Source organism: Pan troglodytes, chromosome 14 (assembly GCF_028858775.2).
Source record: "Pan troglodytes isolate AG18354 chromosome 14, NHGRI_mPanTro3-v2.0_pri, whole genome shotgun sequence".
Lineage (NCBI taxonomy): Eukaryota > Metazoa > Chordata > Mammalia > Primates > Hominidae > Pan > Pan troglodytes.
In genome coordinates this window covers 44805726-45094083 of record NC_072412.2, presented here as the reverse complement: position 1 = coordinate 45094083, position 288358 = coordinate 44805726, and the positions used below count along the sequence as shown (strand labels likewise).

Sequence of the window (288358 nt, the reverse complement as noted above, 5' to 3'; positions counted from 1 at the left end):
ATTCACAATTTGTATGACCATCGCCACTATCTATTTTCAGAACCTTTCCTCACTCCAAAGAGACACTGTGGCCATGAAGCAGGAACTCCTGGTTTCCAATTCCCTCATCCCTGGTAACCTCTAATCTACTTTCTGTCTCTATGGACTTGCCTATTTGAGAAATTTCATGTAAATGGAAACATCTAATATTTATCCTTTTGGGTCTGGCTTATTTCATTGAACATAATGTTTTCAGGGTTTACTCATGTAGGATGTCAGAATTTCATTCCTTTTTATGGTTGAATATCCCATTGTATGTATCTGCCACATTTGTTTATTGATTCCTCTGTTGATGGACACTCGGTTGTTTCCACCTCTTGGCTAGTGTGAATAATGCTGCAATAAACATCCGTTTGAATTTATTTTCAGTTCTTTTGGGTATATGCCCTGAAGTATAATTCTAGGTCATATGGTAATTCTATGTTAAATTTTTTTGAGGGAGCTTCATACTATTTTTTATAGCAGCTGCTCCATTTTACATTCTTACCAGCAATGCACAAGTGTTCCAATTCCTCCACACCCTCAGCAACACTTGCTATTTTTCTGTTGACTTTGATTTATCCTAAAAGTATCAGGTCTAAATCCTCTCTCAGAACATGCTCTGATCATCCAAGTCCTGTTGGCAATCTGAAGAGTCTTTATTTTGTGGTGGGACTTTGATGCATGTGCCTTCTGGGTAGTTGAAAGAATTCGGGAAATTCTGTTCAGCGTCCCTATTGCCAACGACAGCCAGAAAACAGAGACAGAGGTGGGGGGAAACTGCATAGGAACTGGGAAAGAGGTGACAAATTTGGGAACTCTCCCATGAGGTACCCATTATAGTGGGCATCTTCTAAGGATTCTTTTCTTCTCCCCATTATAGCACCACTTTCCATAGCAGGTGTCAATAAATATATGCTCATAGCAGGTGCTCAATAAATAAACACTTGAATGAAGGAGCTACTCCCACTTCTTTTCCTCATTTCTCTTCCATCATCCATGATCCAGGTCTGACAAGGGCATCGCTGAAGGTCAGACATCCTAGACTCCCTTAGAGCTATCCCTCCCAGGGCCCTCAGGCTATTGTGTAGCTGGACCCAGTCAACCACCCTGGGTCTTTTTTGGTACTGACCAGCTGCTTGCCATGACAGTTATTCTACATGGCGCTCATAGCTTTGCAAGAAATTACACACACACATGCACACACACACACACGCGCACACACACACACAGCAGTCCTTTTTAGAACAAGGCAGGGCTAAGCACACAAATGAAAGGAACAGAAAGAGGGTGGTTCATCCAAATGATACTCTCTATCCACATTGTGATTTAAAGATTGCAGAGCACCTTGTCAGATATTTTCTCATTTGATCCTCACGATAAACCATTGCGGTTGGCAGGGTAAGTGCTGCTATCCATTCTGGTTTTGCAACAGGGGGACAGACTCAGAAAGGGGACATGACCTGCTGAAGGTCAGAGCTGGTAAGTGGCAGGGACAGGTCTGATTCCATGCCCAGAGCTGGCTCCCTCTCCCAAGCATGGCGATGACTCACCCTGGCCTTCTTGCCCCCAACCTGCTGAGGGCCTCCAGGAAGAGCTCAGCCAGGCTTTTAACAATCAATCAAGAGTTTTCCTGAGGCGTCTGCACAGACTTTTGGCTAGTCTTCTCAGAAGCTGTTCTTGCAAAATGCTTTCTTATTTTTCGCCCAACCAATACTGAGGTCAAAAAGAAAAAAAAAAAAAAAGAGGGAAAAAAAAGCCCTTCCATTCTGTACCATTCAGCCTGGCAAAGCCTATCTCATTCCCGGAATTCTAATTGGAAACTGCCTTCTGTTCTCATTAGTTTGGGTTGTAGCAGTCATTACATTCCAAACAATTAATCCCTGAATGCCAATTTCTTACTAGAATTATCCTGGACTCAACAACTGGTTTTCTTAGCAGCAAAGCTGAAGCAATTATTCCCAGCTTTTGTAACTAAACATGCTGTGCTTGACACTTCAATGTTTTCATCATCATTGAGTTATCAACATTTATCTCTACCAGGGGAAAGAAAAGGCTGTCCGATTGTGAAGGCCCAGCAATCACACAGACCTGCTTACTGACATCGATGGGCTCCCTGGGACTTTCTCTTCTTGCTTGGAAAAGAAGGGAGAATATCCCCTGGGCCTCAAATTTCACTGAAATTCAGAAGTTAGCACCTTCTGAGACTGAGGAATAGGAAACCAACAGGAAGATGCAGCAGAGAGGCCTCGGGTTCCAGGGCAGTTCTCCCTGGGAGCTCAGGGCCCATGGCTGGTGGGCAGCATCCCGGTCCTCTTGGAGGCTGTCCCGTTGGGCTTCCAGCTCAGTGTCTGTGGGGCATGACACCTCCCTTCCAAAGCTGGGCCACCCAGAGTCAAGCCCGCAAACCGACCTACTGTGGGCCAGAAGAGGGGTGCTGACCGTCTTGTGCAGGTACCTAAACTTAGGCCTTCTGGAGGTGATGCAGGAGGAACTCCTGAGTTCACAATCCTGACTCTACCACTTGCTGCTGTGTGGCTTTGGACTCACTGCTAAACCTCTCTGGGCCTCAGATCCCTCATCTATATAATCATAGCTCTATTTCACAGGGTTATTTAAGGATCAAATAAATTAATATTGGTAATTAGAACAGGGCGTGCCTAACACATAGTAAGTGCTTTATAAGTGTGTATTTAAAGACAAGTAAATATGAACTGTCCTTTAATTGTTAAAGGGGCCTTTTCATGTTCTTTTGTTCCCTTCAGCAGGTGTGAGAGCCCACAAGATAGACTAGAAAGGCAGAAAGAGGAAGACTGATTCTCTCCCACCACCTCCCAAACCACAAAGCTCCCTGATTTATTTGAATATACTCACAAACAAATCTCAAGCCCATTTTTCAAAAAAGCCAACCTTTGGTATTATTGTGATAGTGACTATTTCCCAGCCTCTCCAAAAATGAAACTTAAAGTATTTCTCAATAGCATGTAGAGAACTAGTCTTCAGATTATCAACTACTAATCAGTCAAGGTTACAGCAGCTGTAATCCAGTAAATGGAAGCTGGACACAGTAGATTCTTTTCTCTCCTTTCACTACACCAGCATCAGGACCTATGAACTAAGTGTTCCCTCCTCACATCTAGTAATGGTAATAATAACAACAACAATAGCAATAATAGCAGCTAACATCTGTATAGCATTTATTCTGTGCCAAGCACTTTATTATATTAACTCATTTAGTCCTCAGAACAACTGGAGGAGGCAGGCGGTTATTATTACCCCATTTTACAGATGAGGAAACTGAGGTCCCCAAAAAGCTAAACCTCAAGTCCAAAGTCACATGGCTGGCAGCTGTAGAGGCAGTAGCTGAACCCAGGTAGTGTGACTCCAGAGACCAGCACTTAGCATTATGCTAAACCTTATATATCATCTACCCCATCTGTGAGCTTGGACCCAGTCTGGCTCAGAAACTTAACACTCTCCACAGGCTGGAGGGATCTGCGGGGCTTGGGACCAAGTCTCACTGCTCCTCAGGCTCTGGACTTGTATATGACAGCTCTCTGAATATCACGTTTCTGCCTTAGAGCACGCTTTGGGAGACGCCTGATTCTTTCCCTGTTCTTCAGCCTCTGTATTGATAACACGCTTAGTTTTCCCACTTTCTTGCCTTGTTCTTGCAGTTCTTAGCCTTTTATTTATTAATTAGACCTACATCTACTATGCACCCACTATACCAGCCAGTCATTTATACCAGGCCTGGGGATACAGAGCCCTTGGGGAACTCACCATCTGATAGGGACACGGATATGCAAGTGAATGCGTAGAGTGGAGAGTCTGAGCTTTGTGCTTAAAATCAGTGAGAACGAGTGAGGCAGATAGAGGGGGTCAAGGATTAGCAGGAAAGGCTTCACAGAGGAGAAGGCAGGGACTAGGCCTTGAAAAGTCCTGCCAGGTTATTTTATTGTAAAGACACATGCATGCATATGTTCATTGCATCACTGTTTACAATAGCAAAGACATGGAATCAATCTAAATGCCCATCAGTGATAGACTGGGTAAAGAAACTGTAGTGCATATACGCCATGGAATACTATGCAGCTGTAAAAAGGAACAAGATCATGTCCTTTGCAGGGACACAGATGGAGTTGGAAGCCATTATATTATAAAGGAACAAGATCGTGTCCTTTGCAGGGACATAGATGGAGTTGGAAGCCCTTATTCTCAGCAAACTAACGCAGGAACAGAAAACCAAATACAGCACGTTTTCACTTATAAGTGGGAGCTGATTATTGAGGAGAACACATGGACACATGGCAGGGGAGAACAACAACACTGGGCACCTGTGAGGGGATGGGGAGAGGGAGAGCATCAGGAAGAACAGCTAATGGATGCTGAGTTTACTACCTGGGTGATGGGATGATCTGTGCAGTAAACCAACATGGGACACGTTTACCTATGAAACAAACCTTCACATCCTGCACGTGTACCCCAAACTTAAAAGTTGAAATAAAGAAATCCTGCCTCAGTCAGTAACCTTGTGGGCCATGACCCTGCTTCCTGTTGCTGGACGTTCCTGGATGTCCCCAGTTGCCTGTAATATTTGCCAGTGGTCACTTTGCAGACATCACATCTTGCCTGCTTGGACATACCCATGTGACCTCAGAGAGTAAAAGAGAATTGCATTTGTCATCTTTATTTTATAATTGGTTAGTGGTAAATGTGTAGACATCTGCCGCCCTAGTGCCAGCCCCATGCCTCCCAGTGAAGCTTCACGTCTGTCTGGATTTGTGTCCCCTAGGGACACCATAACAGTGGCCTTCGTCTTCTCAGCTTCACATGGAGAAAACATCTTCCCAGCTCTCCCTTTTCTACTCCCAAATCTTTTGGGGAGATCTAGGGGGCAAAGGAGGAAACCAATCTTATTAATTCTACACTCCAGTAACAAAATAAGACTCAGAGGATTTAAGAGACTCATCTGGTGACTTTGGATTTGTTCATAGAGTCATTACTCATTTTGAAGATTTGTCCCTTCTCTACACGTCAAGGCTCACTTCCTTTCCTAATTTCAAACTCTTTCTCATTCCCAGAGATTCTTCTCTAACTTACTCATCAAATAATATGAGGAGCTTTTTGGGGACTTCCTTATTTAAATTTGAAAAAGAATGAAAAAAAGGAAGGAAGGGAGGAAGGAAGGAGAGAGAAAGAGAGGGAAAGAAAAAGAAAGAAAGAAAAGAAATACAGAGAGAAAGGAAGAAAGAGAAAGACAAGAAGAAAGGAAGGAAGGAAGGAAGGAGGGAGGGAGGGACAGACGGAGGGAGGGAGGAAGGGAAGAAGGAATGCATGCAGGCCAAAAGAAATCAATGTTTATGAAAGAACTACTGTGTGCCAGGCTCTGGTCTAGGTGCTTTTGCTTATATTTAGCATATTAATTCTTCTTTAGTCTCACATTGTATGTATTATTACAGGCAAGGTAAACGAAGCTCAAGGTGATTAAGTAACTTGCCAAGGATCTCATAGATATGAATATTAGAACTAAATTTGAAGCCACATCCTAGTCCAAAGTCCGTGATGTTTCCAACATGTTGAGAAGTGTTTAAAATACCTCTGTGGACTTTTCTTTTCTACTAAATTTCTGTCACCCATGATAAATGGGTTAAGCTCATAAAATTAACCTGTTTTCATTCTCTATTTTATGTCTATTGTATTCACCACATCACCCCCCATTTGGTGTAAATTGCCTCAAACTTATTTGAAAAGAGGCAGCCTGTAAATCAGTTCAATTGTAAAGACTCATCTCTGCACACCAAGGTCACCTTGGAGGGAGGTAAAGGGCAAGTGTCATCTTCTCATCTGACAGATGAAGTAGCCAAGGTTAAGTGACTTGCTCAAGACCACACAAGGAAGCAAGCCAGAACTGCAAATGAAAGCTTAGCCTCTTGATTCTGCATAAACCTCCTTGGCCAAGTCTTTTCAAGGAGTGGGTGGTAAGTGCCTGGGAGCTCGCCTTTCTGTTTCTAATTTCTCTCCGATTCTTGGAGAGCAGCGCGTTTCTGGCACTTGCTTCAGTAAGCACACTGAGAAGGGTCCAACTGGCATTTATTTAATTACCATAAACAGATGTAGCACTTTGGCTTCAATGAGGCAGCTTCTGGATGTGCTCATCAGCCCTCCTGCTTACAGGGAGTCTCGCACAGGGCACGGGGGTGGCAGAGAACAGTCAGGTTCCTGCAGTGCCAGCGCCCGCCCCAAGTGCCCCCAGGCCACCACGCTGGGGGGCACTGTGACAAGCAGACATCATGGAGGACAGGGAATGGTGATGACGACATATCCCTCATGTCTGAGGCCTTTCCTTAGGTTTCCTTTTCATTCCTTCCATTCCAGTCTCTCCGGCGAGCCTTCCGCACCCCTTGGTGACTTTTCCCAGATGTCAGTGCTGTTTAATGAGGTGACTCTGGGGCCTCCTTTGGTGATTTTCCCTCCTTGGCTCCTGCTTGAGTGTTTTTCTCCCGCTTTCTAGGGTCAATGTGGACACAGTCCCTCCTTTCTCTGGCTTTCGACCTGGATACATGGCTTGTAGGCATCATCCCGCTTTCCTTCTAGAAGCCCACCTCTCACCCTGATGCCTCCTTCACTCGGTTCTTCTCACAGCAGTGTTTGAAAAAGAAAATGTTGGAAGGGCATAAGGGGAAGCGTTTACCAGAAACCAAGGTAGAAGCTGAGTTAAATTAGGTAGGAAATGGTCATTAAAATTTCGTTCCTCTTTGATTTTAGGAAAAATAAATAAATTTAGTTATAGAGTATGGCCGCTAATGAGAAAGGAAATTTCAAAGGCCTGTGGATCTCTTAGAGAACAGGTGTTACATGCTAAAAGCCATGTTCTCTTAAAGGCCGTTTTTGCTTTGTATAAAAAGACTTCTTTCTCCTCTTCTTTTTTTTTTTAATTTTTTTATTTTTTAGAGAAAAAGCAGCCTGTTTCATAGTATCTGGATGCTTAGAGAGCATTTGCATTTCCAATGTGGCCAACCAGCTTCCACTGTTAGATAATGACAAGACAATCATATGGCCCAGATTTGGAGATCAGTCCCAGTTTCAGACATTTTTGTCCACCAGTTAAACCAGGTAACCCATTTCTTAAAAAAACATGGTCATAGAGCACAAACTTCCTTTCCTTCAGGATAATTTTGAATTGAGCATTTACATAAAGTTGTGTCAAAGATTTTCCAGAAATACTGTATACAAACCATAATTTTTAGGCCGGGTGCGGTGGCTCACGCCTGTAATCCCAGCACTTTGGGAGGCCAAGGTGGGTGGATCACAAGGTCAGGAGATCAAGACCATCCTGGCTAACACGGTGAAACCCCATCTCTACTAAAAATACAAAAAATTAGCCGGGCGTGGTGGTACCCGCCTGTAATCCCAGCTACTCGGGAGGCTGAGGCAGGAGAATCGGTTGAACCTGGGAGGCGGAGCTTGCAGTGAGCCGAGATCACACCACTGCACTCCAGCCTGGGCAACAGAGTGAGACTCTGTCTCAAAAAACAAACAAACAAACAAAAATCATTAACTTTTACCAAGCCTGAATTTGGAGGGCTTAGCTCTTTGTAGAAGCTTCCAGACAACCAATTCTATGATCAGGAAGGAGAGCTAGCTCAACATCAAGGTTAAAAGCAAGAGCTGGGCCTGGTGCCATGGCTGATGCCTGAAATCCCAGCACTTCGGGAGGCTGAGGTGGGTGGATCCCCTGAGGTAAGGAGTTCGAGACCAGCCTGGCCAACATGGTGAAACCCCATCTCTGCTAAAAATACAAAAATTAGCTCTGCGTGGTGGTGTGCACCTCTAATCCCAGCTACTTGGGAGGCTGAGGTGTGAGAATCACTTGAACCCAGGAGGCAGAGGTTGCAGTGAGTTGAGATCGCACCACTCCCCTCCAGCCTGGGTGACAGAGGGAAACTCTGGCCAAAAAAAACCCACGAAAAACCACAAGCTAAACTCTGCTGCTCATGGAATGGGTTCTGGACAGGTTACTTCATCTCTCTGTGCCTCAGCTTCCTCATGTGTAAACTGGAAATAGACTAATGAATTATCCTGAGGATTTTTTAAAAGGCAATTCAGGTAAATCACTTAGCACAGTGCTTGGCACTTAGTAAGTGCTCAATAAATGTTAGGTAGTTAAAAAATATACACATAGTCTTAATTTGGGTTCCCCAAAAACAGAGCCTGAGATAATGATTTGGATGCAGTAGTAAATTTGGGAGGTTATTCCAGCAAGCAGGAAGAAGGGAAGAAGTCACTGCTGGAGGCCACAGGAACTCGATCCCACCAGGCAGCATAGAGAAGCACAGAGGATGCTACCAGGATTGCCCACCCCGAGCCAGAGCATCTTTGTGTGCATTTATACACACAGAATGAATAAGACAGGGTCCCAGCTCAGCGTTTTAAAGTGAAATATACTCATTATTAATCCTAAGGCCAAGCATGTCGGCTCAGTTGTTTGTTGTGAAAAGTAACTGAGGGATGACATATCAAGACGTGCTTTAAAGCACAGAATTTTAATTTTTAAAAAAGGTTCTGCCACAAAGAGCTGGGTGACATTGAGTAAGCTTTTTAACCTTCTTCTGTTTTGATATTCTGTATAATGGAGAATGATAACAATATACTACTTCCCAGTGATGATTAAATGCATTAGCAGTTAACATAGTTCCTGGATGTAGCATTTTGTGGTTGTTATTATCATTATTGTTTTTATTGTGTGTGTAACTAATACGGTAGAAAACTCTTATCAGGGTTTCAGGATGTTTAGCTGCCTTGGCCTAGTATAAGTCATTATACATCCCTAAAGTACACAGAGGGAACCAGGCTTCCAAGTGGCCACTTGCCCCGGACTCCCTGTCACATCTTGGCAGAGCCGTAGCAGTTAGATCCGAGAGGCCATGAAGTCTGGTTATGAAGATGGCAGGTGGCTAGGCTTGCTGGCCAGTCTCTTGTAAAATCTGTGTTATTGATCTACATTTGGTTTCGTCTCTATGGGGCCTTCCTAATGCCAAGCTAACCCTGCCCTCCCTCTCCAAGGGGCTGCAGTGGCCCATCTCTTCTGCAGAGGATCCTGTCCTTTTTGTCTTGGGGAGCCAGGGCCTACCGTTTCCTTTCTCAGGCTACTCACTCCTTGCTGGAGTGCTGTGCCACAGCTGGAAACAGCCCTGCAATGAGCAGTGCCCTCCTTATCATAGATTCTTGATTAAAAATACATTAAAGGACCAAGAAATGATTACAAGATATAGCAACTTGCAAGTAAAACTGACATTTCCAGTTAGACCACAATTCTAAATAATCCACAAAGACCCTGTTCTTCTGGTAAAAACATTATGTTTGTTTCTGATCTGTTTTCTGATGGTGCCATAGTCAAGATGAATATGTAGCCTTTGGATCCATCCTGCTGTTTGAAGGTCTGGGATGATGGCTGCAAGGGTTTGGTGACTTCATTTGGAGCCTCATCCCTGTCCCTCACTATATATTTGTGCCAGCGCTAGAGACACAAGGAACATTTGCCTTTTTAATGCCCCGCTGTTGTCCAGCTGGTTTATACCTTGGCAAGGTCCTGAGAACAAGACCCCTCTGGGAAGAGGTCCAACACTGCCATGGGGACATATTAGAGAGGCAATGTCCTTAACCAAAGTGCCATCCCCAGCTCTGCTGGAGCCTCATCAGTGGGAATCTTGGGCAAGTCACTTCATCCCCTTGAGCCACATTTGTTAGACCGGGTCCTTAAACTAGGACATTATTCTGGCTCTCAGCTTAAACACTGTGTGCTTCAAAAGCATGGTCCTCAGCAGGTATGTCCTTTTACTGCTCTACCTTCCCCCTTCCCTCCAACATACAGTTGGAGTAAAAGTTTGGTCACCCAAACTTAGGCAAAGGAACTTGGGTCACATTTTGTGCATCAGGTAACATCTCTGCAGGACTCACCTACTAGTAATGATGATAACTACAATTGATGGAGTAATTATAATATGCCAGGTGCTGTGCTGAACACTTTATATAAATCATATGTATATTTTTTGAGACAGGGTCTTGCTCTGCTACCCAGGCTGGAGTGCAGTGGTGCAGTCATGGCTCACCACAGCCTGGACCTCCTGGGCTCAAGTGATCATCCCACCTCAGCCCCTCCACCCTGAATAGCTGACACTACAGGTGTGGGCCACCATGCTTTGCTAATATTTATATTTTTGGAGACACGAGGTCTCACTATGTTGCCCAGGCTGGTCTCGAACCCCTGGGCTCAAGAATCCTTCTGCCTCAGCCTCCCAAACTGCTGGGATTATAGGCGTGAACCACCGTGCCTGGCCTGTACATCGTATTATTTAATCTTTACAACAACCATTTTATAGAGGAGAGCATGCAGACTCTGGGAGGCCAAAGATATTATCCAAGGAATGCAACATTGGATTCAAACCCCGATCTGACTCCAAAACTCATACCTTAAGTCCTCAACTAAAACATTTCTCTTCTTTCCCAACACCACTTTCCCCACTTAACTCTTTCCTGAAGCTGGTTGGTTACAGACTGGGTGGGGAAGAAGGGTCTTGTTTATCTCTATTTGTTCTTCCACTGTGCTGGGGACCAGTATTCCATACCCACTGGGCTTCGCATCCTGTGATCTTCTATTCAGAGTCCACTCAGGGCCCACACAGGGGAGCATCTCAGAATTGCCATTATTTCTCTGTGTGTGTGTGTGTGTGTGTGTGTGTGTGTGTGTGTGTGTGTGTGTAGAAACTCAGGTTGGAGTGTAGGCAACTCAGGCCTAGGGCTTAGCTCATTCATGTTTAATTTTCTGATGACAGTGGGATCTAGGAGTTCTGTCTTGCCCTTCCTCGATTCCAGAGGCTGCAGCCTAGACTGAGCATCATCCCCCTTCTCATCCATGCCAGGCTCAGAGGAAAGCTGTGTCCTCAAGGTGCAACGAACTGCAGGGCAGAGAGAAGATGTACAACCTCACAGGGACATGCAGTTTCTGCCTCCATCTCTCTCTCTACCCTGCTGAATCTCGGAGTGGTGTCATCGAGCCTGCAGATATATACTCTTCAAATCAGATACCCCTCACAGAGCCACCTACCCACGTGCTTACTCAAGCCTCTGCTAATGAAAAGAAGTAATGCATAAGTCATGAGGGGCAAGTTTTCAGGATGAGCAGAGAAGGGGATTTATCTGCATGGCTCCTGGCTCTGTGAATGACAGGTCCCAGCTCGTTCAGCTCTTGTCCCACTGTAGGCATGAGTGTCTTCCTGAGACCCAGCCTGTCTTCCAGGCTCAGAGCCCAATGGGGTTCCGTGCTTTCTTTGAAGCTAAACATTAAGGACAAATCCGACTTTCACATGAGGCAAAAAATTGTTCTATTCACAATTCTCTTCAAGGCCAAAGATAACTCACAAAATACCAAGAAACAGCAAGCACTAAAGCTTGCAGAGAGGAAGGGAAGGCGGAGAAAGACAGCCAGGCGGGGAGTGTGGGGAGTCAAAGCCAGCTTTGAGTAGCTGTAGTCATCATAATGACCATGCTAACAATTGGTGCCGGTCATAATCCCAAAAGATGCAGTCCCAAACATCATAATCCTGAAAGTTGAATTCCCCAAAGATCAAAATTCCTAAAGTCAAAAACCCTGAAAATCTCATTCCCAAAAGATTAAAATCCCAAATGTTAAAATTCTGACAGTCAAAATCTGGAGAAAGGATTAGTACATTTAGGTTGTGCGCAGGATATCTGCACCATGTTAGTTGTATCATGTTAGGCAGAACTATTACCTTGTTATTGTCTTATGTGGAAATGAAGTATGATTTAAAGAGATGCGTATGGGTGCTAAGTTGTGGATTGTGAACTAAAATTTAGGTGTCGAGTTGACTGAATTTAAAAATACCTGGAAATCTGGTAAAGCATTATGTCGGATGTTTCTGTGAGGATGTTTCCAGAGGAGGTTAGTGTGTGAGTATGAGTGGGTTAGCTGAGGAAAAGCTGCCCTCAGTGTTGGTGGGCACCATCTCATTGGCCAATGGCTGGGAGAAACAAATACAGAAAGCAAATTGATCTCTCTCTGAGATCCGGGACAGACTTTTCTTCTGCTGCCTTGGACATCAGAACCCCAAGCTCACCAGCCTTTGGACTCCAGGACTTACACCAGCACCCACATTTAAATGAGAGTTAACCATTGGCTTCCCTGGTTCTAAGGCCTTCGGACTTTGAGCGAGATATGCTACTGGCATCCCAGGGTCTCTAGCTTGCAGATGGGCATGCCATGGGACTACTAAGCCGTCATAATCGTGTGAGCCAATTTTCCTAATAAATCCCCTCTCATATATCCATATACATACATATCTTATTGGTTCTAGCTCTCTGGAGAACGCTGACTAATACATATTTGGTACTGAGGAAGCCGAATATCATTCATTCTTATGCATTCCTTACAACACATTGGAAGAGATCTGTGAAACTGATCCCTCACAAAAATGCTGTGATAAGTTAAGTGTATGAAACTACTTATTGGTGAAAGATAAAAGTTTAAAAGCTAATTACACTGGTGCTGTGTTAGCAGAAAATTACTTAATTGCAATGGCCCAGCAACAACCAAACTTTCAAATGGACAGCATACACTTAGAAAATTTGTAGACCACAACCACTCTCCAAATACAAGTGCAGCGACTGTTTCGAAGATTATAGAAGTGAAAATGCAGGTGAAAGATACAAAAAATCTCTCCTGCCAAATTATTTAATCATGTACTACTTCTGCCCTTTCACACATAGTGCCAATATACTATGCTATATATTTAATCTTCGTATTGTCTCCAATAATAGATGTATACATTGTGTATACATTGTGTAGAGACTTTCAGAGAGTTCTCATTTGTTTTATGCATTTTTTTTTTTTTTTGCAAATTTGACTCCAGGAAAGTGCATTATCACAATGTTGACTTCGTGTGTATGCATTGTGCGTGTGTGTAAAAACGCTGAAACTTCCTCAGTAAATAAAGAGATGTCCTTTCTGTACATCTGCATTTGTGAAAGGTACAATTTCTTGAGATCTCGGCGGTTTGGGTGACTGCATATGCAATGGTGATTCGCTGGTTTTTGAGCTGTCCATCAAAAGATTTAAGTTGTCCATCACAGTGTTTCAGATGGCCACAGTTATAAAGCTGGGTGCACACAATTAGTAATCATAGTAATATGCGTTTATACATTTCCCTTTTGATCTATTTCTTTGTGAATATAGTTTGTCTGCTTATAACTTATCCCCATGCTACAGTTGTTAGTATATCTGAGTGTTTATGCTTGCAAAAATATGTATGTTACTATTGCCTCTTTTATTATGTTAAGTGGCCTGTAAAACACTCTGTTGTGTTTTGTATGTTTCTCTTAAAAATGTAAATAAAGGTCTTAAAATTTTTAAATTTTTTTTCCATAATTATATTTTTGGGACTTTCATCTTTCCCAATTTCAACATTCAGGATTGTGTCTTTCAAAATTATGGCCCAAACTCATAGAAGGGATGAGGGAGTAAGGAAGGATGATGACTTAGAAGCTCTAATTTGTGAAGAAAATATGGCTGTGGTAAAGGGGAGATGGTAGGGTGTGTGGTACAGCCCAGGGTGTCATGCTGCTGGCCCCAGGAGGAGAGATAGGGTACAGGAAGGGGACCCTTGCAAGTTTTCGCTCCCACACCATGTATCTGGAGGAAGGGACATTAACTTAGCATAATTTGAAGGCAACCTGGGGCAGTGTAGGAATATAGATGTTAGAAGACCTAACTTCTTTTTTTTTTTTTTTTTTTTTTGAGACGCAGTTTCGCTCTTGTTGCCCAGGCTGGAGTACAGTGGTGTGATCTCAGCTCACTGCAACGTCTGCCTCCCGGGTTCAAGCAATTCTTCTGCCTCAGCCTCCTGAGTAGCTGGGACTACAGGTGCCCGCCACCATGCCCAGCTAATTTTCGTAGTTTTAGTAGAGTGTGGGTTTTACCATGTTGGCCAGGCTGGTCTCAAACTCCTGACCTAAGGTGATCCACCTGCCTCGGCCTCACAAAGTGCTGGGATTACAGGCGTGAGCCACCGCACCTGACCTAGAAGACCTAACTTCTAGTCTCAATTTTGTCAGTAAGGTCTCCATTCTTTGGGTTGATTCCTTCCACAGGACATTTCTTGTCTAACCAGGTCACTGTTTCCCTTTGGAGGAAACAGAGCTAGTTGGGTGAAGATGACTTTGCTAAGGGTAAAATACCCCCACAGACAGTTAATTTTTTTTCTTGTTGTTAATTGCTAGGAAAATAATCCATCTTGCCCAGGGAAGCCATCCAAATAATTCAGAACTCTCTGCGGATTTCAAAGAAAGCTTTCCGTATCTATTTTCTAATTTTCCCAAATAGTCCCTGCAGGTTGAGGGATCACAGTGAAGAGAATTCCACTAAATTTGCTTCGGGGCTGCTGGATAAAGGCAGTACAGAGGTAATCGGCTCACCTCATCATAGCCGCCAGCTTCAGCCTCCCCAGCAACTCAATCACCGGCACAGGGCTAACCAAATTACTGCTCCAGGCTCTGGGCCTCCCCATTATGTGACTCAGGAGCCTCATTTGCAATCACCATTAACCAGAAAAGCCGCACGAATGCTCTGAGCCCACAGAGTGGAGTGTCATACAATATTCACAGAACCCATGGGCTGGAAGAGGCTGCAAAGCCTTTAGAATAACGCTCGCACAGTGACCACCACCAGCTTGGGGTCCCCTTCCTTACCCTTTATCCAGCCCCTCTGGCAAAGTGGCTCCAGACTGGACAGAGAAACAAGACAGTGAAATGCCCAGAGGACTGGGAATGGGACTGTCAGAGGTGACTGTGTGGAGAGGAACTGAGTAACCCACATACCAGCTATTAAACAGTCTTGTTGGAAGCCTTTAACTGCTGTAAAGTAGGTATTCACGCAGAACACTCCAAAGGCCACCTCTAAATCTCTAGACAATGCTCAGGTCTTTACCTCTCATTGAGCCACCTGCTGTGCTGTGTGAAACAGAGTTAGCAAACCCCGGGGCAGCACGGGATTTCCAAAGATTATCCCATAAATGGCAAAGGTGGGCACACATTTCACATCTCTCCTTTCCTGGTCCCTGCCTCCTCCTCTTCCTTACAGCTCCCACCCTCCCCACTGCCACTCAATACACATTTATCCACACAAGTTGGTCTTAGAATGGAAGGCACGTGGATGCATCAACAAATGGTACTGAAGTGCCCCAGCTTTAGATTTCATATCTGTCGGGCACTTAAAGCCACGATTGTCCCATATGCCCCTCCCACTCCATGTGTTCGTGTGTGTGTGTGTGTGTGTGCACGTGTGTGTTTCTGTTGCACCTCAAGGTTAATGGGGTTGTCTGGGGTGGTGCAGGCACAGGGTGGAGGTATCAGAGAGGGCCTCATGGAAGTTTGCCAGAAAGCATTTTGCTATTCTTCTTTCAGAAACTTGTTTATCAAACGCTGTGGTTAAGAGGAGGAAGTCACTCAGCCAGCCTCAGCCTAGCTACTGCCTGCTTGGGAAGTGCTGATGACTGACCCCAGACAGACCCCTAGCACTACAGAGCCTTCTCTGGAAAAACCTGGGCACAGGGACTGACCGCTCCTCCCCTCAAAGGGCACCTCTGCAGATGGGGCAAAAGAAGGCAGGGCTGCCCAGGGCAGGGCGCTGTAGAAGCAGCTGGCGCCAATGGGAGTGGAGCCCGGAGAGAAAGGCTTTCTTGGTTTAGAAACAAGCAAAGGACAGGAGGGAGAGAGGAGTGCTGAATCAGGACCAGGAGCAGGCGCCCTCATGAGCGCCAGCCTGAAGTCTGCTCGTCACATTTCAATAACCTCTGTGAATGAGGAAGCAGAGGGCAGCTGGCCAAGAGAGCTGGCTCCTTGACGGTCACTTTTCATGGGGTGGAAAGAAGTGGGGGCACCATTTGGAACCCTAATCTGTGCAAGTGGTCCTCAGAGACAGAGACAGGCAGAGACTGAGGGAAATGGTCTTGTTTGCACTCCACTGCCTGGCACTCACTGAAAGCTGAGGTCTGTTATGTTCAAGGCTGGCTACTCTAAATGTCCCTTTTAATTAGGGTGAGCTTCAGGGGTGTAATGGCTTTAACCAGAGGATCTGATGTCCCCAGGAAGGCTCTGCCTTCCATTTAGAAGGAAAGGCATCAGCTTGCTCGAAGGAATCCCAGGTTACTGAGTAATCACCACAATAAGATTGAGAATGAAGGTGACCTATAGAAGCATGGTAAATACACAATTTTCTTTGCTTGGTAAGTGAATTTTGATTATAACTCAGCACTTGCCTCAGTTTCTAAAATGCTGTTGGTTCGAATTCTCAGGAAAGCCCAGGAAAGGATAAAACACATAAATGCTTCCACAAGGAAAAACACAAGCTTCCCAGCCCTCTTTGTAGCTACACGCAACCCAGAAAATTGAAAGCAAGGTTGCAGTCTCTCTGTCCTTGGTCACCATTTCATATACTGGCCTGTCATACAAAATGTGGGGAAGCACGGCAGATCAATAGCTATTCTGGGTTAATACTGCCACAGGTTTTATTTTTTTCCTTTAACAAAAGAAGGACTTTCCTCCTCATTACATAGATCACAGCTTATTACGTCCAAAGCGTATTTCCGTGGTCTGTTTATGGAAATCAGCGTTTAGAAGGAGAATTTTTTTGAGGTTACATGTGCTTTTTATACAAGCAATGGGGCAGTGACACTCCTATGGAGTTAGTCCTTTTAAAGCTCTGCAAATGGCTATTAGCCCTTAGGTTTGAGAAGGGAGTGAAACTTACCTGATGGGCCACCTGGACCCTCCAGGTCTCTCCCTACCTGGCGCCCTCTCCAAATCCTGTGTGCCTAATCCTGAGGGGGCGTTAGCAGCACTCAACTTGCTTTGTTTATCTGGGGTGATGTTCCTCTGAGCAAAATCCGTAAGTGTTTTTTTTGTGTGGGAAATGAAAAGCCAAATAAGAGTGTAAGTGAAAAAGTGAGCTATGTCCTCTCAAAGCGTACGTCATCCATTTTTATGTTGCTGATTATACAATTTCTAAATTGCCTGAAGGTGTTAAGTGACAACTTTTGAATTTGCTATTGGAACTCTACAAATTATATATACAATAACATACATTATTTTTAGAGGAGAGTTATGAAACACCTCTGATACCTCTTTTCAGTCTCAAAAGCTGAGGCGGAGAAAGCGCAGATGTTCATCAGCCCATTTAAAAGGTGAGGAAGGGAAGTCTCAAAGAGGTGGAGGAGGAGTTCAAGTTCACACAGCTGGCCAGAGATGACTCAAGGCCTCCAACCCTGACTCTGAACTCCTGGGTCAGGGCAGCAAGACGACTTGTCAAAATCCAGGCAGACATCATTGAGAAATATACACAAGTGGTTTCCCCTCACTCCACACAGAGACCTTAACACCTCTCTATTCTCCATCATCAGCTGCAGTCAATGAACCATATAAATGCAAACTTCAGAAATGCTAAAGTCTCATAAGCAATTTTTAAAGGTATTAAAATACAAAACAGAAGTAAACAAAATTTCTTGCCCCAGGGAACTAACTAATCCAAAGTGAAAAAATAATGGAAGTTTGAATGCAGTCTCAAAAGTGGCCATAAAATGGAATTCAGAATTTTATTTTAATGTGTATACTACATACTTGCTTTGCCAAGGATGACTGGTAGTAAATTCTCATTTATAAAACTAAGCTATAAAATAAAAAAAGAAATAGTGGAATGAGAGGCAAGAGCGCGCAAGCAAGAGCAGGTGTGAACGGTTGCATGCGATGGCATTCGTCACAGCTGGGGTATCAGAGAGAGTCAGATCCTAGGTCAGATGCACCATAGGGGTCCCAGGATAGTCCATCGCCCCTCCCCCAGGACTGGCCTTGGCATGTAACCCCAGCAGCTCCAGGCAGCTGTCTTTCGGCGGAACTTCTAGGAGTGGGGGCACCCATCAGCGCTAACCTGCGGGGCTCCAGCTGAGGACAGTCTGGCCGTGGGAGTTTATAAAGTAATGGACAACAGGCAATGCTCTTCCTGCCCAACAGCAGTGGTCAGAGGGACAGATCTATCCTCACAGAGACTGTCAGGCACTGTCGCTACAGACACGGCCCCTCCCCCGGCACTCAGTCCTGCCTGCCTTACACAGGAGGACAGGAAAGGAACTTCCAATGAGTCCATCTTTTATGTTAGGAGAGAGGCAAGGTGCTGAGTTTCCCATCCGGGGAGTTCAGCTGCACCCTCTCCCCAGCCCCCACCTCCCTGACTTCCTCTCCTCCCTACTACCCCTAACCAGTGGCCCATCATTCCTTTCCCAGTCAGTCTTGGCTGTGATGTTAAGCGGCTCTGCTGGACCCCATATTTTGTCTGGTCTCTAAAAGGGCACTGACCTGAGGGTACAAATGCAGAGGCCCCGGGGCAGCTAGGCAGCCGCGAGCAACCCAGCACCCAGCTGCCTAGGGTGCTCCAGGCAGCGGCGGCAGCAGCTCGGAGCTGGTGTCATTATTACACAAGCCAGGCAAATCCTGCTCCAGTACACAGAGCGCATCTAACCAGCAGGAAGGAAATAAGCCAAAATCCTCCCGACACCACACACACACACACACACACACACACACACACACACACACACACACACGAGTCTGAGGACAAGGACAAACACTTTGCAGAAAGAACCCTCCCCCCACCCCACCAACGTCCAAGTCCCTGTTTCAGGATTCCTCACCCCCCAGTAGCTTCTAAAATCCTCGTGTTTGACCACCTCTCCCAACACATGGGACAGAGAGAATTTGGCTAACTTCAAATCCTGTCTCCTGAGCACTTGCCCACAAATAGTAGGGGGAGTGATGGGGACGCCCCCCTGTTCCCTCCACCACCCTCACTTCTGCCCCCCACGCCACTCTCAGGTTGACAGCGTCGGGGAAAGACATCAGACCATCAATCCAGTTTTTCCTGCCAGCTGGGGAAACAACACTCGGTCACTAACAGCACCCAGTCACCTAGACAGCGAGAGTGAGCCGAGGCAAACACGCCGGGTTCCAGACACCGTCCCAGCCCCCGCGACCCGGGTTTGCAAAGGGCTGCACACGTTCGCCGGAGGGTCGCTGCCGCCTCCGAGAAAGGACTTGAACCTGAGCCCGCTGAAGGTAAAATGACACAGAGACTCACCTTTAGGTTGTGTGTGGGGTTGACGACACAGACAAGTTGCCCGGCAGCGGAGAAAACCCGTTTAGCCTTGTAGTGCTGAAACCGGAGATGAATGAGATCTAATACAGCCCCAAAGCACTGGGTAAAGAAAAGCATCACAACTTTTGGGGGGTTGTTGGTCCGGGAAGGCAGCGGAGGAAGCTGCGAGTCCTTGGGCCCTGGAAGGAGCGCAGCCTCTGAGACACTCCGCTCCAGCCCGGCTTAGCGCGCCTTCATATTCATCATCAAAATAAGACGGTTAGAATCTTGCAGCAGTGAGGCGGCCAATCAAAAGGACAGAAATGTTATCCTTGAGGTGCAGAGACAGCCAATAACAAATGCCTTCCCTACCGAAACTCCCTGATGAATTGAGCCTGGCGGAGAATGTATTATTGAACATTACCATAGATCAGCACATTGCGTTTATCTTGTGATTACAGCCAACCATACCTAATGCTGGGGAGATAGGCTGACAAAATTGATTGTTTAATGTGTCTCCATTTATTAATTGACTTAATTTAACACGAGAGCCTTTCTTAATGCCCTGGCAAGAACGTAAAGCGTTTAAGCCGCCAAATAGTACAACACCCCGCTCCAAAGTAGGCAGATGGATAACGCAGATCGTGGCTCGACTCACCAGAGCTGCTTGGGAGAAAATAAAATATTACTAGACTCTGATTCCAGATAAGGACTTGGCAGCAGCAAAAATGTGTATCTTTCAATCTTGCGTTCTGATTTTCTGCAATTTGGATTACAGCCCCTTGATAAATCTTACTCTCCACTCTTTATCAAAGAAAAGAATCCCTGACAAATGCATTTGGAGTTGAGGGGTGGAGGGAAGCACATACATATATATTACTATATATATATATATATTCTTTTTTTCAAAATACTGTGATTACTGAAGTCTGAAAGTATTAAAGGATAAAAATGCAGAGTATGCTTCAAAAAATAATGAAATCCCTGATGCATGAATGCACACACACAGAAAAACCTACACTGAGAGGAAAGAGGCTTGTAAATCAGCAAAATAATTATAGATGCAGAGAACCTTTGCTTGTCATTCATTTGCATATTGGTGGGCAGCAAATTGCTAATTAACCACTAGATTGTTGGAGACATTAAAATAGAGATTAAGGATGCACATACCACATCATTTACTTGCTTCTGCAAATGCTAGCAGCACATTTCTGTGCTGGCACAGGCAGAGGGCATTCCAGTCCTCAGACTGCAAACCTGTCCTTGCTCCCCAGAACAGGGCTGGTGGGTGGGCGGGAGGCCGCTGGTTCTTGAAGAAAGATTCCTAAACAGTACTTGAAGGGTTTTGGGTTTTTCGGGACTAGCTCTGATGGTTTAATCTTTGCAGCTGAAGCAGGGGAGTTCAGTGTATTGTGTTTTCCCTCTTCCCTGGTTTCTCTCTTGAGAAGTCAGGCCAGATCCAGTGCTGCCTGGAGCAGGATCAGCCCCCACTGTGAATTGTACCCTGTGAGTGTGAGCCCCCTCCCGCATGGCTCTTGTTCTGCTCTGGCTACAATGCTTGGGTTGTAATGTATGCAAAACATATGCACACGTGGAACACCTAGGTCTGTGACCTGGTCAGGCAGTTAAACTAACAACAGAATAACATACGGGATAAAAATAATGCACAAGTTTATTGATGCCAGGACAGAGCCCAGGCTGTTCATTTTAACTTGCATTTAAAACCAAACCAATGTTTTAAGAGACAAGCTGAACACCAATTAAACATGGAAACTTTGCACTTTTAAAATAACGACACTGGCACCAAACTAGAAGATGACAACATTTGAACTGATTAGAACCTCATCAATGTGATATTTTTATAGGACATGAGTCCCTGGAGCCACTTGTTACATGGCATATAATAAAGGTTGCTGGCCCACAAAACCAGAATCTGCTTTCTAAAGTTTGAATTGTCCAGAAAATAAGCTTACAGCAGTTCATTGGGAAAACATTTAATGTCCTTTCATTGGCTTACTTGTTTTAAAAACTAAAAGTGTGCAGATACTCTTATAGATTCCTTAAAGATATATTCGTAATTTAGAAAGGTTCAAATTATTTTTACATCTTTGGCTCTAGTGGAACGATTGTGTTGATTTTTTGTTCTGTTTTGTTTCATTTTTCTTTACTTTTTAAAGATGTATTGTTTCCGTCATCCTGCTAGAAGTAAGTTCCATGAGAATGGGGATTTCTGCTGGGTTTTTTTTTTTTTTGAAAAGGTATTTTTAAAATAAAATGATTGTACACAAAATGAGGATGCCATCAAATAGGTCAAAGATCTATAACTTTGTGTTGATAATCTCATGCTTGTGCTTAAGATATAAAAATCAATGCTCCTTTAATTTTATCTTGATTTTTAAGAAATTAAAGACCTAATGTTTTTAGAGTAGTTTTAGGTTCACAGCAAAATTGAGAGAAAAGTACAGAAATATCTCATTTTGCCCCTACCCCCACACCTGCACCACCTCCCCTATTATCAACACCCCCCACTATAGGGGTGCATTTGTTACAATTAATGAACCCACATTGACACATCACCATCATCCAGAGTTCATAGTTTATACTAGGGTTCACTCTTGGTGTTGTACATTCTACGGGTTTGAACAAATGTCAAATGACCCAAATCCATTGTTAGAGTAACATACAGAGTATTTTTACTGCTCTAAATATCCTCTGTGCTCTGCTTATTCATCTCATCCCACCAACCTCCCCCAGCTCTTGGCAACCACTGATTTTTATGCTGTCTATGCCATAGTTTTGCCTTTTTCAAAATGTCACGTAATTGGAGCCATATATTATGTAGTCTTTTTGAATTGGCTTCTTTCACTTAGTAACATGCATTTAATATCCATGTCTATTCATGACTTGATAGCTCATATGTTTTTAACACTGAATAGTATCCCATTGGGTGACCACAGTTTATTTATCTGTTCATCTATGGAAGGATATCTTGGTTACTTTCAAGTTAATTTTTGTGAATTGTGTAAGATCTGTGTCTAGATTCCTTTTTAAAATCTGCATACAGATGGTCCAGTTTCAGCACCATTTGTTGAAAAATTGTTAGATTTACAACTATGTCTTCTTGGGTGCTAATGTAAATAGTATTGTGTTTTTAATTTCAAATTCTACTTGGTCATTGTTTACTTACAGGAAATCAATTGACTTTTTTGTGTTAACCTTGTATTCTACACCTTTGCTATGATCATTTATTAGTTTGAAGTATTTTTGTTGATTCTTCTGAATTTTCTACATAATCATGTCATCTGTAAACAAAGGTAGTTTTATTTCTTTTTTCTCAATCTGTATATCTTTTATTTCCTTTTCTTGTCTTATTGCATTAGCTAGAACTTCCAGTGCAATATTGAAAAGAAATGGTGAGAGAGGACATCCTTGCCTTGTTCCTGATCTTAGTGGGAAAGCTTCTATTTTCTCACCATTAAATATGATGTTGGCTGTAGGTTTATTGTAGTTATTATTTATCAAGTTGAAGAAATTCCCTTCTACTCCTACTTTACTGAGAGTTTTTATTATGAATGGGTGTTGGATTTTGTCAAATGCTTTTTCTACATCTTTTAATATGATCAGGTGATTTTATTTCCTTAGCCTGTTGATGTAATTAATTACATTAATTGACTTTTAAATGTTGAACCAGCCTTGTGTACCTGGAGCAAACCCATTAGTATATAGCTTTTTTCCTTTACTATAACCTCAGCCAGTTATCTCAACCTCACCAAGGCTCAATTCCCACAACTATGACATGGGAATAATAGACAATTATTTCTATTATAATAGAAATAAACTTTTTCTAAGTGCAATATACTTAGAAGGGTAAATGTTCCTGATATTACCCAGAGACCAGGACTGGGAAGGTGAAGCCTGAAGGGCTGCAGAGTGCCGATCCATATCAGCCATGAGACTAGCAGCACACACCTGCTACTACAGATTCTTTCCCTGGCTTCAGACTTGAGACCTAGCTCTAACTCTATACCCAAAAACTGGCTTCTGTCACTCTATTTTACAATATGAAGTATATCAATCTGTTCCTAGAGACAATCTTAAAAATAATCATTCGATGGGCAATGTTTGGAACTTACCCTAATAATAAATGTTGATGATTAATGTCCCAAAATAGGGTGACACAAACCAGCCTTGAGGTGGAGATTTGGAGCTATGTTCACTTCTTATTACCTAGTTGGCTCCTTTGCAAGAGACAAACCAATCCCCTCATGTTACCCATGAAGCCTAGAACATCCCCTTCTTTTTTATGGCAACCAAATTTACATATTATCTGTACTAGAAAGTGTCTGGGATTAAAAATCAGACAAATCTGGATTCAAACCCTGAATTGTTAGTTACTGTTATTTTGGGCAAATTACTTAACCTCATTTATGCTTAGTTTTGTTGTCTGTAAAATAAGCTATTAGTTTCATTAAAGCATAGTTTAAAAGATTAAATAAGTAACTAGAGATAAAATGACCAGCCAAATGCCTAGTTTTTGTGATAAATGTAGCAATGAGAAGCTATCATCATCATCATCATCATTACCTTCTTCTTATCAAAAACATATTTGTGTAAATAACACAAAGTACCAGTGAGGTTGTGGAACACCAAAACTCTCATATATCGTTAGAAGCCACTTTGGAAAACCATTAGGTATCATCTACTAACACTAAACATGTATATATTCTATGACCCAGAAATTCTACTCCCCATACACAAACAACAGAGATGTGAGCATGTCCTCACCAAAAGATATGCACTAGGATTTTCATAGCAACATATTCATAAGAGCTAAAAACTGGAAATAACCTGAATGTCTATCAGCAATAACATGAATACATTACATTATTTTTCCTCTGTTAAATACTACATAGAAATGAAAAAGAATGAACTATTGTTACATGCAACAATGCAATAACACAAATGGATCTCACAGATATAAGTTTCAGGTAGAAAAGCCAGATGCAAAAGAATATGTATGTGTGATTCCATTTATGGGAAGTTCAAGGACAAAGTGATCTATAGTGTGAGAAATCAGGAGACTGGTAACCTAGGCAAGGAGGGATAGCTGAAGGGCAGGTGAAGTGGGCTTGTAGAAAGCTGGCACAATTCTGTCTTGATCTGTGTTCTAGTTTCATTAATGTTATGGATTGAATTGTTTCTCCCCAAAAATTCTTGCTGAAGCCCTAACCCCCAGCACCTCAGAATGTGACTTCATATGAAAATAAAGTCTTTACAGAGATCATCAAATTGAGATGAGGTCATTAGGGTGGGACAAAATCCAATATGACTGGTGTCTTTATAAAAAGGAAAAATGTGGGCAGAGGCATATAAGGGCATATAAGAGAGCACGGCCTGTGAACATGAAGGCACAGATTGGGGCAACACATCCACAAGCCAAAGAAGGCCAGCGATGACCAGCAAACGACTATCAGGTGGGAGAGAGGCATGAAAAGGACCCTTGCAACCCTCAGAAGAAACTAACCTTCCTGACAGCTTGATCTTGGACTTCTGGCCTCCAGAACAGTGAAACAATAAATTTCTGTTACCCAAGCCCCACAGTTTGTGGCACTTTGTTATGGAAGCCTTAGCAAACTGATACAATGAGTATGTCCATTTCATGGAAATTCATCAGGCTGTGAACGTATGATCAGTGCACTTTTCTGTACATAAGATCTACGCCCTCAATAACACTAAAATAACCTGTGAATGAGCAAATAATTGAATTTTGAAATAGTGAAGTACTTCATAAAGATTTTTAAAAATCTATTGAAGTAATCACAAAGGGAAATACTTGATTACATAAAATATTAAACTCTGTATGTCAAAATAATGTCTAACAAACAAAATGGAAAAGTAAACAAAATATTGAGGATATAGCTGCAGCTAGTATGAGAAACGACTTACATTTCTAATGAAGAACTCTTGTACATGCATTTTAAAGAACTAAAATCATATAGAAAAAATAGACAAAGAATATAAACAGAGTACACAGAAGAAGTAATAAAAAGATGAGTAAGTAGGGAGTGATGAGGTCAACAAGATGGTAAAATAGGGGGTCCCCACCCTCCATCCCCCACCAACTGAACCACCGTCCACAGAAAAAAATAGCTTTAGGAGAGCTCCAGAATCCAGCTGTACACATTAAATATGTACAGATTTTTGTATCTCAATCATACCTTAGTAAAGTGGTCTTAAAAATAAAAATTAATATGAAAATAAAAAAGTTCACCCGAACAAGAAATCAAAGAAATGAAAATTAAAACAAAATAACATTCTTTTACCTTTTAAATCAGCACTTTATATTTTTACTATTATTAAATATTATGTAACAACATATTTGAATAATAAAAGTATTAAAATGATATAATTATTTAAAATATTGTATTATATATAATATATATGTAACATATATTGTATTATATATCCAAGGGCGGGTCTATAGCGGTTATCTTATGATCATGCTACCATTGTATTAAGTGTATGTTGGAGGAGCATATATATATATGTCCAGTGCTGATGAATCTGCTACGAGGCTGACATTCTCTTCTGCTAGTGGCAAGAATAATAAAAACAAACATTTAAATACTTGCCATATGTCAAGAACTATACTAAATACTTGGCCTATGTATTCAGGTACATATGTAGTCAAATATCTTATTTTTTTCTTTACCGCAAAGCCATAAGTAATGTTTGTCTCATTTCCAGACGAGGAAGCTATGGCTCAGAAAAATTAAATAACTTGCCCAGGGTCACACAACTAGTAATTTGTAAAGGTAGGATTTGAGCCCAGACCTCTCTGATGAGAGATACTGAGATTTATTACCTCTGAGAATATAAGCTTACTGCACCTTTTCCTTGAAAACAATTTGACAGTATACACCAACAGCCTAAAATGGTTCCTAATTTTTTTTTTTTTTTTGAGACAGTCTCACTCTGGTACCCAGGCTGGAGTGCAGTGGTGTGATCTTGGTTCACCACAGCCTCTGCCTCCTGGGTTCAAGTGATTCTCCTGCCTCAGCCTCCTGAGTAGCTGAGACTATAGGTGTGTGCCACTACGGCCGGCTAAGTTTCGGCCGTAAGGATTTCACCATGTTGGTCAGGCTGGTCTAAAACTCCTGACCTCAAGTGATCCGCCCACCTCAGCCTCCCAAAGTGCTGGGATTACAGACTTGAGCCACTGTGCCTGGCTGGTTCATAAACTTTGACCTACTAACTAAATTTCTAGAAATCTGTTCTCATGATATAATCAGAAATTTCAACAAAGATTTAAGTACAAGGATGTTCACTGTTGTATCATGTATACTACTGGGGAAAAAAAAAAAACAGAAAGAGACTATATGTCCACAATAGAAGTGGACTTAAAGTATTTAAGGTGTATCTATCCATAATACAGAAAAAATTATAGCTATAAAAATGTTTCTGTAAAAAATGTAGAAAGATATATGCATAACACTATTCACTGAAACACTATTTATAATGATAAAAGACTAGGAACCTCCAGAATATCCCTCCATAGGGGACTGGTTGAATAACTATATACAACTCCACAATGATGACCATTAGCCGTAGAGAAACAGTTATCTCCAAATACTACTATGGAATTAATTCAGGTTACACTGGTAGATAAAGAAAGAAATATGAAGAACAGCATGCATAATGTGCAAATGTTTATCTTCGAATGAGGAATACATGTTTATTTGAATAGCTACTTATGTTTTTTAAAAAGAAGAATAAATAAAAAGCTGAAAACAAAGTTAATATACAGGAGGGAAAGGAAGAGGGCAGAGGATGCAGAAATGAAGCCAGACTTCTCTGAATATACCTTGTTCTATAGTTTGACATTGAAACCTTGAAATTATTTTATAAAATTACAAAACAAGAAATTCTTCAAAATTGCTTTAGACAAAAGCTTGTCAAAAGCAAAATAAATCAACTATTTTTCAAGTTGGTGGCATATGCACATAGAGAGAACAATTTTAATTGAATTTAGACATAGTAATTTGACTAGAAGTCCTTAGTAAGATACCATCAAAGGACAAAAACAAATGTGAACATTTTAACTACTTTTAGTAATTTTATTGTTGGTAGTAGTGTTTGGGTAGTTTAAAAATATATCTTCACCTTCAAAAGGTAAAACCAAATTCCCCTTCCCTTGAAACTGGGCCAGAAATAGGGACTTCCTTCTAATAAAAAGTCTGAAAATGATGTTTGACTTCTGAGCCTAGATTGTCAAAGGAATTGCGGTCTCCCTGTTGTTCTCCTGGATGGCTTGCTCTGGGACCAGCCCTCGTGCCATGAGGACATTCCATTAACCCTTTGGAGAGGCCTGTTTGGAAAGGAACTAATATCTCCCTACCAACAGCCAGTACCAACTTGCCAGCCATGTAATGAGACACCTTGGAAACAGACCCCAAAGTCTTGGTCAAGCCTTAAATAACTGTAGTCCTGGCCAAATCTTTTAGTGCAACTTTATGAGAGCTGCCCAGCTGAGCTGCTCTCAAATTTCTAACGTACAGAAACTGTGACAGAATAAATGTTTAGTGCTTTAAACCACTAAGTTTTAGGGTAACTTTTCTCCAAGCATAATTTGTCAAGCATCAATAGATAACTAATACAGAGTTTGCACCCGGAATAGAGTTTCCATCACTAAACCCTAAGATTTAGTAGTGGCTTTGGAATTGGGTAGTGGATAGGAGTTGGGAATATTAACGAAAACATAAAGGATCTTGAAAAGGCTTTTAGTGGAAGCCCAAGGTTGAGAAGAGTTTATTTTGGAGAGGTTTGTGTGTTTGTTTAATCTGAGTAAGCTACAATAAGAATCACAGGAAATCTGCAGCCTTGCAGGGACATGGAAACTATAATTCTCAGCATACTAACACAGGAACAAAAAACCAAACACCATGTGTTCTCACTCATAAGTGGGAGTCGAGCAATGAGAACACATGGACACAGGGAGAGGAACATCACACACCAGGGCCTGTCGAGCGGTGGGGGGCAAGGGGAGGGAGAGCATTAGGACAAATACCTAATATATGTGTGGCTTAAAATCTAGATGACGGGTTGATAGGTGCAGCAAACCACCATGGCACATGTATACCTGTGTAACAAACCTGCACATTCTGCACATGTATCCCAGAACTTAAAGTAAAATTAAAAAAAAAATTTTAAAGGAAAATAAAGACCTCAAAAAAAAATAATCACAGGAGATCCATGAAGCTTTTAAGAGAAGTAAATGGGCAGAAATATCAGGAACTTGGACTGAAAGCTTGCAGAATCCATATAAAATCGAAAGAGGCCTTTGGACCCTCAAGCTTCTACCAGCAAGAAGCAAGATCAAGATCAGAAAACTATTCAGCAGAGAACATAGGCTACCTTTCATGGAAAAGAATGAATGACCTAATGGGTAGAACCAAGGGCTCAGGTATGGGAGCTGGGAGCTATTGGAAACTCATTGTCAGGTCTTGTGTTCTAATCAAGGAACTTCCAACATTTGCCCTGATGGATTTCAGAATTGCTATGGGTCAGGGACTCCTGCAGCCTCTGCCTCCTGGGTTCAAGTGATTCTCCTGCCACCTGTGTCTCCTGGTTTCTCCTGTTTTGAAAGGGGTAGGTCTATAGCAGTTATCCTGTGTTTGTCCTACCATTGTATTAAGTGTATGTTGGAGAGCAGGTGGCAGGCAACTTTCCTCTTTAGATCACAGGTCCTCAGATTGTGAGAAACTGTACTCAAGGAGCTGAACTCAAGGAACCCCAGCTAAGGAGTCTCTGTCACTCCTGGATCTGACTTAGGTAACAAGATCCTGGACTGTGAGCTGATGCTGTAAAGGAATAAGACTTTTGGGATCTTTGGAAGTGGTGTGTGTATATTGCATGTGGGAGAAATGTAAGAAAGTTGCAGCCAGAGGGTAGGAAGAAATAGATCTGCAAATTCTTTAACATTCCCCTTTCAACAGGAAGAGATGAATTCCTTCCCTTTGAAAGTAAGCCAGAAATAATGACTCACTTATAACAACAGAATGTGATAGACCCAAAAATGTGTATTTCTGAAGCTAGACAATCAAAGGCATTGCCATTTACATCTTGCTCCCTAGAATCACTCACTCTGGAGGAAGCCAGACATCATGCTATAAGGACCCTTTTGCAGCTGTGTAAGAGACCATGTGAAGGGCAGCCGAGGTCTTCTGTCAATGCCAGCATCAACTCAGCATCAACTCGCCAGCCATGTGAGTATGCCCTGGTGGGAGCAGATCTCCCAGCACCAGTCAAGCTTTCAGATGACTGCAGCTCTGGCCAATAATTTATCTGCAGTCTTATGAGAGACCTTGCTCCAGAGTCATGTAACCATGCTGCTTATGACTTGCAGATCTATGGAAACTGTAATATAATTAGTGTTTGTCCTTGTGGCAAGCCACCAAGTTTTGGAGTAATTTGATGTGTGTGTATTGTTGATGAAGCAAATGAGAAATTATGTTGGTGTCTTTGAAAGAAAGAAGTTACAGGTATAAGATGCATGAAGTGAAAAATACATATATTGTAGTCCTGAATTTGAATTGCAATGATTGCAGTGGTGTATTTTATGTGGAGTAGGTGGAGCAGAGGTAAAGGAGATGGAGGAGAAGGAGAAGAGAAAGAGGGAGAGAAAGGGGAAGGAAAAGGGGAAGGAGGAGAAGGAGAAGAAGGTATGTTACTTAGTTCTGTCTACTGAAAAGACCTTTAAAAATGAGTACTGTAGGTCCAGGTGTGGTGGCTCACACCTGTAACCCCAGCTCACACCTGTAATCTGGGAGGCTGAGGTGGGGTGGATCCTTGAGCTCAGGAGTTTGAGACCAGCCTAGGCAGCATGACGAAACCCCATCTCTACCAAAAATAAAGAAAATTAGTCGGGCATGGTAGTGTACGCCTGTAGTCCCAGGTACTCAGGAGGCTGAGTTGGGAAGATTGCTTGAGCCTGGGAGGTGGAGGTTGCAGTGAGTGGAGACCATGTCATTGCACACCGCACTCATACCTGGGTGACAGAGTGAGAACCTGTCTCAAAAAAAAAAAAAAACACAGATTGTGGTTTCCACATAAACTTTCCCAACAACAAACTAGTTATCTTTGAAGAAGTGGCTAGTTCTAGGTCTGAAGCCGAAAATGTATTAGATGAGCCTGGAGCATCCCATCACCACAGAAAGTAAGGAAGCAATTTAAAAAGACAAGGAAAAAAATACTAGGGTCTTGTTAAAGACTCAGAAGTGATCATGAAGAGGTTCTTACTTGCTGAAGATGGGACAAATGGAGCATCGTTAAAATGACAGCTGCAATGGATTAAAACACATCAAACATGTTTAAGTCCTTGCATTCATAATGATACTTAAAACCTAGCTTGCTTTGGATTATGTCTGGCACTTAATTCATTCATGTTTTGATAACTGGCAAACAAAGGGAATAAATTGAGCATTTATCCTGCCTTTCTTGTATGAACTGCACCTTAGTATAATCAAATGGTCAGTGAGAAGTTTTTTCTTGCAGAAGTATTCCAGTTAATAAAGGAAGAAATAATGGTCAGATGAGAATATTACCTTTTTGAGATTCCTAATGAAATAATGGTTCTGGGCAGTGACTCTCAATGGCTGCTGACCACACAAAGACAGACAACCAGGTACCGTGTCTCTCCCGGGAAGCTTATCATCCCACTTATGAAGTATGCTTGCCAAAGTATCAAACGTGAATCTGATCAAACCTCTGCATTTAGCTACCATTTTTTAGCAAGTATAGGGGACAGAGGAACATTAGCAATGACAGCATGAAAATCCAGCTAGCAAAATCCAGATTGTAGGGAACCCTACAGGAAAACTGACCCACGTCTTTAACAAATAAGGAACACATTGCAAAGAGAGAGAGATGGGGAGGGGAGAGAAAGAGAAAGAAATCATGTTTACATGATCTTTATAATGTGCAAAAAAGTCCAACACATATGAAGTTAGGAAAATTTGGATATAAAATTGTCTTTATAAAAAGAAGTACGCTGTAGAGTATGAAAGAAAAAAATACAAAAATAGTAACAGTCATTGTCTTCAGGTAGCAGGGTTGTTGGCAATTTTTAAAAAATTATTTTTAAAATCTGTTTTAAGAACAAATATTATTTTTATAATCACTGTATTATACCCCTTTTGGAATAAGGAGAAATAGATAACTCAGTTTTAAAAATCAGTAAAAATCATACAGTTTTAAAACACTTTTTTTTCACATGATGGCTGTATGCTTTCATCCATTGAGATTCTATTTTCTACAAGAAAATTGACTAATCCCATTGGATTGTAATGTGTTGATGGGTCCCGTCTCCCTGGTAACAGGCATGTATTTTACCAGGGGTCTTGTGGGAAAGACTGAATCCGAGGGAATGAATCAGGGCTCACCTTCCGGCTCTGAGATGGGAATGAGAAGTTCAGTTAGCCCTCGTAGAACTGTTCAGGATGGTCAGTAGCTGAACTATGAAGTCTGATTTTTGGTAGATAACAAGCAAAGGAGGCAAACAGCCTCCACACAGCCCGGTTGGGTACAGATGGTCCACGAGCAACAAGTTTATTCTGCAACGTTGCCAAGGCAACAGCAGCTGCTTCTGGCAACAAGGAGGGCGGTGGGAGGGGGAAACTGTGGGAATAAAGAGGCAGATGATTCTGTAAATTTTTCCTAGGGAAATGGGAAAGAATACGATAAAACAGCAAACACTTTCTGGGTGAGCCTACTCCCCAGCACTTGATATGTCAACAATGAAAGGCAAATGGTGTTTTTCATATTATAATCCTCCTAGAACCCAATGGGAGCCTAGTGGCTCTTGTCATGTTGTCATTTTCCTTTCCGCGTCTCCAAACAGTGGTGGACAGGCTTTCTCACAGTTTTACCCCCTTGAGTGCTAACACACATTGATGTTTTTCTGTGACAGTTGCCGCGGCATCTATTCACATGGTTGAAAGATGCTTATTATGCTTTTACTTTGCCCGGACTTGAGAGGGAAGAAGAGAGGAAAGAAATAGCATTGGTCCTCCTCCTCCTTCTCCTCCTCCTCCTTCTCCTCCTCCTCCTTCTCTCCTCCCCTTAGCTCTTGCCTACAGATCTTTCTACCTGCAAAGGAAGAGGATGAAGGCAGAAGAATGCGGCAGCAAGGAGGGAGCGAGAGATTATGAGAGGGTGCTAAAGAAATTTCATCCAAAGGAGAGAGTGGCCAACAGGATCCCCTCCAGAAGGCAGCCCTGAGACGGCCACTGGGAACCTGTGAAGAGCTGGGTCAGGGGCTCTCTAGGCAGGGCAGAGGCCAGTTCTACCTGTAACAGGCCCTAGAGAAGGATCCAAGCTGGGCATGAAGAGAGAGACATGGAAACAATCAGTGTGGAGAGGCTGAGCATCTAAATATTCCTACACTGGAGAAACAGAGTCCTAACACAGACATGTCGGTTGCTTGCAGCTTTTCACAATTAAAAGAATACCCTAATGAGTGTCCTTGTATATACATTTGCTTTCTTGTCTGTAATTTTTTTAAGACAAATTTCTTAGAGTAGAATTGCTATGTACATACACATTTTTGAAGCACTCGCTATATATTTTCAAAGTGTATTCCAGGACTATTGTTCTGAGTCTCCCTTGGAACCTCATCTAATGTGTTCAGAACCTGAAAGAGTCTTTGGGTGGTTTTCACTCACTCACAAGTAAGAGCATTTAGAGTCCTGCTGGTGCCCAGTTGGGACTGAATATGTTTTCAAATGCCAAACCACTTTACAACAAGGCAGGATGGCATAGAGAACAAAACCTGAATTTGGGAATCAGGCAGGTCAGGGGAACCTGGATCTGAACCCCGGGCTCAGAGCTGTTCATAGTCACACATATGAGGCTAGAGGCAGGGAGCCCACCCTCTGGGTCCTTTGCTTCCTCTTCTATACACAGGGGAGCTGAGGCCACCCTCCTGGTGCTGGGGAGTGACTTCGGTGTGGTACCTGGGACATTGCTAGGATTATCATTCTCACTGGAGCATGGGAAGGAATGGAATTCACCTGTGCTTGCTTCCTGGACTTAAAAGTAAGATTAGGTGAGGTAGAAACCCTGACCAGGAAGCTCTGTTACAAATTGGCACTGGGCCTGTGTTAGGGATCTCCAGAGAAACAGAACCAACAAATAGATAGATGGATAGAGAAGGGTTTGGGGGGGAGAAAGAGAGAGTGTGTTAAGGAATTGGCTCATGCAATTGTGGAGGCTGGCAAGTGCAAAATCTGCAGAGGGGGCTGGCAGGCTGGAGACCTAGGGAACAGCCAATTAGGTGGTTCAAGTCCGAAGGCTGTCTGCAGGCCGAATTCCCTCTTCTTCAAGAGAGATTAGTCTTTTTCTACTAGGGCCTTCAACTGACTGGATGAGACCCATCCATATTAAAGAGGGTAATCTGCTTTACTCAAAGTCTACTGATGTTAATCTCATAAAGAAAAATACTTTCACAGAAACATCTAGACTGGTGTTTGACCAAATATCTGGGTAGTGGCCAGGTTGACACTTAAAAATAACCATCAAGGGGCCCCATAGAGCACTGTCTAAACATCAGTAATTCTCATCCCATAAACCCTCTGTGAAGTCAGTAACCATGACCCTAATACGTCACTCACACAATGAATAGGGTTCTATTGATGTCGTTAATGGCATAGAGTAGCTGGGACCAGACCTTAGATTTTCTTTATTTGTGCTTCCTTAGGAGGAAATAAAACAAAGGACAACAAAAGTTTGATACCAAGAATAATGTCAAAAAGGCAACTTGTTCCACAGATTTGGCAGTTAATAGATATTTATGCCAATATCTTACATATTAAATTAAAAAGGAAAATATCTAAAGAGAGCACCGCACTCCGGACCAGAGTCTCCCCCTCCACCCTGCCATTAGACCAGCCGTAGTGAAGTAGATCATCAGACCTACACTGAATACAGTAGCGGGAAGATTTGCTTCAGTCATCTACATAAAAGTGCGTGAGTTTTTATTGTACTTGAATCTGGAGAAGGATTGAAAGCCAAGACCTTGCTGGGGTGATTTAATTTTTTCAGAAGGGCGATGATCTATAAACTCAAGGTATGGCTTCCTTTTAAAACAGACAAAAAGGAAAGAGAACTGAGCCATGTATCTCTGAGGATGACACCTTGCTCTTTTCTCTCTTTCTTTCTCTGGAGCAAAATTTCACCAGGTTCTGACAGCCCATCTCAGTTATTCCCCCAGTTTATGGCTGCTTGCCCGTCTTTTTTTGTTTGGTACACATGAGAGGTGCAGAGCACTTTCTGTAATCTGCTGTCAGAAAAGCAGCATGTCCTGGTTGGAAGTCCAAGGGCAAAGATGATACCCAGGATTTTAAAAGTGCCTCTCGTGGGTCTAGGGAAAGAGGTTCTCTTAGATTCTGTTGCTAAAAGTGTAAATGAGAACAATATTCCTGGAATACACTTTGAAAATATATAGCAAGTGCTTCAAAAATGTGTATGTACCTAGCAATTCTACTCTAAGAAATTTATCCTAAAAAAAATGATGGACAAGAAAGCAAAATGTATATACAAGGATATTCATTAGGGTATTCTTTTAATTGTGAAAAGCTGCAAGCAACCTAAATGTCCAACGATATTCAGGATTGAATAAATGAATTACAATTCATCTTGAGAATAGAATATTATATAACCATTAAAAATGATAAAATGATGATATAAAAGTGTGTGTCTGTTTGCAGGCAGAATTCCTGCAGATAGGACTATAATGAATATATGTATATATATGTTAAATCAAGTTTAGCCTAAAGCTGCCTCTTTACATATTTTAAATTCAGCCTAAAGGTTTTTCTCTACATAGTGAACTATAACCTATATGGGGTTGTAAACAGACTGCAACTTACTTTTGTGTCGATCACCAAGTTTGGGCCAATCAAAAAAGGGGGCCAACTGTTCAAACCATGTTCAATTAAGGCAAACACCAAGCTGTAACCAATCCGGCTGTTTCTGTACCTCACTTCAATTTTCTGTCTGTCACTTTTCTTTTTCTGTCCATAAATCTTCTACCATGGGGCTGCACTGGAGTCTCCCTGAGCTCACTCTGGCTCAGGAGGCTGCCCAATTCATGAATTGTTCTGTGCTCAATTAAACTCTGTTAAATTTAATTTGACTACGGTTTTTCTGTTAACATTTATATGCAAAGATATTTATGACATATTAAAAAGGAAATTAGGTCATAAAATATTATATATAAAAATAATTCCATTAAAACCCACACAAAAGTTTTGACTGATATACACCAAAATATTTAGAGTGACTTTCTCTGGCTAGTAGAATTTTGTTTTATCTTTTTACTTATCTGTATTTTTAATTTTTCTCCATTAAATTTATGCTTACTTGTATGTTTAAAAAAATAGGGGAAAATGCTTTTCTTTTCTTTTTTTTTGCGACAGAGTCTTGCTCAGTTGCCCAGGCTGGAGTGCAGTGGCATTATCTTGGCTCACTGCAACCTCTGCCTCCTGGGTTCAAGCAATTCTCCTGCCTCAGCCTCCTCAGTAGCTGGGACTACAGGTGCGTGCCACCACACCCAGATAATTTTTGTATTTTTAGTAGAGACAGGGTTTCACCATGTTGGTCAGGCTGGTCTCGAACTCCTGACCTCATGATCCACCCGCCTCGGCCTCCCAAAGTGAAAGTGCTTTTCTTAGGTACTAATTGCTTGCTGTCCTACGACCTCCTTTCTCTGGTTAGAAGGGCAGACCATAGGTTTCCTTGAGTCCCATGAGGGCATCCAGGGAGGAAAATTGTTCTCAGCATTATCTGTTATTTTTCATCCTCCAGTGGCATTTTAGCATCAATGTTGATGGTAACCTCTTAGATTGGATTTCCTTCTATTTTGTAAAAAAGAAAATGCTCACAGACACCAATACCAGACAGTTCCTTGTAAAGAGTCTGGATCATGTACTATAGTGAGTGAAGGCAGCCGGTTAATTCTAGGAGAGGCCCTGCTACCATGTTGTCATAAAAGCAGCATCTCTTTGAGATTTGCTAACCTAAATTCATCAAGAAGGTTCTGGGGCTAATGACAAAAAAACAGAAGTCAGTAATATAAACAAAGGTAGTACTGAGAAACCGTGTGTGGGTATGTGTGTGTGCACGCGTGCGCACGGGGGTGTGTGTGTTTCAGTGAAGACAGTTGATTTCTTTTCCTCCTCTTTGCAGACCCTGAGACCTGATATTTTTAGTGTATGTAATGGCAGGGCTTGAAATGATGCTATTTCTTGATAATGCTGGGACATTTCACCTTGAGTGCTCATAGAATAGATAACCTAGAAAACAGCCAGCAGTTTTCAGATTGGACACTACAGAAATGTCAGCATACAATCGTGTTACCCTGTTCCTTTCTTGGACTGCTGACTTGTAATCAGAGATTTAGTCTCCTGACTGCACAAATGCTAAGAGCACTTGAAGTAGTCTCAGACTTTTAGAACCTGAAACACAAAGCAGAGGGCCAAAAGTCACTGTTTCTTAAAGAGGCAGCAAAGAGTGTGTCCAGGTGGGGGCAGGAGGGGGTTGAGGTGGGAAGACAACACATTGGCTGTAGACCTGCAGTGTCAGATCAGCTTCAGGACCTGATGATCAGCATTCTCATTGGCCCCTTCCTTCTCCTGTCCTCACACAACAATGGAGATGGCAGGTTTCTTCTCTCACCACATCTCTATCACCTTGGGGCACCTGCTAGCTTTCCCAGGCAACTCTCTCAGGGCATTTACCTTATCCTGCCTTAAGCTGTAGTGATATATAAATATTTTTAAGGCTTACTAGATTGAAAGTTCCCTGAGGGCACCAACAATTTCTAAATTGGCTTGGCATGAATGATGTACAGCACCTAGCAGATATATCTAGTTAAACAGATAATCATTGCATGAGTGAATGAACAGCAGGTGCTCAAAATCCACTCACTTCAATCAACAGAGAGAACAAGAAGTTGCACCTCTCTAAGAGAAACAAAAGCTAACTTTTCAAGCTCCTAATGGTTCAGTGGTAGTGTGTGATTCTCCTTTATTAAGGAAGGCATTGCCTCTGACATCACAGCTTTGATGCTTTCTTACTCTTCCCCTCACAGCAGAAAAGATGGACTTAGCAATGGAATCAAAAAAGCTCAGTATTCAAGGACCGGTTCTCTATCTGGGATCCTGCCTAATCATTTTCTCTTTGCACACCACTGCTAACAAGCTGCCTGGTGGTGGAGCAGGCTTAGTTTTTCCACTCACATACCCTTAAATAGATTCATAAAATCAGTTAATAGGTATTTATTATTCAATGATTATAGGCTCAACACCGAGAGGTGAAATACTAGTATTTATAGAATTTGGGACCGACATGAAAGTAAAGTAGTTTGTCACAGGCTATAAGGAATGGTATAGATCATTTAATTTACCCCTTTCTGCAGAAAAGACTACACCAACCATTCCAAGGCCTCAACACCAAACTCTCCTCCTCCCTCTGCTTCTCCTCTTTCTCTACCTCCTTTTCTCCCTCAGTTCTTCTTGATCCTTTTCTCCTTTTCTTTCTTCTTCTCCTTCTCCTCCTCCCCTCCTCCCCCTCATTTTCTCCCCCTCCCTTTCTCCTTCAGTCATCAGCCACAACCTTTGCCAACGGCCCTGTGTACAGGGTACTATGCTAAGTGTGTAAAATGAATACAGAGAACTGTTAGATTAATTTATGTGTGACCTTGGAACTGTTTTACACTGTGGACTGAAATAGAGACTGTGTCTTCCATTTCTAAACGACACTCTAGTACCTTGTTGCTACTCTGAAGGTCATGCTAACAACAGTAATAGAACGCACCACAATTTACTGGCCCCAAGCCCCTTTTCCTCTCCCAGGGCCGAAAGGAACACGGCCAAAGGCCAGCTCTGGGTGTTTCTATTAAAAGTGGCCACGGCATTCCTGGTAGAGGCTCCTGGGAGAGGGACTACTCCTCTAACTAGATAGTGCCTCCTCCTTGCATTCCTTCAAGAAGGGTGAGCTCTGCAAGTTCTCACATGCCTCCGCTGTTCCTCTCTACTCACCGTTGCCCCATAGTTCTTTCTTCAGTGAAGGAGCTCCATCCTCCCTGCTTCAGATTTAAATGCAGCCTCCTACATTGTCCAAAATCACTGGGCCAAACCCTCTAGGAGACATAAAGAAGAAAAAACATGCTTCAAGGAATGAGTTATACATGGCAATGGATTCATACACTTTATGTAGCTCCTAGTTGCCTTCCATTACGTTAATTCTTCCCACTCAATAACCTAATTCCCTTCCCCACCCACCACACACATTTTCTTTTTTTCCTAGTGAAGAAGCTGATTGATGCTGAAGTCAGAATTCACCCAATTTTGCCATGATCTAAGTATTCAAGGTGATTGGCCTGAAGCTGCCAGGGACTATCTTAGGCCCACGTGAAAACAACCACCAGTTTCAGTAGACTCTATCAGGACTCCAAGGAGGCTGGCGGTGATGTGCTAGTTATGTATTTAGGAGTTTTCTTGTGGCTGCACATCCTGGACAAATGCCAAGGTCAGGAAATCTATAATGGGTGATCCTAATATTTCCTCTTTGATCTGTCTCTGTAGCAGGACCAGCAGCAGACAAAACCTCTCAGACACCAAGTTGTAGAAGGAAGGGCTTTATTCAGCTGGGAGCATCAGCAAGCTACTGCCTTAAAATCCGAGCTCCCCTAGTGAGCAATTCCTGTCCCTTTTAAGGGCTCACAACTCTAAGGCTTTCACATGAAAGGGTCGTGATTGATTTGAGCAAGCAAGAGGTACTTGACAGGGGCTGCATGCACTGGTGGTCAGAGAGAAACAGAACAGGGCAGGGAGTTGCATGATGTTCTTCTATACAATGTCTGGAATCTATGAATAGCATCGGTTTCTAAGTTATGAGTTGATTTTCAACTACTGGGTTTAGGCCAGGCAGGCCCAGGCCTGGTTTTGGGCCTGGCGCCAGGCTGCCTGTCTTTGATTTCACTTCTTTGTTTTTTTTCTTAAAACAGGTACTGAGTATAAAACAATATAAAACAATATGAGAGGGTCTCTCTCTTCCCTCATCTCAACCTGCCTTTGCCCTGCCCCGGGGAGGTGTTGCCTCAGCCTGTTGGTATTACTCTCTCACAGTGTGTCCTGATTGCATGCTTATTTATTATTCATTTATTAGAGTTATTGGATGTGCTCATGGCTATTACCCTCGGGTGCATTTACAGGTAGGACAGGAGAAAGCCACAGCAGCTGCATCTCCATGTTTATCAAGATGTATGCACCTACTATGAAACACTGTCTTTGTTTAATGAAGCTTTGATGGCATACTTCTCAAACTTGGGTTTTCCTTTTAGGGGCTACCTAAAATGTGTATTTGAGCCCTCTCTATCCAGTAGGTTAGAAACAGGCATTACTATTCAGGAGACTGGGCTAAGTAAGAGCCAAGAGCCACGGCTGTTGGGGAGAAGGCCTCGTGAGCTAAAAGCCCCACACTGAAAAGTAATATCTGGTTCCTGATTAGGCCAACATTTGTGTTTCCTTTAGTTTCTGGTCTTTCTCTCTGAAGCTTGTTCTTTCTCTAAGTTATGAAAAAACATGCGCGCGTGCGCGCACGCACACACACACACACACACACACACACACACAGCTGCAATATTGCAGTCCTATCCACAACACAAAGAAAGCATTAAACAGTTTTCCGGGGTGAAGGGAATGCGTCTTGTGTCATCTCAGCAGATCCTCCTTCGTGGACACTTTTGGAGGACAGAATGCTCCTAATTTTCTGCATTACTTGTACCCTGATGCAAAACTAAGGCTATGAGTATATTCATGCCAACTGCCCCTGAGGACTGTCTTCTCCTCTACATAAAAGGTGACAAAAGATTTGTAGTTTTAACTAGGTTACCCCTGTAAGAAAATTTTTGTTTACTTTGAAAAGATTTGTAGAGAGCCAATAATGTTGCAGAATGCTCCTTCCTACTTAGGAAGAGAAATACTGCAGTGAAAGGAATTTGAGAGTCCAGATTTTATGACTCCGGCTAGAAATTTTCAGCGACTATGGAGAAAATAGGGGAACATGAGAGTGCTGTCATTTCTTCTGCCTCATTTTCTCCCACTGCTGCCCTTGTCCTACCAAAACCCACCCATACAATTAGGCCCGACTCTGGCAGCCCTGCCCTCCCTGCAGAGACCATCTGGAGCCCAGATGATCTCCTTGCCTTCTGGCAGCCCACATTAAAGGTTCTGACCCTCTCCACCAGCTGGGATTTGTCAGAATGACACTTGGTACTCTACCTCCTTCTGGTTGAGTGTGGGAACTGAGTGGCAGTTAACTCTGACCCTTCCTGGAGGGTAACACGTGGATGTTCCATCTGCTTACCTTCTCAAAGCTTGAATAGAGTGTGTCCCAAAGTACTCAGAAGCAGCCAGAGCCTCCCCTCCTTCAGTCACACCCTGACCATCTGATATAGCCCATATGGGGCTTTGCTAGATGAGCAGGGGGACCTGGAAACAGCACCCCACAGGCTCTCAGCCTGGCCTAGCTGGGTTCTGGAGGCTGTTTGGAATTCATCATTTGCCGAACTTGCCCCTTCACCCCAGAAAACTGTTAATGCCTCTTTGCTTCTATTGTCCTATTGAATAGGACTTATATTCAGTTCTGAACTTGGGAGTGTCTAGGAAAGTCAGAAGGCAGCAAGGCTTTTACTCCAGGGATCCTGAAAGGCATGAGACCATCCAAGCAGGTACCTGGTCTTTCTGTTGTGGCTGGCTTGTTCTACCTGGGATCATTCTCAACCTTAAAAGCAATGCTAGGCCAGGCTCAGTGGCTCTTGCCTGTAATCCTAACACTTTGGGAGGCCGAGGCAGGAGAATCTCTTGAGGCCAAGAGTTCAAGACCAGCCTGGGCAAAAAATTGAGACTCCATAACTGACAAAAAAAAAAAAAGCCCATAAGCCAAGCACGGTGGCACATGCCTATAGTCCCAACTACTTGGAAGGTTGGGGCAGGAAGATTCTTGATCCCAGGAGGTCGAGGTTGTCGTGAACCAAGATCATGCCACTGCATTCCAGCCTGGGCAACAGAGCAAGACATTGCTTTAAAAAAAAAAAAAAGCTAAAGCTGAATCACTGGAGAGGAATGTTCTGAGTAATCTAGGCACTGAAGGATTGTCTATTGTTCCCCCGTTGTCTATTGATTATTTCTATTGCCACCCTGTTATCCGGCCAGCAAGCAGCTCTTCCATCCACAAGCCATACCTTGGACATATTTTGCCAACCACAACAGGACAGCACTGAACAAAGTTCTCTTCATGGGATGCGCTATCCCAGCTCCATTTTCATCTCAGCATTCCTTGTCTTTTGGGTGTGCCTGCTATAGTTCTTACTCCTGCTGCCTCTGCAAATAGTTTCTGTTGCTTATTTCCTGATGATATACTTTGTCTCTTGGCAATGCTGTTATTCCACCCCAGAAACACAGCCCCTAAACTGTTGCATAGGGTCTTTTTTTCTTCTTCTTCTTCTTCAACTGTTTGAAAAAGATGATAAGAGCATCTGAATCTGCAATACAATAACCAGCAACCACTTACTGGACGAGCTTCCCAGGGGAAAAGCTCTGCTGTTGAAATGCAAATGTCGGATCAAAAGAGGTGAATCCCTTCTGAGAATAAGGGCTGCCCTTGCTACAATGGGCTTTACCAAATATTTCAAATCGCCTTTCTGAGCTAAGCAAGGAGGAATAGTGGTATTTATCATTAGTCTAAAGCAGTGTTCTTAAATTATACGTCGTAATCCATTAGTGGATTCTGAAATCAGCTTAGTAGTTTACAACTGGCATTTAAAAATGGGAACAAATAGAATAGGATTAAAATATGAGTGTACTTCTCGTAATAAAGATACATTTCTTTGTGAAATTTTTGTTTTAGTGTATCCACATACACACAGATATATGAATGTGTGTATTAGAGTAAGACATACTATATATTTATGTTTATTTTTTAACCTTCTTGTTTTGTTTGTTTGTTTGTTTGTTTTTTGAGACAGAACCTGTTCTGTCACCCAGTCTGGAGTGCAGTGGTGCAGTCTCAGCTCACTGCAACCTCCCACTCCTGGGTTCAAGTGATTCTCGTGCCTCAGCCTCCTGAGTAGCTGGGAGCAGAGTCGCACACCACAACGCCCAGCTAATTTTTGTATTTTTAGTACAGACAGGGTTTCACCTTATTGGCCAGGCTGGTCTCAAACTCTTGACTTTAAGTGATCCTCCTGCCTCAGCCTCCCAAAGTGCTGGGATTGCAGGCATGAGCCACCGCACCCAGCCTAACCTTCATGTTTATTGTGAAATAAACATCCAGCAGCATATATACAATTTATCTGTTTTAGAGTCTAAAGAAGCAGGAACCTGAATTCCTACTGCTATGACTGAGAACCAGAACAGAGCTGGTGCCTTAGAAGCCATCTCTGGACTCTCCTTCCCTCCCTTGCCTCCATCCCCTCAGAGGCAGCCATCATCCTAACTTTTATGATAATTCCCTGCTTTTCTTTATGATTTTACCACCCATGTATACATCAGGAAAAAGAGAGTTTTGTTTGGCCTGTCTTTGAGGTCTATGTAACTTGTTCTGAGATTTGCTTCTTCCGCTCATGGTAGTTTGTGAGATCTATCTCTGTTGATGTGTGCAGCTGGAGTTTATTCATTTTCACTGCGGCACAGCGTTCCTTCCCATAATTGCACCACGATGTCTGTGTCACTCCATGGGTGATGGACATGGAGTGTGCTCCAGACTGGGGGTTTACAAACAGTGCTGCTATGAACATTCTCCCTCATTTCCTTGGCCTGCCTTTGAAGGATTTTCTCTGGTTATACATGAGACATGTTGGGTTTGTGGACATACACCATCCACACTTGTAACTCTCTGATTTGTCACTGGGTTGCTTAATTTCCATGTACTTATACAAATACAAAGTTCCTCCTGCTATTGATTTCTAGTTTTATTCTAGTGTGGTCAGAAAAGATACTTGAGATGATTTTTATTTTTTAAAATTTGTTAAGACTTGGTTTGTGGTCTAACCTATTACTATTCTGGAGACTGTTCTATGTGCTATTGAGAAGAACGTGTATTCTGAAGCTATTGGATGGAATGTTCTGTCAACAAGAACAACAGACAACGACTAGTACTTATATCAGAAGAGAGAAATGTTTTGAGTCCTTATTTCGATGTGTCTAACTTCTCTGAGAGATCTAAGGTGGCTACATGTAGCCAAGGTACTATTTCCCTTCATTTAAAACAAAATCCAAGATGGAGGGGAAGCCAGTTATTATAAATAAAGTTTCGGTGCCACAAAAGAAATAGCACTCGAATATAAAATTTTCTTTTTAATTCTCAGCAAGGCAAGTTACTTCTATAGAAGGGTGTGCCCTTACTGATGGAGCAATGGTGAGTGCACACCTGGACAAGGGAGGGAAAGGGGTTCTTATCCCTGACGCACGTGGCCCTTGCTGCTGTGTCGTTCCCCTATTGGCTAGGGTTAGACCGCACAGGTTAAACTAATTCCGATTGGCTAATTTAAAGAGAGTGACAGGTGTGAGTGGTTTGGCGGGAAAGAAATGGTTATGCAGGGTGGAGAATGAGTCAGGATGGAGAATGAGTCAGGGCGGAGCAGGTAATTGGGAGTGGAGCAGGTAATCGGAATGAGTCAGGGTGGAGCAGGTGATTGGAATGAGTCAGGGTACAGCAGTTAATCAAAAAAGGTTGCTTTATGAGGAAGTCAAGTTTAAAAGTAGAAGGAAAAGAATTGAACATACTGACATATTGATTCTTTGAAAAGAAATTTGAACTCATATCTAACACAGTGAAAGAACATTCATTTATTCATTCATCAAACATTTAATGATCACTTAATTCTAATTTTTTGAGTTCTTATTTCGATGTGTCTAACACAGAGGTTTTCTTCTGGTGTGAGCCATTCTCCTGGCCATGAAAAGAACAGTCATGGGGAAGATGTTTCTTTACCAAGGTATTCTTAAAATGTTCTTAGAGTGTTCTAAAAGCTTTAGCAGTTCATGCAGTAATTAATATATTCAGATGGATTAGTCACTTACCAGCAAAACACTTGATTTCTTTAGCATTGCTAGAGGCAAAAAATCCCCAATGTTTAGCAGACTTAATCAGCAGCCCAGAGTCACAGTTGAGATCATTTATAAGGCCAATGGACAAGATCAAGTGGCAAGGAGCACTGACCACCAAAGACTGAGAAAATGTGTTATCTAATGAAATAAAATGAGTTTCCATTTTACCAAAAGGGGCTCACTTTCAAAAGGCCAGTCCCTATTGAATAAAATGTATATTCAATGAGCTACTCTCACTGACATTCCCACCACTTTCTCTTCAACCCGGCTCCACTCATGGAGCATGCCCTGACTCCCCAGATCTGGTGCCCACAGCCTCTGGGCAGCATGACCTACAGAGCCCCAGGTGAGAGGCCAGAAGAAAGGCGTGCATGGCGCTGCCCTCTCGAGCTCTGTAACCTCTGAGAGTCACCAAGTCATTTTGACATACTGAACCTGTTTCCTCAACTGGAAAAAAGGGGTAATACATTTCCCCTTCTTCCCTCACAGGGTTCTTTAAAGAGAAAACTAAGATAATTACCAAGTGTATCAGTCACGGTTCTCTAGAGAAAATCCAACTATGTATGTTCAACTACACAACTAATATGATATAGATATTCTATTAGATATATACCATATATATTTAAAATATACCTATAAAGTATGTATCACATATAAAATATACATATGATAGACATAAAGAGATTTGATTTAAAGAATGAGGTTCTGGCTGGGCACGGTGGCTCACGCTTGTAATCCCAGCACTTTGGGAGGCCGAGGCAGGTGGATCACGAGGTCAGGAGTTTGAGACCAGCCTGGCCAACATGGGGAAACCCTGTCTCTACTAAAAATACAAAAATTAGCTGGGCGTGGTGGTGAGTGCCTGTAATCCCAGCTCCTCGGGAGGCTGAGGCAGAATTGCTTGAACCCAAGAGGCAGAGGTTACAGTAAGCCAAAGTCGTGCCACTGCACTCCAGCCTGGGCAACAGAGCAAGACTCCATCTCAAAAAACAAACAAAAAGAGCGAGGTTCACATGATCATGGAGGCTGGTAAGTCTAAACTTTGTAAGACAGGCTGGGAACTCAGGCAGGATTTCCATGTTTCAGTCTTGAGGCAGAATTCCTTCCTTAGGAAACCTGTTTTTGCTCTTAAGACCTTCAGCTTATTGGATGAGGCTGGTATGGACTGAAATGTGTCTTCCCAAAATTCATGTGTTAAAGCCCTCACCTCCAAAGTGATTGCATTTGGAGACAGGGCTTTTTTTTTTTTTTTTTTTTTTTTTTTTTTTTGGCAGAGTCTCACTCTGTCGCCCAGGCTGGAGTGCAGTGTCACAGTCTCAGCTCACTGCAACCTCTACTTCCTGGGTTCAAGCGATTCTCCTGCCTCAGCCTTCCAAGTAGCCGGGACTACAGGTGTGCGCCACCATGCCTGGCTAATTTTTCTATTTTTAGTAGAGATGGGGTTTCACCATATTGGCCAGGCTGGTCTCGAACTCCTGACCTCACGATCCGCCTGCCTCGGCCTCCCAAAGTGCTGGGATTACAGGCTTGAGCCACTGCACCCAGCAGAGACAGGGATTTTAAAGAGGTGAAGAAGGTTAAATGAGGTGACAGGGTGGGGTAGTGGGAAGAAACACCAGAGAACAGGCCATGTGAGGATGCAGGGAGAAAGCAGCCATCTGCAAGCCAAGGAGAGGCCTCAGGAGAAACCAACCCTGCCACCATCTTGATTTTGGACTTCCAGCCTCCAGAACTGTGAGAAAGGCAGTTTTGTTGTTTAAGCCACCCAGTCTGTGTTACTTGTTTACGGTAGCCCTAGCAAACCAACACAGGAGTCCACCCGCAAGTTAACCATTATCTCCTTTACTTAAAGTCAACTGATTTTAGATGTCAATCACACCTTCAGAATGCCTTCACAACTTCTAAACTAGTATTTGATGAAACAGCTGGGCACCGCAGCCTAACTCCCCATTAGCAAATGCATGAACACTTCAGCAGCAAAATGTGTCCTCACACTAAGTAAAATAAAGCCTATCATTAGCCTTCCTGACTTTGGGTCAGGTTTGGCACCAAATGAGTTACAAAATAATCATTGGTCTTTGAAGCTTGGGAGATGAGAATTAGAGATGGAAGATCAAAGATTAATTTTACTTACTTCATAGTTGTGACTCTAGTCAGACCTGCCTGCCCAGGTATATTGAAAGAGCAAAGTACTTTTATCCATTTCAAATAGTTATATAATGGCTGCCATTCATAAATATGTAATACTCTGCTACATATTAAATAAACTTTTTCTCAGATATCTTTCAGAACAATCCTGTGAGGTGCATGTTATGATGCCCATTTTATAGAAGAGGAACCTAAGCACAGAGAGGGAAAGTAATTTGCCCTAAATTACACAGCTATAAAGAGGCAGAGCGGGGTAGTGCATATGACCAGCTCACTATGCTGCCTCCTCCCATGAGATGATGTGTACAGGAAGAAAGTCTCACTGTTCAGAAAACATAGTCCACGCTCTGGAGCCTACATCATCACCACGTGTTCTTGGTGTCTCTTCCTAGTGCCCCCACTCTTGTCTGACACTCATAAAGCCCTTTCATTTTGGTTTGTCCTCAGATAGCTGCAGGAAGAGATGCCCTAAAGATCTGGTGTGGACGCTGCCTTCCTCACAGCTCCTCAGTGGCTCCCCATTAATTACTCCACACAGGCAGTAAGCCTCATCATAGCACTCAAAGCCCCTAGGACTTGGCCTTAACTGGTTGGTCGGTTTAGCAGCACCATATTTTATTGCTGCTTTCCAACTTTCATGTGTTCCACTAAACTGGAAAAACCTCCTCTCCCAATAGCTGCTGCGGCTTCTCCTCTGAGGTTGCTGAATGAAGCTTTGTGGTGTGGCAGAAGCAGGGAGGGTTCCAGAGTCCTACTGGCCCCCTGTTTCACCATCTGTGTTAACTTCAGGGAGTTATTTTCTCATTCTGAGCCGTTTTCCACTTGGAGGAGATGGGCAGAGTTGTACCTACTGCACAGGGTTGGTGTGAGGACTCAGAAGGATACAGAACATAAAGCACCAATTGTCCTGTGTTAATATAAGAAGGTTGAGAAATACTATTCTTTCTCCCTGACAGGGAGCCTGTGAGCCAGGCAGGAACAGGCTCATCCGTGTCACGCAGGGTCAGTGTTTAGTGCCTCTGTCTTTGGCCGATGAGTGGACTCACACCTCTGGCACATGGCCTCATTCACTCCCAGAATAGCAGAAGCCACCTGGTGGTTGCTGGCGCTGGTCCTCACGCCTTGAGTCAGAGCTCTCCTGGAAAGGTCTTCCTTCAGCTCCTTTCAGTTACATGATTGACATGCTTTTTTCTGGCAGTAAAGCTGGGAATGGAACTCCACAGACTTCAAAAACATTGAATGGTGTCTTGCTGAAATTGCTTTTTTTTTTTTCATTTTTAATTCGAAGAAAACAAAAGCCCAAACCTTGCAGTGGAAAAGTCATTAAATAATTTACTGCATTTGCCGTTTTAAGTGGTAATTTAATACAACCATCCTTGAAGCCTCCTTTAGGACAAAAATTTTGAGATAGAAACAAAAAAGGGCACAGTAGCTATACTTATATCAGATAAAATAGACTTCAAGCCAAAATCTGTAAAAAGAGACAAGGCCATCCTATAGTAACAAAGAGGTCAATACAGCAAGAGGATATAACAATTGAAAAAAATATCTATATTCAACATTGAAACACCTAAGTATGTAAAGCAAACATTGAACAGATCTAAAGGGGGAGATAGACTGCAATACACTTGTAGTAGTGTACTTTAACACCCCATTTTCAGCAACGGACAGATCATCCAGACAGAAAATCAACAAAGAAACATCAGAATTAAACTGGACTCTAGACCAAATGGACCTAACAGATATTTACAGAAAATTCCATCCAATAGTTTCAGAATACACATTCTTCTCAACAGCACACAGAACATTCTCCAGGATAGATTATAAGTTAGGCCACAAAACAAATCTTAACAAATTTTCAAAAATCAAAATCAGAATTATATCAAGTATCTTTTCTGACCACACTGGAATAAAACTAGCAATCAATAACAGGAGGAACTTTGGAGAGTGTATAATTACATGGAAATTAAACAACATGCTCCTAAACAACCAATGGGTCAACAAGGAAATTTAAAAGGAAATTTAAAAATTTATTAAGACAAATGAAAATGGAAACACAACTTACTAAACCTATACAACAAAAGCAGTTCTAGGAGGGAAGTTCACAGCGATAGATGCTTATATCGAAGAAGGAGAAAGATCTCAAACAACCTAATGTTGCTCCTTAAGGAACTAGAAAAACAAGAACAAATTAAACCCAAGATTAGTATAAGGAAAGAAATAATAAAGATCAGAGCAGAAATGAGCAAAGTAGAGACTAAATAAACATTATAAGAGATCAATAAAATGAAGAATTGGTGTTTTGAAAAGATAAAATAGACAAACTGTAAGCTAGACTAACAAAGAAAAAAGAGACGACTCAAATAAAATCAGAGATGAAAAAGGAGACATTACAACTGATACCACAGAAATACAAAGGATCATAAAAGACTAGTATGAACAACTATATGCTAACAAATTGGAAAGCCTGGAAGAAATTAATAAATTCCTGGACACATACAACCTACCAAGATTGAATCATGAAGAAATAGAAAACCTGAACAGACCAATAACGAGTAATAAGGTTGAATCAGTAATATTTAAAAAGTTTCCTATCAAAGAGAAGCCCAGGACCTAGTGCCTCACTAGGGCCCATCCCATAAATGAGAAGTAGCCTTCCTCCAGGAGAAGGCCATGTTTTCTGGAATCGGGAATCTGGGTAGTATGAGAAGCCAGAAGCTCTCACATATTTTCTGGCAAAACGCAGTTGTCTAATGGCTTTGCAATTCACGCAGTTGTCTAATGACTTTGCAATTCCATGGAGATTAATTTACCTTCGGGGTAAAATATGGAGACATTTAGAGAGAAAACCAAATGCCGATGTTTTAAAGGTAGCCTGAAGCTTTATCAGTGTTGTGTGTGCATAAGATCCTGGTTCAAGGAGATTTGAAAAGACATTTGTGATCTGTGGGATTTGATGATTTTTCATTCTCTCATTGGCTTTTCAAAATGTACAGCAACTTTTTTCTTTGCAGAGCACCAGTGAAGCATGTGGCTGTTGTTATTAATGAAAAACCTAAATGGATTTATTTCTTAGTTTAATGCGTTAATTTCATTCTACATTATTATTATTCCATCTGGTATAAAATCCTCAAGAAACCACTTGTGATCTTTTTTAAAAGAATTGCAGTAAATACATATAACATGAAATGTACCATCTTAACCATTTTTAAGTATGCAGTTCACTGGCATTAAGTACATTCGTATTGTGTTATTTGTTACAATTTTGCCCTTCCTCCTACCCCCACCCTCGTCAGTCTGGACTCACATAATGGTCACAGAAGACTCTGTTGACTAATTGATATTTCTACTCGTGCCATTCTAACTCTATCGGAGGATATCACACCTTTGTCCTGTGAGGGTCTCTCCTCCATTTGAACAGTAATACCACCAAACACTTTAATTTCAGCCAACTTCCCACAGCACTATGGTGAATAATATATTTATCTCTAATTTATAGTCATTCTTCTTTACACAAAGACTACAGAAGAAAAGTTATAAGAGGGGAAGGAGCCAGTGTTTATTGGATAGCACTGTGCTCCTTTTATGCTAAGCAATTTACAGATCTCATCTATTTACTGTTTTCAGGTATCCTTTACCATAAGTGGTATTATCTCCTTTTAACAGATGAGAAAATTGTGGCCCAGAGAGATTAGGTAACAAGGTCACACAACTGGGATTGAACTCCATGTTCAAATGAATCCAAAATCCAACATGGTACGTGGGCTAAGAGAAAAAGAACTCAGAAAGACTGGAAGATTCTAGGAGGGAGACGGGAACAGCGAATGAGTGAGGAAGTGAGTAAAAGAAAGAGAATGCTGGTCTCCCTTTCTAAAATCAACATCATTAACTCTGCTCTTAACAGCACTAACAGGGTCTTTAGCTGACTGGGCTGCTTTCTTAAGAAGAGTCCTCACTGAAAGGGCTTTGGGCCCTCCTCTCCCCCACTGGGAATCTGATTACAGACATCACAGGTTACTTTGATCACTGGCATTCTTCTGCTCAAAGGATCACTCAGAGCTGCAGGCAGAGTTTCTGACTCTGCCCCAAATTAAAACACCAACTATTTGTCAAGATAGACTTTTCTTAACCAACCACCTCCAAGTATTGGAATGTCTCTGTCTAGTTGAAAATGCCCCCCAGGGAGTTACCATGGCAACCCCTGTCTGCAGAACGGCAGGATCAAATCCTTAAAAGAGACTTTCAAATTGGTGTGGCCACTTGCAGCCAGAGGCCCACACTGGGTTTTGCTGTGGGTATCTATCTGATGACCCTAGTCTAAGGCATGACAATCCAGGAGTCAAACTCAAAGTTACTGAAGACATGTGAAGCATCTCCCCCAGCCTCAGGAGTGGGTTTGCAGGGTCTTTATCAGGCTGTGCTTATTTTCCTCTGTCTTTGCCCCATCTTCCAAATTCAAAGTCAAACACTTAAAAGATTTATCTGTTATAGAAATGGACTGGCATGCAAGCTAGTGAAGAGGTAGCTTGCTCAATGAAGGTAGATAAAAGAAGTTAAAAACATTTGAAGATTAGAAAATTGGAATTTGTTTTTGATAAAGAAAGATAATTTTCAAGAGATCTCAATAATTGTGCCTGTGGGGTTTTTTGTTTTTGTTTTAAAAAATGGAATAGAAATGTAAACAGCAAAGAGGTTTGAAATGCATAGTTTGACACAGGCAAGTTTCAAAATTATACATCCTCCAGCAAGTCAGTCTTATGCTAGGTTTTGATAAGTGCTGTGATCCATCTAAAGAGGACAAACAACATACCTTAGCATTTAAAAGATGTACAAGGTCAGTTACATGTGCGTGTAGGGTTTGTAGATGTGTGTAGAAAGATCTGTAAATGTTACAGAAGCATTAGGCTTTCCAATCCTCTTTTTGTAATATCTTGTTGCATTGTTATTTTCCTTGGCTCCAACCATCCAGGAAGATTCCACAAAAGTCCATTCATCTCTTTCTTCCATCCCCTCGGCCTGATCTCTCTGGCCATCATAGTCTGACGCCACAGCAGGAACAATGTAGACCCCAGCTATAAGGGATTTGGGGAGCCCCAGACTCTTGGAAAATTCAGAAGAATGAAATACTTTTGTCATAGAATGGTGTATTAGTTTCCCAGGGTGGCTTTAAAAAACCAAGAATATATTCTTTCATAGTTCTCAAAGCCAGAAGTCCAAAATCCAGATGTCAGCAGGATTGGCTCCTTCCGGAGGTTTGAGGGACATTCCTTCCTGTACATCTCTCCTAGCTTCCGGTGGCGTCTGGCACTCATTGGTGTTCTTTGTCTTGCAGATGGGTCATCCCAATCTCTGCCTCCATCTTCATGCAGTGTTCTCCCTGTGTGTGTCTGTGTCTCTTCTCTTCTTCTTATACGGACTCCAGTCATATTGGATTAGGGTCTCCTCTAATCCAGGATGACCTCATCTTAACTTGATTGGTTACATTTGCAAAGATCTTATTTCCAAATAAGGTAACATGCACAAGTAGGGGGTGAGGTTAGGATCCCAACGTATCTTTATGTGAGACACAATTCAAACTACAGCAGTTGGATTCCTCCTAAAATGGACCCTGAGACAAACATTTGAATGCAAATAGCTTATTGGTGAGGAGGTCTCAGGAAGTACTGGGAAGTAAGTGGGGAAATAAGAAAGGGAAGAGGAGGAAGCCAACCAGTACGGAGTGGAATAACAAGTATCTGAGCACACAGCAAGATACCCAGCACCTGAGCACAGGGGCAGAGTCACAGGAGTCCTGTTGGCAGTAGACAGTCATCATATCTGGGGTTAGTGAGGGCCGTGGACTATCAAGAACGTCCACTCCAACTTCAGGTGCTCAAAAGAGAATTCTTTTTTGTTGAGAATAAGGAATTTTTATTGTAAATCACCTCAATTCTTTTTTAAATGTTGGCAGGTAACATTGTTTAATAAATTACAAGTAAGATATTTTACTCCAAAATCATTTTCTTTGAATATTGCCCAGCTATAGAGCATCACAAATAATTCAAAATTAATAATTGCGTTATCTGCAGTTTAAAATAAACTGTCCCTTTGTCATATCTTTCCATCTTCACTGAGTTTGATTTTCAGTCCTATGCCTTCCTCTCCTCAGTCCATGCCCATCCAGGTAAATTTCTATTCTGTCTTAAGACCAAATTGTATCTCACCATTGACCATGAGCTCCACTCAGTCATCCATACTACAGATCCTTGTACATAGTAATTACTCTATAAGTGTTTGATGAATGAATGAGTAAGTGAATCAATGTGGGATCACTGATTGTTTCAAGCTCTCCATCCCACACAACTTTAGATTGGCACTCTAACTACATGACTGTGCAATTCATTATACTTCAAAATGTGTCATAAACTAGGATATACTTTATATTCACATGAATACCTTGAAAATACTTACTAACAATTTGTTCAGGTGTCACTGAAAAGGCCATTACATGACTGATGTTTCTTCCTACAATGCGATTTGCTTTGATATGCCACCGCGTGGCTCTTTCCTCACGGTCTGTCAGTATTCTGTTCACAGCTTCTTCTCTTTGACTCCAGGTCCGCTTGCTGCCTTTCCTCCAAAGAGGAAAGCCTGTCACCCATCATCTCTCAGTAGGCTGGAATCTTGGTGATTCCAGAGCCCAGCGTGCAGCAGCCCTGCTCTGCGTGTTGCAATTCTAATGCTCCCTTATGCAGAAGTGGGGATGATGTGAAGCTCTTTTCCAAGATCATAATTCTTGTTTGGATTCTAATCCACACAAGATTAACCTTTTCTGGATTTCTGCAGGAGCTGAAGAACATCTAAAACACGAGCCATTTGTCTTTAAATTATCCAATTTTATGATCATAAATTCACCTATGATTCTATGAAATGCAGTGCTACTACCAGAACCGATTCTAGAAGAAACATCATTCTTGGTTTCTCCTTCATTATTATTGCCTATATTATCAACACTGTCAACACCAACAACGTTTGTCAAGCACCAAAACAGTGTGAGCTGTTTTCCTTGGGGCTAGAGGAGAAGAGGCAACATCACCTTTTAAACTTGGAGCTTAAAATCTATTGCATTGGCATTTTTTACAGGCATTTTTTGAGCATCCACCCAACTATTTAATAAATAGTGATTGCAGGCCTACTGCCGTAAGACTGCAATGGTGAACAAGACCCAGCTCCCCATGAATGTCCATAATGACAGTATTCATCATAGCCAAAAGCTAGAAACAATCCAAGTGGCCATCAGCAAAGGAATCATTAAACAAAATGTGGTGTGTGCGTGTGCACACACACACACACACACACCAGAATATTACTCAGCTATAAAAAAGGATGATGTCCTGATACACATTACAACATGAATGAACTTGAAAACATATGCTAAATGAAGGAAGTCAATCACAAAAGATCACTATCAGTCTGTTTTGTGTTGCTATAACATAATACCTGAGACTGGGTAATTCATAAAGAAAAGAGGTTTAGACTGGGCACCTGTAATCCCAGCACTTCAGGTGGATCACTTGAGGCCAAGAGTTCAAGACCAACCTAGCCCACATGGCAAAACCCCATTGCTACTAACAAATACAAAAATTAGCCAGGTGTGGTGGCATGCACCTGTAATCTCAGCTACTCTGGAGGCTGAGGCAGGAGAATCTCTTGAACCCAGGAGGAAGAGGTTGCCGTGAGCTGAGATCACGCCACTGTACTCCAGCCTGGGTGATGGAGTGAGACTCTCTCAAAAAAAAAAAAAAAAAAAGAAAGAAAGAAAAAAGGTTTCATTTAGCTCACGGTTCTGCAAACTGGGAAGTTCCCAGGCATGGTGCTGGCATCTGCTGAGGGCTTCTGTGCTGTCATAACGTGGTGGAGAAGGTTAAAGGGAAGCAGACACATGCAAAGAGGCACAAAACGGGAGGAGGAATCTCACTTTATAACAATCCACTCTTGCAGGACGAATTCATTCCCAGAGAATAAATCCAGTCTCTTGAGAATGAGAACTAAGTACTGCGCGAGAATGGCACCAAGCCATTCCTGAGGGATCCACCCCCATGACCCAAACACCTCCCACTAGGACCTACTTCCCAACACTGTCACATTGGGGATCAAATTTCAACATGAGTTTTGGTGGAAACAAACCATATCCAAACCAAAGCAGTCACATATTAAAGATTCCCCTTATATCCAAAATAGGTAAATCTGTAGAGACAGAACACAGGGGCTGGGAGGAGGGCAGTATAGATAATGACTGCTTAATAGGTATGGAATTTCTTCTTGGCTCAATGAAAATGTTTTGGAGCTGGCTAGAGGTGGTGGTTGCACAGCAGTGTGAAGGTACTAAGTGCCACTGAATTGTGCAATTTAAAACGGTTAATTTTATGTTGTGTGAATTTCACCAAAATAAACATAAATTTTTTAAGATCTAATTTTTATTCCTCACAGTGCATTATTTTCAGTTTTATGTCTGGAGTTGTATGGGCATTCAAAGAATCTATAATATAATGGAGGAGACAGACAACAATCTAGAAATGGAGGCAATAATTTCAATATCATTGAGAGCTTTAAAGCAGAAAAGTACATGAAAACTATTCATGGATAAAAGTTGGACGAGGAATAATAGAGAATTTAGGCACCGTGGTGTTCATGCCTCATGGCCTTAGCCCCTTAATTAACAGGGGGTTTTCTTTGTTTTTTTTGGGGGGGGCACGGGGTGGGGGTTTAGCAGCCACCAACCAAGTTGATGGAGGAAGAGAGAAATAAAATGATGATGGAGGCACAGATTCTGCCTGCCCTCAATCCCACCTGCTGTCCACTGACATTCTAATGAGGGACAGAAACCTGCCCACAGGCAACTGGAAAATGAGGTAAAATAGTCAATGCTCTGGGAGGAAGCAGACATCAAGCTCCGTGCAAGCCCAGGAGGAAGGGAAGTCATCTCCATCCAAGAGAAGGAACCACTGTCTACTCATGCAGGGCTGATGGTACATGCCAGGGCTCTGTGCCCCAAAGGCTGTTCTGAAAAGAAATTCATCCCATCAGTAAAGGAGGCCAGTTATGCGTGTGGCAAATTATTTTCTAGCTAGATCAGCAGCCTGCTGAGAATTTAGGACATGCTCAAAGTGCCAGCTGATTCTGGTCTCCTTCTTAGTTTTCTCTCCCCAAGAGTTGCCCATCTGACTTCCCATATTCTTTGGGGTTGGGTGTTGAAGGTGGGCAGCATCAAGGACAAGGAAACCCTATTTCTGGGTTTTGCTGTCAGCCGGGACAGGTGCTCAATGCTTCATTTACAGTATCTCTCACAGTCATCCTTTGAAATAGGGATTATGACCATCCCTCTTTTGCAGATGAGGCCTGGAAAAGTTCAGTGATTTGCTCAAATTCCACAGTCAAAAGGTAATGAAATCAGGATTGGAACCAAGGCCTGTCTGATAGTCCAGGCTCTGCTCTGTGTACCTCACCCTACAGCCTCCCAGTTTGGCTAAGAATCAACACTATCGGGCATAAACCTTAATTAGGAGAAGTTTCCAGTTGAAAACATGAAAGGAAAAATTAGTGTGAAGCTGGAAATGTTAAGGACCAGTAGTTTAAAACATCATGCACAGCAGACATCGTAATTCCCTGGGTGACTGAGGCTGACTCCATTGAGACCTCGGCTCTCCTTCCTATGATAGGGTCCAACTTGACATTAGGGTCAGGTTGCAGTGGATCAGAAGCCAGGAGCCTGGGGGAGGGGAGGGAGAGTCAATTCAGCCCTCAGCTAGATCATGTCTGACCTTTCAATGTTTTTGTTTTGTTTTTTTGTTCTGTTTTGTTTTGAGACAATGTTTCACTCCCATCACCCAGGCTGGAGTGTGGTGGCCGGATCACGGCTCACTGCAGCCTTGACTTCCTGGGCTCAGGTGATTCTCCTGCCTCAGCCTCCTGAGTAGCTGGGACTACAGGAGCATGCCACCACACCTGGCTAATTTTTTGTATTTTTAGTAGAGACGGGGTTTCACCATGTTGCCCAGGTTAGTCTTGAACTGCTGGGCTAAAGCAATTAGCCTGCCTTGGCCTCCGTGCTGGGATTACAGGCATGAGCCATTGCACCTGGCCTTATTTTTTTCTTCAAAAATTTTTTTAGCATTTTTGAACTTGAACCCAGTGTTAACAATTCAGGAGATTTTACATAAAATACTGATTTCTGCCTCCTTTTGACAAACGACATTGGACCTATGCTCCTAAGCATTCCGCAGGAGTTGGGCAGCAGTGCTTCAGTTGGGTGGGCTCCCTTCCCCGCAGGACCTGCCTAGCTCCCTGTGCATCTGTGACCTTGGTTGCCACCTGAACTCATGCCCTCAGCCCAGAGCCGAGGCCTCAGGGGAGGCGTCTGATGAAGAAGGAGCAAATTGTATGCAGACCTCAGTTCACTCTGCTGTAATGAAAAGGCCAGAATTGACATTTTTAAAATTCAGTATCGTCTAATAATAAAACTCTGTATTTACTGAGAGCTGTGCTTCTGAGAGCACCAGGCTTTGTACAAACATCACTCTGGAATGACAACAGAGGCTCGGGGAAGTGAGAAGGTGACTTGGACTAGGATCTCCATAGTTAAAAGAAACAGGCATAAAGGAAAAGTGGCCTGCTCCAGGCAGGATATAGAGAGGCCAAAGCATCATGACGTGAATTCAAAGAACAAATGTTTGCTGAGCACAGGCATGTAACAGGCACTGCAGCAGGCAACGAACAAGACAGTCTCTGCCCTGCGGTGCCTCTGCTTCCCAGGTCTTGCGCTCAGTTCTCTACTCCTTGACCACAAAAGAGATGGGGGAGGAAGGCCGCCTCTGTCCCTTCCCACAGGTCCACACTCCTCTCATGCTCACCCTCTTTATCTCAGGCTCTTGCATCTGTGATCTTTGGTGCACCCTAGTCCTCCTGAAACTTGTCCAGCAGCTGGGGCCCTGCTCATCCTCTGGCCTTAGTCCAGACACCACCTGCTCTGTAAAGCAATGATTGTATTGTTTTATATAAATCTTTTTCTCTCTTCCCGCTGGGCTGTTCCCTCCATGGGAGGAGGGAGCATATTTGATAGGGAGGCATCTCTATTTTCCTGGCTGTGTTTCCAGGTGGAAGGGCTTCGGCCAGAACATTCCTGCCAACCCTACCCTGCCCCCAACATTAACTCCTTCTTTGCAGAAGAGTAACTGACGTATCTAGCTGATGAGCTGAAATGCCTGGTACACTGGGCTCTGCCCTTTCTCTCTGTCTCTAATCTGGCTGCCCGTGGAGGAGGCAGCATATGCCCATCAGCCCTCAGCCTCACAGCAAGCTCCCTGGACACACTCAGCCCTTTTGGGGAGGACACTCAAGTGGTCTGGCTCTGCAGTAATGGATTGGACAAGCTTGTGAAGTAACGGGAGGTGGAACATCTAAGCCACATCCTTCAATCCATTTTTACCAGTAATAAAGCTGGTATTTTAATCTTCCTCCTTCAGACTCCTGAATATCTCTCCACTGGTTTCAAACTCAGAGGATGAAGACAGGAGTGTGATTTCTTTCTCCCTTAGAACTCTACTAGGGTCTCCTTATCGCTTCTATCCTCATGACTAGTGCGGGGCCTGGTACATAATATAGGCGCTCGCAATCTGTTGGATAATAAATTAGTCCAAGATTCTGGGATGGGAGGCCCCTACTTTCCTTCCCCACTGTAGGAAAAGTGCAAAGCACACCCACTGTCATGCAACACTGGGTACACGGGATTTCCAGGCAGGGGTAGGGCAAGGGTGGGGCAGGAGACGCCTCCCAGGCTGAAGTATGAGGGTCTTCTAGCTTTGATAAGATTATGTATGAAATGGAATTGTTCTAGCCCAGGGCAAAGACCAGTAAGGAACTTTCTGTCGGAAGAATAAAATCTACGTGAGTTTGATAAAGTTTAATTCTTTTTTTTTTTTTTTTTTTTTTTTTTTTTGAGACGGAATCTCGCTCTCTCGCCCAGGCTGGAGTGCAGTGGCGCCGTCTCGGCTCACTGCAAGCTCCGCCTCCTGGGTTCACGCCATTCTCCTGCCTCAGTCTCCCGAGTAGCTGGGACTACAGGCGCCCGACACCACGCCCGGCTAATTTTTTTGTAGCTTTAGTAGAGACGGGGTTTCACCGTGTTAGCCAGGATGGTCTCGATCTCCTGACCTCGTGATCCACCCGCCTCAGCCTCTCAAAGTGCTGGGATTACACGCCCAGCCGAAGTTTAATTCTTTTGAGGGAAATGGAAATAACGGTTCAAGTTTTTCTTTAAAAAGCACTCATCTGTCTAACTCAAAAGCAGCAAATGTTGAACACAGGATGCAACCAGATTTCAAAAGATAAGTCCCCTCACGTTTGTCTTCCTCCCTCCATCAACAGAGTCAGAACAAGAGAAGCCCTGGCTGTAAGGAGATGAGAAACTTCATGGGAGATGCCAGTGGCCAGAAGTCAGGTGTAAATTTTAATGTGGCCCAGGCAGAGGAGATCACTGAAGCTGGGAGAGTTTGCATAACCCCCAGGCAATGACAAAAGTTAAAAAAAAAGTTTGTTTGCTTGTTTGTTTGTTTAAAGCATGAAAATAACAAGGGAACATAATAGAGATCTGAAGACCTCCACCCACAGCACAGAGGAGCAGAATGTGGAATTTTCGCCAGGAAAGTAAACAGAAAATAATGTGAAATTTAAAATGAATTGACAAAATAAGTAGCCCATAATCATCATATATTTCTGTTGTCTTGGTGCTAGAGCGGCATTGACTCCTAGATCTAAATCTTCTGTGGGGCAGGGGCTGCCAAGGTTAGGGAGCAGGAGGTGGCAGGGCTGCTGGATGGAAAAAAGCCCACGCAGACAGGGACCCACTGATGAAACTCAGGTCTCTTCCAGATACGTTCCCACAGCTTTCTGCTCTTTTGGTTGTGGCAACTCCGTGTGGTAAGAGGTAGGGTTGCTGCCAATTCATGCCCAGTTATAAATGTTGGCTTTGCCACTCACCCAGTTGTGATGTTTAGCAAGTCCCTCAGTTTCCCCATTTGTAAAATGAGGATAATTGCATCTATTATCTCAGAAATTGTTATGCAAATTATGTAACCTAAACTAATACTATGTGCCACAACCTAAGAACATTTTATCACCTTGTGGATCCAGAAATTCCATCTTGTCAAAAAAAGATTCCCTCTTGTCAAAGACTTGTAGTTCTCTTAGGAAGGGTAAATTCAGGAAGTCCTAATAATCAACAGTACAGATTGCTTCCTCTCTCTCTCTCTGTCTACCTTGTGTATGTTTTCAGTTTTTATTTCCCGGCTGTCTTAGTCCATTCAGGAAGCAAAACCTTTCAGGGATGGGCCACAGCGTAGCCCTAAAGTGAATTACGATAACGTGATAGTAATGCTTTCATTAATTAGCCGTTCATCTGTTTCAGGCATGAGATAACCCTCTCAACAGTGAGAGAGACGCTGTTATCATTCTCCTTTTGCACATGAGGAAACTGAGGCCCAGAGAGGTTCTGTAGCTCGCTTCAGATCTCATACCTAGTAAGTTCTGTCAAGTCCAGCCCTGCTGGGCGTATGCCCTGCCTTCATCTCCCTGTGCCCTCCTTCCTATCTCCCTCAACTGCATTCCTAGCTGGGACTGGGAGGAGAGCATAAAAGATAAAAAGAGAAGCCAGTGGAAAGACCCAGGAACACTGGGGTGGCCTCCCTGGGTCTCATCCTCTCTGCTTCATGGTCCCCTCTGCATAACAGAGATATGGGCCTCCTAGGACTGTCATGAGAATTAAATGAGGTAATTACAGAATGTGCTTGCCAGGGTGCATGGCATGTATTCAGCATTCAATAGATGTTGGCTGTTATGATCATTATTGGCTTTGTCCTCTCAACCAGAGCATGCCTAGAGGGAGAAAGAGAGAAAGAAGCAACAGGAGGAAGGAGGAGGGGGAATAGGAGGAAAGGGGAGTAGGGGAGGGAGGAGGGAGGAGGCAGAGGAGGGCACTACCCTTGATCATTAGCACCCTGTACTCAGATCTTAGCAGACTCTTGTCTCAGAGATACATGGGGGTGATTGCTTGAATCTGCTAAAAGAAATAACTAGTGCTTGTGGTCACCAGATTAAACAGCTAATCATGGCTCTGCATCTGTGATTATAAAGGAGTGAAAGCTGCTCAGAATGGAGAGCTTGTTAGGTAAGAATTGAATGAGCGTTAGTCACTTCTAGAGGCAAAACTTGCAATGAACATCAGAAGCTGTTGTGTCTTATGCATGAATCAAGCAATGTCTTATGAGGGTTTATTCTTTTTAAGTATCCAAGGCCAAACCTCAAATGTCTTAAAAATGAGGACCCAGGATAAAAAATGAATCTGAAACATAACAGGTTATTATTCAGTTCAAAAGACTGGCCTCTGGCTTCAGCTACTAATTAAAGTGTTTAAAATACTTTTTTCCTCTCTCTTTCTCTCCCTTATGTATATTTTTAGTTTTTGTTTTGCAACTGCCCTAGTCGATTCAGGCTGCTATAATAAAATACCTTAGACTGGGTAATTTATAAACAATGAAATTTACTTCTCATAGTTTCAGAGGCTGGGAAGTTCAAGATCAAGGCGCCAGTGGGTTCAGTGTCTGGTGAGAGCCTATTCCTCGTAGATGGCAACTTCGATGTGTCCTCACATGGTAGAAGGGGCAAAAAGACTTCCTCAAGCCTCTTTTATAAGGTCACTAATCCCATCCAGAAGGGCTGCACTCTCATGACCTAGTCCACCTCCCAAAAGCCCCATCTCTTACTACAAATACATTGGGGATTAGATTTCAACATATGAATTTGGGAGCTACACCAGTAGCAGATCATAGCACCAGTAACTCTGGGCTCACCTGTAGTCATTTCATTTCTCCCCAGGTCTCATCTGCAGTGTGTCAGAGCTTTGACATCTGAGGAAATGAGCTGCCATATCTTCTGATCACCAGGTTTCTCTTGCTGCTCTGACTAGGGAGCAGAGTGTCTTTCTTCCTCAGCCTTCCCTAGTTGCAAGGTCATGGCAGAGGGGGGCATTGATACTATTGGACATGTCTCCTGTGGTGCCTGCCTGACCAAGCTCCCACTGCTCACACCCATGGTGCACACCTGCCCCTGCTTCCTGGTCTCTGCTCACTGATTCAAAGGAAGGTACCTGTCCCAAGGGCTGTGATCATCTGGCTTACAGAGATGGGCAGGACCCATCCCAATTTTTTTTTTTCTCAGAAAGTCTAACCAAGAAAGATACAGTGCATGTGCCCACTGGTTGCAGGAATTATAGCCAAAAGGTCATGCAGCAGAGTCAGGGATAAGGAGACCTTATCTAGGTGAAGAGCCCTGCTGGTGGCTCCATAGAAAAAAAAAACAGATGTGAAGTGTGTGGCTGCGTCCAGTCAAGGTGGAACAGCAGAATAAAGTTTCAACCCTGTGGCAGAGTCCTGTGGACCTAGAAAGAAACTAAGGCATGGCTTAGGCAACAATGAATGTATGTGAGCCAAATTTGAGTGACCACAGCCCAGGAAACATTTCGAAGTTACTTTGGGAAGTGCTCCTGAGAACAAAAATGAAGTTCAAGCTTTTAAAGAAAAAAGGCCAAACTAGTGGGGCAATTTCAAGAGTTGTTTGTCAAATATTACAATTGGTGTGATTGTATCTAAAGCAGCCTTGGAGTCAAGGGGTTGGTTGTAACAGTCTAAAAGGGCGCCTGTGGTCAGGGACTGCCCAGCTCAGCAGGAAATAATGAAGGTAACAGCAGGTGTTTTGGCAGTTTCTCAAGCAGGGGCTGTGATCTCCAGGGTCTGGTGTTCTCTACTTAAGATGTGCCTGAGGCTCAAGCCAAAATGGCCTCCTGGCTTCATTTTAGGTCCTTGACTAAACTTTTGCCATCTTCCGCCATCTTCCTCTGTCAGTCCCCAGATCCGGGTGAGTCCCCCAGGGGCTTGGCCTGATTACAGCACCATAGGGGTCCTCGGGGCCAAATAAGATTCTCTTTCTTGCAGCCAAGTGAACCCAATCCTGGTACTGGGTACAGAGAAAAAGGATGCCACTATTCCTGTGGCTAGAATACTCCTCTAGAAATGGGGAGGATTTCGTTCTGATGCCACTCTTCTCTTGTCTGCCCAAATTGCTTCTACAAGACGTCATTGAGTGCAGATCCCTGGCCTCAGAGCAAATCAGCCTGGCGTGGCTCTGGGCATGGAGCAGGCTGATCTGTGGGAGCTTGAGGCCATGGGGCAGACTCAAGTGATCGCCCGTCTGCTTTCGGGTAGGGTGTGCGAGTAGCTGCAACAGTGGAAACAGCCTCTAAAACAAGGGCTTTAGCCCCACTTACAGATAAGTGGCAAATGTTTCTTATTTCTGAACTTGCTTATTGGTGCCAGCATACACATAGCCATTCAACAGGTACTTTCTGAGTCCTCTGATGTTCGAGTCACTGGGCTAGGTGGTAAGTGTGATTCAAAGATAAAATATTCAGGCAACTGTTGCTCTAGACTTATAATTTGGAAAACAAAGGGCATGTATTACAGACATCAAGACAAAACGTGTTAATTGTCATAAGAAGTACAAATAAAATGCAATAGGCATTCACAGTGGGGCTCAACTACTTCCTTCTGAAAGCATTAAGGGAAATACGGGGGCTGAGCTGACATTTTGTTTAGCTTCGACCATGGGGTAGGATTTGAAGGCTGGTGCAGGAGGCATGAAGAGGAAGCACTTCATGTTTAGCTGGAGAGTAAAAAGCAAGAGAAGGAAAGAACTTCATCAAGTGGTAGGGGCAGATTGAGGGAAAATCCTAGGTGATGAAAAATACCACAATGTGGAATTTGATCTTTATTTTGAAGACAAATTTTCTCATGGAAGGTTTTTGAGCAGAACAATGGAAGGCAGAGCCAGCCCTTAAAAAAATTACCAAAAATTGTAGGAAGGAGAGAGGCTCCAGAAGAGCATGAGGAATTTTCCATGTCTCACTGAGTTGAGGGGAGGGTTGGCACACTTCCCCACCCTCAGGCGCTTCCATCTCTCTTCCCCGTGCTGGAGTCTAAGCCACCTGACCATGTGCGCTTTCCTTCCATGACAAATGCCTTTTCTCTTCCTGACGGACCCCTGCCTGGCCTCCCTCCACTGTAAAACATTGCCAAATGGATTTAATTCAAATTCTGTGTAATAAAAACATAAAGTAAGGCAAAATAAATGGGAATGTTTTAAGTAACATGCTCTGGCATCTCATAAAAGCCTCTTAAATTGATTACAAAGAGAGCATGGTGTAGACTACAGAAAAAGGAGGGTTTTATGGGAACTCTGGCAGAGCCCCAAAGTGGAGCTGCACTGTGGTTGCTGCAATCATAATTCTTCCTCATATCAGGTTTTGTGCTTGAAATGCAGAGCTCTGCACAACGAGTTTTCCTTCCATAACCAGGGCATATATTTAAAAACAAAACCCCACAGTGGTTAGCAATTCCAGACAGCTCTGACCAGGCGCATATCGGGCATCTAGACTGCTGAAATCTTGAGGTCTGTTTTCTAACGATTGGGAAAACCAGGAGTGTAAAAGCATTATCCCAGTAGTTGGGGAAGATCTGTTTTTGCACCAGTCTGGCAGCCCTGGTGGGGCTGATTTTGCATGGTGCTTAGCCTTAAGCCTGGTGTTCAGTACAGAGCAAAATGATGGCACTATGCCTACCACTGGAAAGCTCCTCCAGAGATTGAAAAGATCCCCACTCTGGAATCTTCTCTTGTCTGCCCGATCCTATTCAGCAAGATGCCAGTCCTGTGCAGACCCTTGACATCAGAGCAAATCAGCCTGGCCATGGCTCTGGGCTTGGGGCGGGACTGACAAATGGAGGCATGAGGAGGAACCCTGTGTTCTGCAGTGACATACTGACCGCCTGATGGCCACACGATTGCTCTGAGAATGGGGATACTTGGCGAGGCTTCCACTTACAGAAGCGGAAACTGGGTGTCAGACTACCAGAGAAGGTGATGTACTGCAGGTCAAACTGAAGAGGCTGATTGAGGTGTTTTCTATGGATGGTTCAGATTGGCCCTTACCCAATAACTAGAAGAAGAGGAACAACTCCCATGGCTGGACTGTGCCCACACACTCAGCAGATACCAGTACACTTTTCTAAGTGTATCTATCTTCTGGTTTCTATCTTCTTGGGAGATAGATCTGGTCCTTATAGCTAAACCAGGGGACATCTTTTCACAAAACTCCCTGTATTTGCAGTATTTTTCCCCCAGAGTGTAAGATTCTTCCAATAAGTCTAGAACTCCTCTACCTTCTCTGTCTTTCTCTTTCTCTCTCTTTCTCATTTGCTCTCACTCTCTCTTGCTTCCTTCCTCCTTCCTTCCTTTCTTTCCCCTCCGTCCTCCTTCCCTCCCTCCCTCCCTCCCTCCCTCCCTTCCTTCCTTCCTTTTTCTCTTTCTTTCTTCTTTCCACATCACCTGGGAGTCTACTAAGTGCCACTCTGCTAAGGGCAGGGGGGACAAAAATGAACAAGGTCCAGTCCTGGCCTGCCCAGAACTCCCAGTTCCGTGTGATGATTCTCAACCAGATGTGCACTTGGTCAGAGTCACCTCCAACACTTAAGAAAAAAAAAAAGATTCCTGAGCTCTACCCCAGTCCAGTCCTACTACATTGGAATCTTTAGGATTGCAGCCTAAGAACAGGTATTTTGAAAAAGTCTTCCTGTGTGTCTTTGTTATGTAACCATGGAAAGAACTACTAGCCTGTTGGAGAAAAGTAGTTACAATATTATATGATAAGTTCTGGAATAGAGGTATGAACACAGAGATGTGTCAGCAAGGAGGGGACTATTAATTCAGTTAGGAGAGGGATGTGGTCAGGGAAAACTTCAGAGGTAATGCTCGAACTGGGTCTCACGGGATGAATAGGAGTTTGCTAAGGGGTTATAAGGGCAGAGAAGGGAGAGTTCTTTAGATGCACACACAAGAAGAGAAAACTGATTCATTGCAGGGGCTCCATGCAGTGGAATGAGCAAATGGGGAATGCTTTGGGGCATGGCCAGATGGGTGGCTTGGGGCCAACTGATGCTAGTTTTAGAGGTCTTGCCAACTCATTTGTATTTTTCCCCTATAAACCACAGGACAACTTTGAAGAGTTTTAAAGAGGGCATAATTGAATCACATTTACATTTGGAAAGGATAAACTAGGGGCAGTGTGATGAGGCTGAAGTAGGCAAGATCAACTAGGAAATTCTTTTTTTTTTTTTTTTCTTTTGAGATGGAGTCTTGCTCTGTCACCCAGCCTGGAGTACAGTGGCACTATCTCGGCTCACTGCAAGCTCTGCCTCCCAGGTTCTCACCATTCTCCTGCCTCAGCCTCCCAAGTAGCTGGGGAGGCGCCCGCCACCACACCCAGCTATTTTTTTTTTAATTTTTTTTTATTTTTAGTAGAGACGGGGTTTCACCGTGTTAGCCAGGATGGTCTTGATCTCCAGATCTTGTGATCCACCCGCCTCGGCCTCCCAGAAATTCTTAACATGAATCCAAAAGACAAATTCAGCATCTCATATGACCCAAAACCATAAGGACAAGATGGATTCATCAGAACCTTTACAAATGTGTCCAGGTTCTTCAGTTTTCACTTATTCTCATGAAAATTTAATTAACAGTCAATTTTCTATCTCCCCATTACTCCATCAACTACACACACTTGGTGGGAGAAAAGGGTTTACAAGCCTCAACCAATACAGTCACTGCTCTTCCAATCCTGGGTCCTCAAGATTGCAGCAAAGATAATGCTGCTGTTCCTGAGCCAGTCAGCCACTTTACTTCCTGCTCAGTATTCACCGAGTGTTTGTTGATCAACTATGGCAGGTAATCGCCATAGAAATAATCAATGCCTTCATTTTGTGCAAAAGATGTTTTCAACAAAGTACAAGCTTTCATTTCATGGTTAAATCAAGAACAGCTTGTTACATTTATTGTCTTGTGAACCCATCCCCTATTTTATGTTTTTTTTTTACTCAAAATATACAGAATTGATAAAGAAAATGCCAGTGAATGAAAAACTCAGAAGAATTCCCATAGAGCACACAATATTCATAAGAAGTTATTAAACAGCTCAAAGATCACTTTTAAATCAAATGCTTATCTAGATCCAAGAAGTTTGCTTGAGTGTGCTTCAAAAAGCTGTATGACCTAAAATTAAAGCAAATATAAAAAGAACAAGTTAAAAACTTCAAATGAATGAGGTTAAAACCATCTCTAAGAAGAAAATTTTAAATGGAAGAGCAGATTTGTTTATGGGCCAACTACTGAATAAAACAACTAAAAATCTAAGGATTACACATTGTGACTGAATGTTACAAAAGAATTCTTTAGAGATGGCAATAGATACAGTGATGTTTATAATATATGCCAGGTTTGTTAATTGGGGTCTATTATTTTGTACCCAGGTTGCTTATAAAATGGCTTTTTCTATGGTGAAGAACATGAAAAAGCAGCAAAAATGGACTGAAAATTGCCTGGAGACTTAAATTAGGCTCATCAGTCTAAATTGTGATTTTTATATGCCTAAACAATGACGAGATCATCAGAGGTCAAAGCAAGCTGCAAAGCCCTAGAGAAGCTATTAACAATTTAGCATTTTCAGATCATGTGGAAATTTTAATTCCGTTTACCAAAGATACGTGCAGAAATGGTTTTCATGATGATTAAGACCTGTAACTGTAAAAAATGTGAAATTTATAGCATCATAAAATGGTTTGTATAAAATGCAAATATCCCAGCTGGGTGGGTTGGCTGTGGAGGTCGCAGTTGGGTTCCTGACTGAGCTCATTACCATTCCAAGTTCAGCATGGGGATTGTTTGTTTTTTATTTTTAAAAAGGGCATGTTATTCTCAAGTAGCTTCTTTGATTATCTTTTGAGCATTGTGATGACCTCTTCAAATGGTGAACAGCTGTGCAAAGCAAACACATAAGCAAAAAGTATGTTAATTCAGGGGGTAAATTAGGGCATTTTCATATATTCTTGTGATTATAAAGTAGTATGTTCAAGTTTTAGTAAATTAATATTACGTTATCAGGTATGCAAGAGGAGTGAGAACCACTAAGGTCACATGTTTATGGACATAAAACATTGAAGGGGGTATAGAAAAATGCAAAATGAGGGAAAGTGGAAACAGAGAAAATGAAAGATAGGGTTAAGGTTGGGATTCAGAGGAAAAGAGAAGGGAAAATAGATGACTTGGAGGTATTGGTTCCAAAAGTGTGACAAGAGACAGCACAGAAACAGGGCCTCCTGAGCAAACATGACTATTATTGCTGTAGGACCTTCTCCTTAGTCCGGCTAAAAACAGGGTCATTGTCACACAACCATGAGAGATTAGGCTTGCAGACACTTTGAAGGGTGAGAAAAATGGAATTTTTTGGGCAAAAGGGGCAAAAAGGGAAACAGGAGGTCTCAGCAAAGCGAAAAGTCCTGCTAGCTAGCTGGCTTCCCACCTCACAGATGGAATCCCAGGTGCTACACTGGAACAGGAGAGGCCAGGCTCCCCCCAGCCCCCTCCACAAACCTCATAAATTTCAATAGGTACTAGTGAGCACTCCTCCCAGTGTGCAGGCCAGTTGGAGGTTCTCCAGTAACCCCTTTATACTTGGCAGTCTCATTATCCCTTAGCTTCCATTGGCCTCATCCTTTAGTCAATCAACAATTAATACATATTTATAGGCACTTACCAAAAGCTAGATGTCCAGGAGCAAAGAGGGAAAAAATTGGTTAATTATCTGGGAATAACTGCCTGGTCACAGACCCCTTTCTGGGAATAATCCCTCTCTCAGCTCCTGTGGAAGGGGCAGGACTTGGCAGCCTTCCAGTCATGGCTGAGTGGACCAGGGTCCAATTTAATGGTTGCAGGATGACCAATCAGTTTCTCTCTGGAAAATTTGAACTGAAGACACTGAAACTCTGTTGAAAGCAGATGCTGTACCCATCTTATCACAGAGTTGGGGTCATTTGGAAAGGCATTGAGGTAATTCAGTTTGTTACAATGAACAAGTGGGGAGATGTCACTGGCATTCATTGGGGGATGCAAAATATACACCAACACATCAGACAATCAACTCAACAAAGAATTGTCCCACCTGAGCTGCCAATGGCACTTCCATTGGAAAAACACAAAGTCAAAGAAAGATGGTTTTTTTGTTTGTTTTTGTTTTATGGGAGCACAGGCATGAAGAGAAAGCGGGCTCAGAGAAAGGAGACAGAGGGACACAAAGATGAGGGAGACCACACGGCTCTGAAGGGTGGTGAGACGGCTCTGTTCCAGGCACTGTTCCTGTTGTCTGCAGGTCAGCTACTCTTCCTGCTCTCCATTCTGTGGTGGTGTGAGATGTTACTATAACCTTCCAATAAGGCATTAAAAAAAAAACTTGACCTAATTTGAATTGAATTAGTTTTTTGCAACTAAATGAGTCTAGACTTAGAAAAAAAGATATGCCACAATCCCTTCCCCAAAAAGCTTAGAACTCAGTGGACAGACAGGACAGCATAGGTGACCATCACATAGCCTTACATAGCACCTTCAGTAATGAGGCCGGTGTGTCCCAGTGACAGGATTCATTGTCAGTCTTTGCTTCACTGAAGGTGGCATAATAAGGGTGTCTCTCCCACAATGTAAGGTTAAATACTCATGAAAAAATGTCAAATGTTTCCTCACTCCTGCAAAAAAAAAAGATAGATAGAATAATATGTATATATACTTGGGTTGTGTGACAGAAAGGAGGAAAAGTAGATTTTAGGGAGGGAGTTGTTTGTTTTGTTGTTTTGGTTTGGTTTTCATTTTGAGAAAGAGGTCCAAGCCCTGTTAGGGCAAGAAGCAGAGGGGAGAAGACCCAGCCAAACCCAAACTCCGAAATGCTGCAGGGTCCTGCTACCCACCACCCCTAACCCCCAACCCCCAAGTTCTTGCACTTGCTGTTTCCTCTGCTTAGCACTCGGATAGGCAACACTGTCTGCATAAAAGCCAATTCTGGAAAAATAAATATGTTTGCATTTACCCCTTTCCAATGAAAGTAGCAATACTGCGTACCATAAAAACAAAAATTCAAATGTACAACCTAGATGATCTCACTTTATGTCATAAAGGTATGTCAGGGGGAAAATTTGCACTATTTTGCCACACACATATTTAAATCTGACTTTATATCAGAAGAACTAACATGGAAGCAACTTTCAGATCCATCCTCCAGGAACTGGACTGTAGACTCTAAAATAACTCAGTGGGTCCTGTAAGTAACGGTATAGTTGCTTGAAATGGTCCCCATTTGTACCTGCTGTGGAACTATTAATAATTCCTCACCACCACCCACCCCAGCAATCTCAAAGGTGTCCCAATCCAGATGATATGGTCACACTAGCCATGAGGCCTGCAAGACTCAGACCAAGGAGACACGCTGAAAACCCAGGGAAGGAAGCGTCTTTGGGCTCCGGAAGCAGCCAGGTATATCTTAATCTGAGTTGTTGTTGTTTTTTGTTTGTTTGTTTGTTTGTTTGTTTAGGTGGAGACTCACTCTGTTGCCAAGGCTGCAGTGCGGTGATGTGATCTTGGTTCACTGCAACCTCCACTTCCTGGGTTCAAGAGATTCTCCTGCCTCAGCCTCCCGAGTAGCTGGGATTACAGGCGTATGCCACCACACCCGGCTAATTTTCATAGTTTTAGTAGAGACGGGGTTTCACCATGTTGGCCAGGCTGGTCTCAGACTCCTGATCTCAAGTGATCTGCCCACCTCGGCCTCCCAAAGTGCTGGGATTACCGGTGTGAGCCACCGCACCCAGCTCCATCTGAGTATTAAGAAAGACTTGTTCTGCACTTAGAAAGCCTCTGACTGTGCTGGGGGCTGGAGAAACATCAGAAGTATCCCGCCCTTGAAGAGCTCTAATCTGTAATTCTTGGGACAAAGACCCCTCCTCCTGTGGGCTTAAATTCTAGCAGGAGGAGACGGAGTGAACCACACGCACAATAAATATGTAGTATATAATATGTGAGAAGATGATAAATATCATGAAAAAAGAAAAAATAGAGCAGAGAAAGCAGATTACAAGGGTGGTGAGGTAGGGAGATTCAGGTTGCAGGAGCAGATAAAGTAGTCAGGGTAGGTAAGCCTTTTTGAGATTTTATATCATTCAGCAATTAGCTCATTTGACGGTTGGTCCTATATTGCCAACAGGATGATCATGATTTCCATAGTGCTTCTCAAATTGTAATGGCCATACAAATCTTTTGGGGATGTGGCTAAACTGGAGATTCTGATTTAGTAGGTCTGGGGCGGGGTCAGAGAGCCTGCATTTCTAACAAGCTCCCAGGGGATGCTGAGGCTGCAGGCTGTGAGACCACACGTGGGGCCGTGAGCAGCTACAGGGCAGGACTGCGCCTTCTATCTCTGTTGTGTTTTTCTAAGCACCCCGTTCCCTGCGTGGTTGGAACAGGTGCTCCATAAATATGCGTTGACTAAATGAACTGAGAAGAGTGACGTAGCATCGATGTCAAGTAATATTAATGAATAGCAAAACTATGATGATTGACTCTGTTAATGGATTCCTTTTCAGAAGCAGGGCCTCATCACAATTATGTTCGTTTGCACTTCACTATAATATCATTTAAACCATATAGAATTAATTTAGCTTTAAATGGGGATGTCATTAGTGCTCCTGAAAGATTTCTTGTCCTGGAATTTTAAATGAATTCATCATGAATTTAAATGTGTTCTCTCTACAGCCTCAGGGCTGGCCCTGTGCTTAGAAAATGACCCATCTAGTATAATTTGATGAGTGCTGGAATAGGCCATCTGCACAAAAATACTTCCTCCTCTAACTCCAGAAAATCCAACATCCTGTTTCACTTAATACATCACAAATAATTTGACTGATAATCAGGTCAGTAAATATTTACACAATACCACTTGCCAAGAACCATGGGTTGTAGAAAGGTGAATAAGACAGCTCCTGCCTGCGAGGATCTCTCAGCCTGATGTGAAGAAAAGAAATAGCTGTTTAAAGATGTGTGCATGATACAAAGCTATTTGTTAGAAACCCTAAACTTCTATGCAAAGGAATAACTTTCTAGTTCCCTAGGCGTGGCAATCAATCACCAGGAAGTTTCTTGAAGAAGGAGATAGAGGGATGACATAGTCTGCCCCCATGGGGACTTTGGAGTTAGCTATGGGTGCTAATTATGTGCAAACTGGGTACATTCCAGGCAACTATTTTCCTCTCTAAGCCTGTTTCCTCATCTGCAAAAGAGTAATAATAACCTTTGCCTCCCTGTGTTATCTGAGACTTATTGCAATAGCATATTCAAAGCACTTAGGATACTACACTTTGTACAATGCCTGAGTAGACATAAGACAAATGTTGGTTCCTTCCCCCCATCATTTCCTTGAATGGAATAAGCTGTGCGCATCACTCCTTCCTTCATCAAAACTCACCAAGCATTCCCTGAGTCCCAGATATCAGATCCGATGTTAAGGTTAAGATGACAGATAAAAGCGTGGCCCCATCTTCACACCATCTTATGGGGTATCCAGAGAAGTAAAGGCACATGGCACAGGCTGCTCAGTGCCGGGACAAACATCAGGGAAGGATCCTCTGGACAGGTTGGAGCTGAGTGGGAGAGTCAGAGAGGCCTCCTTGGGAGGGGACACTGGAGCTGAGTCTGCAGGATGACCAAGAATTGGCCCAGAGAAGGTAGTGGGGAGATTTTAAGAGCAGGTAACAGCACAGCCAAAGAACCCCAAGCCAGGGAAAGCAAACACAATGGGGGTGGGGGCAGCGGGGGCAGCTGCAGGCAGAGGTCAAAGGGCAGGGACTTTGGTCATCTCTTGGAGACGTTAGGATCTGAGGCTAACAGTGGGAGTTAGAATAGGAAGAAAAAGATGGGCACAGGAGACGCCCAAAGAAGAGTAGACAGGATCCTTGAGGAAGGCATCAAAGATGGCTCTGTTTTGCAGCCCTGCACCTGCAGATGAGAGCCTCTAGCAGAAGAGGACCTGGGAGGGCAGCTGGTTTGGGCAGCAGCGATGGCCCCAGCTTCAGACCTTCTTCCCTCCCAGACCAGCCTCTCCTGGTTGCTTAGCTGACTGCGTGAGAACCACTTGAAGTCAGGGCCATTCTCGTGAATGACTGCCCTCCTTTTGAGTCTTCAGTTTCACCCTCTCTATTGCATTCTCCTCTGCCTAAAAGGATGGTCTATAGCATCCTATCTTCAAAAATAAGCCCAAGCTGAACTGGGCATGGTGGTGCACACCTGTAATCCCAGCACTTTTGGAGGCCAAGGCTGGAGAGGATTTGACATCAAGAGTTCAAGACCAGGCTGGGCAACATAGCAAGACCCCCTCTCTAAAAAATAAAATAAAATAACCCCAAGCCAAGCCTTCGCAAACCAGCTACCCCTTGAGTTACTGTTTTCTTTTTTCTTGTCACTTCACTGCAGGACTTTTTACGAGACAATCTTCATTCCTTGCTTCTACCTTCACCACAGGCTCATTTCATTTTAAGAACAACTTTTTCTGTTTCCCTGTTTATAGGCATGACTCATAACTACAACAGAAATTTGGAAAATACGAAAAATATAAAGGAGCAAGTAAAAGTCACTCATAAGCCACAGTGCAGACATAACCACTGACTACTAATGTGTAGGTTTCCTCTTTAGTCTTTTTCTCTATGGAGCTAGAGAAATAGATGGTAGGTGGATAGATTGACAGACAGACAGATAGACTTTTTGCCAATTTTTTATTTTACAGATTTCTGAATATAGTGTTTTATACCCTGTAGTTTGGTTTAACATAATATTGTAATCCTAGGTGATTCAATATTTACAGTAATGGTAACAGTTAACTGATACTTCATCTTTGATATTCAAGTTGGATACTTGGGCAGTTTTCATTTCCTCACCATTATAAATAGAGCTGGGGTAACTAACCTGATGCCTCCATCTTTGTCTATATGCTATGCCTAGAAATAAAATGTTGAGCCAAAGGATATGAGTTTTTTTGTTTGTTTGTTTGTTTGTTTTGTTTTTTTTAGACAGGGTCTTCCTCTGTTACCCAGGCTGGAGTGCAGTGGTCCGATCTCAGCTCACTGTAGCCTTGACCTCCTGGACTCAAGCAATCCTCCCACCTCAGCCTCCCAAGTAACTGGGAGTACAGGAGTGTGCCAACACACCCACGTTTGTTCTTTTTTTTTTTTTTTTTTTTTTGTATAGACGAGGTCTCACTATGTTACCGAGGCTGGTCTCAAACTCCTGGACTTGGTGTCCCAAAGTGCTGGGACTACAGATATGAACCACCATGTTCAGCTGTGGACACGAGTATTTCTGAAGGTCTCAATACATGGGCACATCAGGTATATTCTGTGAGCTATTTGAAGGGACATCTTACCAGCCCAGGTAACCATCCTTCATTCACTTGTTAACTCTTCCATCTAGTTTTTCCTTTGTGATGGTGACAAAATTGCCACCTTTCCAAGTTCTCTGGTGATTTTCTAATTCTTGAATCCCAAAACCTCTTTTGGTGCCTTCTCCCTCTCTCAATCTCTCTTGCTGTGTCTCTGTAGGACTCCACAGCCTTATCTTCCCCTTGAAGTCCTCTCCTCCCTCAGCACCCATGACTCTCCACTGCTCTGCATCCCCACAATCTCTCTGGTTGCTTCTCTCTGCCCTTGCCTCCTAGGCTACAGCTCCTCATGGGTACCCCTAGCCTCCTCCCCCCCTTTTATTTTGAGATGGAGTCTCATTTCCTCGCCCAGGCTTGAGTGCAGTGGCGCAATCTCAGCTCACTGCAACCTCCGCCTCCTGGGTTCAAGCAATTCTCCTGTCTCAGCCTCCCGAGTATTTGGGACTACAGGTGCCTGCCACCACACCCAGGTAATTTTTGTATTTTTAGTAGAGATGGGGTTTCACCTTGTTGGTCAGGCTGGTCTTGAACTCCTGACCTTAGGTGATCTACCCGCCTTGGCCTCCCAACATTTTTTTGCATTAAATACATGAACGGCCCATGAAGAAGCAGATGCTGCCCTCAAAGAAGTCAGGCCCATCATAAATACACATGAGGTCAGTGGAGTCACAGCGGGTACAGCGACCTAAGTCAGGTGGAAAGAATCATTCACAGGAGCTGGCCACGTGGAGGAAGGAGTATGGCTTGATGAGGAGGAGGAGGGAAGAGACACAGCAGACTGAGAAAGGAGATGTGACATTCCTCCCTGGTGCCCCAGGGCTGTCCCCATCCCGGCAGTCACCCGGGCAGGACCACCGAGAGGCCACACCCTGGATGACTCCCTCTGGGCTGGGTCGCTTGCTCTGCTTCTTCCCTTCCAATCCCACCGCCACTGCAGGGAACAGAGACAGCTTAGCCTGGCCAGGGACAGGAGGCTCAGCCTCGGCAGAGCCACAGCAACTAAGAGAGAGGCCAGGACAGAGGCCTGTGAGGATGGCAAGGGGAGGCAGAGAGGAGCAGTAAGCCACAAGCAGAAATCCCCAGGTCCCGGGCAAGTTGTGTGGCTTGTGGTGGTCTCACCTCCCCACCCCCCGTTAGCTCTAGTTCAGGCTCAGGACAAAGTCTCACCGTGCTCTGTTCAGTGTTCAATCAGAAATAAAAATAGTAAAAGCACATCTGCCATTCCTGGCAATTCTGCCACGATCCATGATGAGTCCTATTAAAACATCAGCAGCAGAAACAGCACCATCGATTGAATGCAGAGATGGGGTGAGAGGCCACGTCCTTTTCTCTCCTCCCTTCCTTCCCATTACCTATAGCATTTTTATGCCAGAAGAAACCATTACTTAGAAAACCGTTTCTGTCATCCTTAGAACAGCCAAAAGGCTTCAACATCTTAATGGAAAGAAAATTATCGGTGTGATCATAATCAAAGACCTCAGCTCCCTGGGGGAACGTTAACCCTTCCGTATCCAGCCCAGCCTGCAGAGACAGCAGAGGTCTGGAATTCGCGGAGTTAACATTGAGCTTTAGACTCATTGCAAGGACGGAGGATCTGCCGTCAGTCACTTAACGAGCATCTCAGAGTGGCTTTGTCTGTCTTTAAAAAACTGGCTGTTCATTTTTAGGGAGAAGATTTTATGCTTGGGAGAATTGTGAAGGTCTCAGTGTATCTCTCTTGCAAACGTTAGAGCTGTGTATACATTTTAGTGAGGCATTCATATTTCATTCATTTATGTAAAACTACTCTAGTGCTTACACCCTGCCAGGCACAGTTCCAGAGGCTGGGGGTGGGCCCGAGTAAGGCAGATAAGGTACCAGTTCCCCTAACTTACATCTATGTGCGAATACAGAGAAAAAACAAGGAGATAAATAGTAAGATAATTTTAGACTGTAGCGCACAGAAAACAAAACAAGGCTAGCGAGTGATTAAGGGTGGGAGGACTACATTAGACGGAGTAGCCAGGGTCTCTGAGGAGGCGACATTTGGATTGAGGCCTGGGCAGATAAGAAGCCAGCCAGAGTTGTGTAGCATCTTCACCTCTCTGAGCTCCCATCTTCTCATTCTGTAAAGTGAGGGCATTGGGTGCCAGGTCCTCACAGGGTCCCCTGCAGTGCTAGCTTTCCACCTATAGAGGTGACGAGCTTAGTTAAGCCTCTTCCGACACTGACTTTGAGCCGTAAGTCCCTTGGCAAAGGCCTGCCTCAAGTCCTTCCTGGAAGATACTGGTGAGGTTTTCAGGAGATCCTTGTTTCTGGTGAACAATTCCTAGGTGAGTGATCAGATTCAATGTCTGTGGGAAACAATATGACAACTCCTCAAAAAAAGAAAAAAATAACCATAGAATTACCCTATGCTCTGGCAATTCCGCTTCTGGGTATATGCCCAAGAGAACTGAAAGCAGGGACTACGCCTTGCACCTCAAGGTTCATATCAGCATTATTCACAACAGCACACAGATGGAAACAATGGAAGTGTCCACCAGCTGGTCATCTATGAATGAAATGTGGTGTGCCTGTCTGCAATAGCATATTAATCACCCTTCAAATGAATGAAACTATGACACGTGCTACAATATGCAAGGACCTTGAAGACATGCTAAGTGAAATTAAGTCTGGGGGTGGGGAGAATGGAGCATTATTGTTCAATGGGTACTGAGTTTCTATCTGGGGCATAGAAGTTTTGGAGATGGATGGTGGTGATGGTTGCACAGCAATGTGAATATGCTGAATACCACTGAGTTTTGCACTTAAAAAATCACTGGAATGGGTGAAAGGACGAGTTTTGTGTTATATGTATTTTATCATTGGAAAAAAAAAAAAGCCAGTGGAAGATAGATCAAGCAGAAGCAGTGACAAGCTCACTCTTAGATGTTAACTAAGATGTTAGAGGTTTAAAATAGATTGAGTGGTATGTGGAGACCAAGGATCACGCCAGGTTTCTGAGGCACCTGCCAGCCCTCTAATTCCACATGCCTCGCTGTCACCTCCAGGGCAGACCTAGCAGACACTGTCAGAGGAGGAAAGGGCTGGAACCTCTGAGTTGGGCAGGGCTGGGTGGGAGATAAAACCTGTGCCGAGTCCCTGCTGCTCCAGCATACCAGCCACACAGGCTGGGAAAAGAACCACTTGCCCCTGCTGTCACTTCTAGGGGCTGGTGTGGCTCTCAGGGAGAGGAGGTCAGCCAGGCCACTGAGCCTAGAAAGTATGGTGAGGGTGGCAGGATCCCTGGCTGCAGAAGTGGATCCTCCAAGGTAAGGTAGATGTGCAGATCGATGTGAGGTAGGCGTGGTCCTCTGGGAATGTGTTAAAAATGCCAATTCTCAGGTCCCGCCCCAGACCTTCTGATGCAAAACCCCAGGCCAGGAGCCCAATAATGTGTGTTTTAGCAAGTTTTCCAGCAGAAGGTTCTGGTGTTGGCCCTAACATTGGAGAGCCATGGCTCTTAACCAATGCAGAAAAAATGCCTGGGCACTCTTCCAGGCATCTGCCAATGTGTTCAGTGGGCTTGTCCTGAAAGCAGAGCCCCAGCCTGTCTGCAACAGGGAGGCACAATGCAGCTGTCTCAGGGAACACCCATTCCCATGTGGTTCTAGGACCCTGGGCAGCAGGGCCCCCGAGCGGCTGTGAGCTCAAGTCTGGGGCATGGGGCCCCACCCCTCCTGGAGACGGATCCTCTGGGGTGGGCACATTCCGCATGGTCTACCAGGGCCCCTTCCTCGTGAGTGCTGTGGTGCCATCTGTATACATAAAGCCAGTGTTTTCCTCCACTCACTACCCCCCAGTCAGGCTACGGGGATGAGCCTGGTACCCCTGCTGCATAAAGGATCCCTTCACAACATCTAGGCCAGGTCCCATGACTTTCAGGTCACTTTCTGATTATCAAGCTCATTCCATCCCAGTTTGAAGCTTCCCGGGCCAGAGACATTTCGTAGCTCATCTTGTCCTTTCCCAAAAGTGCCAGGACCCACCATGGGAATGGTGGCAGGGCCTGCCTGAGGATGTCTCCTTCATCTCTTTCCTTGGGAGCTGGAAGAAATGACTGGGGAGAGGAGAGGTGGGGCCAAGCTCCTCTCAGCTGGGCCTCAGCTGCAGTTCCCTTCTTGGCAGGCCTCATACCCACTTCCTTGGATGCCCTCAGTGTGTCAGCTCCTATGGCGGCCCTCAGGAAGCACCAGAGACTTTGAGTCCTTGAAGAGCCCTGCAGGCCCTTTCTATGTCTCAGTTCCCAGGTGTGGAAGAGCTTGCTAAGCCCCATGCGGTGCCCTTTTCCACTTCAGCCTCCACCGTCAGAACAGGCCCCAAGTCTCTTGCTGCCAGGGTCCCTTGACACAAGGACAGGTTTCTTTGGTCAAGGTATGAACAAGATGATTTTGCTGCCAGTTTTCCTTCGTGGGGTCTTCTGGACCAGGGGAATCCCACATGTCCTTATCACTTCAAACGGAGTGGGAGGACTGGGTGCCCCAGCGCCTCCCTCGCTTTGCCCTGACATCTTTCTCCTGTTGATGCGGGCACAGGATAGAATGTCCGCGGTCTGAGCAGCATCTGAAGAGAGAAAGGACTGCCAGCAGGACTGGCCACTCCGTTTGCAGGGCCCAGCCCAGAATTGTTTAACAGTTATTAAAAATGTCAAGATGGTGACAGAAGAGCAGTAAACCAAGTGTGGGGCCATTCTGTGCGAGTGCACAGCTCACCTGCCTGCGAAGCTGGCCCTGAATCCAGGCTCCCTCCTTCCCAGCCCGCCACGCTATAGGGTTTTTCTGGGGCCTTCCTTCTCCTTGGCCAGAGGGAAGGAAAGCCTCCCTTTCCCACCCTTGACTCGTCTCACTCCACAGGAGCTCTACCACCCAGGGACTGTCCCTCCCCTCACTCCAGTCATCTCCTTGAATGGGCTGAGGATCCCACCAGGCATGGTGACTGGGGGCTGTAGGGCCACTTGAGCAGTCTCTTGAGTGCACTCTCAGGGTGGCTGTGTTTACAATGTGGGTGGACTAACACCTCATACTCTTTAGTGGAACTGCACTCACAAATCTAGGGCAACAAGAAAAGTCTCCTCAATGTCCTTAGCGTCAGAGTGCTGGGACTTCCCAGGCCTAGCCACCATCAATTCATCCAGGGCAGGGCACCTGGGCAGGCAGGGTCAAAGGAGCCCCTCAGTGGGATTCTGAAATTTGAATCCAAGAGAGTTGTCTGCCTCTTTCTCGTGGCTGAAACTGAGGCTCTCATGCTTGGTTGCTGGTGGCTGGGTATTACCCACTCCAGGCTGAAGTCGGAAGGAGGCCAGTCTGCAGAAAAAGGGAGAGACAGAGAGAGGGAGAGACAGAGAGAGAGGGTGAGAGAAGGAGAGAGACAGAGACGGGAAGACAGGAGTGGGAGAGAAAGCGGGAGAAGGCAGCTGGTGACCTGCTTCCAGCTGAGCTGCCCTAGTTTTATCCCGTCCAGGGTCCTGTACTCCAGTACTTTTGTGATGAGTTCCCCTTTAAGCTTCGGGAAGTTCATTTTCCATCATTTTCCCTAAAGAGTCCAGACTAACACGACTCCACACTGACGAGTGGTGGTTCCCCATCACTCACTAAGAGTCTGACCTGCTTGGCCATGATTTCCTTGTAACTGGAGGAAATAAAAGGAGAGGAACCCAGAAGAAGACAGGGCCTGTGTGGGAAAGAGAGTGGCCTCAAGGTTAGGGGTGCTGGAAACCCTCTAGGGTTCTGTAGGCCATCAGGACTTAAGAAGTTACCATGGCTTACTGATACCTCAAATTATTTCACTTGTAAAATGGAGACACTCTACTCAGTTTGGTAGTTCTGTGTTTTTAGCTAAACCGCAGTCTGCCTTTGCCAGTCTGGCTCAGATGTCAACCCTCTGTTTGGGCTGATTTGCTTATGCTGGCCAGAGTCACATATACCCTGTCCCACCTTGTCTTCAAAGGATTTAGTGTAGCTTTTGAATTTATTCTTTCAACAGTACCAAGAGCTCTGGTAGCAGGCATGGTGCTGGGCTCCGTAGATATTACGGTGAATAAGAGAGGCGCATTTCCTACCCTTATGGAGCTTACGGCTCGGCAAATGAATCAGACTCTAAGCAACTCATCACACAAACAATATATTAATGAGCACGGTAATAACTGCTGAAAAGGAGTTATTCCAGGGATATGAGGTTCTGTAATAGGAATCCTAACCAACTGGATTTTCTTTTTTTGCTTTCTCCAAATTCCAAAGCCCTCCATCTTTTCTGTGAGGTCTCCAGACAGTTACTACTGCTATCATCACCATTATTCCAGAGACATAGACATTCTCATTCACTCTACCAACTGCTATCCCCAGAGGCCCAGTTTGCACCATCTTCAAGCTGTGCTTCCAGTACTAGCCACGTGTATAGATCACATGAAATATAGCTGGTTCAACTGAGGATCTGACGTTTTAATACAATTTAATTTAACATAAATTTAAAAATAGAGGCAGTAGAACATATTTTTCCATTAAACACACTTTATTATTTTGTTAGGGCCACAATTTCACTTTATCTGTTGAATTTAGTGTTGACCTGCACTAGTATGTTTTTTGCAGCACTATCCATAGTAGCAAAGACATGAAATCAACCCAGATACCCAACAACAGTGGATTGTATAGAGAAAATGTGGCACATATACACCATGGAATATGATGCAGCCATAAAAAAGGACAAAATTACATCCCTTGCAGCAACATGAATGCAGCTGGAGGCTATTATCCTAAGCAAACTAAGGCAGGAACAGAAAACCAAATACCACATGTTTTCACTTATAAGTTGGAGCTTAAGCATTGGGTATACACAGACACAAAGATGGGAACAATAAACACTGGAGATTCCAAGAGGTGGGATCAGAGGCAGGGAAGGGTTGAAAAACTACCTGTGGGGCACTGTGTTCACTATTTGGGCTATGGAATCATTAGAAGCCCAAACCTCAGCATCATGTAATATACCCATATAACAAACCCGCACATGAGTATATTAAAAATACTAAAATTAAAAATATAAATTTAGAATACTAATGATAATTCTAATGAATAAAATAAGAAAAATAACAATGAGCATCTTTAATATATTTATTTGCCATCCATGTAACTTCTTTGATGTCTATTAAAATATTTTGTCCATTTCTTAATTGGGTTGTTTAGTTTCTTACTATAGATTGTAACAGTTCTCTGCATATTTGGTCACAAGTAGTTTATCAATGAGGTGTTTGGAAAATATTTTCTTCCAGTCTGTAGTTTATCTTTTCATTATTTTATTTTACTTTTGAGACAGAGTCTGCTCTGTCACCCAAGCTGGAGTGCAGTGGTGTGATCTCGGCTCACTGCAACCTCCACCTCCTTGGAGTGATTCTCGTGCCTCAGCCTCCTGAGTAGCTGGGATTACTGGCATGCGCCAGCATGCCTGGCTAATTTTTGAATTTTTAATAGAGACAGGGTTGCACTATGTTGCCCAGGCTCGTCTCGAACACCTGGCCCTCCAGGTGATCCTCCCACCTCGGCCTCCAAAGTGCTGGGATTACAGGCATGCGCCACTACACCCGGCCTCTTTTCATCATTTTAACATTGTATTTCACAGAGCAGATAATTCTTCTTTTTGTATTAAATTTTTTATTTTTATTAAATGTCTTTATATATTCACTAGTATTTATAACAGTTTTGGAGGTAGGCATTAATATTCCAGTTTTACAGATGAAGAAACCCAAATCACGTATAGAATATGTGGTAGAACTGAAATTAGAAGACAGGTTATAACCTCTAGTCTAGTGCTGCTTCCACTAAACTTCAGCTGTTTCTAGAGATATCACACATTCATTTGGAAGAGCAATATCATCATCTCAGGGTAAAATAACACAATACAAATTTATATATGAGAGAAATACATGAGCAAATTATAAGAAGATATTGGTATCACCATCATCATTCTATTAAAATGAAAAAGGAGTTAAAAACCAAATTTACCTATTTGAATTTAAGTCACATTCCCTGACTTAATTGACTTGTATTTTGAATGTAAATAAGAAGTACTAGCAATGATAGTGTGAGGAGATGGCTGTAGAAAAGGTAGGAAGAAAAATATAAGTCATATTTGAATGCCTACTTAATATATATTACATAGATGATACATATATTTAAATACATTTTTATTATAGTCATTGTAAGAGGACATAATTTAATCTAACTGGTTTTAAAATCTAGACTGTGGTGCTCACGACTAAATCTGACAATAAATGAAGAAAGGGCATGCACCTATGTAATAACCATGGCAAAATTTCACTCCATCTCTCCTCTAAAACTGTTCTTATTCCTTTCATTTCTAGGCAATTGGGATCCAAATTTAGCAATTGCTTCTATGTCTAATTCTTATTTACTACCTGCTTTTTAAATTGTTGTCTGTAAGGCCATCCTAACCGGCATTTTTGATAGGCAATTTTTTTTCTTTATTTAAGCAAAACTATACTGAGTATATCCTCTATTTAAGTTTCACTGGTAGTTGTAGAGGGTTTATAAAAAGATATGCAAGTGCCCTCAAATGTGTAGCTTTTTTTTTTTCTAACTGAGATGGGAGGTTCAATTTTTGTATGTGAAATATATAGGACATAAACATGTATAGCATCATATCATGTATAGCTTATTATATACGAAACAGAAGACGCAACATAAGTACTTTATAAATTCAAATCAGGTATTGATGGCAGCGGCGGCCTGTCTGGCATGGCCACTACCATGATGCCGGCTGCAGTGGGGGAGGCGCTGCTGGGGCTGTCACTTCACGGAGCCTATTGGGGCCAGAAGCAGGCAGGAGCCCCAACTTCCCGGGCACAGCTGCAGCCGCCCAAGTTGGTGCTGCAGACCCAGGCCTCCCTGTGCTCTTGGGGGCTGGAAGCAGGCAGGAGCCCTGCTCTCCCAGGTGCAGCTGTAGGCTCAGAAATGTCTGCTCCCACTGCCTGGCCTCTCCCTGCTCCCTGTACCCACTCTGATCTTGGAGTGAGGTTAAGGCCAAGCCCAGGTGCTGTTGGAGCCCAACTGGGTGTGTACACACTCGGGGCAGCACTGACACCCCAGCCCTCTGCCGCCTTGACCCCCTCACAGAGCAGATAATTCTCATTTTAATAGAGTCTAGCTTATGAAATAAAGACAGGAAAGAAAATTTAGTGCGCAGACCAAGATATGCTGTAATGTAAAGACACACTGGATTTCAAACACTTACTATGAAAAAACTGTAAAATATCTTAATCGTTTTTATATGGATTATATGCTGATGTGATAATATTTTTAATATGTTGGATTACATCTGTTTTTAAAATTACTTTCTGTTTCTGCCCCTTTTAATTCCATTTATGGCTCCAGTGGTATTTCAATTATATGTTGGACAGGAGACAAGAAAATCTTTTCAACAATATTTGATGCCAGGGTACTGTGGCTTTGTGCTTGCGGTGTGGTAGGAATGGGGTGGGGGGATCTTCAGCCTCCAAGTCGCTGTAGAAAGGTCAGATGTTTATTTCTCTCCTTCCTCTTCTTCCTGTTCCCCAAACACCATGCTCACAGTCCTTTGTGACGGTGTTGGGCCCTTGCCAGATGGAAGATTTGAAACCACCCATCCTGAAGAGCATCCACTCCCTCCATTGCCATGTGGCTGCAAGTTCTCTTCCTAGAATAAAGAATGGGGTTTCCTTGCTGCCACCAAGACTAGCCTGAGGCTGGCCTCCCAGGTCCAGGCATAAGAAGGAGCCTCTCTGTCTCCCTATCCTTCCTACAAAGGGCGTTGGTGACACCACTTGAGATCTCAAATCAGGTTCGGGCTAGGATATCCTGACGGCTGAGGTGATCCCTTTAATACATTAAGCTACTTTAGTCCCATCTTTATCTGAAACCTGCAGACAGATTGTTTCAGTAGATATATCTAGACTTAAGAACCTCATGAAATCCTAACCTGCTGGGGTGGGAGGTAGCTATTGCTCATGGGCCTGGATTTTGTAATGTGAGCTGACTCTGAGATAAAAACAAGAGAACCATAACTGAAGGAAGACACCAGGGTCTGGGCAGATCAGGCTTTGGGAGACTCAAAGCTTAAACAATTTGAAGGATTGGCTTTAAGAAAATAACACACAAGTGTCTTTTATATATATATATATATATATATTTATATTTATATATATAATATAAATAGTATATGTTATATATATATATTATCTTGCTCTGTAGCCCAGACTGAAGTGCATTGGCACCACCATAGCTCACCGTAACCTCAAACTCCTGGGCTCAAGTGATCCTCCTGCCTCAGCCTCCCCAGTAGCTAGGACTAGAGGTTCGCATCACCACACCTAGCTAATTTTTTGTTTTTGTAGAGACAAGGCCTCGCTATGTTGCCCAGGCTGATCTTGAACTCCTGGCCTCAAACAATCCACTCTGCTCGGCCTCCCAAAGCACTGTTACCATGCTCTGTCTATATTTTTTAATTTTACAAAAATATCTGATCAAATGAACACATTTTTGGCTTGCCTCTGATACTATGGAAGGAGCCTGTGCAAGGGAGGGGCTGATTAACTTCACCACAGGGCACAGGGCTCCCCAGGCCAGCAGCAGCAGCAGCAGCTGAACTTGTTAGAAATGGCAGTTCTTAGGCCCCACGCTCCAGACCTATTTAATCAGAAACTCTAGAAGCCCAGAAATCTGAGTTTTCACAAGTTTTCCAGGTGGTTTCAATATCACTCAAGTTTGTGAACCAGTGACATAGTGGTTAAATGTGTGGACTCTGGAATAAGGCTACCTGAGCTGGAAGCCTCATTTTGCTTTTTATTATATAGGTGACTTTGGCAAGTTAATCAACTGCTGTAAGCCTCAGTTTCACCATCTGTAGAATGGGGCAATAATAGCATTGATCTTAAAAGGTGGTTATATGGATTAAGTAAGATAATGTGTGTAGTGCTAAGCCTAGTGCCTGCCATATTGTATGTGCTTAATAAATTATATACAAATTGAGTATTCCCTTATCTGAAAAGCTTGGAACCAGAAGTGTTTTGGATTTCAGGTTTTTAAAGATTTTGCAATATTTACAAATATATGATGAGATATCTTGGGGATGGGACCCAAGTCTAAACATGAAATTTGGCCAGCCGTTGTGGCTCAAGCCTGTAATGCCAGCACTTTGGAAGGCCAAGGTGGGCAGATCACTTGAGGTCGGGGGTTTGAGACCAGCTTGGCCAACATGGTGAAACCCCTTCTCTACAAAAAATACAAAAATTAGCTGGGTGTGGTGGTGCACGCCTGTAATAATCCCAGCTACTCGGGAGGCTGAGGCAGAAGAATCTCTTGAACCTGGGAGAGGGAGGCTGCAGTGAGCTGAGATTGCACCACAGTACTCCAGCCTGGGCAACGGGGCGAGACTCCGTCTAAAACAAAAAATAAATAAACATGAAATTCATTTATATTTCATATGCACCTCATACATGTAGCCTAGAGGTAATTTTACACAATATTTAAAATAATTTTGTGCTCAAAAGAGTTTGTATACATTGAGCCATCAGAAAGCAAAGGTGTCACTATCTCAGTCACCCATGTGGACAATCTGGTTGTTTGGCATCACCATCATTCCTGACTCTGAATTTATGTTACCAATAAGCAATCGGTTTCTTACACTTATTCACACATAGGTACTTAACAGTGAAAAGAATGACACACCATTAACACGGTGAACGCGTAATGTTTCAGGGTAACTCAGCCACACAGTAGCATTACCAGAACACCTGTATCAACTGTTACACGACAGCAACAGCAAGTAGCAGGCTTTTGGTCTCCACCTATGATGCTGTATTTTGATTAAAAGGCAACTGCAAACTCTACTTTTTTTTTTCAGGTGAGAAGAAACATCAGAAGCAGTTGAGGGACCAGAAAGTGTGTCCTCTAGGGTTGACAAGGCATTCTGCTGGATGGCTTCCTTAAATGTCGCCTCCAGAGTCATCGGCCTCATTAACAATAATTTTTGTCTTAAAAGTGTCTCTTTGATTTTATAAACTGACACGATTTTCTGTTCTGTTATAAATGCATGCTGCTCTAGTCCTGCAATAAGCTCATTGCACATTTTCACCCTGCTGTCGGTCGGCACTTTTTGTGTAGTACTAACAACTTCATCTTCATCATCACTATTGTCATGATCTCCTTGATTCAGAACCATTTAGGCTATTTCACCAATGGTGAATGAATGAACAACTGGACCCCAATGATAGAGGTTAAAAACTTCTTCAATATTCACTTCCTCCAGCTTACTGATGGATTCTAAAGGAAACTTTTTCGCATGCATAAGGAAGGCAGACATCATTTTTCTCTCACATGACATATGGAATCCTTCAAAGTCACCACCTTATTCATCACCGTCACTGAACACAGTCGCAGGTCTGAGACTGTGACTCAGGTACGTACCACTGTGTATTGAGTCACTGTGTTCCAAGCACTGGTAACAGGATATAGGCATCTTTCATGCTAAACTCTTTTTGAAAAACTTCCACACCCATACCTCTGTTCACTGCTGCTAGCATGCTGTTCAAGAAAGGGTTCTTATGTTTACTCTTCATAGATCTAAGGTTACCTTGGTCACATGGCTGAATTAACGAAGTCGGATTTAGTGGAAAGTACATGGCATCAACATTATTTTTGATGAGAATTTTCAGCTGGAGGATGAGCAGAACTGTTGTCAAGGAATAACAAAATCTTGCCATTGTCATCTAATCTAGCTTCCCTGTAGTTGAGCATGAGCCACTGGTACAAAATGTTTGTGAAATTAACCAGAAAAGATGTCCCTGGTGATGCAGGTCTTTTTTATTGGCATTATATTTGACTGGCAAGAAATTCAGTCCATGAAAACAGTGAGGATGCAAGCTTGCCTGCCACAGCAAGATGACACTTAATGTGTGCCTGCTGCATTAGCACATCCCAGCTCAGTTATTCTGTCCTTGGCATCTGAATTCCTATAGGGACTGTCTCATCAGCTGTAGTCAGTGTCTTTTGGGGGCTGTAATGCCAAAACAGTGATATTTCATCAGCATTGGAGAGTTGTTCTGGCATCGAGTTTTCATGAGCAATGACCTTGGCAACCTTGGCAATGAGTTTCTCCGCTGCTTTGTGATCAGTAGATGCTTTAGCACCACGAATCCTTAAAAACTTAATGCTGTATCTTTTCTCAAATTTCTGCAACCAGCCTGTTAAATACTCACAGTCCCCTTCAACTTTTAGTTTATTGTGATAGATCTTTGCTTGTTTCACAATCGGCATACCATCATGTTACACGTGTTCACTGCAACACTGATGAATGCGTTCCTTTAATACATGATCAAGATCTCCATTTTCAGCTTTATGCATTATTTCTCTGTTTTAATTAACGTCTGTTCATCACTTTCAGCATAGAACTTCGTTTATCCTTCTGTTTCATCGTGGTCATTCCAACACCATAATCTTCTGTAAGATGTTTTACACTTACACTGCTGTCCAATTCCTCCAACAGCTTGACTTTCTGTGCTATAGATAAACATAGATGCATCCTTTTTTTCTTATCTGCATTCCCCATAGGGATATATGCAGGCCTTTTTAACATTTTCAACAATATCTTTATACCACAGAGCAGAGAATAAGCAAAACAGCACAGTGCGTAATGCACGTAGATCTTTGCCCCATGTAGGGCATCATGGGCTGCATGCTATCGTTGCATCTGGCCTGCACACATGCCATTTTATGACACTTTGTGGGTGTGCTTGCATGGGGAATCTGAGCATGCGTGGAAAAGATACATCCAGACTAAAAGGAGCTGGGGTGTCTTTTTCCCCTTGGGGATGCTGAATAAACTGTGTGTTGTGCGCCTGTGTTTTGACTGTGACCTGTCACATGAGGTCAGGTGTGGACTTTCCCACTTGTGGCATCGTGTTGGTGTTCAAAAAGTTTCAGATTTTGAAGCATTTAGGGTTTCAGATATTCAGATTAGAGCTGCTTATCCTGCATTATTATTCTGCAGAGAGTGTATACGTAGTGTTGGAGGGAGGATGAAAAGGAGGGCAGATGTGGAAGTAACAGGGGATCTTTGGGCACGATCAAAAAGTGACTCAAACGTGATCAAGGTCTGCCGTGAAGCCCTCCAAACTCCCTCTTTTTTAGGGTCCTGGGCCAACCTTCTAAACTGACAACATTAGTACAGCTAATTTAATGAAACTTACACAGTGGGAACTCATGGACCCCCTTGAAAATACAGTGAAAATTAGGGACGCCCCTCTAGAGGCATATATGCATATAACACACACACTAAATGACAGGCCACATCATGGAAGCACTGCAGCCCCAGTCTGGAGCCCCTGGTTAAGAAGTCTGAGGTAGGCCGGTCACGGTGGCTCACGCCTGTAATCCCAGCACTTTGGGAGGCCGAGGCGGGTGGATCACGAGGTCACGAGATCGAGACCATCCTGGCTAACACAATGAAATCCTGTCTGTACTAAAAATACAAAAAATTAGCCAGGCATGGTGGTGGGTGCCTGTAGTCCCAGCTACTAGGGAGGCTGAGGCAGGAGAATGGTGTGAACCCGGGAGGCGGAGCTTGCAGTGAGCCGAGATTGCGCCACTGCACTCCAGCCTGGGCAACAGAGCGAGACTCCATCTCAGAAAAAAAAAAAAGAAGTCTGAGGTAGTACATGGTGGTCACTTATAATATTGAAGAAGGAAGAATGGGAAAGATAGATGGAGGGAGAGTTGTTTGCTAACTGTTCAACCTGTCGCCTCTTTGGGGTAATGTATCTGATATTAGCAGACGCCCTCTGAACTCAAATGTTGCATTCCAAATAAGTGCCTTTGACTGGGGGGATGTTAGGCATGGTGGCAAGGAAGAAGATTTGGGACAGGGGTGTATTTTAGCATCTTTCAAATCACATCCCAAAGCATTTTCCAGCTCTTCTTATCTGTAAGGGAAACTGCAGAAATGTTCATTTTAAAGACATGCAAAATCCCAAAAAGACCATTTAGTGGCTGGAGATTATCTAGTGCTGATAAAAGCATAAATGTGGTTAAATCAGACAAACAGACAAGCCAGGATATGTGTATGACATATTAATTTTCAGCCTGTTTCTGTCACTCTCCCTGAGCTTATGAGGTCTGTGACACATTTGTGTTGTATTTAGCTGTCACCCAGCTGCAATTTCCACCTTTCCTTGGAGTCACACTCTGGGTTGACTGGTTCAGAAAGAAATTCACCGTGACAGCTTTTGTGGCTGTGGGCATTTCAAATCCCTCTGATGATGTTACTTGGTTTGAAATCAGATTGGCAAGTAAACAACACCTTTCCCTGAACAGAAAGAGAGATAATTAGAACATACCGGATGGCAGGTATCCATGAACACAACTTTCAAAGGGCTTTCTCTGATATTCTGAACGTTTATCCCCTCTAAGGGTACCAAGCAAAAGAGGTGGTAGGAGAGTGTGCCCGGGAACAGGGCAGCCCAGCCTGTCTGACCTCCAGCCTGTTGTGCACCAGGGCTGCCCTCAGGCTAGTTCACGGGAGGAAGGGTCAAATGTCAGGTGGTCACTGGTCTAAGCAATGACAAAACAGGGAGAGAGGAGACAAATGAAGATGAGAACCATCACCTCCCTGCCCCTTACACGCACTAGGCAGGCTTCCACGGCCCAATGATAACCTGAAATCGTCACTCCAGCCTCCCTGACCCTGCAGCTGCCACCCTCCCCGACCCTTCATCTTTCCTGACACTGACAGTGAGCCTCAGCCCCACTGCCTTTGCTCATATGTGCACTAAGTGCTCTCAGGTTAGCCCTGCATCTGTTCCTTCAGCACTTTGTGAGCAGAGACCTCCCACTCCAGACCATGCACACAGCTGGGTGTGGTGGGTCACACCTGTAATCCCAACACTTTGGGAGGCTGGGGCAGGAGGATCCTTTGAGGCCAGGAGTTTGAGACCAACCTGGGCAGCATAGTGAGACTCCATCTCTACCAAAAATTCTTTTTAAAAACTTAGCCGGGCATGGTGGCATGCACCTGTAGTCCTAGGTACTCATGAGTTTGAGGCAGGAAGAATCACTTAAACTTAGGAGTCCGAGGTTACAGTGAGCTATGAACACACCACTGCACTCCAGTCTAGGCAACAGAGTGAGACCCTGGCTCTAAAAATAAAAGTAAGCAATAAATAATTTTAAAAAGGTAATGGCGAGGCATAGTGGCTGACACCTGTAATCTCAACACTTTGGGAGGCCAAGGCAGGAAGATTGTTTGAGCTCAGGAGTTTGAGACCAGCATGGGTAACATAGTGAGATCGCATCTGTACAAAAAAATCAAAAAATTAGCCAGTTATGATGGTGAACGCATGTGGTGCCCGTTATTCGGGAGTTAGGTGGGAGGATGGCTTAAGCCCGGGAGGTCGAGGCTGCAGTGAGTCATGATCACACCACTGCACTCCAGCTTGGTCAACAAAGCAAGACACTGTCTCAAAAAGAAAGAAAAATTTTAAAAATGAAAAGGTGTGAACTGGATCCATGTAGATCTATAGTTAATACTGACAGATTATAATGTCGAACCAAAAATAAATAAGTAAATAAAAAATAAAGCAGCAAGGCGCGGTGGCTTACGCCTGTAATCCCAGCACTTTGGGAGGCCAAGATGGGCAGATCACTTGAGGTCAGGAGTTCGAGACCAGTCTGGCCAACATGGAGAAACCCCGTCTCTACTAAAAAAAATACAAAAATTAGCCAGGTATGGCAGTGCACACCTGTAATCCCAGCTACTTGGGAGACTGAGGCAGGAGAATCACTTGAGAATCAGTTGAACCCAGGAGGAGGAGGTTGCAATGAGCAGAGATCGCACCACTACACTCCAGTCTGGGTGACAGAATGAGACTTCATCTCAAAAACAAAAACAAAAACAAAAAAGCAAGTTGCAGATCAAGCACAGAGACAGGAGACCACCCTGTACTTGTTTTCTTAGCCTTTTTTTGAAATGCTGGAGCAGCAGCTAGCTTGCCAAGTCCTAAGACTGTCTCTGATGGAGAGGGACTCCTTCAGCTATCCTCTGCCCGGGCCCCTTTCCCAGGAATAGCACTGACCATTGAGTCTAACACCAGCTTCTAGAAGAAAATGAAAGGGAAGGGGAATCAAGCTGAGGTGCTGGCCAGCCATGCTGGTAAGGTGCCCGGATGGAGCTGCTGCATTGGAGCCACAGGTACCTTCGCTTCCTGACCATAAGCTAAGCCACTCGACCTTCAGAACCTCTGGTTTCATCATCCATAAGGTCTAACTCATAGGACTGTTGAGAGGACCAAATGAGATAGCACATGTGGCAGCGCCTAGCAGATAAAACGTGCCATTGCCCACCACCTCCATTTTCCTCATATTCTCCCAGGCGGTGGGAATGCAGACACTCAACTGCCAGTGGGCAGTTTGCGAGTGGGCCGTGGGGTGACAGCCAGGGCAGCCCACAGCCCCCCATGCAGACACAAGCCTGAGGGGTCCCTGGCCACCGCCTGGCCCTGCCTGTCTGCCCACTTTCCCCTCCACTTGTTTCGCTGCTCCCTGTTCACCCTCTTTATCTTTCCCCATCTTTCAATGAGGAGGGGAGAAAGGAATGTGTTACTTACTACATACTATGGATTGTGCTCTGTGAGTTTCATTAACTAATTTAGTCTCAGTAAAATCACCACTTTATAGATGATGAAAAGGGTGTGGAGTTTGAGTAACTTGCTCCAAGCCACAGGGATAGCAGAGGTGGGACCAGGCTTTACACTCTGGCAGGCTGACTCCAAATTCTCTGCTGTTAAACTTACTATTCTATCGTTCAGTAGTTCTCAGAGTGTGGTCCCGGGACTAACAGTATCAGCATGACCTAGGAAATTTTTAGAAATGCAAATTCCTGGGCCCGGCCCCCAGACTTACAGAAACTGAAGCTTTGGGGTGCGGCCCAGCCATCAATGTGTCCCCAAACCCTCCAGGGGACTCTGAGCACACTGAAGTTTGAGAACCTCTCTCCACTGTGTCTCCCAGCAAACCCGGTGTCCCATTGTTTTCTAAGTTGAAAAACTTAAAAAATGAAATCGGCTACAGCTGATAACATCTTGTTTTTAAGGGTATTGGTTGCAATTTGATGGAAAATATTGATGTGGAGGTAAAGAGTGAGGCTGGCTGGGAAAATACAGGCCTGTCTCCAGGTACTTGTTGAGAGGGGAAAAGAACCATAGGTGCCAGGGAGAAACCTGGGTCTCAAATGGGTCTCTTTCTCATTCCACACCTTTGACCTGCTCACGCAAATATTTTCTTAAACCCTCTCTTAGATTGCTGTCTCCCAGGCAAGGCCTTGATCATTAATAATGCAGTTCAGCACAAAAAGCCTGGAGATGCTCATTTTATTTTATGTTTATTCTGCTTCTTTCATTCCTCTTGACACAAAGGCCCACGCATATATATATATATACATACACTTATTACCCTTGATTCAACCTTATGTTTACAAAATCCATTTCTAAAAGTTTTTGAGCATTGGTGTTTCTCAGAGCTGTCATGTATGGATGCACAGGCTGTGCACTGCACAACTAGGAGGAGCCATTTACAGATGCAACCATGCACCTGGCCCCTGGAGTTGTGTGATGCTGCGGCTCTGCTGCTAGTGCTGCTGCCTCTCACCACCCTGACAGCTGACTTTCACTGGCAGTCTTCTGCCTTCCTTCTTGGCCTCACCTTCTCATCTAAGCCTTGCCTTCTTTTTCTCTTCCAAGCCTCTCCTGCTTCAAATTCTTGCCTCAGGACTGAGGGCTACCTGGCCCCTGCCCCACCCCCTGTCCCCAGGGGCCTCTCAGTCTATACAATGTTGAACTTGCCTGCTCAGGGCTCCACAGGCTCTGGATTTCCAAGATAGAGCAAAGTCTCCTGCGGGCTCTCTGGCTCTTCACCATTCTAAACTCTCCGGGGCAAGTAGGAAAAGTGAGACTGTCCCAGATAAAGCCACCAGGAGGTGATGTCTGGCTGCTACTAAATATTGTTAGTAAATGACGAGTTCCATTTATGTATGTATTTATTTATTTAGAGCCTGGAGTGCAGTGGCATGGTTATGGCTCACTCTACCCTCAACCTCCTGTGTTCAAGCGATCCTCCCACCTCAGCCTCCAAAGTATCTGGGACCACAGGCATGCACCACCATGCCTGGCTAATTTTCTTATTTTTTTGTAGAGCTGGGGTCTCACTATGTTGCCCTGGTTGGTTTTGAACTCCTGGGCTCAAGCCATCCTCTTGTCTTGGCCTCCCGAAGTGTTGGGATTACAGGTGTGGGCCACCACGCCTGGCCAGAGTTCTTATGAGAAGCAAAAGCCTCCATGCGTCTGTATTATAAACATGAATGGACACCTGAGCAGCCCATGAGAAGCATATCTGGTCCTAGACAGTGTGAGGAAATGACAGTCGTGCCTACGGTGCCTTTGCTAATCCCATTCTGTGTGTGTGGTAAGGGGCTGGGCAGGAGAGGGGAGATGATCTTATATGAGAACAGCTGCTGCCTCTTAGAAGTTTGCTTCCTTGGCTTCACCTGGGAGCTCACGGCTCCCTTACGCGTCTGTTTCACATTTATTTCTTGCGTACCTAGGGGTTGTCCGAGTGTTTGCTTTTGGAATTAGAGGAGAGAAAGTAAATAAAATATCAACTCTGGATATTATAGATCCTTTTGATTGGCATTTAAAACCCTTCAGCCACGTGTTCAGGGCTGATTCCCTCCATCCAGGGGCTGAGAAGTGCTGGCCATCCACCATGTTTTAAAAAGCAGGAACCAGCCAGGCACAGTGGCTCATGCCTGTAATCCCAGCACTTTGGGAGGCGAGAGGATCACTTGAGGCCAGGAGTTTGAGACCAGCCTGGGCAACATAACCAGACCGCATCTCTACAAAAAAAATGTTGTTAATTAGCCAGATGTGGTGGTGTGCACCTGTGCACCTGTAATTGCAGCTACTCAGGAGGCTGAGGATGGGGGATCTTTTGAGCGTGGGAGGTGGAGCCTATAGTGAGCCATGAACCATTATTATACCACTGTGTTCCAACCTGGGCAGCAGAGACCTGTCTCTAAAAATAATAATAATGATAAATAAGTAAAGTAAAGTGAAAATCAGAGACTTGCTTCTGTTATTTTCTCCGAGACAAGTTTACTGGTTCTAAAAGGCATTCTCAAAGAACCACCCTCTGGGGCCCCTCCCTATGTTTCTGTCTCTTCAATATAAATTCTTCCATGGACAGAAAAGCATTTGGCTTTCAGTTTGGCTCTACTGACCAGTTCTGCATCCTTAAGAAAACATTTAGGGTCTCTGAGCCGCTTGGTTTCATCCATTTATTTTCCACCTATAACATGGAAATAATGAAAACAATTGCATTTGCCTTGTGGGGTTGTTTAGAGGAAGCCAGCAGACTTTTTCTGCAAGGGGCCAGATAGTAAATATTCTAAGCTTTGCAGGCCATAACAGTCTTTGTAACAACTACTCAACTATGCCATATTAGGGAAAGCCACCACAGACAATGAATCAAAGAATAGAGTCGGTTGTGTTCCAATAACAAAAACACGCAGCAAGCAGAAATTGGCCCACTGGTGGTAGCTAAATCAAGCAGATGACGCAAGAAATGTGTATGAAAGTAAACTGTAAAGTGCCATCTAAAAGTGAGGGTGATGAGGTAAAGAGGCCACACAACAGGCTCAGTGATACAGACTTGGTACAGACTGGACCTGTTAGCAGAAGCCTTGGTCTTTGTGCATACCCACCTCTCTTGAGAGCCTGGGAGAGGCGCAGTTGGGCCCAGGGGAGCTGGACATGCTGGTCAGCAGGGGGATCTTCTTGCCCAGTGGTTTCCTTGTTCATGGAATAAGCATAAGAATGAACTTGAAGCTCAGGGCAAAAAGTGTCTACATGAAGGCACCAAATGATCTATCTGAGCTTTGGCACCAGCTGTTTACAGCCATGGTTGGGAAAGGCAGTGCCCACATCTGCAGACCTTGGGGGAGGTTGGATCGGTCCATCCTGCTGTGGAAAGAGGAGCTTCTAGTACCAGCCAGCTCAGGGGAGGCAACCAGGGAAGAGTCCCCAGGCCCTTTCCAGACAACACTGCTAATTTCCACAGAAGATGACAGGACAATTTCATTACCCCCAAAGGAGGCAACATGAAGTCATGGAAAGATTAGGAGCTGTGGGGTGAGGTGGGCTCAGATCCCAGCCCCATTCCCAATCACCATACCATAAAGGTACAATCTTCAATGGCAGGTAACCACTGAGTAAAGCAGATTGCTTTTATGATAGGAATAGGCCTAGTCTAATCTGTTGAAGGCCTAAAGAGACCAAAAGGTGGAGAAAGAGAATTTGCTCTCTCTGCTTGACTGTCTTTGAGCTGGGACATCAATCTTCTCCTGCCTTTAGACTTGAACTCAGACTAAGACTTATACCACTGGCTCTCCTGCTTCTCAGGCGTTTGGGCTTGGACTGAAATTTACACCACCGGCTCTCCTGGGCCTTCATCTTGCTGACTGCAGATCCTGGGACTTGCAAGCCTCCAAAGCCATGCAAGCCAATGCCTTACGATAAATCCCTTGGTATAAAGGCTCCATCGCCTGTTGTTTCTGTTTCTCTGGAGAACCCAGACTGATATAAGCAGCTAACATTCCTTGAGCTCTGATTTGCCAGACACTGTGGTAAATGCTTGCCAAGCAATTCTCAGGTAACCCCTACCTCCACCAGATGAGAGAAGCACCATTGTTCTTCCCTCAGAGATGGTAATGACCTTTCCTAAAATCACCAAGGTAGTGAATAGTAGAACTGGAATTCAACACTAAATCTGCCTGACTCCAAAGTACATTATTCCATACCACTCTGGGCTCTCCATTTTACCAAAGCCCAAGGCACTGATCTCCCTTGAAACTGTCAGCCACCTCTACCCAGCTGCTGGCCCACAGTCCCACCTGCCCTTACAGCACTCTGTAATTCATTGACTCACCAAGTGCTGAGCATGGACTAGTGTGCTCCACCACGTGCAGGGCACTGGGTGTGTAGTAATGAGCAGTTGTACATAGCTCCTGCTCTCTCAGAGCCCACAAGAAGGAGTCCTTCCTTCAAGGGAAGAAGATGTTAGTTGCACAGGCAATTGCTGCCCATATGATAAGGGATGGAGTAATGTGTAAGTACAGAGCATAGGAAGCACAGAGCTATCTGGAGGAAGAACAGCTGCAGCGGAAACCTAAAGAATGAGAAGGTGTTTAAGAGGCGAAGAATAGACTCTTTGGAGTCAAGAGGTGTATGAATGTGTTCAAGTGATGGTTTGTAATTCTATTAGCTACAACATGCCCTTCTCTGTGATATATATATGTATTTGTAGTTGATGCTGCTATGTAAAAATATTTTGTTAAGGCTCCTTTTCAGTAGTATAATTGACCTATATACATAATTTTTAAAAACCAGTATAAAATCCCAATTGTAATATAAAGGGGAAACAAAAGGAAAGTAGTTTCAATAAAATAATCTGCATCTCCATATGCAATCGCTCAAGCACAACCACACTAGTGTAGTGAAGTAGACAGAAGTTAGCACCTCTCAGTGGAATTATAGTGAATGTGATGGTCACGTGTTATGTTGGCAACTCAAATACCATGAGCAGCATTGCCAACATTGCTGTGAATTTCATAATGATTAACAACCTTGGTAATCATCCAAATAAAACAAACTATAAATCTTTCTTTGATTTACAGAGTTGTTGCATCCCTGGAAATCTTAGCTTGTGCAAAAAAACCAAAAACCAAAAAGCTTTGTGTTTATATGTCCAATGGGGTTTGCACCCCTGTTTTACAGCCACCTGGGGCCCAGACAGGGACTGTGAGACTCAGATTATTATAACTAATTTTTCACCTATCTAATGTCTGTTGGGACATTCAAAATGATGCAGGTCATGGGATAATTCTTTTGTTGTGCTGGACTGCTTTGCTCTGGCCAATGTGGGACTTCCACGTTCTTCATGCCCAACGCACTCTATGTGGTAGCACCTCCTCCAATCAATGTGGCAAAGAGTCCCTCAGATTTTCCAGAGGGTCTTTTACCTCCAATCAATGTGGCAAAGAGTCCCTCAGATTTTCCAGAGGGTCTTTTAGGAGTGGTAACTGCCCCTCTTAGAGAAACACCAAGCTAAGGAAGCTCTGGAGCAAAGGTATCTAAAAAAGATATAAAATAAAATAAATGAAACCATTGAAATTAACTTTAATAATATAATTTATGCAACCCCATATATCCAAAATTCTTTCATTTCATCCACATAATCAATATAAAACATCATTAAAGATATTTTACATTTGTTGTACTGTCTTTGAAATCCAATGTCTATTTTTTGTGGGGGGAGGGGTCAGGGTCTCACTCTGTTGCCCAGGCTGGAGTGCAGTGGTGCCATCATAGTTCACTGCAGCCTCGACCTCCTGGGCTCAAGAAATCCTCCCACCTCAGCCTCCTGAGTAGCTGGGACTACAGGCACATCCCACACTATACTGGCTAATTTTTTATCTTTTGTAGAAACAGAATGTCGTTATATTGTCCAGGCTGGCCTCAAACTCCTGGCCTCAAGCAATTCTCCCACCTTGGCCTCCCAAAGTGCTGGAATTACAGGTGTGAGCCATCTCAACTGGCTTCAATATGTGTGACTGTACATGTGTGGCACATCTCAGAGGAACCTGTTTCAGACGCTCAGCAGGTGCTGGAGGCCGTCATATTGGATAGTGCCACTCTAGAAAGTATCTGGTCCCTTTCTTCAGCACAGGGCTTCTTTTTGAACACTCAGTTTCGCAGAACTTTTATACTTAGGAAAATACAGACTCAGGTTTTCTAGACAGGTACTTGGAAACCAACCCCCACAGACTGTGATCCCAAGATGCAGCGGACACACTGTTCACAGCCAGCCACAAAGCAGCGAATGCAGGGCTACATCACACTGCCAGCTCCCTGCTCCTAGTCACAGAGCTGTGCCGAGTCACAATTAACTGCTGATAACCACACACGGCTGAGTGCTGGCTGCAAATTGAAGGCCCCCTTGAAAATGCTGGAAACAGATGTTCTGTAGACTCTGACCTCTCATCATTAATTTTAGAGTTTAAATGCCTGTTAATTTCCCCCCTTTTATTGCTGAGCTCCACACAGCGGCATGCTCAATGTCAATGGGAGCATCCGTTGGGGACATTCCATCTATCAAATCTGAAGGTCACTGGAAATCTGGGAGCTCAGAGGAGGAAAGAAGGACCAGGAGCAAGGAGAGGGGGCCCTTGGGCACACAGGGTGAGGCTGAGAAGAGGCTCCTCTGGCTGCAACTGAAGCCTGAGCAGAGGAGATGAGCACCCACCTACCTGCCCTTGTCCAGTGCATAGAGAAAAGAAGGGGTTTGGGGAGGAAACATAGGTGAGTGTGAGAAAAATCAAAAGCAGTGATCTGAGGGAGTCTCACTCACTCCCCACATCTGACATCTTCCTTTTGCCATCTGATGACCTAAAGTGGTTTATCGGGAGCTAGTACCCAGCGAGAGACAACACACAGACTTTGGAGTCAGAAAGACCCGGTTCAAGTTCTGTTCCTCTTACTTTCTAGCTGAGAGACGTTGGGCATGCACATACACTGAGCCTCTGGTGGCTTGGGTCAGGAATGGGGATAAGGTCGCTCATTCAGCTTTATGAGAAGGTCACAGTATGATAGATATAGCGCCTATATCTATCTATAGATAGATATAGTGCCTATATAGCGCCTATATCTATCGATAGATATAGTGCCTATATCTATGATATAGTGCCTATATCTATCGATAGATAGATATAGCGCCTATATCTATCTATCGATAGATAGATATAGCGCCTATATCTATCAGATATAGCGCCTATATCTATCTATCGATAGATAGATATAGCTTGGTACACAGCAGGGACTTAATAAATACCCATTCATTCTCCCTTTATCGCCTATTCTCAATGCCATAGTTGATGAGGATGATGGAATTTACAGTGGCTGGTGATGATGACTTTAGGGGTCTCCCAGAACCATACTCCAGGAAATGGAAGATGTTTTGAGCCCAAAACTTTTAGGGGAAGAATCAAAGCAACCTCCTTATTAGACCAGAGACTGACTCCAGCACTCCATCATGGGGCCTAGCCTGCTGGCCGGCTCAGGAACATTTCATGCCGGCCCCTGCTAGGTGGCCCTGAGGGAGATGGGTTCTTGATCATTCAGTCCCCCCCAAGCCCCCCAGCCACAAGATCACCCCTTCCCACAATGAAATCACTTCTCATTTCAGGCCTCCAGGGCTTTCTTTTCTTTAAATGGTTTGCTAAAGTGCCCTAGATTGGGGTTGAGATTTCAGCCAATTTTTGTGAAGAAACATGATTACGCTTTGTCAGTACTTCGGAGAAAACAGTTTCCTTCACAAAAGGAGGACCTCTAGGGCTTTTAACTTTACTTCTATAAGAAAGAAAAAAATCTCTCAGGAGCCTATGGAGTCTCAGGCAAAGCTCCAGAGAGCACCTCAACTTTACATTGTCATTTTTACCCTTGGAATTTGACCCACTTCCTAGGGAGGACAATCACTGCATCAGAGAGAACACCGAATCCCAGTCAGCCCTGATAGCTGCTCCCCAGCCCGGGTGGGGAGGGCCTGCCAGTGCTGTTGGCAAGATGACCTGACTGCATGGACCTTGGGTCACCTTTCCTGCCTTCTCCATTATGGATGAGGTCATTTTCCTCTATGGAACTGAAGCCAGAGTAATAGCAGTTGTTAGAACCCATGCCCTCTACCCTTGCCCTGCAACTGTGGTCCTGCTTTTAGTGTTTGCACCCCTGTTTACAGCCATCTTTGGCCCAGACAGGGACATGAGGCCAGCATCTCCAGGATTTGTAGGAAATGATCTGCTTTCCTCCACTGCCAAATACTAAGTCTCCTCAGATTCCTTACTGGCCAGGAGGCTGATAGGCAGACGGATAGGAACCCAGTCTTTTTCCTCTCTGTTTGCTGAGATCTGTTTTAAGATTGACAACCCATTCAAAAATATCTCATCACTGCTCTGTGTCCTGATTAGTACTCTACACACACACGTGCACGTTCACTCTCACACACATGCACACACACACATGCATACATGCATTCCCACACGCATGCACACACATGCATACGTGCATTCCCACACGCATGCACACACATGCATACGTGCATTCCCACACGCATGCACACACATGCATACGTGCATTCCCACACGCATGCACACACATGCATACGTGCATTCCCACACGCATGCACACACATGCATACGTGCATTCCCACACGCATGCACACACATGCATACGTGCATTCCCACACGCATGCACACACATGCATACGTGCATTCCCACACGCATGCACACACATGCATACGTGCATTCCCACACGCATGCACACACATGCATATGTGCATTCCCACACGCATGCACACACATGCATATGTGCATTCCCACACGCATGCACACACATGCATACATGCATTCCCACACACATGCACACAGGCACATGCATATGCACATGTATACATACATATTAAAATCAGTAAAAGTTGAATAAGAGCTATAGTTTAATCATTAGTATTGTACCAATGTCAGTTTCTTGGTTTTGAAAAAGCTGGGTGAAGGGTACATGGAAACCCTTTATACTTTTCTGCAACTTCTCAAATTATTTCAAAATAAAAAGTCTCTCCCAGAAGTTCCCTCAGGTCCTTACAGAAATTAAGCAACTTAGCCTAGGGTCCCGTTCCGACAGCCGGAGTTCCCTCTATGGAGCTGCATGTCCCTTTTGAGCATTTACTAAGAGGCATTTTCCTCCCTGGGCACCAGACAGTGTCCATACTCATTGTGACTTTGGTTCTTGGCTTTGTGCCCTGTTTCTTTACCTATTTGGGGAAGTGTTCATTACAAAATTGTTTTTATAACTGCTTCTCCTTTTTTGCCATTGACAAGGAAGCATTGGGGGAAACAGGATCCCCAACGCACTTTGCCATAGCTACTTGGTTTCCCTGAGTTTCACACTTTCACACACCAGCTTGTGACAGCAAATTGTCCCCTCCTCACACCATCCTGAGATCACTCAGCTTCTTCCCTTTGCTCTCCCTATGGCTGTAGCCGCTGCCTGGCATGGGACAAGCACTCGAGAAATGCTTTTTGAAAGATGAGCCCTAAATAGAATCAGGTAGGAATCAGAGATGCTGGGGAAATAACTTAAATCAGACAGTTTCTTCTTCCTTTTGGCCATTCAATGACAATTGTGCCCTGCATGTGATTTGTGAACTTCAGGGGAGAGGTTTGTTTTCTTTGGGGAAGGCTAACTTCAGTATGAGCCCAGGGATTCTGAAGGCAGCCCTCCTGCCACTGGGAAGAGGCTACTCACAGAATGAAGACAGAGAAAAGCAAGATACCAGATAGCCAGGGCTGGGGTGGGAAGATGGAGAGAGAGAAAGAGAGACAGAGAGAGAGATAGAGAGAGAGAGAGAGAACTCTGAGGGCACTGCCCGAGCTGCTGGCTCCAGCTGTGCCTGAAATTTCCAAGTCATATAAGCAGAGCTGCCACCTCTTCCTCTAGCAGATGCACCCAGAGCAGCTCCTGCTTCCACGACAGCCTGCGCAGCGCTGCCACTCTACAAGATCCCTCTTCGAACTGATCAGAATGTGTATCGTCACCCAGTGCACCGGCTCTCCACGCTGCATTGCTCATCCTCACACATTGAAACTAAACATGTCGAAAATGTCACAGATGCTCCAACAGCAAAGGAAATTGGCATCTAAAAAATCGAGCGGGGGAAGTGATCATAGAAAGCTTCGTGGATACGCCACATTTTAAAGACTAAGCATCGTCAGGGAAGCGGTGCCAGGCCAAGGGTGGTGTGTGGGGAAGTATACAGAGCTGTGAGAGAGGCAGAGCGAGGCATGTGGGGGATGAGCAGAGGAAGAGCTGGAGGAAAGGCATATTGAGGAGTGTAAGGAGGACGAGAGCCAGGACTTGAGGGCTGATGATGTGAAGTCCTGAGAGCTGCGGGGAGCTGCTGGGGAGTGTTAGACAGGACACAGTGTCATCAGAATCGGGTGTGGAAAGTGTTATTCTGGCAGCCGGGCGGGGGTTGTTTGGGAAAACTGTAGGCAAGGACATCACCTTGCAATTCTGGCAACCGGGTGGGGGTTGTTTGGGAAAATTGTAGGCAAGGACCTCACCATGCAATTCTGGGCAAACAGAGATGATGCCTGTGTCAGATGCTGGTAGGGAGAGCTTTCCTAGAGCTCCTCTTTTCTCAATAAAATGGGAGACAAGCTCATCAGCTGAGCGTAAGATGTAGGAGGTGTGGAAGGTTTGAGGAGAGGGGAGGTGGGGTAACTGAACCGTGCCAGACTCCTGAGAAGCCACGAAGGGATGGAATTCAAGTCACAGGTGGGAGGCTGCAAGTAGATGGCTGAAGGGCCTCCTGTCCTGGCACGGAAGGGTGCAGGAGGGCAGGTGCAAAGAGAGGCTGGTGTGTGTAGATGGAGTGGGGGACACTCCATCTCTGGGGTCTTGGGTCCTGTCCTCACTAGTGTCTTGAGGGTTGTACAATGTCAAGGCACCCCCTTGGCGGGGCAATGCTGATGGCCACAGAGCATGGCCTGCACTGCTTGGTTTTATGCCGGAAGGTTTTCCCAACTTCCAGTATCAGGAAGAGGAGGCTGGAGATTCTGTTCCTGGGCTCCCAGGAGGCCCTGGGTTTTCTTCTGCAGGTTCCTCATCAACCCCAACCCAGAGGTCTGCGTACCAAGAAAGGCCATCTCTACAATAGAAAACAAAACAACAACAATTAAAACCTCGAAGCTTCTATTGCACTCTTTAGGCTTATGAAGGGAAGCAACTAAGGTGATTCTTCACACAGGTAACCTGCTACCTCCACCTCCAGATATAAAGAGGTTGGTTTAACTGCATATTCCACCCCAGCAGGCTCTCAGCTGAGACTTTGGCAGAAGCTTGGGCTGAAGGGCCTCTCCTGACACTGACCTAGAGGTGGAGTCTGGATTCCAGCATCCCTTGCACAGAGTTTCTATTATGTTTTAATATAGTAAATGACAATTTTTTTGCTTCTTTTGTACCCTAAAATGGAATTCAATGGCCTTGCTGATTTGAATCCATCAGCTTGCCTTGCTTTCCAAAGCCCCATTCTCTCCCGTCTCTCCCCATCCCACAGGTAGTGTGTCTCCTCCTTCCCAGCACTCTTCACTTTTGGCTCTTTGTTACTTTACCTTCATTTCCTATCCAATCTGTTCAGCTTCCTCCTCTCTTCCCAGTTCCCCAACTCCCAACCAAGGCCCCCTGCTCACCCCATTCTCTTCTCTCATTTTTTTACTTGAAAAAGACAGAGGTCCAAGCACACAAGATTTTCATGATGTATTTCGTGAAAATACAATAAAAAATGAAAGGCCAGCTCACCTGTGTCTTAGTCAGCTCGTGCTGCTGCAGGGAAATACCATAGACTGGGTGGCTTGGGCAAGTGTTTACTTCTCATGGTTCTGGAAGCTGGAAGTCTGAGATCAGGGTGCCAGCATGGTTGGGTTCTGGTAGTAATGTGAGGCCATGTGAGGCCATTATCTCTTCCTGTCCTTCTTTGGTGCGTGCACTCAGAAAGGCCTCTGTCTCCTCCTCATTTTATATGGGCATTAATCCCATCACGAGGCTCTGCCCTTGAATGCAACCTAATTACTTCCGAAAGGCCCCATCTCCAAATAGTATCACATTGGAGATTAGAGTTTCAGCATCTGAATTTTGGGGAGACACAAACATTCTGCCCATAGCATCCTAATTCTGGAGATGTTGTCTGGAGGCAGTGGGGTTGGGAGAAGGGCCGGTCCTGGAAAGTGGGTCTGCAGCCCAGACCCACCAACCCACAACTGCCACAGTCAGGGGTAGGGTTTTTGTTTTGATGACATTGACAGTATTCAGAAATGCCCAAAATATCAGTCAGGCCCTGGCATGAGAATTGATAAAGAATCCCATAATGGATTAGGCAAAAGCTGGAGGTGAGAGAAAATGCCAAAATCACATTTCTCAGCCTTCCTGGAAGTGAAGGAACTGGAGTCTCATTTGGGGGGAAGTGTGAGGCTGAAGGGTGTTGTGTCCACAGGTTCATTCCATTCATGAAAAAGAGATCCCTTGCTGGGGCATCTTAATGTCAGAAGCTTCATTTGACAAGCAAAGAAAACACATACAGGACGTCTCTGTAACCTGTAAATGTGCGTATAAAACACAGGGCAATGGCTGTTTGAAGAGGGAGCAGAAAGCCCATTGTGGCTCTTTGGATAACTGAAGAAACAAGTGTGCCAAAGTTTCTTTCACCAAAACCAGGACCATCCCCGCAAATGTGAGGCTCACATATGGGCTGTGGCAAGTATGTGAATTTATTTATGAATGACTGCAGGCATAAGTATATAAAAAAGGCAATTGACACAATCTTTCTGCAACGATGTGCCAAGTCAGTGTTCTGCTTGTTTGAAAGGTTAGTCTCAGTGAGAACTTTAAAAAGGTTATTTGGAGAAACAAAGAAAAATGGGGTGGTGGGAGGGGCTGCCAACATCCATCAGAGATTAAGCAATTTCTCTCCTTTTCTGGCGTTGGCCTCAGAAAAGCCAGCGTTGGTCATCAGACTACTTCGTGCAGAATCTGAGGCTATGTTGAGCTGTTAGTGCTGCTAATCGGATCCTAGGATGTGTTTTTTCTTTTCTATGCCGGGTAAACCATACATGCCAGCAAAACACTTTGAGATTATTCTTGCTCTGAATTGTAGAAATGCATGCTTAGGGTACATCCAGCAGAGTGCTTTGATTAGAAATTTAGATAACTGGTAAGAAATCACCGGAGGGAGATAGAATCTGGCAAACAAATTTCTTCTGGATGTTGAGTCACTCCTTATGCTAACACGGTATCTTCATTAGTTAATGGGTCTGTTCAAAGAACTGATAAAGCTGGTTAAATATTGATCATTTGATCAGCTTTATTTAAAGAACTCAAGGGACTGGGCTAATTGAAATGTCTTTTCTGAATGTGGAGGACAGCCATGCCAAAAAAAAAAAAAAGTGTAGTAAAAACAAGGACCATAAAAAAACAAGGAGGTTTGCCATTTTTCTTCAAATTTAAACTAGATGCTTTTTGAAATTGCTTCTAGTCACAAAATCGTTTTATAAAGTTATTGAAATGTGAGTCACTAATGCTGATTTTTATTTTTCTGTGGCTCCTAAAACTTCAGACTTAATTGTTTTCTCTCTACAGAAAAATAAATACTATTGCAAAACAATCTGTTGTTATAGCTGGATTCATTAGAAAACAGGAGTTCTTTAGAAACATTACCTATCCCAAGCCTTGCAATGATCTTGTTTGATATTTGTATCTTTTCACAGCTGAGGCATGAAAGGGTTAGTTTGCCCCACACATAGCTCTAATCCAAATAAACAAGGATGTAACCCCAGTCTCTCAAGCTTGCCCAGGCAGAGTGTTATTTCTAAAATTATACACTGACCAGAGGCTGGCAACCAAGTCCCTTTTAAAGGAAATAACATTAAGACTAATATCGGACTTTTGAATGTCAATGTTTTATGCCAGAAGATTAGGGGTAGCAAATTTAAAACACTCAAGGAAAGAAAATGTGGGCCAAAGACTATGAATTTAGACAAACTGATCTTCAAGTATAAAGGCCACAGACAAACTGTTATGAACATATTAGAATTTAGGGAATATTGTACCCCCGATCCTTTCCTAAGGAATTGACTTGAGAACATGCTTGGACCAACCAAAATGACTGGTGAGACATACTTGCCTATAAAGCTAATATTAAATGGGAGAATATGGGAGACGGTATAGTAGTAATTGCACACTCTGATAATGTCTCTGCAGCCCAACCATTAAACTGTGGAGAGAGAAGGTGGAGAGTGCCTGTATATGGAAAGAAGAAAAGCTAACTTCATGGCTTTCTTGTATTAACTGTGAGTAAAATAATATTATAGTACTTCAAATTAGATGCTAGAAAACAGGGAAGAGAGGGGAAAGAAAAGATGACTTGCTGTGATCAGATTACTCAAAGGAGGGAACTGATAAGATCCAAAAAGAGGGACTGAGAGTGTTACATAAAAGCAGTCATATAGGTTGGGTGCAGTGGCTCACACCTGTAATCTTAGCACTTTGGGAGGCCGAGGCGGGCAGATCACCTGAGGTCAGGAGTTCGAGCCCAGCCTGGCCAACATGATGAAACCCCATTTCTACTAAAACTATAAAAATTAGCTGGGTGTGGTGATGGGCACCTGTAATCTCAGCTACCCCAGAGGCTAAGGCAGGGAGAATTGCTTGAACCTGAGAGGCAGAGGTTGCAGTGAGCCAGGATGGTGCCAGTGCACCAGCCTGGGCAACAGAGCAAGCGAGACTCCATCTCAGAAAAAAAAAAAAGCAGTCATATAAAGGTCAATTTTGGACTAAAACACAAACCCTCCTGTTGTCCCTGCCTGAATCTCATGTTAAAATGTAATCCCTCATGTTGGAGGTGGGGCCTGGTGGGAGGTGGTTGGATGATAGGGAGCAGATTTCTCATGAATGGTTTAGCTCCATCCTCTTGGTGCTGTCCTCGTGATGGTGAATGAGTTCTTGTGAGATCTGGTCGTTTAGACGTGTGTGGCACCGCCCCCTCCCCTTTCTCTTTCTTGCCCTTGTTTCACCACGTGATGCACCTGCTTCCCCTTCACCTTCTGCCACAATTGTAAGCTTCCTGAGGCTTCCCCAGAAGCCAAGCTGATGTCAGCAACAGGCTTCCTGTACACCATGCAGAACCATGAGCCAATTCAAACTCCTTTTTCTAAATAGCCCACTCTCAGGTATTTCTTTATAGCAACACAAGATTGGACTAACATATTCCCTAAACCTGAAAGATGTATCAGAAAGAATAAATAAAACAGGAGGCCACATAATAAAAAAATACGAAGTGAACTATATCAATCATATCAGTGCAACTAAAGAGACTTAGCTATGAAAACAGTTTCAGATTGGCTAACAAAGTCAAAAAGAAAATTATGCTGTATTTAAGAAGATCATCTGAAACAAAGAGATTCACATAGGTTAAGAAATAAAAGGCTGACCACTGGAAAAAAAAAATCAAATCATTTTTAGTAATCATATTGTTGGCAGCAGTGAGTGTTGCTATCACGATTCTGAGGTTGTTATGTGAGTTGCTGCAAGGTAAAGGAAATGAGCAGTTACAGTGATGCTGCTGGGAAGCATAATTTTTTTTTTTTTTTTTTTTTTTTGAGATGGAGTCTCACTCTGTTGCCCAGGCTACAGTGGAGTGGTGCGATCTCTACTCACTGAAACCTCTGCCTCCCGGGTTCAAGCTATTCTTGTGCCTCAGCCTCCCAAGTAGCTGGGATAACAGACATGCACCACCACACCTGGCTAATTTTTGTATTTTTAGTAGAGTTGGGGTTTCACCATGTTGCCCAGATTGGTCTCGAACTCCTGACCTCAAGTGATTTGCCTGCCTCGGCCTGCCAAAATGCTGGGATTACAGGCATAAGCCACCGCACCTGGCTGGAAGCAGAATTTTTAATGTGAAAGAAGGAAGGTATTGGTGTAAGATAGAAGATTTGAAGTAAAAACCTTATTGCTCTGAATTGCATTATACCAGTTGTATGGGTATTAGTGAAGACTCTCTTCTGACCAAGCCTCTAGTCAGGCTCTGAGTTCTTTCTGACTAGGCCTGACCTTGGGTTTCCCTCTCTGCCCTTGTAGAAACTGGTTTGAGCAAAAATCCTGCTGAGTCTGTGTACAAAAATCCCTCACCCTTGGTATCTGAGCCCCCTCGATACCTAATCATCCTGGCTTGGCTTCAGGAAGAATCCTATGGAGACAGTTGGACCAGAAGCCCCTTTTCCTTTATGTTTGCTCTTCTTTTCCATCCACTGAGCCCCGCTCTGCTCCTTGGTTAAATCCCACTTGTTCGTGTTGGAGTCAGAGTTGAGTCCAATCTGAAGACTGTTGCAGTTGTCCTTCTACCTGTCACCGTGGCCCCCTGTAATGAAGTCTTTATCCATCTTTAGCAAGTGTCAGGAATGAATTTTTTCTTTAGCAGAATTCGTGGTGTATTTTATTTGTCCAGAGAAGTTATTATGTATTTTGTAGTTCAGTTCATTGAATGGGCCCACAAATAAGACTGTGGTCTCTAAATACCATTCTCCACTAAAAGAAACAAGGATCTTTGAGGAAATGGCTAATTCCACGTCTTAGGCAAGAAATGTACAAAATGATTCTGAAACGTCTTCTAATACTAGGAAATAGGGAAGCTGTTTTTTTTTAAAGCTGGATTGTGTCAATATGTTTAGGAGTCCATTTGAAAAGGTTCCTATTGGCCAGAGATGATATAACTGGGGCATCTGTATGAATAATAATGGCAGCGGATTGAAGCAAATCAAAAATGTGTAAATCCGCGAGTTTTTAATTACACAGATTTTAAAAACTCAGCTAACTTCAGGGGTGACTGGTAAGTAGAGGGAAAGAATAAGTGTTTATCTCCCCTTTCCTGTATGAACTGCATCTCACAACAACCAAGCTATCGATGAGGAAAGTTTCTCTTTCTAGGACGCTTCCAGTTTATAAATGGAGAAAAAATGATGGAACCAGATCATTATCATTTTGCAACAGCTAATAAAATAGTGGGCACAGACAACAACAGTTAATGGCTACTGACATCACAAAGAGACTATCAGACATTATAGGCTTCCTTTTGGAATATACAACACCAGCACGAAATATTTCTGCCAAATAATCTAACCTCATTGTATTCAAGTCTCTGCTCCTTACAGAAGCTCTCTCTTTATCTAAATTGGGAGGCAGCTGGGAATTTGGATTGAAGAGGAGGGCTGGGAGGGCGAGAGAGGGGTGAGAGAGGAAACAAGATTAACTTCAGAATTTGAAGGACGATTTCACAAAATAAATGCTTTAAAAATCTGGATTCCTCTTTGTGACATTGGTTTTGCTTTGATGAGAGCATGTTGATGCATGAAGACTTCATGTCATCTTGGTTGAAAGTGCGCTTTAAAGTTCAATAGTCATAGCCGTTTGACCTTGAGCAAATCACGTATTGTTGTGAACCGCTGCTTCTTCATGAGAAAATGAAGGCTGATAATATCTTCCTTACAGGTTTATGAGAAGTTGATGAGATACAGAATGGGAAAGTGCTTGGCACGTAGTCACTCAACCAATAGCTCCTGTGCCCATTCCTCAAGTGGCTGAGGGTGGTATCCCTTGACAATGTTGCCACATTCAATTTGCAGAGCACTTCAGAGTGAAATTGCCATTAGTAAACTTGAATTTTGTTGTGAATATTTGTTCTTCTTTCAGTTAAGCATCTTTGAACATCCTTCCTATGCTTCAGGGGATTCTCCACCTAGTGAATCTGTGCTTCCCCAGATTCAAGGAAGAAACTCACCTTCCCAGCCTCCCTCTGCAGCTGGGGCCATGTGATCAGGCTCCACCAATCAGAGCTGCTACAAAGGACTTTCAATTCAGCAGCCAGAGAAGGAAAAGGCAGCTGCCACAGTCTCCATTCTGCTGAGGGAGGCAGCAGTGCCAGGGCTCCTCGTGGGACCATCTGGGCTCTGTATATAAAGGGTAATATGCAGAACCCATGCCCAGAGGCATAGTGGTGCCCACCACATGGGAGTGATCCTGCAGTGGGGTTTGGGCCCTACTCCTGGTTGCATAAATTCAAGCCTGGTTCTCCAGCCCTCTAATGTCCTTTCATACTTTTTTTTCAACTTAAACCAGGAAGAATTAGTTTTGCTGACCCTTCTTTATTTCTTTATATATGGCCCCTCTTTATTAGCAAGGATAGGTGTACTGCCGTAAAAACCCCACATCTCAGTGATTTAATTTAACACACCAATCAGGTGGCTCTCCTCTGAGCAGTGATTTGAGATTCAACCCCTTCCAGCTTGTGAAGCCACTGCTCTGGAAAGTCTTGGGGTTTTCTGCTGGATTCTTGGTTGGGTCTAGACAGTTTATGAACAAAGAGAAAAAGTGTGAAGGCTTTCATGGGAGTCAGTAGGTGCTGGACTGGAAAATTGCACCCATCTTTCCACAAGGCAAGTGGGTGAAAGGTGTAGGCTAGCTGTGTGCCCGAGAAGAAGAAGTGGCCAGCCCCATCACTGTGGCCTTGGCTAAGTCCATCCAAGCACTACTTTCCTTGTATCAGGAAGTTCTCCCTCATGGTTCACTCCAGTTCATAATAAGGATTAAAATCTGATAATGTGGGCACAAGGGCTTTGTGAAGTGTAAAGTTCTACATTGATATAAGAGATACCACACAAACGTGGATATCACTTGCAGACATGCTACATCTTACAGCAAATGTTGGTCAAAGTCTCTGGATAATCATCACCTGAATTCTATTTTTAAACCCTAAACCATGTCAATTAAAACAAATCCAGGCCTAGGTAAGGGGAGACTTTTTTCAAAAAGAGGAGATTTTTGCTATAAGGGAAGGAACTGTTGCAATAGGAAGAACCCTCTGACCATATGACCTGAAGCATCAGAAGTCAAGCAAAGAGGGCTTTTCTTTCACAAGCAAGAGAGGACAGATGTGAGGACTTAGAATGGATGGTGTGATGGGACATAGAATGGATGGTGTGATGGCACAGCTGGTTAGGAAGTATCTTGTCTTGTAATCAGCTGATTCTCAGGAGGGGAAGTCAAGGAGGGGTTGTTCCTTGTTCTTTAAGCTCATGGGTGGGTCAAGATCCAGGAGCTTGTGGGGAGTGGGGAGACTTGATTAAAATTTTATCACATCAAGTCAATGGGTATTTAATCCATATTGGTCAGTGGGGACAAACAGTTCAGCAAATCATTTGTGAGAAAAAAGAGCATTCCATGGTTTGATTTTGACCCCCCAAAGTTCATGTGTTGGAAACTTAATCTTCAATGCAACAGTGTTGAGAGGTGGGACCTGTAAGAAGTGATTAGATCATAACGGCTTAGCCCTCGTAAACGGATTAATGCTGTTATTGAGAGAATAGGTCATTGAAGGAGTGAATTCTTGAAGAAAAAAAAGGGATGACTTTAGTCCTTTTCCTCTTTTGCTCACTCTTATGCTCTTTTGCCCTTCCACCTTCTGCCATGGGATGACACAGCATGAAGATCCTTGCTAGATGTTGGCACCATGCTCCTGGACTTCCCGGCTTCCAGAACTTGGAGTCAAATACATTTCTGTTCATTATAAATTACCCAGTCTGTATTAACTTTGTTATAGCAACATAAAGTGGACTAAGACACAATGGGAATTTGGAGGATCCAGGTCTGGCCTTATCACAGATAAACAAAGTCGTTAAGTCCACATGTCTTATCTAAGTCATATGGGGAAGGGTGGTTCTTTGCAGTAAGCCACTTTTGCAACACAAAAGTGTGAGACTCAGGGAAAGTTCAATATCATTAGCTGAATACTGATAATTATATAATGACTATAAAAATAGGAATGTAAAACAGAATGACATCCCTAGCTAGCCAACTGATACCAGTAGTTAATTTTCATTTACCCAATCTATTTTAATATACCACAGTGCTAAGTATTAGACAGGGTATGCCTCTAAGACAAACTGCATCATGTATAGGACAATAATATCTGAGCTATGAAATAAAGTAATGAATTACATTTCAGTGTTATGAAAAAAACCCTGGGCATTTGGGATTTTCATTCAAATAAAATATTATTTCAGCCTACTTATGGATAAGATTAGGTTGAAGTCTTTTTGATTCAATATAGATGTTTTTAGTTCACAATTTTCAATGTTTAAAACTGTGTGCAACTGAATAAGTCTTAAAGCAGCTCATCTACCATGTAAATTTGTATGTACTTAGATTTCAGAGAGTTCATTATTTAAACTTATATCTTAATGTGTTTTATGAACCTGTTGTTAAAGTCATTAAAGTCAGTTATTACTTATACTCAGCAGGTTCATTTCAATTCGTAGTATTTAAGCTGTTCTCACAGTTAAAATACCAAAAAGGCTTACTCAACATTATGCACCAACAGCAGGAAAAAAACATTTTCATAACTGAAGTAACTTTCAATTTATGCATACAAAACACATTCAAGATCAAGAAAATGCCTCCTACTCATCCTGTATATCATAAACAAAGGAATTTTTTCTTCCCACACAGAGAGATAAAGAGGAAAGAAAGAAATTTCCACACAGTTTTTGGAGTGGGTGTCAGGGAGACAGAAGAACGGTATCCATGGCTCGTAGTTATCAGTCACTCTGAAAACAGGCATCTCTGCCTAACCTGGGCTTAAGTAATGGAAGGAAGCCCAGACTCAGTTTCTCAAAGAGCAGGAAAATCCACTCTTCCTTTTCACCAAGTGAACCATAAAGTTTCCTTGCTTGCATGTGCCCTCACCCAAGCAACAGAGTCCCTCCATGTTTTTGTAAATATTTGGTCTGTCTGACATTTCACCAGGAAAGGAAGATGGTAAAGAGACCCTGGGACACATGCTAGGGATCAGCTAGTTACCAGTGTCCACGGAATGCCAGTGCAAGCCATAATCAACGGAGGTCTGGGTTATAGTCTCTCCCTGAATGCCACATGATAGGCCACTGCAAAGTAAACAGAACTTCCCTAACTTTAAACACACACATGCAACTCCCCCATCCAACACGATCTTCCTCTGGTTTAATTACATTGCATTTTGGATGAATGTATTTATTTATTTTAGAGACAAGGTCTTGTTCTGTCACTTAGGCTGGAGTGCAGCGGCACCATCATAGCTCATTGTAGCCTCAAATTCCTGGGCTCAAGTGATTCTCCCACCTCAGCCTTCCAAATAGCTGGGACTACAGGCATGCACAACCACGCCCAGCCCGTATATGGAATGTTTTTTAACATAATGGATTTTTGACTGAATGATGATGCTATTGGTGTCTGCTATTTCCCATCCCCTCCAAAGTCTGCTTGTGAAAGATAAGTGCCACAAGTTTAATTTATGCTGCACCCTGAGGAGTCTTGATCGAAAATAAAAGCCGGTATCTATTTAAGAAATGTAACATAAAATTCTTTCCCAAAGGAACTGGCAAAGAGCTTCAGGAGATATGGTAATAATATGTCACATGTAGCCACTAGAAATGTCATGAAGTTATTTTGAAATTATCAGCTACCCTTTTAAACTTCAAAATGACTAAAAGAGCTTCTTGGTTGGATGGTTCATTTTAATAGGAAACCTGTCTATATTTGCCCTTTAGGGAATTCACATTCTTTGTGAACAATCAAATTCAGGGATGAACCCATTTAACATCGTCATTAGCGCAAAACACAGATTAATTAAGCAATCATCCCTCTAACAGTGCTTATCAGTGGTTGATAACAGGTTTGCAAGTTAACTTTCTGAAGGTGAACCTGTGATGGTGAATGTCCCAGGCAGCTGGTTAACCATAGTAAAAATTTTGACAAAGCTGATTGCTGCCTTCAATCGGCCTTGATTTGTAACAGTTATAATAAATTCATAAATATTGTGCTGGAGACAGCAGTGCAGAGGAAAGCAATCGGTGTGTGTCCGTGGAGGATATGAAACAGCAAGAAAGAAGCTAACAGTCGAGCTGCAATCACAGCCGCAGATGTAAAAACTGTATTACAGTTTTAATTTAAAAATAATTTTTTTTGCTTTTAATTATTTTGTTCCTTTTTTTCCCCATCACTACAGATGAAACTTAATTGTCATGGAAAAATGATGCAGAGAACTGAAGTCTAGGCATAAGAAAGTAAAAATTAATGAGGGCTGGGAAATTTTTAATACCTATATTTACATCTTAATATGAAAAAATAGCTATCCTGAAAGAATGAAAGCTTGAAGTGGATTCAGCTAGAACCTGATCAATTTTATTAATTCCATCACAAACTTCCTCTGCCCTTAGTTAAAGGAATAAATCCAAAGGAAGAAATATGCCGTAAATTTTATGACATAGTAGACAAATTTTACTTCAACTTGATTTAGGGAACATTTGAGCGTTCCCCGTTTTCAAGTGAAAAAGCTGTTCACTGGAGCAGCGTAGGAGTGGGGACTAAAAAGATCAATTAGAAATGGCTCCTGAATTCATGTGGATTATCCTGTTCAAATTACTACATGGGAGGCTGTTAGACTAAGGCGGCTCCAGTGCCCTGGGTTGCTAAGTGAGCAAACTGAAACCTAACTCAGAATTTTTTTGTGTGTGTGTGTGTGAGAGTTTTTGTTCTGTTGCCCAGGCTGGAGTGCAATGGCACAATCTCGGCTCACTACAACCTCCCCTTCCTGGGTTCAAGCAATTCTCCTGCCTCAGTCTCTCGAGTAGCTGGGATTACAGGCACCTGCCACCACGCCCGGCTAATTTTGTGTATTTTTAGTAGAGACGGGGTTTAGCCATGTTGGCCAGGCTGGTCTCGAACTCTTGACCTCAGGTGATCCACTCACCTTGGCCTCCCAAAGTGCTGAGATTGCAGGCATAAGCCACCACGCCCAGCCTCTAACTCAGAATTTAAAAGGAAATGAAATATAGGTTCAGCCAATCACAGGCAGCTAACTGGCATTTAGTTACATTGTCTTGAGCTTCCCACTGGGATAGTTCCAATAAGGTAATTGCTCAAACTTAACCAATCAAAACATGTCTTTGTTCAGTGTCTGCACTGGCCCTCTATAAGCTTTCAATGCAACCACCTCAGGTGGTGCCCCAACCACTTCTGGTTTGGAACTGCCTGATTCAGGAATCACCGTTTGCTTAAATAAACTCTAAATTTTAATATGCCAATGCTTATCTTTTACCAATAATATGGAAAATAGGCTGACACCTATACAACCAACTAGAGTCCTAATTTAGGAGATGTGATATCGTAGAGACTGTAATAGTCCAATGTACTGTAGAGGCATGTTATAACAGACAAAAACAAAGTGTGGAGAGAACAGTTAATTTGGAATGGGAAGAGAAAGGTTTCATTGAAAAAGTGCGAAGAATGTATCGGAAGGATAAACACAAACTTACTAGGTGAAGGAGGTATTGGAGGGATGGTCAGCAGGGGTCAGTCAGTATTCAAGGGGGAGGAAGAAACAGCCAACATTTTTAAAGAAACATTTTTAAAGAAACTACTGGTATGCCGGGCAGCGTGCCCTACACTGGACAGGAAGGTGCATAAGATGCAATACCTAAGATACTCAGAGTCTCACAGAAGACAAGCACACGGAGCCGTGAAGGTCTATTGGGTGTAGGAAGCAGATAAGTCATCCTGGGAGGAAGATGTGGTTAGAAGGTCCATTTTGGGGTGAGATTGTGAAGAGTGGTGTGTTTGGACTTTGTTCCATGGAAAACATGAAACATCCAGACTGTTAAGCAGAGGAGTGACAAAGAAAGTCATGGAAACTTAAGGTACAACCCAATCGCCTTAATTTATAGATTGGGAAAGTGACACTCACAGAGGTTGATTGCCTTAAATGTATATAACTTGACAGTGGCAAGGCCACAGCCAGAAACCAGGTTGATCATATCTGTATTTTCGGATAATTTAGAGATATTATTCTGGGTGCAGGGTAGAGGACAGATTAGGAAGAAGGGGGCTGAAGGTGTCCAGGTAGTAAGCAACAGCTAAGAGGCTGCTGAATGGTCCAAATGAAGAAATGATGAGCTCTATCTATCTATCTATCATCTATCTATCATCAATCATCTACCAATCATCTATCCATCTATGTCTTCAATATTAACTGATGTTTTTGCATCATTTTGATGCCTTTTATTAGTTTCCAAACTCAATGTACTTTACAATCAGAATTATTATTCATATTCGTTTCATACAATTCTGATGCTTTTTATCACACTTTAGGGATCAGAAATAAGATGTAATTCCCTGCTTCCTGCCTGCATGTGCTAAGGAGGTATCCTGTAAAAATGGAAGGCGTTTTGCCCTAACTCATTTGTCATGCAAGAATGAACTACCGTTGGGTTAAATTAATTGTAGATAGATTGTGGCCATATAGTTAAAGGCAACTGAATGCAATTTATAATGCTTAATAAAAATCTCATTTTGGGAGTGTTTAAAAGAAAATGATGCAAACCTATACTTGAACTGTGGCTGTGGGAATATACAAATTGGAGAAGTGGTAGCACTGGAAGCAGACTGTATTAATTTGCTAGAGCTTCCCTAACAAGATACCACAGACCAGGTGGCTTAAACAACAGAAATTTATTTTCTCACAGTTCTGGAGGCTAGAAGTCCGAGATCAAGGTCTCAGCAGGGTTGGTTTCTTCTGAGGCCTCTCTCCTTGGCTTGCATGTAGCAGCCCTCTTGCTGCTGCTTCTTCATGGGCTCATCCCTCGGTGCACAGCATGCCCCTCATATCTCTTCCTTTTCTTATTAGGACACCAGTCACATTCTTTAGGGTCCACCCTAATGGGCTCATTTTAACTTAGTCACTTCTTCAAAGACTTTGTCTCCAAATACAGTTAACTTCTGAGATAAGGGTTAGGACTTTAACAAATGAATTTGGGGGGCACAATTCAGCCCATACTACTTCTCTACAAAGAACTGGTAAGATGGAAATGACGGCCACAGATATCTTGCATTATATAGTACTTCACAGTTTATACAGCAATTTTCATGTTTATCTCATTTAATTTGAGTAGACTTTTGTTATTTGACTCAGTTTTCTTGGATATAGAATTCTGCTGCCAGTTAAGAGTTTATATAGGATGCACAATGGGAAATGCTCAAGTTATAGTCCAGGAGTCTTCAGGTCCCAGCTATCCTTCAGATTCAGTTTATTTTAAAGCGTTTACATAAACAGACAAACGTTTAAAAAAAAGTGTGATTTAAATGTCATATCCCGGCTGGGTGCAGTGGCTCACGCCTGTAATCCCAGCACTTTGAGAGGCCGAAGCGGACGGATCATCTGAGGTCAGGAGTTTGAGACCAGCCTGGCCAACATGGTGAAACCCCATCTCTACTAAAAATACAAAAATTAGCTGGGCATGGTGGTGGGCACCTGTAGTCCTGGCTACTTGGGAGGCTGAGGTGGGAGAATCACTTGAACCCAGGAGGCAGAGATTGCAGTGAGCCGAGATAGCGTCGCTGCACTCCAGCCTGGGCAACAGAGCAAGATTCCGTCTCAAAAAAAAAAAAAAAAAAAAAAAAAAAAAAAAAAAAAAGTCATATTCCTTACCTTTTCCGATAAAGGAACAAATCCAGTTAAAAAAAAAAAAAAAAAAAAGAACAAAAAACTAAGCTAAAGAAGGCCTAACTAGGGCTGGAGGATCCAAGACAGCCAATTCACACGACTGGTGGCAGGAGGCCTTGGCCTCTCACTACATGAACTCCTCAGGGTGGCTTGAAATGTTTTCATGACTTAGCATCTGAGCATTCCCCAGAATGAAGTCCAAGAAACAAGCCACCACGTAGACTCTCAAGCCACATACTTTCGCCTTTACCATATTCCACTCATTAGAAGTTGGTCAAGTTCAGTCCACATTCAAGGAGAGGGGCCCATAATTTTATACACACACATATACACTCTGTGTTAGTATCAGGAGAAAATCCTGACCTAGAAATCCTACCCTGCATTAAAATTTGTCTGTGATACATTAGGGTTTGAGAAGCATTGGAGGATTTCCTTAGTCGAAATACTGTCCTATTCCTCTTGCTACTAAACAATGAGACATTTTCCTACCCTATACTCTAAATGATGCTCTCAGCTCCTGACAAGGAAACGAACACACATTTGACATGTCTCTGAGCTATCGTATGTCAGCTTTCTGTTTAAATCCTAGGATTCTCTACCACCTGCTTACTTCATAGATGAGGAAGCCAAAGTACAATAGCTTGCTCAGGGTCATTCTGCCAGTTTGTGGCAGAGTTAGAATCAGAACTTGTTCTGGGTTCTGGACTATTTAGTTTTATGAAGTTGGCATCAACAGGCCTTAATGGGTACCATTATTTCTCCTTACTTATGTTTCTCCTGAAGTTATGGAAAACACTATTGGTTGGTTGGCAAAGCTAACACCTATAACCCAACCCTCATCCTTTCTGGTCATTTCTAGTAAGGGGGCTAGAAAAGTGAAATGCTCAATTTGCCAGCCTCCTTTGCTTTTAGAGGTAGCCATGTGATATATTTATTGTAAAGGAAACATGACTAAAGAGAGAATATGATTCCTACCTACCAGGATAACATCAAATAACCTTTATTTTGTAAATCACATTTATGTGTTTGGTTTATATTGATACCATAATCCCAAGTATTAATCCATTATAGGTGTTCACCTAAGAATGCATCCTGATGGAACTATCCAAGCTGAGGATTAACGTGACCTTTGGATTGAATTTTAGCTTGGAAAGAAATTTAGTAGGAACATGCTGCATAAATCTGTTTTTCTTCTATAAATTGTATAAAAGCAACAAAAAGGCTGTAAAAATCTCCATAAAGTTTATTTCCAGTGAATCTAGGAGATAAGATATAATCTTCAGATGTCAAAATAGACGTAAGGGCTGCCAAAACAGCTGAGATTTAGCAGAAGTAGTGTCAGGAGACAGTGAAAGGAGGAAGTGCAGTAAGAGTTGAGAGGGACCAGGTAGTAGCAAATCTCAGCAAAAAATACCGCTTTTGAATGTGAGGGTTCCCCTTGAAAGGCAAAAGCTATGTCCCTTGTTTGGAACAATCAATTAGGAGCGGAGAAGAGCGAGATTGGCTGTGAAGGTCCTCCTGGACCTGGTTTGGTTCAGGGGAGGAGAGGAGGAAGGGCCACCTACACAAGCAATCACAAGGAGCCCTATTTACATGAGCCAGCATGCTTCTATGACATCAGCAGAAAAGATGAAGCATGTGTGTGACGTCTGGAAGGCTACCATGGCTGATTTCCTGCAAACAATGGTATATTACAAGTCATTCAGTATTAAGAAAAAGGAACTGCCGTAAGACTGATACAAAGATACTATATTAAAAAAACTAGAGAAATTAGCAAAAATTAACAGATAATATTCACCATCTGAAAAATTTTGCAGAACAGATGGATATCATTCTGCAACATTTCACCATGAATAGGCTGGGCATGGTGGCTCACACCTGTAATCCTAACATTTTGGGAGGACGAGTCAAGGATTGCTTGAGGTCAGGAGTTTGAGACCAGCCTGGGCAACATAGGGAGACCTTGTTGGCACAAAAGAGTTAAAATAAAAAATTAGCTGGGTGTGGTGGCATGTGCCTGTGTTCCCAGCTACCTGGAAGGCTGAAGTGGGAAGACTCCTGAACCTCGGAGGTGGAGGTTGTAGTGAATCATGACTATGCCACTGCACTCCAGCCTGGGCAACAGAGACATCATCTCAAGAAAAAAAAAATTCAACATGAATATTAAAATCTAGAGATTCAATTGCCTCCATGAAGAAAGTCCACAAAACAAGAAACAAGAAGGAAGAGATGATGAAATCACAGAAAGAAAAAATATGAGCTTAGGAAAGGGGTTATACAAAAAGAAAAATACACAGTGTGGGAAACCAAATGAGTACAGGTAATAAAATGGAGAAATGCAATGAAATGGAAGTAAAGAAAAAAATTAAACTGTTCTGGTAATGGGAGACAAGGTAATTCAGAACAACTTCACACTAAGAACTGGAGAAGCTGGACAAAACATTTATTTTAAAAATTCCGCTTGAATACTGAAAAGCCAGCAAGATGATGAAAAAACCTTGGGCCAAAATTCAGGAGATAGATATGCAGGGGTGAACCTGACATTTGGGGTCAATTTTGCCCAGGTGCCATTTAAAAATCTGGAAAACAGACTGAGGAACCGATCCTAAGTTATGAAGTCCTCTTGGGGAAGGCAGAAAACACTGACACATGGGATCCACCAAGAATGGAGGCTCTTATGAACCCCTGTACTTTGGATCTAGACCTCAAAGTCTGAACCCTGGGAATGACAGTGAGCTACAAGTGCCCATGCATAAACTGCAGCCAAGACGCGAGTCATCTGGGGATTCAGATCATCTTAGTTCCTAAAACAGGATTAAGATGTTTTCAGTCTGACAGTGACCCCAGAAGCAAACAAAACTTGTGTCTGGACAACATCATCTTAGACCTCCACTTTTTTTCTACAAACAACTTTGCAAACACGATTTCTTCATATAGTGAAAGATAACCAGACCTAAGAGTAGGGAAGAAAACATGAAAAAGAGCCAACAGAAACAACACACAATAGAAACAGATTCTGAATTGGCATTAAATATTGGAATTGTCACACATACACACAGAAGTTAATTAACAAGTCTAAAACTTCGATATTTTGAGCAATAATGAGTTATAACCCATGAAATAAAATAGGAATCTATGAGTTTATACTGACATAAATAAGTGAATAAAGGAGAAATAAATGGATAAGGGAATTCCAGTAAGTGTAGAAAAAACAGTGGAATTAGGAAACCAGCATTTGGCAAGCATTACAGCAATACATATGAAATACATAGGGATAACTGATTAACATTAACATCGTTTTCTCTTGATGTTTACATGGTGTCTTTTTTCTATCCTTTTACTTTTAAAGCTCCCTATGTTTTAGGTCAGTCTCATAAGCAACATGTAGTTGTTTTTCTGCGGTTTGATAATCTTTGTCTTTTAATTGGATACTGAATGTTTTCATTTAACATAATTTGTGAATACATTTGGGCTTACATCCACGTGTTTTCTATTTGTCTCACCTGTTCCAAATTGCTTTTTCTCTTCTGCTTGCCTGTTTTGACGTGATTGAATGCCTTTTATCCTTTTATTATTCCTTATTACGTTTGCTTTCAAATGAAATTCCAACTTCATACATAGCCTACATATTCTAAACTTCAATTATCTGAGTACCAGTAATTTCTGTCCTATTTCCACACTGACTACTTAATTTTAGTTATTAACATTTATTCCAAAAAGAAATGTTATATCGCCACAGTAAACTAAAACAATCAGTACCACTTGCCATGCAAAGTAACTAGAACATACAGAACTTGTTTTATACTCTACTGTGGGAAACACTTCCATATTCCACAAGGCTTTGCCAAGATATATACCTACACCACCCCAAATGGTAGCCACTAGCCACATACAGCTATTTAAAAGTAATGACAAAATTTTAAAACTCAGTTTCTCAGTCACACTGGCTATATTTCAAGTGTTTAATACAAGCCACATGAAGCTTGTATTGGCCATTTTTTTGGGGGCAGCATTTACAGAACACTTCCATCATTGTAGAATATTCTGTTGAACAGCACTGTTCTAGACCTTCTCTCTAGCAACCCCCATCCCCTCCACCCAGTGGTGAGCCATAGTAGTATTTTCGTCTTGGAATTCACCAAAGCTCTTTTCCTAGGCCTTTGCATATCCCCATCCCTCTGCCTGAAATACTCCTTCCCCTTTTGCTCTTTGCTAGCTTCTTTTCATTTTTTAGGACTCATCTCATACGTAAGACCTTCTTGATAATCTGAAGTAGTACCCAACTCCCAATCACTACACTTATTTCTCATCTCAGCCATTTGGTTTTTTCTTTAATTGCAATCACTGCAATTTACATTTTATTCATGTCTATTTACTTCCCATCTTTACCTAAGCTACTCCAATTGTACTTCTATCACAGTATAACCAGGTGGTGGCTATCGGCTGTAATCCGAACACTTTGGGAGACTGAGATGGAAGGACTGCCTGAAGCTGGGAGTTTGAGATCATCTGGGCAACATAGTAAGATCCCCCTTTTTTTTTTTTTTAACTTGAGACAGGGTATCATTCTGTTGCCTAGGCTAGAATGGAGTGGCGCCATCACAGCTCGCTGCAGCCTCAACCTCTTGGGCTCAAGCAATCCTCCTGCCTCAGCCTCCCCGAGTAGCTAAGACTACAGGCACGTGCCACCACACTTGGCTAATTTTTGTATTTTTTGCAGAGACGGTGTCCCACTTTGTTGCCCAGGCTGGTTTTGAACTCTTGGGCTCAAGCAATCCTCCTGCCTTGGCCTACCAAAGTGTTTTTTTAATTTTTCTTTTTAAAATTAGCCAGTTATGATGATGCACACCTGTAGTCCCAGCTACTTGGGAAGCTGAGGTGGGAGGATCCCTTGAGCCCTAGAGTTGGAGGCTGCAGTGAGCTATGATCCTGCCACTGCACTCCAGCCTGGGGGTCAGAGAAAGACCCTGCCTCTGAAAAAAAAAAAGAAGGGCTGGGCATGGTGGCTCATGCCTGTAATCCCAGCACTTTGGGAGGCCAAGGTGGGAGGATGGCTTTGAAGCCAGGAGTTTGAGACCAGCCCAGGCAAGACCCCATCTCTATAAAAATAATTTAAAAAAGAAAAAAAAATATGAAAGAAACAGCTCAATAAAATTGAGAAAGTATGTTTACAGATGCATGTAGAAAGTTATTTAATAAAAATATTTCACCATTTAAACTTGGATTCCCCAGAGTGTCATTCAAAATACTGAAATGGAAAGATCAACAAAATTAATGAATAAAGAAAGTTTATTGGAGATTATTAAAGAAAAATGATAAAATAAGGCAAGTCCTAGATCAGATTTAAATACAATATTTAGAAAGATGGCTATATAATTTTAGCTAGGAAAATCAGTAAAAGGGAATATCCTTAAAAGTGGGAGGGGTTCATATAACCTTTTAAAATAGCAAGTTGAGGTGTAAAAGCATCATCAACAATAGTATGTACCTTAATCTTTACACAATTGGACAGTGAGGAGCAAAGTGGGAGATTCTACCAATGCCACTTACAGAACAGATTTTCAAGTTAATAAGTCATAAAATCCTAATGTAGTCATGGGCTAGGATGGTGACGACAATCTGCAATTACTGGTCAGAGTGAAGCGAAGTGACAGGTCAGATTTTTCAGCATATCAAGTTACTACTTAGGTATGCTTACAAAACTTTGTTAAATAAAGTTGGGTGTTGTTAGTATACCCTTTACTAAATGGTGAGGATAGCTGCCAAAATAATCAAAAGGCTAATTATGTGTTAACTCTCATTTATTTTGGATTGCAGACATACTCTTGCCCTTTATCTATCTACACAATTCCTTATTACCAGCAGCTGGAATCCAGTTGTGCAATTATGGCAACTGGACAGACCTGAGCCGTCAGTTATGAGATAGATGACCTTTTAATTGTACTAGCAAACAATTTATAGACTGGAAGATTGTTTTTCGGGAATACCAGTTTAACTGAGACTTTAATTATGGTCCAAGAGCTTTTATGAGAAATTCAATCAAAAATTTTGCTTTAGAAAAATTTTATAGGTATATGTTACTAATACTGAGAATGGTTGAATTAAAAGAAATTGAGACTGAATAGTACATTTCCACTGGAAACATAAAGCTCTGAATGCTGTGACTGAGTGAACAAAGGAATAGTTCTAAATTTTCTTTTGCAACATACATAACAAAAAGATTTCAAACTGAAAGACAACAGGTTTAACTGAATGACAGATTTAACTACATAGTTTTCATTCTATAAATAAATAACTTGTGAAATATCCCTGAAGTCAGTGGACAAATGGGGAAACCATTATTTTTGTCATATTCTACAATTCTGAGAACTAGGATTAGAAATTCTAGGACTTTAAATCTTTGTGCTACAGAGAACAATATTATCCACTAAAATCAGGAAGTGGCTTCCTGAAGGGTATTCATTCTCTGAGATCATACATTTTTTTTTCTTTATTCAAAACACTTAGTAAAGGAAAAGGACACAAGGAAATTCTGATTAAAGTCTTCTGCTCTGTCTGCAATTATACATGCTTTCAAAGTCATTTGAAAGTAAGACCATTTCCTTTGGCAGGTATCTTGTATAAATTAACTTTACAACATATGTTTCTTGAACAGAAACTTTACACCACTGTCATTATGTTACCTATAGAGACAAAACTACTAACACAAGTAATATGGGCTTACAATTATAACACAAACCTGTGAGAGGGCATGATAAAATTAAATTTTGATTGCCTTCTTTTATATTATCACTACTACTGTCTGCTCACAAATTCTGTGGCCAGAGTCCATTTCAAATCCTTCTAAGAGTCCACTTCATGAGTTAAACATATACATATAGAACAAAGCAGGTATACTGTAATTTTTAAAAGTAAATCTGTTTTACATAGTACAGTTGGAGGCAGTTTAATATAATCACAAGTTATAGCTCTAAAAAATATGATAGTAGAATATTAAACCTCAGGTTACGTTAGGTTTGTTAACTCTTGATTTGCTTTGAGTAATTTTTTTCTTCAAAAGCCACATTCCAAGAAGATGCCTTAAGTATCAATGAGCTATATTTGAAGTACATCAACTCTGTTTAAAGCTGTCCAACAATAAGGACACAAGCAGTAAAATATCTGAAGCATGAAACATGTAATGTTGATGACTAATGTTCTAGAACATCAGGAATAAGATTAACGAAGAGCAAAGTAAATCTAAAACAAGGAAAGGGAAGATACATTTATTAAAAATAAAAATAGTACACAATCTCTGATAACAAAAAAAGCATTTAGGGTCAAAAGACATCCAACATACATTGTAACAATGCACACATATTAATTTAAAAAAAGACCCATGAAATAATTTTTAAAAAACTTTCAAAAGGAAAAAACTATTTTGGCTTCCTTCTGCTGAGATTCGCCTATAAACATACCACGCCAGCTAGACCAGCATTCCCTTTCACATGGTCTGTACAACACAGTACTGCACAATGTGAGCAATTACTTTGATGAACACATTGTTTTTGAATAAAATTGTTGGTTCTGTATGGATGATCCAGACATAAATTCATGGTTCCATTTCACAAAAATATTCATAGGCTGGAAGAGCAGTGACAACCATTTTCCAAAATCTTCAGTTTTAACAAAAGGCGCAGAATAAACTACTAAATCTAGATGTTTTCACATTATTTTGCATGAGTGTCAAATACTATGTAAAAATTAACGTAAAATCTTAAGTTGGCCAAAACTAGTGTCTCTAAAGATCAAAATTCTTCACTCTTTTAGCACGGCTGATAAATCTTTTCTGCCTTTGTCACTAATGCTTGTCAAACCAAAGAACTTTGCAAAAGAATATGCACTGCTGAAGGAAGACAGTACCAAAAATACCATATTGAACTTCGGTCTTAAGACACACACAGTTCCTGTTGGATACTGGACTGTGAAAGTTTATTATCTTCAGTCTTTTCATGTCCTGGAGCATGGCAAGTAGTCTTCCGCTTAAATAACCGAAGACTCAATCGAAGTAATTCATTGTCTACCATTGGAGCACTCGTGTAAGCTTGTTTTATGGTGCCCTATTTGAAGAAAACAAAAACAAACTTTAAAAAAGATGTACATTATTAGTAGGAAAGATGGGCAGGTTAACCTCTACTCAAAATATCAAAGTTATAAGAGTATTTCATTTTGGATATTAAATTAGCTTTATTGGATTTCAAAGCAAAATTAGAAAATGTGTTTGGGCTCAATGAATCTTTGAAAAGAAACTTTTAGAGGGCACCTAGTTTAACCTCTTGCTTAAAGTAGGAATCCTCTCAACAATTTCTGACAGGTAATCAACCAGTTTTTACTTTATCATTTCCAATGACAAAACAAACAAAAAACACACTGCACATTCTGTTGTTGAATGGCACTATTTCTTCCATGTGATGGAATAAAAGCTCTTCTATGGTGCTACACTGTAATTCAATCTTACCTTTACTTGACAATCCTTCAGTTCTATGAAGGTAAGTGCCATGAGTTCCTTCCTCACATAGTTTTTCCTTCTGTAAGCCAAACATTCTATTCTATACTCCTTACCAATCTTTCAATGTCCCATAAAAAGTGAGCTCGAAAACCGAATAAATCCTTTAGAAGACAGCTAATCATGCAGTATGCTGAAGAACTACTACCTCCCTTATACTAAAATATGTATCTATATTATTGTGACTTAAAGTTACATTAGCATTTTTTGGAAAGTTATTGTCATAGAGAAGGGACCAGGGAATGTTACAAAATACAAAACAAAGAAAAGTGCATACTGAAATCAGGGAGCAAAGGAGAATGACTGTAGTGATTCTGTCAAAAGTAATCTTGAACCAGACTTTTAAGTGAGGAAAACTTGATTATACAGTCAAGACATGTTTTAAAAATCTCCTGTTCCTCGTATTTGTTTCCATTTTAATCTTTGGAGATAAACTCATTCTTCTGTTTTTTAAAAATTGAATCCCCCCTACCCACTAGCCTAAATCTGAGTATTTTTCTTTAACGAAGTAATCTTTTCTTTAGCAATGTTATATAGTCAAAGATAATTCTGTTTTCCTAACTGCCTCAAGTAAAAAGCTAGTGAAGTTAACCATTTTATCATTACTCTAAACTTTCTAAGCAAAGAATCACACCAACTCTCTTTTGTCATCCAGGTTGAGTAGTCCTCAACTGAAATGCTTTGGACCAGAAATGTTTCAGATTTGGAAATTTTTTTGGATTCTGGAATATTTGCATTACATTTACTTACCCAGTTGAGCATCCCTATCTAAGAATCCAAAATCTGAAATTCTCCAAAGAGCATTTCCTTTGAGAGTCATGTCGATGCTCAAAAGCTTCGGATTAGGAATACTCAGTCTGTTCTACCTGTACCCACCCACTCACCACCCCAAATAAAAATCCCAGTTTCTTTTTTTTTTTTTTTTTTTTTTTTTTTTTTTTGAGACGGAGTCTTGCTCTGTCGCCCAGGCTGGAGTGCAGTGGCACGATCTCTGCTCACTGCAAGCTCCGCCTCCTGGGTTTACGCCATTCTCCTGCCTCAGCCTCCCAAGTAGCTGGGACTACAGATGCCCGCCACCATGCCTGGCTAATTTTTTGTATTTTTAGTAGAGACAGGGTTTCATTGTATTAGCCAGGATGGTCTCGATCTCCTGACCTCGTGATTCACCTGCCTTGGCCTCCCAAAGTGCTGGGATTACAGGCATGAGCCACCGCGCCCGGCCAAAAATCCCAGTTTCTTAACTTTAAAGAGTCTAAAATGTTTTCATCTTGGGTTTACCAGATTTCATTAACAGATCTCTTCCAAATCTAATTTCTATTCCTCTTACTTCTCAATCTCTTTATTCCTCTCAAATGCTTATATAGAGTCGCTTTATTTCCCTTTCTTCCAACTTTGTATATTCTCATAAATACTACTCTCATAAATATCCTCATCACTCTAAGAAATTTTTTTCCTTGAGTTTCAATTTAAATAAATTTTTGTAATACGTTTGCTTGTTGAAAGCTTTTCACAAAAAATGTTTAACAGAAATGGAATATTTTAAACTTTATTAAAACAAAATTCATTAATACTGTTGAAGTAAAATAAAGCATATTATACATTTTAATGGCATTCTTCTTTTTACATGTATAAAAGATTAGGAAACCAAACTCATAAAAACATAAGATTGCAATCTCAATTTAAAACAACCAAATGAAAAATAGGCCATTCACACTATTCACTTTGTATTTTTTCCAAGGAAATAACAGTACCTTCTCATTTTTAACAAGCTGCTTTCGAATTGCAGAATCCCGTCTGAAGCACAACGCCTTACAACATGGGCCAAGATTACTAAGAAGACTTGCTCTTTCTTCTTTTCGTAGTAATGCAGCCATATTGAGAGCCCCCAATTCATGTTCAAAGAGATTGTCTGCATCTTTCAAAAAAAAGTAAACATGCATCAAGTTTTACTAAAATAGAAAAGGGTTACCAACTACTTAACTGAATATTCTACAAATTCTATACTTTATTAAAGTTAGCAACATTGGTGAAAATTATTTCACATTAAAGGCAATATATTCTCTGTGAAGCACCTTCAACACGTAGTTATGTTGGTAGTCTCAAACAAGAATAAATATTCTGATAGCCACTTTAAATTTACTTAAAATATAAGAAAAGCAGACTGTATGTAGATCTCAAGGTAGAGCCCAGGGAATTTTTTTTTTAATTTTAAAAAATTTATTTATTTATTTATTTTTTGAGATAAAGTATCTCTCTGTTGCCCAGGCTGTAGTGCAATGGCACGATCTCGGCTCACTGAAACCTCCACCTCCTGGATTCAAGCGATTCTCCTGCCTCAGCTTCCCGAGTAGCTGGGATTACAGGCGTACACCACCACACCTGGCTAATTTTTTTTTTTTGTATTTTTAGTAGAGATGGGGTTTCACCATGTTGGCCAGGCTAGTCTTGAACTCCTGACCTCAAGTGATCTGCCTGCCTCGGCCTCCCAAAGTGCTGGGATTACAGGCATGAGTCACCGCCCCCAGCCCCAGGGAATTTATTTAAAGAACGTTTTTAAAGGATGTTTTAAAGAAACGTTCAAGTTAAGAATCATTGAACTCTAATTCAGTATACTGCTTACCATCAACTACTATTTAGAGTTTTAGATTTCAAGACTTTATTATAGCAAGATTCAAATGTTATAACAATATTCAAGTCTGTGACCTCTAAAAAAATTAGTTAAGAAAGTGATTGTTAGATAACCTGCAAACTTTGTCCTAGATTTGGTCACCATAAAAACCTGGGACAGTGTATTAAATTTAAATCACTTAGTTTTAAGTCACAACATGCAAGGTAGGGGAGAAAACACTGAACATACAAAAAAAACCCAGAAGAATTAAGGAAAGATAGAATAAAATATAAAGAGGTTAGGTTAAAAATAGACACAAAGGAAGTCAAAATAACAGAACAGGACCAGTCAGTAATCCAAACAAATAAGAGTCAGTCAAGAGTACGAAAGACAGCAGGTACTGCCTCTATTCATACAACACGCTCAAGCAGGTTACTTTTACAACCCACAAAGAAAAGCAGTAAACGCCTGGGTAAAAATAAAAGACACATTTTACTGAGAACAAAATGGAGCTGCAATACATAGCCGATTTCAATTTTCTGGGCTGCAAAGTGTAAGTATTGAGATTAGATAATTAACAAGAAACCAGTCTTAAATAACACACCTAGTCAATAGATGTGTAACATAAGAAAGGTATAAATACATAGAAAAGCCCGAAACTAGTTCTCAAACACTGGAGTCTATCAGGATCAGCTGAGGAGCTTTTTTAAAAACATTCCCTGGGCTCTATCACCAGATTTGCAGAATGAGAATCACCACAGTTGGACAAGAATACCTTAAGGGAAAAAAGGGGCAGTTTTTTCAGATGATTCAGATATACCAATGTTTGTACCAACCAATGATATAGTCATATATGCACATGATTAAAAACAAAAACGAAAACATTAACTACCATTCCACTACAGATATAATATAAAAGAAATGCATTGAGCCTACACCCTTCCTTGAAAATTGTTCATTACCACACATTTCTGTTTATTGGGATCCTTATTTTTGGCTTTCAAAATAGTAGATTACAAAACACATACCTGCAAACCTCCTCAGGGGGTATATAACATGACTAAATTTCCAGTCTCTTTAAAGTTTTGAACTGAGCAGCACCAAATTACTCAAGAAACAGACTAAATGCATTCTTAAAAGTTTAGCTCAAAAGAACTTAACCAACAGAGAGTAGAATGATGGTTAGTAGAGGCTGGGAAGGGTAGTGGGGGTGGGGAGTTGGGGGGATGGTTAATGGGTACAAAAAAAAAAGAATGAATAAGACTTAGTATTTGATAATACAACAGGGTGACTATAACACCCTGTTGTAGAAACTGTTATTGTTAATAACAATTTAATTATACATTTAAAAATAACTAAAAGAGTAATTGGCTTGTAATACAGAGGATAAATGCTTGAGGGGATGAATACTCTATTTTCCATACATGATTATTAACACATTGCATGACTGTATCAAAGTATCTCATGTACCCCACAAATATATACACCCACTAAGTACCCATGAAAATTAAAAATTAAAAATTAAAAATTAAAAAAAATGAACTTAACCTTAGTGCAATTAGAAAACAGACAAAAGCAATTTCAATTTCAGTACACTTACAAATTTTCTGTTTTAAGCTTTAGTTGTTTCTTTTAAAAATTATATATGAAATATGATTATGTTTTCTTTCATGTTGGTACACTTGAATAGACCAAATGGAAAAGAAAAATCAGTATCAATTATTTCATAAATATTTACTGAAAACCTACTATGTATGTCAGGCACTTTTCTGGGCAATAGCAGAAAATATAGATAGATAATTAGACCTTGGATATGGCAGTAAACAAGACAAAGTCTTTATTCAAGATAATACATCAGTTCTCTAATACAACCACCATAGCAGCAAAAATAGAAGAAGTCTGATTGTTAAGCCACATCACCCTTTACAGTGCATATTTTCACTGTTTAGGTTAAGTCATCAATAAGTAAGGGCCGAACTGTATTTCATGGGTAGCAAAATCAAACCAGATTTTAACTTGAAATGCTACTAGCAAAAGGTCACAGAAACAAATATCTTTAGAGGTGGGTAAGATTTTAGGGGTTTTATTCCATCACTTTACAAATAAAATTGAGGCTCACAGGAGTTATTTGCTTAAGGTCACAGAACCAACCAAACAAGGCAGATACAGTAAGGCAAGAACTAAGTCTTGGGTCATTTTTCGCTTAATACACGTTCACAATTATATGTATTTTGTACATGTATACTCTAGGTTTATTGGGCTATATTAAAATAAAAAATTTACTGCTTATGCTAATAGAGTAAAGGAAGGACATGAATTCATAAAACTCATAAAACAATATTTTTTGATTTTGTATTAGTAAAAAATTTAACACTAACTAAACTTTTACGTCCAGGGACATGACGTAAAACTGTTAATTAATGTTGTTCCCTTCACCTTTTACCTCCTTTTCCTTCTTTTTACCATCTACTCATCCCTCCCCATTAATAAAGTATTAGTAAGTTGCAAAATAAACTAAGGTAGGTACTAGATGAGACAGAGACAGTGAAAACCAAAACCAAACAACCCCTACCACCAGAATCCATAAGCTAGATAATCTGGAATAACTGAAAATTGCTGCAGTGAGGTCAAAAATCAGCGTGATAGGATATTTTCAAAGTAGCAGTTAATATTTATTGGGTATTACTATATGCCAGGAACTGTTCTAAGTGTTTTGCCTGTAATAACTCATTTGCTCCTAATTACCATAGGAAGTTGGTGGTATGATTATTCCTGACTTACAGATGATGACACTAACACACAGATTAAGTAATAGCCAGTAAGTGGTGTGCCTACTGAAATCCAGATCATCCGGCCTTACAGACCAAGCTCTTAATCACTTTGTTAAAGACTCAACCTACACACCTGCATTTGGGTAGATGTCTAGGGGAAAGGGCTGCCAAAATACCCAATTTCTTTAGACATGAAAAATATGTAGTCTGTTTTTCCTGGCTCTGCTTCATTTAGCCAAGGGCAAACCACTGAGCACTTTGATATTAGAACTTATTGGTTAATTTGGTTTTTTTTTTTGAGACAGGGTCTTGCTCTGTCACCTAGGTTGGAGTGTGGTGGCTCAATCATGGCTCACTGCAGCCTCAATTTCCTGGGCTCCAGCAATCCTGCTGCCTCAACCTCCCTGAGTAGCTGTGACTACAGACATACAACACCACGCCTGGCCTGTTAATAAGTAATTTTCATACAAAAAGGTCATTGTACTCTTTTCCCAACTTTTCTGTGGGATAACTCTTCTTCTCAAAATAAATTTTAAAGAGAAACTTTGACCATGAGGGTTAAATAATGACTATAAAATGATTTCTCAAAAAATAGTTTCTACACAGTGTTAAGTGCTACATAAGAACAGATCAGAATCCCCTTCAGATGGCATCTTAAATGGTTAACAGACATTATATAGTTAAAGTAAAATGAAACTACCTTTGGGTTTTTCTAAAAGTCTCTGACATGTTTCTTTGACTTTGGCAAAGAGTTCAGAACCTGCCAACTTTTTAGAAATCCCAACTCTTAGCATAACAGCTCCAGGTGTGAATTTTAAGAGTGCAGCCCCAGGCTCTCGTGGTTCTTTTGGATGCTTTGGCATAAGACCAGACCAATCCACATCTATCACATCTAAGGGATCTGTAAAAAGTTAAAAAGTAAGATTTGTTTTACACCAAGAAATAGCAGTCTTGTTATCTACATAGACATTTACATAAATCAAGGAGAAAACAGAAAAAATGAAAAGTACTTTAAACCAAAAATGTCCTATTCTTAAAATAAAAGCCTTCCCATATAATATTCAGAATCTAAGGACTCTGACAAATAAAAAACCTTTCCACCAAAAGAAAACAGGTAACCCAACCCACCCATACAAATAACTCATTTTAACTCAATGGGAGATCCCCAATGAAAGAACTCTATTGATTTCACTCAGATTGGGTCTGATCTTTTGAAACTTGGTACCAGAATCCTTTTAAGGGTTAAATCTAGGAGTACATGTGTTTGCAGTGTGTGCACACATACATTTTAATTTTTAAAAACAACTATTTCATTATGAAATCCCTTTAAGAGTCAGAGAGTGACAATTATTAACATTGAGAGCAAATAATCCATCCACTGCGAAGGAACAGTTGAAGAAATAATGTTCTACTTAGAAATACCTGATACCAGAAAATAACAAAGATAACAATCATACATACCTTCTACATCAGTAGAAAAAATTGCAAAATATAAGAGCAAATTAAAATAAAAATTTCATATTTTATATAATCAAAGAAAAGATCCTCACTGTGATTTTAAAAAGTTGTTAGTAACAATCAGACACTAATTGGAATGATTCAAGAGGAATATTAAGGGGTGTTGCTTCATGGTATAATCACTGGAATGAGTTCCAGCAACACGCAAAGTACTGTAAGTCAAAATAATTACCAAATTTAGAAAATTGATAGAGGTATATAGTGTTCAAATATAATTTCAACTACTGTAAATTTTTGATAGGTTGTTTAAAAAGTTGGCTTGTGTCACCACAGTTGTGAAGCTTTGTACCATATAACTACCATGTAGAAAGAACATTGCTAGACAATCAGTATTTGTTTAGATTCCAAGTCATATAATATGATTCTTAAATTCTGGAAAATAAACTTTAGAATGTTGCTATTTTAAATGAGGCCCTTTCTAATTCATAGACAATGCCTACTTAAAAAGGAGTAGGCATATAGGCTATAATTTTCATTTTATTGGCCTTTCAACCTTAAGTAAAATGTAAAAGGAAAAATTCTAAGTGTCTTAGGTCAATTTTTACAGAGTAGAAGGTAATAATACTTTAATATCATATAACAGATAATTTCCATGTTTAACCACCTCTGCAAATAGTTACCTGGCATCTTCTCCTCATCCTGTTGGTCCTCCCTCTTTTCTGCATCACCTGCCAGAATTTCATCTAGTTCGTCATCACTGATTGGCTCGTATCCTTCTCCAGCACCAGAGCCTAATGAATGTGCATCATCTAACTTGGACTCGTCATCTCCTGCTAAATAGACAAATTAATTTCAGATCAAAGACAACATTAAAGGGAGAGGATGACTAAGTCAAACCAAAAGGTAGAGGGTACACACATTATAACAATGTGAAAAACATCTTTTCATCAGAAAACTGTATCTCTTAATTATTCAAATACTTGATAATATCAAAAGAAAACAAAAATAAAATTTAATTAGTTAAATTAAACTTTAACAGCAAGAATACAATCTGGACAGCAATTATGAGAACAGCTTATAAGATCACAATAAAAATATGACAAATAAAAACTACTACTAACATACTAATGTTGATTGTGTATTATTTTTGATAATTTAAAACTTTAAAACTCAGACAAATCTAACTTCAAAAGATTTTGAAGTTATATTTTCAAATTTTCACAATTTATCTAAATAAAGTAATTTAAAAACTTGCAAACATTTAAAAAATTTACTCGAAGCTTAAATCTTAGTTCATATTATTTAGCTCATTATATAAACTTTACAACAGTGAGGTAAAAATACAAGAAGTGTCTAATTCTCTCTCAACATCTCAATTCCTCCTCCCTATCTCAATGATCTTCTTTCATTGATGAACACAATTTTTAGAAAAATGCTTTAATACAATTAAAAATAACTTTGTTAGTTCCACTAGTGTATGTTCTATTTTTTTATTTTACCAACTTTTTTCAACCACCTATGCTAAACTTTGTCTCTTGGTGAGTTAGTTGTGAACTTAATCCTAAAATTACAGAATACACTTAACGTTTACAATCACTAGCTAACCATACATTTCACTGAATCTACAATACTATGTTTCAAAATGTAACCATATGCTTTATGGGTATGAATTTGCAGCAAATAAAATATAAGAAGTTATGAGATGTTTCTAGTCATTCTAGTGGTTTTCCATTTTATTAAATTCTATAATAATCTCCCCATATCCTCACTAAGTCACTTCTAACGTAACCAATTTTAGTAACTTTGTCATATAAACATACATCTAAACATAAATGCACATAATAGGATTTTCAACTTTTCAAGTTGATCCAACTCATTTTCCTACTTTGAGTAAAAACTTTACATCACATAGCAAGTGATTCACCTATACATTTCTATTCTATATTATCTGTGATCATAACCAGCAAATTATATATTTTAGAGATGAGGGATACTGACTCCAATCACAAGAGAGCTATTATAATGATCAATTCAATTATATTCAATTATATCCCAGGGTTGTACCTCCATCAGAACCATGCTTTATGATTTGATGCTATTTATACTCAAAATTGAGATGAAAATGTAATGTGAAGAGATGAATTTGAAACAGTAAGTGCCTCGAGCAGAGAAGGCTTCATCGAGAAAATAATGTATAAATTGGGACTTGAATTTTGAGTAAGAAAGATGAGATAAAAGAAAAAGGTCTATCAGGAAATGGTATGAGTGGGTACAAAGAAGGGCAGAGAATGGAAAGGCATGAGTCAGCTTGTCTAGTAAATGGGGGCTGAAGGGTAAAGAACAGAAGCATGGAGAGTGAGGTTTCACATAGCTGAGGCTGGCTCTGAGTTGATGCGGACTTAGCATTCCTATTCTAGGACTAGGGAGTACCAGTGGGATTCTAGTCAATCCTACATTAAATACAGTTTTAGGTAGTGTTATTGTTTCATATATTTGTTCTCAACTGCCCTAGAAAATAGGGATTCACTAATAATTATTTGAATCCCTCTCTGAACTAAGAAGTCATTTCAATTTTTGTAATCTTATTTTTTTTAACATCTAAGAAAAGGATGTGATGGTTATTCTTCAACATCTATACACATTGCATCTAAACAATCTTTTATTTCATTTAGGTTTATGTGAACCAAATCTGCCTTAATGGTACTGCTAAGGGGACCACATTAAAAATATATATATATATATATATCTCTATCTTACAGGCCTTTTCCTTCTGAAATCTACTTCCTCTATAGAAGAATGGAGAATGGAGTCAATTTGCCCATTAGTGGGTGCCCTTTCAAAAGAAAATAGTTGTTTCCCACGAAATCTGAAAAGAAATAAAGCAGTATCACAGACAACAGAGGTAGCACTCACCTTCCACACTCTCAGTTCTCTCGGATTTATTTGTATCTTCAAATCCCTGCACAGATCCCAGATCTTTATCCATTCTCTCTTTATCCAAGGCTACAGAGTCTCGGGAAGTGCTTTCTAGATCCCTTTCATGTTCACCTTCCAGTTTTGCTTCACAGCGTTTCACAGACTCTATTTGAGAACTCTCAAAAGTTCTGTCTCTGTCTCTGTCCCTGTCCCTTTCAACAGAATCAGAAATTAGTCTCTCTCTTTCCCTATCCAAGTCTCTCCTTTTGTCTCGTTCTCTCTCTCGTTCTCGTTCTCGCAATCTATCTCGATCCCTGTTGCGTGGCCAATCTTTATCAGCATCTCGGTCCCATTCTCTCTGCCTCGTATCTCTCCTCTCTCTCTCGCGCTCTCTGTCGTGTTCATATCGATCTCGTTCTTGAAGCCTGTCTCTGCTATCAAATGACCCAGATCTTGAATGGACCTGTCGATCTGACTCTGGAGAACTTCTTCTTGAACTATGGCTTCTTGAATCCTGGCGATCTAAAATAAATATACCATATACGAAGAGTTATTAGCACACGATAAAATAGAAACAAAATGCTTCATTTCAAGGTCCTTTAAAACATAATTTACCTTTTTCCATATTCTATGTAACTTTCTATGTTCCATATTGTCTCTATATGTTCTATATATTTCTATATTCTACATATACATTTCTCTCTATAAATATCCAAATATATAAATCATTTTAAGAATAATTCCTCTCTCAAAGTTCTAATAAATTAAAAAAAAAAGTTTCCTTGTCTATTTCCACTATAACCATAAAATATCTTCCAAGAAGTACATAAAATGATTAGGCATTAATAGAACTAATCACTCCATTATTTGATCTCCTCCTACTCCCCTATCTTATTTTCTGTGGTCAAAAGAGGCAGCCTTGACTGCATGAAGAATAGCAGGAAGGTTAAAATCATAGGCACCAATAAGGGACTTGAACACATAAACCCTTCCACCAAGACATACTACTAAAATCCTGATATTAAACTGATTAACACTACTGTATGTATTTCTATTATAATGTTGGTATTAATGTGATAACAGGTAACATTTTGATAGGGCAGCTAAACTTTTCTTTAAAAAGTTGCATAAAATTTAAGGCAGCATGTAAAGTAACCAATTTAGCATTACTTTAGAATTAAAATGTGTATAAAATATACTAACCTAGGAAACAGTGACTAGATCACAATTCAATTTTATTACCTGAAGAAGTACTTCGACTGGGTTCTCCACGCTTTAACTGATCAATCCTAGATTTTCTCTCTCCTGTGATTTCCAGGCTTTTTGTTTTTTCTCTATCTCTTGAGCCACTGTGCAGTACTCTCTTTCGACCACTTTGGTCATCTCCACTTCGATGGGCTGAATCATTGGATGGGGAGCGAAGACGACCAGACGTATGACTACGGTTACTCCGATTGCTCCCGAGGCTGCTGCTCCTCTTTTGATCCATAGGCTTGCGATGCTGTGCATCTTCTATAGTCACGTGAGGCGTCTCTACTTTTTCTACTCGTGTTCTATGGCATTTTCTGTGTGAGTCTTCATTGGCAAAAGTATTATTGGTGGTATTGGTGGGGGTGGCAGAGGTGGAAATAGTGATGGCAGATGTGCTGAAAGAGGTGGCGGCAGCAGCAGTAGTGGCAGCAAGAGTTGCAGGCACAGTTGTAGCAGTGGCAGTAGCCACAGGCGGTGGAGGAGGAAGAAGAGAAGATGGAGAAGGGGTACTACCAGGAGTCGTGGCGGTGGCAGTATGCTCTGCTTCTGTCACCTCTGTACGGTCAGGGACATCCTCATCAGACCAGTCACTGAATGCTGTATCTTCTTTTTTCTGGGAGTCCTCTAGAATACCATTCTTACCATTGCACATTTCAACCAATTCCTCTTTAGTTGTTATAGGGGGAGTCCGTGGGCCTCTTTTCTTCTTACTTTGCTGGGCTGCTTCTTCATCAGAAATATCAGAATCACCTTTGGATTTTTTACGTTTTTTTTCAATGCTTTTCTTTTTCTGTCCTTTTTTTGGTGAAAATACTTGACCATCTTCAGATGTTGTCTCTATGTTACCCCTCTCTATTCCAACATCATCCTCTTTCTTTTTCTTAATTGGTTTCTTTTGAATTTTTGCTTTCTTCTTGTTTTCATCATGGGCTCGATCAGATGTCTCTCGATCTTCAGACTGGTGGTGTCCTATAATGTCCTGTGCACGCATTCTTGAGCTTTCCAGGATTTCTGTCTGTTCTCTCTGTTTATCTACAGAAGAAACTTTCTCCTTGAGTTCCTGTTCTTCGTAGCGCCTTGAACTCTCTTTCCTTTCTGGTTTACGATCCTCCTCTTTCCATCTACCCTGTCTGTCTTCTGTGAGGTGCGAGGGACTAAGAGAACGAGATTCTTGAGGTCGTACAACTTGGCTCAAGAGTCTGTGTTTTTCATCTATATAAAAGATAAAAGCAATCACACTCTCACCAGGTTAGTAACCACTGCATGGTACATATAGATTATAATAATTTCTCCTCACACCTGTAATCCCAGGACTTTGGGAGGCCGAGGCAGGTGGATCATGAGATCAAGAGATCAAGATCATTTAAAAACTTTTAAAATGACAATAATTTTAGTAAAAATAAAAATATGGCTTTACTATAAATAGTAGAAAATGACAGTACTCTAACACTTACTTTAGTCACAAAAGGAGATATTTAGAGGCAGCAAAGCAAGACAACTTTTTAAAAATCTTAATTCATCAGTTCCTACTAGTATGAAAGGATGGTTTCATGGTTACAAATGAATATGAATATAGAGAGATAGAAAACAGAGTCTGCTTACTTTTATCATCTCCACTGTTGTAGGCATCACTGTCCGGAGAATGTTCACGCCGGCGCTTCGGGGACTGTCTAGGGCTGGGACTCCCTTCATTTCTATAGCGCTTCCTAAATTGGACAAGCAAACACAATTTATAAAATTCTAGGGGGCAAAAAAAGAGATTTTTTTGTTTTTACTAGTATCTCTTTACTATAACTGGAACATATAATTGTAGGAAAGCAATATTGCCAGAGTGTATCATACAAAGGATATTCAGTGTCTTTAATACAAATTCTTTACTTCATTTGCTAAGAATTGTGAACTTAAAATACACAACATTTCTTCTTCTTCTTCATTATACATGTAGAATAACTCAAGTGAAAATTGCCAGATTTAAATACTGTAAGGTGGTAACATGCAGCACAGAAACCAATATATTAATGTACCCTCTGATATAAACATTCAGCAATTTTGCATTCTTATGATATAAAAATGCCTTATGCTGCAGAGCTGAATGAGAAAACCTAATATTGGCTTTGAAGTAAAAAAGCTATGAGTTCAACTTATAACTACATTAGTTATTATGCAGCCTTAAGTAAGTTCCTTGAAGTCACTGAACCTTAGTTTCTCATCTGAAAATGGTGGGTGGGGCTGGATGGGTGGGAAATGAGAGTCCATTTCATAAAATTGCAGTAAGGAATAAATTAGTTATGTCATAAACCCAGTGCCAGATATGTTGTGGGTACACCATAAAATTAGTTCCTTTCCCCTTCATGGAAATCACTTTCTTGCTGACAAATTAATAAAATAATTCATATGTTCATTATATTTTTTGTTCCTTAGTTGAGCTTTAAATGAGTAGCGTTTTATATCTCTTGGGTACTTAAATTATTCTAGTGTTTTCCCCCATTTTCATTAAAATTTGACTACCTGTTTTTTCACTAACATTGTTTGTTTATAAATACTATGGTCAAAAGTTAAGAAACATATTGTATACATGGACCAATGGAACAGAATAGAAAACCCAGAAATAAAGCCAAATGATCTTCAACAAAAGCATACAAAACATAACTGGGGAAAGGACACCCTATTTACTAAATGGTGGTGGGAAAATTGGCAAGTCACATGTAAAAGAATGAAACCGGATCCGTCTCAGCTCAAACAAAAATCAGCTCAAGAAGGATCAAAGACTTAAATCTAAAACCTGAAACCATTAAAATTCTAGAAATTAACACTGGGAAAACTCTTTTGGACACTGGCCTAGGCAAAGACTTCATGACCAAGACTCTAAAAGCAAACGCAACAAAACCAAAAATAAATAAATGGAACCTAATTAAACTAAAAAGCTTCTGCACAGCAAAATAAATAACAAAGACAACCCATAGAATGGGAGAAAATGTTTGCAAACTATGTATCCAACAAAGGACTAGTATCCAGAATCTATAAGAAACTCAAATAAATCAGCAAGAAAAACATAAATAATCCCATCAAAAAGTGGACAAAGGACATGAATAGACATTTCTCAAAAGAAGACAAACAGCCAACAAACGTATGAAAAAATGCTCAAAATCACTAATCATCAGGGAAATACAAATTAAAAACCACAATGAGATGCCACCTTACTCCTACAAAAATGGCCATTAAAAAGTAAAAAAAACAGTAGATGTTAGCATAGACATGGTGAAAAGGGAATGCTTATTCACTGCTGGTGGGAATGTAAATAAGTACAACCTCTATGAAAAACAGTATGGAGAGTCCTTAAAGAACTAAAAGGAGATGTTTGATCCAGCAATCCCACTACTGGGTATCTACCCAAAGGAAAAGAAGTCATTATATGAAAAAAACACATGCACATATATGTTTATAGCAGCAAAATTCACAACTGTAAAGATATAGAACCAACCTAAGTGCCCATTGGCCAATGGGTGGATAAAGAAAATGTGGTATATATACACCATGAAACCATGGACTACTACTCAGCCATAAAAAGGAAAAAATTAATGTCTTTTGCAGCAACTTGTTCTCACCTGTAAGTGAGAGCTAAGCTATGAGTATGCAAAGGCATACAGAGTGATATAATGGGCTTTGGAGACTCAGAAGGGGGAGGGTGGAAGGGGAGTGAGGGATAAAAACGTACGTGTTTGGTACAATGTGGACTACTCAGGTGACAAATGCACTAAAATCTCTGAATTCATCCAGGTAACCAAAAACCTCTTGTACCCTAAAAGCTATTGAAATAAAAATAAAACAAAAACATACCAGCACATGTATATCATAGACAGCTCCTTTATATAGATGAACAACCATGTGGAGAAGGCCCCAGGTGTAATATGACAACTCACAGGCCCAAGCTTGTGTACTACTTTATCCAAAGCTCCTCTCCCATCAATAACTGGCCTATTTCCCCATTTTTCATATCTAATGACTTGCTATGACAAGAGAATGTGGTGAAAGTGACACTGTGCAAATGTGAAGAGGATTCAGGAGGCCTTGCCGCTTCAGCTTCTGCCCTCTTGTTGTTTCTACCATTACATGCAAAGCAGAGTTTAGACTACTGAAGGCCAGGGGCTCAAGTGGAGGAGAAACAAGATGCCCTAATTGCCAGACACATGAATGAGACAATCCTGGGCCTCCAGGCCCAGCTGCATTGTCAGATGGAATGTTGATAGAGGAGTTACTCCAAGTGAGACCAACAGAGCAACCACTCTATTGAGCCCAGGCAAAACTGCCAATCCACAGAATCATGAGCAAATAAATGGTTGTTGTTTTAAGCTACTAACTTATGTGGTGATGTGTTATATATCAAGAGATAACTGACAGACTGGAATAAAGTGAAAATTTAAAACATGAGAAAAAGTTATTTCAAGGAAATACCTAAATAAACACAATTAGAGTAAAATAAATACAGCAATTAGGCAAACCTTCTACATAAGAGCAGTTAAAAAAAGTGCTGGATAAATTGAACTACTGAGATGACAATACAGTTAATGAAAGATTAAGATATTAATCTCATGTAATTAGTTTCTGTTATAGAGTTATTCAACTTCTAAATTTCTGGGGTCATTGTCAACTCTTAGATTGTCTAACCATGAAAAACCAGAGAAACTTTTGCTATTATAAGCAGATATCAGAAGCATGAAAAAAATACAGGTTGTGTATCCCTTATCCATGAAATGCTTTAGGTTTTGAATATTTGCATTGTACTTACTGGTTGTGCATCCTTCATGTGAAAATCTGAAATGTTCCAATGAGCATTTCCTCTGAGTGCCATGTCAGTGTTTAAAAAGCATCAGATTTTGGAGCATTTCAAATTCTGAATTTTTGGATTTGGGATGCTCAATCTGTACTAATGAAAGCAGAGGACTGAATAAAAGATAAATAACAAATATTTCAGAATTTTAATCTTAGAAAATAAAGAGGTCAGAAAAGTGGCGGGTGGGGAGGGTGGGAATATGTACCTGTGCCTCCATGTGTTAAAAAAGGTATCTCTGAAGTTTATGTTCAGGTAAGATTTTTCAAAATGTAAGGAGAGGGAAGCAGGAAAGTAATCCAAGGAGTGTACTACAGAAAACCATGGCTGTAGATTAAAGAACAGCCAAGACTTAAGGGAAGAAAGTTCTACTTCCGTGCTGTGTTGTTTGGCCCTAACCATAATCCACAATAGTGAGGATGAAAAAAGCCTAAAGCAGGGACCCTGTATTCGCCCTGTGGCAAATGAGCTGGAGGTAAGAGCAAGAAAATTGAAGATATATAAATTATTTTCTCAGTATGTTTTGGCAAGGTAAACCACAGTGTTTATCCCAGTTGGAGGCAAAAAAGCAGTTAACTCTAGTAAGTTTGGTTTTGTGCCCACAGAACTTCAAAATTGACCAATCTGAGTCTAGAATTCTCATGAACACTGTGATCAGCTTAGTCAATAACTGTCTCCTCACCAACTAATGAGAGCCCCAACTCAGAGAGGACTGCTAAGCTGACAGGGACAACTCTGGGGCCATCTTAGCCATCATATGGAGAAAACCTTTCTGAGACTGAAATTAATACAGAGGGAAACTGGAGAGATGGAAACTGCTAATGCTTTGTTTGAGAATCTGGATACAGCCACATCAGAACAAGCAAAAGCTAATCTCCAACTTCCTAGATATTTGAGCAAGTAAGTTCTTTTTTGGTTAAAAGGAGGTGAGGTGGGGGAATGCCCTTAGGTATATGAGATGCCAAGAACACATTTTTTGACCCCAAAGAACTACTCCACAGCACAAGAGAAGACACTTCCTTTTCTCTCATCTTCGAACCATGCAGTGATTACAAGGATTCCCTCAGTTCTAAGACATTGTGAATGCTTCCTGTAAGCCTGGGGGTAGTGACTCCATAATTACAAGCACATAAAAGTCACGAAGGATCATCAGAATGGCACAGGTGATATCCCTTGGTGACTAGTCTAGGGGATGTGATGGGATACAAGTTCACTGATTCCTGTCTTAATTTAAAAATTATTTTTTCTAGACAACTGAAAAAACTTTTTTTTTTTTTTTCTGAGACAAGGCCTCCACCCAGGCTGGAGTGCAATGACATAATCTTGGCTCACTGCAACCTCTGCCTCTCAGGTTCAAACAATCCTCCCATCTCAGCCTCCCAAGTAGCTGGGATACAGGCACGTGCCACCATGTCCAGCTTATTTTTGTATTTTCTGTAGAGATGGAGTTTTGCCATGTTGCCCAGGCTGGTCTCAAACTCCTGGCCTGAAGGAATCTGCCTGCCTCGGCCTCCCACAGTGCTGGGTAAAAAAACTTTAAACACCGATACATATACTAAATTTGAAAAACAGGAAAATATACAGAGAAAAAAAATTAACAGGAAATTAAGAGTACATTGAAAAGCATTAAATGAAACTTTGAATTCTTTCCTGAAATGTAAAATGTTATTAATAACTGATAATTATTCTTACTTTGATTTTCTTTCATCATGTCCATCTCTTGGATTCCTATCTTCTCGGATCTCTTCTCGCTTTTCTCTGCGGTCATCTCGTCCTTTGTCTTTGTCTTCCCAATCCCTTTGGCGTTCTCGTTCTTTATCCCTTTCTCTCGCTCTTTCTCGTTCCCGTTCTCGCTCTCGCTCTCTCTCCCGTTCTCGCTCTCTCTCCCTCTCTCTTTCTTCTCTTTCTCGTTCCCGTTCTTTTTCCCTGTCTCGCTCCCTCTCTCTTTCCCGCTCTCGATCGTGGTCTCGGTCTCTATCCCTTTCACGATCTCTCTCTTTTTCTCTTTCTCTCTCCCGTTCCCTAGCACGCTCTCTTTCTAGTTCTCTCTCTTTTTCTCTTTCCCGATCCCGTTCACGTTCCCTCTCTCTCTCCCGCTCCCTGTCTCGTTCTCGTTCCCGATCTCTCTCTCTAGCCCTTTCATCTCTCCTATCATCCACTCTGTCTACTCTTCGTTCCTCTCTTCTTTCATCACGCTCAAGCTCGTCATTCCTTCCCTGATGTCGAATTGGTGAGCTTGGTCTTTGATCTACAATGAAAATCAAGTTTTGTCAGTGATTAATTTGACAGATAACCTATTGGTAAGACAGCATGGTAAATCTTAAATTTTATCTGTGTATAGGGTCACACTGGCAACAAATTACAAACCAAGTAGCATATTTAATTTTAACTTAATATCCAAGTAACAATCGCCCCTAGACCTTAAATTTTTTAAAGATAATTTTTATTTGCCCTCTAACTACCATGTTTCCTGCTCCCCGTCAACCCCCTTCCCCCCTCCCACTGATCAATCTTTGATCTTTCTCTGCATGCTCCCTACCCTACCTCCAGCCCACTGCTCCAACCCCACTTTCTGCCATCTCTACCCTTCACCTCTGATCTTCTCTGTCCCCCCAGCAGGACCTGAGAACACTGGTGGCAAAGGATAGGGGCAGCAGGAGGTGTAGAACATAGGAGCTGAAGGAAAAAAAAAATTTCCCTCGTAAGTCACACCTCTAATTTCAGGCCAAAATATATACACATCAAAGTGCAGCTATTATGTGAGGAAAATATAGTAGAACAAAACATATGTCAGAATTTGTTGCTGCAATATAACATGAACTGTAATATTAAGGGTACTGATGTCTAGCAATCTTGAAATAAATGTAAAAATGTTTCATATTAGTGATATATATTTGTAATTAATAACCAATTACTAATAAATTAGAAGCTTTAATTATATAAATGATTACTCAGATGAAGAGCTGTTTTCTTAAAATGTTAACTGATAACCTCATCACATTTTATATAAATTTTTTCCATGTACACACAAATCACATAAACACAGAATAAATGAATGCATGCTGCCCAAATACCCAGTTGAGCAGAAAATTAGTCTGGGATACAAAAACGTTTAAGAGGATGGCATGAACTTTTTCAAAAAAGAGACAGCCATTTTTGAAAGCAACTACTGCGGTCTGATCTAGGATACTGTGATGTTTCCATTTACATACTATATATCTACTGGTTTTTGATAAAGATCATATTATAATAAGGCCAACAGGTTGGTAAGTGGAACATCTAACATCAACTCATTAAGCAGAATAATTTTAGGATGTTTCTAGGAAGGGTTCAATACAGTATTCTGGATTTCCCTTCCTAATCACTGATTAAAAAGACAAGAATTATCTTATCTTTACTATTTTAGAGGTTATAGACCCAGATACAAACGATCATAGCATTTTAAAGCTGAATCAAAATGAAATCCTACACAGTTGCTTCTCCCCCTTTGTATTTAAAAACAGAGATTATGGTCCAGAGTTGTCTTCCCAATGTCACAGAGATGGTAGATGCATTAGAAGTCAGTTTTCTTAAACACTTTCACTTTTGCTGAAACCAACTTAAAGTGGTTCTTCTGTACCATACTTTGGATTCCTAGAATGCTATCTACCCATCTTTTGTATTGTCTGAATTCCTAGTTTGGAGGAGTCATACCAACATCATAATCATTACAAGATAACCTGAAACAAATTCAATACCATTAACTTATAGCAAATCATACTTTAAATTTCTAATTACAGCAATATCAGCAAATAGACTATTCAGACATGCTTTTATGGGAGATATATTTTCCCAACCAAAATATCAATGCTACTTTCTTCAAAGGAAAATGGAAAGAATATAAGAACATCACTTTAATATGTCTAAATTATCTTCCCCTATCTTTCCCCCAAAATGTGTTATTCAAAGATGTGCTTCTACTTACATATTTCCTTATTTTAATAAATGACATACCAATTCATTAAAGCTGACAATCTCTGGGTTGTCTAAGCCTCATCATATCCAAGTACAATCAACTTCACTTCTAAAATATTTCTTTGTTCCTTTTCCTGTCCCCATAGCTATAGTTATTAACTCAGACCTTGATCAGGTCTTCTTAGATGCCTATGTCATCAATAGTCTAACTAATTGGTATCCTTGTTTTCAATCTTTCCCAACACCCTTAATATGTTTTTGATGAAAATTATTTCTTCCAACTGTTTAAAAGTAGTTATCTTGTAGGCAGTGAAAGGCAATTAAAATCAAATTTTTAGCCTGACTAGGCTAAACTTAGGTCATTTACTACCTGGCCTATAGTCTTTCATCAGTCCTTTTCCCTGGTTTCTTTTCTACCTTGCCAATTATAGCATACTCTGACTCCAATCTTATAATTCCTTACTACTCCAAAGCACATGTTTCTTTCAGTTCTGGTGTCTGTACATGCTGCACCCTCTCCCTGTAAAGTGCTCCTTCTATAGTTTCCTTTTATTCTTCAGGCCCTAATTCAGATGTCACTTCTTTAGGCAGCTTTCTTGGAATTGCTCAGAATTGTGTTTGCTCCTTTGTCTTCTCACAGAACTTTTATATACAGTAATAGCATTTTATCACACTTTGTTTTTTTGGGTGGGGAGTTCTTCCCTCTCCCCATTAAATTCTACAAGGACAAGAAATTATTGCACCTCAAGTGCCTAGCAAAGTGCCTGACATGGGTACTCAACAAATATTTGTAAAATATTCATTAGACTCCAAAATATATTTTTATTTCAATCATACATCTGATAATTATTGAAGTAGTTACAGTAAAATTAAAATAGAGAACTGAACTTCTGGTCTGAAGACCTGAGTTTGAATTCCAGCTCTGGAACCTACTTCTCTATAATATTGTAATCTTACTACTCTTAGATCTAATCCCCAAAACTGTGAAAACATGAATTATTTTATCATACCTACACTTACAAGGATATTGTAAAGACTAAGTCAGAATATATGTAAAGCAACTATCAAAGTTCTTGGCACCTAGCAGAAGATCAATACATGTGGTTGAACTAACCATAAGATTGAAACCAAATGTTACTATTGAATTCAGGCATGAGATGAGAAAAATCTGAGCAAGGATATGAAAATAGAAAAAAAGGAAAAAAGAGATTTAAAAAAAAGCATCACCAGTTCTAAAAGTCCCAGGGAAGAAAAAATTTCAGATATCAACACAGAACATAGAAACTCCAGCCCTATCTGTAACTAAGGAAATTCTACACATCTTTTAACCAAAATGCATTAGGCTTACCTTATAAACTCAACCCAATCAATTCTCCTACTTCTGATCCTATCTATGCTCCCAAAAGTAGATGATGCCTTAGAAACTTTATTCTTCTCCCACTACTAACCAATCAAGATATAATATTACCTCTTTGATTCAGCCCATAGTAAAGTATCAATATTCAATTCTCTGGGCCATCAAGTTTCATGCTATATTAATCTCAGCATTATAGTGAACCTTACTTCAGCCAAGGTTAGTAAGACCTTCATAAAATGTTTAATGTTTAAAGGCCCTAATAAGTACAGAAATAAAAGCTTGCCAAAGAAAGTATTTACAACCCTTCTTAAGTGCTTCCTAGTAATCTTAATTCAAAATTCATTTAAGAGATCACCTGATAGATGAACAGAAAAAGTTTTAGCTTAAGACATATAAGAACGTAAAATTAGCTAAAGCAAATACCATATCTTCTCAGGATAGAATACAAATAAAATATTTCTCTAAACAATCCCCAGCCCTATCATTCAGTTTTTTTTTTACTGCTCCTTTCTGGAAGTCCTTATAAAATTCTATTGATCATAGCAAATGAGTGAGTAGACAGGATACTCAGATGTAAAGGTTTAGGTATTTCTTGAATCAGAATTGCCTGGAATAGAACCCAACCATCTACATTCTTTAAAGGTTTGTAAGCTATTTGGTTAAGATGAGAAACACACAGTAAGGCACCCAAGGTTTTGCACTTTGTTGCCAGTAGGTACTGGTCACTAGCTATTGACATAATCCCTCCTAAACCATGTGAACAAAGATTATATGAGTATATATAATAGTTTCAAATGTGTCATCGAGCACAAGCCTTAAAATATATTTTATATTAAAAAGTAAATTGGTAACTGTTTGAAAAAACAATTCGCCCAATTGATATTGTTCACTATTTAATAAAATTCTGTTTGACAAACCTCTCTCTCTGTTGTCACGACGGTCTCGCTCTCCATGTCTTCTCTCAAAGGAAGAATCCCTTGCTTGATCTCTGTTGTCTCTTTCAGGATATCTATCTCTTTCAGGATAGCTACTTCGAGTTTCCCAGCTGTCATGATAGTTGCTATTACTACTGTGACTATCAATTTGAGAACCTCTTGAGCCTCGACTTCCTAAACAAAGGATAGACACACAAATGTTTACCACATACACTTTATTCAACAAATTTCATCAGTCATAATCTTTCCTCCTAAAAATCACTAATATATATATTTAATATTCCAAAGTGTGGTAATCACTCCTGAAAAGACTATCAAGCAATGAATCAGAACAACCAAGGTGTCCAATGACTGACCTGAGTAGACAAAGTCCCAGTTTTCCCTACCTATATAAAAGTCATATGATAAAATCATAAAATAAGATTCATTAAAATTAACCTGTCCCCCCAAAAAAACAAAAAATAAAAACTATTTCTTCATATTTAATTCACAGATATATAAAAATAATGAAAGAAAAAAATGGGTACATATTATTGCTTAAATACAGTTTACAGTGAAAATATTCCAACATAGAACACCAAGGTTAATGACAACATTAAATTGTATGTGAAAATTTTCATTAACAGATGTGGGAAACAAATGTTCACAGTGGCTTTGTTGATAACAGCCAAAACCTGCAAAGTACACTAATGTCTTTCAATGGATGAACAGTTAAACAAACTGTGGCACATGCATGCCATGGAATACTATTCGGCAATAAAAATAAATGACTGATATATGCAACAACTTGGATGAACCCCAAGAAAAAATTATGCTGAGTGAAAAAGCCAATCTCAACAGGATACATATAGCATTATTCCATTTACGAGACAATTACAGGACAAAGGACACATAAGAGGTTGCCAGGGGTTGGGGCCAGGGGCCAGGAGAGGGTTGTGGCTATAAAGGGGTAATAAAAAGGAATCTTAGGATGTTATAGATGAGTATCTTGACTATGGAAATGGGCTACACATATGATAAAACTGCAAAAAGCTACATACAGACACACACCCAAGTGCATGTATACTGGTGAAATCTGAATAAACTCTATGGATTGTACCAATGTCAATTGTTTGGTTTTGATACTATGCTATAGATAAGATGTTAGATGTTAACACTGGAGAAGTTGGGGTAAGGATAAACAAAGTTTCCCTGTACATTTATTTGCAATCTCCTGTGAATTCCTAATTACTTCAAAACAAAATGAAATTTAAAAAAAAACTTTTTTTGAGCAGCGAGGGTTAGGAGTAGAGAAACAGTACTGGGGCTGTGATAATTTAGGAATATCTGGCAAAAACAAAGACAGAAACTCTGAGGGCCCTGCCCTCAACCTCATAGAATTACCATGGATAAATCTTTGACAAAGATGAGTTCACTCCAAACTTAAAAGAACATATGATGATTTCCAATTCATCCATGTCCCTACAAAGGACATGAACTCATCAGTTTTTATGGCTGCATAGTATTCCATGGTGTATATGTGCCACATTTTCTTAATCCAGTCTATCATTGTTGGACATTTGGGTTGGTTCCAAGTCTTTGCTATTGTGAATAGTGCCACAATAAACATACGTGTGCATGTGTCTTTATAGTAGCATGATTTATAGTCCTTTGGGTATATACCAGTAATGGGATGGCTGGGTCAAATGGTATTTCTAGTTCTAGATCCCTGAGGAATCGCCACACTGACTTCCACAAGGGTTGAACTAGTTTACAGTCCCACCAACAGTGTAAAAGTGTTCCTATTTCTCCACATCCTCTCCAGCACCTGTTGTTTCCTGACTTTTTAATGATTGCCATTCTGACTGGTGTGAGATGGCATCTCATTGTGGTTTTGATTTGCATTTCTCTGATGGCCAGTGATGCATCATTCTCAGTAAACTATCGCAAGAACAAAAAATCAAACACTGCATATTCTCACTCATAGGTGGGAATTGAACAATGAGAACACATGGACACAGGAAGGGGAACATCACACTCTGGGGACTGTTGTGGGGTGGGGGGAGGGGGGAGGGATAGCATTAGGAGATATACCTAATGCTAAATGACGAGTTAATGGGTGCAGCACACCAGCATGACACATGTATACATATGTAACTAACCTGCACATTGTGCACATGTACCCTAAAACTTAAAGTATAATAATAATAATAAATAAATAAATAAAAAAGAAAAAAAAAGAACATATGACAAACTAACCCACCCAAAGACAGAATCAAAAGGCACTTCCCCAAGATTTAAAAAACAAACAAAAACACAAAGAATACAAATGTAACAGGCTTTTGAGACCTAAAAGAATTACAGCATGACTCTACGGGTATTTTAATAATCAAAATAGCTGTGAAAAATATTTTAATAATTAAAGACCAGGAAGAAAAAATTTAAAACATTTTTAAAGACTACAAAAAGGCTACATATAACATCTAGGAAAGAATGGATTAACCATCAGATTAGATGCAGCTAAGAAAAAATTGGTAAACTAGAAGGTAAGCCTGAGAATATGACCTAGAGGCGAAACAGATAAAGAGATGAAAAATTTGAAAGTTAAGAATGAAAGAAGATACAATGAGGAGATTTAATCTGTCTAAAACTGTATGTTGTTTAGAGTTACATTTAAAAAAAAATTAAGCCTGAAAGGATGGAAAAAGATATATCAAACAAATACTAACCAAAAGACAGCTGCCAGCAAAACAATCTTCAAGAAAAATACAGGCTGAATGCCCTTTATCTGAAATGCTTGGGACCACAGGTGTTTTGGATTTTGGAATATTTGCATTATATTGGTTCAGCATCCCTAATCTGAAAAATTGGAAATCCAAAATGCTCCAATAAGCATTTCCTCTGAATGTTATGTCAGCTCTCAAAAAGTCTGGATTTTATCAGTTGCTAGTGGCTATAGAAAAAACAAAAAACAAAAAAAATTACATTAAAAAGTTTTAGATTTTGGAGCATTTCAGATTAGGGATGCTCAACCTGAACCTGGCATAAACAGTCATTCTATAATGAATAAAGAAATAAATAACTCAACTTATGTGTACCTAATAGCAAAGCTTCAAATATTCAAATAAAAAAATGATCAAACTATAAGTAGAAATCAACAAATCTACAAATTCCACAATCATAGTGGAAGACTGAACTCACCTCTCTGTAATGACAGAACAAACAGACTAAGAAAAATTACATGTAGATTTGAAAGTGTACTTAAACAAACTTTATCTTAGAGAAACATTTTGCATTCAACCATTACAAATGCAACTCCTTTGAAAGCATATGCAGAACACTTATAAAAACAGACCACTGAGCCACAAAATAAGAGTTAACAAATACATATCCCAAAGAACTGACTTTCAACAGAGTATTTTCTGACAACTAAAATGGGGGGAGAGAACTTAATCCTTAACACAATAAAAAGTATCTGCAAAAAATCTACAAACACCATACTTAGTAATAAAATGCCAGCAACAATCCTTTAAAATCTGAAACAAAGCAAAGCCCCTTCTACTTATATTTAACACTGTATTGATAAAGATGCTCAGAAGGTTACTGACAGAAAATTAATAATCAGAAAAGAAGAGCCAAATCAGTGTGTTCCTGGGAACATTTGTTAAGAGAATCTAATTAGATCAAGAAAATACAGCAACATCATTTAAATGTAAGATTAATACACAAATGCCAATTACCATTTCCAGGTACCAACAAAGCATTAGAAAATGCAATGTTTTAAAAGACACCATTTAGTGACATATGTACACAGTTATTCACTAAAGCACTGTTTGAAAGAGATAAAGATTGGAAAACCAAAATACCCAGTAATGCAGCACTTGCTGACTTTATGGTACATTCTACAATAGAGAACAAGTACCAAAAGAAGAAAATAGCTGTTTACCACAAAGAAAGACATGAAAGATATTTTTACTAGTTGAAAATAGTAGGATATAAAACAGTACAAAGTTTTTTCCAGTGTTTTTAAAAATTAGTTTTGTAAAACCAGAGGGGAAAACAAATGGATATATATTTGCTTGTGTAAAATGTTTTTTGGGAAGAATACACACAAAGCTGGCAAAAGAGTGGTCAGGGTACAACGGAGGCTTTTCACTATATATCCTTTTATACATTCAAAATTTTGAACCATGTAAATACATAATTTACATCTTACAAAATGTAAAAGTACTATTTAAAATGGCAATAAAAAATAGAGGATACACAGGAAAAAATGTAAAAAATATTAATGAGAAATATTATAAATTGATTAAGTTGATGCAATGAAATAAAAATCCAACAGTTTTTTTATGAAATTAAAAACTGTTTTCTAAAATTGATATGAAAAAGTAAAAGGTCAAGAAAAGACAAGGCAGCTCAAAGAAGCTAAAGGACCCTCAACACAAATATGAAGCTGTAATACTGACCAAGGATTGACTAACAGACCAATGGAAAGAATAAAAGTGATCAAAGTTCTGCAGCAGTGTTTGGGGAGAGGGGAGAAAAGCAGGTGGAGGTAAAGAGAGGTCATGATAATTAAGTCTCAGCAGTTTGGAAATAGTTACAATATATTTAAGTCATTTGGGTGATGGCAAATACTTTTTATGAAAAGAAAAATGGCTCAAGATAATGACGTGTGGCAGTTTGACAGGGTCTGAAGCAAGTACAAATACTGAAGAATACACAAATCAGTCATTTCTGATGCCAACAATTCTGAAAACCCACCACTTTAATCCTACTTTAATTTAATGAACATTTTATCATATTTATACCTATTTAACAGAAAGCAACTTCCTCGTGATTCTACTTTTTTGTCTGATAGTGATTTTCTTAGTGTTCCACATTAATCAAGATGATAGGCATGACTGGATATACTTAGTGGGGGTCTAGCTCAAGCTCCATTTATCTTTTGCTATTTTAACTAGTAATTCCAATTAGGAATTTATAAGGAAGACTACAAGTTCAATTAATTAAAAATTACTGTGACAAAATGATAACGAATGTAAGAAACAACATATTAGAAATCTTAGGAGATTTTATACTTTCTATATAAGATATAGTTCATAGACAAGTCAAAAACCTTACCCTTTTCAGGTAACTCAGGAACCCTCCCCCTACTTCGGCCCATTCGGTCATTTCTAATTTCACTTCGAGACTCATTTCTGGACTCATTCCTTATTTCCGTACGAGAACTTTCTTCTCTCAAATGGTTTCGGCCATAACTCCGGGATTCTTCTGGATATGTATCCTCCTTTCGATGAGTATCTCGACCTTCACGGTCCCTGTAGTCATGGGCATCACGAGTGGACCGAGAATCTCTGGGATCACGGCTCTCTTTGGTATCTCTGCTATAATCCCTCATCTCCCTTGAGTCCCGCATGTCTCTGGAGTCTCTCAGTTCCCTTCGGTCTCTAGTATCTCTGGCATCTCTCCGATCCCGACCATCTCGAGGTTCTCTGTCATCTCTGTGGTCTCTAGAAGAGCTCTGATCCTGTTCATATTCTCGTTCTTCTCTTGAGTCCTTTTCTCTGTCTCGTTTGCCCCTAGTATCTGTAATGCAATTTTGGAAATTGACTGTAATTGCTTTTACAAAGTTTCAGGAAACTAGAAAACATATTTAATACAGAACTTTAAAAATTTTATTACAATGACAATTCGTGTTCTTTGCAAAAAATAAATAAGAAGCTAAAATTCCAAAGATAATTAACACCTGATTACAATGTTCTTCATTAGATAAACTCCGAACATGAATTTCCTCTGCCCCAACTTACCTATACTGCCCCAACTTACCCCAACTTACCAGATCCTAAACAACTGAAACAAATAAGTTCATCTCCTATCATTGACGGCTTACTTTTCAGAAACCACTTTTAGATACAAAGACACTTCAGTTACTTTAATCTTTTCTATCAACTATTAAGCTAGGCTAAACTAGACCATATGTGACCTCCTCAAATGTACTTAAGCACTTTAGGGTAGCCTATGGTTAGTAAGCTAGCTGGTTGAGTGATACTATTATTCACTCTCTTTTCCTGCACTGTTTAATGGTATAACATTCATGTGTGCAAGTCTTTAAAGCTTTATCTACTTAGAGCATTTTCTAGCTGGGTGACGTGGCATGTACCTACAGTGCCAGCTACTTGGGAGGCTGAGGTAGGAAGATCACTTGAATCCAGGAGTTTGAGTTCAGCCTGGGCAACATAGTAAGATGAGACTTTTTCTCTTTAAAATGAACGAACAAAAAAGCATTTCATACAAAAAAATAAATACTTGCACTTTTTAAAAGCTGAACCACAGTGATTATCTAAACAAACCATGTCATTTTATAATAAAGAAATAGAGGCCCAAAACTTAGATGGCTTAGTCAACCCCATAATTTGCAAAGATGAGAAACCACTCTTTACATATATTTAGAAAGGGCACAAATTGATTATAACAAATCTGATATGAAGCCAAAGAATTAACAAGAGAACCTCAAAGGATAAATTCTGCCCTTTTTATCAGATTCTTCTGCAAGGTGCTCTTATACTCTGGAATTGCCCTAGTCTAAGGCTATTTTGGCAACTCTAGCAGCCTCACGCCCAAAACATTGTAAGTTTACCTCCTTTTCTCTTTGTCCCTAATGGCTAGGCCCACAGACTTTCTCATGGACCCAAACGTCTTGTAACCACAAGGCCCTTAGACCCTCATCAATAACCTATCTCCCCCACCAATTCCTTTGTCCATATATCCATATCCACAAACCCTGTTTAAGGACAAAGGCAAGAGGCAAAGATCTGACATATCTCCATCCCTTTCTGTGAATATCTTTCACTTCTATTCCTCCCCCAATACCAACTGTGCCTGAAAATGTGTTCACTTAGTGCCAGATCTTTTTCTCATGATGCGCCCATCTGTCTTTACAAATACGTCTAGGTACTGTATTTTCTTCTTTACCTACCTCCCTATCCTTCCACCGAAATTATCCTTATTTCAGAAAATGACATCTAAATAGAGAGGAACAATTGCCTGCTAAATCTCCCGTATGGAAAGTTAAACAGACATCTTCCTTACAAAGAACTTAAAACGCCTATGATTTAAGTCCCTTCTTAACACAAGCATTCCTATGAGACTCAATTGCTTATTATTTTCCCTTCATTAGTATGTTTAATAATGTTAATGGAGTTTTCATTCAATAAGTAGTCATTAAATATGTACTATATTCCTGGTCAACTCTAGTTGTTAAATATCTTATTAAAATTTATAGAAAGGTACAATATAAGAGAATTTTCCCATCTTACCAATGTTTCATAAACACTGCTGTGCTGACCTAGTTCCAAAATCATACATACAAAAAAAAATTCTATCAAATAGGTGCTTTCTCCAGTCCCTGCCTATTTTCTTGAATATCATTCTCATCCGCCATTTTCTTGAACAAAAGAACCCGACTGATTATTGCTCGCATTGTTGATAGGAAGAGAATACTAAATCCAACATGTTTCATAGGAGACTGCCGTACTCCACTCACCGAGAGGCGCTTAAAGTGCATATTAAATATAAATGTTGTTCCAAGTAAGCATTTCCTGAGTACTTACTATGTTAAAAAATGAACACAGGAGAAGTTAGAAAACAGACTTATTAAGTTGAATCTACGAAGACCAGAAGCTTAGACAAGAAGTAAAGAAAGAGATGAGAGCTATTAAACAGGCTTTATTGCCAGGTAACAATAAAATCTCAGCTTGAATAGGGAGTAGCAAATCCAAAGTTAACTTAATTTTCAGGGATCTAGAAAGGAAAACTGCTTCGCTTACTTCTTTATTATGACCTAGAAATTTGATGACTCGGTTTGCAATGACCTTCTAACAATTCCCCCCAGCCCTCACTCCTTTATCAAAACACTTCTGATGCATTCAAACTACGCTCTCTGATTTGTTGCTTTTCTTCCCTTCACCTCCTTGTTTTCAAAAGACATTAACTCAGTGATTGAAAAGGATGCTCTAAGAATCAGATGGCCAAAAATTTCTAGAACTTGAGAGTACTTACTCAGCAGAACATCTTTTATTATTATTATTGTTATTATTTTTGAGATGGAGTCTTGCACTGTTGCCGAGGCTGGAGTATGGTGGTGCGATCTTGGCTCACTGCAAGCTCCGCCTCCCGGGTTCAAGCAATTCTCCTGCCTCAGCTTCCCGAGTAGCTAGGACTACAGGTGCATGCCACCATGCCTGGCTAATTTTTTGTATTTTTAGTAGAGACGGGGTCTCACCATATTAGCCAGGATGGTCTCAATCTCCTGACCGCATGATCCTCCCACCTCGGCCTCCCAAAGTGTTGAGATTACAGGCGTGAGCCACTGCAACCGGCCAGAACATCTTAACTAAAGAAAGCACCAGCTTAGCATACCTGTAAATACCAACTTGTATACACCTAATAGCTAACATTCCCATGTTGTTAAGCATCTCCTATTGCCCTCAAAAATTCTAGTCTGTGTGTTACAGAAGACTTAACATAGCAAAGTCTTTCTCCATCTCTTAGTACAACAATAAAGCTGGATGTTCAATTTTTCAATTAAAAAAATCAAAGTACAGTACACACCTTCCCTCCTTTCATGACGTCGATCATGAGACTGTGAAGTTCGTTCATGATCATGTCTCCCTTTCTCTCGCATTGGAGAGCGATGTCTTGGAGGACTCTGCTTTCTCTGGGGAGACGACAAAGAATGTGAAGGATAAGGAGAGGCAGAGCGTCGTAAAGGTGGAGTTAGTGTCCGCTGATAAGATGGTGAAGGAGTTCTTTTTCGACGAGGAGAAGGAGAATGTCTTTGAATAGATGATCCTGATTGTGAGGAAGATGAGTGATGTCTAGAAGATATAGGAGAATGATGCTGTCCTGCTGGGGAAGTAGACCTACAAGGGAAAACAATAACAATAAAACATGTATTCAAGAGCTTCATTTCTAGCCAAAGGAAAATCTTTAAAAACAAAAAAGTGAATATGAAAGTATAGACAATAACTTCAGAATAAATTTTAATTCACAATGCTGTAAAATTCTAAGTAAGTCACTTTTTTAACGACGTGACTTAACTTTAAGTCAACTAGAAGCAACAGTTCAAGAAGAGATATGCAGTGCTTTTCTCCCAGGCTTTGGTGCCAAAGTACACTGCATTTTCCAACATACACCATCTACCCTAACTTAAAGTATGGAATTCACTCTGATAATCTCTGACAGTGTGAACAAATACTTAGAGGGAGAAAACCCACAAACTATGGCAAAACATACTACTGAGATCTAGAGAGAAAGTGGCTTTGAGAATGCCTGTAAATTCACGGCTATGGTAAAAAGCGGAGCTAGCATCAGCTAAGGCAAACAAAAAGTCCACGCTGCATGGGTTGACATTTAGGACTACGAAAGAATCCTAGAATTAAGGAAAGGATAACAAAATATATACTGTCTTTAACTTAAGTGATCTGCCTTCACTGTGGGCAGCACAAACTGAGAGTTAGTTCATAGTTCTTGGTTCAACTAAGGCCTCCCCTATTCCCTTCAAATCATTTTCTTTCACTGCTACCAGAGAAACAACACATAACCTCATGAAACAGATGTGATCATTAAGCACATCTGAATCACTCCTAGAGTCTATTATACCTGGGTCCTGTCCAAACTTTTGTGCAATAACTAAGAAGCAGCAGGAAATAATGTTTAAAATATAATATTCTAGACATGCCCAGATAAATATTCCTCAAAGCAATCATCTCAAGAGCTAAAAGCTTATTCAAAAAAATTCTGATTTTTTAAGTCAAAGTATTTCTGTAATTATCTTCAGTGTCTATGATAAATATTTTTTTAGTATGTGCAGTGATGGCACAAATCATTACTAATTCTAAACCAGTTTCTCAACCCTAGCACTACTGACATTTTGTACTGGGTAACTCTTTGGAGGAGGGGGAGTGTCTTGTACATTATATATAGGATGTTTAACAGCATCCCTGGCCTCAACTCACTAGATGCCAGTAGCATCCCTCCCATTCCAAGTTATGACAATAAAAAATTACTCCAGACATTGCCAAATGTCCTCTACCAGGCAAAATCACCCCCAGTTGAGAACCACTACCTTAAACTATGTTGTTTATAAATGATGCCTTAGTAAACCTTTTATCAAAAAAAGGTTTCAATCTATAAACTATGTTACTAAGTCAGGAATGTGATCTAATATATTAGAAAGAATATGCAGAAAAGAATTTAGGCAAACAAAAATACCTCTGGGTGACAGTAAATAAAAAGTCAGCTAACTAGAACACTACACTCAAACATCAAGTTTTCTGTGACTTGATTAAAGCTTTATACTTTTAATAAAATAGTGATTCCTTTCTAACATAAAAAGATAAGCCATAAGCTACTAAAATTTAATTGACTCTAAATAGAAATTTATTAACTTAACAGCTAATATGAGTGGAAATACTCAACGGGTCTTAGCCAAATTTGGAAAACCATTTATGATCAATGCCCATCTAAATGCATCCTACTGAACAGAAAAATCACTGCAAGAGTAAAAATTAGAGTCAGTATTGTCTGGTTGTTTTCAATTTCAATGTCATTAGGTTCTAGTAAATTTTGGGGGAGATGGGCGGGGGGACAAGGTCTCGCTGTCACCCAGGCTACAGTACAGTGGCATGATCATGGCTCACTGCATTCTTGGCTTTCTGGGCTCAAGTGATCCTCCCACCTCAGCCTCCCGAGCAGCTGGGACTACAGGCACATGCCACCACACTCAGCTACTTTGTTTTATTTTTTATAGAGACGAGGTCTCACTATACCCCGGTTGGTCTTGAACTCCTGGGCTCAAGCCATCATCCTGCCTCAGCCTCCTAAAGTGCTGGGATTATAGGCATGAGCCACCATGCTTGATGGTTCTCGTCAATTTAAAAAACTAAAGAATGAATGGTTCTCCATTGAACTGATATTTTGGTTACTTCTGTGTTTATTTCTGGGGTATACTTAAAATTGTTTCAAGAATGTCTACAATAGCCTTGAGTTATTAGTTCATAAAACTTAAAAAAACAAAACAGTTCACATATACTACCTTTAAAAAACACATTAGGGTCCAATCATGTTTCTATTCAACTTGATGGCTATAGCATGGAAGAAAAAACTTCAAACTTAGGATAATCGGGCTATCACATTAAGGTCAGAACACTAATGGGTTGTCAAATAATGGCTTCAACTTTTTAATCATATTTTCTTTTTACTCAACCTTCACCTACGTCCATTCTGCATATATAAAAGGTATGATTCTAAGCAACGAAACTGTCTTGAAATCTGGTGAAAATTAATAGTACTTTGGCTATAGACTATTACAGAGCTATAGTAAAGTACATTTCCACTTAGAATAGAAGTAACTTCAGATTAATTTGTCTTATGCTTTATAATTGGCTGGTTTCTTATCTGAGGGAAAAAATTAGTGAAACTTGAAATTCAAATAAAGAAAAAAGGAAAGTTTATTTAATGAAGAGAAGCTTAATACCTTAAAACAAAAACCTGTATAATGTAATCAAGAGCACTGTGATTTATTTTATCCAGGGAAAGTTGATCTTTGGTCTGACTAGATTCCAATCAAACACTTTTTAGTGCTGCTATAATTAGGATATGATGTGGTGTGGAATGAGAATATTCAGGGTATATTTCATTTTGGGAAAAAATGTGAAAAGTTAAGAAATTTAAAAATAAAAACTCCTCTCATTCAAGATGCAAGTAATTTCACCTGCAAACTAACAGGTTTACCCCAGACTTACTTAAAAATAGTAACACCAATGTTTCTTTCAAAAAATGGTTTCTATTTCTCAAATATGAAAATATGCTTACATAATGCACTAACATTCATATTTTAACCTTTAAAATCATGTAAAATGTATACATTTTTAAAACACAAAGGTAATATGGGCACTACCAAAATCATCTCTGTTTTCAGTGATAAAATACAACATAATACACATTTTGCAAGTAGAAATATTTAGGTTCTATTATTTTACATATGAAGTTTATATTTATTAAATCATTTTAATTCACTCAACAAATATTAAGTGAGCACATACTAAGCTCCAAGCATTATTTTTGGCAATGAGGATACAGAAATGAAGAGAACAAAACCACTAACATAATAATAGTAATGACATTAATAATAGCAAGTAACATATATTGCTACTATGTGTGTGACACTATTTTAAGTGCTTGTCATATATTAACTCACTTAATCTTTATGACAATCTAATAAGGTAATTGAATGTCATGGTTAATTTTATGTGTCAACTTAATCCATTTACGCTTAGTGTTCCATTATTGGAATGCTAAGCTTGTGGGAGTTATTTATATCCTACTGCTCAAGGTCTCATGGCCAAGGTCTGATTTTTCACAAAAAAATTTGCAACTTCTGACATAACTGGGTTAACTGGGTCATGGAATGGCCCAGATATCTGGCTAAACGTTATTTCTGGGCACGTCTGTGAGGGCTTCCTAAAAGAGTCTGGCATTTGAAATCAGTAAACTGAGTAAAGCAGATGGCCCTGACCAATGTGTGTATCATCTGATCTACTGAGGGCCTGAACAGAACAAAAAGGTGAAGGAAGGTTACATTTTCTGTTTGCCTGACTGCTTGAGCTGAACGTTGATCTGCCCTTGCTTCTCAGGTCTTACACTCTGAATGGAGGCAGCTTTCTACCTCTCACGCTTCTGAAATACACCACCAGCTTTCCTGGGTCTCCAGCTTGCAGCCAGATCACAGGGCTTTATAGCCTCCATAATTGCATGAGCCAATTCCTTAAGTAAATCTCATTCTAGACATATCTTCTACTGGTTCAGTTTCTCTGGAAAACCATCGAGGGAGGACTGGAAACCAGTCTATCTAGTAACAGAGTCTATGGTCCAGGGAGCAAACCAACAATGACAAAGCAAGACAATTTCTGCTAATTAATGTAACAACATTTATACAAAAGGACAACAAAATAGAACTGTTAGGTCCAAAAAAACCACAAAAAGTATGTGCTTTTTACTTTTGGAGTTTAAAAACAATCTACATGTGTGTGGCAGGAATACCGGCTATTTGTCTTTTTCTAGCCCTTGATCACAAAACACAAAAAACTATGTCAGGGTGACTACTCTAGGTTGCTTGGTAAGGAAAGGACCTTTACTAGAGGATATATTTGAGCCAAGTGCTGAAGATCTGAGGCAAGAGCTTTAGGATCAATAAGCACAAAGGAGGTAGGAGGGATCCTGATGTATAAGAATAGAAAGAAGCCAAGTGGAACCACAATTTATGAGAGAACAGAGTCTCATGAGGGAATCAGAAAGCAGGCAGAGCCAGATGCGGGCCACAGGTCATGGTAAAAGTCTGGATTTTATTCTAAGCATGAGAGAAAGCACTGGAGAGTGATAGGTGGTTAAGTGCCATTTAAAATATAACAAGATCTTACTCGTCTAAATAAACCTGTAAGATGAGAAAAGAAAATGCTTCTGTGTGATTTGTTTTATACCTAGTAGCTTGCTATTCTTTTGCAGCAGGCTAAATACTCCCTGGAAAGGGAATCATTTCTAACTGAACAATCTTACAGAACTAGGAGGACACTTGTCTGTGGGAATCTTTTAAAAGATCACTCCTCCATAAATATATAATGGTACTTGTAAAACAGATTTGATTTAAAAAAACCCTCATGTAAGTTCTAGAAAATACAAGAAAATATTCACTAAGGTACTAATAATTTTGTTCAGATTTCATTTTTGCATGCACAAACGCAGTATGGTTGACTCTTGAACAACACAGGGTCCACACTTACGTGTGAGTTTACTTCTGCCTCTGCCAGCCTTGAGTCAGCAAGAACAACGCCTCCTTTTTGCACTTCTAGCCTCCTCAAAGGGACAACCTTTATAATGATCCATTTCCACTTAATGAATAGTAAATATATTTTCTCTTCCTTATGATTTTCTTAACATTTTCTTTTCTCTAGCTTACTTTGTAATAACAATACAGTATATAATACAAATAACATACAAAATATGTGTTAATCAAATGTTTATGTTATCAGTAAAGTTTCCAGTTAACAGTGGGCTATTAGTAGCTAAGTTTGGGGGAAGTCAAAAGTTATACAAGGATTTTCAACTGCACAGGGGTTGACCCCCTACCCCTTCATTGTTCAAGGGTCAACTGTAATTTCCAAAGTTTCAATTTCGGAATAAAAAATGTTAAAGACAACCCTTAAATTAACCCATCCTTTAATGCTATTCAAATCCAGAATAATTTAACAACTAATACTTTTATGAAACGTGGTTCAAGGTAAGAGCCTTACATAGACTTATTCAACAACATGGCTTGAACTAAAAGCTGCACCTACCAATGTGATCAAGGGTTAGAAAAAGACAAATAGCTGGTATTCCTGCTGCACGCATGTGGATTGTTTTTAAGCTCCCAGAGTAAGAGAATCGATATTTAAAATACAATAAAACCCAGAAACAACACACATTGGCATAAGACAACTGGCTCCTTCCGCTTGGTGGAACCAGTTAAAGTTACTACTTTCTGCTGGGGATAGGGTAGGGTGGCAAGAATATGAAGCAGAGGACCAAACCAGGCCAAGAAACAGTAGATAATCCAGTTTTGGAAGAGGAAGGTGCAGAAGTCCCCAATCTGCATTTCCCAGACATAATACCTTCCCAGATCAGGCCACTGGGTGCCAAGCAAGGGAGATTTTTGAAATCCCTGCCAATGGCCTGGAAGTCCCATCTAGTCACAGGAGCCAAAATTCTTCTTACGGTCATTTAACTATCAGTGAAAAAAAAAAAAAAAAAAACGCCACCACCTGGCACCAGACCACAGCCAGATTAGGATGGATTTTGACAGTGCAGGTAGAGGCTATTTTATTAATGTCATTATAACACAGCCCTACATTCTTTACAGAATTGACTCTATATTATGCATTTCTGACTGAATCAATTATTGGAATAGGACTAAACTTCCGAACCACCAGCTGCTACTAAAAACCTCTCTGAAAATACTTGAGAACAGCCTTCCTCAAGTCTCCAATTTTGCAAAGCAAGTTGGACAAAAGCTAAAAGTACAATTATTTAGGGTCATAAACTCTTTCTAGATATGAGTTTCTCTCCTGAATTCAACAAATTTTCCCAACATCACACCTACTAAAGACAGTCCAAGCCTTGGTTAATTTGACTAAATGTGAAAGGCTTCTTTTTTATCCCTTGTGAATGAGTTGTTTTGATGTTTATAACATGATTTCATTCTTAACACAAGCTTTTCATAAGCTTAGTATGCAATATAATCATGTTTGGCTATATTACAAACCCCACATATTTGGAAACACTATTTTACACACATACACCCACACCCCACATTATTCTACTTGTACTAACAAAGCTTTTGGAAATATTTTTGCCCACTGCTGCAATACCAGCTTTAGAACAGGTAATCAAGTAACTGTTGGATGAATAAATGAATTAGCACTTTTACTTCAGCACACCTCCTCCCAGTAAGCTTTCTGAGGCCCCACCAGCAGCAGATGCTGGAGCCATGTTTGTACGGCCTGCAGAACCATGAGCCAATTAAACTTCTTTTCTTTATAAGTTACCTTGTCCCAGGTATTTCTTTATAGCAATACAAGAACAACCTGATCCAACTACTATCAAGTAATATGCAGATTTCTACACTCAGGTAATTGTGTTGGAATGATTGTGTTTTTAGTTAGCTATGCTCTGAGTACTATTTTTTCATTTGACCACAAAGTCCTACAACCTAGCATTATAATTAAAACATATCACCTGTCAGCAGAATCATACTGAAACCAAAATATCTGGCAGAATGAGCTACATGCAATTGTCAGATAATTTTTCTGATTATTATCCAAGAAGATTTTGTGTTTAAACCCTTGTTCCTAAAATACTACTACTGTATTAGTTTACTTTCCTGATTTAGCATGGGAAACTATAAAGAATATATACTAATATAAGTGAGTACACTGATAAAAGCAAGTATTACAGATCTACCAAAAGATCATTATAAATATTCAATTTAGGATTATCTAGACATAATAGGTTAGGAATATTGACAGAGTATTCCCTTCAAAAATTATCTTTCTGACTAAATACCTAAAATATACTTAATTTCCCTTTGATTTACATCTCTTCTAAACAATTTACAGGAAAAAAAATTAGTTTGTTGGGTTCCCACTACAACAGGCCCAGCTTACCTGCTGTTTTGCTTTCCCTGGTCAACCACAGTCCAAATATACTAATGGAAACTTCCAGAAATAAACAATTCATATGTTTTAAATTGCACACATTTCTAAGTGGCACAGTGAAATCTTTTGTCGTTCCACTCTACCGCAACCTGGACATGAATCATCCCTTTGTCCAGCAACTATACACTGTATGCACTTGCTCACTGATCACTTTGTAGCCATCTCAGTTATCAGATTGACGTACAGTTTGGCAATAACAGTAATTATGCAGTTCGAGTAACCCTTATTTTACTTAATAATGACCCCAAGTGCAAAGAAGAGTGATGCTGGCAATTTGAATATGTACAACAAAAACAAAAAAGCCATAAAGTACTTCCTTTGAGTGAAAACATGAAAGTTCTTAAGAAGAAAAACTGTATGCTGAGGTTGCAAAAATCTACAATAAGAAGGAATAGTCTATACATGAAATTATGAATAAAGAAGAAGAAATTCATGCATAGTATATACAAGGTTCAGCACTATCTGCCATTTCTGGCATCTACTGGGGGTCTTGGAATGTATTCCCTGAGGATAAGAGGGGCAGAAATAGTATTTTACTATTCTCTGTAGAGTAGGTCACAGAAAGTTTATTTTAAAAAAATATTATGGGAAATTGCTATATTTTCTGAAAGCACAGTAATAAATCCATAAGGCTTTTTCTCTGCGTAAATGAGTAGTACTCAGGTTTTGATCAACATTGAATAAATAAATCAAAGCTGAGTAAAGTTAAGTTGGAAGACACTGATGACATTCATTTAAGGGCCGAAGTCTCCAAATTATTCAATTAAAAATTAACCACATGATAGAATTTCGTATTAAACTTACAAATACTCTGGGAAGAGTACATTTTTAACAAACTTGATATGCCAATGACAGTTTGGGAGGAAAGTACTCAAATCCTTGACATCAGGTTAGTGTCCTAGGCTTCAAGAATGATTCATGATTCTAACATTTTTTTGGAGAGGGGAAAATCATGAACTTTTCTAGAAGGGTATGGGCGCTCTCCCTCACCAAAACACATACACAGGCAAAGTTATATACATAACTCAAGAAGCTTGTAGACCCCTAAAATCCACCAATGGACTTCGGGTTAGAAGCACCTGATACACAATTATTATCTATTGTGAGTAATGGATAATTCAGTAAGCATTAACTGTTACAATTTATTTTTGAATTTGGACAACTGAGACACAGAGAACAGCTAGAAGGATTTAAAGTCAGAGGATCGTGTAGCATTGTTGCATCTCCTATGCCATGTGTATGCACACCTATGCCATGTAAATGGGTAACTCAATAGAGAGCCATCCTTTAAGAAATGTAAGCAACCGCTTATATCCAGTAAGCCTAGTGGGTCATACTTGAAGGAAAAAAAAACAAACCCAAAGCCAAAACCCACGTATTTGGAAACACTATTTTACAAACACACACATACACACACACACCCCATCACTATATTACTTCTACCTGTACTAACAAAACTTTTGGAAACACTTTTGCTCATTGCTGCAATACCAGCTTTAGAACAGGTATTTAAGTAACTGTTGGATGAATGAATTAGCAATTTTACTTAAGCACAACACCTACTAGTAAACAAAACACTACTAATACGACCATTATGACATTTAAAGTATTTTTAAAGGGCAATTTTTTCCAAAAGGAATTTAGACATTAACCTTTAATTACATTCCTTATCAATCTGAAGACAGTGACAAAGATACTGTTTAGTTTTAAAATTAATACAGGTACACCTCAGAAACATAGGTTTGGTTCCCACAATAAAGCAAATATCACAGTTAAGTGAGCCACACAAATTTTTTGGTTTCCTAGTACACACACAAGTTATGTTTACACTATACTGTAGTCTTTTAAGTGTACAATAGATTTATATCTAAAAAAGTACAGGCCGGGCACGGTGGCTCACACCTGTCATCCCAGCACTTTGGGAGGCTGAGATGGGAGGATCACAAGGTAAGGAGATTGACACCATCCTGACTAACACGGTGAAACTCCGTCTCTACTAAAAATACAAAAAAAAAATTAGCCGGGCGTGGTGGCGGGCGCCTGTAGTCCCAGCTACTCGGGAGGCTGAGGCAGGAGAATGGCATGAATCCGGGAGATGGAGCTTGCAATGAGCCAAGATTGTGCCACTGCACTCCAGCCTGGGTGACACAGTGAAACTCCGTCTCAAAAAAAAAAATAAAAGTACATAACTTAATTTTTAAAATACTTTATTGTTAAAGAAATGCTAACACTCATCTAAGCCTTCAGAGAGTTTTAACCATTTTGTGGGTAAGGGTATTATCTTGATGCTGATGGCTGTTGACTGACGAGGATGAAGGCTGCAAAAGGCTGGGGAGGCCGTGGCAATTTCTTAAAAGAAGACAATGATGAAGTTTGTCACACCAATTGACTCTTCCTTTCGCAAAAGATTTATCTGTAGCTTGTGATGCTGTTTGCTAGCATTTTACCCACAGTAGAATTTTCAAAACTGCAGTCGGCTGGGCATGGTGGCTCAAGCCTATAACTACAATGTTTTGGGAGGCCAAGGCAGGATTACTTGAGCCCAGGAGTTCGAGATCAGTCTGGACAACATAGCGAGACCTCATCTCTACAAAAAGATTTTAAAAATTAGCTGAGTGTGGCAACGCAAGCCTGTAAGCCCAGCTACTTGGGAGGGTGAGGTGGGAGGATCACTTCACCACTTGATGGGAGGCGGAGGCTACAATGAGCTGAGATGGCGCCAGTGCACTTAAGCCTGGGTAATAGCGAGACACAGTGAGCTGAGATCACGCCAGTGCACTTAAGCCTGGGTTACAGTGAGAAGAAAAACAAAAAACAGCACACACATACACAAAAAACAAACCTGACTCAATCCTCTCAAACCCTGCTGCTGCTTTGTCAACAAAGTTTATGTGACACTCTGAATTCTTTGGTGTCACTGTCATTTAAAAAAATGTTTCTAGCATCTTCACCAGGAGTAGACTCCATCTCAAGAAACCACTTTCTTTGTTCATCCATATGAAGCAACTCCTTATCCGTTCAAGTCTGATCTGAGATTGCAGCAATTCAGTTACATCTTCAGGATCTACTTTTAATTCTAGTTCTCTTGCTATTTCCACCACATTTGCAGTTACTTCTTTCAATAAAGTCTTGAACTTCTCTAAGTCATCCATGAACGTTGTAATTGACTTCTTTTAACTTCTGTAACTATTAATATTTTGACCTCCTCCTGTGAATGACGAATGTTCTTAATGGCATCTTGAACAGTAAATCCTTTCCATAAAGTTTTCAATTTATTTTGCCCAGATCCATCAGAGGAATCACTATCTATGGCAGTTGTGGCCTTATAAAATGTATTTTTTAAATAAGACTCAAAAGTAAAAATTAGTCTTTGATCCATGGGCTGTAGGGTGCCTTTTGTCTTAGCGGGCATGAAACTATTAATCTCTCCTTACATCTTCATCAGAGCTCCTGCATAAACAGGCACATCATAAACAAACAGTAGTATTTTGAATGGAATCTTTTCTTCTGAGCAATAGGTCTCAATAGTGGGCTTAAAATATTTAGTAAACCATGCTGTAAACAGATGTGATGTCATCCATGCTTGTTTTTCCACTTAAGAGCACAGCCAAAGTACATTTAGCATAATTCTTAAAAATCCTAGGATTTTCAGGATGGTAAATGAGCACTGGCTTCACCTTAAAATCCCCAGCTGCACTGGCCCCTAACGAGAGAGTCAGCCTGTTCTTCGGAGCTTTGAAGCCAAGCATTGACTTCTCCTCTCTGGCTATGGACATCTTGGATGGCATCTTCTTCCAATAAGGCTGTATCAACTACACTGAAAATTTGTTTAGTGTGGCCAACATCAATTATCTTATCTAGATCTTCTGGATAACTTGCCGCTGCTTCTTCATCAGCATGTGCTGCTTCATCTTGCACTTTTGTGCTGCTTCATCTTGCACTTTTGTGCTATGGAGATGGCTTCATTCGTTAAATGTCATGAAGTAACCTCTGCTAACTTCAAACTTTTTTCCTGCAGCTTCCTTACCTCTTTCAGCCTCGAAAGAATTAAAGAGAGTTAGGACCTTGCTCCAGATTAGACTCTGGCTTAAAGGAATGTTGTGGCTGATTTCAACTGTGGCTGCTTTGATCTTTTATCCAGCCCACTCAAACTTTGTCCGCATCAGCAATATGGCTGTTTTGCTTTCTTCTCATTCATGGTGTTCATTGGAGTAGCACTTTAAATTTCCTTCAAGAACTTTTCCTTTGCATTCACAACTTAGCTGACTGGCACAAGAGATCTAGCTTGCCACCTAAGTTTTCAGTATGCCTTCCTCACTAAGCTTAATCACTTCTAGCTTTCGATTTAAAGTAAGAGACTCTTCCTTTCTACTTGAACACTTAGAGGCCACTACACATAGGGTTATTAGTTGGCTTAATTTCAATATTGTTGTGTCTCAAGGAATAGAGAGGCCCAAGGAGATGGTGAGAGACAGGGGACTAGCCAGTCAGTAGGGCAGTCAGAACACACACATTTGCAGATTAAGTTCACTGTTTTATATGGGTGCAGTTCACGACACCCCAGAACAATTACAATGGTAATGCGACAATTACTGATCACAGTCCATCATAACAGATACAATAATGATGAAAAAGCTTGAAATATTTCAAGAATTACAGAGACACAAAGTGAGCACATGTTATTGGAAAAATGGCACTGATAGGCTTGTTTAATGCAGGGATGCCACAAACCTTCCATTTGTAAAAATACACAACATCTGTGAGCTTCAATAAAATTGGTGCGCCTGTAATTTCTTCATTCAGAGTAATGGAGACAAATGAAAATAATGGCCCCACCTAAGAACCTTGGTAATTAACTCTTCCTAAACCAAAATGTCTTTTTCCAATGTCTTGTCACATATGGCTTTAGAACTCCAGTGCGTGCAGATCAGGTATTTATATAATCTTCCAGTATTCCTAGCTCTGTTGTTTCATGTCCTTAGACGAAAAAATAAAAAATAAAAATAAATTTAAAAACCAAGTTCAGATTTGTCTACATACTAAGTAACAGGTGAGTCCTATGCATACCATTTAGGGATAACCAAGGGAGAAAAACTGGAAAATGAAGGATAAGCCTGTGTAATATTCAACTCCTCATAACACAAATGTTTTTACCATTTAAATGATAAACTACCTAGCAACAGGTGTTAAGAACCAACTCTCAGAGACTTCTTAGTCAAAATACCAAAATAAAAGTACAAAGAACCATTAGGGAAAACTAAAGGCTTTACTGATAGAATGTCAATCACCAAAAACATTTACATGTAATTTTCACAAACACACCTGCTGGACTGAGTAAAATATAGAGTATAGTCTAAGAAAACATACTTAAGAACTCTGAAGTCTTCAGTTAACTGTTCTCTTGCATGTCAAGAAGACACAATTAACAGAGTGAAAAAAAAAGCAACATATGGAATAGGAAAAAATATTTTAAAATCTTATCTCTGTTAAGAGGTTAATATCCAGAATATATAACGAACTCTTAGAACTCAACAGAAAAAAAATCAAATAACTCAATTAAAAAATGGGCAAAGAATTGGAAAGACATTTCTCCAAAGATGATATACAAATGGCCGACAAACACATGAAAGGATGTTCAACATGGCTAATCATCAGAGAAATGCAAATCAAAACCTCAATGGGATAACACCTCACCTCAATGAGATAAACACACCTATTCGAATGGCGACTATAAAACAAACAAACAAACTAAGTGTTGGTGAAGGTACGGAGAAACTGGAACACTTGTGTACTGTTGGTGGGAATGTACAACAGTGCAACTGCATTGGAAAACAGTAGGCAGGTTTCTCAAAAAAATTAAAAATAGAATTATCATATGACCCAGCAATTCTACTTCTGGGTATATATACAAAAGAACTGAAAGCAGGGTCTCAAAAGAGATTATTTACACATTCATGCTCATAGCAGCACTATCAACAATAGCCAGGAGGTGAAAGAACCCAAACATCCATCAAATGGATGAATGGATAAATAAAATGTGGCATATACATACAATCAAATATTATTCAGCCTTAAAAAGGAAGGAAATCCTGTCACATGTCACAGCAAGAAGGAACCCTGAGGACATTCTGCTAAGTGAAATAAGCCTGTCAAAAAAGACAAACACTGTATGATTCCACTTATATAAGGTATCTGAAGCAGTCAAATTCACAGAAACAAAACAGGATGATAGTTACCAGGAGCTGGGAAAAGGTGGAAAGGGGGAGTTATTTTTTGACAGATACAGAGTTTCAGATTTGCAAAATGAAAAAGTTCTGCAGAATTGTTTCACAAGTGTGAAAATACTTAACACTACCAAACTATAAACTTTAAAATGATGAAGATGGTACATTTTATGTTTTTTCACCACAATAAAAAATTGAAAAATAAATTGTAAAAGTTAAGGCTTACTGAATTATCCATGACTCATAATAATAATTATTATGGGAATTATTAAAATAAATATACACACTATTGTAAACAAAACTAAAAAACCCAATATGCTAATGCCCAACGGCTTCTGAAAAGTAAATATTCTATATTCTACAGAAGTTAATATTGTTAAAAACATACAATCCTACTTACCTTGGCTTGTCTCTCTTTTCTCTTTGTCGTTCAAAATCTCGTCCTCTGTCCTTTCCATCTCTTGTTTTTTCTTCTATCCTGTCTTTTACTTTATATTTTTCTTTGTATTTTTTCCCCAGAGCGATATCTTCTGGTATAGGAGGGGGTGGACTAGGAGTACGTGGTCCTTTCTTTTTACTTTGGTTGGTTTTTGAATTTCTGAAGGTAACAAAAAGCTATCATTAGAGGTTCAAATATGCCAAAAGGATATTTTTTAAAGCCTTCTTAAAAACAGCAGCGTTCCTTTATATTACTTGCCCTTTATTATTTTGTATACTACTAACCAATATCAAGAAGAAAAAAAACTAACAGAAATGGCTGAAGAATTAATTTACTTGATACTTATTTTGTTAACACTGCTTATTATTATATAACTTTAAAGGGGCACGTTTCTGAGAAAAGATAGAGGTGAAATAGGAAGACCCTTTCAGAAAAGATGTTAATACAATGACTGTTTAAACTGTTTTTTTTTAAGACAGAAAAGTAGACAAAGAAAGTAAAAATCACCTATAATTCTACTACTCAGAGAACTATTTTTAACATCTTGAATATTTACATATTTTTGCCATATATCTTACTTTCTCTGTCTATTCATTTAAAACTGGGTATTCACATGCAAAAGAATGAAGCTGGACCTTTACATTGTACCAGATCAAAAATTAACTCAAAATAAAGACCTAAACATAAAAGCAAAAACTATAAAAATCCGAAAAGAAAATATAGAAGAAAAGCTTCATGACACTGGACTTGGCAATGATTTCTTGGCTATGACACCAAAGGCACAGGTAACAACAAAGCAAAAATAGACAAATGAGACTAAATCAAATTTTAAAACTTTTGCATGTCAAAGGACACAATCAACAAAGTGAAAAGGCAACTTATAGAATGGGAGAAAATATGTGCAAATCATATATATATAGTCACAACTATTTTCTCTCATCATTGGAAATGGTAACTCTATGTGTGTGTGTGTGTGTGTGTGTGTGTCACATACATTCATGGGATATCCTATTACAATATTTTGCAAAATTTTAAAATACTGAACATAGACATAGTGTGAGCATCTTTCTGTAACAAAAAGTAGATTTAGGTTGGGCATGGTGTAATCCCATAACTTTGGGAGGCAGAGGAGGGGTAGATCACTTGAGGTCAGGAGTTCGAGACCAGCCTGGCCAACATGGTGAAACCCTATCTCTACTAAAAATACAAAAATTAGCCAGGCATGGTGGTGGGCGCCTGTAATCCCAGCTACTCCAGAGGCTGAGGCAGGAGAATCACTTGAACCCGGAAGAAAGAGGTTGCAGTGAGCCAAGATTGCGCCACTGCACTCTAGTCTGGGTGACAGAGTGAGACTCTAACTCAAAATAAAATTTTTTTTAAAAAAAGCAGATTTAGGTAATCATTTTTATTGACTGTATAGAATTTCCTTGAATAGATGCTCCAAAACTTTCTAAAACAATTTCATAGTTTTTCAGGTGGCTTCCAGGTTTTCATCATTATTCAAAAAACACAATTACATCATCTACAAATGAAATATCAACCACTGTCAGTATATATATATTCATCATAAATTTCTGAATCTTATTTAAGAAATTTTTACCAACTCTGAGGTCACAAAGATGGTCTCCTAAAATTTTGTAATTTTGCCTTTCACATTTGTCTTTAATCTACTTGTAATTGATTTTGGGGTACAAATTTTGTTCTTTAAGTGCCTCTTTTTGGCAATTTAAGTAATTTTAAGTAAATGGTATAACTTTGATCCCATACACATTCAAAACTGGCTGTCTTTGCCTCTTACTTTAACAATAGTTTAATTGAATATAGCATTTTCATGTCAAAATCCTTTTACCTCAGAGCTCTAGTTAAAATATTTTGTAACATTTAACGTTGCAGGTCAGAAGTCCAAAGAAAATCAAATTTTTTACTATTCAGGTAAGCTGGTTTTTCTGTTGGCATGCTTATGAACATTATCCCTTGAAAATTACTCACTGGAAAAAGATTTTCACTAAATTCAGGTATTTTCAAAAAATCTTTTCCAGCACTAAATGGACTGTTTCAATCTGAAACTTCAAACTTTTTACTCAATTTCTTCTATTTTCATTTCATAACTTTTCCTTATGACCCAAGTCTCTGCAGTTCTCTTTATTACACAGTTACTGTATCTCTTGGATCTCTCCTCCATGTTAGATGTCTCTGTCATTTCCATTTTTCCTGCTTTTCCAGGATCTTAAATCTGTCTTTATATTCAGTAATTTTTAAAGTAGTACTCATTTTGCTAATTCTAAATTTGGCAATCTCGTTGTTCTGCTATTTTTTTATTTCTTCTTTTTTTTGGAGACAGTGTCTCGCTCTGTTGCCCAGGCTGGAGTGCAGTGGCACAATCATGGCTCACTGCAGCCTCGACCGCCAGGGCTCCAGTGATCCCCATGCCTCAGCCCTCTGAGTAGCTAGGAGTACAGGTGCATACCACCACACCTGGCTAAATTTCGTATTTTTGTAGAGATAGGGTTTTATCACGTTATCCAGGCTGGTCTCAAACTCTTGGGCTCAAGTGATCTGTCCACCTCAGACCACTGCATCTGTCCTATTCTATGATTTTCCATTTGAACTCTTTTCTCTTTTAAAATATTGTTGTTCAGGCTGGGCGACGTGGCTCATACCTGTAATCCCAGCACTTTGAAAGGCCAAGGTGGGCGGATCGTGAGGCGGTCAGGAGTTCGAGACCAGCCTGACCAACATGGTGAAACCCTGCCTCTACTAAAAATACAAAAATTAGCCAGGTGTGGTGGCGCATGCCTGTAATCCCAGCTACTCAGGAGGCTGAGGCAGAAGAACCGCTTGAACCCAGGAGGCAGATGTTGCAGTGAGCTGACTGCACGCCAGCCTGGGTGACAGAGTGAGACTCTGTCCCAAAAAAAAAAAAAAAGTTGTTCAACCTGGCACCAACCAGATCGATAAACTGGCTCATCTGATCTTGTAGCCCCCACCAAGGAACTGACTCAGCACAAGAAGACAGCTTCGACTCCCTCTGATTTCATCTCTGACTTGACCAGTCAGCACTCCCGGCTTACTGGCTTCCCCCAGTCTCCCTGCTGCCCCGCCACCAAGTTGTCCTCTAAAACTCTGATCCCCAAATGCTCAGGGAGATTGATTAATAAAACTCCAGTCTCCTGCAAAAATATAAAATAAAATAAAATAAAAATATAGTTGTTCAGTTTTTTTCCCATAATCAACTGCTTTTGTCCTCTAAATACAATATCCTCACAAATTGCACTAAACTTATAAATGAATTTATAATTTAAGTTTGTTCCTGTTTACTGTATTAACGTTTCTGTGTAAGCCATCTGCTCAGAGTGTTCAGTCTGGTACTAGGTTTGCAAGTAACCCTTTTCATACATCTGGTGAGTTTTCACTATCTACTAATCTCACTATCTACTGATATTTATAAATGAGGACCTAAGCCTAAAATCCTAGAACTTATTTCCTATCATGCTGAATTCTCAGAATTCTCAAGTCCCAAGAGTTCTTAGCCATATATATATATATATATATATATATGAGATACTATCTACCTCAAAATTGCTGGCAATATTTTAAAAGCACTTGACTCATAGCATTGAGAAAATGTAGCTCTCTTAGTCCTCATCCCTATGTCTTATTATCACTCATAGCGTTAACCATGTAAACAAGTAGGAAATTACTAAAATATGACAACTAAATCTAGTTTTCATCCTTGTCTTCTGCCAACAACTATATTAGCCACATATCTCATTGCATATTCATGAGATGACTCAATCTTCTTATGCACCCTAACAGATATGTGATAAATATCTGTATTTCTGGATACTTTTCTACTTTAAAGATAAAAACGGATCAATAATTGGCATCTGTATCAAAATTATCTTTTAAAATTTCATGATTAAACAACAAAGGAATTCTTGACACAAACTATTTTTACATTATCACCTGTGACAGAGACTAGCAGAGGGTTTACCAAACTTTTCTTCTGAGCACAGTGGTAAACCATACTATCTACACTTTCTTGAAATTAAGCATGGCCAAGTGACCAAGACCTGGCCAAAGGAACGTGAGTGGAAATGATGTATACCACCTCCAGGCCCAAATTTCAAAGGGCTCTCATATGCCAGGCAATTGCAAACTATAGAGCTAAATAACTGCAATACTCAATTTCCGTTTTTCTTTGTACATCCCGTTCTTTGGTTTCCTTGAAAACCCAAGAAAGTGGAATCATGGTCAGAAGGAGCCTGGGTTACTCAATCTCCATATATAGGACAGCCATCTGTCAATCAGAAACACTCATTTTGACTTTACGTGAGAAATAACCTTCTGTTGTGTTAAACCACCGACATTTTGGGACTTGGCTATAATCACAACCTGGACTATTCTAATATACTTACTAAAGTACAGCATTTCTTCATATTACCATCAAAATTATATGTGGTTAGAAAACACAATTACGTTACAGTGCTTTCCGACTGAAGAGGCCAAAACTGGTTTTGTGTATTCTGAAATCACCAAGATCTTCAACATTTAAAAAGTCAACTAATTGTTGTTTCAGTGGCACAGAGCCTACTTCAGACTTGTGGCAAAGAGCCCACCTGTTTACTTTTATCAGTTTTTAATCTTTTCTCTCTCTCTTCAAAACTATTGTTTTAGATTAGCTTTTGACATACTTAATATTCTCTGTACAAAGAGCTATAAAGAAAAATTCACCTAATAAAAACTAAGATTAAAAGTGCAGATGGACAGAATAGGTAATATATTTATGATTTTAGATTATACCGTATCTCATATATCAGGACAAATCTTACTATCAGACTATATCTCAAAATAAATGTCAAACAAAGAAAAATGCCAGCTTTCAGGGAAAAGTGTAAGTTTTAATTTGTCAGTAATTATATCTTTCCATTCAATATGATAACCTAGTAAGACCACCAAGAAATTTGTTTACCTGATTATCGCACCTCAGTTGGCTGACACTGGTTAAAATACTCCACTGAGTTTTAACTGAAATTCTAATCCTTACATGTGCTTAGTATGTTCTTAGTTGATAGTATGATCCAGCAATAAAATTAAAAGATGATTACTTGACACACTCTAGGAAATGTAAACTGCATAAATGTTATACTCCAAAAAAAAAAAAAAAGAAAAGAAATGCTATACTCAATTAAATGTTTTCTTTGTATTTTTAATATACTGTTTTTCCAGGTCCTTTTGCTTTTATTATTAAATTAACGGTGCATCGTAAAGTCAACAACATAGTAGAATGTAAGAAATATAGTAATTAAACCAGTGTGAATGATTATTCATGACAAATATTTATAATAGGATGAGTTACTAATAAAGAAGCAAAAGAGATTGTATGTAAAAGATGAAACTAACCCTTTGTCTAAATAGTTATCAAAACTTTCTATGAAAAGATTAAGTTTCAAATATTCTATAAACAGAACAGATAAGACAAGGAAGAAAGGGTATTTCTAGTATGCAGTTTATTGGGGAAATGAATAGAATTGAGGGAAAGTTACATAGCTGGTTAGCCAAGAGGATAAGAGCAAGTGAAGTGAAGCGTATCACTCTCTGTTCATTCAACTTCTTCAATATACCTTTGCAATATTTACTCAATTGCATGAACAAAGGATAGGATCAACTCAACTTTACTGAGCGCCTTATTAAAATGCAAAGTTCTATGCCAAGTAGGCAATATGAGGGAGAGGATCAACTCAACTTTACTAAGTGCCTTATCACAATGCAAAGTTCTATGTCAAGTAGGCACTATAAGAAGACAGAACTATGAATAACCAAGATCCCAATCTTCAAGGAGCTTAAATTTAATAAAGATTATAAAACATAAGTCACAGCTGAAATATAATGCAACAGGCAATTATTATCAACATGGAGGTATAAGCAAAATCTGATAGGTACCTAAAGGGAACAGAACTTATGTTCCATAAAGAGAAATGGGAAAACTTAGAATTTGAGCTAGAGATTGAAGAATTGAGATAGAAGGGGGTAGATAGGAGGAAGCTGGACAAAAACTACTGACAAGAAAGAAAAGACCAAAGTGTAAATGTCATTCTAAGGAATCTGAATTTCATTCTACAGAATGAAAAACCACTGAGTTTTTCAATGGTATAATAAATTAATTGGAATTGTCCTTTTAAGATTTCTCTGACAGCATCTACAAAATAAATGGGTTGAGGTAGCTGAATGAAAATGTTCACCTGTGTGGGTGGCGGGTAGAAACTACATAAAGTCAATATAGTTAGTAAGATGATATAATAATCTAGGCAAAAAGTTAAGTAGAGTCTGAAATAGGGTTAGTCTCTAGGAACTAGAAGGAGGGAGATAAATATGAGTTTCATTACAGGTTCAAATAGACAGGGCTTGTTAACTGATTAAATCTTAGGTAGAAGATATTTTTAGTTCATTTTTTATAAGATAAAATTAGGGTATGGACCTTAATTAAAATAAAATATAAATAGTTCAGAGTGACCTTAAATGAAAATGTATCTTCTCCTTATTCTTAGTCCCTGAATATAATCATTTCTATTTTTACTTCTTCAACTGGCTTCTACAGTAATTCTAAGTTATAAAGAATTCAATCTCTTGATAATATATACTGAGAGACAAAAATTTTTTGTGTATAATTTGTAGCAGTTTAAAAATCGGAAACAACATAAATGTTCCATAGAAAAGCAGACCAATTTATAATATAAATACTAAGATGAATGAACTAAGGTTATATGTATCAATATAGATAAACATAAAAAATGTTGAGTGAAAAAGCAATGTACAGAAGGTTATGATATATCCCTATTACAATAGATGAAAGCAATACTATACATTGCAAAACACATATTAGTTAAAGTATAAACACATGCACAAGTATCATAAACACCAGATTTAAGAGAGGAACAGGAAATGTATCTTTTATTTTTATTTCTTAAAAAATAAAAAGCTCTGAAGCATATGTGGATGTTACACAGATGTTTGTTTTATTGTTCTCTATAATTGTCTTTTTAATTGAAACATTTCAAATTTCTTTTTAGAACAAAAAAGCTTACATTAAATATAAAATGTACTAAAAGTACCCTTTTATAACCTACTAATTCTTTTTAGTATCACTTCAGAAAAAGCTATTTTCTCGATACTATTTATCACCCTACTGACCTCTGCTGGTCCAACAGGGGAGAAGATACTGCAGATGTCTTCCTATCTTTCTTGCTAGCTGAAGACGACTTTGGGCTTGATTTTCGCTTCGGAGATTTGCTAGACTTTCTTAGAGAAGGTGACGGGGACAATTTTGATCTAACCACTTCTGGTGAAACCTTTAAAAAAATTCAGTAAGTCAATTCAGAAATTCCTCCATTTATGGTACAACAAGGCTTACAGTATTTTAGAATCACATCAAACTTCAGATTAAAATTAAATATTATTGCTGGGTGCAGTGGTTCACACCTGTAATCCCAGTTTCTCGAGAGGCTGAGGTGAAAGGATTGCTTGAGGTGAGGAGTTTGAGATCAGCCTGGGTAACATAAAAAAAACCCTCTTATACAAAAAAAAAAAAAAAAAGCCAGGCATGGAAGGTGCCTATGGTCTCAGCTATTAGGGAGGCTGAGATGGGAGGATCCCTTGAGCCCAGGAGTTCAAGGCTGCAGTGAGTGCCACTGCACTCCAGCCTGGGTAATAGAGAAAGATCTCATCCCTACAAAAAAAGTTTGAAATAAAAATAAAAATAATGAAATTATAATAACCACTATCTGTTGATATTAGTCTGACTCCTGAATCCATGATTTTAAGCAATATAACTGTCCTAACATACACCAGTTTCAATAAAGTAAATTAAAATCATAAAATTTCAAAATCTCCTCAGAAAAATCATAAATTATATTTAAATTAACTGTATCTTCACTTTTTAGAAAAGAAACAAGGCATTCTAGAAATAGCATGGGCCTGAAACAGACATAGGTAGATTCAAACCCCATGTTACATTAGCTGGTGACTCTAGGCAACAAACTCTTAGCTTTGCTCACCTATTCAATAACATAAATATTTGCTACTTATCTAATAGAATAATGTGAAAATTAAATGAATATATATGGAGTAGTACATATACAGTGGGTTGATCAATATATCAGTATACTAATATAATTTAAGATGTAGCAAGAAGCTGAGTTATCTGATCAATACAAATGCTGCTATTAAGTACTAACATATTTATTGCAATAAATAGCATACCTCCTTTTTAATGATAATTTCTTCTCTCTTCTCCATGTTTTCTTGTTCCAGCTTCATTAATTCCCTCTGTATCTTCTGACGCTTCATTTCCAATGACAATTCATGAACATAATCATAATTAATATCTCCATTGTCAGAATCTTTAAAATAAAATTGCATTACTGTTAGAAACTAGCATAATTATCTATGCCAAAAATCATACAGACTTTTTTCAACTAATTTCTTACACAAATCTAAATAGCAGAGTCTTTCATCAGGATCACATACTTCTAAAAGATAAAAGAAATAGACACCATTTCTATAAAGGATTAAAATCACCAAGGTTGATTTCTTCATGAAAAGCCAAATATTTTGGAAGTTTCTGGGTTTTCTGGAAATAATTTTGGGTTGTTTGGAAGTTGGGTTTTTTGTTAGGAGATGGAATTTTAAAAGACAAAATGCACTCAGCTGAATTTCTAAGCCTTAAAGATACCAAAGCCTTCAATATTTCATGCTGTATACGATGCGACTCATTATCTCCTTGATTTTCCTAAAGATACGCTACTAAAATACATCATACAAAGTGAGGTTATATTACGTGTGCAACATTGCTTCCATAGGCTTTTCAGTTTTAAAATTTGTGAGACAAATGATTAATATCTAAAACTAATTTTAGTACTAATGTGTAAATAAACTAATTTTTAAAGGATTTATGACATTTTCTTTACAAGTGATTTGTACTATTTCCTTAGATCACAACTGTCCGTCTCAACGGATCTGATGCCATATTTCTATTTCCATTTAATATTTTCTGATGAAAAGCTATGAAGATTGGTTAAAAAATCAAGAGTGGTGTGTAGATCTATTTCATTAAAATACGTAGAAGTTGCTGGCACTAGCACCCAAACCCATCACGCTCATTTGCCATAAATGCCCAGGAGCCTAGAGGTGGGAATTTCATTGACCACGATGGACTTGACTGACCACAAACTGAGGTGCCTTCTCAAGATATACTTCTAGCACTTTAGATCATATCTTAACCTTGGGAAAAGAAATAAAATGAAGAACTAAAAAAACAACAAACATAAGAAGTCCTACTTGACTGCTTAAAACCCAAGAAAATGAACATCACTGTTATATATTGCTCAAATGCATTAGAATGACAACTATCCATTCATGCTTGGGGACTGAGAGGGTAACTATATATATTCACTACCTGTGTGACTAAGCTTGATTACTCATCTTATGTTGGAGTACAATGACAATTTCTCAGTAAATATATGAAATAGGCTAAAGCATGTTTTTCAGTCAGAAAGCAATTACTAAATATTTAATTAAGGGCAAGTAGTTTTCACTAGATAAAATGAAGACACTGAATTTAATTAAGTGAATACTAGCTATCTCCAGTTATTATTTTGTACTCTATTGAGATACTTTACATCAGTGAATAATAGGAGTCAATGTTCTGGTTTGATTATGTTCCTAAATTCAATAAAATTCCATAACCAAATACCCAGGTAAAACAACGGAAAGAGTAGTTAATTGAGAAGAATGATTAACAGTGTTTCTGAAGGTACTGTATTATCAGTAAGGCACTGCCAATCTAAAAATTCGCAACTGGAAATATCACCAATACAGAACACATAAAAGAAAGAAGAAGCTGGCTTTCAGTTCTCAATTTTCAACTATCCAACCAAGGGGGAGAGGCCTGAGCAGTTAAAATATATGTCTAAGTCAGCCAGGCGCAGTGGCTCACGCCTGTAAGCTCAGCACTTTGGGAGGCCGAGGAGGGCGGATCATCAGGTCAAGAAATCGAGACCATCCTGGCCAACATGGTGAAACCCCGTCTCTACTAAAAATACAAAAATTAGCTGGGCGAGGTGGCGCGTGCCTAGAGTCCCAGCTACTCAGGAGTCAGAGGCAGGAGAATTGCTTGAACCTGGGAGACGGAGGTTGCAGTAAGCTGACATCGTGCCACTGCACTCCAGCCTGGCAACAGAGCAAGACATCGTCTCAAAAAAAAAAACAAAATAAATAAAAAGTCTAGTCAATGTAGTAAATATAACTAATATAGTTTGCTCAGAAGAAAAGCTCTCAGGTCTTTATTCTGAAGGTGCTTATTTTACGCATATAATAAAAACTCAGATATTTTCCTAACCTGTAAGAGATGGACTACAAGATAGGCACATTGCAACTGACAGTATTTTGACAACAAAAGAAAAAACAGCAAGTACAAAATACAGGATGGAATTCAAAAACAAGAGTCTGAAGCCAGTTAATAAATTTAGAAAATGTCTCTCATGTAGCTTCAGGTTATCACTACAATTTTGCCTTATAAAAATTGATTCACATAAATGATTGTAAGTCATCAGAAAAATATTAAGTATAATTAGAAAGGTATATTTAACAAGGTAGATATTTTTAAGAATATACAACAGAAAAATATATGCAACACATAAGAAAAGGTTAAGATTCTTTCTATATAAAGAATTCTTACTAATTAACAGAACAGGCAAAGGACATTACAAGGCAATTCACAAAGAGAAAGAAATGAAGAAAGTATATACATATTTTTTCATGTATTCAGGAGCCATTTTTTCTAATTATAATATTAATTGTTGGTAAATGTACAAATAAAGGACATACTCATTCTCTGGCGGTAGCAATACAAACTAGTATATCTATCTTGTAAAATTATTTGTCAATATGGGTAAAAGCCTTAAGAACATCAATACATAACTTTAATTTTAATACAGCAACTTTTTAAAAAATTTATTTATTTTACTTTAAGTTCTGGGATACATGTGCTGAATGTGCAGGTTTGTAACATAGGTATACATGTGCCATGGTGGTTTGTACCTATAGGTACAGGTTGATGTACCTATCAACCTGTCATCTAGGTTTTAAGCCCTGCATGCATTAGGTCCTTGTCCTAATGCTCTCCCTCCCCTCACCCCCCATCCCCACAACAGGCCCTGGTGTGTGATGTTCCCCTCCCTGTGTTGATCAGCAACTTCCAGTAATTTATTGTATAAAAATAATCATAGAAATATAAAAGGTTTATGTATAAGGATTAAAAACTATAAATACTTGTGAATTGCCTTGTTACATCATGCTAATTATATTTAACCTTTTTCCAATGAGTTAGTATCATTTATGTGTATCAGTTTTTAACCTCAAGCTGTCAGAGACATTTTCTAAATTCATTAACTGATTTCAGACACTTGTTTTTGAATTCCATTCTATATTTTGTACTTTGCCTTTATGATACATTCTCATTGCTAAAGTCTTAAATAATTCTGAATACACAGAGTAAAATATGAAATTTCCCTTATATTCCTCCTACAGCCATCCTTACTCCAGTGATAACACTAACAGTTTAGTGTCATATGCATGAAAATAATGCTTTACATTTTTCCCTTTAACATTCAACACTGCCCTATAAACAAGATCTTTCCAAGTCATAGAGTTCAACTATCTTCATTTTAACGTCTGCAAAGCATTTCATTAATATGATCATACTTTATCATAGCTTACTTAAAAGAGTTTCCTTCTTAAAGACAGATGAACTGTTTCCAGTATTTTTTGCTGTTAAAAACAAGACTTATATGAACATTTTGATATATACTTTGGTTCAAGTGCAAGTATTTTTCTATGACATTATTTCTCAGACTACATTGCTAGACTGAAAATAAGTATAATTTCTATTTCTAATAACACCAAACTGTACTCCAAAACTCCTTTACCAATGTAAACCCCCACTTGAAAACATTAATGTTCTTCATTTCTGCCAAATGAATGGGTGAATAATCATATCTCTTTATTTTCATCAGTATTTCCCTGCAGTAAGATTGAGCATTTATTGGCCATTTCTATTTCTCCTGTGAGTTACCTATCTGATACATATATATTTTTACTCATTTTTTAACTAGGCCGTCTTTTTCTTATGTATTTGTAGAAACTCATTATATGTCTATATAGTATCTTTACTAATGCTTATACATGTTACACATGTCAAGTATTTTCTTTTACCATTTCATCTGTTTTTAACTTCTGCATTTAGTTACACAGAAACTCTTAGTTTTATGTAATCAAATGTTTGTGGCTTCTGGGTTTTATGCCCTATTTAAGGAGGATGTACTAACCTCCAAGATTACCAAAATATTTTCACACATTCTACTGCAATGATACTTTTGCTTTTTATGTTACTTCATTGGTCCTTAAGAACACATGATGAACAAATACAAGAAGTTTAAGGAACCAAATAAAAACCACAGACTTCGGAGTGGGGCCTGGAAATACAAAGAGTAACCAGATAATCAAAAGTTTTATAGGCGTAGTTAGAATTTGTACTTGCTCCTGAAGGCAATGGGAAATTAGGGAATTTGAAACAGGAAAATAAAATGAACATTCAATTTATTCTTTTAAAAGACTGTTCTGCAACTCATAGAGTGGGAGAAAACACTAACAATATATTTATATATCTGATAAAAATCTCATATCCAGAAAACATAAAGAATTCCTCTAATTAACAAGAAAAAAAAAACAGGTAACACAATAGCAGAACGGCAGACATTTGGAATAGACACTTCACAAAATAGGGTGTACGATGGTCAGTGAACATGTGAAAAAGTTTTCAACTTCATTAGGAGAATGCAAACTAAAACCACAGTAAGATACTACTACAAAATTTTAGAATAGCTACGATGAAAAAGGCAAAAATACCGTATGGTTAACTGGAACAACCATTTTTTATCTGAAATTATCTACTAAAGAGGAACACATTCACACTCCACAGCCCAGCAATTCCACTTCGAACCATAAACTCAAGAGAAATTGGTATGTGTCTGTACATGTTTACCAGAAATATGTTTAAGAATAGTAATAGCACCTTATTATGCATAATAGCACCAAACTGGGAATTACTTGAATGTTCATCAACAGTAGACTAAATTATGGCATATTCATACAATAAAACACTATATAGCAATAAGAATGATGCAATAACAATTAATGAATGATATGTGAAATAAAGTACAATCTCAGATAATACTGTTAACAAAAGAAGCTAGGCACAAAAAGAGTACATGCTGTCAATTCCATTTATATGGAGCTCAAACACACAAAACTAATCAATGGTGCTAGAAATCAGGACAGTAGTTACCTTTGAGGGGTGAGGGTAGGGAGGAGTGACTAGAAGAAAACACAAGGGGACTATGGGAAACTAGTAATGTCCTACTTACTGATTTGAGTGGTTTTACAAATGTGTTCAGTTTGTGAACATCCAATGGGTTGGACACATGTATTGTGCATTCCTCTGAACGTATAGTATACTTCAGTAGAAAAACTTTGTAAGAAAGATTATTCTTGCTTTAAAGTGGGGGATAAATTAGGAGACAAGACTATAAGCAAGGGATGGGATTAGGAGGTTATTTTGGTAAAATCTATTTATAGGCAATAAATAAATACCTTAAGAACTAGAATATTAGTAGTATATCAAGAGAAACAGATGGTTTTCAATGGTATTGGGTACATAAAAATATCTGGTAATGCCTGGGTGGAGGGAAAGAAGTGTCAGTGATGACTCTCAGGACTGTTGGTATCTGGTAGGAAAAGTGATGCCCTTAAGATACATAACTCAGATGGAGATGCCCAGTTGGTCAATGCTAAATTGAGAGCTCCAGATTTTGGAGTCACTACATGTATGACGTTAATGAAGCACTGGGTGCATGATTTCATCTAGAAGGAAAAATTGAAAGTGAGAAAAGAAGATGGCTAGGAAATAGGAAAACAACCAAGTTTTAAAAGCTGTTCTTACAGACAAGTGATTCTCAGAGAGTGGTCTGAGGATACCTAGGAGGTCCCTGAGACAATTTCAGGAGTTCTACAAAATCAGACTATTTCTATAACACTACATTGTTTGCCTGGGGTACTCATTCTCCCATGAGTAGATAGTGGAGTTTCCCAGAATATGTGATGTGGTTAACAGGTGGAATGTAGAAGCAGGTAAGAAAATCTACCTATCAACTATTAAGCCAGATATTAAAACAATTTGCAAAATGATGCAAAACACTGCCACCTCCTCACAATTATTATTTTTTGCTTTGCAAAATAGTTATTTTTCATAAAAGCATACATTGGATTTTTATATGTCATTGTTAAATGAATGAATACATAAATATTTAAAAGTTTTCTCAGGTTCATAATATGGCAGTTATGGAAACATAAAATACACAAGGATAAAAGTTATTTGGGGGTTCTGAAAAAGCATATAAAAGTGGCCTAAAAACCAGAAAGTTTATAAATATACCAATTTTTTCTGAATCCAGCTAAAATTGTTATTCCAGATAGAATAACAATGCAGAAGTAAGTCTATGAAACCAGTTTAGTCTCACTATCCAGGGACTGGGGCATTTAACTCAATGCTTCAATATTCCCTCAACAGATACTTTCAAATCACAGAGATACACAATGGTCAAAACCTGTGCGTTTCAATCAAGGAAAAGCATAAGAAATTCTTATTAAAGACATTTACACTCACCTTTTAAAAGAATTTCCTATATAAAAGGCTCTTGAAATAAAATCACTTTAGATTTTTTAAAAGAATATAGTTAAGTGCAAATCCTTGGGAATCAACATTTAAGGGGCACACAGAATACAAGGAGCCTCCGTGTAAGACCGAAGGGCTTGAACAGGAAGATACAAAACTGAAGAGTGATAAATAGAAGCCAAAAGAAGAGTCTTTTTCAAGAAAACAGGAGCTCTTGATGTGTCAAATGCTGCAGAAGGGCCATTTAGGATAGTAACAAGTACATCTCCATTTATTCTGCAATGAGGAGGTCATTAGTGACTTTGAAAAGCAGTTTTAGTGGAGAGTTGGGTCAGAAGACTGAATAATAAGTATCAGGTGAAACAGTATCAAGTAGAAACAGTAAGGCACAGAACTGTTTTAAGAATTTAGTTGTTAAGTGGAGATAAGCAGGATAGTGACTAACAGTAATATAGGGAGGAGAGAAAATGGATGTTAAAGATATAGAAGAGAGTGTATCACAAATGAACAAGATTGCTGAGGCGGGAGGAAATCAGATCTACAATACAAGGGAATTATTCATCAACCTTATACAGCAGGAAGGAGGCCTCTTACACAGAATAAGAGGCAAGTAAAAAAGTTTAGGCACAAATAAAAACTTAGTTTGAAGGTGTGGTAGGAGGAAGTTGAGGGAATTCCTAAAGATTTCCATTGTCTCTGCTTAGTAGATAGCAAAAAAGAGAAATGAAAGCATAGATTTATGGAGAAGGTTTGACATACCTACTAGGAAGAAAAAGAACAGACTTGGGCTTTTCTGAACCTTTTATATTTTCAACAACTACTAATTATTGTAATGACAACTGAAAATATTTTAAAGATAAGAAGTATCAAATACATTTTAAAATGTTTTTTATGCAAAAAAATTAAAATGAAAAGAAAGGATGCTTGGGTGTGTTAAAAGGTAATCCCTTAGTATTTAGGAAAAGTTAGCTCTCCAAACTTGAACAGTTATGGTTTATAATATTTTATTTAAATATACTAATTAGTCAACTAAAATGGGAGAGTATAGCTGCCTTTATTGCTATTTTGTAGAAGCGGTATTAGGTTGGATTATGAAATCCTGAGTAACCATAAACAAGTTTCCTATTTGTTCTTAGAAGCAATTTTTTAACAGCACTGTCCAAAGATGGAACAGGTTTCCTTTAAGTACTGATGTAACAATTACTGGAAAGATGTATTTACAATACTTTACAACTGTTAGTCTATTAAGTCTTCAGAGATAATTCTGAAATATAGTAGTTAATATTGTAGTCTTGTAGCTTCTCAGTTCTCTGTCATAAAGACTCGACTTGGCCACTGTAGCTCAAAAGCAGCCACAGACAATATGTAACCAAGTGGATGGACATGGCTGTGTTCCAATAAAACTTTTTTTTGCAAAAACCAGTGACTGGCCCACACACTCTGGTTTTCTAATCCCTGGTCTAAGTTTTCAGCTTCTCACTGAAAAAGTTGCTTAAATTTTTAAGATCTTTAGTTTTGTCATCTGTAAGTAGAGTAACAAAGCTATTGAAATAATAAGACAATTATATAAATTACATTAAATTGTCCACCCCCACTCAATGCATTTAACAAATACAAGTTCTCTTTCTCTGTGTTTGGTAATATGACATTACAGTGCCCATCTTTCAGAACATCAAAGAGGTGGGGAAAACATTCAAGGGGTGGAAAATAAATGCTTATTTGTTAAGATGATGACTCAAAAATGATTTTGCTCCCACCTCAGCTTCCCAAGTAGCTGGGATCACAGGCATGCACCACCATGTCAGGCTAATTTCTTTGTTTTTTTGTAGAGATGGGGTCTTACTTTGTTGCCCACACTGGTCTCAAACTCCTGGGCTAAAGTGGTACTCCAGCCTTAGCCTCCCAAAGTGCTGAGATAACAGGCAGGAGGATTGCTTGACTTCAAGAGGCTAAGCTGCAGTGAGCCATGATTGTACCACTGTCCTCCAGCCTGGGTGACACAGTGAGAGCATGTCTCAAGAAAAAAAATTTTTTTGCTAATTTTTTATTAATGAATCCAGGTCTCTATCTTAATCTGATTTTGATTTCTTCTGAAAGATAAAAGTCAAACATTTCTTGGAAATAACTTTCCCAAGTCCTTAAGATTTAAAAATCTCATTTATAATATTTTATGTAAAACAAATATAGATTTCATTTTAAGCTTAGCGTTAGGAATTTTTAAATTTACATATGCAATACAATCCTGAAGGGCTGTAATGCTGCACAATAAAGTTCTAGAGGGAAAACTAGGAAGGGAAAATAAAAATATGCAACGCAAACCACTTTCTCTGCCTTTGTACAGCTACTATATGCCAGTTTTTGCCTTATAATTCAGTAAGATAGAAATATGTCAATAAGATGATTCTGAAACGAGAGGGATCACAGTCGAAAGGTGTTCTGAAGCCCACGAAAACTCTAGAAAGTAAATAATCAAGAATTCGCCCTTTAAACCAAGATTCTGAAACTCACCATCTCTATTAGTTTCCCATTCTACATTTTCTTCTTCACTTTCTGGAGTTCTTTCCTTAGTGATTTTTATGTCTTCCTTTTCCCTATGTCTCCCTCTTGAAGATTCTTTCTAAAAAAGTACATACATACATTCAGATTACTACATTTTTAAAAATTATGAGGTAGTTTATTGTAATAAGAGAACATTTTAATTTCATTCATCTCTGTTTCATCAAAGAATCAGTTTTGTAAATAGTCACTTATCCACTAAGTAGAGAAAGTGACAAATTCTAGTTTAGCACCACAATGAAAAGACTATACTCCATTTTACTAAAGAACAAAAACTACTAAACAACAAAAACTAAAAGAGATGTAGACTATACTACATCTATTTTACTAAAGAACAAAAACTTTAAATATTAAAGAGTAGCTAAGATGTAAAAATATACAATGCAAATCTAATACTTTAACAAACTTGTGACATTCAGCTACACAGTAAGTTTCCATGTGAAAACCACTGGGGAAAAGACAGTTTAAAATGAATAAAATACAATGGAAGGATTTGTAAGTGATTATATTTTAAAATGTCAAAAAAGGGCTAAACCATTCACCACAGACTTCTAAAAATAACTGATCTAGGACTTGTCATATATTCAAGTAATTGTCATTTTCCTAGACACCCAAGGATAAATCCAAACTCATTTAATAGTATTATAAAGGTTTACAAAAAGATATTTTACCCATTTTGATGAAACCAAATGGTACCTAAAATAGTAAATTAGTCCTCACTACTGCTGCTAAAAAACAGGTTTTACATTTTATTCCAGGTATAAAAGCAGCTTACACACAAAAAAGGACAAAATTAATTCAGATTATAAAAGTCAATTAAATGTCCTATTACATAAGAACTCCAAATCATATTTTACTAGGTGGTAAGAAAATAAAAGTAACCAGTGTTATATAATTGTTATCTTCCACCACAGCAGAAGTCTTACTTTTACTAACATTGTAAATACTATGAAAGACATTTACACACAAGGATATTAAGTGCTCAAATTTCTTTCTGAGCATTACTAATCATAAAATTTGGCTGCTTAAAACACAAATTAATTTCTCTTTGTAGTTTTCTTCTTAAAGAACTCTAGTATATATAACTGCCCCTAAATTCTACACATTTAGGCATGAAGTCATACTGTAAATATTACTGACAAAATTTGGATTTGATTGCTGGTAAGACAACAGAGGCTGACGAAAATAATTTGTAAGTTATATGAGAATAAAACCTGCCATGAAAAAAATGGTGAAGAGTCAAGAAAACAGAAACGGGCCTCCACTTGAACAGAAGACAAAAGGAAGAAATATAATTTACTTTTAAAACATATTATGTGGAACATCAATGAAGAACTATCCTACATCCCAAACAATTTTTGAATATTCTGTGGATTAAACCCACTATAAATATACATTACTGAATAACTATACCAAAAATATTTAATAGGAGGTTATCTCCAAATTATTAAATAACATATTCTGTGCTTTCTGTCCACTTAAAAGCATGTAAAATCCAATTGCAAGTCTAGTTAAAAAGGGTGTCAGAGCAGTAGTGCTGGTGCTGCAAAATCAATCTATAAATTTGTAACATTTTTTATCAGATTTAGAGCCAGAAATGTTGTATCAATAAATGTCATTAATAATGATGTCTGTAAATATTTCATATTTACCCTAAATATTAAAATTATAATTTTTGAATTGTCCATGTTTTCCAATATGACTCTGATGCTACTCCCAGAGATCATATATAACTTCTATTATTAGGTACTAGAGACTGAATGCAGGCTTAAATAGGTGATGGAATTTCAAGTTCTTACCTCAAATCATAATATAGGAAATTCTTTTGGTAACATTTATTAAGAAGGTCTAGCTAATTTAAAAAATACCTTATTTCCTAATTTTCCCCACTTCAACAATGTGTAACTTGTTTAGGTATGTTATGCCTTTTATCAAACAAAGTTATTCCCCCTTTTCTCTTATATTCAAATAAATAGGGTATGGTATTACTCGTCCAATGTAGTGTAGCACGGTCTACTATTCCACCTTGCTGTATTTCTTGAACAGAATGGCTTCTCATCTTCTCTTAAATCCAAACATATTAATTAAAAGTATAACCTACTGATTACTATGTGTTGTAAATTAGTCATCCTGGAACATCTAAGTCTCGAAATACTTGAAGAACCACAGTATTTTAGCCAAAACCCTTGGGATCAGATATTTTAAGAGTTTAGAATTTTTTTTTTTTTTTTTGCATTTCAAAGCATATTAAGTAGTACTACTGTTCCAGTGGAGTCTGGAACAGTAGCCTGTGACCAAACATACTAACATTTTTGCAGCAAAACACAGAAATTCACCACTTGTATAAAAACTGTAATTAAATTTATTTCAATTAAGACCAGGTTTTGCTCCCAAATGTCTGTGTCTTAGGAAAAATGTTTGAAGTTTTTTGAATTTCAGAAATGTAATACATGATTTTAGATGTTTATATTACTTTCATTTCCACTCTCATATGCACATTTATTTCTTGAACATTATATGTGTGGGCAGATTATGTTCATCATTAATTTTAGATAAAAAGCAAGCATTACAAAGAATATGAAATAGGAAGTGTCAAGGCTAAGAGAGTTGAGAACCATTATTAGTAACTAGAGTTTAAAAATGGTTAGGAGGCTGTGTAAGTAATATAATCCAACCTCCTACCCTATGCAGAACAATTTTCCATAATATTTGTATAGCTATGGAAGCCCTCTATTAGAAGACTCTTGGGGGCAAAAATCTTAGCTCTGTGCTGTTGCACCCTTTCTTCCCATTTCCAGACAGTTCTAATTATTAGAAAATTATTTCTTATGCCCATTGCATCTTTCTTAACCTCTCTAGAGGTTCTACCTCCCTACAATTTCTACTGATTGGGAATAGTTCTAACCTCTGGAATTATGCAAAACAAATCTAATACTTCTTTCACGTGCTAGCCCTTTCTTCATCATTCTGTCATCTTCTCTGGGCATATTAATCGGCTAGTGTGCTTCAATGAAACATGATACCCCAAATTAATCTAGTCTTGTCAGAACAGCATAAAGCATACAGCTTCCAACTCCCCTGACTTAGAATTGAAATTATACTTGTATTAATGAAGTCTAACTTGTTTTAGCAGAGAAAAATGGAGCTTCAACTAAGAAACTATAATCTCCTAAACTATACAAATTTGAACTATTATTTCACATAAAATGAAGTCTATATATAGGGTAAACTTCAGGCCTAAGTGACTTAGTAACAGTGAAATCATCAAAGACCAAATATTCACTCTTGTTTTCATTTATCACAGCTCCGCTATGCCAAATGTTGACTTCACATTAAAGCTTATCTCTTACCATAGTAAGAAGCAATCTGGGTCTCCTCAGTGTATCTCTCCCACAAGCACAAATAAGAATTCCTTCCTTCAGAGTGACTAGGCCAACTTCAGTCACATGGCCACCTATGAATGAATAACTATCAAGGTAATAGCCATGGGATAAATGGCTTAGGCCTGCTTCCTGAATCAATTGAATTAGCAAGGAGAATGGGATTATTCTAACTGGATTCGACTAATCAAGGCCAAGCCATGAAAGTGGGATCAATTCCCCAAATCACAATGCTGATACAAAATGAAAAAGTGGTGGAACGGGTTCTGGGGAATCCAAAGTGATCTGCCTGGCACTTCATAGTACACTTCACTTCCTCATGGTACAATGCTACACTTTTGATAACTTCAAAGGCTATAACAAGACAGAATTTCCAACTTAATAAAAATTTCTCCTTTACTATTCACATTTCCAACCCTTCTTCTAAGGTCTTTTTCCATCTTCCTGATGTATATCCTTTTAAATATTCTCTATTTAGTGAAGATCTGTTGGTAGTAAACACTCAATTTTATTTGAAAAGGTCTTTATTTTATTCTCATTCCTGAAAACCAGACTTTGGTACATACTTTGGGTTGATAGGTTTATCTCAGTACTTTGAAAATATTATTTCAGTGCCTTTTAGCTTCCATTGTTTGTTACTGATGTCATCCTGTTGCTTCTTTGCATGGGGATTTGTCTTTCTGTATCTAGAGGTTTCTAGGATTTTCTCTATGTCTCTGATGCTTTGCAGTTTCATTATAATATTCTATCTCTCATGTACTGCACATCTTGTATCTGTAGATTTGTGGTTCATCAATTATGGAAAATTCTCAGCTACTATTTCTTAAAATGTTGCTTCTCCAACATTCTTTTTTTTTTCTTCTGGGTTTCCAATTAGATGCATATTGAATTTTCTAAGTATTTCCCCCATGTTTTTAAACCTTGTCAATACTTTCCATAACTTCTCTTTATGTGATGAATTCTGGAGAAATTCTTCAGCTGGCAACTATTGTCAGGTCAAGTCACCCTATTCTACACCAGTGCAATTAACTTTCTATGCCTAAAATCAACTCCATGTTTATCCCTAACAGTTTCTGAGCTTCCTATATAATCACACCTCTTATATTGGATTTACTTACATCTTTCCACAATTACTTGGAGAAATTTCCTTTGAAGTTAATATACAAAAAATATCTCAGAACATTTAGTCAAAGAATGACTCAATTATTTGTATGTCAATAACATTCTCACCTGCTACTAATATTCACTTATAAACATCTACACAAATCTATCCACTACTAAAGTTATCATTCAAGTAATAATTCCCTATTTATTATATTGACATCAGAGGATTTTAAACATTCAATGTTTTACGCAAAACTTTGTTTTCTTCTCCTATCATCCATCTATCTACCTATCTTATTGATCTTATCTATCTATCCCATCTATCGATCTATCTACTTGAGACAGGGTCTTGTTCTATGATCCAGGCTGAAGAGCAGTGACGCAATCATAGCTCACTGTAGTCTTGACCTCTTGGGCTCAAGTAATCCTCCTGCCTCAGCCTCCCACAGCTGGAACTACTGGTACATACCACTACGCCCAGCTAATTAAAAAAATTTTTTATTTGTAGAGACAGGGTCTCTCTATGTTGCCCAAGCTGGTCTTGAACTCTTGGACTCAACCAATCCTCCTACCTCAGCCTCCCAAAGTACTGGGATTACAGGCGTGATCCATGATACCAGGTCTAACCTCTCATTTTATTTTAAAAGAATAATGCTATTTCAAATCCTATTGCTCTAAAAATAAACTTAGTTTCATAGAACACTAACATTATCAATCAATTCCTGGATTTTCTTTGAGCAGCTCTAGAATTAATGTTAATACCAATTTTTCTTCTCTGTTATTTACTGTCATGTGGTATCCCAAAATTATTAACAAGTGAAGCAACTATTATTAATTTTAAAAAGATTAGGGTTTTCGACCTTAATGTTTTCAAACCTTTATAATTGGACACATCTGATTAAAGCTAAAAAAAAAAAAAAAACTTTATTAATCTAGTAAAATGGTTCATTGTTGTGCTTTGGCCTGAACATTAGCCCAACAGCCTGCTCAGTCTATATATAGTTTTAGAATATATATACCTAATATTTTGAAATTTTGAAATTATTCACAGATCTGCAGTTTCAGATCCTTTCAATATTATAGAAACAAAGAGAGTAATTTAGTCCTACACTTAATGAAACTGTAGTTTATTTTGTTTATACTAAAGAAAAATACCCAAATAGGATTATTGGAGAATCTTTTTATGAAGTGCTCATATAAATTAAATTAGCTCATCTCAGAAAAAACAAGTAAGAAATATACAGATAACCAAAATAACATCATCTCTAAAAAGTACAAAAAGAATTAAAATGAAAAAGAAATAGTTAATACTTCTGTATCTATGTACCTAATAATACAGTAGTGAAGAGCAGAAACTATAGGAGATGGAGTAAAAGAGACAGAAACCTACGACTAAGATACTTTAACATAATGTTCTCAAACCAAAATAGATCAAATAGAGAAGAATCTTAAAAATATAGGATGCCCAAAGAATAGATGTTTTATATATATTTATAGAACCTAAAAACCAAGAACTAGAAAATACACCTTTTTTTTAAAGCATGGGTGGAAAATTGAGAAAAAGTGACTGTCTTAGGCTACAAAGAAAATCTCATCAAATTCAAAAATATGAAGAAAAACATGAAAGTTACTTTTTAAAAATCAAAAGAAAACACACATACATACATAAAAAACAAAAGGCCCTTCAACCCGAAAATTTTAACATTCCATTAAACAATTGTTAGATAATGGGTGGAATCCAAATCTAAAGAGGAGAACTTCCCGAAAATAACTGTCATAGTTTGACATATGAGATCCATGAGATTCAGCTAAAGCAGTTATCAGATGAGAACTTACAGCATTAAAGAACATAAATAAAAATGAAAACAAATGTTCAACAAATTCAACAACAACAAAAAAATAAGCAACCAAAGAAGGAATTTAAAGACCCAGAAATAAATGTTAGAAAGCACAAAGAAGGAACTAATATACAAATGTAAAAGCTGATTCTCTGAAAATAAACCACTGGCTAACCTAAACAAGAAAAAAAGGAGAAAGCACAAATTCAAAATCCTAAATGACAAAGTAAAAGTATCTCTAAGAACAAAGCAAAATGAAAAAATAAAACTATGAGGTGTTTTTTTATTTTTTTTTTATTTTTTGAGACAGGGTCTAGCTCTGTTACCCAGGCTGCAGTACAGTGCAGAATCTTGGCTCACTGCAACCTCTGCTTCCTGGGCTCAAGCCATCCTCTCACCTCAGCCTCCCGGGTAGCTGGGACTACAGGCACACACCACTACACCCGGCTAATTTCTGTACGTTTTGTAGAGATGGGAGTTTTGCCATGTTGCCCAGGCTGATCTTGAACTTCTGAGCTCAAGCAATCTGCCTGCCTTGGCCTCCCAAAGTGCGGGATTACAGGCATGAGCCACTGTGCCAGGTGAGATACTGTGTCTGGTGAGATTTCTTTACTCTATGCAAACAAGTTTGAAAACTTAGATGAAAAACGGCTAAAATTTCTAGAAAAATACTATTTGCCAAAACTGACTTTAACAGAACCAAAAGTCTACATCATTTTTCAAAGAAAAAATAAAGCCAGTTAAAGAACTCCTTCATAAAATAGTACCACACCCAGTGGGTTTTGCAAGGGAATTTTACCAATCCTTTAAAGAGCAGAAAATCTAAATGCATTTAAAATATCCCAGAGTAAAGAACTGGGAATATTTTGTTATTATCTGTATTATAGATGAAGTAGTATAGTGCTGTTTCAAAGCAGACCTGAATTAGCTGTAAATGTACATTGTAAACTCTAGGGTAACCACCCAAAAAAGTAGAAAGAAGTATAATTGATATGCTAAAAAAGAATGAACAAAGAATCACATAAATGCTCAATTAAAACCACAAATTTTAAACCAAAAAAGGCACAAAACAAGTGAGAACAAAAACAGGAACAAAGAACAATGGCAATGAAGAGAAAACAGTAACGAATGTTGTAGATATTAATTCAACTACATCAACAATCACTTTAAACATCAATGGTCTAAATACACCAATTAAAACATAGATATTCTCGGAGTGGATGAAAAAACAAGACCCAATGGTATGTTGTCTACAAGAAACCCACATATAAACACATATATTAATAGATTAAAAGTAAAGGAATGAAGAAAGGTATACTGCTAACACTAATCAAAAAAGAGTATGAGTAGGTATATTAATTTCAGACAGAGTAGACTCTAGAGCAAGGTAAGTTATCAGAGACAAAGAGGAGCACTGCATAATGATACAGACGTCCAGTCTGCAAAAATACATAACAATTCTTATGTGTATGACCCTACCATCAAAGCATCAAAATACCTGAGGCAAAAACCGATAAAATTGCAAAGAGAAATTCACTCTTATGGTTGAGGATTTCACACCCTTCCATCATAAATGGAAAGATTCAGCAGGAAGTCAGTAAAAACACAGTTGAACTCAACAGCACCATCAACAAAATTGATATAATTGATTATAGATGGCTTTATCTAACAACAGCAAAATACACATTCTTCTCAAGCTCATACAGATCATTCACCAAGACAGATCACATTCTGGGCCATAAAACACACTTAACAAATGTAAAAGAAATCATACAATGTCTGCTTTCAGCCACAATGAAATTAAACTAGAAATCCGTAACAGAAAGATTAGGAAAATCCCTAAATGCTTAGAAATTAAACAACACAATTTTAATAAACATATTGGTCAAAGAAGAAATTGCAAAAAAAAATTTTAAATATTTTAAACTAAATGAAAATAAAAATATAACTTACGACAATTTGTTGGATGCAGTAAACACTGTACCCAAAGAGATATTTATAGCATTGAATGTATATATTAGAAAAGACAACCAAAAATCATTAATTTAAGCTTCCACCTTAGAAAACAACAAAAAGAACAAATTAAACCCAAAGTAAGCAGAAGAAAATAAACTTAAGAATTAGAATGAAAAAAGTCAATGAAATCGAAAACAGAAATTCAATAGAGAAAAATTAGCAAAACCAAATGCTGTTTTCTTTGAAAAGATCAATAAAATTTATCAGCTTCTAGCCAGGCTAATTAAGAAAAAAAGAGAGAAGACATAAATTACCAATAGGAGAAACAAAGGTAGGGATCTCACTACAAATCCCATGAACATTAAAAATATGATAAAGGTATACTATGAACAACTCATGAATACAAACTTGACAACCTACATGAAATGGGCCAATTCTTGAAAAATACAAGGTGCCAAAACTCACACAAGGAGAAATAAGTAATTTAAATAGGTATATATCTATTTTAAAAATTGAATCAATAATTAATAACCTTTCAAAACAGAAAGCAACAGATGGTTTATAGGTAAAGTCTACCAAATATTTCTGGAAGAAATTATACCAATTCTCTATAATCTCTTCAGAGACAGAAGAGATGGACTACTTCTTAACTCATTCTATGAGGTCAGCATTATCCTAATTCTGAAACCAGACAAAGACATTACAAAAAAACTAAAGACCAATATCTCTCACGAATAATAGCAAAAATCCTTATCAAAAATATTAGCAAATCAAAAAGTAACTATATAAAATGATGGATATGGAAATCTGCTTGACTGAGGGAATCATTTCACTATATATATTTGTATCATAACATGTTATGCAAATTAGATATAATTTTAAAAGTCAAACTTAATAAAAAGCTAGCAAATTAAATCCCACAATGTATATACCACAACCAAGAAGAATTTATCCTAGGTATGCAAGGCTGGTTCAACATTCAAAAATCAATTAATGTAACCCACCACATCAAGAGACTAACAAAGAAAACTCACATGATTATATCAATAGCTATAGGAAAAGCATTTGATAAAGTCCAGCACTCAGACATAATAAAAACTCTTGGTAAATTAGAAACAGCGGCGAATTTCCTCAACTTGATAAAGATCATCTACAAAAAACCCTACGGCTAACGTCATACCTAATGGTGAAAAATGAGAAGTTTTCCTGCTAACATGAGAAACAAGGAAAGGATGTTCCCTCTCACTATTCCTTTCCATCATACTGAAATTTCTATCTAATGCAATAAGACAAGAAAAGGAAATAAAAAGAATACAGATTATTAAGAAGAACAAAAGTGTCTGCAAAAGACATGATTGTCTATGTAGAAATTCTGAAAGAACTAACAGAAGAACTTCAGGAATTAGTTCTTTTTTCAAGATCTTCCTATAAAGTTCAAGAACTTCAAGACTTCCTGTAAAGCTATAGCAATCAAGACTGCGGGTGGGCAAAAGAACTGACAAATAGATTAGTTCAGGTTGCAGAATACAAGGCTAATATACATAAAAGTCAATCACTTTCCTATATACAACAGTAAGTGGAATTTAAAATTAAAACAATACCATTTTCATCAGTATAGAAAAAAATGAAATACTTAAGGATAAATCTAGCAAAATATGCATAAGACATATATGAGGAAAATTACAAAATTGATTAAAGAAATCAAAGAACTAAATAAATGAAGAGTTATTCCATGCTCTTGGACAGAAGACTACATATCTGTCAAGATGTCAGTTCTTCCCAAATTAATATATTAAATGTAATCCCCACCAAAAAACCCCAGCAAGTTACTTTGTAGATACTGACATACTCATTCTATATGGAGACCCAGAATAGCCAACACAATACTGAAGAACGAAGTCATGAGATTGACACTACCTGACTTCAAGACTTCCTATAAAGCTATAGCAATCAAGACAGTGTGGGACGGGCAAAAGAAATGACAAACAGATCAGTGGAAAATAATAAGAGCCCAGAAATAGGCTCCCACAAACATAGTCAACTAATTTTTAACAAAGAAGCAAAACCAATTCAATGAAAAAAGGATAGTCTTTTCAACAAACCATGCTGAAACAACCGGACAACCAAATGCAAAAAAATAAATAAATAAATAAAAAGAATCTAGACATAGACCTCACAGCCTTCACAAAAATTAACTTAAAATGGATCACAGATCTTAATGTAAGACAAAAAAAATAAAACTCCTAGAAAGTAACATAAGAGAATATCTAGATGACCTTGGGTATGGCAATGACATCTTAGACACATCATCAAACTATAATCCATGAAAGAAATAACTAATAACTGGACTTCATTAAAATTAAAAGCTTCTACTCTATTAAAAAAACCATCAAAATAATAAGACAAGCCATAGACTTGGAAAAATAAGCTCAGAAGACATATGCAATAAGGACTGTTACCAAAAACATACAAGGAACTCTTAAAATTGAATGATAAGAAAACAACCTGTTTTTAAAAATAGGCAAAAGACCTGAACAATCTCACCAAAGATATACAGATGGCAAATAAGTATATGAAAAGACGCTCAAGAGCTTATCTAATAGGGAAATACAAAGTAAAACCACAAAGAGATACCACTACACACCTATCTGAATAGTCAAAATTCAATTCACTGACAACAATAAATGCTGGCAGGATGTGGAACAATCGAAACTCACTCATTGCTGGTGGAAATACAAAATGATACAGTCACTTTAGAAGATAGTTGGCAGTTTTTTACAAAACTAAACATATTCTTACCATATGATCCATTAATTATACTCCTATTTACCCAAAGAAGTTGAAAACATATGTCCACACAAAAATCTGCACACAGATGTTTATAGCAGCTGTATTCATAATTGCCAAAACTTGGAAGCAACCAACATGTCCTTTGGTAGGTCAATGGACAAATAAACAGAATAGCCGAACTTGACACTGTGGACTATGAGTAATAATAATGTGTCAGTGTAAGGTCACTGATCGCAACAAATGCACCACTGGTGTGAGACACTGATAGTGGTGCAAGTCCTGCATATGCTGGGGGAGGAAGTGTTATGGGAAATCTCTGTATTTACCATTAACTTCTGCTGTGATCCTAAAACTGTATAAAACATAGTGTTTTTCTAAAACCAGAAAAGTGACAAGTAAAATTATCTGTACTTGATATCTTAAGTAAAATATTTTCCCTAAAATACAGAATTTTTAAAACAGAGAAGAAAAAGACCAAAAAAAAAAAAAAAAAAAACCAGAGAAAATGGGCAAGGGATACAGTAAATTACCTGTAAATACATGAAGATGCCCAACCTCACTCACAAGAGAAACATAATTAAAACTATGATGAAATAACATTTTTTTCTATGAAATTGGCAAAAAGACAAGTTTGAAAACACATACTAACAAAGCAAAGATAAAGTAATTTGGCTCTGTGTGCTGCTGGCAACAATGCAAATGTCATTATGTAGTAAGATTATGTAGGCATTTACCCTTTGACACAGCAATTCCATTTCTAGAGATTTATATTTCCCTAAGACACAGACACAAAAATGCAAAATAACAATTGCATATATTCCCTGTAGCTCTGCTTTTAGTGGCAAGACTGAAATAACCTAAAATCTCCACTAATAGAAGACTGGTTGAATAATGTACCATACAATCATACAATGAAATACTATGTAACTATAAAAAAGCTTAAGATATAGCTTTGCATACTGCTATAGAATGATCTCTGGTACAGTGTTAAGTTAAAAAAGCAAGGTGAAGAAAAATGTATACAGTAATGCTACCTTTTATCTAAGAAAAAGAAAAAAGGTGATTATATATACACTAATTTGTGTGCATATATATGTAAATATTAAATATATATATGTGTGTATTAAAACAGCAGGATTACCCAAAAACTAATAAATGTGGTTACCTATAGGGAAAAGGGTACAGCAATCATGGGACAGAAGTTAAAGACTTTTCTGAATGTAAAACTGTTTTGTAAATTTAGCTTTGAAATCATGTAAACGTTTTATGTAATTAAAAAATGAAAGAAAAAAGAAATCTAAAAACTTCAAAATTACTTGTAATTATCTGATTATTTCAGTTAACCCAACTAAGTATCAATTTGGTGGTTTAACCATATAGAGAAGACCTGTTTCAAGTAACTTAAAATATACGAATTTGACTATATATTCCTAATAGACAGATTTAACAATATTATCTTAATAGGATATATCTTAAGAACTATATAGAAACCTTAAGTTGAGCTCAGTATAACACTATTAGCAATAATATAGTTGCTGTTCTGAAACTATTAAATGTAATGTAAGGTCAAGCAAATGAATAATGTCAACAGGGACCAAAATTTTCAGCAGAAGAGAAAAATCATACAACTAATAAAATCAAAGTTAAGTAAAAGTCCTGCAGTCCAAATCTGAATTATTTGAATTCATGTTTGTTTGTTTTAAAGAGAAGACCTATACGCATTTCCTAGGTATGCCTAATGAAAAGCCCCAAAGACAATGACTAATCTAGCGGTAAAAGCTTTCAAGTACTCTCAGTAAAAGGAACCAAGTTTTTTGAGGAAAATGGCTGATTCCACATATACAGTATGAAATACACAATGTGCTGGGAATACGTGATCTTCAGAGAAACAAAGAAACTATAGAGGACTACTAAAGTGGTGTCAAAACAACATGATATAACTGGACTTCATTCAAGTTGAAAGACATTTTGAAAGACACCACAAAAAAAAATAAAAAGGCAGGCTGCACACTGGGAAAACGTATTTGCAATACATATATCTCACAAAGGATTGGTATACAGAATATTACCAATTGGTAATAGGACAAAGAGCCTAATTTATGAGCAAAAGATGTTAACAAATAAACAATTAGCCAATAAAAGATATACATAAGATCAAAAACAGCCAATAAACATATGAAAAGATGTTCAACATCACTAACCATCAAGAAATGAAAATTAAAACTACTATATACCCACTAGAAGGGCTAACATGAAAAAGACCAACAATGCCAAGTGTTGGTAAGAATACAGAGAGAAAATTATTCAGTGTAGGTGGAGATGCAAAATGGAACAACCACTTCAGAAAACTGTTCAGCAGTTTCTTATAAAGTTAAAAATATACATAAGACACAGTTCTACCCCTAGATATTTACCAAAAGAAAACTTTTCCACACAAAAACACATATACACATGTTGATAGCAGCTTTATTCTTAATAGGTGAAAACTAGAAACAACTCAAATGTCCATCCACTGGAGAATGGCTAAACAAATTTTGATATATCCATCTAATAGAACATGAATCAGCAATAAAAGGAATGAACTACTGACATATGCAACAATGTGGTTGAATCTGCAAAGTACTATGCTGAAAGAATCAAGACATGATAATATATATGATTCCATTACAGTGACAGATCAGAGGTTATCAGGAGTGAGTTTGGGAGGCGACTGATGACAAAAAGGCATGAAGACATGTTTTGGGTTGACAGATATGTTCTGTATCTTGATTGTGGTGGTAGTTATACAGGTGGCACATCTGTCAAGACTCAAACTGTAAACTTAAAATGGGTGCATTTCAATGTTTGAAAATTATATTTCAATAAAGTAAATTAAAAAAAAGGCTCAGGATCCAATACAAAGATCACCCACAAGCTAAGGAAGGGACATCTGGGCATAAAAATACTAATAGTGGGAATGGATTACAGTTAGAGAAATCAGTAAAAACTCATGGTTAGCTTAATACAGATAACAGATGGTCACTAGAAATATTTATATATACCAGTTAGTATACACGCATATATTTATTTGCTCTGCTAGCTGAGAGGTCCTAAAAGAAACAATACCCCAGTAGCACAAACACAGCTAACGCCCAGGTTTTGGTTACTAATACCATTCTACAATAAAAGAAGCCAGGGCACAAGCACATGTTCATTCCCTTGCTGTGTGTGCCAGTGTGCATGTGTCTCAGAATACTAACCCTTGGAATTCAGTTATCAGGCTGTGAGGAAGCCCAAGCTATCCAAGGGAAGAGACCACATAGAGACAAACAGAGGCCTCTAGCTGACAGCCAGCATCGACTGCCAGACAGGTGAGTAAATAAACCTTCAAGTGATTCCAGCCTACGTGCTTCCAGTAGATTAACTGAGGCCCACAGATCAAGAGAAAAGACATCCCTGCTGTGCCCTTTCTGAATCCCTGACAGAATTTGAGCACATAATAAATGGTTGTTTTACATCAAGGAATAGCAACTGGAACAACTCTTAACGCTATCAAAGAATACATCTGCAGATCATACTAGGCTAAAACTTAAAAGTTTTTTCCATATAAAATGAAAATATATAGCTATGTTGGAAAATCACCATAATTATCTCCGTACTACATATTCATTACCAAATTTCCACCAGGTGGTAGATACACTGTACCTCTACTTATACTCTTATCCTTCTAAGCCTTTTCTTTTGAAATAAACAAACAACACTCATTTGATCTATTTACCCCTACAGTGATCAGCTTCCTAAATTTTTACTTTGGTGACTTTCTACTATTTCTATTTTGCATTTAAACTATGTTTTATTATTTCCAAAGAATTTTATACGTACTTCTTCATTTGGTTCTCACCATAACTTGTGATAAACTGGGGCAGGTACATCTATCCTACAAGTTAAAAGACAAAGTCAAGAGACTTACTCAAGATATAGTTAGTAACAATGTTAAGGCCTTCTAACTTAAAAGTCCTCCACTGCAGGAGTCCTGCTAATTCTAACAGCTACAGTATTATCCCTTCCTTTAGAGTCAGTGCCATTTTTTTTTCTCATCTAGACAGAAATATCAAGATGCAGAAAAAGAACAAGGTAAGGCCAAGTGCAGTGGCTCACAACTGTAATCCCAACATTTTTGGAGGCTGAGGCAGGAGGATTGTTTGAGCCTGGGAGGTGGAGGCTGCAGTGAATCATGTTTGCATCATTGCATTTTAGCTCGAGAGGGAGAGCAAGACTCCATGTCAAGAAAAAAAAAAAAAAAGAACAAGATAGGGGATGTCGGGGGGCAGTAAGAGAACTGAGGAGGCAACTGTGAAACAAAACTAATAATTGCATGGGCATTCTAGGAGGTACAATTTCCAAAGACAGTAAACTTCATACTAGAAATACATTTTCACTTCAGTAATAAGACACCTGGAATAGGTTTAAAGTTGGATAATCAACTTGAGATCCACCTATAGACTGAGAATTGAAAAAGTAATTTGAGTGTAGTCATCTTAAATAAATTCAGGATAAATATCAAGTCTAAACAAATGATCTGTTTGAAGGTAAGCAATTAGGTTGGGGTGGGGTAGGAAACATAAACAAATGACAGAAATGGTCCTTTGAAAAAACAGTGGACAAGGGAAAGAGAACAACATTGTGAAGTCTCAAAAGAAAAACCTCGAGGTGGAAAAGAAAAAAAACAAAACCTCTAAAAATTACTTTTTAGGAACCAGAAAAAGTTATTAAAATAACAGGTGAAGAAAAAGTATATAACCAGTTGAAATAATTAACATTTAGAAAATTAACATCAGTTAAAATATTATTCCAATTGTCGTTTTTGTTTTGTTTTGTTTTTTTGAGACAGAGTCTTACTCTGTCGCCCAGGCTAGCATGATCTCAGCTCACTGCAACCTCCGCCTCCCAGGCTCAAGTAATTCTCCTGGCTCAGCCTCCCGAGTAGCTGGGATTATAGGCATGAGCCACCACACCTGGCTAATTTTTGCATTTTTAGTAGAGATGGGGTTTTGCCATGTTGGCCAGTCTGGTCTCAAACTCCTGGCCTCAAGTGATCTGCCCATCTCAGCCTCCCAAAGTGCTAGGATTACAGGCGTGAGCCACCACACTCAGCTATCCCAATTGTTTTAATATTGTATATGAGGACGAATAAACAACAACAAAAAACTAAACACTTTAAAAACAAAGATCATGAAAAAGTTCTGGAAATGAATGGTGGTATCAGTTGCATAACAGTGTAAATGTACTTAATGCCAATAAACTGTGCATCAAAAAATTGTTAAAATAGTAAATTTTATGTGTATTTTACCACAATAAAAAAATGAAAATAAAAACAAAGATCAATAAAGAAAAATAAACTTAGACCACTGCTCTTGCCCATTTGCTCTGACGTAAGACTTAGGTAAGCAATACTCATAGGGCACCTCTAACTCCTAAATTAGGTATCTTCCCACAGTGACAAATTATCTAATTCTTTCTTGAATGCAGCCACAAAGCTTCTACTAAGAGATAAGGATGCCCTACAGCACCTGTATGTCTCTGTCATCAATAAATGCTTGAATATTCTTCCTGACTATATTTAGGGGTCTAATTTTGCTTTCAAAGCTAATTTATCTTTTGTGCTCAAATTCCATAAAATAACAAGTCTCCGCAATACAAAATGAAAATACAATTCCATTTTAATCTGAAAACCTCTACTGATTAAATGCAACTATTTCCTACTGACTACCTCATATAAGCCTCTCACTTTTCAGTTCCACCGTATTAAGTCTGATTCACATCACCTAGACCAGCCCTTTCCAACAGAAACATGATGCAAGCACTTAAGTAATTTTACAATTCCTTGTTGTAACATTAAAAAGAAAAAAAGATAAAGGTAAAATTAAAATACTGATAACATTATTTAACCCAGCATATCCAAAATCATTGTCCTCTCAACATATAATCTACATTTTAAAATTTGAGATATTTTACTTTCTTTTCATACTAAGTCTCTGAAATTCACTATGTATTTTATATTTACAGCACACTTCAATTCAGACTACCCACATTTGACAGCACAGACCTTACTTAGATCAGCAGGGGTTCTCAATCATGGCTGCATATCAGAACCACTTTCCATTAATTCAGTAAGTGAACTTACTAGTTCCAGGGTCTGGAGGTAAACTGGTGAGCAAGACAGATCTCAGCATGTCTCTTTTCTCTATTGCTAAACTGTGAGTTTGGCACACAAGACCACTGATAATCTGGTCCTAATCTACTTCAGCCTTCATCTCACGTCCACATGTTATTTTTATAACCTAGGCACACAGCTTCACAAGTTCCTCAAACACATTAGTCCTTTAAAACTCCTTACAGTTCTTGTGTTGGTTTTCTCTTCTTCCCTCCCCTCTGACACCCCGTCGATCCTTCAACACCAGTCCAAGTGTCATTTTCCCTGAAGAGGTCCCTGGTTCTCCAGGTAATTACTTACTCTCTCCATTGTGCATTTTGCTCATATCTTTCTGACACACTATCACATGCTACAGAATTACAAGTTATCCATTTATGAATTTGATAACCACAAGATCAGGGGTTATCAACCTCATAATTCAAACACACTGGAGTTGACATCAGTGACAGAGAAGAGGAGGAATTACAGCTAATTTGCTGAAAATCACACCCATTCTATCTTAGCTATGCCTATGTAATCTATTCCACAGTTGCCCTTACCTAACATAGGCCTGATCTTCCTACAGAAATTCATTACATGAAGATCAACAGTCATGTGTTGCAGCAAGAATGCACCATAAAAATGATCAGTATCTGTTACCTGTCAAATATAACACTAAAAATAATTAATACCTTGCTGGTGGCTCATGCCTGTAATCCCAGGACTTTGGGAGGCTGAGGCAGGTGGATCACAAGGTCAGGAGTTCAAGACCAGCCTGCCCAACATAGTGAAACCCCATTTCTACTGAAGATACAAAAAATTAGCCAGGTGTGGTGGCACGCACCTGTAATCTCAGCTACTTGGGAGGCTGAGGCTGGAGAATCGCTTGAACCTAGGAGGCAGAGGTTGCAGTGAGCAGAGATCATGCCATTCCACTCCAGTCTGGGAGACAGGGTGAGACTCTGTCTCAAAAGAATACTAATAAATAATAATTAATATCCTGGTGTCCCAGGTTATTAACAGTTCTGTTTAAGTTTAGATAGTGTATTACCTAAAACCTGATCACTGTTGAAATTTGTAACTCTATCCCTTAGGTATACACGATGCTCAGTGCCTTTGAGGGCTTTCTCATCTAGGGAAAGCAAGAACCAGGCTTTAAATTTCTTAACAAAATGCCAACTTTACTGTACTAACTTTATTTGATGAACATAAAAACCCTTATGATACACAACACACTTACATTCAGTGAACTGTCAACAACCTAAATCTCCAAGGCTGATGTTCATCTTCTATAAGAGCCTAAAGACAATTTATATTAGAAAAAGCTAAGTGCCATTTCAATACCAGTATATACCATTTATTATGCATGTGTCATCATGGAATAGTAAATCATTTACATGTATATTCTTCACAGCAACATGGACAGCCGGCATTTCCATTTTACGGATAAGGAGACAAGAAGAAGAGTTCAACAATTCCTAAAGTAATATGCTCTAAATATGGATTCCAGATGTTTGCTCCTTATACTAATAACAACTCATCTAGTAGTATGCTAGAGTCAGTCTGTACTGACTCATAAGAGCTGATTTAAATTTTTAGGAATTCTGGAAGCCACTGTTAAACACAGCCATGATTGAACAAATAAACTGTATTAAAAACAAAGATAATAAGTACTCAGAACTCATAGTAAATTTTACTTCTGAGGTTATTTACATTTTGTGTGTCTGTTTATAATATACATAACGGGAACACTGTATACAATGTCACTTAGCATCTCTTCCCAACTATGCATCTGTCAGTGATGTCTTTGAAAGCTTGAAACTGACCATGGTGGGAGTATTTACATAAAAGAAGGGGCAAACCCTAGAAAGCATGGCTTTCTTTTTTTCAGAGTAGCGGTACATTTACTGGCAGACCGCTGAGGCATCTGTTATTCTGAATCAATAGGTTATTTCAAAATGTAATACACATGCTTAGCCCCAACCCAGAAATTCTGATTCAGTAGATTAGGGGTGGAATATTGGCATGTGTATTTTGAAAAAGATCTTCCCTCAAAAGGAATGTTGATAAAAACCTCCAGCTGAGAACTATTTAAGATTTTTAAGACTGTATCACTGTATAACATTAGACATTAGAAAACTAAATACTTAAAACTGTATTGTAAGAAATAAGTTTCACAAATTATAATGCTGTCAGGGCTTTTTTTTACCACGGGTCAAAAACAGCTGCAGAAAACTTCTACATAATTTAAGTGATCAAGGAAGTTGTTGCTTCCTTGATTCAGTTACAATTCAGTAACTTTCATAAAAAGACTATAATAGAGGACAACTGGATATCCACATACAAAAGAATAAGGCTGAACCTTTACCACATCATAAATAAAAATTAGCTCAAAATGTATCAAAGGCTTAAATATAAGAGCTAAAACCAGAAAATGCTTCAAAGAAAACATAGACGTAAATCTTTGTGACCCTGGACTAAACAATAGTTTCTTAGATGACACCAAAAGCACAAACAAGCAACAATAATAACAAAAAAAACAAAAACAGGTAAGTCAGATTTCATCAAATTAAAAATGTGTATGCTTTAAAGGACACCATCAAGAATGTGATGATAACACACAGAATGGGAGAAAAGATCTGCAAGTTACATATACGATAAGGGACTTGTATCCAAAATAAAGAGAACACTTGTAACTCAATAATAAAAAGACAACTCGATTTTTAAAATGGGAAAAGAATCTCCAAAGAAAATATACAAATAGCCAATAAGTACACAAGAAGATGCTCAACATCATTAGAATCCAAAATGCAAATCAAAACCACAGTTAGATCATCATTTCACACCCACCAGGATGGCTATAATCAAAAAGTTACATAACAAAAGTGTTGGTGATGATGTGCAGAAACTAGAACTTTCATATGCTGTCAACAATGTGAAATGATACAGCCACTTAATGAAAGTCTAGCAGTTCATTAAAAGGTTAAACACACAGTTACCGTAGAACTTGTCAATTCCACTCCTCAATATAAACCCAATAGAAATAAAAACATATCCATATACAAACTTGTACATAAATGTTCATAGCAGCATTATACACAGGAGTCAAAAAGTAGAAAAAGCCCAAATATCCATCACTGATGAGTGGATAAACAAAATGTGATATTATCAATACAATGTAATATTATCCGACAAAAATAAGGAATAAAATACTGATGCATCCCATACTCTTTCATGAACCTTGAAAAGGTATGCTAAGTGAAAAAAGCTAGTCACAAAAAATCATGTTTTATTATTCCATTTATATGAAATATATAGGCAAATCTCTAGAGAGAGAAAGAGGATTTAGTGGTTGCCTAGGGCTGGTGGCTAGGAGGGCGACTGCTGAAAAGTTTGGCGTTTCTTTACGTAGCAATGAAAATATTCTAAAATTGACTGTGATGATGGTTTCACAACTCTAATAATACTAAAAACCACTGAGGCGTACACTTTTAATGAGTGAACTGTATGGTATGTGAAATATGGTATGATAAATTTCTAGAAAAAAATTAGCTCTGGGAAAGATTTCCATTCCTGACAAACACTTTTCTTTTATTCAATGAACTACATTATAAATTTTATTTCTCTTGGCTTCACTGACAACAAATTCACAGCTAAAATTTGTGGTCATATGTGCTTTCTTTTACCTCAACTTTCTAGTTCAGTTTGTTAACCCCATGTGTTTTGCTTTCATTGTTTTCATTTGTAAGTGTTCTACTGCAAGCCACTTCAGTCTTTCTTGGAAGCAGATGTGATGGCTGGCTGAATTCTGAAAACTTAAAGATACTCATGATCCTCGTCAAGGATCCCTACTAAGGGATCCCTACACAAAATCCCTACTAAGTTCAGCTTGAGTTCTGCCAACTAATCCCTTTCATCTTAACTACCATAAAGAACTGAACCAATCACAGTTTTCCCAGGGGACTCTTTCCCTCTAAATTACATTATCCATATAGAACATTATAATGCCGTATTACACATTTACCATATATTTAGCACACAATATTTAAAATGAAACTTAAATTAACAAATCACTACTGAAGTTGAACTTTGTTTTGGGAAATTCAATCCTACCCTAACAGGTGAGGATGACTCCTCTGTATTTCGTTTCTGGGGCTCAGTGTCCACGTCTTGGCGCTTGTTCTTCATTCTTTCTCTAAGATCCCCTGTAGGTCTTTCTGGTGACCTTTGAACCAAAACACACAAACAAAACAAAAAACGAAACAAAACAACAAAAATCTGTATTTATATATTAATAACATTTTATAAGAATGCATTTACAGAAATAACCTCACAAATCTCAATACACTTTTTCTAACTGACCTTGACTCCTAAATTTCTGAAAAATTTCACCTTAAATATTAATATGCAAAACACGAGCAACACTTACAGTTTTTCTCCCAATAACAATCAAAATGTATATGTTAAATTTCATGAAGTGGCAGGTACTGGTGATGTGAATAAGAAATTATATGTGAACTGAGAAAAAGGAACTAATAGCTTGACTTGTTTTCCTATTAATCACATAAATATATTAGTTACATGTGGGAGCAAAATGTAGTAGTAACACAAAGTTTTAAACTACAAAGTTGCAAAATTAATCTAGAGGTAGCAGCATTATCATTTATACATGAAAGATATAAGAAGATATTACAAGAAATAAGTTTCTTGTATACACATGCCTGTGGTTGGATGCAACATCAATAACTGAGAAAATATTTTATGTACCTTAAGAATCAAAGCAAATATAGGAGCTTTAAAATTTATCTTAAATTTTAAATTATTTCAGAATAAAGATAAAGGATTCAAGGCAATTTTACAACAGTGATTTTCATATTCTGCTGTAAATTCTTTAACTAAAGGAAAAATACATATTTATACTCAACAGTGGTAAGGCTTTATTATTTATACTAGAAATTTGACAGTATATGGCTATGCAATTATTTTCACTATCAGTGGGAAAAAACAAAGGAGAGATGGAAAACAGACTGCCTTTAAAGACTATTTCTACAACACCTTTAAAACAGGGCAAAAGAAGTTAAGGAATGCTCTGTTCCTCTTTGACTACCAAAAAGTACTATATATAAAAAAGACATAAACAAATCACACAAATATTCACATCTATTTCAAGCAGTCATTGAGCAATCAAATCAATTCCTTGATTTTATGAATATAAATCATAAGGTTAGTAAAGAAATAATTTGAGTTAATTCACTTTAAAGGATCTCATTAATGTTTACATGCACATGTAATAGATTTATATTAAATGTTTTAACAGTTAAAGCTAAACTTGAAACTGGAATCTCTTACTAAGAACCAGTACTTAAGTGCTCTGAATTATAATTATGATGTACATGTAAATCCTATGTGCCCTGGTTTCCTTTATATAATAAAACACTTTAGTATGAACTTGTTTCTATCCTAAACAGCACCCAACAGAATGAATGTTTTACACACAGCGAATTCTCAATTAATTATGTAAAAGTCTTGTATATAAACATATAAATAAGCATTCTGTAAAATATATTGCTTTTCTTCTCATCTTTGACTCGCATTATGAACTATGTTTTTCCTCCCGACAAAAAAAATGCACAAATACGAAAGAAGTTAACAGATGGAAAATCATACACAAAATAGCAAAATTATAATAAATATTCTTTATTCTAATTCTAGCAATGACATTATTTTTTCCCATTTTAGACAAATTTCTCTGACCATTTTTCTCAAAATGATTTCTTGAATAAAAATTCTGAGTCAGCTAATAAATTTCAAAGATAAATTTTAAAATGTATCAAAAGTATAGTATTAAAGCAAAACATTAAAATTATTGAAATAGTTTCACCAGGTATGTATCTACGTGTATATATACAAGTAAACACACATATACAATAAACACTAATCTTCCCACATTAACGGAAGTGACAAATGACAATCTAAATACAAATAAAACAGTATTCAGAATCACAAATATACTAAAATGTACAATGTTTACGTGAAAAAGAAGTTGGCTAATGTTGAGGGTTTGAATTTTAAATTCTCCTAAACAAAATCTACCCATACACTACCCCAAAAAAAATCATTCAACAACAACAAAAAAAAAAATTCCAATTGTTAATGTTCAGTTTTTATAGTGTTGCTATGCTATAGCCAAAACAATCAGTGTAACCGATTTTGGATCTAGGTAAATTATTTGTTTACCAATCAAGTTAAAACTGTTTTTGTGACAAACTTTACATCTTTAAACTCCATAAAATAATCATCATGAGGGAACCAAAAGAAAAATAAAAGGTCTTTATTAAGCAAGTTTAATCTAGCCAAGCCTTTATTAAAGGCAAAACGATGTTCGAAATATGGAGCATATTCATCCACATATAAATACATATTTTCATTAACATACTGTGATAAGGGATTTGGCAAATGCATTTTAACCTATAGAATTTGTACAAAATTTGAATTCAGAACATCTTAAACAGCTAAAATTATACCCTATTTGAATTTTACTATTTTAAGAGTTAAAAATAGCCTCACTAAAAAGAAATTCAGACACCATGGAATTCTGCTGTCTTAAGCAGCAATTTAATACATAATTGGGGGGAAAAAGTAAGCCATACACATATTACAAAAAGATCTACTGTCAAAACAAATAAATAATGAACAAATAAGTTAATTTGAAAGCAAACATTTTATTAATCTTGAAAATAACAAAAAGATCCTGTCGATCTTCAATTACTGGTAAGACTACCACCAATATAGAAAATCTGACCAAATATATGGTTGTATTTCAGATTTTTATACCAGATAAATTACAAAAGCCATCTTCTAATAGTACATGAACAATTCAAAGTTCTCAGTTTACCTTCTATAATTGCTGCTATAACCTTTACCACGAGGTGAAGGGCCATGTACGAATCTACATGTGTTTCCATAGAGGCAGTTGCCAGTCTTCAGCCAGTTACGGCACTGTGTCTAAGAGACAGATATAACTATGTAAATTTCATATTTATTTCTGGAAAAAAAAATGCTAGCAGGACAAAATTAAAACAAATGCTACCAAAATTCCAGCTAACCTGTGATATATTACTCCCCAAATAATAAAAACTTCAGGAAAAAAATATGGAAAAACCCATAAACCTTATCACCCTTTTCACTTCTTTTTATAAAACACACTTTAAAAAATTTACTGAACAAACATTCCTACAATAAAACAACCTGTTCACCTTTATGATACAAATAAGCATTTCAATAATAGAATTCTAAGAGAACCCCTGTGACTATACTAGTGACAACTCACCTCTGCTGTACTGCCAGTGCTGGGTCCAAGCCTCTCAAATACACTGGGTCTTCGGGATGTGCTATCAGATATAGTCTTGGTATTTTCCACTGTGACCTTCCTTCTAATTTTTGACATTTTGTACTACTTTAACCAAAAAAGAAAGAGGCAAAACTGTAAAATTCTTCAGTTTTAAATAACTGAGCCCACAGCTTATAAGTAGATAAAACTATAGGTAACAGTGTAAAATTACAGGAGATTTTCCTTGGGAGATTAAAAAAAAAAAAAAGCATAGGAGAGGTCACATGTAAACAGAGATAGTATCTTCTAAAACATGCCTTACTGGTGAATTTATAACAGCTGTGAGATCTGTTGGCTAGAATTGTACCTCTTCTGCAGAGTGAACGAATATGATCCTACTCACACAGTGAAGTTTTCATAGTACAATCAACCTCAGAAGATACAGTACAAAATGTTTACTTTATAAAAGTTACAAAAATTGCTTCAAAATTTAGTAACTCAAAGTTGTTAACCATCAACTGGTTAACTGAAAAAGAGTTATGCTAAAGAAAATGGAAAAATAAAATTGGGTGAAAATTTTCATAGCAGAAATTATGTTTCATAAGTTTAAGGGACAACAGCAGTTATGTTCCAAAAATCAGGTTGAGAAAAATGAATGATATTTTAGTATTTTCTTTGCCTGACAGAAGTCAAAACAATCTGATCAAGCATATTTATTTTCCAGTAACACAAAAACAAAACAAAACAAAACTCAATGTTGATAGAAACAACTTTCAAAACAGGATAGACTGTAGAACTAGAAAAAGTCAAGGTGTTTCTATAATCTATACTACACTGACATAAAATTCAAAGGTGTTAAAAGTAATTATCAGACTATTTTACCATTATTAGTAATAAGAAAAAAGACAAATTGTAAAAATATTTTTATTTTATGTTTAAGCTCTGTTAGATTTGATGTAAACATAAAAGTATTTTTTAAGGGCCAGGCACAGTGGCTCGTGCCTGTAATCCCAGCACTTTGGGAGGCCGAGGCAGGCGGATCATGAGGTCAGGAGATCGAGACCATCCTGGCTAACATGGCGAAACTCCGTCTCTACTAAAAATACAAAAAAAAAAAAAAATTAGCTGGGCATGGTGGCGGGTGCCTGTAGTCCCAGCTACTCTGGAGGCTGAGGCAGGAGAATAGCATGAACCCACGAGGCAGAGCTTGCAGTGAGCCGAGATCACACCACTGCACTCCAGCCTGGGTGACAAAGCGAGACTCCATCTCAAAAAAAAAAAAAAAAAAAAAAAAATATATATATATATATATATATATATGTAAATAAAACATTCAAAAACTGAAACTATAGTAAAAATCTAATCCAATGACATAATTGGGTAATTCAACTAGATTTGCAAGTATCAGATAATGACAGTATATTATGACATTAGAAAACAATATTAAATTCTAGACCAAGATACAATCCAGAGCATACACTACTGTGGGAAGAGGGTAGAAACTGCCTCATAAGGGGAAGGAAAAAAAACACCATACTATATCCCGCTTTATACAAACTAAATATTAGTTGAAATCTTATCAATCATCAAAAGTTACTAGAATGAACCACAGCAGCTAAAAAAGTTTCATTTAGTCTCTATAAAGATCACAAATCTTTAATGTGGTTTCAAAGTAAAGACATATCACTTTAAAGGAAATTAAATCGTGGTAGTACCTAATTGAAACAGCAATAAAAAATTATAAACAGTGTTTGGTTCAATGAGGTACTTCAGGTCACACTTTTAAAAGAATCCAAAGACTAAGAACAACATTTGATAAATAAAAGATGGTGCATCAAGGAAGGAAAATATGAAATAATATATGGTGATTTTAAATTGGAAAATCTATATTTTTATCAATATAAAATGTAATAATTCTTTTGATATAATAGCAATTAATTTTTAGTGATTTTAAAAACAGAATTACTTCACAGTAATTATAAATTTAAGAACCAGTGGAGAGCATCACATAAACAATAATTTGCTGCAACACAAAATCACTTAAATATTAATTGTTCTCCAAGTAAGGAACTACACACCAATTCTACACACTGGTGTTAGCATTATAAGATAATCTTTGATTTAATTTTTCTTAGACTCATTCTCAGCTGAAATGTGAACATACGGAGGAGAAGCTGGTAAAATTTCCTATGTCTATTTGATTTACTGAGCACGAAAAAACTGAAAGCTAAGAGAAGTGGAGCTGAGAAAGATCTAGAAAATGTAGAGCTTTGAGAAAAACTTTTTTAACAATATATATCCAAGCATGATTCAATAATAAGTAAATGTATCACACAATGTATAAGAAGTTTGAGAAAAACATAAAGTTTCATTATATATTGCTACATTAATATACAAATATAGAGTAATCCTCAACCATTAATTCAATTTTTAAAACATTTCTTAATAAACAAAATTGAATAGGTTCCAAAATTTCCTTATTTGCTAGTTATGTAGAACTTAGAAAACAGGCACACCATCCCACCACACTGCCTCAAGTGGACTAACACTAATTTTTTATTTTTCCCTCCACTGTCACTGGAAATGAGTTAGTTCTGCCCCCAACATCTCTACTACCCCCAACATGCCTCCACTCCCAGCTCAGTCTCCTTCAAAAAATTCAATGGTAATGGTTTCCAGTTAGGACGACAGGCTATTTATTATCGTACTTATTATACTTAAAACATTGGTCATCTATCATCTCCTTTCTTTTTATTTTTTGAGGGTTCCAGGTATTAACTCTACAGTTTCTTTTTCTGGTCTGTCCTCTGTTGCTTGATTCGCACTACTCTCCTCCCTTGACCTATTGCTTTGCTGGTCTGAGAGCTTCTCTCCAATCCTAGACTCCCTAAGACAAACTTTGAAGATTTCAAGGGTTGGACTTGCTATGAAAGACAATCAAGTGAAGACTAATGATCCACCTCCTCACCTCCCTCACCCTACGCCCATATTCTTTCCACAGAGACAAAATTGCTTTTACCAGTGACATCAAGAACTATTCAAGATTCACCTACATAGTAATTATCCCAGGAATTTCACTTGCAGCTACTACTGTACTGAGTCTCCCAATTTAGGGAAGAAATGAAATTAAGTAAAAATGTGGCCAAGCGCAGTGGCTCACGCCTGTAATCCCAGCACTTTGGGAGGCCAAGGCAGGCGGATCACGAGGTCAAGAGATTGAGACCATCCTGGCCAACAGATCGAGACCATCCTGGCCAACATGGTGAAACCCCATCTCTACTAAAAATACAAAAATTAGCTGGGTGTGGCGGGGCACGCCTGTAATCCCAGCTACTCGGGAAGCTGAGGCAGGAGAATCGCTTGAACCCGGGAGGTGGAGGTTGCAGTGAGCCGAGATCGCGCCACTGCACTCCAACCTGGCAACAGAGGGAGACTCCGTCTCAAAAAAAAAAAAAAAAAAGATGTACTCTCCTTTTTCTCAGACTCCAAGAGTACCATACTTTGTCCTAAAGTAATACAGCATCTGAGTATGCGGTCTGGGTTACAGCAAGGTCCTGGACTGAACATTTAAAACAAGAATAATAACAACAATAATACACACACACACATATTCTTAATAAAATGTTCTTTAATGTGATATATATGTGTGTGTGTGTAAAACGTCTGGTGAAAAAAGAAAAAAGTAGAAACTGAAGATTTCTAACTGAAAAAATTCTTCTGATCATCCATGTAAAAACTTCCACAAGTAGTCAACAATAAAATGTTACTTAAATATTACTAATGAGACATTCATGAATTTGAATAAACAAAATGCTTCATGCTTGTAAAGAACACAATATATAACTTTAAAAATCCCATTTATCTAAAAATATACACACTATCTACAATACAGCAGAAAAACATTTCCTTTTTCATATATTAAAACTAAACGTTACCAACTAATGTGACAATTAGAATTTTCAATCCTATTTAAAACTTCGGGCCCGTAAAGGAAAATGAACACCACAACAGTTAAAATGTAGATTTTCAGGGGGGGGAAACTTTTTCAAATTATGTATGAACAGGCTGAACATGACAAGTAAATGCTTCAAAGTATATGAGAAAAATTAGAAACAAGATAAAAATGTAAATACTAAAGTCTTTCCTATCATAGAGAATAGAAATCAAGGTCATACCAATAACTTACTAATTTACTCTTCTATGAAGGTTTTCCTCCATTTTTGTTTTCAAATTATTATTTGGTTTAAGTTGCCATCACACTTCCACCCACATCATCAAGTCTTTCTCAAACACGAGCATTATCAGACAGAGTGGCACTAGTGAAAGCCTATTTCGTTATTTTCCTATTTCTCCTCTCCATTTGCAGAGCAAATGAATATCTGAAGTCTTTATAATCTCTTTTCAATTAAAAAAGAAAATGGAAAAAGAAAAAGAAAATCCGGGACACAAAGTTTGAGTCTATTAATAAAGACACAACAAAAGAGGGTCTTAAATGGGAACTGCTCCCTTGCCCCGGGAAACTTAGAATAACACTGTACTCAGAAGGTTCACATTATAATTATGGCTGAGAAAGGAGAAGCATACAAAAGGGTCTCTTTTTGAATAATGACTCCAGAAGCTCAATTAATAAAATCTTGTCAATAAACACATATGCGTTCTAGTATCTTCACTTCAATCCATAATTAATTATCTTTTTCAGGTCTCATCTACTGGAAGCATAAGTGAAAGCATAACACTTTAATCCGGATGAGTAGCGGCATAATATTAGGGAAATTTCAAACAATTAGGCAATTAAAACTACATGAATGTACTAACTAGTAGGATAAATCCCTATACTCCGAATTTCTAAGATTAAAAAGGTGATACTAAAAATAAGGTATCTTCACATTTATACTTCATATTTTTAGAAAGAAAAATTAACTTTATTTGATGCATAGTTTGAGAGAATTTTTTAAAAAGAACTTTCTAAAACAAACTTTCAGATTGCTTCCGTGAATTTAATGCTAAAACAATTCCAAACTAAATTCCAAACACAACTGACAGAACTAAGCTGACTACATAGGAATTAGCAAAGCAACACTGCAGTACTATGCAGAAAAAACTATTTGTTAAAAAGACTGTGCACAGAAAACATCCCATGCTGGTAGCTACTCTAAAGTGAAGTAAAAAGAACTGCATCATACAAAAATACAAAAAAAAAGAATAAAAGACTCTTTCTATATCAACAGCAGTTAATGCTTCAACTACTACTAACAGCTGGAGAAATAGCTCCACCTCTATATGAGATGGAGTTGGGAGAGATGAGGAGGTGAGGAAGACTACCATCCACTGAAAACCAACTCTCTAAGTAAATTTAAGTTAAACAATGTGTTTCCTCTATGTAAATGCCAATGCATATTATAAATAAACACTGATGACATTACAATTTTAATAATTTGTAAAGATGTTAAGATACCATCCACTTGCTGGATTTTTAGTATGTTAAATTCATATTACAAATATGAAAATCACATAAGCTTGCAAATCTCAAAATATGCAATGTTCATTTAGAATGACCAGTAATCAGGAAGCCAGTAAGAGGCATACATTTGATAAAACTGAATCCTACCAGATGCACAGAGTGAAAGCCTTAGTTTCAGAGTGCAACTATTTTTAAAGCCGCAATTGTTACAAGCTTGCATCAACTTTGCTAGTCTCTAGTTGAAACTGTCATCTGTTACAATCTAAATAGTTCATTAGGAAATTAGAAATTATTTGAAAATCTATAGATTGTATTCACAAAACGCTCCAATATATTGTACTAAAGCCAGTAATTTCAAATGTTACAGAACTAGACCCCGCTAACTGGCACCATATACCCATAGACTGAACTGCATAAGTATTTATTCTCCAACGGTATCGCGGACTTCGAAAACTTGAGGTGTAAAGATATTTTCCAAATTTTTAAAATACTTTAAAAATCCAAAAATCTTAAGAGACTTCATACTCCCATAATTTTCAAAGTAGTTCGAATTACCTGAAAGCCCCATAGTATAACCAAATACCTTAAGACTACCCTTCACAAACAACATCTTACCAACATAATTCAAGTATTATCAACTCTAAATAATTTTCAAACCACATAAATTGCGTTAGCCTATTACAGAGAGATAATGCCGCCAGACTCTCTTCTTTCTATTCCACTTTCCCCCGTTTCTGACAGTTGCCAAAACTACCTACCTAAGGCATGTGAAGATAAAGTAGCACTCAATTCCCAGGACCTAAATCGTTATCACTGCTGAGGGAAAAACAAAAACAAAAACAAAAAAAACACAAGACCAATCACAAGTAAGATGTTTTTCTCTAACAGATCTGGAATGAGTATAGAGGAAGATTCTAAATTTAAGCCCAAATTGCTGCACCCTTCCATCGCACACAAATACGAACACCATACAAGGGTTCCCGTGCTTACATCAAATGGTAACGAGGGGTACAGCCCATTGTCTGAGTCTACTTATCGCCCTTAGACAAATGCCAGAATCATAATCAGAGTGAGAAATTATGCCTGAGCACAGGGGGCTATTGCAGAGTTAAGGGTGGGATGCTCAAGGAAAGCTCAAAATCCCAGTGACTCAAGCAAAGATGGGGGGGGTAACCCGGGCCTCCGCATTCCGGGTCCGCCCAATGCCTTCCCCAGATACCCACACCAATTCACAGAACGCTTACTTCCTCCCCAAGCTCCCTTCGCAAGTGCAGTCCGGAGGCACCACCGCCGCCGCCGCCGCTCCGAGGAGCGGGGGAGGCGACTCTGTCCCCGCGCCTGGACCCAGGAGGACGACGACGAGGAGAAAGCGATGCGCGCGCGGCTCCCGGGAACCGGCTCTTGGCTAGCGAGGAGCCCCCGGGATGGCTGAGAAGCAGAACCAACCCGCCCGCCGCCTCTCCAGGGTCAAGCGAAACTGGGTCGCAGGAAGAAAAATAACGAAGAGATTGTAGATTAAGAAAAGGCAACAAAAACACTACCAGGCCGCTAGGAGGACCGCCTCAAAATGCCGCCGGAAGTCAGAGGTTTGCCCTGTTCCTCTGTAGACCCAGGCAGCTTCCGGCCGTCAGATTAGTCGTCAGTGCGCAGACACCGCCCTTCGTGGACACGCCCTCTAGGCGTAACGTTCCATGCGAGCGGTAAGAGTGCGGCGGGACTTGGAAATCGAATCTGTGCTCTGTGAGAGATCCTAGGAAAGGAAACTGGGAGCCCGGGAGAACTAAAATTCCCAATTAAAAGTGAATTTAAGTGAGTTTTCTCTTTTTATTACATAATTCCTTACCATAAACAGCTGTTGTAAATGCGCAAAATGCGGCATTTGTTGACAGTACCTAGAGCCACTCATTCATTCGTTCAACAGTGTTTATTGAGCAGCTGAGCTGGAATGAGAGGCTATGTTTGTCGTTTTTGACACCCCTCCCCTTTCTGGGCCATCGCCTAATTACCGTGGAGCAAACGGAATGCATGGTTGTATTTCTAAAGGCACAAGCAGAAATTTATTGAAAATTTGGAGCAGAAATCTTTAATGTACTTCTGACCACCCTTCCTTTTGTTGAGTAGGATCCAATGATCAGCATGAGATGATCATTGATTAAACTTGCTTGAGATGGCTAGTCAAACGTCGAAAATCAAAGAAAAAGTAGGTAACTAGACTTTTACAATTTTTTTTAAAAGGTAAAAAGACATGAACCCTAGTCTGCCTTAATGGCAAAGTAGCACTTATTAGGTTCTCTGACAAAACCAAGGAATAGGAAAATCTTTTATCAAAACTACGGATAAAACTTAAAAATAATCTGATACAATGATTTGGTCTTGCTGGAATCAGTAAATTAAAATACGGAAGCAGAATGATAAAATCAGGGGCATTAAACATTCCTAATGACATGCCAAGCTATTTTAGAGACAGCGGCAAAAGCTTCTCTACAGGTGGGTTTGATGTAACGCTCCGGCAGCAAGAATCCGTATGTGCCCGTATCTCGAAGTTCAATTGTAAACGAATATTTGATGCCCAAATCATAGATCCAATCGTCCCCACCTCCAGGAGCTAGGTCTAAAAGAAGAAGAAAGAAATTGTTGAAATACAGACGTTTCAAATTAATTAACACACTGGGAATTGTTTGATTTAAATGTTTATTTGTTTGTATACCTTTAGATTTTTTTCAGTTTTTAACTAATATAAACAACTTTACAATGAGTACCCTTGTTTATACATAATTGCTTCTTTGTCTCTTTAGAATATTCTTCTCTAGAATAGATTTGCTAGTCTAAGGCTCTGTACTTTTTGCAATTACGGCATGTTCCCAAATGGACGTCAAAAGAACTGAATTAATTTATACTTCCACAAGCAGGGTATGAATTTGCCCATTTCCACTTCCCATACCATCAATAGGAATTATGAATTCTGATAATTTTATGGGCGAAAAATAATATCCAACTGTCTTAATTTATGTTTTTTGATTATCAGTGAGTTGCACATTTGTTTGGCATATTTATTGGCTATCTTTATATTTCCTATCAATTGTCCTTCCTCATTTGTCTACTTGGTTCATTTTATCAATTGCTTATAAAAACGACATTAGTGTTATTAGCTTTGTTTGGCATGTAGACCTTTTTTCTCCTTTCATTCATTTCTCCTTTCACAAGGAATTTTTTCTCCTTACTGAGATTTCAACTTGGTTTATGCAGGGTTTTCATATGAAAATATATGCTGTACCTGGAATTTACTTTGGTGAAAGACATGTTAATAATCCAATTAATTTTTTTCTAGGTAACTTGTTAGGTTTTCCAACTGCATTAATTGAATAATCTGACTTTTTTTGGGGGGGTGCTAAATTGAGTCCAGGTTTATGGCAAAGTCTGACCCAAAATTTTAATTTATAATTTTAGCATCTATCTAATACAGTTTGGGAAGCATCTCATGAAAGCTACAATTGCCAGAAGACTTGTTACAGTTTAATGCATGTTAACTAAAATGTGTACATATTTTAGTGTTCATGATAAATACAGTTTCGACCTTTTTTGAGATGGAGTCTCACTCTGTCACCCAGGCTAGAGCGCAGTTGTGCAATCTCAGCTCATTGCCACCTCCACCTCCCAGGTTCAAGTAATTCTTATGCATTAGCCAACCAAGTAGCTGGCATTACAGGCACCTGCCACCATGCCCAACTAATTTTTGTATTTTTAGTAGAGACAGGGTTTCACCATGTTGGCCAGTCTGGTCTCGAACTCCTGACCTCAAGTGATCCTCCTGCCTCAGCCTCCCAAAGTGCTGGTATTACAGGCGTGAGCCACAGCACCTGGCCTCTTTTTGTTTTTTTCTAATCATTAAAAAAAAAAAAATGGAAAAACCTGGATTTGGCCTTCAGGCTGTAGTTTTCTGATGCCTGGTTACAGGTTTATTTTATGCTCCTCTTTTCCCATCTCCCTTCAAACTTCAAAAGGGCAAAATCAGTCTGTCCTCCCACTGTGTGTAGATAGGAGTTACTCACTAAATATCTTTCAGCAAAAATTAATCAAAACTTTTTGTTAAGAGTTTGTCACAAGCTTTTGTGTGTGTAATATATATTAAAGACAATCAACTGTAATGTGTTATGAGCTATACTCTTGGGAACAGGCTAACACTAAAAAACACTTGATGCAAATGGCACGCCCTAGATTAGTGTGGTGTACAACCTGCACAACCTTCCATCGTGGCCCTGGGAATCATGCAAAAGTTTTATGAACTTTTCTGCTTCACTCAACTAGTATGATGCCAATTCTGTAATTCCTACTTGATTGTGATAAATATGATTTCTTAAATAGGATTTTGGCTTCTTTTTAGTAACTCATTTATTAATATAGTTTTGTTCAGCATTGTCATAGCTATTATGCTTCTGTTCCTAATTATTACAATTCAGTTGTATTACATGTGACCCTATTTAATTCAGAAAAATTAAATACACAAAGAAAAACAGATCACACAGATTTCTTTAGTAGCTCAAAGTTCTCTAAGATCATAAGAAGAAATACTTACATAAGGTTTCTGAGCCATGGCCATGTGTATACCTGGTATTTTTACTAGTTTTCTCAATAGCACGAACTGCTTCACTGGCTACTAGAGACTGGAAGCAACAAGATATAGAATTTCAGTTAATGTGCAGCTTTGAAACATGACAAGTAGAAGTTTCTAAAAAATAATCATACATTAATTGAATCAAAGTATACAGGTAGAAAATCTAGATTCATCTAAAAGGCAAATAAATAAGGTAAACAAATTAATTTAAAATATGCGCACTTTATGGCAATCACAATTGGGTGGCTTTAAACATAAACTATTTCAATATATTGAAATAATTTATATAAATAAATATATTAATTTGCAGAAAAAAATTATCACATGCCTTTTTGGGAACTCATTTATTATGGAAAATGAAGTATAACTACATCTCAAAGGCTTAGAGGTACTCCATTTCTGAACAAAATTATCACCAAACTTTAAATCCAACCTTTCTAAACACATACAAACACCTAATGCACGCATGACTCACTTCTTATCCTTCTCACAACTTCTATTTTCTTCTTGTGTAAAATGTCTAATGACTTCCATAGATTCATCAAATCAAAAAAGATTATGCCTCTGGTATGGAGCAGGATAATAACTAAGACCCCCATTTGACTTCATTTTGTCTGTTGATATTCATTTTGTCAAATCTATTCTGAAGTTCTCACTTATCTGGAACTTTTCGGAAATTGGAACTAGCATCATGGTATACACTGTCATCTTCTTGAAAAACTCAAGAGATTTATCAGCGGATATTATTTTATGCCATCTCATTGTTCAAAAAATAAGTTTTAATGTAACCCCATTGTCTACATAATGAAATACAAATTTATCTGACAGTCACACCCCTTCAGAAGCCAACCTAATCTACTTTCTGATGCTATCACCCTCCACTTTTGCATCCTCTTATGGTGAACACCAACTTCTTTGCTTGGAAGGTCCTTCCTTCCCTGTCTGCCTATAGAAATCCTCTTTCAATGCCTGTCTAAAATGTAGCTGATCTTTGACATCAACAGCACTTTATTATTTGTAGTTTTTCCCCCCCTTAATAGATTGTAAATTCCTCAAGGACAGTAACTACTTTATCTCCTCACTTATCTCAGCATTTCCCTCTGAATGCATTAGTGAAGCCATCCCTCGATATTCTAGTTAGAAGTGAGTTGTACTGTCTGTGCCACGTATTTAGTAGTTACTCTATGTCGCCTTAGAGTACAGCTATTTGTAACATTTGCTAATGGTTGAGCTCCCTAACCATAACACATTCTCTTAAAGGGCAGGATTTTACCTAATGCTTCTTTAAACATCCATTGACAAGGTATTTTACACGTAATGGCTCTCAACATATATGTGTGCTGGCAGTGATGCAAAAAAAAAAAGCATAATTAGACTAATTCTACTTCCCAAATCATGATAAATTTCCTTTTATTTCTTCAAAGATAATATTTTTAAAAGGTGCTTTCCTTAACAGTTTTCCCTTGAGAAGAAAAAAGCTCAAGTATCAAGTACATTTATGTTCTAAATGGGCTATTTTCAGAAAATGCAAATAATCTTATATTTGTCATCAGCAATTGCTAGCTCCTGTAATGTGACTATATTTTATTCTGTTAAGAGAGCCAGAAAAAAAAAAATGAGTCACTAAGAAACAAGCTACTACCTAAAAATTAGTCCCTTCCCAAGAATGGGGCTGTTGATGTAACACTTCCATTGTCTGGAGAGCATCTGGGATGAGGATTTGTCGAAGCCTAGCTACAATCCTTCAAGAATCCTTGCATCTTTTGCCATGAACCCAAACATACAGTATCTTGGACTAAAAAGTGCTAAGGGAGTATCAAATTGTGTGAGTCCTCTTTGAATTTCCTGTATTGTCTGTTATGTTCCAAAAAACAGACTCTTTCCTCAATGCTAAAATTGGAGGTACTTTAATAGGACCAAAACCCTGAGGGTTAAGGAAGTCAGGGCAGGAACAATTCCTGCTGCTAATACCAAAACAATGAGTGCTGTGTTGAGACTTAATCTGTGGTGTGCTGTTGTAGGAAGCTAGTGACCACAAAGCTGTCGCATGATTCCATACTCATCCTTGCTTATACCGCTTCACATGCAGATCAGGTCAAGTGTAGTAGTAGTTCCTTCCTAACCTTCAAGGAATTCGTCTGACATTTTCTTAGGAAGCCCACGTGCTAGAATAAAGTGTGTGTTGTTAGGGTAAGGCACGTTCTTTATATTCCCTTAGAGAACACTGACCCAGGGCGACTCTCAACAGGATCACACCATGATTTAAAACATCTATCATTTGCCTTCTAGAGGACAAAATTTTTCCCAGTTTTTGATTCTTCAACTAAGTATTATTTTATTTCCAAAATGCTAATAAGAAAAATAATTAAGTAGCACTTACCAGTTCCTCATGGTCTTTGCTTTTACTTCGTGTATAGGAATATGGAAACACTATATGCTGGGAGTATGAATGCATGCTGATGTATGCTTTAATGTGGTTGATATTTCTTCTCAAGAAACTAGCCACTGCCTTCACTTCTGGTTCTGACTCAGGATAAAGTCCACAGTAGGTTTCCGAGCATGAGGAACTGGATGCACCTTCCTCTGTAACGAAATTGTTAAGGTGAAATTATGAGGGGATGCACATAGTACTGTAATTTGTGGTTTCCCAGACAACGTATTCTCCTATCTATGTTGCAACATTTTTAGATGAATGGATTAGGTAGGGCTCTGCAAAGAACATATTTCCACTAAGTGTTATGTTTCTTTTGAAGTCAAATACTTATCTGCTCACATAGCTGACCTTCTAACAGTCATTCCCAGCACCTGTCTCCCTTGCAACCTTGAGAAAGTGGCTAAGAGATCCTCAGAGATGCCAGCCCTGTCTCCAGACTTATGGTTATGGGAGAAAAAATAAACCCCATTTTCCTTAATCCACTGTAAATTTAGTTTTTCTGATATTTGTAGTTTTAAAGCTACCATCAATATAGCCCATAAAAGAAAAGCCTCACTTCTGAGCTCAGAATATGTAAATCTGCCTTCAGTGCTACTTTTAACTTGCTAAAGTGGTTTAGTAAGTTTAGTAAATAAAATGGGATGGTGATATTTGTTGCCAGACCAACGTTCATTCATTCCTTTGATAGATTATAATTTGCATCACTTGAGATGGTAGGCTGCCTTCCAACACTTCTCCCCCTGTCCCTAATTCACAAGGTGAAGCCCCAGCAAGCTGCATCTGACACAAGAGATTATTCCTTCCTGCAAACAGTTGAGGGCTCAGGATTGGGTCTGACTCTTGTGCTTGCCAATCTGAATCCCTTCAAAGATAACTTGAAATCAATACTAAGAGTCTAGTCTCAGTCTAGCTGCTCTCTTGACCAGACAGTAAAAATAGTAATACTACCAGCTGACACCTGTGGAGCACATGCTGTACGTCAGGAACTCTGCTAAGATTTTTGCCACATCTCATGTAATTCTTACAGCAGCCCTATGAAGTAAATACTGTCATTTTAGGAGATGCAATCTGGATATTCTTGGTGGTAACCATTCTTCAGAATAAGAGGCTATACAGCATATTGTTAAGCACCCAATTACTTGATTCTAAATCTTGACTACCATTTATTAGCTATATGGCTTTGGGTAAATTTTTAAAAATCTATCTGTATCTCAATTTCCTTATCTGCAAAATTGAAAAATTATACATTAAATGCTGATTGAATGAGAATTAAATGAGCTAGTTCATACAAAGTGCTTTGCACAGTGCCTGGCATGTAGTATGCATTTCATAACTGTTGCTGTTTATCATCATCATCATCATCATCATCATCATCATGTGGACTGAGACCTGAAAGAAGCCAGTGTGCATCACAGAGATGAGAAGGGGAGAGGAAGGATTCACTGAGCCTCTCTAGGGCTCCAGGCCCAGTTCCTTTCTGTTTCTGAGTCCAGCTGCATCTCTGCCTCAGGATTCCATGGCTGAGGCTACTCACTATCCTTACAGAGCCTGCTTTTCTTAATTAAGCTCATTCTGCTTTATTCCTGTTATTATACAAACACAACATTAATGTTTGTTAAAAAATTGTTGCCCTGAGAGGAAATGTGAACATCTAAGGTCTTCCCAAGTATTTCATTTTTAACCAATAAGGTGATTGGATAAACCATTTTTGATAGTTCGGTCACCTTTGAATATTCCTGCCCTTTTATGTGGTATATAATTCTTAGAGAATAGAGATTATATATTGGGTATGGAGGTCGGGGAAGACATAACCACTAAATAGAGAGGTGGTGCCCTAATATGAATCCTCAGACCAGGGTTGTTTAATAGAAATATAATGCAAGTCACATATTTACTTTAAATTTTCAAGTTACCACTTTAAGTAAAATAAAAAGAAGGCCAGGCACGGTGGCTCACACCTATAATCCCAGCACTTTGGGAGGCTGAGGCAGGCGGATCACTTGAGATCAGGAGTTCGACACCAGCGAGGCCAACATGGTGAAACCCCGTCTCTACCAAAAATACAAAAATAGCCAGGCATAGTGGTGCACGCCTGTAATCCCAGCTACTTGGGAGGCTGAGGCACGAAACTTGCTTGAACCCAGGAGGCAGAGGTTGCAGTGAGCTGAGATCGTGACACTGCACTCCAGCCTGGATGACAGAACGAGACCCTGCCACACACACACACAAAAAGAAATATGTGAGATTAATTCAATATTGTAATTTATTTAACCAAATATGTACAAAGTATCATTTCAAGTGTAACCAATATAAAAATTATTCTTGAAATATTTTATGTTACTTTTTTCATACTAAGCCTTCAAATTCTGGTGTGTATTTAACACTCAGTGTATGTCTCAATTCAGACAAGCTACATTTTAAGCACTGGATAGCCACATGTGGTTAGTGGCTACTATGCTGGACAGTGAGCCTCAGATTCTCATTCTGTGATTGTCATTCTAGAGATTTCAAGCATTTTAGTGGAAAGAGCCCTGAAGAGGCAGGAAACTTGAGGTCGAGACTCTGCTTTACCATTAAGCAGTCATGTTAATTTGGGCAACTACTTCATCGTCTCAGCCTCAGGGGCCTCATCTGTACCAGGAAGGAACTTGGGCCACTGGATCCCTCCAGGCTCAAGCATTCTTTGATCTATAGACATGGAACCAAGCACACTGTGAAATATCTATAATAGGCAAATTCATAGAGACAGAAAGTAGATAAGAAATTACCAAGGGCTGGGGAGAAGGTAGGGATGAGGAGATATTGCCTACTGGTTACAATAAGTAAAAATCTCTCTTTGGGACAATTAAAAAATTTTAGTAATAGATAGTAGTAATTGTGAATGTACTTAATGCCACTGAACTGTACAATTAAAAATTGTTAAAATGGCAAATTTTATATTGCATGTATTTTATCATAATAAAAATAATTTTAAAAAACACTATAGTCTCCTAGAAAAAGAAATAAAGAATTTTCCATTCAAGCCAGCAAAAACTTTGTAGTTGAACTCAGTGTTTTAGAAAATGTGTGGTGCTATCTTAGGAAGTTTGAGACCAAAGGTTCTCATAATGTACTCCTGTTATGAACTGAATTGCATCCTCCCAAATTCCTATGTTGAAGCCCTAAGCCCCAGTGTGACTGTATTTAAAGATAAGGCCTTTAAGGAGGCAAAGTGAAATGAAGTCATAGGCATGGGGCTCTAATCCAATGTGACTGGTGCCCTTATAGGAATAAAGAGAGACACCAGGGAGGTTTGTGCAGAAAGAGAAGGCCATGTGAGGGCACAGAGAGAAGGCAGCCATCTACAGGCCAATGAGAGAATCCTCAGGAAGACCTCACTTTGCTGGTACCTTGATTTTGGACTTCCAATCCTCAACTGTGAGAAAATAAATTTCTGTTGTTTAAGCCACCCAACCTATGGTATTTGGTTATAGCAGCCTGAGAAGACAAAGACACCCCTACAACCTACCCTCCACTCTCATCTCCAACACACACACACAAAAAATTTTAATACAGAGGAGCATAAAATGAGTAAGTAGGTTTGATATGTCACTTCCTGTTAATAAGTGAGGTGTTTTTGGATCCTTTATATAAAGAATCATAGGGGCACATTCTAGTTGTAGGGATGAGAAAAGATTAAATTCTTCTTTCTCACTGTCTTGCTTACATAGTACAGAATAGATACTGGAACAGTTGGTAATAAGGAGAGTTCCTTACAATTACTTTTTATTTGGGTTTTTTTTTTTTTTTAGTTAAAAACCCATATGCTTGCTGCTTCTGTTTCTGTTTTTCACTCTTATGATACGTAACAATATAGCACCATGCCCAAGAGGGGACTGAGACATTTCTTGATGACAATAACAGAATATATTTTGACTACTTGGCTATCCAAATTAAATAACACTGACTTCACCAAGAAAAATATTAAGTAAAATCAAGCACCAAAAGAGCTCGAAGATAAAATAAAAAGTTCCAAAAGGGAACTGATAACTTGGGTTTATAGCCCAGCTCTGCCACGTACTTGCACATACTTGCTACGTGCCCTTGAGGAAGGGACTTAACTGTTTTCGGCCTGGGTTTCTCCATCTATGATTCATAGATAATGAAATCTGGAAGATGAACTATGTCAATGGCTCAGCGCTGAGTAACTGTCAGCTCTATTTACTTAGATTCTTTTTACATCGCTGCTGTTCCTGTGAGCCCCTGGCATGTTATTAGTGCCACAGCAAACTTTGGGCCTCTGGGAACACGAGTGGTTTCTTAGGGAGAAACCACTAAATGATTCCCTGGAACCTAAGTCGGGATGAACTGCTTCTTCCTCTGAGTTCCTACCATATCTGTAGCTCTCAGAGCAACTAAATTCATTCATGGACTCATTTAGTTAATATTTTATGAGGACCCTCCTTGTGCCAGGCACTGCACTAGATAATGGGTATTGGTTTCTGTCTGCATGGAGTTTCTAACCTAGACAGGGAAAAAAATAAGGAAATAAGGTAAGTGCTTTGTTGTGAGGTTTGGTTTTCTTTTGTTTTGGCAATCAGCTTTCCCAGGCTGAATGTTGTGAGGTTTTAATAGGTATTCTGGGATTTTGATAAAATGTTTAAAATCATGAAATTTTACCTTTTTTTAAAGGAAATAGGCAAAATTATGTGCATAGGATTGTATAGGGTCCAGGTCTGGGAGGAAGAAGATGTTTCTGTGGATACAATAGCTTCTCTCCCTTATGGGCCCCATGGAGCCCAAAAATATAGATGATGCATACTCCTTGTCAGGTTAGTTTATTTTTGTAGCTGTTTCTGAAATGTAGTACTATGAAAAATAATGTTGAGTGGGTGGGAAGAAAGAGTGAACTAATACCTACCCCCCTAAAAGCAAACTTCTTTGTCTTCGGGTTCAGGGGGTACATGTGCAGGTTTTTTCCATGGATATATTGTGTGATGCTGAGGTTTGGGATTCTATTGAACCCATCACCCAAATGGTGAACACAGTACCACTTAGGTACTTTTTCAACTCTTTCCCCTCTCTCTCCTTCCCTGCCCCTTTTTTGAGTCCCCAGTGTCTATTCCCATCTTTATGTCTGTGTATACTCAGTGTTTAGCTTTTACTTATAAGTGAGACCATACAGTATTTGATTTTCTGTTTCTGTGTTAATTTACTTCGGACAATGCCTTCCAGCTGCATCCATGTTGCTGTAAAGGACATAATTTTGTTCTTTTTTATGGCTGTGTAGTATTCCATGATGTATATGTACCACATTTTCTTTATCCAATCCGCCATTGACAGACACCTAGATTGATTCCATGTCTTTGCTCTTGTGAATAGTGCTGCAATGAACTTATGATTGCATGTGTCTTTTGGGTAGATCGATTCATTTTCCTATGAGTATATACTCAGTGATGAGATTGCTGAGTCAAATAGTAATTCTACTTTTAGTTCTTTGAAAAATCTTCAAACTCCTGAAAGCAGACTGTTCTTGAATGCATAACTCAACATCATCGAATGCCTTAACTCATTCAAATTAAGAAATAATAAATTCCCACTGTGCTGCTTTTTATACTATTTTTAATATTTTTATATTTTCTTTATATTATTTATTAAAGAAATTAAGAAAGTGAATAGTGAAAAAAATGTCTTCAAACACTATAGAAGTAAACATTTACTTGTGCAATTAAAAATGAGGGGTCCAGGCCAGGCACAGTGGCTCACTCCTGTGAGCCACTTTGGGAGGCCGAGGTGGGCGGATCACTTAAGGCCAGGAGTTTGAGACCAGCCTGGCCAACATGGTGAAATCCCATCTGTACTAAAAAAAATACAAAAATTAGCCAGGCACGGTGGCATATGCCTGTAGTCCCAGCTACTTGGGAGGCTGAGGCAGGAGAATCCTTGAACCTAGGAGGCAGAGGCTGCAGCGAGCCAAGATTGTGCCACTGCACTCCAGCCTGGTCAACACAGCAAGACTCTGTCTCAAAAAAAAAGAGAGGTCCTCCCCCCATCTCAGGTCTTTGATATTCTAATGATGAATGTTTTTGTTTATTAAAATAGGATCTTTAACTGTCACTTCTTTATTATTCCAAGATAATAGATTTTAGAATTTTGAAGCTAGAAGGGATCTTAAAAAACTGATTCAACTTTCTTATTTTAAAGATAGGGAAACAGGAGAGAGGAGAGGCCAAAGTGATTTGCGGACTCTGGCCAACATTCGCAGCATTACATTTACCTAAGCATTTATCATTTAAATTATTCCCTGATTCAGACAGGCCAGCTCTGTATTTAATTTGAATTCATGGGCCTTTCCCTGTGAACATCACCCTTTCAGTGAAGAGACATTGCAAGAAATAAAGCCAACAACCTACCACACCAGTGTTTGGAAGCAAAGTTCCTATTCAGGTCTGTTCCGATGCAATGATTGTTCGCATAGAAAGAACGGTTCTTTCTCCACATTCGATTCTACATAAACAAAATACAAACAGACAACCTGGGTAGCCACGTTCAAGGCCTGAGGAAAGACATGCATTTGAAAGTCCATGAAGCCAGAATTGCCTTTCTCTCCTTCAATCCCATACCTTGCATGGCTTCATCACATCACTGTTGTTGCAATATTCCTTTGCACGGTCCCTATTGCTATCCGGGTTTCAATCACATCCACTCAGACTATTTTAGTTGAACCAAACATAATGGTAATATTTGATCAATTTTGACTGATACAAATAAAGATTTCATTTCATTCCACTAGGCTGCTTATTAGCCTTCTTGTTTAGTCTTGTTTCCTTTACATTAATTTTATGCACAGGGTCATTCTGAGCTCCTTCGAAGAAAAGCAAAATAACTTTGTGTCTCAACTCAACACTGAGTCATAAGTTAAAATGCTCTCTTTAGGTAGAATTCACCACTCCCCTTTCAAAGCTAGAAAAGGTGGAGATGTGAAGACACCTTTAATCTGATGACTTCTTCGATTGTGCTGATTTGACTCTGGTTTTTAAATATAAAGCAAATTCCCTATTGGGTTCTTGGGGTAAACTGGGAAAGTTTGGTCATGTAAAGAGTTGCACAGGCCGGGCGCGGTGGCTCACGCCTGTAATCCCAGCACTTTGGGAGGCCGAGGCGGGCGGATCACGAGGTCAGGAGATCGAGACCATTCTGGCTAACACGGTGAAACCCCATCTCTACTAAAAATACAAAAAAATTAGCCAGGCGTGGTGGCGGGCCCCTGTAGTCCCAGCTACTCGGGAGGCTGAGGCAAGAGAATGGCATGAACCTGGGAGGCGGAGCTTGCAGTGAGCCGAGATCTTGCCACTGCACTCCAGCCTGGGCGACAGAGCAAGACTCCGTCTCAAAAAAAAAAAAAAAAAAAAAGAGTTGCACATACTTCATTTAAGTTCTGAGTTTGGGATGATGTAGCACCCTTTTCTCCTACTCTCACCAACCCTCCACCAAGCCTTCCAGCCTGTTACCACTCCCAGGCCTGTGGTTCCGTGGCAACAATAGGCCCTGGGGATATCAAGTTCTCAAACTGTGGGAATTAATAATAGGGTAATGATACAAAGAACAGTTGGGAAGCTGGAAATCTAAAGGGTGACTGAATTCCACTGTGATTCAGGTTAAGGTGTAAATATACTTTATTATCAGTTTACAGATATGACCATTCATTGGACACCAAATTTGTGTTAGGCATTATGCTAGGTAATTCTCATTTACTTAGTTTGGCATTTGCCCACCTCCACCTACAAAATTTTCAGTTACAGTATTCCTCTCACCAGAGATGACTTTTTGCTCAATCTCCTGTGCCATTTCCATATCTTCTGCATAAATTACCTCCTACATGAAATAATTCATGTGTAATTCCATATGTTTCCAATCACACCAACTAATCTTATTCCTCTTAGTATTTATATGTGCTACTCAAGTAGGTTTTTCTAAATTTATATATACCTAGTTATGTTTCTATGTGCCCCTCTTTAAATTAGAATGCAGAGTATTTCATATTGCTTGAGTAATTTTACATGAATCACAATGTTGAGTAACCAGAAAATACAGACAGAAGAGCATGTTAAACTACAAGATGGTAATGCAATTAGCAAATCCTTATAATGGGAAACTCTTTTCTTTGACAAATAAATTGCAAGGAAAAAAAGAAGAGAGAGAAAGAGCAAAAGATGGAATGTGAGTTCATGGATTAAAATAGAATTAAAAGACATATAAACCAATCATAATGTAAGAGCCTTATTTGGATCCAGAATCAAAGAAACATACTTTTTAAAAAGTTAGGAGGCCGGGCGAGGTGGCTCATGCCTGTAATCTCAGCACGTTGGGAGGCCGAGGCAGGTGCATCACAAGGGCAGGAGTTTGAGACCAGCCTGGCCAATATGGTGAAACCCTGTCTCTACTAAAAATACAAAAAGCTTAGCCGGGCATGGTGGCAGGCACCCGTAGTCCCAGCGGCTCAGGAGGCTGAGGCAGAAAAATCTCTTGAACCCGGGAGGTGGAGGTTGCAGTGAGCCGAGATCGTGCCACTGCACTCCAGCCTGGGCGACAGAGCGAGACACCATCTCAAAAAAAAAAAGAAAAGTTATTATACAATTGAAAATACTGGCAATATTTTATGGTATTCAGAAACAGCTAGTTTTTAAGGTATAATTATACTATAATTATTTTTTTCAGAGTTTTTTTTTTAGAAATGCATACTGAAATATTTATTGATGAAGTGATATGGTACCTAGGATTTACTTCAAAATAAAATGAGTAAGGTAGAAGTGGGTAGAGAGAATACAGATGAAACAAGACTGGTCATGAGTTAATTATTGTTGAAGCTCTGTGATGGGTAGATAGAAGTTTACTACACAATTATGTGCACTTATATATATATTTGACATTTTCCACAATAAAAGTTAAAAAAAATTAATAATAAAGCCACTGTGCCTAGATCCAGAATTCTATGAATAATTCAACCTGTATATCCTATATCCCCAAGGAGAACATGATTTGTCTTCTTTGCCTTTTCTCCTACCTTTTTCCATGAGTAGTCATAACCATCCACATTAACCACCGGCATAACATAGAAATCCACAAGCCTCAGGAGATTGGTATATTGCCCTATTATCCCATAGAATTGAGTTATCTGCAAATTAAACCAAGTATATTTAATTAGATGTTTTAAGTTCTTCTAAACTTAGTGTGTTTCTTTTTCTTTTTTTTAATTTGTCATTTGGCATGTTTAGATTTGCAGATTTAACTTTCAGAAAGAGTGCTAATTCCTCAAAAGAACTGAACTTAGGGTGCTACGAAGTGGTGATAAATGCCTTACACGTGGTCCAGTCTTCCTAGTTAATGAAGGCAGACAGTCGAACCATAAACTTTCTAAATTTTCCTTAAAAAATAAAATTAATTCTTTATTAAAGCCATAGAGCCCACTAAGAAGATTTAAGGAAACAAAAACCTAGATTTATTTTAGCTCCTTTTTCTGTAATTCATGTTCATCAGAGCTTAAACTACCTACCATGTTTTATCCCCAGATGTGATTACATGATATTGGCTACATTGTCCTTAGAACTTGTGAAGCTCAAGTTTTGCTAGAATTGAGTGTGTTTCCCAAGGCTTTGATCATCTAGCTGTAGAATTAGGGTAGCTTTTCCTAGGTACTGGCTATGAATTCCTAACAGACATCATCTCAAACTTGTTCCTCTCTACTTTAGAGTCATCCAGCTTAGTGGCACATACTGCAATGTGATCCACTGGCATCCAAATTTGGTGACTGAGAAGTTTACCCCAAAATGACAAAATGTACAGGCAGGAGAACTATAAAGACAAATTTTAGCTGGTCAAATCATTTCATCTAGGACAAAGCTTTTGGTTCAAAATCTTAATTTGTGGCAACATTGCTATATTTTAATTTAATTCACATTTAATTACATTAAATATTTAATTTAGTTTATAATTGTTTGTTGCCTTAAAGTATACTCATGACATTGTTAAGAAATGTCTTTTTCATTATTGACAAAATAAAAACAAGCCTTTTATAAACTTTACTATTTTCCCTTTAAATGTTTAAAATATTATATTCATATTTCCCTAGAACAATCACAAGAGTCATATTAAAAATCTTTGCCATGAATAAATACTTATGAAATCAGAGAGAAAGAAAAGAAAAAAGTTATTTTAAAATCTACTGTAGGTCAGAAATAAAAGGTTAATGAAAAGGAAGCAAAATTTGTAGAATGAAGGAAGCCATGTTTTGTTTTTTTGTTTGTTTGTTTTTTATTATACTTTAAGTTCTGGGATACATGTGCAGAACATGCAGGTTTGTTACATAGTTATACACGTGCCATGGTGGTTTGCTGCACCCATCAACCCGTCATCTACATTAGGTATTTCTCCTAATGCTCTCCCTCCCCTAGCCCCCCACCCCCGACAGGCCCCGGTGTGTGATGTTCCCCTCCCTGTGTCCATGTGTTCTCATTGTTCAGCTCCCACTTATGAGTGAGAACATGTGGTGTTTGGTTTTCTGCTCTTGTGTTAGTTTGCTGGGAATGATGGTTTCCAGGGAAGCCATGTTTTAAATAGTCGAGCAACCAGTTAAATACATTTTTATGCTACGAATTTATAAATTTATGTTAGCATCACTTTTCAGTAATAATGTAGCTTTCATTATTAGAAAAATATTAGGAGAGCCTGTTCCTTTTAAAATAATAAAGCAAATAATAAAGCATTTCTCATTTTCATTTCCACAACATGGGCCAAACTTTTAATAGGTGCAGCATATGAATTTCTTTTTCTGCTTCACTTTTTAAATTTCCTTCCTACCTTTACCTCTGGTTGGACGGGAATCTTTCTACAAAAAGTTATGCTCTGAGAGATGACCGATGTTAGGCCCAGAACAATGTTACCTATTTCTTTATCTAATAGGTAGGACTCCAGACAGAAGGAGTGAGTGAGGGCTGAGATACAGTCTGTGCTGTGTGCCAAACCACACCTTCAAGTGTGGCTATAGCTACAATCCCGAAGGAAGGGGTGCCCATTTTTTCTTTAACAGCTTATTGAGATATAATTTACATTCCAGAAATTCACCATTTTAAAGTGTGAAATTCAGCGGTTTTTGGTGTATTCATAGAGTTTTGCAACCATCACTAATATCTGATTTTTGGAACATTTCATCATAAAAAATCCCCATGCCTATGCCCATTATAACTCACTCCCCTTTCCCTCCTGCCATTTCCCCAAGCCTCTGACAATCACTAATGAACTTTCTGTCTCCGTGGATTTGCCCATTCTGGACATTTCATATAAATGGAATAATATATGTGGCATTTTGTATCTGGTTTCTTTTACTTAGCATAGTATTTTCAAGATTCATCTATGTTGTAGCATGAATCAGTACTTCATTCCTTTTGATTGCTGATTGATGTTTCATTGCATGAATATGCTGCATTTTGTTTTTCTGCTCATAAGTTGATGGAAATTTGAGTTGTTTCCACTTTTTGACTATTATGAATAATATTGCTATAATCATTTGTCAACATATGTGTTCACTTGTCTTGGGTATACACCTAGGAGTAGAACTGCTGGGTCATATGGTAACTCTATACTTAATCTTTTGAGGAACTTCCACATTGTTTTTCAAAGTGGCTGAAGAAATTTTGCCTGACGACAAATAAATATTTGTTGAAGGTACGATTTACCAACATGGCAAGTAACACAATTGAAATCCTGTCCTACTAGAGATGGTCTGCAATATACAATGATTTCACTTATGATTTTTTGACTTTACAATAGCGCAAAAGCAATGCATATTCAGTAGAAACCATACCCATGCCACCATTCCATTTTTCAGTTTTAGTGCAGTATTTAATAAGTGATATGGATATTCAGCAATTTATTATAAATTAGGCTCTGTGTTAGAAGATTTTGCCCTACTGTAGGCTAACGTAAGTGTTCTAAGCACATTTAAGGAAGGTTAGGCTATGATATTCAGTATTCGGTAGATTAGGTATATTAAATGCATTTTTTACTTAGAATATTTTCAGTTGTGATTGTTTATTGGGTATATTGAGACATAACCCCACCATAAATTGAGAAGCCTCTGTATAAAAGAAAAAGAAGATGAGAATAGAGGAGAATGGAGAAGAGTGTAAGACTGAGTGAGTGATGAGAGGGTGGGATTGATTCCCATCAGCTGGCCTGTGGTCAATGATTACTCAGCTCTTCCTCTCACTTTGCCTGGGGTGCACTCAAGCTTTGCCTTTAATGTGGCCCTAAACAACAACAACAACAACAATTCCTGCCTAGGAATTAACCAATGACCATTTGAGAGACAATAAATTAGTACATAACGACATATAGGTCAGTTAATGGGGTTGCTAAAAAAAAATATAAGACACATGAAGGGAAAATTTTAAAACAAAATGTTATTTTCATTACCATTACAAATATATCAGAGAGCTATCCGTCTCAGTTTTTACTCCAATCTCTATATATGTATGTATAGTTTGAACTGTAGCCAATGACAATAAAGTATTTATCCCAACAGTAGGTACTGTTTAGATACTCTCTGCAACCCAAAATTGTATGTCAGCCTAAACCTGCAACATTAATTTAAACTTCAAATTCCACAAGGGGATATTGAGCACCAATTATGTTGACCAAACAATATACCAGGTTATGGGGAACAAAAAAATTACTTTAGACCTGGTCTCTGCCTTCAGAAAGCTAATGGAAGTGATAAGTTGGAAAGGGAAAAGCAGCAGTTCAATGCTATTAATATAAGTATGATAATAAACAATGGCAAGATGTACAAGGTGGCTTAGAAAAAGGATGGTTAATTCTGTGGAGTGTTTGGGGTTGGAACTCCAGAAGAGCAGGTCAAGGGAGCAAGAAATTGAGGGTTCGGATGAATTTGTGATGGGACCAATTAGTGAAGAAAGTGTTCCTGGAAAGGGACTGATAAATTAAAATGATATAGATCTGTGTAGGAACTAGAAATATGCTAAGGTTGAAAAAAAGCAGTCATAGTAGGGGTGAGAAATGAGAGAAGATAGGAAATTAAGAAGTTACATTGCTAGATGGCTTCTTCTAACATTCCTTGTTGCTGTCCATGGCCACATTCTGGGTCTAAGGATCAGCAAAACATTACTTCTGAGATCCAGAGGATGGCTACAGGAGAAATCTGCTAAAGAGGAGTTGAGATGAGGTTTAGTAGAACAGAGAACAAGGAACTGTGAAGATACGTTGTTAGGTGACTCTCACACATGGACTTTGAATTCACTCAGAATGATGGCAAGAGTTGGAGGGGAATAAAGAATCATGAACCGGGTACCAGGAAATTATCTGAAGGTCAGTGCGCGATAGCAATAAAATAAGAGTGCAACCAGTTTGTGTAAGTTTCTGAGAAGAGAAGGATCATTGGTAGTATCAGGAGAAGAGAATGCTGATCCACTCCACCAGGCCTCTCAGCACATGGTGATGTGAAAGAAGGAGCAGCCCCTCTACTTGAAGGAGCCACCAGGGAGCAGTGTCCTTAGGTCATGTGTCAGCTGTGGTGAGGAGGGGCAGAGATAATTCTGTGAAGGCCCTGAGGTTGTAGAGCTCTAACTTTGTGTGCAATTAGATGAGAGTTTTCTAGGGCAGAGGTTTGGCAGGAGGTTAGCAGTGAGAAAAGCTATTTGGCAGAAAAAGTACTTGGCAAGTTGTGATGGTTAACATATATTCACTGGGTCCTATGATGTGCCAGCCCTGTGCCGGATTTTGGCTTGGTGATGCAGTCATGCACAAATTGGTCTCAGCTCTGCCTTTGCAGAAAGAGAAGGATCTAAATTTGCCTCCCGAGAGTACATGAATGAGAAGCTTAGAAAGAAATGACTGGCTTCAAGCTTCTCAAAGTGTAGTGTAGTGGATTTCCACTGAGACTAGATTATAAGATTTTTGAAATCCTTACTGAGTTGTAGAAAAGAGTGAGAGACTTAAAATCTAAGATTTTAATTTGCCTTTGGGTGGTTTAGTTTTTGAATATAAAATCTACCTTCACAATTGTTGAAAGGTAAATATTTTATTTTACTTTCCCTCCTCCAGTGCTTTGAAGCACTAAGAGAGTCAGATGATCTGAATTAGTTTTAGGCAGGCAAGAATGGAGTTTAAATGTCGATTTAAAAAGACCTTATTGATTATGTTTCTTTGGGCTACACAAATCAGGTTCACATTGTTGGAGCAAAATACTCAGCTATAAGATCCTTGGGCTATATTTTGTTCATCCTTGTATTTCCAGGATCTGAAACATCATAGGCAATTTATAAATATTTGTGGATTAAATAATTTAATCTTACAAAGATTCAGCAAGCAGTTTGGGTAGAGGGTAGGATGTCTAATAGGAGGGCAGAGGTGTCAGGGTGAGAAGGGCAGTCATTAGGGACAATTAGAGTCAATATGAATGGAGGTTTCTTCTTGGCCCTTCTCATGTTCAGTGATAGAATGGAAAATAAATGTTCTTACTCTCCTACTTTGGACCTTTCTCTATTAACTGCTGCTCCCTTCACTACCTAAAATAACCAAACTACTCAACTTGGGGAAGGTTCCAGATCATGATGTGACTGGGATATGTTAGGGGTCTGATCAGTTGGAATCATCCTCATTTGGCCAAGGTAGTACCAATGGTGTTTGGGAATTTCCAGTAGACTCAGGGAGGTTGCAGCTCCCATCCATGGAGAATGGAGGATAGAAGATTCACAGTGAATGAAGGCAAATAGGGATGTTGCATTTGTCAAGGTCAAGCAAAGACAGAAACAGTTTTATCTTGATGTACTTAATAAGTGCCAATATCTTAATTTCCTAACTCATTTATTCTGTTACTATGTATCTGTGAATGCAAAGACTGCAAAAATCATTATCAGAAAGACACATATTTTGAGTTATTTTTCCAGTGGCTATGATTCTTTGTAGAAATCAGTGTAGAGAACATATATGCCCATTTTATAGGATTTGAAGCATAATTTTTACTGTTTTCATTCATCAGGGAGGTTAATAGTCATTATATCTTTTACTTTTCCAACATACAGTTTGTCTTATATATGGCTTTTTTGATGCAAAACCCTTCTTCAGGAACAAAATTCCCTATTATGACATATGAGAAAACATATTCTGTTTCACCTCTGTAATGTTGTGCTTTATGTTCAATTTCCAAGGGCAAAGGTGGCAAAAGATGTCTGTATAATTAAAACCAAAAGAGAAATAAATTAATTGGGCCCCAACTTAGATAATTCCTTCAGTCCTTTCCTCTACTTAGTAAACATATTATAATCAATGTACTATTTCTTAATCATTTTCCACTGTTTAGCTCCAGGCAGAAATGTAGAAAAGACCAAAAATATTTTGGGTGATTTAAATGCTTGAAGTCATGTTCTTCAACTTACTAATGCATAAAAGTCACCTGGGAAGCTTGTGAAAATTGTAGATTCCCAAGCTTCATGATGTGACCTAGGAAAATGCATTTTAATAAATAGCCCAGTTGAGTCTGACACAGGTGATCTTGGGCACCATTTTGAGAAATAGGGTTAAGAGAATGTGAATACTTACATGGCCTATGAACCACAAGCAGAAAGCAGGAGAGATCCATTCTCTGGCATGGATTCCACAGTCAATCCATATGGCATTTTTGGCTGTTTGTTCTTTTCCAGAAACCTGCTCAAAGAAACCCCAAAAGTAGCAAAAACAGTAACAATAAGCTTCAGGATAATAACTTTCATTTATATAGTGCTTATATTTAATAGTTTCAGCAAATCTCTGAGATATGCATTGTTCTGCATTTCTTTGAAAATTCTCAAGGGAAATTTAAACACTGGTGATACTAAGTGACATTAGTTAAGGTAGTAAAGCTGGTGTGAATTGAAACTGAAGTTTGAAGCCAGGACTCTTTGATTTAAAACTGTTTTTATCCTCCCACAATTATGCAGTCATGTCAGAGCTGCATGTGGAAGTTTCAAAGAAGAGACCAGAGAACTAATGATTTGGGCTGTATCTTCCTGCTTCATTTAGAGGTAAATGGGTGTGAGTTGGATGGCAATCTTCCCCAGGAGGTGTGGAGACACACCCGGAGCAGAAACTCCCTCAAGATTTTCCTGAGTGCATATTTTTTTTTATGTGGATTATTTCTTTATTTCACACAAAAAGAAGCACACATCTAACCTCTCACGAACTTACCAGCAAATCCAGGGAGAGAGGTTTTTTCCCAGTATGGTGGGCTAACACAAGCTGCTAACTCTGGAATAAGAATCATCAACCTTTTCTCAATAATAGCCTTTGATGTCTTTAGAAGAATTATCAAGAACACCTCCAAAATTAATCATAATGTATTTGCCTTTAAAAGTCAGCTACAACACAGTTTAGGGTATAGAGCAGTGGTCCCCAACCTTTTTGGCACCAGGGACCAGTTTCATGGAAGACAATTTTTCCATGGATGGGGCAGAGGTGGGGTGGAATCAGTGGTGGGGATGGTTTGGGGATAAAACTGTTCCACCTCAGATCATCAGGCATTAGATTCTCATAAGGAGCATGCAACCTAAATCCTTTGCATGCGCGGTTCACAGTGGGGTTTGTGCTCCTATGAGAATCTAACGCTGCCACTGATCTGACAGGAAGCATTGCTCAGGCAGTAATGCTTGCTCGCTGGCTATTCATCTCCAGTTGTGTGGCCTCGTTCCTAACAGGCCGTGTACTGGTACCTGTCTGCAGCCCAGGGGTTGAGGACCACTGGTATAGAGGGAAGGGAGAAGACTGTTGCAAAATCAAATATGTAGACTTGCAATTCCAAAATAAGAAAAAGAAAGAGTTAGATATTTAGACTGTCATTTGAACCACTCCAGGAGGTTTTTTCCTAACTTGGAGCTAGCAATATTTAACAGGATAGTAAGTGAGAAAGCCCAATGGCGTTGGCCACTAATCGTCAAATTGTATAGTCAAAGAGAACTACCCAGCTTAATCTACTCAATGCAAAGAAAATCTTAAGTTGTCTGGATTAGTTCCTTTACTTGACCTTTCTAAGTCCTGGGCCAATTTTCTTGGCACTGGTTCTGACACCGAAAAGTTGGCAAAATCCCAGAGACTCACATTATCTGCACATCCTTGATCAAGTAAGAGTAGGACCAAACCATCCAGAATGCATGATTTTTCAACGTGTACAGGTTCCAGATAAGTATGTTCCAAGGACTACACACAACATGGCTGAAAGCAAATGTCATGGGTGGATATGCCATGATACATGGATCCAATCTGATTGACCAACTCAATGACCAAGGGGACCCAACATTTCATATGTCTGCCTTGAGTCTGCACTGTAAGTTCTTGTAAACGACAGATTAAAATTGAGAAGTCCTAACCCAAAGTCTTATCTTTGAATGACTGAAGAGGCTCACCTATCACAATTTAGATAATATTGGGATACTGTGCATAAATTATATGTTACTAAATTAAATGTACATTTTTAGTGACTACATTATTTTCCAGAGCTTTAAAAAAATTTTTTTTAAGAGAGAGAGGTAGAAAACAGAACTATAGAGTTGTTTCCTAGTTCTGAAAACAATTGGCTGTGGCTATTTTCACTGACCTTTACTAAGGTCAATTTATTCAAGAGAGAAGACATCCAATCCAAGTTAGGTTAATCAATTTCTCTTGCATAATATTTTGCAATTGAAAATAAATAACCAAATGGGTGGCAATTGGAGTAGAAACCATCATAAGAACCCTACTGCAAAGGACTTCAGCCTTGTCCGGCTGTTTGTCCCTCGCTGGGATTTGTTGTCCTGGTCTTACTTTAGTTTCAAAAGCTGTACCAGGAAGTACTAACCAGAGCAAACAGGTAAGAGAAAGAAATAAAAGGCATCTAAATTGGAAGGGAAAAATCAAATTATCCTTGGTTTTAGATGACACGATCTTATATTTAGAAAAACCTAGCCTCCACCAAAAAACTGTGTTAGAACTGATAAATTCAGTAAATTGCAGGTTATAAAATTAGCACACAAAATCAGTAGCATTTATATACAACAATAGCAGACAACCTAAAAGAAAAATCAAGAAAGAAATACCATTTACAATGACCAAAAAAAAAACCTGTAATAAATCTAACCAAAGAAGTGAAAGACCTACAATTAAGATCATAGAACACTGATGAAAGAAACTGAAGAGAATACACAAAAAAATGAAAAGATACCTCATGCTCACGGGCTTAAGAATTAATATTGTTAAAATGTCCATACTACCCAATGGAATCTACAGATTCAATGCAATCCCTGTCAATATCAATATACTCTTCATAGAAAGAGAAAAAAAATTCTAAAATTCATATGGAGCCATAAGAGATCTTGAAAATCCAAAGCAATGCTGAACAGAATGAGCAAAGCTGGAGTACTAAAACAGCATGGTACTGGCATAAAAACAGACACATGGACCAATGGATTAGAATAGAGAACCCAGAAATAAATCCACAGATCTACAGTTAACTCATTTTCAACAAAGGCACCAAGAACATACATTGGGAAAAGGACAGTCTTGTCAATAAATGGTATTGGGAAAAATTTTATTCATAAAATTCAAACTAAATGCCTATCTCTCACCTTATATATAAAATCAACTAAAAACAGATTAGACTTAAATGTAAGACCTAAAACTATAAAACTACTAGAAGAAAACATTGGGAAAACAATTCAGGACTTTGGTCTCAGCAAAGATTTTTTGGGTAAGATCTCAAAAGCACAGTCAACAGAAGCAAAAATAGATAAAGGGGATTACATTAAACTGAAAATTTGCTTCTGCACAGCAAAGGAAATAACAGCGTGAAAAGAAAAAATGGGAGAAAATATGTGCAAGCTATCCATCCAACAGGGACTTAATAACCAGAATATATAAGGAACACAAACAATTCAAAAGGAAAAAAACAAATAATCCAATTTTAAAAGTGAGAAAGGAATCTGAACAGACATTTCTCAAAAGAAGACACACAAATGGGCAACAGGTATATGAAAAAAATCCTCAACATCACTAATCATCAGGGAAATGTGAATTAAAACCACAATGCAATGTCATCTCATCCCAGTTAAAATGGCTTTTATCCAAAAGACAGGCAATTACGAATGCTAGAGAGGATGTGGAGAAAGGGGAACCCTTGTACACTGTTGGTAGGAATGTAAATTAGTACAGCCACTATGAAAAACAATGTGGAGGTTCCTCAAAAAACTAAAAATGGAACTACCATATAAGCCAGCAGTCCTATTATTGGGTATGTATCCAAAAGAAAGGAAATCAGTATATCAAAAAGATACCTGCACTCCCATGTTTATTACAACACCATTCACAATAGTCAAGATATAGAATCAACCTAAGTGTTCTTCAACAGATGAATGGATAAAGAAAATGTGGATGTGGATAAAGAAAATGTGGATATCCATGTGGAAAATGTGGATAACAAATGGAATATTACTCAGGCATTAAAAGGAATAAAATCCTATCATTTGCAGCAACATGCCCTGAAATAAGCTATGTAGGGAAAGACAAATACTACATGTTCTCACTGATATGGGGAGTGGAAAATGTTGATCTCATAGAGGTAGAGAGTAGAATGGTGATTACCAGAGGCTGGGAAAGGAGGATAAAGACAGATTAATTAGTGGGTACAAAATAGATAGAAGGAATAAGTTCTAGTGTGTAGTAGCGCAGTAGGGTGACGAGAATCAACAATATTTCAAAATAGCTAGAAGATGAACTTAAAATGTTCCCAACACAAAGAAATGATAAATGTTTGAAGTGATGGATATCCCAAATACCCTGATTTACACATTGTATGCATGTATCAAAACATCACATGTGAGGAGGGAGGGAGAAAAAAAATCACATGTACCCCAGAAACATGTACAATTATTATGTATCAATTTTTAAAAATTAACATCAAAAAGCTGCACCACTTTTTTTAATTTTTAATTTTATTTTTTCAAGTCCCTGTTTTATTTTCTGTTAGTGTTTGTCCACTAACAGAAATAGTGTTTGTCCACTAACGAAAATAAAACAAAGACTTGAAAAAAATAAACACCACTTCCTTCATTTTATGGAAATGTTAAATGGCTTATCTAATGTCACATAAACAGAAACAGAGTTAATTCTAGAACTAGGATTCATCTAGAACTGAAGCCTTAACCCCCTAGAGATTGTATTTGGAGATAGGGCCTTTAAAGAGGTGATTAAGTTAACATGAGGCCCTTAGGGTGGGTACTAATCCAGACTGACTGGTGTCCTTGTGGGAGGAGATTAGGACATACAGACCAGGACAAGACTGTATTATTAATGGGAAAAATAACCAACCCCTAAACAGCCAGGTATTAAAGTTGAACACTTGTAATGCAAATATTTTCAGATCTCAAAGGAAACAAACTCAAGTTTTAACAAACACGACTGGAGAATTAATCCCTCCCCTCACATTGAAAGATCAACAACTTTCCCCACAACATACCTTTAAAACATAGAGTGGGTTCTTCTCAAATGAGGATCCAATGTGGATTTTTGTAAGCATATCAGGATGCCTCTCAGTTATAAATTCTATCCAAGAATAGATCTAGCAAAATGGAAACCAGAGGTTAGTCACGAAGCCAAGTTCAAAGCATTTCCCTGACCAAAGGAAGCAGACAACTTCTTCAGAGAAAGGAAAACCTCTGTATGTGGAATGCACGAGGACCTAAAGCACTTAGGGCAGGGTGTTTCTTCTGCTGTTTAGGGAAATTAATAAAATTAAAGTTTTGATAAGTGTCAAGGTTTTGAGAAAGAGTGAAAAAGTGCTAAGATACTTATAATGAGGTAGGAAAAGTTAATCTATAAACTATGGCCCCTGAAAGTTATTTTTAAAGTCATCACATTGAGTCACTGCCCCTGTGTATGAAATTCTTGTTCTCATTCATTCAAAAGTTCACTTTTATATGAGACTTCTTAAAAAATGCACTTTTCAAGATGAAGGGAGCCCTGAGCACTGTCTTCATGCAGGATAAATGGAAGCATCATTGTTTCCCACTAAAGACCTGTGCAAGCACAGTGAGATTGGCACAATGATGAGAGGCAAAGGTGGGGACAATCTGGAGGAAAAACAAACAAACTCAATTATCCCCCCAAGAACTAGTTTGATTCTGGACCTCTCTCTTGGGTGGAAGTCCAGTTGTATTTGAGGTTCTGTCAAGATAATAGGGGAAGGAAAAAGCAAAAAAAAAAAAAGAAAAGAAAAGAAAAAAAAATTCTGACTTTAGGCTAGCACCCACTTCAAAGCAAGCATTGAATTATTGTCTGGTTTGGGATTGCTGGGATTGAACTGGGTTATGTTTTAATTTGGACCAACTTTCCAGGGTCCATTCTTAAACTCTGATGCCTTCTGAAACAGAAGCAATCAAACCCTGGCTTTATCTCTGGGAACTTTTCTAGAGTGATTTCAAATAGCAATCCTAGCTGGTAAAAACTGGAGCACCATTTATCCTTGGGTTCTCTGAGATCACATAACCAGCATGAGTGGTAGGTGTGAGTGGTTGTCCCCATGCTGAGAATTAAGGGTTCCTGCCCACCTGCCACCAAGTACTGACCCTGTCAGTGTCTGGGGTGTCAGAAATGTAACCGTCAGCAATTTCCTAATTGAATCTCCATTTCCTGTGTTACTCTTCTAGGCATAAATACATCTGAGAAAGCTACCACAAAAAAATAATTTATGCATTGATACTTCAGTAGATTTCCTCTAACAGGAGAGGCTGTATAATATGAAGGCAGTTTAACTGACAGACTTTATTCATTTCTCAAACTAAGCTGGGGTAATAATGTAACATCCTTTGAAGAACTCTTTTCTCTCACCATTTCTTCTAAGAAGTAATTTTTGGCCATTTGTTTCTTTCTCCCTACACTGGATCATTTAAGATCTCCTGGTGTGAGTCAATGACAAAATAACCTCTGCTGCCCACCAGGCCATCTTGTAGGGAGGGCTGATCAAGAGACCACTGATCAAAGGGAAAGGAGCACTTAGAGGAATATTCTGAGAGCAAAATGGTTATGGTTCCTATGAACCTCTTAGAAAATAATAGGGGCGGGGGTGCAGAGAGAAGCACAAGACATTTTCTAGAACGTCATAGTTAAGGAGTAGATGTTGTACCCCTTTCTCCAATTCATATGTTGAATCCCTAACTCCCAGTAGGTTAGAAAGTGACTGTATTTGGAGATAGGGCCTTTAAAGAGATGATCAAGTCAACATGAGGCCCTTAGAGTGGGCACGAATCCAATCTGACTGGTGTCCTTATATGAAGAGGAGATTAAGATATACAGAGAGAGACCAGGGATGCATGTGCACAAACAAAAGGTCATATGAGGCTGGGCGTGGTGGCTCACGCCTGTAATCCTAGAACTTTGGGAGGCCAAGGCGAGCAGATCACTTGAGCTCAGGAATTCAAGACCAGCCTGTCCAACATGGTGAAATCCCATCTCTACTAAAAATACAAAAAATTAGCTGGGCGTGGTGGTATGCACCTCTAGTCCCAGCTACTCTGGAGGCTGGGGCAGGAGAATTGCTTGAACCCAAGAGGCGCAGGTTGCAGTGAGCCAAAATCATGCTATCGCACTCCAGCCTGGGTGACAGAGAGAAACTCTGTCTCAAAAAAAAAAAAAAAAAAGGAAAGAAAAGGCATATGAGGAAGAACACTGTGAGATGGCAACTACCTACAAGCTGAGGAAAGAGGCCTCAGTAGAAACCAAACCTACTGACACCTTGATCTTCTAGCCTCTAGAATCATGAGAAAACAAATTTCTGTGATTTCAGCTACACAGTCTGTGGTATTTTATTACCGCAGCCCTAGAAAACTAATAGAGCCATGTGCTTATTTTTTCCTCCTGTGTCATTCCAACTCTTTCCTGAAGATATGGTAAGAAAACATAACTTTTTTGAACAAAATAATTAAAATATCTTTTAACAAATATTTAAAAATACTTCTGTTTATGGCATTCCCCTCTCCCCACCAAACTTATCACAGCAGTGACAGTTTCACCTTCTGTATTTTGCAAATCCCACCTATGAAGCCTCTCTGCATCAAGTTTGCTCATGCAGTCGTGCTGATGGATGCTGGAGAGTGGTGGTCTAAGTTGGATAGATGTAGGAGAGATTAAAAAAGGGGGGGTGCAATTGTAAGGCCCCCTCAATCAACCAGGCACACATTCTAGAAGCATACTGACTCTGGCTTAATTAACTGGGAAGGAACAGATGCTTTTAAAGATTATATACATAAAACTGATTCTCATTACCTAAGTCTTAGATGTCTTAAAAATATGGATATGGTCCCTAATAGTTTCTGGGCACTTAGTCAAAGATGACAAAAATAGTTATATTAGGCAATATAGCTGCATACTCATAAAAAGGCATCAAGGTATTTTTACTACTTGGAGAATATCATATAAAAAAGAAAGTCCTCCTGCGAATTTATTCTTTCAACTAACAAATACAGGGAATGGCTTTTAGTGGATTATGTGAAAGCTTGCTGAGGTCTCACCTGCACATCAACATCTTACTCAAGTTCTCTCTAGAAGGAGTGGAACCTGTAAGTACTGATAGAAAAAAAAATCCAATTTCTTAAAGATTAAAACAAAGGCATTATTATTATTATTAGTTTAAATAGCTTCCTTCTAAGGAATAAAATGCAATTAGTTATAGTGTATTAAATATAAGTGAATATATTCCTTTAATTCAGCGAGCTAATCTGGTAATTAGTAATAGTAAAATTAGGGTAATGGTCCAAAGAGACATGATTAATTGGACTGGTAATTTTTTGGTGGCAGTTTTAATTAAAAGCCCCTATTCTTTAATTTTTGTTGTTCCATAGCATAAAGTGTTACTCCCAGCAGTTAGAGATATTCTTAGCTGTACACAAACATCCTGCAGTTTACCAAATATGATGCAGTCTTCTCAGGGAAGATATCTACCAAAAAATGAATGACCACCATTTAATTAACCTAAGTGTGTATGTGTTTTATTTTTTACCATCTTCCACCAATTATGATTCTTGAATATTCCCCTGGTTGAAATGGCAATGCTGGTTAAATGAAAATAGTAGCTTTGAAGAGCTGTGTGATGGCTTACTTCATTTAGTGAGTGATACTGTTCATAGTACGATGCGGAGGCTCGGGGGCTGACTGTGTCGTTGGAAATCTGCTGTTGAATAAGATCTTCCACATCTGCCAGCAAGACACTAGGTGATGAAACAGAGAGTGAGCTAGTTTCCAAGCAGAGGGTAGATCTTCCCACATGGCCCATTGCAGGCACAGCAGGTGAGCATGAAGAAAAAAAATCACTAAGAAACTTCATAAGCATTTCATCAAGGTAAAAGTAAGACATCTCGCATTGTGATAAACTGATTGACAAGCCCTTTCAGTAGAGCCTACATGGGCACTAGAGAAAAAGTAGCTCCTATTACGTATATTTTCAGGACCTCCATAAAAACCACCCTTTCCCACCATTACCAACATTACTCAATGGTGATTCTTCAGTGTCTTTTATATGAATATATGGATTAATGTACCTTTGTTCAATCCAGACTAACACTGTATTATGCTGTTTTCAGTTAAAGAGGAAGAAGAAGGAGAAAAGCCTTTTCTTTCTTTTTTTTTTTCTTATTTTTCCCCCCTTTGACCTGCATCAGATGTTCTGCAGAGCCAAAGAAATAGAACAGGAAAAGGGAAGTACAGTAAAGGCATCTCATTTCTCTTCAGAGCACCACATTTGTTAACCAGGCAAATATTTTAACTGAATTCAGGCATTCTATCGCCTGAGATGGACAAGTTGAAAGTTAGCTATCATACTAATAAAGGGTTCTTTTATTTAGGCCAATAAATAAAAGCCGCAGTGTTGACAACAGAAAGGTCTAAGTTCGACTCCTAACTCTGCCATGTTCTTTCTGATTTACCCTGAAAAATTCCTTTATAAGTAAGGATATTTTTTCATCTATATAATGGGGTTACTTGCATCTACTTCATGGGGTTAAATAAAGATTAATAGACATAATGTCAATTAATAGAAAGGTTCAGCACAGTTCCTGGAAAACAGTACACACCTATAATATACTCTATAATATATTACTAATAATTAACATAGCATATTATCCAGGGGGCACCCATTGATACACAGAAGAGAGCATGGTCTCAAGGGGCCAGGCCACCAGGAAGGTACTGGCAGTTGGGCAGTGGATATGGAGGGGAGATATTAGACAGGAGACTCCATAAGAAGAAGGCTAGACTGTGAGCAGAAATTGTACCTGATACACTTTTTAAGAAAAGGAAATCATTTCTAATTCACATGGTAGGTGCTGTTTTTACCCTTAATATACAAAACTTGGGAGCAGAGAGGTGAATAATTCCCCCAGGGTCATATAGGTGGTAAGGGGCAGTGCCAGACTAACCCGAGATCTCTGCAGAGTCTTTCTCGGTTTTACCTGTTACACTTTTTAAAGCCAGACATTCAGAAATGGTCACTGTCTTTGTGAAGAAGAATTAGCAGAAGCTAAATCCCCTCCCGCAGCTGCTTTTTCAGGAGATATCAAAAAGCCTACCAAGGCAAATGACAGTTTTGCTCCCTGAGTCTGGGTACAGAGTCAGAGAAAAAGGAACTATGAGAGGCTTTACCAATCACTGAGTCTAACCTGCATTTTAGATAAGGGACGGAGGTCATGAGGGGTTGAACCATTTATCCAAGATCACAGAGCTGGACCTTAGGCTTTATCACCAGTCCATTTGGTCCAGTCAGAGACTTCTATGTTGCCATGGTTAATACATTTTATTTTTCCAGGAAGCAATTATACCATACCCTAGTCAAGTGCATAGTAGGTGTTTATAATAACTACTCAATATGTATTGAACGGTGCCTACCTGCATGGAATTCCGCTCACATTTAAATGGGCTTTCACATTGTCGACATCAGATGCATTTACAAAAAAATGGACTTGTTTTTTCTTCACAATAAGGTCAGCTGTTACCGGCTGCCAGAGAACAATCTACAGTTGAAGGGGCAAAATTGATAAAATTAAAAAAGAGTTGTTCACATCATTCTCATCTGTAGCTAGAGCCATGACAGTTTTATCTATAAGGAGTATGAAAAGGACACTCCCTGGCGCTGGTCCCCATCCACACACATGGTAATATAAACATTTATTTTGCAGTGAGTTTTTAAAAATTCCTTTCTATAACTCTAGTTGCTAAAAAAAAAAAATAAAAGGGCCTGGAATATACAAGATAATCCATAAATATTTGATGAGACAATGATGAATGAATGACTATATTCATGGCTTAACTGTAAAATTGCATGTGTACATCAGATATTTGAAAGGAAACAAAATTTTTTCTAGAAAGAAAGTTGATTAAACATTGATTTTATTTAATAAAAATTTCATGTTCTTGTAATTATCATCATGTCATTGTTCCTTTTTTTAAAAGGGCTTCCAATAAGATTTACATTTTTCTCTCTTAATGTGCTTTTTATTTATTTATTTATTTTATTTTTTTTTTTTTTTTTTTTGAGACGGAGTCTGGCTGTCTCCCAGGCTGGAGTGCAGTGGCGTGATCTTGGCTCACTGCAAGCTCTGCCTCCCGAGTTCTCGCCATTCTCCTGCCTCAGCCTCCTGGGTAGCTGGGACTACAGGCGCCCGCCACCACGCCTGGCTAATTTTTTGTATTTTTAGTAGAAACGGGGTTTCACCGTGTTAGCCAGGATGGTCTCGATCTCCTGACCTCGTGATCCGCCCACCTCGGCCCTCCAAAGTGCTGGGATTACAGGCATGAGCCACCGCACCTACTTTTTCAAAGCACTTTCACACTCATTTCCTTTGATAATTATAACGTTTTGATATAGACTAGGCAGGTGTTATTATTTGCATTGTTCAGGTGAAGAAATTAAGGTTCATACCTGACATCTAAAATCATACACCTATAAGTGACAGAACGAGAACTAGAATTCTAAATCTCAGATGCTTCCTCTTGTAGTATTTCCTCTTTACCATGATGTGGTGGTCGTGAATATGCACCATTTAGCTCTTCGGTTGAGAGAAATACAGTTGGCTGGTGTTTTCAGTGGCTGCCCTGGTGACCCACTAGAAGCTGAGGCCATGTGGTCTCAGGGCTGCAGCCAGCCAGTAACTGAGCCCTGTGGAAGTGTTAATGCAGGCCCATTCTTGCCAGACTGAGACTGACCTAGCCCAGCCTTCTTTGGACCTGCCCTATAGTCTGAGATTCTCCAAACAAAATTCCCCTTTCTGCAGAGGTGTCAGAGCTATGACATGGTCTGATGATGCTCCCTGCCTTCTCCAGCTCCCGCCTCTATCCTCCAACAGCATTCCCCTCATCGCTTGCTCCTCCAGTCTAGTCTTGACCTCTGCTTCTTGGAAAACACTAACAAACAAGAAGCCATCAATTTTGTACCATGATATTGTTACGGGATCCCTGGGGTCGCTTCACCAGCAGAAACCTCTGTGGTCAGTGGCACGTTTGCCTAAGTTTTGCTCAGGCCCGCTGAGCCCACTCGGCCTGGCAGGCTGCACTCATCTCGTGCTACTAGCTTGGGTCTCATTCGTGCCAAGGGCGAGCTGAGCGGTGAGGGGTGTGTGAGTGAGCAGGTGTGGGGTCCAGCTACTACACACAGCGAGGCATGCTGGCTGCGGCAGGGTGGGCATCTTTCGGCTCCCTGCAAGGCTGTGGCTGGACCAGGTGTCCCTCAAGCAGCTTCCATGGCTGGCACCGGGGAAGGTGGTGGCACCCAGAAGTTTGGAGACGTCAGGAACCACAGAGCCCTAAAGAGGGTGTCATAGTCCTGCCTCGGGGAGCTCTTAGGTCTGAGCTCCCCAAAAGGCTGCAGCTCTTCTCTCCTTCTTGTCACCCACAACGTGGCAAGCAAGGGGCGTGTTTCAGCCCTGTTTGTGTTAGAGCTCTTTCAGCTCCACCATTTGGCAGGTTCAGCGCCCAGGAACAATGAGGTACGTGGACAAGCGGAGGGTGAGCAAGGTGAAGAGGAGCTTTACTGAGTAATAGAACACCTCAGAGGAGACTCGCGGTGGGTAGCTCCTCTCTGCAGCCAGGGTGTCCTGATGAGTGTTAGTTCTCAGCAGAGAGGAGACCCTGGAGTGGGTGGCTCCTCTCTACAGCTGGTCCTCCCCATGTCTCTCCAGAAGAGTCTGGCTGAATCCGGGGGTTTCTATGGGCTTCAGATGGGAGGAAGTGAGTGCTGATTGGTTCATGGGTGGCCATGGGCGGGTGCGGAAAAATCACCGTCAGTTCCCACTGCGGTCCACGGGACTGGCAGCCTTCCTGGGCTTGAAGGTGGGGCTTCACCAGGGACCCGCCCTTTCCTGCCTAGGATCCTGTCTGCCTCCTACGGCTATTTATGGCACCCAGGCTTTTCCAGCTGAGGGGGCCTGCAGGCCAGTGCTGAGATGCCCTCAGCCACCTCCTTGGCTTCCCTCCTGTGCTCGTCAGTACCCAAAGTCCAGAGGGGGCTGAGGCAGCAGGGGGCTAGCATGTCAGTACTGCTCTGATCATGCACACAGCCAGCCAGGTTGTGACAGCACCTAGGCTCAGCCTCAATTTTGCTCCAAGATTGGAGTGAGCACCAGGAACTCGGAGAGACCAGACAGTGGGAGCAGGCACTTCTGATCCTGTAGGGGAATGGGGGGCCTTCTCAGAACACTGAGAGTGCAGAAATGCCTGGGTCTGCAACCCCAGCTGGGCAGCTGCAGCTGCGCCCAGGAGGGCAGGGCTCCTGCCTGCTCCTGGCCCCCAAGAGCACAGGGATGTCCAGGTCTGTAGCTGCAGCGGGCAGCTGCAGCTGCGCCTGGGGAGCATGAGGCTGCCGCCCTGCCATCACAGAAGGGGGCGGGACTTTTACCTCTTCCTGGCTTCTGCTGGCTCCGTGGAGCACACAGCCCCAGCCGTGCCTCCCGCAGGGCAGCAGCCGCTCTAGATGGGCCGCCACTGCCATTAATATTCAGTAATTCTTGTCAGTTTTCTACATCTTAGACATTATGTCGAGATGGGTGCCTGGGTGAGAATTTTAATAAATGTACTCTGTCTTTTTTGGTGCATCCTTGGTTAAGAACCATTGTTTCATGAGTAAGGTTTTATTTATAAATATTTTAATTTCTGTTACTGTAGCCTCTTTGTAAGTGCACACTTTATATCCCAAGGTACTATTATGAAATTGGCTGGAAAGCCAATAGCACAAGTGAAGAAGTGTTGATTTGGGGAACCAACAAAATCATGTGATTATGAGAAGGGAGAGAAGACTATGAGAAGAAGAGTTCATACCAGATACATGTAAGCCAGACAACATACAGGAGGGAACTCAACACCCAGTGCTTATACAAAGTGAAACCAATATAAACATAAATTAGGGAGAAATTACCTCATATGTTGTAGTAAGATTCTGTAGAACTTGAACTTGCCTAGAGGTTCTAGGAAGAGCAGCTAGAACTTGGCCACTGGGGAAAAAAATAAAAGAGGATTTTGATATTAAATAAAGAGTAAAGATGGAATATATTATACTGTGAGGAGCTTTTAGGTAATTGCAAAAGGGAAACAAAATTTAAAATGTTATTAGGACAGAGGATCTTACTACAGATTCAGTGTAATAAGAGAACATATACTCTCAGTCTTTATGCTCCTAAGCAATTGCAAAATCAACAGCTCTCTTGACTGGGGGTCAGTTTACAGAGTATTTACTTCTTTCCTTTTTCTTGTGCGTGCATGTGTGTTTTAATTTTAAAAATTAAATATTTGATGCATAAGGGAATATTTATGCTGATCCTAGTTAATTATACAATAAAATGAATGCCTGTGAACCCATCACCCCACTTAAAAAGTCCAGCTTCCTTGACATCCTGAAGATCCTTGTGTGCTCCTCTCTGTCCTACCCCCTTGCCACATCACCAGAGGTATCCTCTACCTTAAATTTTGACTTTTGCTCATTCCCTTGTTTTTCTTTATAGCATGGATTTTTAAACACATGTATGTGTGAATTCTGAAACAATACCCTTAGATTTGCCTGATTCAACTTTATAAAAATGGTATACTATATGTATTCTTCTGAATCTTGTTTTTCTTTTGTTCAGTATTGTATTCTCAAGATTATCATCTGTGTTGAAGTAGCTAGCCATAGTTCACACGTGAAAGCATTTTCTTACAAGTGGAATTGCCATTTCATGGGATATGCACAGTTTTAATTTCATAGGATAGTGTCATATCAGTCCTCAAGTTTTTTGTATCAATTTATATTGTCAGTAGCAGTGGGAAAGATTTCCTGTTGTTCTTCCTCCTTGCCAATACCTGATGCTCTCTGACTTTTCAACTTTTGCAATCAAATTTTTATGAAATCAAATTTTCTCGTGATTTTGATTTTCACTTTCTGACTTATTAATGAAGTACAGTTGTTTATATTTGATTATTGGCCATTCATATTTTTGCTTATATGTTATGTTTATTCAGATCACCTGCCCATTTTTTTCTAATTTACTTGTATTTTTGTAGTAGTTAATTTGTATAATTTCTTTATATATTCTAAATACTAATTTCTTGTCAGTTATATGTATTGCAAATATCTTCTAGCAGTTTGTAATTTGTCTTTTCTCTTTCTTGATGATGTGCTTTTTTTTTTTTTAATCATTTCCTTCCAGGTTTGTGTGGTTTAAGATGTCTTTCTAGATATCTGGGATATAAAGATATTCTCATATACTTCTTCTGTCCTTCTTATTTAAATTTTAAATTCAATTGAAAATTATTTGGTTGGGTGCAGTGTAAAGAAGAAATAGACTTCTTTTTTTTTCTTCTTAGCATCGTTTATTATTATGATTTTTTACATCATCGATATTTTTCCCAGGGATCCACTATGTCAATTTTGTCATATATCAAGTTTCCATACTGTTTGGCAGAGAAAATGTTGGTTCATCAACACCACTGCCTCTTCCTGCATAGACAGAAAAACTTCATTACCCAGCCTTCCGTGTGGTTGTGTTGAGACCCAGTGCCTGAGCTTTGCCAATGGGAATGCGTGGGAGTGTTATAGGTGCCTAAGAGTAGGTGTGTCTTCATGTGCACGTGCCCCATCTCATCCTGTGGCCAGAAGCAAAGAGCCTCAAATGTGGAGTTGCATAATGGAAGCAGCCAAGATCTCCAAGTTGGAGGAGAGCACCAGGGAGAGTTCTATGACCTTCATCAATTAGTATTATGAGTGAGAAATTACTCTGATCTGAATGTTTGTGTCCCCCCAAAATTCCTATGTTGAAATCCTAACCTCCAAGGTATTAGGAGGTGAGGGTTTTGGGAGGTGATTAGGTCATAAGGGGAGAGGCTTCATGAATGGGATTAGTGACCTTAAAAAAGAGATCCCCTCCCCCTTCCACCATGTGAATATATAGCGGGAAGGTGCTGTCTATGCGGAAGACAGTCCCTCCCCAAACACAAGAATTAGCTGGTGCTTTGTCATGAACTTCCCAGCCTCCAGAACCATGAGCAATAAATTTCTGTTGTTTATAAGCTACACCACTTAAGGTATTTTTTGTTATAACTGCCCAAACGTACTAAGACAGAATTAACCCTATATTGTATTAAGTAAAGCTGTTTCAGGTTTTATTAGTGATTGTAGCATAATCAAGGATTACCCTTGCTAATATAATGTGCTCTATTTCTTAGTTCTCTATTATGTTCTATTGATATATTTGTCTACCCTTGAGCCAATACTACTCATCTTAGTGATGGTAGCTTCATATTACATCCTAATATCTTAGAGAACAAACTCTTGCTTCCCCTCTGCCCTGCCCAATTCTTTTTTTTTTACAAGCCTCTTGTCTTGATCCTTTGCTTTTTCACATAATTTTTAAAAATCAGCTTGTTATGTTTCATGAAAAAAATGAAATTTTCATTAGAAGTATATTGGATCAATAGATTAATAATTTGGAAAGAACAGATATACTCATGATTCTGAGTGTCATTATTAGTAAATACAGTGAATTTGTCTATTTGTCTATTCTTTTTTTTTTTTTTTTTTTTTGGAGATGGAGTCTCACTCTGTCACCCAGGCAGGAGTGCAATGGAGCGATCTTGGCTCAGTGCAACCTCCGCCTCCCAGGTTCAAGCAATTCTCCTGACTCGGCCTCCTGAGTAGCTGGGATTACAGGTGCACACCACCATGGCTGGCTAATTTTTGTATTTTTTAGTAGAGACGTGGGTTCACCATGTTAGTCAGGCTGGTCTCGAACTCCTGACCCCGTGATCCACCCGCCTCAGCCTCCCAAAGTGCTGGGATTACAGGTGTGAGCCACTGCACACAGCCCATTTATCTATTCTTTAATGCCTTTCCAAAAGTTTTACAATTTTATCCATAAAGATGTTGCACTTTTTTTTTTTTTTTTTTGAGACGGAGTCTCGCTCTTTTGCCCAGACTGGACTGCAGTGGCGCCATCTCGGCTCACTGCAACCTCCACGTCCCTGGTTCAAGTGATTTTCCTGCCTCAAGCCTCCTGAGTAGCTGGGATTACAGGTGCACACCAACACACCTGGCTAATTTTTTGTATTTTTAGTAGAGACGGGGTTTCACCACGTTGGTCAGGCTGGTCTCGAACTCCTGACCTCGTGATCCGCCTGCCTCAGCCTCCCAAAGTGCTGGGATTACAGGCGTGAGCCACCGTGCCCGGCTGCACATTTTTAAATTATGTTTTCTTCTAACAAATTTGCCTTTTCGTTAGTAAATGATAACTTTTAACATGCCACCTCTAAGCTCTTTTTTGCTAAGATATAGAAATAAAAATGATTTTTGGTGTTGATTTTCTATTCAGCTCTCTTGGTAGTTTTGATAATTTTGGTATAGATATTTGGGGGGATATTTCTCTTTGCAAGTAATCATTACATCTGCACACACTATTAGGTTGGTGCAAAAGTAATTGCGGTTTTTGCCGTTACTTTTAATGTACTTAATGTACTTTTAATACGTTCTGCTTCTTTAATTTCAATGCTTATAGAGCCCCTTTTCCCCTTCCTTTTTGTCTTGCTGTGTTGCCTGGGACTTCAGTACAACATTGAATAGAAGTGGAGATAAAATGCATTATTCCTAATTTTTAAGAAAAACCTTAAAATATTTTACCATTAGAATGCTTGTTGTAGATTTTTGGTAGATGTCTTTTATCAGTTTTAAAAAACTCCTTGCTCTTTGTTAAGAGTTTTTATGATGAATAAGTGTGGATTTTAAATGCTTTCTGTAAGATGAGCATATGGGTTTTCTGGCTTAATATCTTAATGTGGTGAATTATATCAATAGATTGTTTAAAAAGCAGACACTTGGTTGGTTTTCTCACCTTTGCTTTGTTGTATTTCTATTTTGCAACTGTTGCTAAGGTTGTGAGAATTCTTGGTGATTCTTACACAGCCAAGGCAATAGATTAATGTGACTCAACATGAATTTACTTTATTTTCACATACCACTTAGAAAAGAAAGAATTTCTTAGCAAATGTCCTCATTTCTGCAGCTCTCCATCCAGTTTTATAGGTAAGTGATAAGGAGAGAAAGGAAGCAGTGAGGTGAGGGATTGTGGACTCTGTTAACGGCAATGGCATTCTCAGGTTTCCAGTATACCACTGAGTAACCTCACAAGAACTATTTTATTTAAATTAAAATTAAGCATGTTGGTGGCATTTGCCAGCTCGGAGACCCCCTTTTTTTTAACTGAACGAGATTTTTCTTTTATTTTCAAACAAATATTGCCCTTGAAATATGACGATAGATATATTTTAAATTAGAAAAAATGCTTCCTCTTGCTTTATTTAAAACTAATCTTAGACTTTGCTTCCAGTTATACCCTCCTTTATGAAATAACTAAAAACCTGGACAAAATGTATGGAACAACAGCACTCAAGAGATTAGACAACAGCAACATTATGACTAAATGCAACATGGTGTTCTGGATTAGATCTCGGAACAGAAAAAGAGCTTTAGTGGGAAAACTGGTGAAATCCAAAAAAGTCTGGAGTTTAGTTAATAGTAATATAACAATGTTGATTTCTCAGTTTTTACTAATACATCATGATAGTATAAAATGTTAACATTAGGGTATATTGGGTGAGGGGTATACAGTTGTATTACAATTGGCAACTTTTCTGTAAATCTAAAAATATTCCAAATAAATCATCTTATTTAAGAAAACCATGTACCAAGAGCTCTCAAAGCACAAAAGAGGTTATGATAACTTCTGTTTGTCATTACTAGCAAAGGCTTCATAGAAGGGATGTCTGGGTGTGTAAGAATGTCTAAGAGTGGGTAAAGAAAGGCACAATAGCAAGAGATAAAGGGCATTTTTGGAAAAATGGCTCTTGTTCATTGTTGCCAAGTATAGGATACGGGTGTTTAAAGCAAGAGAAGAATGGGAGCTAAACAGAAATGAGTGTGGGAAGTTATGTTCATCCTCCTCTAGAGAAGATCTTGAATGCATGCTGAGAAATTTGGACTTTATCTTGTAGGCAATTAGAAGTTAGAAAGGTAACATTTGAGCTGTGATTTATAGGGATAATTTTATTTGTTTTCCTTTGTTTGTTTTTGTTTGTTTGTTTGTTTTTGAGATGGAGTCTCGCTCTGTCACCCAGGCTGGAGTGCAATGGCGTGATCTTGGCTCACTGCAACCACCACCTTCTGGGTTCAAGCGATTCTCCTGCCTTAGCCTCCTGAGTAGCTGGGATTACAGGCGTGCACCACCATGCCCGGCTAATTTTTGTATTTTTAGTAGAGATGGGGTTTCACCATGTTGGTCAGGCTGGTCTTGAACTCCTGACCTCAGACAATCCACCGGCCTCAGCCTCCCAAAATGCTGGGATTACAGGCGTGAGCCACCGCGCCCACCAAGGATAACTTTAACAAGGGTGGAGGGTGGCTTTATTTTGGAAATCCTGAGTAAAATATTCTGAATTCTGGAAATAAGTCTATGGAGAGACTTGCTTATTAGAAGAGGGGAAAAGTAGCTAGACTGAGAAATTTTATGTCAATCTCTGGTACAAGTTTAGCATAAACTATTAAACCACTGATTAAAGATACATGTTCAAGGATGTGTATTACAGCATTATTCATAGTAACAAAACCTAAAAACCATGTGAATGCTCAGCAGTAACAGAATTGTCGAATGTTGGTAGTGTCTCCACATTCTAGAATGCTTTTCAGTCATTATAAAAAATGAGTTTGATTTATAACAGTTAACTTGGGGGCTTTAAATGGCATATTAAGGGAGAAAAGCAAGATATGGAGAACTTTATGAAATATGATCCTATTTTTGGAAAAAAGTTAGAAAGATAAAGAAAAATTATATGTGTTAAAATCAGGAGAAAATTATACATAAATAAACAACACATTGTTAGCTTTGATTTGGAGGGTGGGAAATGGCAATTGAAGCCTTGGGTAAGTGGCAGGGGAAGAACAAATGAGATTCTTTTTAAAAGAAAGGTTTCTATAGTACCAATAGGAGATACAACATTGAACTAGTATACAATTATACACAGGGAGGTATAACTATGTGGAGAAATGTATGAAAGGATGATCACAAACATGTTCATATTTTCCCAGGATGGTGAAATTTTAGTATTTTCTCCCTAATTTTATGCTTTTCTGTATTATTTACTTTTTAAACCCAAAAGAACTCTTATTCTTGTATTTATTCAAGAAAATTGAATTTAAAGAAAAATCTCCTTTGACTGTGAAAAAGCCACTAACAAGCTTCTCAGTGATGCTGGTAACCCTCTCATCTCACCAGCACATTCCTTATTATTTTCATAAACAGAATGTTCTCTGGGCCCTTGGAGTAGCATAGTCACCCAGTGGGTTTTCTAGCCTTACATAGCATTTTTATTCTAGTGTGCTCTATCTCTTTTTTCACCATCTGCCACATTCGCTCTGACATTTCTAGCTCAGATGGTGCAGGCCATGCTTTCTCCAAGCTTCCAAAAACCACCCTAACAGCATGTTTGTACCACCTCTCAAGGAACTAACTAGAATGTTAAATTCCGTAGCATGGGTGAGTGCACCTCCTTTGGGGTATAGTCCCTTTCCTTTGTTAACATGCCCAGCACTTCCACAGCCAGCTTATGTTGTGACTACCCTAGGTTATTGGCTTGAAGGCCAGGAGGGGAGGTGGGAATAGATCCTGAGAGCTAACTACAGGACATGCCATTACAGAACTGAGCTCTCTGATACCAGTGGAGATGTTAAGATCCCTGTATAGAGAAGCCAGGCGGGAGGGCTTAACCACCAGTAACAAGTTGGGCACAGTTATTACAATGAGCAGTAAGGTCGGAGTGGCAGCCAGAGGACCATGACCCTTAGAAAATTGTGGAGTCGGTTAGGAGAACACAGAGTTCTTAGGGGCAAGATAGAGAAGCAGCCAACAAAAGGATTGCTCAATCTTTACAATAAAAATAAATCAAGGCTGGATAATGAGGGAGGCTGAGGACAGCTATCCTAATCAGAAGTCATAATCCATTGCCCTTTTCCAGATCTGAGCTGTTCTTAGACCCAGAATTTCTTGCCTGAAGGAGGAGTCAGGTCCCCACAAGGAAAGACCCTGCAACTGTATAAAAAAAGAATCTAAAAAGATCATGACTCCTTCAGTCCTTTCCCAAAGAGACCTATGGAAATTTCCTCAGGTAAGTCTGCACCCTGGGGAAAGGGTAATACTCAAATATTTTCAGGTGTGTTGGATGCAGGGTCACTATCCAAGTTGATTTTGAAACTTGGGTATCTGGAGCCCTAGCCTAAGACTAGCTCATAGCGGGTGCACCATGTTAATGGATTCCCCCATCATTATTTCCCTGGTCACCAAATGTATAATTGACATGAACATACTAGGTAGTTGGCAGAACCTCCACATTGTTTCCTTGACTGTAAGACCAGAGCTATCATAGTGGGAAAAGCCAAAAGGAAACCTCTGAAATTGCCCAACCTCCCAGCCAAGATATCAAAATTAAAAAAAAAAATTCATCCTTGAGGGGAAATGACAAATATCAGTACCACCCTTAAAGACCTAAAAGATGCAGGGATGATAGATCCCATCAAATCCACATTTAATTTGCCATCTGGATCCCACAAAAACCAGATGGATCCTGGAAAACGACAGCAAACAATCAAACTCAACCAAGCAACAATCTCAATTGCAGCCATAGTGCTTGATGTGGCATCTTTGCCGGGGTAGAGTCTCAGGCATATGGTATTCAGCTATTGCACTGGATATGCCAGTCGGAAAAAGCATCAGAACAGTTAACATCCACTTGGGACAGACACCAGTGCATATTTACAGTCTTGCCTCAGCTTTAATTAACTTTCTCACTCTCCAGCTGCAAGATGTGTACTTGATATAAGCCCCCAGCTACTGTGCTCTGAAATCTGTTCCTGTGTTAGTGCTAATACCACATTTCCTACTGGCTGCTTGCAGCTAATAACTGAGTATGGTGGGGATACTAAGGGAGGCTCTTTCTACAAAACTGGAAACTCTTCTGATGCGTGACTCTGGCTATAGGACTTTTTTTTTTTTTTTTTTTTTTGAGACAGAGTTTTGCTCTTGTCACCCAGGCTGGAGTGCAATGGAGCAATCTTGGCTCACTACAATTCTGCCTCGTGGGTTCAAGTGATTCTCCTGCCTCAGCCTCTCGAGTAACTGGGATTACAGGCACGCACCACCACACCTGGCTAATTTTTGTATTTTTAGTAAAAACGGGGATTCACCATATTGGTAAGGCTGGTCTCGAACTCCTGACCTCAGGTAATCCACCCACCTCGGCCTCTCAAAGTGCTGGGATTACAGGTGTGAGCCACCGTGCCTGGCCAGGACTCTTGGTTGGTTTTGCAAAAACTTTCTTAGAACTGCACTACGACCTGAGATGTTCCCTACCTGCTTCCTTCCTTTCCTCTCTCCTCCACAGGGGTTAAGCTTGCATTGCAGTCTCATGGCTCTCCCAGCCTCCTCCAGCCCTCTCCCCATTTCTTGCACCCAAGCATTTTCCTCAACACACCTCTTGCACAGCTAATCCCATCTTGGTGTCTTCTTCTCAGAGGATCATAACTGACACAAGTAGGAAGAGGAAGTCTGATACATGGACAGTCAAGTTGATAGTGCATGGGTACAAGTAAAAAATGAAGTGGGCTGGGCACAGTGGCTCACGCTTGTAATCCCAGCACTTTGGGAGGCCGAGGTGGGTGGATCACCTGAGGTCAGGAGTTCGAGACCAGCCTGGCCAATATGGTGAGATCCCATCTCTACTAAAAATACAAAAAATTAGCTGGGCATGGTGGCAGGCACCTGTAATGCCAGCTACTTGGGAGGCTGAGGCAGGAGAATTGCTTGAACCCAGGAGGCGGAGGTTGTAGTGAGCTAATATCGCACCACTGCACTCTAGCCTGGGCGACAGAGGGAGACTCCATCTCAAAAAAGAAAAAAAAAAAGTGAAGTGGTGCTGCATTATGGACTCACTCGGGTGACCGAAAGAGAGCAGAGAGGGAAATCGTCCCAAATAGGCAGAGCTTCAGTGTTGCATCTCATCATACACCTTGGGTGGAAAAGGTGTTTCCAGTGTTAGAATATGCAGGAATTCATGGAGAGTGGCAAGTGACATGACTGGAAAACCCCTCAAGAACCTGGAAGAAGAAATCTTGACAGATTGGAGACAAAGAGATTGGAGAAAGGGGGATGTGAATGGAACTATGAGAGTGGGCAGAAAGTGTGAAGATCTTTGTATCATTTATTAATGCCTAACCAGGAGCACCCACAACAGAATAGACATTAAACAGCTGCATAAACAAATGACTCAGCCAGTTGATGTCAGTCAGCCTGTGTCAACAGCCACCCCAATGCTGGCACAAAGGGCACTAGAACAGAATAGCCTGATGGCAGAGATGAAGTGTGCATGGCTCCAGCAGCACGGACTCCTCTCATTAAGGCTGATCTAGCTACTGTTGCTGCCCCATGTCTAACTTGCCAGCAACGGAGACCAAAGTTGAGCCCCGGAATCAGCACCATTCCTCATAGAGACCAGCTAGTCACTTGGTGGTAAGTTGACTACATCTGTCCTCTTCCACTCTGGGTATGGGTTTATCTCGCCTGCCTGTAGGGCCTCAGGCAAGCATCACCATACAAGGGCTTACGGAGTGTTTGACCACTGATAAAACATCTCACATAACATCCTATCAGATCATGGGCTCCACTTTGCAACAAGGGAATTGCAGAAATGGGTCCATTACCATGGAATCCACTTAGCCTCTCACATACCAGAATACCTAGTTGCTGCTATCCTGTTACTGAAATAAAAATGGTTTGTTGAAGGATCAATTGAGGTGCTAACTTGGAAGGCAACATCCTCCAGTGCACACTTTAAATCAATACTCATGTGGTGCTGTGTCCCTACTAGGTAGTATACATGGTTCCAGGAACCAAGTTGGAGTGTTTCCATATACCGTCACTCCAAGTAACCCACTCGGAGAATTAGTACTTTAAATCTACAAATATGGACTCTGTACTTATAAAAATTCCGGTTTCCAGAGAGCATAGGAAGAGTTCCTTTAAACTGAAAGCTGTTGTTACTGTCCAGTCATTTCAGTTTCCTCATGCTAATTGATTATCAGGAAGGCGAGGAGTTACCATGGGTTTTCTAGCCATGCAGGAAGGGTAATTGACTCCAATAATCAGAAGGACATTGAGGGCTGCACTTACATACTGAATGTGGCAGGGAAGAATATGTTTGGAATCCAGCTTAGGCGTTCTGTAATATTCCCTTGTCCAAATTTGATGTATACAGACAATTGCAGCAGCCATGGCCCAAGAGGGCCCAGTGATTATGACTCAGATCCTTGAGGATTGAGGGTCTGGGTTGTCTCACCAGGTAAACCACCTAGATTAGAAGAGGTGCTAGCAAAGGGCACCTCTTTGGGGAAAACAGAATGGGTAGGGGAGAAGAGGAATGACAAGTATTGGTTATGGCCTCAAGACTAGCTGTAGCTGTGAAGGTTGTAGTTTATTTCACTAACGTTCCTCTTGTATATTTCCTTTAGGAAGAGGGACCAAGCAAAACCCCAGAAGAGTTGATCTCAAAGCTTATTTTATGAAGAAAATTGACCTGAGTGACACAAAGGGTTGGACTGTAGTAGATGTCACGTTTTGCTGCCTAGATCTCCATCCAGGGATGAACTCTTACTTCCTCAGCTTCTTTGTCTCCTCAGCTTCTGGGAGGGTTGGCAGCTGATATTCTCACCTGAGTCCCTTTCTAGGACTTGCCCTTGCCTGAAGAGAGCTGTGCTGCCCAACATGATGCCTCCTCCAAGGTACAATCCACACCCAGTGACTAATAAACAGGGGTTACAAAGGCATGCCTGCTTGCCCCAGTTTGGGACAACTTTACCAGGCCAACCCAGCCTCAAGGCTCTCCGCAGGAACAGGTGAGGCCATAGTTGTGATTACATCACAAGTCAGTTTCTCCTCTGCCCAAGCCTTCTTCCTTCATTCCTCCACAGATGCTGATCCTGAGATTCCTTTCCAGTAAACTTCCTCCATGTAATCTTCATCTCAGAGTCTGTTTCCTGGGGAAACTAACCTGCAACTGATACAAATGCCTATTCTGTGAGATAAAACACTAAAAGTACAATGCGAGAGGTATAAATATTCTGCTACAGGAATACAAAGTCAGGTATCATTTTTGACTTAGGTAGTCAGAGAATGGAGATATTCTGAGTTGGACTTCTGAGATACTAGGATTCAATAGGTGAAGGGAAGATGAGATGGTATAAGACTAACATAGGCAGAATTTTGCTAAACGAATTGGAGATGAAACATCATAAGTGCAGGTGCACAAGTAGAAAAGTAAAATCAGAGCTCAAGGAAGGGGAAGTGATCCAGCTGGGCAGAAATATGGGGCCTATATAGAGATATACCAGGAAATAAAGCCAGGACGAATGGCAGGGTAGGACCTGATTGTTAAGGGTCTTAAATGCTGGGGTCAAGATTGCGGCCCTTACTTAAAAGTTGGTTGGGCATGATTTTGGGAGTTGTAGCAAAAGATGTGGCAAACTCAAAGCTTCCTTTTCATGTAAAGTATAGAGAAGTGGAGGCTCATATCATTAAATCACTGTAATTTCAGTGTGAACTTCTAACAATTTGAGCTAACCATGAGATAGGACACCTTATCAAGCAATGAGCTCTTCATTATCTAAAGAGATGCTGAATTTCAAGTCCATGTAGAGGAAGTCTTGTGTTGACTAGAACATAATATGTTTGGGGGGACTTTTCTTCTTTTTTACTGATATTTAGTAACTTGGATATTGTGCTAAGTGCTTTACAGGTATTCTTATTTAATCCTCACAAGGCAGTATGGTAGATAATCTATTATATTGAAAATAATGGGCCGGGCACAGTGGCTCACGCCTGTAATCCCAGCACTTTGGGAGGCCGAGGCGGGTGGATCACCTGAGGTCAGGAGTTCAAGACCAGCCTGACCAACATGGTGAAACCCTGTCTTTACTAAAAATACAAAAATAAGCGTGGCGTAGTAGCTCACACCTGTAGTCCCAGCTACTCAGAAGGCTGAAGCACGAGAATCACTTGAACCCACGAGGTGGAGGTTACAGTGAGCCAAAATCACACCACTGGACTCCAGCCTGGGTAAGAGAGCATGACTAGGTCTCAAAAGAAAGAAAGAAAATAATGAACAAAAAATGTTGAGTGGGCAGTATTAAATTTAAAAAAAACCTAATGTATTAAAGAAGGAGAAAAGTATAAAAATTAGTCAACAAGCAGAGAAACAAAGAAAATATAAAGGTAAAAATGTATGTTATCCAAATGAGACCTCTTAAGAAGAAAAAATAAAGGAAATTCAAAAAATAAGTTAGGAAATAGTGAGTAAAATTATGAAGTTAAAAATTCACCAAAAATGTATTGATATGTCCAAGTTCAGCTTGTAGTGAACAGACTCTTCTTATGCAGAATTTGAGCAAAGTGCTAACACAACAGAGTTAGGTAATGGGATGAGGGTCAGTCAGATCACTCTATTTTTGGAAACTGGTTTCATGACTGCTTCCCCTTACTTAGTCATAAACAGGCTATATAAAAAGCTGTCAGAGTGGAAAGAGGGAGAGGATTTGTGAATTTTTTTTTTTAGCATGTTTTTATGGTTCTGTAAGTCACCACCCTCCCAAAGGGATGAAGTTTCGGGGTGCACTCCCCTTACCTCAGCCTAGTAGGGGGACTTCCAGGAGATAATGAGAGAGTTGGATGTTTCCTCAAATTTATAGACACAAAGACTGGTGCCTGGCTTCTCCTGATAAAGCTAAACCTGCATGTGGCTGGTCTCTAGTTGGCTAGATAGTAGTAGTTAAAATGAAAAGAAACACTTAATGTTAGATGCCATCCAATAGGGCCACCTAAAGGGATGGAAGGTTCTCAGCAGCAAGAGCCCAGAGGTAGAAGCAAGACTCTTAGCGGGGAAGGATGGAGTCGCAAGTGAAAACCTAGACAAAGAAGCATCTGTCCTGGTCCAGAGGCTTCCCCAATAAAGATGTCTCACACAACTCTAAGAAGTTAGAACTCGAGAAAAAGACTAACAAGAAAAAGAGTAAGGTGTGTTTGTGGAAGAGGTGAGGCAGTTGTTTTCCTATAAATAATGTTAAATTAAACTAAATTTGGTCTGAGGATGCCTCGTAACTTGAGTCGCTACATAACAAACTGCAACCTAACTTAGGAGTATTTTTTTTTTTTGTACTAACGAGGTGAGTCTCAGCCAATCACAGCAGCCAAGCTACAGCCAATCCCATGTGGCCAACTGATCAGCCTATGCCCAGTAAGACAACTGCTCACCTGTAACTACTCAAGCTGCTTCTGGACCTCATTTCCATTTGCTGTTTATAAGTGCTGCCTGCCCACTTTGCTGAGCAGAACTCTCTGAACTTCTTTCGTTTTTGAGGGTTACTTGATTAGAAAATTGTTCTTTGTTCAATTAAATTTTGCTAAATATAATTCTTTTAAAGATTTTCTTTTAACAACAAAGATGGGGATATTTGAACAATACCTTGGTTGGAGGTGACATTCTAATTTCTAAATTGAGGCTATTTGTATTTTTAGCAGGACCCAAGGACTGTCACTTAAAAGCAGGCTAAAAAGCCTTGAAATTTTCTAACTTTCCATGCGAGAGCAGTGATAGATAACCCCACTACGCAAAATGTCATGGGGCCATGGGAGACAAAAAATAAAGCTGTGTTTCAACTGAGTCTCTGAATGATACGATTATAGCACTTACACAATAACCACTTGAGAAAAAAGAACAGCCTTGCACCAAAAATAGAATGAGAAGTACAAGCACAGTGAAGTAACAGGTCACTTTACACAAAAAGTAAAGGCTGAAAGGGGACGAGCAAATTGCCCAAGCCTGCATGGGTGATAAGTAGCAGATCTGGGGCTCGAATCCAGATCCTGAGCTTTTAATACCTATGCAACACTTCCTCTGTTCCTTCCCTTCTGAGAATGTGATTATGTTCATTGGGGTGTATCCCCTGCTATGGTTTACAGGGGAGGGTTCACACTTTCATCATTCTGAAAGATTATTTTGAATTTAAAAAGCTGGCAAGATGTCTCTGAACAATGGAACATAGCCCAAGGCTGCAATTTTGTTGCACACATTACAGTGTTTTAAGGCCACTGGTGGCCTGTTCTTTGAGATGAAAACAATACATCAGTAGGAACAAAGTGAAAGAGAGTAAACTTGTCTCCAGGTACCCAAACAGTATGTGAAGTCAACAGAGGAACACTTCCTGTGGTCTATTAATAATTCAGAAGCCGTTTATCCTCAACCCTCCTCCACTCTCTAATTCCTAAGTCTTCTTCCTAGTGTCTCTTACTTCCTCTTTCCAAATAGTCTGGGCTGGCAGGCTGCATTTAGGTAATCACTGCACAATACAATTACTGATTCTGTTTACAAGATTCTTGCTAGTATTTTATTTTTACCCTTTATAGTGTTTGGCTTTTAAAAGCAAATGAATATGGAGTCATGATTTTTTGGCTGCCTTTCCCTTTGGCATATGATACTTATGCCTTTAAAACTTGTTGTTGTTCCAGGGCATTTCGCTGATGAAATTTATCAAAATGAACCTACAAATCAGCCACTAAGAGACTGCATGAATAAAAACTGTTAGTAGGAAAATGATTATGACCAAAAAAAAAAAAAACAAAGAACAGCTTTAAGAAAAAGCCAGACTGTTAGCTTTTTTTTTTTTTAGAAGGGTTGATATTCTGAACCCCAGCAACAATTTATCAAAGTCTGTCGCCCTGAATGAAATTAGATTTCCTTTTTAGCTTCAGGAATAGGCCATTCCTGGAAAAGTGGAGCACAGAAACATTTGGTAAAAAAATTTATTTTTACTCACAGAAAGAGTAGTTTGCAATGTTATTTCTAGTGAAGGGATGGGAACCAGGATTCAGATATTCATCTGTCTACAATACTGAGGTCCTCCTACCTCCTCTCCTCTGCAAAGGGACCCTCGCAGTATACAAAAGTATTAAATATTTTTAATGTGATATTCTTTGGTTAAAATATAGTCACATTCTCATTCCTTTTTTCAAGCATAAGTATCAGTCAGATTTCAGAGTATAAGCTGAAGCAACAAATGGTAAGAAAGCCCATGCATGAAGATATGTTCTCACTCATTTTTTTACTATTTTATTGTTGGCTACTTCTTTTATTTGTGTTATATTCAGTGTCACTAAGCTGCTATACACGTACTCATTTGAAGAGATGTGCTAAAGCTTTTAGTGTGTTTTGCTATTGATTATCCTATCCAAGAGTTTGGGTTACTCTACGATCAAGATGGCGGTCTGCAGTGAACCCACCTGCCCGCCAACCTCTGCAACAACCAGCTGAGGATAATTGCACTGGGCTAACGCCAAGGCCATGATTAGATCTGCTAGTGGGTGAGAACCATGAGACTGAACCTCTAATCCCGAACCTCTCTTCCAAGCTACTTTCCAAACCAACTGCTGCCTGCAACTCCCTTTGACTAAATCTGACCTTCTTTCACACTGGCTCTTTTCCTAATTTCCAGATTTTATGGAGGCAATGCTGTGCAGTGCATGGAGTTGAAATGAGGCTAAAGTGGGTTTGAATCCAAGCTCTGTATTTACTGTTTGATCTTGGGTCAATTATTTATTCTTCCTGAGGCTCAGTTTCCTCCTTTGTAAAATGTCAGTAAAGATTCCTAGCATGTAGGATTTTATGCATTTAAAGAGATAACATTTCTAAGTGACTAGTTCAGTGCCTGGCACAAACACAGGCCCTAAATAAGCAGAGGTTTCCTCCCTTTCCCCTAACTGTCAATGGTACTGCCACTGTGTACAGTAGCCAAGTTGGACATGTTGATACCAATTTTTCTCTTCTCCCCCTTTCCCTTAACTGAAGCCAATTATCAAGTTATGGAATATTAGAACTAGCAAGAACCTTAGAAATCCTGACCATATGATTCACCGATAAAATACAGAGAAAGACATAAGTCACTGATCATTGCAGCAATCTTGACCCCCACGTCAATTAAATAACAAAAATAATATCATTTTATGATAGAATTTGTTGCTCGACATTCGACAATCATGTTGAACAAAAGAAGATCAATCAACTATAATCAGTTCAGTGATCATGTACAAACACAGCTTCAGGCTCACAAGTCAAGATCTATTTTCCAAACCATTGTCCTATGGTTATTTATGACCGTGAACATTTTTTTGGTGGTAGAATGTTCCTTGTCACTGGTATATTCCTTTGCCCTATGTCTCTTCTTTCTTTGTCATTTACTAACATGAGGAGAGGGATCTGTCTCAAAGATAATTGGAGGAGAAAGCGATCATAGAACCAAAACAAAGGGGAAAAAATAAGATAATTCCAAAGGAAATAATATCAATGTTTTAAAGCCTAAAAATTGACTACTTAATAAATTACATTACATGTACCCTGGAACTATTTTCTCCATGCATTGCATGTGCTATAGCATGAGTTCATTTGTGTTCTTCTAGATAGTTTATCCTAAGGGAATCTATTAAGCAAAATAAGAATCAGATAATAGTTCTTTATCACACAACTCTTCTTCCTTTCATATTCCATGCTAAATAATCATGCATGATCCAAACCTCCTATTTAACACTTCACCCTCTTCTTCCTCCTATGTTCCATGTACAAGGGGAAAATAAATGATCCATAGTTAACTTTTTTTATGTGAAGACAGGAAGAATATGAATCATACATCAAGTTAGAGTATAAATAGTTACGTTTATAAAATATTTAATTTCTTGAGTCTCCATAGTCACTGGATATGCGTATCATCCAAGGTTCTCCCAATAATAAAACCAGAGCCAGGAAAGAAAAAAGACCCTGTCTTTAGTGATAGCCCATTGTGCTAAAGTCTACTTATTTGTCAGGGCAACTTGGAAAGTTCTGAAAGACCTGGCCTTCAAAGTTTACCATTTTGTCCACCAGCTCAGTGCACTGACTTGACACGACATGAGGCAAACAAGTGAGGAGAGTGGCCCACCACAGTCTAAGATTCTATTGGGTTACCTCTGAAACGCGAAGACATGCTGCTCACAGAAGAGAACAATGGGTACAAGGACTGCAAGGCTGCAAAGCTTCATCCCAACAGCAATTTTCTGTACAACAAATTTCTCTGAAAAGAAAAACCCAGATCATTGATTGCATAACAGCCTTCTTTACACACTGGTTAAAATATAACGGCATGTTCCCTCTTGTTCCTGTGGGTCAATCAACTTAGCTTCCATTTCCACTCCCAAAAAGAGAAATACTATTGGCTTAGTTAGGCTGTTGCTTGATAATTAAACACTCAAAAAGAGTATGATGAGAGTTGTTCTTAATTTAGACTATCGAGAAAATGTGTAACTCCTTGGGGAAGATAGGGCCAAGAATAAAAGGGTAGTAATACAGTAGGATCTTGTCTGGTTTGTTGCAGAACAATAGCTATAGAATATTGACTAATGGATATATAGCCCATGTTGAGGGAGATCTACCGTGAAGTACTATAAATGTCTTCCCTTGCCTCTGACTTTTTCAACATTTTAAATTTATGAAGATGTAAAAAGTGAGTTCCTCAAATCTGGCTAATCCAATCCAATGTTGAAGTGCAGTTTGTAAGGATGATTACAGGATCTCTGTTCAAAAAGATGTTTCCTTGACCATATGGAATGATGGGTCCACCCCCAATAGGAATACTATTTCATGGAAGCTGGTTCTAGCAGTAAAGACATCAGGTTACTTTGAATCTCATTTATTTAAAGGTCACCATAATAGCCATCAATTAAATCCAGGCCCATCCCCTATCATCTTGAAAGTAGCATCGAATAACATTTTGTCCAGTGTGAGGCCATATCCTACCCTCTGTAAGTGGGTGGAGCCCTCTTCCCCTACATTCCCATTGGTTAATGCACTTGAATGTTCTTGAAGTCAGAATTGGCAAATTTGCAAAATAAATCAGCCTGCCCACAATTAACTTCTGAGAAGAAAATGATTTTTTTTCTTTTTTCTTTTTTCTTTTTTTTTTTTGAGACAGAGTCTCACTCTGTAGCCCAAGCTGGAGTGCAGAGGCGTGATCTTGGCTCACTGCAACCTTCACCTCTGGGGCTCAAGCAATTCTCCTGCCTCAGCCTCCCAAGTAGCTGGGACTAGAGGTGTGCCCCACCACACCCGGTTAATTTTTTTGTATTTTTAGTAGAGACAGGGTTGCACCATGTTGCCCTGGATGGTCTCAAACTCCTGAGCTCAGGAGATCCACCCGCCTCTGCCTTCCAAAGTGCTGGGATTACAGGCGTGAGCCATCGTGGCTGGCCAGAAGAAAATGATTGAGATTTCAAACTTTTCCTTTTGAGATTCAAAGCTATTGAATGATATTTAATGAATTAAGGTGACCTCCACTGTAACCACTTGTTGTATAAGAAAGAAGAAGAAATAAGAAAATATGTGTGTGTCTGCTCATTTGTGGAGAAAGAAACATAAGAAGGATAGATTAGAAATCAATGAGACTGGTTATCCACGGGAGGTGAGTGGAAACACACTGGAAAAGACAGGGTAGAAGAGACGGGGAGGGATGCTTCTTTGGGTGAAGAGTTTTGAATAGTTCTGAACTTTAGAACTACTCTGAATTTTAGAACCATGTTCTTTTCACATATGTACTTAAAACAAGCAAACAAATAAATTTTAAAAAATAATACAAACAAAAACAAACCTGTGTTTCAAATGAATAACATAATCACACTGAAGGAGAGAGAGAAAAACTAACCCAAGTAACTTTTACCTTATCTTTTTAACATAAAAGTTAACTTTAAAATAAACAGTCAAAATAGTTAAAATATGCTAATAAATTCTATCAATTTTTGTGCTACTTATTTTGTATCTGTGTTTCTTCTTTATTTTATGTCCTGTTTCCTCTCTGGGGAAACAGAAACAGGATACAAAAGAAACAGAGTGCATAAAAAACAATAAATTTTAAATTACATTTCTTATTGCTGAAGCAATCTTTTAAAAGTTCCTATAGCAAAAGTCTACAGGTGATAAAATCTTTTATGCTCTGTATCTTTAACGATAACTTTCTTTTGCCTTCACCTTCAAGTACTAGTTTAGCTGAATGTAATATTTGAGTGTGACGGATGCGTCATTGTTGTTTGACATTTCCTGTTGCATGGTAGGAATCTGCTGCCCAGGTAATTGTTGTTCCCTTGCAGTTTAGCTGTCCTTTCTCCTTGATAACTTTTAAGGGATTATCTTTATCCTTGGTGCTTCTCAGATCCATTACTCTGGTCTAGATGTGGATTTAGTTTTTATTATCTTGCTCAATACACAGGATGTACTTTTGATCTGAGGATTTAGACATTTCTTCAGTCTTGGAAAATCATTTTATTATTTCTTCAGCTATCGTATCTCTGCTAGTGCCCTGTAGGGGCTCCTGTTGGAGCTTCTTGATCTATCTTTCATGTCTTGTAACTGTCCTTTCATGTTTTAAAAACTCATCATCTTTGTCTCTGTATGCTGTATTCTGGGTGAGTTTCTCAGCACTATCTTCAAATCCACTAATTTATTCTTTGAGTCTAATTTAGACTACATAGTCCAGTTGAGGTGTTTTAAATAATTACCTCGATGACCATATAAATCATTTACAGCTGGTTCTTTTGCGTGTTTACTGATTTTGTTTTTATACCAGTATTTTAAAATATCATTTAAGATTTTTTTCAATTTTTTAGTGGATATGATTCCTGTAGATCTCTCATTGAGAATCCTCAGGATACTTATTTTAAAGTCAGTGTTGCACTGCTTTATGAGGTTAATTATGTTTGGGTGAATTCATGTTCTGAGTATTGATTTTGTTAGCTGCCTTTATTGGTATTTGAATTCTTCTGTGATTTGGAACTCTGGTCTGCAGGCTCATTTTGAGCAGGAAGTCTTCCTTCAAGTAGGAAGTCTTTCATTTCTTTCTCTCTTCCCCTATGCTCACTTCTCTCTGCTTGGCACGTGCCTCCAAGAAGTCCCTGTGCTTCCATTCCAGAGCCCTGTCTTACACTGGTTTTTGGAGCACATTTCAAAGATCCAGTCACCAAACAGCCATGACTTGACTTAATTATTGGCTTAGTTACTCCTGGTGTAGTTATTCTGTCTCATACTGACTAGCAGCTACTTATAAACCAGTCCTAGGTAAAAGTGAGCAGCATTTTTTTCCTTTGTATTAAGGTACATGCAGTGAAATGCACAGATCGTAAGTGTACAGTTAGATTTTATATATATATATATATATATATATATATATATATAGAAGTGTTTGTTCAGATCATTTGCCTGGTTGTTAGTTGGGATAGTTTGTCTTATTACTGATTTGTAGGAGTTACTCACATTTTCTACACATCAGTCCTTTGTCAGATATATGTATTGTAAATATATCTTCCTTTGAGAAGTGTCTATCAAATTCTTTTGACCATTTTGGAAAATTTAGTTGTCATTTTATTATTAACTTGTGAGAGTTATTTATATATTCAGGATACAACTCCTTTGTCAGACATATACATTGTCAATATTTTCTGACACTTTGTGGCTCTCCCATTTTTTATTGATGTCTTTTGCAGAGCAAAAGTTTTTAATTTTGCTGAGTTCAATTTATCAATTTTTCTTTAGTGGTTAGTGCCTTCTGGGTCTTGTCTAAGGAGCTTTGTCTAACTCAAGATCATGCAGATATTCTTGAAGCTTTATAGTTTTGACTTTTACTTTTAGGTTTATGATCCATCTCAAATTAATTTTTGTGTATGTTTTGAGGGAGGGATTGACGTTCTTTAATTTTCCATATAAGTATTCAATTGTTTTAGCATCATTTCCTGAAAACACTTTTCTGTCTCCCATGGGATTGCTTTGCCATCTTTGGGAAAAATCCATTGGCTCTGTACGTATGAGTCTACATCCATAAGTTTGCAGTAATTTCTTTCCTCACAACAATAATAACTAGAGTGTGTCTGTTTTATTTCTTATCTCTTTTTTCTCCTTATGCTTCAATTTGGATATTTTCTGTTGATCTGGCTTCAAGTTCACTTGTTCTTTTCCCAGCAGTTCCAGTTTGCTGATAAGTCCATTGAAAGAAGTCTTTATTTCTGATATATTTTTCATTTCTGACACTTCTATTTGAATTTTTTTTTTAGAGTTTACTTTTCACTGCTGCATTTCCCATTTTTTCATACATGTATGAACAAAGATTGTCTTTGAGCAATCTCTGCATCTGGTTCTTTTGACCATTTTCTCTTTTGAAGATGGGTCACTTTTTATGCTTTTTCATATACTTGTAATTTTTTATTAAATCACAGATGTTATGTACAAAAGGATAGGATAGACTAAAGTAACTAGCAGATAAGCCCAGAATAGGTCCCATATCTTCTTCTCTCATGCCACCGGTGTGAAGGATTGAGCCAATCTAGGCTGCAGTTGAGCTGAGTCTAGGCTTTGCTGTTATTTTTGTTAACTTTTATTTGTTATATTATTATAGCAAGATCAAATTATTTCCTCTAGCCAGGATTGAGATCTGAGTGCCTGGAGGGTTTGTCTTAGTTCTCCTGCCCTGCCTGCACCCATCGTCAGGCCCAGTGCTCCTGCGCCATAGGAGGGGTCTCAGCTCTCCTGCTCTCCTCTTCCCTACCAGTAGCCACAGGCAGCTACTGTCTCCTATTCAGCATAAGGCTGGGTTCATTGTGGGTTTTCTCTCTGTTTTCCTGCCCTGACCTCAAACGTCAGCAGGCTCTGAGCTTCAAAGAGGGTCAGCAGGCTCTGAGCTTCAAAGAGTTCATCTCTCTCTGATCTCTTGACTCTTCCCCAGTACAGATGACCACTGTCTTGTTCTCAGCCTGGGGCTCAGAGTCCTTTGAGATTTGTGATGGTTAATTGTATGCATCAATTTGACTGGGCCATGGGATGCCCAGATATTGGTTAAGCATTATTTCTGAATGTGTCTGTGAGAGTGTTTCTAGATGATATTAGCATTTGAATCAGTTGATTATAAAACAGGCCCAAAGAAGGTAGACTTCATCTAATCCACTGAAAGCCTGAATAGGAAAATGGGCTGAGTAAGAAAGATTTCTTTCTCTCTGCCTGGCTGACTTTGAGCTGGGATATCAGTCTTATGCCTTCAGACTTATATTCAAACTGGAACTTAGACCATCTGCTTTTCTGGGTCTCCAACTTGTCACCTGCTGTTTCTGGGCATCCTCAGCTTCATAACCATGTGAGCAAACTACTTATAATAAATCTCTTTATATACATATATATATACACACACACACAAACACACATATATTTATACATACATATATCTCCTATTGGTTCTCTTTCTCTGGATAACCTAGACTAATACAGAATTGCTTCCAATTTTCCTGCTCTGCTCTCAGACTTTGGCAGACCAGCATGTCTGTGCCTCAGACAGGACCTTTTCTGCTCTCCTGTCCCTCCCTCAATTTTGGTTCATTAGTTTCCTTTGCAGCATCAGCTCTCTGATGAGCTGCAAAAATTATGATTTTGGAGGTTGTCCAGCTTGTTCTTACTAAGGTAGGAACAACATTTGTCTGCAACTTTCTGTATCCTAATGGAAGCAAAAGTCTGGCACAACTTTTATTGCTTTTTTGTTTTGTTTTGTTTTTTGAGACGGAGTTTCGCTCTTGTTGCGCAGGCTGGAGTACAATGGCACGATCTCGGCTCACCACAACCTCCTCCTCCTAGGTTCAAGTGATTCTCCTGCCTCAGCCTCCTGAATAGCTGGGATTACAAGCATGTGCCACCATGCCTGCCTAATTTTGTGTTTTTAGTAGAGACAGGATTTCTCCATGTTGGTCAGGCTGGTATCGAACTCCCGACCTCAGGTGAGTAATCCCAAATTGCTGGGATTACAGGCATGAGCCACTGCGCCCAGCCTATTGATCTTTGATTCCACAAGCTGGGAAGAATGTACTTGGTCCCTGGCCCTGAGCAGTCAGCTTACCCGTAGCACCCTAGTATGTCTCCATGACGTACAGTGGCCACCACTGCCTGTCTCATGCCATCAACACCTGCCACCACTCTGCATTTACGTTCCATTTCTTGTATCTGAGATTGTCTCTCATTTGCTGTCTTTGGGGTTTTGTCCTTTTATATCTTTTCCTCCAATTTTGTGTGACTGGGGAGAGGTGCAGAAAGTCTCATTAAACCATAATCTCTTTGAGTTGTCTTGATGTGGAAATCTCCCTCCCTGCATTTGTCTATGGATCTCTTCATTACAGTAAATAGGATATTTCTTTTCTTCTCTTTTTATTTGTATTCCTGTAGTTTGTTTTTCTCTGTGTCCATCTTCAATTGCTTTTACTTTCTAGTGCTTTGTATTTCTCTCTCTTTTCCTAGTTTATTTCTACCTTTGCCTTTTTATATTAATCTTAATATAAAATAATATTAAATCTTAATATTTAATACATTAAATTAATCTTTTATATTAATATATAATATAAAATCAATTTGTTCAATTATACTTTGGAGGCAATGAAATAATTTTGGTGGTGAGTGGAAGAGGTGGGGCTAGCATTTGAGCTCCTTCTCCAAAATGTCCCTCCAGAGAACAAGACAAAGAGATTGCATTGGTGTAAATCTGACAAGATTTCCAATCCACTTCCCAAGTCATTCACCTGTCTAAGTGATCTTCATTACTCGCCTTCATTTTGGGTCTGAGTTTTGCTCTCTCGTTGCTTTTGCTATCCTCTATCTGTCTCTCCTCTCTCTTGCTCTGCTCATTCTAGTGGTTGTTTCTTGGCCCCAAGCCTCACCTCTGGTGCTTCACTTTCCAAAGAGAAAGACTAGACACAATACATAAGACAAGAATATGTACAAGGAAAAAAATATGAACCCTTCCAGTAAAAGTCAAACTCTCAAATAACTTTTTACTCCACTCTATGCTTTTTATGACTTATACACCTAAAATAAAATGATCCACAGAAGTTAAAAATAGAAGATATGTAGAAGGAGATATCAATGAAACAAAAAAAATGCTGGGGTAAAGAAATAAAAAGAAATGAGCTATCAAGCCAGAGAAAGACCTGGAGGAAACTTAAATGCACGTGGCTAAGTGAAAGAAGCCCATCTGAAAAGGCTACATATAATATGATTTTAATTATATGACATTCTCAAAAAGGGATTCAGGTGGGAGGGAGGGAGGGAGGAATCAGTAGGTGGAGCACAGAGGATTTTTAAAGCAGTGAAACTACTCTGTATGACATAGTAATAATGAACACATGTCATTATACATTTGTCAAAACCCGAAGAATGTACAACACAAGAGTGAACCCTGGCCAGGCATGGCGGTGTATGCCTGTAGTCCCAGATACTTGGGAGACTGAGATGGGAGGATCTCTGGAGTCCGGGAGTTGGAGACCAGCCTGGGCGATATAGGGAGGCCCCATCTCAAAAAGAAACAAAAAAAAAACAGTGAACCCTAGTCAAACTATGGACTTTGGTTAATCATAATGTATCAATATTGGTTTAGCAAGAATTATAAATGTATCGCACTAATACAAGATGTGAATAATAGGAGAAACTATGTGTGTGTTGGGGGGTGGGTGAGTGTAGGGGAGTGAGGGGACATGTGGGAATTCTATCTTCCAATCAATTTTTCTGTAAATCTAAAGCTGCTGTAGAAAAGTCTATTAATGAAACAACACAAACAAAAACATGGCACTATTTAAATCAGACAAAGCAAAATTAAGCTATGCAATGCAAAAAGTGTGACAAAGATCAATTGGAATTGACAACAGATTTAATTAATACACAACAGTCATTAAACTTTATGAGTTGAAAAATACCTCAGCACCGTAAGACAGTGAAAAAAAAAGAAAAAAAGAAAAAGAAATACCATTATAATATAAAGCAAAACATGATAGAAATATCAAGAAGAAATAAATAAAAACACAAGAGAAGACTGTAGCACACTCCCATTTGTCTAGGATGGCTTAGATAGACAAAATAAGACATTGGGAATATATAGCTCACGTCTCAATGGGAAACAGATGCCTCTTTCTGCATAAAAATTTGACCTTCACTTATCTTCCTTACTCTGTTCCTCTAATAACTTGATAAAGGTAAAATGTCAACTATGTCTCTAGGCAACATTACTTTTGGTAGAAATAACTCCTACTGGATAAATTGCATCTGGACTCAGGATAACCATAAACGATTGGGACAATCATTTGGGACATCATATCTGATTGGGACATCATAGCTTTCAGTTCCCCTGAGTGTGCTGACTCCTGTAACTCCATATGCCTCCATAGGGACCCTGAAAGCTGTGTCTATGAAGTTATTACAAGATATTGGCTACTGTGGTGCATGGAGCTTCTAGGCCAGGGTGATTCTCACACCTGCCTGATGTGGATCTTGTTGCTTCACACCTGAAACATCATTTGAGAAGCCTGGGAAGCGGCGTGGCTGCTGCATGGCTGCTCCAAGAACTACTCCCATGGGAGAGGAGCTCCCAACAGTGCCTTGCCGTCAAGCTTTGATTTCTACCTTACATACCTCTGAATAAACTGTTGCCAATGAGGCTGTTGGAAGTCTCGTGAGTTTGAATGCCAGGTTGAACTTAAGAGGATTCCCTGGTGAGCATTGCAAGATGGTATACTCCATGTTATTAATTTGTGGGGAGTTTAATAAAAGTATTGTTTATATTGATGTGGGAAGGGTATAGGGAAATTACAAGGTATGGTGCAGTGTCCCAAGAATAGTAACATGGGGCACTGAAAAGATAGGGAAAGGAAAAGAATGAGTGACCAGAACCTGGTGACAGAGCCACAGGGGAGGGCTGCCTGGCTGGAGCTGTGACTTACCATTGAAGGACTCAGGCAGTTCTTTTTTTTCTTTAGACAGGGTCTCGCTCCGTCATCTAGGCTGTCATGCAGTGGTGTGATCATGACTCACTGCACCCTCAGCACACACCACCATACCGGGCTAATTTTTGTATTTTTATAGACAGGTTCTCACCAGGTTGCCCAGTCTGATCTCAAAATCCTGGGCTCAAGCAATCTTCCTGCCTTGGCCTCCCAAAGTGCTGGGATTATAGGCATAAGCCACTGCATTCAGCCCTCAGGCAGTTTTTATTAATTCTGCAGGAAGGGAGCTGGGAGAATAAAAATCCTGACCTCATTTTCTTTCCTTCTTTTGTTCTCTTGCTTGAGCTTCCCATAGACGAACTCGAAGAATTCAGAAATTGAATGATATAAATAACAAAGTTAAATTAATAGACATGTATTGAACTTAGTTTTTAGAGTCTGTATAATTTCCCCAATTTTCTGTGGAATTATTGCAAAATTTGATCGCAAACTATAAAGCTACAATTTAAAAATATAGCAAATTCCTAACTGTAAAAATTTTCTAGGTTAAATTCTTTGATCACAAAGCAGGCAAGAAATGAATGGTGGAACAAACTAAAATACTAGCTCCATGAATGAAAAGACCTACACGGATATGAGAGTAATTAAGAAGGAGTTAGCAGCGATGGGACTTTGTGATTGACTGGATATAGACAATGAGGAATATAGTGAAGGAAAGATGATTTCCTGATTTCTGGCATGGGCAGCTGAGTAGATGGTTATGCTATAAACTAAGAAAGGAGAGAAGGATAGGAAGAGATGGGCCTGGAAGAGTATGGAGTTTGAGATGAGAAGAGAAAATGGAAACTCTGAGGAGCACAGAAAAGTAAGGCCCAAGTGAAGAAAGATGAGCTTGCAGGGAAGACTGGGTGATGACAAGTGGTGTAGGAGAGAATCCGGTTACTCTGTTTTGCTGAAATGAGAAAGACGGACATACAGATGCATATAAAGGCATATAGAGGCAGATATGTTTATATTTGAGGAAGTCTGGACATTGAGTAAGTTAGTGCTGATAACTTCCAGTTTCTTAGTTAAGAAAGAGATGAGGTTATCTATACGGAGTAAGGAGGAACGTGGTGGTGCCGTTGCTACTACGGTGTAATACGTCACTACTGTTACTATTAATTATGGTGTAATACCTAAAACGTAGTGGCTTGAAATAACAATAATTATCTTTTATCTCTCACAGTTTCTCTGGGTCAGAAATTTGAGGATAAGGTGGTGAATGATTCTGGCTCAAGGTCTCCCATATTGTTGTGATCGGTGGCTGGAGCCAGAACAGCAGAGGGCTTAGAGAATCTAGGGATTGGTCAGATGTCGCTTTCGTTTTATCTGGCTTTGAGACTTCTCCATGTGAGCTAATTTAGGCTTCCTCATAGCGTGGTAACCTCAAGGTATGTGAACCGTGTAGCGGTTGACGCTTCCAAGAACAAGTATTCTAGCAGGCAAGGTTCATCTTTTATGCTCTAGGCAAGGAAATTACATAGCCTCACTTTCCCTAAAATGAGAAAGGATATAGCATGTTTGGACAGTACGAACCAGTATCACCTAATTGACGTTAATAGACCATCCTATCCAGCAATGGCAGAATACATACTTTTTCAAGTGTAGATGGAACATTCACCAAGGCAGATCATATTCTGGGCCATGTACAAAAAAAACCGAGAAATTTAAGAGGATTAAAATTACAGAAAGCATGCTCTCTGACCACAGTGGAATTAAGCTAGAAATAGAAAACAAAAAATTATATAGAAAATCCCCAAATATTTGGAAATTTTTTATTTTTGATTTTTTAAAATTGTGTTTTTTAACCAATGAAAAATAATTGTATTATTTGTGGAGTACATAGTGTTGTTTCAATACATATAATGTATAGTGATCAGATCATGGTAATTAGCATATCAGTCATTCCAGACATCTATCATTTTTTGTGTAGGGAACCTTCAATATTATCTTCTAGCTATTTGAAACTACATAATATATTATGGTTAATTACAGTTTTTCTATCGTGGTATAGAAATTAGATAATATACTCTTTTAAAGTCCATGGGACACAATGAAAAATAATTAGAAAAATTAGAACATACTTTGAACTGATTGAAAATTAAAACACAACATATCAAAATTTGTGAGATGCAGCTAAAGCAGTGCCTACTGAAAAATGTATGGGATTAGATACGTAAAAAGTAGATGTTAAACCAATGTCCTAAGCTTCTGCCTCAAGAAACTTAAAAAAAGAGCAAGCAAAGTAAATCCAAAACAAGTAAGGGAACAATAAAGATAAGATTAGAAATCAATATAGTAGAAAAAAGGGAATTATAGATACAACCAAAGAAACAAAAAAACTGGTGATTTGAAAATAGCAATAATATTGATATAGGCCTCTGATCAGACTCATCAAGAACAAAAGAAATAATATACACACTACCAACATCAGGAATGAATTTGTAGGAACATTCCTACAAATCCTACAGACACTAAAATACAATAAGAAAATGTTATAAACAATTTATGCTTATAAATTTGATTACCTAGGTGAAAAGTACAAATTTTTTCAATGATTCAAACTGTCAAAGGTCACTCAAGATGAAATAGATAACCTGAATAGCCCTGTATCTATTAGAGTAATTGCATTCATAGTTTAAGATCTCCTTTCAAATAAATTCCAGACTAGATGGCTTCTCTGGTGAATTTTACCAGACATTTAAGAAAGAAACAATGTGGCCGGGCCCAGTGGCTCACATCACAATCCCAGCATTTTGGGAGGCTGAGGCGGATGGATCGCCTGAGGTCAGGAGCTCGAGACCAGCCTGGCCAACAAGATGAAACCCTATCTCTACTAAAAATACAAAAATTAGCCGGGCCTGGTGGCGGGCTCCTGTAATCCCAGCTACTCAGGAAGCTGAGGCAGGAGAATTGCTTGAATCCGGGAGGTGGAGGTTGCAGTGAGCTGAGATCATGCCACTGCACTCCAGCCTGGGCGACAGAATAAGACTCTGTCGAAAAAGAGAGAGAAAGAAAGGAAGGAAGGAAGGAAGGAAAGAAGGAAGGAAGGAAGGAAGGAAGGAAGGAAGGAAGGAAGGAAGGAAATTCCACACAAAATCTTCTCAAAAAGTGAAAGAAGAGGAAATATTTCTCAACTCATTTCATGAGGTCTACATTACCCTGGCACGACACCAAAGCTTGATAAAGACATTTAAATAAGGAAACTATAAACTAATGTCCCTCATATATATAGATGCAAAAATGCTTAACAACATTTTAACAAATTTAATTTAGTAATATAGCAAAAGAATAATACATTATGGTCAAGTAAGATTTTTCACAAGAATGCAATGTTTGTTTAATATTCAAAAACCAATTAATGCAATTCACCATGTTAGCAGATTAAATTTAAAAGCCCATCTGAATTAAAAGCATTTAACAAAATTCAATATTCATTTACAATAAAACCCCTCAGCGAGTCAGAAATAGTCGGGAAATTCCTCAATCTGAAAGGAAGCATCTATGAAAAGCTTACAGCCATCATCAAACTTAATGGAGAGAGGCTAAATGCTTTTTCTGAAAGGTCACTAACAAAGCAAATGTGCCCACTCTCACTACTTCTACTCAACATTAAATTGAAGATCTTAGCCAGTGCACAATGGCAAGAAAAAAAAAAGGCATCTAGACTGGAAAGAAATAAGTAAACCTGTCTTTTAATCACAAATGACAGTATCACTTACATAGAAAATCTCAAGGAATATCCCAAAAAAGTTACTAGGATTGAACTAATGAGTTTAGCAAATTTGCAGGAGACAAGATCAGTATGCAAAAATCAGTTGATTGGTTGTATTGTCATATAATAACAATAATCAATTGAAAATAAAGATTCAAATGCCATCAAAAGTGTGAACTTTGTAGGGGAAATAGTTTTAAAAGTACAGGAGAAAAACTGGATGAGAGAAATTAAGATCTAAGTAAAAGAAGAAATACACCATTTTCATGGATCAGAAGACAATTTTGTTAGGATGACAATTCTCCCCACATTGATCTATAGACTCAACATAATCCTAGTCAAAATTCAAGTGAGCATTTTTATAGAAATTTGAAAGCTTATTCTAAATTTTTGTTGGGAAACCGTCCTCCATGTGTCTCTTGTACTGCTTGCTACACATCTTACTTAGAAGGCTAAGAAACCAAGCCCTGATCATTTCTTATCACGTTTGTTTCTTACAGTTGTGTTTGCAGAGAGCAACTTTGAGGTATGAGATAATGTTTCACTCTGGGACAAAGAACAGGCTTTCTTACAGCTTGATATAAAACAGATGAATTCCCCAAGTCCAGTGTACCTCTTCTGCAATGCAACCAATTGCATGTACAGGCATCCATCTGGGCCCATGTCACATCACCCTATGGGTCTTGGGGATGGGGAGCAAGGGAAACTGATGTGGATGATAATGCTCATAATGCTTACCATGCCATGGGTAATAGAGTTCTTTGCCATAGACCTAGGATTCTTGAGGGTTTTTTTTTTTTTTCCAGCTTCCATGAAACAGTAGTATAGGCTAACTTGTTAGCTTCCAAGTAGAGTAAAATCAAATCCCTGACACAACAGTTAATTCAAAGTTCCTAAAGTAGCTAAAAATATTTCTTTTAAGTTGAGGCACTTGAATATTCTGGTTATGAAGCTATAATAATTAAGACAATATGGCATTGGCATGCGAATAGAGTCCAGAAATAGCAATCAATGGAACAGAATAGAGAGTCCAGAAATAGACCCATACAAACAAAATTAACTGATTTTCAACAATGTTAACAGGATAATTCAATGGGGGAAAGGATATTTTTAGCAAATGGTGCTGAAAACATATGATATCCATGTGCAAAAGAAATCATCTGGAGCCATACTTTAAACCTTATAAATAACTCAAGATGGATCTCAGACCTAATGGTAAGAGAGAAAACAATAAAATTTCTAGAAGAAAACGGAAAATTTTTGTGACCTTGAGTTAGGCAAAGAATTTTTAGGTAGGACACAAAAAGCACAAATCACAGGTGAAAAATTGAAAACTTGGAATTTACCATTAAAAGCATCTTGTTCTTTAAAAGACACTGTTAAGAAAATAAGTATATAAGCCATGGGATGGGAGAAAATAATTGCAAAACACATATCAGGTAAGGGACTTGTATCCAAAATATGTAAAGAACACCTATAAATTAAGAATAGGAAGACAACCCAATATAAAGTGTGCAGAAGATTATACAGATACTTTACCAAATATGCAAATGGCCAGTAAGCACATGTTCAACATCATTAGCTGTTAGGGAAAATGCAAATTAAAACCACAATTTGCTACTGCACATTCCTGGAATAACTAAAATGAAAAAGTCTGAGAATACGAAGTGATGGTGAGAATGTGGAGCAACTCGAATGCCCATATATTGCTTGTGGGGTTGCAAAATGGTACAACCACTTTGAAAAACAGTCTGGCAATTTCTCATGAAGTTAAACATGTACTTACCATATATCCCAGTAATTCTATTTCTGGATATTTGCCTAATATAAAAACATTTGTCTACAGAAAGACCTGAGTGTCATAGCAGCTGAATGCTCAATAAGCTGAATGTTTATGGCAACTTTATTCATAACAATAAAAAAATACTTGAAACAATCCAAATGACCATCAATTGGGGAGTGGATAAACAAATTGTGGGGCATTCATACAATGACATGCTGCTCAAGAGTGAAAAGGACAAGACCATGGATACAAGCAACAAGGTGGAAAAACCTCAAAAGCATGATGCCAATAAAACTAGCTAGTGCTAAAAGATGTATATTGTATGGCTCCATCTATATGGCACCCTACAAAAGGCAAAACTACAGAGACAGAAAGTAGGTTGGTTTTTGCCAGAGGGTAGAGCTGGTGAAAGAGGATTAACCTTTGAAAAGGTACAGCAGAATTGTTTTGGAGTGGTGGAAGTATTCTATATTTTGATTGTGGTGGTAGGTACACAACTGTATCCTGCTAAAATTCCTCAGATTTAACGCTTAAAAGTTGAATTTTATTGTATGTACAAATAGAGAATGGAAGAACAAAAGAATGAGGAAAGGAAGCAAGAAAGGAAGGAAGAAAGGGTGGGAGGGAGGAAGAAAGGAAGGGAGGGAAAGACAAATTTCTTCTCATTCTTTATCCCTCTTTGAGATGCCTCTCTGTGGATCCTGTCACCTCTACTGGGGAGCAAAAAGAACACAGAAGTTGGAGCCGACGGATCCCATGCCTAGCTGGGTAATCAGGCAAATCTCAGCCTCTGGAAATGCAGCTTCTTCTGTAACCTACTTCAGAGGGCTGTTGTGAGGATTGAATGGGGTAACATTTAAACTAACTGGCAAAAGCAGGTGCTCAATATATTAAAATTCACATGAGAAAGATAAACCAGGAAGGGAGTTGGCAGGAAGCCAGGAAGCCTCCTGTGTTCTCTGCAGGAGGCTTATCTAGTTCATCAGGATCTTGGGAACAGCTAGTCTTCCTCTGCTGCATTCTGAGAGCTAGGTGATGAGTCACCACCTCAAGAGGCCATCTAGTTCTGGCCGATCTATCTGACTGGATCGTGGACCCTAGGACCCAGCTAACTTGTTCTCTAGCCAATTTAGAAGAATGAGTAGCAAAAATAATATGGCAAGTATTTCTTGAAGTGCCCTAACCCTCTGTCCTTATTAGTGTACCCTGTGAGGAGTGGCCTTCCTTGACTTTCTGTCAAACTGGAGCAGCCTGAGACTAAGGGCAAATGCCCTCTTGGCCTTGGCCGGCCACAACTTGGATATGCAGGTCAGGCTTATTGTTAGGGAAGCTCTGAGAGTCAATTAATCTGATGCCTTTTTATTATGAGTTCAGGCGCAGCTCCATTTACAAGTTTTTCTTTCAAAATCATTCAGCCATTAAAGCTGCATAATCTTGGAAGGTTTTGAAGATGCATGATTGGTAAATGTTTTTCCCCTTCACACATTATCTCTCATGTTTATTCACGAAAAGTGAACCAGTCTTATAATTTAAACAGTGTCTTGGGGTATCTGGCCTCCTGTATTTCTAAGGGGAAGGAAAGATGAGCCTATCCCAGAAGCCATTTAAAAAGGGGATTTGAGGCCTGAACGCAGAGAACTCAATCCCAGGTACTAATGACCTTGCTTTGGCTTGCAAAGACTAAGCCTGAGGCCTGTGGCACTTAAGAGGGTTACTGGGTACCCAGACAGGCAAATGCCTGTTGATTGGATGGCTAAATTGTGAAGAAAGCAAAGCTTACCTGTGCAATGTATCCATGCCTTCATTCCTACTTTCTGAATCAACAGTGCCTGTTATTGTTCTGCCCAACTGTTAAGATGTTCCACCTGTGCCTGCTGTTTGGCTCAGTACTCCAGGCTATAGACCAACATTTCTCAAACCTGGCTGCACATTAGAGTCATCTGGGGATCTTTTAAAAACCCAGCTGCCTTGGCTGCACATCTGATCATTACGTCAGACTCTTGTAGGGAGGAGTATAGACATCAGCATTGATTAAAGCTCCTGAGATAATTCCAATGTGCAGTCAGGATTGAGAACAGCTGGTCTATACCTGTTCCTCTT

The 288358-nt window shown here is 39.3% G+C and overlaps 3 protein-coding genes and 2 long non-coding RNA genes across 38 annotated transcripts in view; 2 read left to right on the top strand and 3 right to left on the bottom strand.

Annotated features, from left to right (window-relative positions):
* SIAH3 (siah E3 ubiquitin protein ligase family member 3) overlaps positions 1–19613 on the bottom strand; it is a 78928-nt gene extending 59315 nt beyond the window's left edge. Inside the window, exon 1 of the mRNA XM_522672.9 lies at positions 19217–19613. Coding sequence (XP_522672.3) covers positions 19217–19351 — 135 coding nt within the window. The 5' untranslated portion in view covers positions 19352–19613. The remainder of the gene's footprint in view (positions 1–19216) is intronic.
* Positions 16590–68930, top strand: LOC129136823 (uncharacterized). The gene is made up of 3 exons (XR_008538799.2): positions 16590–19194; positions 29347–29478; positions 68750–68930. It is a non-coding gene; the product is annotated as an uncharacterized LOC129136823 (long non-coding RNA).
* A 53606-nt stretch (positions 68931–122536) lies between these two features.
* On the bottom strand, positions 122537–219873 carry ZC3H13 (zinc finger CCCH-type containing 13). 34 transcript variants are annotated; one of them, XM_063792491.1, is made up of 21 exons: positions 219760–219859; positions 218973–219034; positions 212758–212880; positions 212323–212432; positions 209541–209652; positions 188140–188248; positions 179103–179242; positions 178035–178192; positions 170805–171002; positions 156481–156791; positions 152992–153456; positions 147871–148062; positions 144235–144318; positions 143335–143890; positions 138417–138520; positions 136806–138026; positions 135561–136085; positions 133328–133480; positions 131890–132090; positions 127562–127725; positions 122537–125364 (listed from the first exon to the last, which is right to left on the bottom strand). In XM_063792491.1, the coding sequence occupies exons 3-21, from the start codon at positions 212872–212874 to the stop codon at positions 125194–125196; spliced, it is 5091 nt and encodes a 1696-aa protein (XP_063648561.1). In that variant the 5' UTR covers positions 212875–212880; positions 218973–219034; positions 219760–219859; the 3' UTR covers positions 122537–125193. The 34 variants fall into 34 exon arrangements, with proteins under 34 accessions (XP_063648561.1, XP_063648558.1, XP_054521249.2 ...); XM_063792488.1 differs by having other exon boundaries at positions 219463–219821; XM_054665274.2 differs by having other exon boundaries at positions 218977–219034; positions 219760–219795.
* Positions 219874–219909: 36 nt separating this feature from the next.
* Positions 219910–265881, top strand: LOC107968095 (uncharacterized). Its single transcript, XR_001708989.4, has 4 exons — positions 219910–220027; positions 261829–261978; positions 264085–264374; positions 265373–265881. It is a non-coding gene; the product is annotated as an uncharacterized LOC107968095 (long non-coding RNA).
* Positions 220525–272015, bottom strand: CPB2 (carboxypeptidase B2). The gene is made up of 11 exons (XM_509667.9): positions 271906–272015; positions 254714–254789; positions 251194–251318; positions 249413–249521; positions 245777–245878; positions 240859–240963; positions 234308–234418; positions 231657–231750; positions 225211–225413; positions 222792–222879; positions 220525–220829 (listed from the first exon to the last, which is right to left on the bottom strand). The coding sequence occupies exons 1-11, from the start codon at positions 271977–271979 to the stop codon at positions 220645–220647; spliced, it is 1272 nt and encodes a 423-aa protein (XP_509667.2). The 5' UTR covers positions 271980–272015; the 3' UTR covers positions 220525–220644.
* Between the last annotated feature and the right edge of the window lie 16343 nt (positions 272016–288358).

Excerpts from the sequence above, each read along its gene's own strand:
- ZC3H13 (XM_063792491.1), bottom strand. The coding sequence starts at position 212,874 with ATGTCAAAAATTAGAAGGAAGGTCACAGTGGAAAATACCAAGACTATA. Across the intron at positions 138,521-143,334 it reads CATGATGAAAGAAAATCAAA|GAAGCGCTATAGAAATGAAG; the intron begins GTAAGAATAATT and ends TGTCCAATTTAG. Across the intron at positions 136,086-136,805 it reads CAGTCGAAGTACTTCTTCAG|ATCGCCAGGATTCAAGAAGC; the intron begins GTAATAAAATTG and ends TATTTATTTTAG.
- CPB2 (XM_509667.9), bottom strand. The coding sequence starts at position 271,979 with ATGAAGCTTTGCAGCCTTGCAGTCCTTGTACCCATTGTTCTCTTCTGT. Across the intron at positions 249,522-251,193 it reads GTGAGCGGAATTCCATGCAG|TGTCTTGCTGGCAGATGTGG; the intron begins GTAGGCACCGTT and ends TTCATCACCTAG. Across the intron at positions 231,751-234,307 it reads ATGACTACTCATGGAAAAAG|AATCGAATGTGGAGAAAGAA; the intron begins GTAGGAGAAAAG and ends TTGTTTATGTAG.